At 46.2% G+C, this 288358-nt stretch overlaps 6 protein-coding genes across 12 annotated transcripts in view; 2 read left to right on the top strand and 4 right to left on the bottom strand.

Moving 5' to 3' along the window:
- Window positions 1-4302, top strand: part of PANX3 (pannexin 3) — a 14102-nt gene extending 9800 nt beyond the window's left edge. Inside the window, exons 4-5 of the mRNA XM_044437707.1 lie at window positions 1-577; window positions 4081-4302. The exon at window positions 1-577 is cut by the window's left edge and continues 79 nt beyond it. Coding sequence (XP_044293642.1) covers window positions 1-577; window positions 4081-4115 — 612 coding nt within the window. The 3' untranslated portion in view covers window positions 4116-4302. The remainder of the gene's footprint in view (window positions 578-4080) is intronic.
- Window positions 4303-5499: 1197 nt separating this feature from the next.
- SIAE (sialic acid acetylesterase) lies at window positions 5500-22816 on the bottom strand. 2 transcript variants are annotated; one of them, XM_044437595.1, is made up of 11 exons: window positions 22792-22810; window positions 19721-19773; window positions 16791-16949; window positions 16047-16222; window positions 15445-15583; window positions 14687-14870; window positions 13059-13168; window positions 12840-12973; window positions 10742-10896; window positions 8842-9037; window positions 5500-8307 (listed from the first exon to the last, which is right to left on the bottom strand). In XM_044437595.1, exons 2-11 carry the CDS (start codon window positions 19770-19772, stop codon window positions 8071-8073), a joined length of 1542 nt encoding a protein of 513 aa, XP_044293530.1. In that variant the 5' UTR covers window position 19773; window positions 22792-22810; the 3' UTR covers window positions 5500-8070. The 2 variants fall into 2 exon arrangements, with proteins under 2 accessions (XP_044293530.1, XP_044293531.1); XM_044437596.1 differs by lacking the exon at window positions 19721-19773 and having other exon boundaries at window positions 22792-22816.
- On the top strand, window positions 22375-31871 carry SPA17 (sperm autoantigenic protein 17). 3 transcript variants are annotated; one of them, XM_044437598.1, is made up of 5 exons: window positions 22375-22389; window positions 25643-25822; window positions 29225-29295; window positions 30782-30841; window positions 31545-31871. In XM_044437598.1, exons 2-5 carry the CDS (start codon window positions 25669-25671, stop codon window positions 31755-31757), a joined length of 498 nt encoding a protein of 165 aa, XP_044293533.1. In that variant the 5' UTR covers window positions 22375-22389; window positions 25643-25668; the 3' UTR covers window positions 31758-31871. The 3 variants fall into 3 exon arrangements, with proteins under 3 accessions (XP_044293533.1, XP_044293532.1, XP_044293535.1); XM_044437597.1 differs by lacking the exon at window positions 22375-22389 and adding an exon at window positions 22652-22807; XM_044437600.1 differs by lacking the exon at window positions 22375-22389 and adding an exon at window positions 23100-23172.
- A 57060-nt stretch (window positions 31872-88931) lies between these two features.
- Window positions 88932-105412, bottom strand: VSIG2 (V-set and immunoglobulin domain containing 2). Its single transcript, XM_044437398.1, has 7 exons — window positions 105331-105412; window positions 104032-104195; window positions 101144-101351; window positions 99231-99389; window positions 96546-96665; window positions 89911-90061; window positions 88932-89076 (listed from the first exon to the last, which is right to left on the bottom strand). The coding sequence occupies exons 1-7, from the start codon at window positions 105410-105412 to the stop codon at window positions 88932-88934; spliced, it is 1029 nt and encodes a 342-aa protein (XP_044293333.1).
- Window positions 105413-112867: 7455 nt separating this feature from the next.
- ESAM (endothelial cell adhesion molecule) lies at window positions 112868-178749 on the bottom strand. Its single transcript, XM_044437280.1, has 7 exons — window positions 178598-178749; window positions 127669-127829; window positions 123002-123209; window positions 121402-121557; window positions 120331-120453; window positions 119115-119253; window positions 112868-117207 (listed from the first exon to the last, which is right to left on the bottom strand). Exons 1-7 carry the CDS (start codon window positions 178638-178640, stop codon window positions 116742-116744), a joined length of 1296 nt encoding a protein of 431 aa, XP_044293215.1. The 5' UTR covers window positions 178641-178749; the 3' UTR covers window positions 112868-116741.
- Window positions 178750-189466: 10717 nt separating this feature from the next.
- On the bottom strand, window positions 189467-205681 carry MSANTD2 (Myb/SANT DNA binding domain containing 2). Of its 4 annotated transcripts, none has more exons than XM_044437610.1 (4): window positions 205162-205681; window positions 193996-194254; window positions 192247-192307; window positions 189467-190709 (listed from the first exon to the last, which is right to left on the bottom strand). In XM_044437610.1, the coding sequence occupies exons 1-4, from the start codon at window positions 205678-205680 to the stop codon at window positions 189857-189859; spliced, it is 1692 nt and encodes a 563-aa protein (XP_044293545.1). In that variant the 5' UTR covers window position 205681; the 3' UTR covers window positions 189467-189856. The 4 variants fall into 4 exon arrangements, with proteins under 4 accessions (XP_044293545.1, XP_044293546.1, XP_044293547.1 ...); XM_044437613.1 differs by lacking the exons at window positions 189467-190709; window positions 192247-192307 and adding exons at window positions 194821-194864; window positions 197604-197634 and having other exon boundaries at window positions 194190-194254; XM_044437611.1 differs by lacking the exons at window positions 189467-190709; window positions 192247-192307 and adding an exon at window positions 194821-194864 and having other exon boundaries at window positions 194090-194254.
- Between the last annotated feature and the right edge of the window lie 82677 nt (window positions 205682-288358).

Below are 288358 nucleotides of genomic sequence, written 5' to 3'. Positions count from 1 at the left end.
AGCATTTATGTTTTGCGGAACGTCGTCCTCCTCTCCCTCATTGCCGCCACTTGTTTCTACTTGGGATTCTGCCATGTGACTGTATTTTTCCAAGAGGAGTTCAGCTGCTCCATCAAAGCAGGGCTGCTCAGAAATGAGGCTCACATCCCCAGCTCGATTCCTTGCAAGCTGCTTCAGTTCTCGGTCTTCCAGCTGACCAGCATCAGCCTCGGCTGCGTCTATGTCCTCCTGGGACCCATTGTAATCTACCACTTGCTCCAGCTCTGTCAGTGGGACAAGCGGCTCTTGTCCATCTATGAGATGCTGCCAGCGTTTGACCTCCTCAGTCGGAAGATGCTGACCTGTCCTTTCAATGACCTCAACATCATTCTGCTCTTCCTGCGAGCCAATATCTCCGAAGTCAAGTCCTTCAGCAGGCTGAGCGTCCTGTGCACCCTGAGAGATGTCACCGCAGACAAGGAGAACATTGACACTGTGGTGGACTTTATGACCCTCCTCGCCGGCTTGGAGATGTCCAAACCGAAGCATCACTTCTGCACTGACGGAAACTCACTTCATCCAAACAGTGAAATTATTGGTAAGTTCCTGCCTGCAAAGCACAGCTCAGTTCTATGCAAAGCTCTGAAGGGTATGCTTTTCAATACCTGTTTATCCCTGCAGATAATGCCAGAATAACTGTGCAGGCCAGAAGGGGAACCCGTTAGCCACATTGGGTCTGTGGTCCAGAGGCATCTCATCCCTGGATAAGGGTACTAGAAAGATCAAAGCTTCCCCCTTTTTTCCGGGTGATGGCTGCAATCCAGCCTAGACTTGTTCATATCCCTCCCATTACAGGATGGAGCACGGTAGCCACGCTTCTCTGCTGCAGAAACACAACTGCAAGGTTCTGTGGCAACTCTACATTTATTGCAGCATAGCTTTCAAGGGCCTTGGTCTATAGGACAGAGTGAAACTAACTTATGGCATCATGCACTCATCATGCCCTGCTGGACCATGCCAGAGGCTTGTGTACTCCAGCTTCTCTTTCCCAAAGTAGCCCACCCAGATGCCTCTGGGAAATACCTGCGCAGGATATGAGTGCGGGGCTCCCCAGCAGCTGGTGTCCAAAGGTGAGCTGCCGCTATTCTTAAAGGCTAAAATGCCTTACTGGCACTGGAACCTTTAAGTTACAATACGCTGGTATTTTTGCCTTTCGTCCCAGCCACACTGGATGTGGTTCCTGGGAGTGTCTCTAAATTGACATGGACACCTGCTCTGCCTTTTGCCCCAGGGTCTGGTGGATGATTCTCAAGGCTCTAGTGGGCCCTGCAAGGCTGAAGCCTGCCCACCCATTGTAAAGCACATCCTCATCCATAGTGCAGAAGAAGCCTTACCTTTCCAGCCTTGCCTGGAGATGTTTTTCTGTGCTGTGTGATACATTGCAGTCGGAGTGCACCCAGAGTATGAGCCAATGGCCTTTTCATCGGCTCCTGTTGCTTTTTTAAAAGTTGGGTTGTAAGGGAAGCTTTACAGGCCCTCCTACAGAAGTTTACTTTGCATGGCATGTGCCAAGGTAGAAAAGCAGTGAGTGCCATTTCTGTAACTCCTTGGGGGGGGGGGGGAACAGAATCCTTTCAGAGAGCGGTTCCAAGGCTACGTGCAGCAAATCACAGAGCAACGGCACGATTCCCAGAAGCAACAAAGCCCACAGTATTGGATCCTACAGGCTCCAAAGAAAATTGAAAAGACTCACCACTACCCTTTAAGAGGGGGTGGCGGGGGGGGGCACCTTATTATGGTTCTGCTGAACACAACCTGCATGGTCTGCAGTATTACTCAAACATTTTGAGCTCAAGCCTCCCCCAGTCTAAATTTACCCTGTCTTCTGCCCACCTACACCCTCCCACAACTTAACACAAATAATTGCTAGAGGTGAATGTGCGAAAATTGCATGCAGTTGGCATACAAAAATTGTGCACATGCTTCTATACAGCCTCAGCATTGACTGATTCATGACAGACCATTTACAATATTTAGCTTATAAAATGCTGGTTTGTTGTAAAGTTCTACTCTTTATATTCTTATAAAGGGTGTGTGTGTCATAATATTGTAGTCTGCCTGGATATGTTGAAATTTGAATGTCAGAGAAATTCACAAATGAGTTTGGATTTCTCTGAATCCAAGCTGCAAATTATGCAGCAGGCTGACTTTTTCTAAGCAGTGCCCGTTCTGTGGTCCGATTTTCACTTTTGGCGGGAAGTTAAATTTCTTTGTAGAGATATGAATAATGCAAGTCTGCAGTAATAATGTGAATCAGTGTAAGAATGAAACTTTGGTTTAAAAAAACCAGTTCTGTCAATGAGCAGATGCCTGGCAATCCACAAAACACAGATGGAACAGCTTCGACTAAATCCAATCATCTGTAGTTGTAGTTCCCCTAACGACTGCTCTGCAGAGAAGTTGGACTAAAATTTATGTCATCCCTGATGGAAGAGTTGTGGAACACCTGTGACAGGCATCAGTTTTTGGAACTGTGGGCTAACATGTAACGTTAATCGTTCCACAGGGCATTAAGATGGAACAGAACCTCTGCCTTCTTACTAAAACAGGAAGGGAAAAAACCTTGTACCAGGAGTCACGCTGTTCTGGGGGGTTAGTTGCTGCAAAGCCTGGTGTCCGTCAGAGCGCAAGAGGAACTGTAGGCGAGAGGAAACCATGGGACAGAGCATAATTGTTGCCCAACAGGCTGGGCAGAGAAAGGAAGCTAGCAGGCAATCTTGTGGTCATTTTCCAGAAGGTAATCCAGAATAGGAGGGCCAGTTACTGTTCTATTTAAAAACAAACATAAAAACTATTCCTCAGACCCTGAACAGGTAGTCAGGTGGTTGTGGTCTTTTGCCACATGGTGAGATGGTATCACTATATAAGGTGTAATAATACTATCTAAGTGTTCATCCAACCCTATAAATTAAGAGATGGAATTTGTATGCCAAATGCTGTCCCCTTTTCTGCTGATTCATAGGTGACCACCCTATTATACCTTGCTGCCAAGCAGCCAGCTGGTGCTGACAGGCTCCCTCAAGCTGCTGCCTTCCAGATTTGGTGGGACTGCCACTCCCATCAGCCTGAGCCAGCATGGCCAGGGACCAGAGATGATGAGAGCTGTAGCCTCAAACATCCAGTCTGGGGAAGGGCAATTTAATGGGAGAAAGCCATGTCGTTTACAAACAGCAGAGTGGGACAGAAGCACCACTGGAAAGCTTCAGGCCCTGAAATATTTATTGGCTGCCGCCACACTGACGGCACGGTGGCAGCACAGCAGCGGCTGCCTGAGGAGAAATTGTTGATGCAAGAGGTTTCTCTAGAGCTTGCACTTTTCCAAGGTAATGGCAAAAGGACATTTTACTGATCAGCTGCCTCTGCTTAGTAGGATGTACACTCTGGATAGTCTGGCAGCACAGAAGCAACCCTTGACTCCTGTGAGCTAAGGAATGCTCTGCAATGAATGGTTTCTCAGTCTGTAGGAAGAACAGAGTCCCACAAATCCCATAGTGGGCCATCCTGTTCTTTCTTCCATACAGACTGCAAGGGTAAGCAGGCTACTGCTGTCCAGAAGTTTTGGATTACAGTTACTTGCAGCTACCACTGCCATGGCCAATGACAAGGACGACGGGAGTTGCAGGCCAAAACATCTGGAAGAAACAAGGCTGGGGAAAGGCTACAGTCTGCCATTTCTCATGCTATGTGCGGATGGTGAGCAGTCTTATTCCATCGCTTCATTCTACCCCTCCTCCAATGAGTATGGGGAAGGCAGTGCCACATGGTAGTTTACCTATATGTGCAACAGAGTAAACACCTAGTCCACCATAGCACATAGTACAGTACTCAAGGTGGCCGTGGCGTGGCTTCACCAGTCATCCGTCCAGCTGGTCAGCTGCGTAGGGAGACAGACTACGACCAAGTCCCTGAGGTTTCCTGCTCCTCTCGAGGCAAGCCACAAACCTCTTTTGGCTGTGCTGTGTGGAGCAGCATCCAGATCATCTACTGGTCATGAATGTGCTGCAGCATCACTTGTCGTGTCATGTTCTCTCTTGTGTTTAGACATGAAATCTGACCTGGAATCTAAAGAAAACTGACCCATGCTCTGCTTCGTGGATGGCGTAGTAAATGGAGAACGTGGGACTGGGGAGCAGCCCTGGAGCACCGGGTCCCACAGCCTATCCCGCCCTGTCGCCCAAGGCCACTGAGTCTTCAGTACGATTCCAAGCTGCATCATCTTGTGCTGGTGGGGCTGCGCCTGGCCATTCCCATCAATACTTTTTTTCTGGGTATCAACTTCTCGAACATTTGTTATAAAGTTTTTAATATACTGGCAAATGGCTTTGCATTGTTTGTTCTCCTAAGGCTAGACTGCCATTGCTGTGGTAGTGCCCCGTGTCTCAGACTGCTGCGGGCAAGTAGAAATTCAACAGCAGTGGTAGCTTGTCTTTCACAGCAAGCATGACTCATAAAATGGTGAAAGGTACAAGATGCATTCCGTGAGGGTTAAGAGAGGTGGCAACATACATTCCATACACATATTGAACTTTAAGCAACCCTTTCGTGTTTCTTCTTGTGTTAGTTCTGCTGAATCAACTGAAGTAAACTTAATTTTACAGTGATCAGGATGGCTCTTTTGTATTTGGTTCTGAGAGCCATGTTGAAAGCTGGATCACGTATCAGCATCACTTGAAATAATCCATGAATTCCACCTGAAGATACAGTTCACAGCCAGCAATCTACTAATCATGTCATGTATAATCTTGCTATAAATAGCTTTTAATAATTTGCAAGACAACTATTTTAGGGTACCCAAAGGTTCACTGCATTAGGAGATCATACATTAAAGGTTAGTTGAAACTAGCGAGTCTTCAAAACCTATCTAAAATGGAAAGATTTCTATTGGTAGATCTCCTCTGGAAGAGTATTCTCCCTTTGTGGTGCTGCCCCTAACAAGTCATGTGTGTACACTTTTGATCTTCCAGCGTGATAGGATAGCAAGCAAGGCCTCTGCTGCCAGGCAAATTCTGAGAAAAGCCTGTCATTTAGGGCTTATAAACATGAGCCGGGGAGCAAGCAACTAGTGGAGATCAAATAAGATTGCTATTTCAAACTTTGGTCAGGACTGTATTTTGGATCTTTCAGAGGCAGTCCTGCTTAAGGGACATTGTAGTAATTCAGCCTGGGAGTGACTAGGCACAGATGGGTAATATCAAGTTTGTAGGAAGGTTTAAAATGGGTGAATCGATTGTGGTCCTCCAGATGTTTTGATCTTCTCCTAGTACGTTTGAGGACTGATGGGAGGCATGATAGGAGTTATAGGCTCAAACACTGGGAGGGCTACAGGTTGCCTACCCCAGTTTAAAAAGTTCATTCTTCTAGATAAATCAAGTATGGAACTAAAGTAAATGAAACTTAAATTGGATCCTTGTGCTTTGTTAAAGGAAACAGTAAAGGCTCTCTAATTTAAGAGAGCTAAAGGAAAGTTAAACATGAATTTGCAAAATTTATTAATGCCCAATTTTGTATGGTACTCATTTTAGTGCATTTGCAACTTTTTAAAAGAAGTACAAGGGTTGGGATATAAGAAAGAGAAGATTTGATGCTGTTTTAAGGCAGCCTTCCTCTGCTTGGTGCCCTTCAGATGTTCTGGACTTCAATTCCCAGAATTCATGACCATGCAGGATGGGTCTCTGTTGGGAGTTGGAGTCCAGAAAATCTGGAAAGCATCAGGTTGTCTGAGACTGATTTGAAGTAATAAATCTCTTGCCCTGGAACATTCTGCATGCAAGCTCTGCTTGTGGACTTCAGAGAGCCTCTGTGGGGAACACAAAGCTTGCTGAGATAGACCTTTAGAAGGCAGTTGGTGAAATGACCTTAGATCCAATCTATTCTTTGCATGGTCAAAATCATTTTACGGAAGTAATTTAAATCAACAAGAAAAATGCCCACTCTAACTCACATTTCTAATGTTGTTCAAATAAGAGCAGAATTACAAGAACACATACAAAATGGATGATATACCAATGAAAACACATGAATCTGACTTTGTATTGCATAGAAATATTATCCCAAACTTTACTTATGTAGTCCATATACTTTTGGCACTATAAAATGTATAGCAAAGTAAGAAATCAATGATAAAATTAAAACAGGTTTTTTGTGGGGCCGACAAGCATACTAGTCAAGACACACAGAGTGTACGTCCCCAAGACCCGACATCCCACTGCCATCTGTTTACACATTAGTAAGACCTTACTATGTTAACAGGTCTTACTCTTTGGTCTTAATCCATGAATACTATGGGCAAACACTGCTGTTCAACCAAAGAGGTCTCCATTATTTTTGGTTTGTGGTAATTATTCATAATTTGCATGGCAACAAGATGTCCTACTGCAGACTATACCGTTATAAAATTCAAGTTGCAACCTGACTGAGGTTTATGGATTTGTTAAGACCAAATTTTAAGATTTGCCAATGCTAAATCTGGACTATATTTTAAGTCACGTTTAATAATATAACTGAAAGCTTGAAAGATTTTATCTAAATAACCTGACTATTTTCCACCTTGTTCTCAGACATACATCCTTTTGTAGTTTCCTTAATCTGTAGTCAAATTGCACACTTTGCTGTTCCTTTCACAACAACCCTGTGTTGTAGTGCTCTGGTCTCCATCTTGAAAACAGATGACAAAAAGAAACAGCACCTTACTAACAACTACCCCACAGGGCTACGATGAAGCGTATTCTCCAAGGGCAAAGTCCAAACTTTCTAATGGCTCGGAGCCACAGAATATCAAAATGTTCATCAACTTGCCACTCTCTCTCACCCTCAGTCAATGTGACATTTAACGCAGAATGGCTACAGAAACAAGTTCCTCTCAAAAGCCGCAAGTCTAATGTTGGCGCACCCAGCAGGAGGCGAATAAAGCACACCATTCTTGCTCGCACATCATCCTTATGCTGTGCATCTGTTCTTCCTGAACACATTACTCAGCAGGTCTGGCCTCTTGTGTATTAACTCAAATCCAGCGAACATAACCAAAGAAGCAGGCTGTTCCCTTTTTCTGCTCTGGTTGGCATAATGGGCACAATCTGCAGTCTGAGTGCAAAAGACTGGCTCACTGTTTCCTCAAAGGCAGACATGCCAGCAGTTCCATTTATGTGCTGAAGTCAAGCTGATCAGCATCCACAGCTGGAGAAACTTTCATGGCTAGTGGCTGGGGATTTTGGCGGTGAGTAATGCACTTCCTTACAGTCACTTTTCAAACCAGACGTTCAGTGATAAATGGGCTTTTTAATATAGAAGGGTGCTGAGTGGAACAGGGGTGTTAGTGCAGTGTCAATGTTATGCTAGATGGTATAACTCCTGGAGCAGAAGCTGAACGAGAAACTCAAATTCTCTCAGTAGCCAGTTCAGTTCTATGCTACAGGTAGATTATATTGGACTCGCCCAAGGCCCTAATTTGAATTAAGCCTACTCCTAACAGAAATAATGTTCTTTAAAAGGTTTGCCTTGTTTCACCATGATGATTCAATGCTCCACAATATCACAGCATGCGGAAGAGATTTCTGAACTGCTGCAGTATCCTGAGAATATGGGCCTATCAAAATAGCCAATGCAACATATGACCTATCAGAATCAAGACTGCAATGTTTTTGAGATTTACTTGGCTGTTAGTCTGACTGAATTCAATGGGACTTACTTCTGAGTAAGCATGCATAGGACTAGGTGGCACGTGTGCCTCGTATGCATGGACGGTGTATATGGCCTTCCCCAGTTTCTAGTGCAATTCCTAGAAAATGTTTCAACTGTAACAAAGGTCTAGGCAGGTATTGTGTGCAAGAACTGATTTTCAGAAGCAATCCATCCACCCCCACATTTCTGGTAAGCACTCCTCCCCTCTACCCGGTCTTACAATTTTCTCTGCAACCATCAGCATGAGAAGTTTACTACATTCAATAAAAAATAATCCTTTGCTTTGCTCCTGTGTGCTCTGGCCTGTAAATCCAAAATCTAAGCTGCCGTCCATCCTGTGGGTTATCATTCCACTCACAATGTACTCCAACCAGGGTTATCGTGGGCAAATGTAATGAATGGAGGGGCTGGCAGCGCTTGCGAGTTGTAGAGAGGACACAGTTTGTAGTCACACGGCCATTCGTGCCACGCATAGCGCAGGCCGCCAACAGCATCTGGGCAGGGCACATTCTGCAGAACCACCGAACGGGATGAGGAGGACACGATGGACACGGGTCTCCACTTGCATTCTGGCTGAGCAAAACAGCAGACCTGTCAGAGAGAGACAGAGCACTTGCTCAGATCCGCCCCGCTGAGCACCACAGAAATGAGCAGCACAGAATGGCCACAGCTTTGGGCAAGTGTACCTGGTACCAAATTCAGGGGGGGAGTACAGTGCATCACCGAAGTGAGTACACCCCTCACATTTTGTAAATATTTTATCATATCTTTTCATGGGACAACCCTGAAGAAATGACACTTTGCTACAATGTAAAGTAGTGAGTATACAGCTTTATATCAGTGTAAATTTGCTGTCCCCTCAAAATAACTCAACACACAGCCATTAATGTCTAAACCTCTGGCAACTATTTGTTTGAATGTGCTTTTGCAAAGAAGGTATTGGAGTTCATGGAAGTTTTCAACAGCTGTCTAGCTGCTTAACAAGACACGTAAATGCCTGCTGTTTCTCATACGGCACAGGCCAGACAGGCATTACTGGAGCCATCAGTGGGTGAAACAGCGATCAGAACTTGGGTTCTCCCCAGTCCCGTGTGGTACCTCCCCTGCCCTGTGCACAGGTCTTACCTCAAACGTCTTGTTGTTCATGTGGCGGAGCACGACTTGCTCTTCATAGGTGACATTAATAGCTGCATGGGCTCTATCCACCTGCACTTTTTGAGGGTATGGACCCTGGAAGACTATGCTTTTCTCTTCATAAGCTATTGCCAGTGCACCAAGAAGCAATCGATAGGCCACAGTCTGCTTATCTCGGGGGTGGATACTGTGAAGCAAGGAAAAGCTTTATAAGTAAATTTATGTGGGGAAAAAACATGAAGATTATCACAGAGTATGCATAATCCCCACCTGCATAGGTTCACTGAGCAAGTGTGGCTACCAGATACAAAACCTGAAACCCAGCCTCTTCTTTTTCAATTTCCATATTAAAAAAATAAAACACTATCCAGTGCTCTCTAGGAGGCAAAGAAAGGTTTATTGAAGTGTAGTAAATGCTACTGTTCTTCTCATTATGTTCACTGATCAACACATCTCTTGCCTTCGTCACTCATGCTGTGGTGCCAGCTGGGCCTGACTGCGGGTGCCTCGTGATGTCGCTGTGCAGGTGATTGCTCTGGTTGGATGACAGAAGTGTCAATGCTCAGAAACAGCTCTCTGCTGTCACAAGCCCCTGGAACCACAAGCCCCAGCACAACTGGAACCACAAGCCCCAGCAAGACCATCGGCGGGGGCATTACCAGTTGCCTTCCTGCTTTTAAGGTTCACTCCTGCTGCCACCCGCACCCTCCTTTCTTCCTGGTAACTGTCTCTCATGCTCCTTGCTGTTCCATTTTCCCAAGCAAGCATGAAAACATCAGCTTTGGACACAGAGTAAGGTATGCACGATATGCAAGAAGGTGGCAAACTTACAGAGGCAGAATAATTTAATAGGAGGCTTGTAGTTGGCTCAAATCCCGTCAGCAATACCTTGCAAAACAAATCCGCACACTGTAGGAACACCTCTTTCACCAGGGCTCCAGTCACATTCTCAGTCAATGCCACCTGTCCCTTTCTCTCCTCCCACCTTCTCCTCCTTGCTTCCCTCTCTCTTGTGTATGCCACCACCTGTTTTATTTCTCTTGTCATTGCCGCTTTCCATCCCTGTGGTAATGCTGCCGCTTTTGGTTCTCTCCTCCTCACAGGCATGGCATGAAACAAGATTCTGCATGCAAAATGTGGATTTCCTTGATGTGAAATAGAGACTATGACTTATGTTGAATTATCCTTCAATTGGTCTGAAGCGCTTTGGTCTCTAGGACATCCCAGGCACTGGCTAATGAAGCAGATTTTTGAAGGCACTCTGGAGCTGGGTCAGACTAGGAAAAACTGCTCTTTCATAGGACAGGCATGTCAGTCTTAGCCACTACTAATCACAAACACTGGCAAATACTAATCTTTGCCAAAGGCACTCCCTAATTCAGGTGGTTTCTGGACCACTGCCCTACAAACAAATGAAAGCAGAATGCTGAGAAAAATGTCATATTGAAATGAGACCTGCACCAAAATGTATACTGGTTACCATGGAGAAGCACGACAGTATCACATGCCATTTCATCACAGGCCCTAAAGAGGAGCAGCTTTATTAAGGGCTCTTATCTAGAACAGGGACAGGAAAGCTCTTGGTGCTGTAGGTACACTGGGCGATTTGACAAACTGTCCCAGGCACCACCACAAAATGGCTGCCATGGAAGGTGTGGCAAAGGACAAGTAATCCACACAAAAGACCAAGTACAAGGCAGAGATGAGGTCTACGCTCCAGCACAGCTCTGCCATCTCCAGGAATGGTGCAGCTGGTACGTGAGCCTTGTCGTGCAGAATCACTCCTGCCATTGCTGACGCAAGCCGCTTCCAGCTCCATCCACTTGGCCCTCCGGAGTAAATACACAGGCTACCTACCACCCTGGGGTTGAAGCCATCGATCCAGCATTACCTGCCATAGGGAGAGCCATCATCACCTAGGTCTATGGACACAGCCATGAAGGTGTTGGGCATTCTCTTGTTGGGCACGTAGCCATAGTCCGCTGTTTGATGCCATCGGATGCGTGGAAAGTGGTCATTCACCTCCACACGCTGATTCGTACAGAGCTGAAACACAGAGCATCTGGTCAAGAGCAGCACTGGGCATTTCTGGATGAAACTTAGCTGTAGCTCTACATTGCATACCTAGTGGCCCTTGTCTGGTTTACCATGCTAGCATTCTTGCTTGTACCTTCTATGCAAACTCTGGAATGTAATGCGAACCACTTGTTTTGTGACTATGGTTGGCAAAAGCAGCAGTGGGGGTATTGATTGCAGGGTATTGATTGCAGGGGTATTGATTGCAGGGGTATTGATCGCAGGGTGGGCAGCAGGTTGGTGGCAGGGCAGCTTTTTGCATGCAGGAGGTCCCAGCTTCAATTCCCAGTATCCTCAGGAAGGGTAAGGAAAGAATCCTGCTTGAAACCCCAAAGAGCTGCTGCCAGTCAGTGCTGACAATACTGGGCTAGATGGACCAATGATCTGACTCAGTATATGACAGCTTGCTGTGTTACTATGACAGACCAGAAGCCACTGCCAGACATGACTCCTCCAAAATGGAAACCAAGTTTGCTCCAGAACACAGAGAAGGTATTGTTTTTGAACCTGTCGGACCATAAAAATAGGTATACAGAAAAACGTAAAGTCCGTTTGTGTTTCCATCTTAAAGTTCTATGTGTCCCCATATATGACACGCTCCAATGGAGCAAAGCTCAGGGGGCCAAGGTTCCATTTGGATGCCAGGAAGCACTTCCTGACAGTCAGGACCCCGAGGGTGTGGAATGGGCTTCCACGAGAGGTCGTTGAGGCCCCATCGGTGCGGGTGTTCAAGGATAGGCTGGACGTCCACATGGTGGGCATGTGGTGAGCAGAGCCGGCTGGTGCCGGAGGTCAGACTAGATGGCCCGGGAGGTCCCTTCTGACTCGCTCTGTTTCTATGTTTCTATGAACACATTTAACTTGGGCAGACACACCCATTCTAATGCATGGATTCCACAGCTGCCATTTGCCAAGCTGGCTGACATATAGGCAGGAATTATGCAATAACCCAGGTGGAAAACTTATTTTTTATGCTCAAGATGGTATTAATCACCACGTCTAGTCCCAATTCAAGGTGCTGGTTTTATCCTATAAAGCTGTGCATGGCTTAGGAGCACAATCCTCATACTTGTCAAAGCACCTCTCCCAACCATGATCTGCTCAGACAACGTGCGCAGCCTCTGGGACCTTCCTTCGAGTGCCGCCTACGAGGGAAGCAGGGAGGGTGGCAACAAGGGGGAGAGCGTTCCCTGTGGTTCTCTCCATCCATGGAACGACCTCCCCGCTGCACCAGGTTAACACAGCCCTCTTCTCTGAGGCCACTAAAATCCACCCAGGGGCTTGAGGGGGAGCACCCATCCCAGATGTTTTGCAGACATTCTTTCAACTGGACAATAGCAAACATTCTGCTTTTTCCTGATTTGATGGTGCTTTTACTGAAGTTGTATTCTCTGCTTTTATGAATTGTTGTAAACCACCCAGAAGCTTCAGCTGTGGGGTGGTATAGAAATAAAATAAAACCGCCACCTCTACATCCCCCCCACCCTGTACAATCTACTAGATACTAGAAGCAGGAAGGGATGGATTCAAATCCCCACTCCCTTAAGATGGTATCACCAGATGCTCTCTGAAGAGTAATCCAGCTACTGGAGGCTTGGGGAGGAGGCAAGAAAAGAACCACATCATTTGACAAAAATATGCCCAAAAATATGGGTGTTCAAGGACAGGCTGGACGTCCACATGGTGGGCATGTTGTGAGCGGAGTCGGTTGGTGCCGGAGGTCAGACTAGATGGCCCAGGAGTTTCTGCTCTGTTCTGTTTCTATGTTTCTATGATATCCTTCTGTTCCTCAGCAAGAACACAAGGAGGCTAACCACACGTACAAAGCACAGAATACCCTGCATGAGCCTCTCGTATTTCTCAGGGCCAACTAACCAGTCCAGTACTTTCGCTTTTGAGCCACTGGCACTTACCTGGACGAAGCCAAAGGGAAAGTCCTCCTTCGTTTGCCCATCAGATCCTTCATGGAAGGCTTTCCGCCAGTCGTCAATGAGTGCAGGGAAAGTGCAGTTGTAGAGATCTGTGTTCATGAGAGTGTTTGCTTCACCTGTAGAAGAAGCACAGAAGAGGAAAAAGTCCAAGTGTAGTAGAGGCACCACGCCTGCTTGGTCTCAGAACGGAGCTTAACATACCTTGATACCAAATTACACCTTTTATGGTCATGTTGAGAAGAGGGTGAATCATTGCATTCCAGAGTACTGACCCCTCTTTGGGGCCAGCATTAAGGTATGAGGATGACATTCTGCAACACAGATAAGTAAGTTATCAGAATTTCTGATTTCTGTAAATTCTTTGCTTTCTAGGGACCATTAAAATAATGGCTGCCATACAGAAGATGCATCTGGTCTGGAGCTGGCCAGTATGAAGGACAGGTCTGCACAATGCAGCCTATATAGCAACATTGCTCGAGTACAAGCCAGGCTTTAACAGGTTGAATAAAATGTATTTTCTGCATGGAAGTCTTGCCAGATACTTCTGAATGTGACTCACATTTCACACACCTCACAGAAGACACTTGATGGATAAAGCAATCTTGCTTGAAGCTAAACAAGCCTGGGGGTCTCATTGGTCACCAATATTACCATTGGTTCCAGTTTGGAAAAATGACATGATAGAAATTTGAGAGCCAGTGTGGTCAAAACAGCTGTTCCCAATTTAGGGTCCCTAGATGAGGTCAGATCACACTTTCCATTGTTCTGAATCAGCACAGACAATGGTCAGGGGTGATGGGAGCTGTAGTTCCACAACATCTGGGAACCCTACATTGGGAAAGATAGAGAGTTTCAAACCAGGAGATCCAGGTTTAAATCTTCACTCAGAGATGATTCTCTCTGGAGGACTTTCAACCAGTTCCTCTCCCTCACCTTAGTGCCCTCAAAGGGTTGTTATGAGAACAAAAGGAGCCACATGTTCTTTTGAGTTCCATGGGGAAACACTGTGATATAAATGTCATTGACAAATAAACTGGAAAGAGTTCATTCATTCATTCATTCATCACATTTTTATGCCGTCCCATTCACAAAGAGCCTTGGGGCGGCTTACCAAACAAATAAAACAATCCTGGAATTAACCTTAAAAATCTGGAGACATCTCAGCACAGATATAAAAACCAATAAATACAATCAACAGTTAACAATTAAAATAACTTTTGAATAAAAAGGTCTTGGCCTGGCGCTGAAAAACAAATAATGACGGCGCCAGGAGGACCTCTCTGGGGAGCGCATTCCATAGACAGGGCACCACCGCAGAGACCATGAAGTTTATAGAGTTGTGAAAGCAAGTTAATAGATCTGTCTCCACTTTTAACTATTGAAAAAATCTATGACCATCAAAATATGAGTTACAAGTTTTCCACCATGCTCATTCTGAACCCCATGAAAGTGGGATGCAGGTGTCCAGTACATCAGCAGTCCCAGAGCAGGGTTTTTTTTCCTGTTTTTAAATGGTCATGAAGCTGCATGAGTGTTGCGTTGTGATCTGGAGAAGGGGGAACACTAAATAATGGATGTATTAATTAGAGGCATTGAACCAATTAGAGGCCCAACCCCTGTTGCCTTCAGCCTTGCCCAACACTGACATGCAGTCCCCAAGAACTTCTTTAAGAGAGAAATCAGCCACTGGTCTGGAAGGTATCCTGTACTGCTACACTATGGAAGAGTGGGCAGACAGAACTCTTTTAAGAGGGAAACGATCCTGTTGATTGAGGAAACAGTCAAAAGTATGGGAAAATAACAGAACTGATAGTCTTAATCTTCCTTACCTTTCTGTTGGCTCAGAAATCCCACATTCATTCAGTGCTCTCTTGGAAGACCAGGCCTCAACTGGTGTCCCTCCCCAGGAGGACTCTACCAGTCCTATGGGATACTTGAGCTTCTCAAACAAATATCGGCCAAACAACCAGCACACAGCTGAGAAGTAACTGAAGTCTCCATGGCCCAAGTTTTCTGTTAAATTATTATTTTAAAAAAGAAGTTTAGAACTTTTAAAAGCTTGAGAATTCCTAATTTGGATGCATTAACAACTATTGAGCAGCTGTAACAAATCAGGTTTTTGGCACGGAGTCCTTGTGATCTTAGTATAGACATCCACTTGCAGCACATGATCTTGGCCACTCTTAGAAACTGCCTACTGGGCAGGGTGGCTTTACTCACATGCAAATATATGATCAATTAAAACCTATCTGATTTATCAACCAAGTTGTGCGTTGTTTTAATAGTTACTCTTCCCTTTGTTTGCTTCAATCTTGTTTGATTGCTTGACACTTATTTAAGATGCAAGCTCCAGCTGAGAATGTAACACAGAGGTAGCATCTCACTTTAGACTTTCACAGAGTATATCCTTTAAAATGAATGGGATTTCAGCTAGTCATACCTACACTTTAGTGAGTCTGCTCTACATAGGACTAAGATGGGATGCTACTCAAAATCAGGAATATCCTGTAATTGTACAGTAATACAAAATGTATGTTTAAAAACCTCTACCAATTGGTTATTAGTTCTGCACAAAAATTGTTCTTACTGGCTGTTGGAACAGACCACTGCAAAGTGATGTCAGCAAGATCCTCCAGTTCCTTCTCGGACTGAACAAGAGAAGCTGCAAATACACGAACAAGTGGATAGTGGGAAGCCTCCGCAAGCTCCTGGCTAGCGTTGTATATCTAGGAAGAAAGGACAGATTCCACTGAAACTGCATTTAAACCAAGGCAAAAAACAAAACAAAACAAAAACAATTGTGTTCTTTCAACTGTCATGTTAGGTCATGAACAAAGATTCCCAAATTAGACCTCCACTGGAACTAGCTAGTTCCAGACAATGGTCTGGTTTACACATAATGTAAACCTACCATCATGTGCAACATTCTGGGCTAAAACTCTGGGCAGATTATTCTGGGCAGATCAATACAGCGCCTGCATTTTGGGACCTTCTTTAGAGATGTGGCTATGGGGACTGTCATGCTGAGTGCCTGCGCTTCACAATTTACAACTACACCACTGAGTTTAGCTAATGCAACCACAGGTCTGTGTTATGTCTGAATCCAGCCCATGTCAACCTTCTATTTCCAAACTGAGCATATGCTTCTGCTCAGGTGCCTGAATTGCACTCTGAGGGAATGAGGCTCACCTGCGAAACAGTCATTTCCATGTTACTTTGCCCACTGCAAAGCCAGACATCTCCAAAGTAGATATCATTCAATGTTACATTTGACACTTTCTCCTTGTTGTACTGCTGAACATGTATAACATAAGGGCCACCTGCAGCCATAGGACTCAGAACAACTCTCCAAACTTTATAGCCTCCTGAAATATTTGAAAAACAAAATTCTAAGATCTCAGACTTGCTATCATCTGGAAAGTATTCAAAGGTAATACATAAATTTTGCATGCTGTCCAGAAATCTGTCAAGAAGATGGAAAACTCCATCAGGAACGAGTTCCAAAATCAAGCCCAATTGTCTTGCAACTGTCCATCTGCACTGTGCTCACAAGCTCACAAGACAGAAAACAGGGCCACCAAGCTCAATCTCAAAATCCAGAAGCATGTGATTTCAGAAGAAACCCGATTCTAAGCCAATAAGCTAAATTGAACCTAGAAATTTGCAACTAATGCAGATGAAATAGGGTGGAAATTATGCCCTTTGGTTTCTGAGTGCCAGGCAAGTCTTCCAGTGACCTTCTGTTTGCACTTTCTGAAATCCTGGCATCCTGCTGACTGCTTGGTTGGAAGAAGAGGTTAGGTATCAGTTTTGGGGAATCTGCTGGCACCCACAGACATGCAGAGATGAGTCCAAAAGGGAAGTGTGCCATTTGGATGTGTGTATGCATTGGGTTAAGGGCAGCTGGTTGAAACCTTTTATTTTATTTATTACCTTGAACCTCTGCCATTTTTTTCACAAATTTGTGACCCATTGAAGCAGTCACCATTATGTTGGCACCAGAATCTCCATAGCCCCATATGACTGCCTGGCTTGGTTCCTTCTGCAATACCATGTGATCAGCATAATATGAGGCCAAGCGAAGCTCTGCACCTGGAATACACAAAATGTCATGACATTCCTGTGAACAGTTGTGGCCTCTCCAGATTGTTCCTGAGGTGCATCGCTGCATTGCAGCCAATCAACAGCTAGTCTTTTCTGCCTGCAAAAAATAGCTGCCTATTTCTAACGGGTTGCCAAGGAAGCATGTTACTTAGAAGAGGAACCCGTTCTCAGACTCTTTACTTTCGCTCTTTTATCTCATTTTACCTCTCAGAAAATCATTCCGTCTACATACCCTAACATTGCATTCAAGGCAAATCCACCCACCAAGGATGTTTTTCTGTTACTTTGATTATACTTGTTAGCCTTCCCTAACTTATTGCCCTCTAGATGTATCAGGCTACAAGAAGACTCTGAGGTCCAACACATCTGTGGGACATCAGCTTGAGAACATCAGGAAATGCACACTGCTTTGAGAACTGAGGTGACTATAAAATGTAACATGTCTGTGCTGTGATTTTCTAAATATTAATGCTAAATAGAATTTAGAAGGCTTACTACATTTATACTGATAAATGTGGAAAGCCTACACTTCTCCCGTCATGTTAATAAGAGGAGAAAACCTTCACCCACTTAAATGTCAATGTGTCAGATTGATGCGAAAGCACTGCAGCAAGAACCAATAAGACTGCTTCTAATCAGCAGCAGCTCTTGCACATATATAACAACAACAAACACATCATGAACATTAGCAGATATTATTCAGAAATAAAATAGCCTTTTCCACTGGATCAAGTCAGGCTCAGATAACACTTTTCTTTCCATGCTATTCTACTTATCAGAGGTACTATGCAAAGGCTCCATTAGGAGTAGGCAGTGACATATAAATGCAAAAATTAAAACATTAATAACACATGTACAGGAAGATGCTCATATTTTTGTCAGTAATGCAGGGAAGAAAAAATTCCTGATGCTGTATTTTTTCATTTAAAAAACCCACACCATATATGTCTGCATTTATGCATAGCTGTCTGGCTGCTGCACTGCAATCAATCATGTTAAATGGAACAAACATAGACTATGGATTTTTATGAGTTATTCTGCTAAGGCAAGCATTGACAAGCCCTAGTGTTCAGTTGCTTATGGGAAAACTGAAAAATAAGGTATGACAACACATCCTTATGCACAATTAGTTGGCTCCTAGCTAGATCTGTACTAGACGTATCCATGCTATCTTGTCTTCTATTGCTAACAATCTTCAATAAATGAAGAAGATTAATCTTCAGATTGAAATAAATGAAAAGCTAAGACTATCCCTGCTTTTTTTCACTTAACATAAGAAGAGCTGTGCTCAGATCAAGGGTTCACCTAGCCCAGCATTCCATTTACGCAGTGGCCAACCAGTTGTCCATGAGATCCTGCAAGAAGGACATGAGTAAAACAGCGCCCTCTTGCCAAAGTTCCCCAGCCTGTGCCCACAGACCCATACTCATCCTTTAGTGAAACAGAATGTTCAGCTAGTTGTTCTCCATCAGATTTTCTCAATTCAGAACAGAACCAATAAACAACGCAGAGTGAGTGAAGCTGAAACTGTTAGCTACCTCATTAATAGGAGGGTCTTCAAAAAGTTTCCACACTTTTCTTAACTCTATTTATTAAGAATTTCAAAAACACATTACATCACTTTTCTACATTGTCACCTTCCTTTGCGATGCAGTTTTCCTGGAGTCATACCAACTTTTTAATGCCATCAGAAAAAAATATATTTATAAAATATAAAAGTGCAGAATCTTTCTGAAGACCCCTCATATTGTATATGCCAAAGAGGGCAGGTCTAACAGTGTGTTCTTTAAGGTGTAATCATTTTTGTTAAATATAAACGATCACCTTTACATTTTTACAAATATTCCAGTAAAATAATTTCCACTTAAAGCCTTGAATGATTTAATATAACAGTTAGAACTATACTGTATGGCTAATTTAATTTCTCCCTAAGATCACATTTCAATCCAAATGTTTGTAGCTACTGGGAATAGCATATGCAAGAGAAAGAAAAGGGGTGGGGGGGATGGGGTATCCAAAAGCAAAACAAGACAGACCTGCTGCTGCTTTTTTTTTTTTTAAGTGGAGAAAAAATCCTAGTTATTGTAAAGAAAGACAAGCCTGTCAAAATGCAGAAATGGCAAAGAGTAGATTGGGAAAAATCTTCACCAGGACAGGAGAAAATGATTAAACAGATCTCATCCAAATGCACAAGAAACAGAAAGCTTGATAAGGCAACTGATTACAAAATTAGGAGAGCAACAGCTGCTTACACACAATAGAGTCCCACTGAACTTTGAACTCAGTGGATCGTCTGTGTAAACTTGCTTAGGGCTGCACTGTTAAAGGGGCTGAAAAATATTCTACAATTGAGATAGAGAGATGTAGAACTAGACTGACAGATCTTTTTAATACACATTTTTATTGATTTTAAAAATTAAATTTTCTGGAAAACAGAAAAACCAAATTAAGCAGCCAAATCATACTAACATTTATAGCTCCTCATAACAACACTGCTCAATCACCAATCATGACATTATATTGCCTGTTTTGATATGCTTTAAACCACTCCCAAGTTACTTTATTTAGAATCGTTTAAGTTCTTTTTCTTTAGAACAGTGAGTGCTTTCACTGGCAGCTCACTCAGCATCAGCGTTGGAAAAGCCTATTACTGGTAGTTATGCATTCCTACAGCTTCCCTGCTGGTGCTTTCCTCTGCTTTTATCCCTGCTGGCATAAGCACACTTGCCCATGTGCAGCTATTCGCTCTGCACACTCACCTGCAGACCAAGCAAACAGGAGCAGGAGCCACAGGGCAGCCGCCATCATCATTCTGATGAAACAAAAGCAGGAAGTAACACCAGGAAGTGGCTCTGGGAGCTGAGCATCAAGTAGTTCAAAGATGTAAACCTCATTGTGATCTCACACTGGGCTACTCCAAGCCAGGAGAAAAATTGCAGCCAAACAGCCCTCCGCAGCAAAAAGAATTAAATACAAAATATAAAAAAGAAGCATGGAAGAAAAATCACTACTGTGATTTATCTCCTTTTATACACATACAGGCACATAGCTATAAGCTTAGCATATAACAGGCATGATATACAGTACAGCAGAACTCCTGTATCCACAGAGGACAGGTTCCAAGACCCCAAAAGATGCCTGAAACCAGATATTAGCAAACACTATATACTGTACAGTAGGCTCTTCACATTCACAGGAGATAGGGGTGCAAGACCCCTCAAAAAGTAGAAAAATTGCAAATTTAATTGTTCACTGCCCAGAGAGTCCTACATAGGACTATTGGTGTCATTTATACGTTTAATTAATAACTATCTCTAGCAAAAAAATGCAAGTATTTCTAGGGATGCCATGCTCTTTGTCTTGGTATTAGGCACCTGACTCAACTGTTTTGCCTCTCAGTGGGTGCAAAGACTCCACAGATATTTGTGGTTTTTCTTCTTTCATGGGGGTTCAGTGCCCCCAACCCCTCTGACCATGAAGGGCCACAGTAAATGAAACAGTGGGTATGGGGTCCTACTGTAATACCCACCATCAGCAAGTGTAAAATACTACACCTGGCTTCTAAATCTGACTACTCCACACCATTAGGACTGTTCTGCATTTCCACAGCATAAAAATCCACTCCCAGAATTGAAGAGAGTGCTCCAAGAACAGTCTCTGATACAGGTCAAAGCTCCTGTGAATATGTAAATATACCTGTTTACTTCCTATGATGAAGTTCCAGTCATGTTCTGGATATTTAAGGTGCCTGATGAAAAGTGCTGTAAAATTTCACAATTTGATCTGACATGGTCAAGACCGCATCCTACTCACTTAATTATAAATGAGCCCTATTGAAATCAGTATGATTTACCTTTAGGTATAAGACTCCACTGAAAGAAAATTAGTCCTTAGTCTCCTGTTAGTATAACTTCCTTATATTATATGAATAAAATTCAACATGCCTCATGTAGACCCACTTACATGAACAGGACTCAAGTTAACAATGAGTAGCCAAGTCCTATCCATTTCAGTGAATCTACTCCACGAAGGATTTACAAAGGATTTAACCTTTGTACACAACATGCAGTCTGATCCTACACAGTTATTAGGACTCATAAACACATATATTTTAATGGGCTCAGGCACCTCTATGTAGAATCAGGCTGCAGCATTTTCTAAATGTGCGGCTAAAACTATAAAACACGAATGCAACATCTTTGCAAACTTGTTAGCCACAGTTATGACTTCTGCTGAGTGAGTACTCTGTGTCAGAAGGCAAGCTTACTTCTATGGAGCATTTGAAAGGACCCTAACGTTAGTCCCAACTGTGTTAAAAAATACATTTGGAAATTTTTCCCTTTCCTTCTACACTTGAGAAAGGCTTTGCTTAGCCTGGTGAAGACTTGAAGAGTTTGCTGGACGATGATCCCAGAAATTTGCCTAAAATTAAAGCATGCAACCAGTTGCCAAACTGTATGATTTGAGTGGTATTTCTATCCAATCAAGTGTTATGTGGGGAGTGTTAGGCAAAGCTAAGGTGGTGGATAATCTAAGACTACCCTCATCTGACCTGTGTACATCACTGTTTATGACATATATATGTATATCTAGTTGGGACCTTGACTCAGGAGTTATGTATAAACATAAGCTTGGGTGGACTCCGGGAGATGGTGGAGGAGAGGAAGGCCTGGAGGAATGTTGACCATGGCGTTGCGATGGGTCGGACACGACTTCGCAACTAACAACAACAAAGTTCAGGGATGGTTAAAGATAGCAGTACACACTTGTGTATCAGCTACACTTGTCATCTGCAGCAGGAAATGTAGCAAGACGTGCACATGGTAACAATTGTGAAGTGAAGCTGCCTGTCCCTATTTGCCACTGTTACCATCAAGTTTTCCACATCAAAGATTAACACCCATCTATAGGCAACTACGTGGCACTTTTATCCAAGCAAGGATATACATTCCCCATACATGTGTCCACATGGACATGCACGTGAAAATTACTCCACATTCCATCTTCATACATTCAATACAGAAAGGGAATATTCAGAGGAGTGCAAGGCAGGTCAATGATCCTTGCCTAGCCTACACAGGAACTGGCCAAATTGGCAACAGCTCGGCCATACAGAGCAGGATTGCAAGCAGACGGTTCCAGGTTCAATCCTAAACATCTCCAGACAGAGCCAGCAAAGAATCTTGGAAAGCCACTGCCAATCAGAACTAAGAATAATAGGCCACGAGTAGATGGGCCATAGCCCTGAGTCAAAGGCAGCTTCCTGTAGTCTTCAGGGCTGAGTGGGGGTCTGAGCCTCTCTCTCTCTCTGGCTGGCAGCCTACCCAGTATACTACACTAATATGTATTATTTATATACAGCCTTTCTCGAATCAGCTCAAAGAGGCACACGCAACTTCCTATTTTATCCTGACAACAACCCTGAAAGGTAGGTGAGGCTGGCAGGTAGCCCAGAGCACCCGAGCAAGCTTCATGCACGGGGGAGTCTGCACTGGGGCCTTCCCACGCCGCACGTGCCAGGACTCTGTACCTGTCCACGCCCTACTGAGTACAGGATGCGCAGGGCTTCAGGCCCTTACACTGCGACCCCAGCTGTTGCGCAGAGGCCTTGTGCGTGACGCCACAGCCGTCTTTGTGACGTCATCCGCCTCAGGCGCCTGCCCGCTCGCGCTCCAGCCCAGCCTTCAGAGCCCAGCGTCAATGGGTCCTGACTAGACGTGCTAGGAGCCGAGGCTCCCCGCTTCGACCTAAAGGCTCGGTCTTCCCACCGCCTCCTTCGCGGGCGCCATCACAAGCCTCCGAGAGCGAAACGAACGCGCCGCACACTTACGCCAAGCCAGGCAGAGGTAGTTCGCGCAGGGCGGGTGCAGAGAGTGCCAAGGAGGATCCTTAGGGAGGATCTGTAGCCGATGGGCGGAGCCCTCACCCAATCAGTGGTCGACTTGAGGCACTGCTGGGCGGGGCTTGGCTTAGAGGCCGAATTCAGGTCTACGCAAAATGAACGAGGCGATTTGTCCTTCTCCGCTTGCCGTCCTGGCTGCGGTTTCTATGGTAACCAGCAGCTAACGACGCTGGCTTTCGCGCGCTCCCTCCGCGGACCAGGTGAAAGAAAGGCCTTGGTGGGGGCGAGGCGGGGGTTACTCTCTCCCACGGTCTCCTCGGTGCCCTGCGGTAATCTGACCGGGGGAGCTGAGAAGACGCGCTGAGTGCGGTGAGCCCCGCTGAGACCTCAAGCAGGAGGAGAAAGGCAGGGGCACCGCAAGAACGAGGCTTCCCAGCCCGGCATCTGCTAAGTCAGTGGCGGCCACGTACCTCGGGGCGTTCCATCTGTTTTGGCTGACAGCTGCCGCCATCCTTCACTATTGGCTCTGCTGGCTGGGTGTGATGGGAGTTGCAAGCCAACACAAGGTGCCTATCCCTGTGGTGAATGGCGCGAGCTCTTTTGAGCATGGGCAGAGAGCGTCAACACAGCCAAAGGCGTGACCTTCGTGATTAAAATAAATTCGCCTTGTTGGTGCACTGTATCAAGCTGAAAACAACAAAATCTGTCGTTCGACAATACCTGTATATTGAGCAACTAAAATGTCGAAAATATGATATAAGATTTCTGGAGAAATCCTATGCGTATTTGGGAAGGAAAAACCCTTCAAAACTTGTAGAACCTTTTCTCTGACCAAACATATCTTCCATATAGCCTGAAGTGCCTGATCCTTCCTGATCTTGGAAGCTAAGCAGTGTCAGGCTTGGTTAGAATATGGACGGGAGACTTCAGTCCTACGTTGAGCAGGGGGTTGGACCCAATGGCCTTCAGAACCCCTTCCAGCTGTATGATTCGATGACAGACTTGGACCCTAGGGGATGGTAAATGGCTGATAATTGGCAGTAACTGGATCTTGCTACCGTGTTGCAGTTTCCTGTGACATTCATGTTGGATATGAATCAGTAGGACCAATGCGGCTTTCATCTTAATCCACATTTATTGATTTGATTTATATCCTGCTCTTTTCTCATGAACTCAAAGCAGCTTTTCATCCTCCTCCTCTTCGTGCTCTCAATCTTATCCTCACAGCAACAGAGGATGGGTTGGGCTAAGAGTCTGTGACTGGCCCAGTGTCACCCAGTTAGCTCCATGGCGGAGCGGGGACTGGAATCTGGGTTGTCTGAGTCCCAGTCCCACACTCTACACTGCACCATACTGGCTGGAGGAAATACATGTATTTGCTAGGGAATAAATCATAAGGAGCTTTAGTAGACTTCCTCAAATAAATAAGATTGAAACTGACTGTTTTTCAAGTATGCGGGCATGATCCGGTATGTGTTTATACAGGAAAATGTCCTACAACTTTCAGCATTCTCCAGCCAGTCAAACAGAGTTATAAGACTTTTTTTTTGTATAAACATGCATGGAATTGTGCCGTAAGGAGAGTTTATGGTTTCTCTGCTCTACATATTCATACCTCAAATTGCATTGATCAGGTAAAGAGATACTATGATCCCATGTTTATATCCTCAGCTAAGCTGTAACATAAACTGCGGAAGTATAAAGGGCAACTCCAAATTTGGCATGGAAAGGCTGAATTAAGGCTGCTATCTCAGCTTGAGTTCCTGTGATCCCTGACTTTGCTTGCCACCAAATTTATAAGAATAACATTGTAATAGCACACTTGGCATGAACTTTATTGCCTCTAAGATCTAGGGCAGGGGGTCTGGCAACTCTGGCCCTCCTGGAGGCTTAGTCCAGTGTTTTGGTGATGGCCGTGCACCCTATCCCCAACCATTAATCAATTGACCCTTTCCCAGCTTCTGTACCCCTTTTCCCATTCTAAAAAGTTGGCATGCCTAATTACTTGCTTAGCTACTTGCAGTAAGAGTTTTAAACTAGAAAGTGTTGGTATTTTTGCTGCATGCCCAGTATCTCCAAACTTTGCCTGAAAGAGGGGCAGCATCTCTGATCTAGAGTTTATTTTTAATAGTAGCGAGGAGGAATTGATATGCTATTGAAGAAGTAAATAAGTACATTTACAGTATCTGTGAAATTGGTCATGTCTTTAACAGTGGTCTGTACTATGGCAATTAGCAAGTAAAAATGCTAGTATCCAATGTGTTTTAGTACAATTACACTTAATTAAAGAAATCTTAACCAATTAATTGTATGAATGTTAATTAATTAACAGCACCTAATGTGTCAGAAGAGGCATTCTTTAGTTTCATACAAGGAAATACTTCTGAAGATGACACTTTCCACCAGCGGTTTTATATGTCCACAAGCATTAAAAAGCCCTGCAAATTACATATCAGTTTCCTGATTAATAGAAGGCACTATTTTTAGTTAATCAAAGGGGATGGCAGAGGATGAAGTGGCTAGAAGGAGTCACTGAAGCAGTCGGTGTGGGCTTAGATGGGCTCCTGGGGATGGTGGAGGACAGGAGAGCATGGAGGAATGTTGTCCATGGGGTCGCGATAGGTTGGACACAACTTTGCTAAACAACAACAACAAACCTTAGTGATTATGTATCAAATATCAGGCCACAACCAAATTTGTTGTTTTTGGGACCCGTTGGGAACCTTGTTGCAACTTTTGTGTGCTAGATCATGAAGAATGTTATAACCATAGCAGACAAATGCACTTTTTCAGATAGTGATGCCAGGCTCATACATTCCCCTTGTAAATGAAACTGCAGGTATGATAGAAGCCTATTGAGAGACAATGTCTATTCCATTCTCCAACACCACTCAGCGCATTCCTCCAGGATTTGCAAATCTGCTTGAAGGGCTTGCCCGGGAAGTCTTGAGGAACCAGCCTGAAGATATACCAACCTTTGCAGCCAAATATTTTGAAACTCTTCTCATCGAAAGAGAAAGTGAGCATAAACTGAGTTAATGTTGCAAACATTTGATGTTTGTTTGTGTGCACATTATTCCTCTTCCTGATCTTGAAACACCCATACAATCTACTTCTATTGAGGTACATTTGGAAGTCCCATGTAAGCATGCAACCCAAAGGCTGCAGTCCTATAACCACTTAACCTCTGAGCACTACTAAAAATAGTGGGACTTATTTCTTGGTTGGCATGTACAGATTGGTGTGGTTAGAGACTCTGGGCTTGTTTTCCCTTTGAAGTGAATTTTAAAACCATTGTGTTTGACAATCCAGGAATATTATTTTATTCATAGCGTTTTCTTGAGAGATCAACCCTATGGTCCATGGGTGAATGTCTAAGGGGTCATATGAAACACCTCTCAGACTGGAGACAGTGCTTGGACATTGGAAGTGGGAGTCAGAGGTTTTCCCCCAGAACCCCTCCTTTGCAGCCAGCATGGAGACAACTGTTCCTATTGCTTTTCCAAGGTCAGAAAAGTGATACTGGGAGAGAAGGAGAGGGAGTATTCCAGGGGAGTGGATGTGAGTGGTCCTGAGATTCCTCTAGCTTCCTGCTGTCTTTCTGTGACAAGCCTTTACTGGATGGGCTTGAAAGCCTATCTAACAAAAATCAGGAAAGATGGAGGGCAGGGAGCTGAAGATCACCTTTGCTGTTCTTACTGCCCTGCCAGCTTCAGCCTGGCAGGACTTCGGAAACTTGGAAGCTTCTGAGCTTAGGGTTTCTGAGCAGTGAGAGCATAGTTGAAAGGACTGTGCCCTGAACTGCTTTAGCCGTCAATTTTATGTTTCTATTGATCTGATCAGTGCATCTGCTCCCTAAGTAGCCTGTAAGATCAAAATGCTAGGGCATGGACTTTTATCTGGTGTGGAATTTGGCATCCATATAATTCTAGTTTTTATTTTTCAAGTCTTTTCAAAAGATGAATAGATCAGAAACAGGAACATAATCTGGTGAATGCTTGGAATTCAAATATAATGTGTACAGGGCAAACTTGTATCCAGGCAGGTCTTTAGCATATAAAGTGCTCTTTGCTGAAGGCTATGCTTTTGGGCTGCATGTTTATATCTTTGTTGTTGTTGTTTTTAATTTATTTTGCTGTTTTTTAATTTATCTTTGTGGCACATTTTTATTGTGATTTTTTAAAAATGTATTGTTGGTTGCCTTGCGTACCAATTTTGGACAGAAAGTCAGGATATAAGCTAAACAAATAATAAAAATGTTGGCGAGGCAGAAGCCCTTGTGCCACCCAGTCCTAAGCGTGTTTACTCAGACATAAATCCATTTTAGGTTAGAAGCAATTTTCCAGGTGAATGTGAGCATGTATAGGATTGCAACATTTTGCCTAGCTAGGATTTTTTCTGCCTGCTCTTTGTGCTTATTTACCTGTGTGTCTTCCCTGAATGAACAAGGTCCTTTTCAGATCATGCATTTATTTAATCAATAAATAAGCTTATTCCATACAGTGAGAATCCCCATCAGTGAGATGGTCTAGGCTGAAAGATGGTGGGTGGGTTATGTGAGCCCATTAAGCTTGATGGCTGAGCAGGGATCTGAACCCTGCTTTTTAGCTCTAGACAGTCAGATTGGTGGCTTTACTGAAACAGAAGCTGTTTCCTTAGGCCCAAAGAATAGGCCAGATTGGAGTAGGAGGCGAAACTCAGATGTTGCAAGAGAAGAAGTGATATGTACCTTTCCCCTTTTTGCCTCTTAGGCACTCAGGCATTGAGTGGGTGTGTTGCTTGGTCTGATTCTGTAGAGCACTTCACTTTAACAGAGGCTGGACTTTCCTATGTGTAGGAAACCTAATGTGTAGGTTGTGTCCAAGACACTGTTGCTTGTTGCTTGTCACTTAATCTGAGATAACAGCATGAGGTCCCTGAAGCACCTTTCTTTACTTTGAGCTACCAAATCAGCCTTGGTTTCATGTTTTTTGTGGCTTTCTTTTCATTATTGGCAATTCCTAGTTCCCTGGGAGGATTTTTTTAAAATGTATTTTATAAAATTGTCAGACAGAGGAAACAGTCTTGCTCACTAGCTAAGTTTCAAGCATGTTTTTAATTGTAAGATGACTCACAGACAGGTTCAGAGCTACTTGGCCTCCTTTTAAAAAATGTCTAGTGACTGATGCTTCCAGAAGAGTGCTGTGTTACGCAAGGATTTTTTTCTTTTTGCAATTGAGAGGCTCAGTTGTGTCGCAGAGCTGTAGGTGGTAATCAGTGGATTCTTGCTTAGAATATTATAACTCCCCCCACACAAACCGCAACCACAGTGAGAGTGAGAGAGCATTCCCAGATATTGTAGACCTTCACAATTTTATTGGTTCTATACATAAAGTCATTGCTAGGCAGATTGACATTGAGGAAGATTCTTTTAATAGCATAGGGCACGATATCAGGTCTGCATAACAGTTTCTGTGAATTCTGCACCAAATTATTGCTCTAGTGCTTCTGGCATAGCCCAGTGCAGGACTGTAGAAAAATATTTATGTGCAACCATACCATTCTAAGGACATGAGGCAAGTGAAGACCTATTATACATCTGCTCCTGAATTAGCTGCATTCTTTCTCCACAAGTATTTGTGTTTCTTTTTGTTGAGTTCAGTATTTTCAAAGTGTGTTTCACTTTTATTGCACTATTTCGCCAAAGAGTTGTAGTAAAAGGACAAAAACAAGCCACAAAGCATACCCTGCAAGCCTGCAGTCTGCTTTCAATTCTTCAGCTAGTTTCCTGTGAGTGGATGTGTGTGTTTGACCTACAGTCCTGGGCACCCCTTAGTACTACAGAAAAGCTTTCTTGCATACTATTTCAAAGTGATTAAGATGCATATAATCTTACAGTTGTTGCTACATTACATTTAATTCCAACTTTCTTCTTGGAAAGAACTCAAGGCAACTTACAAGGTTTTCCAGCTCTCAGCGTTATCCTCACAACAACAGTCCTGTGAGGCAGGTTAGGTGGAGAATCTGTGAATGGTCCAAAGTCACCCAGTGAGTTTCACAGCTGAGTGGGGACTAGAACCTAGACCTCCTTAGTCCCAGACCAATACACTCACTTCTATGGCACACTGGCTCTATTACATACACTAAGTGTGCATATTTGGAAGGTTTTTTTTTTAAACAGGGAGAAATGAAAATGTTCCCACAGTCTCTAAAGCTGGAAGTGTATAACTTAGACCAAAAAAAGCTATCTAACTCCTGCATTGCACTGCGACTGCCACTCTAAGGGTTGTCTTAGTCAGAATCAAATCACATTTCAAGTAGATCTGGCCTGAACAGGACTACCTTTGGATACAGACCCAAAGATGAAGAGCTTGACTAGGAAGCTTATTTTATTTGTCAGATAATTCAGTGTGCATTTTAAAAGATAAACTATCTTTTTCAGAAACTGGGTATGATCCAGCTGAGTGGGGAGCAAAGCTAGATGACCGATACTACAATAACCGTGCTTTCAATGTAAGTCTTACTATGGACATCGCCAGTTCAATATGCAAGAACTTTAGGCCAAACTAGATATAGTGTAGGAAATTAAGGATCAGGAAAAAGTAAAAGCCATGGGTTAGGTTATGTGTGGCATGATTTGTTGCACAGCCCTGTGTGTAGGATGCAAGGAAGTAAACTCTTCCTTTCAAATTGTTATCCATGCAGATGAAACTGGAATTTGTTTTTGGAGGGAGTAGTAACTTGGAGAGTATTTTAGTTAGGAAAATGGAGTGAGAGAACTGCACTAAAGAAACTCCAGTGCTACATAGGTATATTGGGGAATTCCAAAATGAATTTCTATGAATTTGATGTGGATTCTGTAGTGATTCAGTATCTTCTGACTTGTAAGCAATGTTTTATTTTCCAAAATTGTATGTAAACGTAACTGTACAAAAATACCAAAGATATTGGAAAGGAAGTTATGTCTCTGATCAATTTTCAGTCTCTGTGGTGCAGCATTCCTTTTGATCACTGGTCGGATTCTGAGCTGAGAAGATTATGCAGAAGGTTACATGTCAGCAAAAATTACATAAATTGCAGCATATTTTTCCATACTTTTCTGAATGGGGGAAAATCTAATTCCATGAACAAGCAGCTGACGAAATGAAAACCAGTCTGACAGTCTGTGAATGCATTAAGTGAAATTCCTGACTCTGTGGTGGCACAGTCTTGATTAATTTCACCCACCTTCCTTCCCGGCTGCCCCTAAAGGATCTCCCACATGTCCATTTGTGACTTTAGTGTGGAGTGTGATGACCACTTGAGCTGTCATCAGGTGACTCTTTGCAGCACCATTCTGGTGGAATTCTGCATGGAACTTAGCATGGGTTAACCATTGAATAGTCCTGCCACTGGTTGTCAAATTATTCATTCCAAGGATAGATTTTCAGTTAGGTTTGTTTCAGACAAACAAGCCATGATTTAGAGCTGCTTGTCTGCTTTTATTTTCCTTTTGCACAGTACTAAAGTTTCTATGCTGCAATAGCTTCCTGAGGGATTGGAGTAATAATTAAGAATATGGGTTCTCATCTGATATCTCAATAGTTTGTGGTTCAAACTGTGGTTTTAAATTCATGTTTCAAACTGTGATTTCCAGTTCTTGTTTCTTAGCAAATCACAAACTTTATTAGATCAAAGTTCACATGAAATCATAATTAAGTTTCTTTGATTAGGTGTGCTGTTGGAATTAAGCTCTACACTCAAAAATAATTCCAGCTTCTCCCTGAGCACTTGAATGTGTGAAACTGTGATACTATTAAGGTGACAGAGAGAGGAAAACTCCATTTTTCAGTTACATAAGCCATCGAAATGCAAGGTCCTCCACTTTTTAGAGGCCACTTTTAATTACGTGGCCATTCCTGACCTTTCTTGACTTGGCCATTTTGACCAATATTTTGAATGAAGCATCACTGTACCACCAGACAGGTTGATAGATTAAAAATTGCCTGTTTTTTTGCAGGAACTTGCACCACCAGGAGGTGGTGATAAAACTGAGAAGGAAGAACCTGCTGCACAGTCAGTAAGTCTTCTTCTTCTGTACAACTTTCCTAAAACTGAAACTTCTGAGTCCCAAGTTATTACTTTCTGCTGATCTTGATATGCCCCCAAAGCTTCAGTGACATTTATACATTATACAGCATTAGTTGCAGCCCATATTGACGTTACTCCTTTTTCTCTGAGTAGGGAGATGTTTGCTGTTGCATCCCAAAGATGAACAGTTGGTATTATCGAAGCGCTAAATTTTTACATTCTTAGCAGGCAAAACTTTCTTTTGAAAAATGATGGAAAGTTCCCCAAGTGACATTCACAAGATCCAATACTAAAAATAGCCTCACTGATGTCTTGTGCAAAATACATATTTTAAAAGTGATAAAATAAGATGCCTCTTGTTTTCCCTCCCACCCTTGGCATCATACACCAGTTTCTAAAAGGCCTTTGTGTAATGGAGATTCAGGTTAAATCTAGTCACTTAAATGTTTAAAAACAACCCAGAGTCTTGTGGCACGTGAAAGACTAACACATTTAACTGGCAGTGTCTACAGTAACTTGTGCCAGAATAATAAATGTGTTAGTCTTTAAGGTGCCACAAGGCTCCTGGCTGTTTTTGGCACAACAGACTAAGATGGCTACTCCTTTGGAACATTCAAAGGACTTGTAAAAATCCTCAAAAATATTATCTGATGAAATGCAGTGCTAGTTAACTTTTTTTTTTAATTGTAAAGGAGGAGGAGACCAAGCAACCACCAACTGAGGGAACAGGTATTAGCTTAACAGAAGAACAAGCTGCCACGAAAATTCAGGCTACTTACAGGGGATACAGAACAAGGAAAGAAGGGAAAAGCGCACAAGAAGAACCAGAAGATGGGAAGGAAGATGGAGATGGAGCTGGGAAGATGGAAGCGCCAACTGAGCCTGATGCAAAAGAACCGCAGTAAATGAACACAGCAGTCCTGCTTGTTGTCCAGTTTTAGAACTGGATGCAGGCAAAGTTCCATTGGTCTGCTTTAGAAGCATGTACCAAGTTTATTAAATAAACCATACACTTTAAAATGCACCATGTTATTCTTGGCACTCATTGGCCAATCAGTAAACATGTGTTTAATGCACAAGGTTGTTTTGAATAAGCGGCTACCTGACATGAGCTCTAGTGAATCCACACTACTTCATCCTTTCAGGTACATTGAAAAAGAAAAAAGTATATGATCTTATTGCTCTCTCAGAGCTTATCTGCACAGGTTTTTCAGCTGTGAAGATGTGCTCTGGATGTAAATGTCAATTTAGATCATAGATGCTTTATCATGAACCTTTCGCTATATTGTTCATGAGAAAGTGGCACCCCTTCACTGTACTGACCAGGTTCACACTTAATAGCAAACTCTGAGAATGGAATGCTGTTGGGTCATGGGTTATTACATATCAACCCTGCACTATTGTTTTACCAGGGATTATTAGCATAAGTAGCCCAGAGTTCACAACCCTACAACACACCATTTGTGTTATTCCTGGAGTGTTTGTAATTAACAGCCCATAGTTATACCATAGTGCATGGTTAGCATGTAACAAAAATGCATGATTCAATTACAAACCGTTTTTTGGACTGTTGAAATCTTTGAACCAAGCCTTGGTTCTCCTTGTGTGATTGTACACATAGATTCCATAGCACTACTGAAAATGGCTCTGACCTCATAGCTGGGCATCTGAACTTAGAACAACCTCCTTCCTCCCTTAGCTGGGATGGAGAGAACCTCACCAGCTGCATCTCCAAAGTTTCAAGAGTGATCTTGGAGATGGGATTACGAGGGTGTGTCCAGGGAGAGGGGAGGAGACAGGAGCCACCAGGTGACATATTATCCTGCCAGTACCTCAGCCTCCTTGTACTCTGAGGTGCAACACTTCGACGTTTGAAATACACTTGAATGTTTTGTAGGGCAGGAAGAACATAGAGGCAACTTTTGTACTCTTATCCTGCCTAGGATGCCTGTGATCTTCTGAGTTCAGAGGGTTAAAGGCACCTGGATTGGATTGTGCCTTTACATCCAATACCATTTTTCCTGTGAAAGGCTATAGATTCAAGGGGAAAGTAAGTTGGAGCTGTATTGTGTAGAATATGTGCAACCACATCTCAGTGATTTGGATGAAATTAGGGCTGGATGAAATTAGGCCATGAACTGCAGGTTCTTCATCTTGCTAGGTGTACCCTACATTTCCATTTGTCTGGAAAATGCTTTATCTTGCCCCTCACTTCTATAAAATTACCTTCTGTGGATTATTGCTATGCACATCATCAAGTTCTCTTCCAGTTCCTTTTATGTATCTTACAATTTATAGCAAAGCTATTTAATATTTTTATATCAGAATTTCTGTTCTACAGAATGACATAATGTGTGATTACATGGTTTTTGTATTGGATTTGTTTGTAATGCTGTATATACCACTTTGGGATCCCTTGTAGATGAAGAGTGATAGGTAGAGCCATTCACCTATCCAGCCTCATAGGTAAAAGATGGAAAATATTTACCTAATCTGAACCTGCATTCATTTGACCTTGTCTGTATAGTTACTCAACATTCTTGATCAGAACTTAGGGGAATGATATGATGTGATTTTTATACATGTGGTCGTAGAGTTATTCTGAAGTCACAAAAAGATGTTATGGTCTCCCATGGATACATGTACTAATAATTATTAATAGCTAATAGCATTAGCTGTTAATAAAACTACAACCACCAGATGGTGCTTGTCAAAGGGTTAAAAACCTTTGCAATCCAGAAGAAAGCACTTTGTCATCTCCAGTATGGTATCTTGTTTTTCTCTAAGCTCCACATAAAGTCAGAACAGACTGTATAATCTGCATCATACAGATACTGCTGCTAGCCCCTCCAACACTTGTACAAAGCATTAACATTTCGTACTGCTTCTTGAGAATAATGTGCAACAGCCACAACTCCGATCTCTGCCAAGGCTGGTTCTGCTGCCGCTTATGTGCATCACCGGGAAGCTGCCAAAAACCGACCTGTATCAGATAGCATTTCACACCCTGGGAGCAGCGCATGATCTGTTGGGTGGGCTGCTGCTTTCACTGGGAAAAGCCGCCTGCTATGACTGCAAAGACTCTGGAGACTCCATGCAGGCGAACCTATCTGCGTGTGGCAAGCAACTCTGTCCGTCTAGTAGTCATGACATGGAGCATCTGCCAGGGCAGAGAGGCAGCTTTTGATGGCCTCTTGTTCGCAGTGTAATGTGTAATGCTAGTCCCCGGCTTTCAGCAATGACTTTATTTAGAAATGTCAACAACTTCAAACATTTACTTCTTGACTCTGTGTTTCTGAAAGGATTTTTTTTTTTTTTTTTTTTGCCCTAAGCCTTGAGTGCTGCAGCAGGCTAACAAATAACCAAAGTCCCATTGATCTGAGCACACACTTCTTCCACATTTGATGTGGAATGCTTTTGTCTCTCTGCTTCCACAATGCTTTTCCATAGAGAAATGTAAAGTTCTGCCTCAAATTACTCAATACACTGCAAGTCAGGCTATTGTTATTGGAACAATAGTTTTATTGGTCTTTTTCTTAATTATGTTGCATCTGTTCTGCATAGCGGCTTCTCCAACCTGCTGACTTCAGATGTTTTAAATGGCAGGACTCAGATTCCTAATGATTGGCCATGCTGGTGCAGATACGATGGAAATCAACACGCAGACTATCTGAAAGGCTCCAGGATGGGAAACTCTTCAGTTTCTGTCTTGTATGCTCCCTTGAGAGGGCACTACCTTTAACAGCAGCGAGTAATGTTGAATAACATTATCTTCCTAATCTCCACTCCCATTCTTCACACACGCTTTCAACATTTGGCTTCAGAGAGGAGCCCTGGCAGATGTTGCATCTGCGAACTAGTTTTAAATCTGTCCCAAGTCTAAGCTACTGTTTGGTTGACATAAATAATAAAAGGCTGCTATACTAAGACCAAAAGCATCTGTCTAGAGAGAAGGCTGCCCTTTGCCCTTCTCCATATACCTATTTGTTCTGCTCTGGCCTCCGCTCAATTGACCTACACTGTAGCATCTGCATGTGGAACCAGCTCCTAGATGGGGTTCCCCAGCAATGACACATGTCCCAGTGGCATGGTCTCCCTACAAGTCTTCAAATGTTATGCAACTTACCTGGCAGAGTTTTGTGCCAAGGCATTCTGAGGCAACTTGCATGGCCCCTTGCAGTTGCCACCAAGTAAACCCACTGATGGACGAAAGGGACCACAAGAAGGCATTTTGTTCAGGGCATTGTGTTAAGTAAGACACCCCCCCACACACACACACACACACACAGAGTATGTGAGTGATTTCTGGTCCAGAGGACCTTTAGGTAATTCCTCTGGAAAATAAATTTCCTAGGAGTCACACACTGTGTGATTCTACCAGGATATTTGGATGGCCATTTGGTTTTATCCAGGGTTTAAGAAAAAAAATTAAAACACACCTTCCTCAGATCCATCACAGTGAGCTCCGAGGACTGCCAGCAAATGGCACTCACTAAAAATAAATGCTTTCTAGTCCAAGTGTCCTCATTCGGGGAAGGTGAGTGTGGCCGCGGCAGGGGGTGAGGACATGCCCCCACCTAAAAGGTAGGAAACCTTGCTTTAAACCTGCCTCTGTGTGTTTATAAAAAGCTTTGCTTCTGCTCCTGCGGGCAGGCAGGAGGAAGGCAAGACAGGGAAATATAAGTCCTCACCAAGATGCTTGTTTAATGAAAACTTAATAAATTGCCACCAATAATTGGATAGATCCCCAAGGTCTCTGTAATTATTATAGGTAATCACCTGGGAGTTCTTACTCATACTTGTGGGGTTTTTTTTCCTTCTCTCCCCCCCCCCACCTTTCTTTTTTTTAGGGTAAGAACATTCAAGCTGCTTTCTCCAAGAGCCCCTATCCTACTACAGTGCCTGTTAAGGAGAGAGAAAAGTGATCTACATGTGTCTCTCTTTAGACAATACTTCGCAGTTCTAATTTTAGTTTTCCAGCATCCCAGGAGGCTGTCACAGCCCCCTTCATGAGGGAGAGATGCAGCATCTGCTGTTACCGCAAGCACTGTGAATATGCAGTGGAGGAAAAAGAAGGAATGCGCTACAGTAGAAGAGGTCAGAGAGAGGACGCTTGGGCAGGTGCCAGGCCCTGTCTCCCCATTTCAAGGGGAAGGGGGCAGCTGGAGGTGAAGCGCATGAGGGCCAGAAGTCAGCTCCTGCAGGGCTACCAGATTAAGCAATGATGGTCAGGCCTCTGTGCCTTTCTTCCCGCAAGAGCCCATGGAGAGCAGGGTGGGGGGGGCAGTTGCCCTTCCTGAAATGAGGGCTGCAGCCCTAGTGGGCCACTCACACTGCCTCGGAGCAACAGATTTCCAGGTGCTGTTTTCTCTCTGTGATTTGTGTGAAGGAGAAAGCTCCCCCTTTGAACGCCTCTCAACTTCTATTGTCCTATTAGAAACATACCTGTGGAAGTCCATCACTGCATATTTATTCTTATTGCTGTAAGGCCAACTCGGCACTCTGTTCATTTAACAAGTGCCTCGTAGTGTGTACCTCTCCACTTGGCTGGACTGACCCTGCCTGCTGGTGGGTGACTGCTTTCCCCCCTTTGGATGGTCCTCTGCAGGCCAGGATCAAATACTTGGCAGTCTCTGACAACTCTTCAGGTGGATGACTACCCTCTGTGACTTTGGATGCCTGGTCACCTCACTGGCAGAGTGCAAGGGGCCCTTTGCTCCCTCAGGGAGGGGTGATTCCTGCATCTGGGGAAGAACAACATGGAATCGCCCAACCCTTTGCTGATCATGGAGTCCCTGACAGGTTGCAATGGGGGGAGCAGTCACGTACGAACCGTGTGCCCTGAGAGGCGGGTCAAGATGAGGCGGAATGCATTAAGGAACCTCACTGATTGAGGATTAGCGTGTCCTTCTCTTGTCAGCAGATCTCAACAAAGAAAGACTTGTGGTACTCTGGCAAGGAAATAAAGCTGGAATTAATGTAATAGTGGATTTCAAGTTGCTGGGATTAGAGAGACAAAGGAGTCCCAGCAGGGGTTTCTTCTCCCCCCAAAACAATACAGCAATAACTGGCTCAGTGGGACATTCTCCACCACATAATCAATGTGAGTAACGTGACTGAAGGAAAAAGCACACATTGGAACAAGCTCAATTCTGGGGTTTAGAAATGCCCTGCTCTTCGACTTCCTTTTCCTACATGCAAAGCAGCCACTCCAAAATGTCTTTTCCATGGCAGAATTCTGGAAAAGACAGGTTCATGGACTGTAACTAATAATGCTGCAGTTCATGCTAATACGGAAGAAAGCACAGCCATATACTGCAGGATGCAGGTCGGAGTAGATGCAAAGAGATTTGCGATGGATATCCAACACTTCATGCCTTGTAGGGGTTCCCGAGTGTCTATCCCTCCTCTGGCTCAAAGGAGGAGGAGGAGAAGGCTTCATGCAGTAACTCATTACTGGTTACACTGGAACCTTCTAGGCCAGAGGACGTGGCTTTTCCAGACCCTTGGTATTCAGGGGGGCACCCATTCTATGCTGTCTTCATTGTCTCCACCCTGTAGCAACTAGCAACATCTCAATTTGACCATACCCTGTAAGAAGGGCACAACTCCCATGGGTGAGGGAGCTAAGAGCAGCTTGGGGCCCGTGGGCCTTCCCAAGGCTCCAGGAGGACTTTGCCTGTGGCTGAGGCCACTGGACTTCTGAGTGTGCAACGGCCAGCATAGAGCTGTCCAGGGTCCTGAAAGGTCCCACCCTACCTTCCTGCAGAGCTGTACTTCGAGTCTGCCTAACAACGGAGCGCTGAGCCGACAGCAGTGACAATGCATATTAACCAATCCCACCTCCAAGGGGAAGGGCCAATCAGGCCATCTTGCCCAGCCCGCTGCTCGGTGTATGACCCCAGGTTAAAGCACCCCTAACAGATGCCTTGAATGCCTCCAGTGTGCAAGAGCCTATGGCCTCCATATTCCCTGTCATTTTGCTCTAATAGGAAGTTTCCCCCTGATGTTCAGCTAGAGTCTGGCTTCCTGTAACTCAAATCCATTTTTCTGTGTCCTGCATTCTGGGATGATTGAGCAAAGGTTCTGATCTTCAACTGTGTGACAACTTTTTAACAGTTTGAAGACTGCGATCCTGTCTCCTCTCAATCATCTTTTCTCAAGGCGAAACATGCCCAGTTCTTTCAGTTTGTCCTCATAGGGCTTTGTTTCTAGTTCCCTGGAAGCTTGACTTTATTTGGTGGTGGTCCCTGATTATCGAATGCTCCCCCAGGTGAGGTCTGCCTGGCATCAATAGTATTATCTTCTTGATACCAGGTTAAGACTCCTTGGAATTTGACAACATATGGTAAGGTTTTGGTGGCCCTGAGATTTTTATTGTTGATTGCTATGTATGGGTTTTGTACATAAATGTTTTCATATTATGTTAAGTATTGTGTTTTTAAGGTTTTTATCTTTTCTGGATTAGCCAGATCATTTTGGCTGTTGAACATAATAGAAATGCAGTGGAGTGCAATCAATTACTCATAGACAAACAAAACCAAAGAGGAGCTGTTTTTTGCACTGTGTGACTTACTCAAAGCATTAATTCTAAAAATTAGGCACTCTGAACAGGGCCCGGTTCTGTCACTCCTAATCCCAATTCATGGTACCTCTCATTTCTTACACCCAGTAGCTCTTCCTTCCATAGAAGGTCCACGCCGCTTCTCTCCATCTCTGACCAAACTTCCCACAGTCACCTCATGGCCTCCTCCCCCTCCCAAAGATCATATGAGAAGGAGGTTCTGTTTTCATGCTGGTGTTTTTCTGAGTGAAACCACACATTAAGTGAACCTTACTTCAAAGCAATAATTAGTACCAAGGGGAATTTAAACCCTTGGATCGATTCAGAACTTGGAAGATCAAACAGGCATATCGCTAGGAGGTTAACAAATGACTACTATCTTCAAGGTTAGTGCCGGGTGAGTCAATCCTCATTGTACAAGGAACTGACGTATTGTACGTTATGAGAATGCGATGGATCGCTTCATTGCCAGTACACATACTCAGCCTGTGAGGATCAAATCCACCTCCCACCTGACCTAGGAAGTGTGCAGTGCAAAGAAAGACAGATAAACCTTGGCCACCGGTTTGGCTTTACACCGATTTTGAGCATGTTCCTGGCTTATTAACAGGGGTATACGAAGGATGCCTAAGTGCCAATTCTGGCACAAACTGACCCGATCAGCTCCTTAAAATGAAATGAATGAATCAGAATGCAATTATCCTTCAGACTGTGCATCTCTTCAGATTTGGCAATGCAGGTTCCAGCTCAAAAGCCATGTAAAAATGCCATGTTATAATAAAATACATTTTGAAAGGAGTTCTTGGAGAGAGAGTATGTTTAGAAATGCAGACCTTGAGAGAAAATATGTTCAGCTATACACATTTGAGTGTGTTTATATCTGATTCAGAAACAGTCATAACTGCAAATCAGTGCAGAAAGAAGATGGAAAGGACTTATGGGTGAGCACATGCAAAACAATATAGATCAAAAACAGATGAATCTGTCTTTCTCCCACTTTCATATGGTTTCAGTGTAGTTATTTTTAAAGGCTGCATCAGGATTTCTTTTAGCATACAGGAGAGAAGGAAGTCAGCCTGAGGCATTTTGTGGTCTGAGGTGGAGTTGCCAATGACACCTCCTTTCCTCAAGTCATTTTGGTACCGGCGTTAGAAGAATCCCACAAGTGCTTCTGCTCCCTGGCAGGGGAAAAAAACCCTCATAGTAACTAGGCATTTGCTGTCCTTCCCAGAAACCCCAAATGGTAGAGCTGGCTGTGACTCCATCCACACCCAGTACATTTCTGAGTTACAGTCCAAGTCCTGTTTTTGACCTTAAATGCCTCTCATTCCCAACCTTGATACTCTCCAGATATTTCTGACCACTACTCCCAGGATTGCTGTCCATCTGTCATCCTGCCCTGGACAGGGTGTTGATCTCTAAAACAAGTGAAAGGCTCCAGACTGAGGGAAGTGACTTGGATCCAGCATAATTAAAGTACTGCCTGCTTTCTTCACATTCTTCCAAAGCATCAAGGTGACTGAAGATGGCTCTGCCCTGCCTCCTTCCTGCTAACAGAAGCGCAGTTTGGTGACCATCTCTGTAGAGGCCCAGAAGGATCCTTGCATCGTGCGGCCACTTGACCCCTCTACTCTGTTCTCCTCACAGAACCTTTTATGCTGTAATTTTTTGACCTTGCATTTTTGGACACGCTTATATGCCCTGATATTATGATCTGTTTTTATATTACACATTCAGTTCATTATTGTTTTCTTGAGTGACTGGTTTACTTTTATTTGAAAGTGCCTCCAGACAGATGTCCCCCAGCACGACCAATCAAAAGACCCAAGACTCACCCTTTCCTTCGGCAGATTGAGGTAGTTGCCTCAGACAGCAGAAGTTGCAGGTGGTCACAAACGTGGACAGAGTGGGAACCGTGGGTCACACAGTCTGCCCTGCACTTCCTAAGGTACCCTGATGCCGAAAGGTGGGGTGCAGAGTGCTGTCCCCTTGTTAATGTTGACGGTTTCAACTGCCAACCCAACTGACTTTTGTACCTGGAATGGAAAGGTGCACCATCTCATTTGCCTCAGGCACCAAAATGTATTGGATCGGTCTTGAAGTACATTGTGAATACATTGTGCCCAGAAACATTTCTTGGCTGTAGTTTGGTGTTTTAAAGCTGATCATGAGGTAGGGTGAAAGGAGAAGGAATCATTCATGGGAGAGGCTCTGATGAGCAGCAAAGCTAGGAGGAATCCAAAAATCAATAGAGAGGCCATCTGCTCTTAAGATCAAATAGAAAAATATCCCCTGTGGAGAATTACCAACAGGGTTTCTAACACCCACTTAAAGCAAGAAACACACACACACACACACACACACACACACCTCACGTTGGTTTCAGCAGAGCTGGGATTTGAGCCACAGAAATGAAAGAGCCTTTATTTAGAAGCTGGAAGATGATTTTAATTCAAATGTTATTGAAAACAGTGGCAAGACAAAAACTTCCTTTCCACTAACACTCAGGGAAGAGTGACATTTTCAGTAGTTAGAACCTTATGTTTGTTAGAAAAAGTCACAGAGACAGACGATAAGGACTTGAGATGTGCTATATAAGCTTCATGTTCCAAAAACAAACTCACTGGCTGAAAAACAAAGGCAGGGTGGAGGGGAAATTGCACATGCCTAATTTCAAGGGAATCCAAGGGAAAAGCATCTGTAGCTCTTCTAGGCAGTCCCAACATGTCTGGTGGTCAAGCTGTGACCATCAAGGTCATCAAGAAACGGGTCAGATACATGAAAGCAAATACGGCAGATGAAATTCCCTCATGTCGCCTTACTAAACTTAGAGCAGGAAAGCTATACTGCTGTACCAAACAGAGTGTATGTTCCTGCCCAAAACTTCATACAGGATCACTTTATTGCAAAAAGTGATGCTGATATTTGATAACATGGTGGAAGAATCCCACACAAACCTATGTTGTTATTTTCTTTGATCTTCCCTCAGCGGTTTTTTCAATAGTGAACATGCAGCTGCATCTGTTTATGGTCCAGAACCAAAACATGGAGTCCTTGATTATGCACTGAATGTGTAAATACACTATTATGCAAGTCCTTTGTTGGTAAGGTTTGCAAAATACTTCAAAGCCGTGTTTAGCTTCAGAGCATTGTTCAGGTAAAGAAAGGAACAGAGAAGGGAAGAATCTGATGGCTAACTTTTGTTTGCATGCTAAGCACCACTGACAGTCCATTTACATTTCTAGAGCTCACCTAAGATGCTTGTCCAAAGGCTTTTGCTGCCTAAGAGATTATTTTTCAGTGAATGTGGCTGGCTGGTGGCAACCAGGCTACGCACATCCTGCTTACATGGAGAAGAGCTGGAGAGAAGGCTGGTGCAATGTTGCCAGCAAAGGAGGCAGAATTTGGCAGCTGGCTGAAATATGGATGCTTGGGAGTCTGAATCAGATGCTGCTTGTTTTTGGTGGGGAGGAAGGGGAGGGTGAAAACTAATGTTGCTTTACAGATGGGCTTCCTTTATCTCCCCCTCCACCCCGCCATTCTCTCTTCATAAAGATCTCTCCACTGTACAGAGAGCATTGGAGCAGTGCACCTGAAAAAGACTTTTCCAGAGAGGCCTGATCACATATCCGACTGCCAGTCTTCAGTGCCTTCCCTGACAATGAGCAAAGGCATAGTGAGGGTTTGGCCATGGTGCTCGTCCTGACAGAGGCAGGATCTATCTACAGCAACAGCAACAGGTCTCTTGCATTAGTTTGGAAACTTGGAGCAAAACCTAGGCATGCTTGCCAGGGTCCCTCTGTGCATTTGAGGAGCCGGTTCAGTGGTGCTCAGCGTGGCTTTCTGCTTTTGAACCTGTAGGTTCAGTCTACTTGCCATGCCAGACAGCCATCAAGGAAGCATCCGCCTCCGGGACTCTGTCCGGCCTCCCTCTGCAGCCACCTGCGCCAAAGGGGATGCTGCTGCAGCTCAGCTCCCCTGTACCAGGCACCCTCCAGGTGTGCTGTGCTGCAGCTCCAGCCCTCCTCAGGCACCATGACCATTGGCTGTTAGTCACTGGGAAAAGGGGGTGTGCGGTCCAACATGCCTGGAGGCGACCAGCTCAGGGAAGGCAGCTGTAAGAGGTACAGGTAGCCCAAGCCGGTTGAATTCTGGCGCTCTGTTTCTCTGGGAACCACCAGCATCCGTCCCTTGCCACCACCGCATTTTCAGCACATCATGCCGTTCAGCATTACTGTATAAATATTTCAAATGACACCTGCCAACGACTGCAGTCGACATGACAGTAATGGCACCAGTGTTTATAATGGTGACAGTACTTTGCACACAGTTTGACTACGTAGAAGTGGCGCTGGCGCCTTTCCCTTCTGGGCAACGTGCTACGGCGGCAGTCCCACCAGAGGGAACGCAGGCACCCACGTCCCGCTCTGGGCTCCCTGTGAGGAGCTCCTGTGCCTCTGTGCAGGCAGATGGGCCCTTGGCCAACCCCAGCAGGGCTCTCCTTTTTCCCCCGGCGTTTGCAGGTGACCTCACAGGAAGACTTACTGTAGTCAGAGAGACTTGTTCTAGAGTAGGTGCACGCAGGCTCACAGGAGGAGATAAATCCTACCAAATCCAGTGACACAGAGAGCAAAATCTCACAGTATAACAGAAATGCCTGAATGTGTCTCTCCCCCATCCCCCAAAAGTTGCTGGCTGGGTGGGTAAGTGTGAAAAATGGGGCCATGGCACACAGAGATGATGATGATGATCTTTTCTAAGAAAAATATTCACAGCAACTTAGAACAGACTTCAAGCATACAAGATTTTAAATAGATTATCTATTAAGATACAACCCAACCCTGAAACAGTTAAAACATCAGTGACTGACAGCTATGAGCAACTTAACACGTTCAACAGTCCGTCATATTCTGCCCAAGGCCTCGTGCTGCTATGCTGATCTGAGCTGTCCCCCAGAGCTGTGATCAGCTGCGGAGGGTACAGCTTTCCCCATGTTCTCCCTTTCGCAGATTGGCCAAAGTCAAGGAAATCAGTGCAGGGGCAGAGGCTTAACCCCCGTACCCCGCAGGTGGCTTTCCCTGCTTGCTGGATGCTTTCATAAAGGGAAAAGGTGTTGGGAATTCCAATTCTATGCATCATCTCAGTTGCCACCCTGTATACTGAGGATGCCATAGACTGAGTCAGGCATTTGGCCTCTCTAGCCCAATAATGTTGACATTGACTAGGCAGGTGCTGTCCAGCATTTTCAGGAGGGGAATAAACAGATAATATACACATATGCATCCCGCCAAAATGATTAACAACTAACAATATGAAATCCCAGGACACAATCAAGACCTTTACCATATGCTGCCAGATGCCTGAGAATAAGGGAGGGTTTTAATCTGGGGTCAAAAGGATAGAAATGTTAGGTCTCTCATTAGGGAGATGGATCCAGAATTGGGGAGCAACCACGGAGAAGGCCCCCTCCCTTCCTGCCATCCTCACGATTTCCCTTGTAGGAGGGTGCGGGGAGTCCCTTCAATGAGGAGCACAGCAGAGGGGTGGGCTCCGTTTCTGTGACTTCACCAGGCACGAGGGAGGAACAGCGGGGGAACTCAGTGGCTTCATGGCCTGCCAGTGGGACTTGCACAGACATCAGGCTGGGGCACTACGGAAAGACAGGATGCCAGACTCAGTTAGCCTTCTCCCAGCCCGGCACCCTCCAGATGTGGTGGGGCTACAACTATTCTCCAAGCCAGTGTGGCCCCTGATCTTGCTGCTGGGAGAGAACGGGAGGCTCAGCACATCTGGAAGGCACCAGACTGGGGGAAGGCTGGACCTGATGACCTTTGGTCCAGTTCAGCATGACTTGTATACTCCTATTTGTCCATTAAACAGGCTTCTTGTCTACATAAATCTGTCTTCAGTGTATCTAACAGCATAGGTCTAGGATGTACCATAAAACAACGTGATCAATAAAATCACAAATTAAACAGGCAGCAAAACACATAAAATCCTACTTTTGCTTAAGTATACTTCCTAAGGCCAGAACATCCTTTGATGTAAGAAGACACTGATTATTTTTGCATTAGAGGAACATGTTGGTACTTTAAAATTTTATTTTGTTTTAATATCCCTTATAAATTTCAACACCTGGTAGTGCAAAGAATTTTGAAAAGTCAGTCCCTGGGCAATAAGAAAAGACGAGCCACGGAAGAGTTGCAAGATAGAGTGGGAGCAGTGTAAGGTTGCTTAGCAACATCCAAGCCATTATTTTATAGAAGCAATTTTTTAATGTAGGCAGGAGCTCAGATGGGAGAAAACACACAGCTGAGGCTTGCTAATTCTCACCCTCTTGCCTTGCTCGCAGCCAGAGAGGTGCAAATTCTTCCCCCCTCAAGCTTTCTCAACGTAGATTTAAATGATTTAAATCCGCAGGCATCATCCTGTCGCCTCTCCTATCACAAAGAGACTCAATCTGATCTGTGCCTCAGGCAAGCCAAGCACCTTGGGCTACTGATGATGTGAGCCCCATTAGATGCATGGAACAGGTGGGGCTTGATGCCCTCCAAGCAGGCCAACCTGGATCAGGCAATTTGCCTCCATGGGCAGGGGTCTACTGCAAAGCCCCCTCTCCTGCATGCTCGGACTAGAACTCTGGTCCCATTGCTGGCTCCAGGTCTTTGAAGACCACCTCTGGGGAAGAGCTGCTCAACAGCTGGTTGCCATGGTGAGGAGCGAGCGTGACTCGGGGGTCTCGTCCATGAGCCCCGCTGGGCTTGGGCTCTCGCAGGCGCACCGACCCTCATGGCTGTCCTGGCTGCTCTGGACCACTCGCAGAACGGGATGCAGCCCAGGCAGGGGGCAGCGAGAGCAACGAGGCCGTCAAATATCGTGGCCGTTCTTAAAATAAAACGAAATGAAGCCTGGGGGAAGGGCCACGGTGAAATCATTAAGCAGACTTTGAGGAAGGCACATAGAAATGGTTCAGTGGCAACCCACCTGCAGCCCATACCCAGTCCTTGAATGTGGGTTATCACACTGCCTGGGCCCGTCTCTCCGTGCGTGGGTGTGCATGCACGCATGGAGCGGGGGCTCAAGCAAAGTGCTCCATGCATCCAACGCACACGCAAGGGAGCTGCCGGGCTGTGCCTGCTATCTTGCCCCTGCCCCCAGTGCCGACCAAACAAGTGGCTACCTCGGGGGTGGGTCTGATAGCCATGGTGCTGCTCTCACTTCAGTTGGGTGACAGCTGTTCCTGGCACAGGGGTGTCAGCTCTCCTTCAGGCCAGAGCCTGGATGCCGTTTCAGAGAAATTCCTCTTTCCAAAAATACACTCCTCAGCATGTTTCAGATTAATGTTCTCACTGCCAGTAACTAAGAAGTTGCTCAACCTTTTAGGAAGCAGGAGGGGGACTGCACAAAATCCAGGAAAGCACCCAGAGAGCAATGACTGGAAAATTAGCTAGGGGTCAGGCTAAGCGGGTGTGAACACCTGGGAACTCCGCATGGGGCTGGGACTCCAAGAGGAGCCCTGGGTTTGAGGCTCCCCACCCCCGATTTCTATGATTCTGTGATTCCAAGTCGATAAGAGAGAAGCAGACGTTCTACCTGTGTTGTTTGGCCTGGGATGCTCTGTCACCCGTGCTGATCATCACAGGCCAGACGCTGCTGAGATAACTGCCATCACACCCGTGTATGAGCCAGCCCTTGGAGCAGCAGTGGGCGAGATGCAGCCCTGGCACTGAATGAGGCCCTTGACAGTGACCAGTGCGGACCTCTGGGGCAGGGAGAAAGGGGTGAATAAGCGAAGAGGGTGTCAGAAGAAAGAGGGAGAAGTGAGGGGCAGAGCATGAGGGAAAGAGAAGGTGTCGTGTGCGAAAGAGAGAGAGAGAGAGAGAGATGGGAAAGTGGGGGAGGAGAGAAGGCAGTGTGCCCACTTTTTACTGCTGGCACTGAGCCTCCCAACAAATTCTCCCAAAACCCACAACAGTAACTCCCCTGGAGGTGTTGGTGTTTTTTCTTTGGAGATTAACCCAACTTCTAGCCATGTGGAGATGACTGGAAGACATCTCTTTTGTAGCCAAACTGCAACCCTGACCGTACTTACTCAGGAGTAAGTTCCACGGAACACAGTTGGATTTACTGCAGAAAATAAGTGGGCATAGGGTGGTGCTTTAAATGGTATGAGCTGGGAAGTCTCTTGCTCAGACCTAACCAAGCTATGAAACTCAGTAAGGCTGTTGTTTTATATCCATTTACCTGGAGGCAAGTTTGAGACCACAACACCTGATGGAGCATCTTTCCAAGTTCCTTCTCTGAGGAAGTTCAGAAGATGGCAACAAGGGTAAGGTTCTTCTTGGTGGTGGCCCCTTAATTGTGGTAGACTCTTCCCACTGAGGTCTGCTTGGTGCCAGCATTACCCTCTTTCTAGGACCAGGTCAAGATTTTCCCCTTCTCCCAGTGTTTTAACAACTTATGATTTATCTTTCAATGTTTTAAGTTTTTCATTTTTGAGACTTGCCTAGAAAGCTTTGGCTATTGGATGGAATAAAAAAAATGATAATGAATACAACTGATTTCTGAATGTATAGGATCGTATTGTAATAGTTGGTTCTGGGTAAGCCTCAAATGCAGAGTTGGGAATATAAAATTCGTCTACTTTACACAATTGCTGCAAGGATGTCAGGACCTAAAATGAGTTAAAGTTCAACCTAAGAGGGGTTGCACCAGAGACACATCCCACAGCTTTCTTTGTAGATAGTTTCTTTTAAAAGATTTTTCAAATGTAAGGGGACAGAGGTGAAAGTAGACTGTGGAAGAAGGGATGGACATAAAAATTAAGTGGCTCCTGTCTATCAGGTTAGAGTTAAAGGTAGATTTCCATCAGAAAATGTCAAGGACTAGTAACGTGTAATTACATAGTAAATACTTTGAACACTTGAAATGAACTACATGAAATGCTAAGTAGTATTATTATGTGTCAAAGATATGCCCTCAGCTCAAAGGTAGAAAGGCAGGAAAGCAAATTAAGACAGGAAGGAAGTAGGACCTTGGGTAGCTGTAGTCTTAAGTGGGACCTGCTGGCTGCAGTTGTCCCCTTTGGGAGGTCACAGGAAAATGTTGGCTTAGCAGGAAAACAAAGCCAAATGAAGCCTGATATAGGCTGACATGACTTGTAGTGTGGTCAGCTCTGCTCCTCCTGGAGGAGGTGACAGGATTGCTAATTTGCCACCATCTGATATTATAGTCTGAGGCTTCTGCACGGTGGGGAGAAGAAGCGTCTTTCAGGGACTCATCATGTGAGCCACAGGGCTTGGCAGGGTGGTGTCTTCTGAAAACAGCCTGTGCCTCTTGCTCATCAGAACCTCCTGCTGAACACTGGAAGAGTCAAGGGGGGGACATGGCACCCCTTGCAGAAGGCAGACTGCGGAACCAGTCCTGGGAACTGGACTTGGGGAAATCTGAGCAGGTGCTCATGCACTGAGCTCCGACTGCTTCCTCTCCCATTCTGGGTCTGGAAAACAGTAGCAGAAAAGTTCAGGCCTGGTTCTTCCACCACAAAAGGCAAACATAACATGAAAACAAACCTCATTGTTCTCTCTTTGCTTTATTTGCCCTATTTGCCCAGAAGCAACTGCAGCTCAGAGGCACACCACACGCTCCAAATGCAAGAGGTCCTCAGTTCAGTTCCTGGCATCTCTCCACAGAGGGCCGGAAAAACTCTGCCTGAATTTCTAGAGGAGCTGCTGCCAGTCAGTGCTGACAAATCAGGTTGGGTGAGCCAGTGGCCTGACTCATAGGCAGCTTCCTGTGTTCTTATGCCAAACGCTTGCAGTTCCTTTAGCAACATATTTCAGTAGGGCTGCATTGTTTAACTGATTAATTGGTTAGCTCAATCAATGGAACAGCTGACAAAAAAGCATGCATTATTTGTTTGGCTTTGTAAAAATTAGATTATTTTCAACATAAGTATTTATAAAAAATGCAGAAGGAGGGCACCAGCTTTAAAAATATCATCCTCCTTGTTGTCACTCAGAATGCCTCTTCTAAAATGGCATCTACTATGACATAAATATGCACCCATTAAAATGGAAGAGATAATGTGCTCCCCCAAAGTATTTTTTTAGCCACATGAAATTTTATACATATGCAATTAACTGATGCAATCATTTGATTAATCACAATTCTATGCATGTTTGGCCTGAAAAGTTCTCCTAGTATGCCCCATTCATAAGACTGTGCCCTCTGATTTCTGTAATTGGACGATAGCCCAAAGATTTGTCAAAGATCTGACATGTGGCAAGCAGGATGCCAGAAAGCAAATGGCCATGGCACAGCATCATATCCAGTTGGGTTTGGACGCACAATAATCCACACTCAAGAATTAAGCATGCATTGCCACTGAACCATGGACAGTTGTTGAAACTTGGCTTGTCATGTTGCTGCAGCTGTCGTCTGAACCCTGCTGAGATAACTTCCATGGTGGACAACACGAAGTTCAGAGTCCAAGAAGAAACCGTGGGCTTTCTTCATGGATTGTTCGTTGTTAACAAGCCATGTGTTTTTAGTGCAATGCATATCAGAGAGCATGGCGATCCCTGTTTCAATGACCTGTGAGTGAATGGCAGCCTACCCTCAGCCTTTGCTTCAAGACTTGAGTATGGGTTGCCATGCTGCCTGAACCCAACCCCTTTCTGTGTGCTGGTGCTTATGTAGCCAAACAAGAGGGAGGCATCCACATGGTTAGAGGAACTCCAGAGTCTGTATGTACAAAAGTGACCAGCCTAAGAGGGAGACCCCCTCCCTCAAACACCCCGCTGAATACCGTGTGGGCTCAGGCACCATGGAATGATGATTGTCTCCTGGGGAGGGGAGACCTGCAAACTGGGGAGGAGACGGCTCCAAGTGAGGCGGTTGGGTGGCTGGAGCACCAAACACAAGCACTCCGCACCGCGACATTTTATTCCAAGTCCCGCTTGCCCAGTGTCGAGTTGGTGAAACGTACACTGACGGCCACTTGGAGATGAAGTCATTGCTACTGATCATGCCAGTGGGATGATGTGACCCTCTACCTGTTGATGCTGAAGTGAGTCCCACTGCGTTCAGCAAGGGCTGTTTCCAGGCATCTGCACATCTGTAGAACTGCAGCCTGCAGCACGTTAGAAAGAAAGAGGAGGAATAGCATGTTGTCCTTTGACAACCAGCTGTATGTGTACCATGCATCCTCAAGGTTTTGCATGGAAATGTGCACCCAGTGAATGTGCTGCATTTCATGGCCACATGGTTACAATGTTCCCTCTGTGCTTATGCATGTACACTTCATACACCTGAAGAGCTGAACCCGTGTTCCTAAATGCATGGGCCATAATGGATTCGATTTCCATCCCACTCCCACAGTCCTGTCCTCCACGTGGGAACTCAAGGCAGCATGCACTGAGCACGCACTCAGGCGGCTCCTATCCAAGTGCTTGCCAGATCCAGATGCATTTCATTTCAGCAAGTTTGGTGCATCATGTGCCTACAGGCCATGCCTTTGGGCCAATACGTCTGTTCTCATTTAAGGTGCCCCCCAGTGCATCCCTCTTTTCCTAGTGTAAGATCAGGCCATGGTGACTGATGATAAACTAGGGGATTGAATGCATTTGCCCAAAAAAATAACGGAGACCAGTAGAATTGGCAGTGAAATGTTGAGTACTGTTTGTCTTCCTGGTGTGTTTCTATGGCACAAAGAGCTCTTAATGCCAGGCTGCCTGTCTCTTTAAGTATTTAAAGGGTGTTAGTTAGAAGCAAGGGGAGTTGCTGTAAAATAAGCCGGAGAGCGAGTGAGAGAGAGAGATTAAAAAGCACACGAAGAAGTGGAGCTGCTTGAGTCGGTTGGGTAGGCTCCCCAGTTGAGAGTAACTGGGTTACACAGGCAGCAAGCACTGCTCAACTTCGGCACCTGCAGGAAGAGCAGATCGGAAGCGAGCAGGGTGGGAGGAACAGCAAGTTCCTATTAAGTGGAGCAGAAAGCAGATCTCTGCCTTCCCAGAGTATCCACCTTCTGTCGGCATCCAGGATGGACTGCTGTAATGTACGTACACAGCTGTACATTTTTCCTCTCTTTTGATTCTGCAAAGATACATTTGTTCATGAATGCAATGAGCGGATGGGAAGAGTGAAGTCAGGATGTGGCAGGGGGGCTGCTTGGTTACTGTTGCTTTGATTACTCAAATAGGATCAGGGCAACCTGTGATTTCAGTGGGCTACTTGGGGGCTGGGCATTCTCTGCATCTCCTCCAGCAGCCACTCTCACCTTTTCTTTAGGATCACAGGCTTCTTTTCCTGGGACATGGAGAGTGAGGAGGTGCTCATCTATGAGCAGGGCATACTGTTGATGGGCTAATTTTTCCAGAACTCAGTGACATTTAGGGAAATGGTTTTATCCTTGAAAGAAGTCAAAATTTTGCAGCTCCCTTGAGTCTAACTTTAATTTAGACAGTGCTTTAACTGCTGTTGTTGGTAGGGGTGGTGGTGCAGGTGGGGGCTTTGGCGTCTTTAAATCAACTCAGTATTGCAAAGTGATTTCTAGTTGCTGAAATATCGAACATGTAATCACAACAGGACCAGCAGAACTGTTAGTTTTTGTGTGGGTGTTGCTGCTTATTTCTGTTCCTGATCTGGGGAGGAAAAAAGAGGCAGGAAAACAATGTCTTTTCTTTTTTTTAAGGGAGAGGAGGGGAGAGCAGGCAGCAACTGTGAAAGCATTAATCAAAATACTGATCTCCCACCCATCCCACCCCACCCCATTCCTTGAAAAGAAACTCCTTAAATCCTGAACTTTGCACCACTGGACCTTCAGTAGATTGTGCTTCAGAATAGCGAAGTAAAGCCTGCATACACAGGAGTGGCATACATTACTTGTAGCCTGACTCTATCCCCTCATGTCCCATTGTCATGTGGGAAGAAGCTGATGGGAGTTGTAATCCAGCACAACTAAAGGGCACTGGGATGGGGAAGGCAGCTTGAAAGACTTCAGCTGGCAGTGCCATGAGCATGTCCACACCTCCTGTGAGTAAGGGGCAGGAATTATTCAGAGATTGATCCATGTCCATTTCCTGCTTAATATTAAGGAAGGACTCCCTGGTTTTTGCTTTTGAGGAATGGTTTATCAAGAATTTGGTAGTGGGAGCTGCTAGGATTGCCTTCCCTCGATTTCTGCGGCTCATCCAGGGACACCTCTGAGTGGCCGGGTGCGTGCAGCTTCTCGACTCTGGTGTGCATGCAGGCAAGTGCAGGACTGCATGAGCGCTAAGGCGCCGTGCAGGAAACAGCTGGTGGTTTCATATCCTGCAACCCCTGAGCTGTGCTCTGAACCGTTGGGAATGTATGATGGGACTGCAATGTTTAGACGATGATGCTCTTCAAGGGTATCTTTAACCAACATAACCAAAAAAAAAACCCCTTGGTTTTTAAATCAGAGAGTAATAAATGGCTTTGCCCCACATTTGGATGGCAAATAGCCTTCTGCAGTGCAAACGGGCAATGCCGGTTGCAGATTTTGGGGGTGGTGGGTGTTCAGAGAGGGCAGCTGAAGAAAAGGCAAACAAGAGGGCAAGAGCAGGTCCAAAGGGCTGCAGTCAGGAGGTCCTGGAAGGTGCCCTGGGCAGGGTGAGCAAGCAGGCAATCTCCGCTGCTCTGAGACACTACTTGCCATCTTCCTCGGGGAGCAAGTGGTCCAGTCTAAGCGCACAAATGGAAGATGCAGCTCCGTCTCCTCATTCTCCTTATTGCTGGCATGATTGCAGAGGAGAAGGGGGGCAGGCTGCAAGAGCGTTCAGGACAGGAAGTTCCGGAGAACATGTAAGGGGTCCCCTTGCAAGGGTGTGGGCCCAGGCAAGGGCCCAGTGATGCTTTCGCTGGCACAAATCCTTGCTCCAGAAGTGGGTAGCGAGCTCTTGGCTTGAGTGTGGGCCTTCACAGATGCCAGACAATGCTGACACCCTGAGACCTTTCCTGGGATTTGGGCTCCTGAAATGCTTCTTGGTATGAGAATAAGGAGATGACAAGCTCATCGCTATGTCTCCTGTGGATTCCTGGAGGTTATGTGGCTGCTCATCCCTTAAATGTGGCCAAGAATGCCCATCTCAAAGGCATTCCGGATGTGATTGCCAGCTTTTCTCTCCTGGGATTTCGTGTGACAGGCAGCTGAAATTGATCCAGTGATGCTTTGTCCACCATCACAGTAACATGCTGGGAGAAGTTTCACCTACTGGCAGGAATGTGCCACGTCCCCAAGGAGTGTCCAAAAATCATAGTGGCCTGGTTCTAGCTGTTTCCATCCTGGGGTGGGCCTTTGCTAGATCTGGTGGTCTTTGCTGTCCGTTCAGAACAAGCCATTCCAAAATGTTTTGCATTACAGCAAGGAAGCATCTATTATTGCTGGGAAAATACTTTCCCCCTGCCCCAGCTGCCATGAGGAACTGCGGCTAAGACCAGAGGGAACAGGGATGCCTGAGGGTGTTGTCAGATGACATTCCTGCCATTTGTAGAGTGACGGCACTCCATCCCTGCATACACCAGTTCCACCTCATTGCTGCCTATTCTTTTCACACATGGGAACCCTGCTGAGGAGGAGGAAGAGGAGGAGGTGCTGCACTCATGTCCTTCTCGTGGGTTCCTAGTGGGCTGCCATGTGTGAACGTAATGCTGGACTAGATGGCACCTGGGCCAGCATGGCTCTTATGTCCTTAAGGAGAAAGCCCTTCTGAGAACCCTATTTTTGAAAATCAAGGTCTCATGCTTTTAGGGACATTAGAAAGCTACCTGCTGTCGTACTTGCAGTGTAATATGAGGACTAGCCCTAATCAGTGGAAACTATCAGACGGAAACAGAAGCCTGCATTTGCTGAAGCATCTTGACCCAGAAAGTCTCCCATGTCTACCAAGCGAGATGGGGAAGGACGTCGCCTGCTCACTGAGCCCTTGGGTTGCAATTTTCCCATGATCTGCTTTGCTGATCCAGGAGAAGTTAGTACTGATGTGCTGGTGTTCCCATAGGACTTGGGTTTGTTTCCAGCGACTTCAATTAGGAGATGGCAGAGTCACACTTCATTACATGAAGTGGGATCAAAACCAGGCCGCCTGTTTGCGGAAGCAGAACATTTGCACCACCGTGATGGATAGATTTAGAACTCAGCAGATGGTGGCATCTGAGGGCAGGTGGCGAATGGGGCTGTGGGCTGCTGGGTGCCCTGCCATGACTGCATGTCCTCCCTGTGGAGGTCGCCTGCCTGCGTGGAGAACTGCTCCTCTCCCGGGAGAGTTCGGTGTGGGAGTCCTACCAAAAAAGAGAGGAGAGACGGGCCATTTGGGAAGCGTTCTCATAGAGTATCATGCAGGACCCCCAGCCTGCGGACCTGCTGCAGCTTCCTAGGATCCCCCTTCCAGCTGGCACAGCCTCCTGGGGACTTGGGGATGCTGGCTGTTGCGGCTTCCTCTCCCAACACCAGTCCAGTCCGCTTGGAGAAAGGCTGAAAAGGGCAGAGGGGATGATGGGGACAGTTCAGTTCCTCACCCGTCACAGTGCCTTTAGCAGGGACCAAAGGCAGGCTATTCAGCACATCAGTCCCTTCCCTAAACACACAGTCATCCATCAATCCCAGCAAGAGGTCCACCAGTGGAGAGCTGGTGTGCACAGGGCAGGCATCTTGGGCTGGCCTTACTGGGAACCTGCCAAGGCCCAAACTGCTGCAGGGGGCTGCCGGGCACCCCCAAATCCCCCTGCTTTGCTGCTGCCACCTGTTCACCTCTCCCTTTCCAAGCAGGAAAGGCTGAGAAGTCATGGCAGCTTCCTCACGCCTTGCCTGGCCTCGGCGCAGAAGGCAAGACCCGCAAAACCTGAGATTGGCGCCGCAGGAGTCCCACCATGCCTGTTTCCTGGCATGTCCACCCCTGCCTCCTTGGGAACTTCCACTGCAAACATTCGGCTTTAATCTCCTCAGGGCAGAGACCTGCCTTCTTGCCGTTTTGTAAAGCCACCGACCGGCTGGCAGGGTGCGCGAGTGCGGACGTCTCTCTCTCCCTCGTCCTTATGCAGGAAGCTCCATAGGCACAGCTTTAGGGGATGGCCAGCTGGGGCTGCAGCACTGAGTATTTCATTTGGTGCCCCACATCTGGGGGGGGGACGCTCTGTATCACCACCTGCTGTCCTTGGGCCCATGTTGAAATAAAGATGCAGGGGCTCAAAGGAGCTCTGCTGCATCTGATCCCCCAGATTAGCTGGGTTTTGCCCGTATGTGCTTCCCCGCTCTTTCTGCCCCCCACCCCACACCAATCTCTCTGTCTTTTTTCCCCCTGAAACCAAATGTCCTCCTTCCCATAAAATACTGTGGCTGCCGCAGGATCTGGAATGGCACTGGGAGCAAGTCCATTATGGCAGCTGGCCACCAAAGTGCCCCTTGCACATTTCCTTAGCATTCGCAGGTGTCAGGATTGGGTCCATCCAGGTGCTTGGTCCCCGGCAGTGAGGTTTGGTAGGTCTTGTGATATGGTACGGGATTTGACTAGGGTCCCCAAACATATTAAAAGGGGTGGTTCTTTGTCCACATTCTTGTCTTTACCTCCCGGGGAGTTCATGTGACAGCATGATGGAAAGAAATTTAGCAGGTGACTCTTTCCCTGGTATGCAGAGGTTCTGGTGAGAAAAAACTCAATTGGCTGAAATTGTTGTTGTCGCAAAGCGATTACAGAGAACAATGAAAAAGAAAAAAGAAAAGCTGGCAGCCCTGCTTCACATGCACCTCAGTTGTACACGATTTCATTTAATTCATGTGTTCCATCCATCCCACCTGGGTTTTGTGGACTGTTGGGTGACTTTTATTCTTACTTGTTCATTCCTGGAATTGAATTTTCTCACATTTGCATTCACATTGGGATACACTGTTTGGGCATATGTATCAAAATATGCATTTCTGCAAACACGTACATTACCCTAGATCTGTATTTTTACAATGTAGCCTTTTGGGGAAAGATGATTTTTTTTCTCTTTTGGTTATTCTCCCCCTGTATTTTTGTATGACTATGTCTGCAAACAGTTAGAATTCTGCCTGCAAGTCTGGGAACCCCAGCAACTCAGAAAAAACTGGTCTGCTGCAGAATTTGCAGGTCAGGTTCATAGAAATTCAAAATAATTTGAGTTCATTGTGCATTTCTTTGACATCTCTACTAGAGGGGAGTCAACGGAGTTGGAGAACCAGTTGTATCTGGGTAGAAAGGAGAGGAGAGCAATGTGGGGGTAGGAGGGGGAAGTCTGCAGATGACTTTTGATTGTAATTTTGGAATAGCAAATGCTTATGGAAGGTTGACCTTTCCAGCGAGTACCTTGGAACATAGCAACATTTTCTGGTTCTGCTGTTGACATTCTAGGTAGGGACATGGCTGGAAAGTTCTGTCTGCCCTTATTCCACGGTGACTCTCCCTTAGTGGAGACCAGGTCTGCACCCTCAGCCGTGGGCAAGATTCCCTCCCACCTCCAACCTGAGGCAAATCGCATTAGCACTGGCGCTTGGGTATGCAAGCCACTATTTACGTATCCCACACTACTTTTGCTTCAGGGCATTGTGGGAAATGCTCCAGGGAATTGCAGGACTTCTTCCCACAGTGCATAGCTAAAATATGGAATTAACTCACAGTAATGCAGCAGTGGCCACCAACTTGGAAGGCTTTAAAAGGGGGTTGGACAAATACCAGGAGGAGAACAGTATCCAGGGCTACTAGTCCAGGTGGCTACTTCCAGTATCAGTGGCAGCATTGCTGGGGAACATGGGTGGGAGATTGCTGTGGTGCTCATGTCTGGCTTGTGGGATCCTGGGGGCAGCTGGCTGGCCACCGTGCGAACAGAATGATGGGCTAGGTGGATCCCTGGCCTGATACAGCAGGACTCTTCCCAGGTTCTTATGTTCTTCACTGTAGGTCTGATTCCATTTCCTGCTGACCATGCAAACGTAATGCCCATATTCTCACAGGACCGTGTTTCAAGCGCGCAATGGCTGAGCCACCAGGACCGGGGAAAGCGTATTCTCCAAAAAGACAGACTATTCGTGGGGCAAACTGCTGGCCAGCGATCCCAAGCAGTGCCCACGGTTGTGCAGAGAGTTCTACCCATGTTCAGGCCAGCACATAGAAGTGGAGCGAGTCAGAAGAGGCCTTCTGGGACATCTAGTCTGACCACAGCTCCAGCCGGCTCCGTGCATGTCAGGGAGGGCTCCTTTCAGACATTGCTGGTGCAACGGGGCGAGGCTGAACTGAGGGAGGGGGCAGGACGGAGCTCTGGGGGATGCAGGGAAGGGCCTGACCCTGTACCCTCTCGAAGACCCCAAGGGTTCAAGGATGAGGTTGGATGCCACCAAGGAGCTGAACCCAGGATGGAGCTAAGGAGAAAGCAGGCTGAATTTCTGACTTAACGGTATCTGAGGGGCATATGAAAAAGGAAACCAAAAAAACTCAGAGAAATATGGTTTGCATTAGTTTCAGAACTCCCCCAGTTTTACACTCTTCTGCCTGACAGGGTGTTTCTAAGTAGATCAGCTGTCAGAGGCAGCTAAGAAAATAAATCCAGACAGCTCAACAGAGACTAAGGTTCTCTTTAAAAGTTCCTTGGGGGAAAAGGTACCTAGCGCACTTATTTTTACCCGAGACCCAATACCTTTGTTTCCTTATAACTGGGGCATGCCAACTTCAGGGTTGTGGGACCTGCTTTGGGTTCCATAGTGCTGGAACATGGGTGATGGTTTTGGAGGTCCTTCAGGCAAGACCCCTCCTTCACACGCTCCATCCCCCAGTGAGCGGACCTTCTCTGCACGGGTGCCTGCAGCTGCTCTTGCTCCTCCTCCTCCTTTCATCAGGGCTCCCACACCATTGCTGGGCATGCAGGGAACCTGGGAGCAAGGAGGCAGCTGTAGCTGCATTGTCCTCTGCTCCTCCTCCTCTTCCTCCTTCTCCTCTTCCTCACCACTGCCTTTGGCTGAGCCGGAGAGAGAGGAAAGTGAATAAATGGGTTGCAAGGGGTGGGGGAGGAAGAGCAGGTCCAGGAGCTTTTGTCAGTGGGAACTTGTGGGGTTTGGGCCCCCCACGGGCTTAGCAGGAGCAGAGAGACATTCAAAATTTAAGAAAGTCACCCAGGGCAGAAATGTGTTCTTAGTCCTCATTCAGAGCTGTTGGTCTCAGCCCTTTGCATGAAATTTCCCCTTCTGGTTCCCCCACAAGTTTTTGTTTGTTTGTTTGTTTCTGATAGAAAGACAAACAAATGCGCCCTAGATCAAATCAGGCTAGAGCGTTCCCTAGAGGCAGAAATGACAAAATGGAGGCTGGCATACTTCGGGCGCATCAAGAGAAGCCAAGACTCCCTGGAGAAGTGATCGTGCAAAGGAGGACTGAAGGCAGAAGAAGATGACCAGATGAGGCAGATGGAATCCATAAAGGAGGCCACAGCCATGGGAGGAGTGAGACGCTCAGCCTCATGAACATTCAGATGGCCAACCTTGGACATTTAAATGTTTTTCTCCTGCCGCTGGGCCGTGCCGAGGCACTGCCTGGATTGGGTGGGCGATGGTGGTGCCTCATCCAGCCCCTGCCCTGGAGATGGTCTTCTGCCTGCGGAGCCGCACTGGCAGGGAAAGAGCCACGACATCTGCAAGGGCGGAGAGGGCCCTCTGAAGGGGGGAGGCCTTTCCGAGGTGGCAGTGGAGCTCCCCCTTTTCCTGTGCCTGGCCGGACAGTGTCTGCCAGCCATAGGATTGTGCCATAAGTCATTGCTAATGTGAAACAGATGAAACCAAGTCCCCTCTACTGCAAGTCCCCTGGAAATCTAGCAGCCTGTTTTGGTTGCCTCTCATGCCCTACAATAACTTTTCACATAATTCAACTTCTACCTCTTTTCCATAACATGTAGCGGTGAACAGAGAGCTGGCATGCATGCTGTTTGACTAATCTTACAACTATAAAAATAGTTCTGTTTAAATGCCCTCCTAGAAGAAATATTGTTTAATACACTTCTATGTATTGAGGTTTCAGGGGAACTCTTTTTGTACTTTTCTAAGGGCCTTTCCACATTAAGCTTTTGACCCATTTTAACCCACCACTTTATCAAGGCTTCTTGGTGGGATTGCATGTGTTCATATGTTCCATGGCAGAACCACAAGGTGGTGCTGTGGTATAGTGGAATTGCAAAAACACACACCCGTTTCTTAGTGTTTTATAATGTGTTAACTCTGCAGTAGCTCATTATTTTTCTTAAAAAAGGGTGTAATAGTCAGAAAGCATGAGAGAGGCCCTGGAGAATGAAAATATCATGTAAAACAACTTTCGATTATCCTGAGCAAGTAATCACATGCACATAACAATGTCTTCTATAGAGAAGCCATAAATAGTTGGTGCTGACATATCACTTAAATGTAATATTCTGTATGATACGTTGGCTGAACTGTCCGGATTTTGTTGTTAGTGTTATATGTGTGTTGTTGATGATTTTGTTTTTCTGCTCATTCTGCCCCAGAAGGAGTTGTAATGCTTGGAAATGTGTTAGACCTGGCAACAGAAAATGGAACTATTTTGGAAACAAATCGGCAAGGTTAGATCCAGACCAGGTGTGTTCAGTGTAGGTCCACTGAAATCAATAGGACAAGTTAGTCTTGGTGCCTGTTCAGTTCCACTGAGGTCAATGGGAACTTAGTCTAGATGGAACCCACCTGCATTTTTTTTCAACACCTTACTAAATTCAGTTCTTTTGTTCTGGAATTGGTGCTTCCCAAACCTATTTTTATTGATTGATCTATATTGCACTTATTCCTGCAAGAAACCCTAGGGGGCTTATGCAGTCTTCTCAAAACAGCCGTATGAGGTTGGCTGAACTGAGAGTCAGTGCCCCAGAACCATGCGATGAGTGGGGGGAACCCGGATTTCTCAGGTCCAAGTCCAACAGTAACCATTTTGCCACAGGGGCTCCCCTCGGAAAATGATTTCTAATGTATGCCTGCAGAATAATCTTAAGCAGTGCATTTGAAGACACTCTGGCAAAGAGGCCCCAGTACTGGAAATCCAAGCCCTCTGTCAAAGTGGATGCCCTCCGGAGGCCTCGCGATGTCGAAGTGCTCCCTTGCTACTCACGTGCGTCACACTGGCCCAAATGAAAGCCCTTGCGAATAAGAGGAAAACCCTTACCCTCAACCTCGATTCAGCCACTGAAGTTGCCTGTCTACTGCAACTGTGCTTCACCAAGAGTTTCATGCTGGATCTTGGTTTCCAGCTCAGCGTCCTCCACTAACCCTGCTCTGTCCTGGGATCACTTGTGTCTTCAAATGTGGATGCCTCTTCAGCCACGGTGGGAGAGTTGAGGACTTCCCAAGCACTGCAGAGGTTTTCTTGGTCCATCCACTGATGGCCTTTTGTCAGTGAAGACAGAATCTGCTTTTGAAAATGGGCACGTCCCGCTTGTTTGCTCTCACTGGAGCACTGAATTGGGGGCAGTGCTAGGCATGGAAAACCTCTGGGGCTCAGACCTACATGGCCAGCAGAACAAAGTACAGATTTTCATATGCTGCTCTACATATGCTCTAAAGACTGTGTGCATGTGTTTTTAAAGGACCTTCATCTCCTAAGGACACCCCTATTTGTAAAAAGGAATGTATGGGCAGGGGAGAGGAAGGCTTTTGATTTCTGGAAAACAGAGAAACACACAAAAAACAGAGGCAGAAGGAATCAAATGTGGGTGGTCAGCAAGAGGTAAGATTTACCTGCAGTAAAAAAGCCAGCTCTTCCAGGGGCATCCAATTCGGCAGAGCTCCTCTGGGCCCTGGGTTTTTCCCCAGCAGCTGTTCATGGACAGCAAGATGGTGGGGCAGATGGCTTCCCAAGATCTGGGGCAGCAGCCTGAGCGAGCTGTCCCCTAGCTCCGCTTCTGCAGTGAACATCTGGATTGTCTGATATTGCCAGGGCAAAAATTGGCAACTTTGTGTGCAGCCTGTGCCCATCTCCTCCCCAGCACACACATCACAAGGTTATCCACCGAAATGATGACGCTCCCCCAGCATTTAAAGCATGGGAGTTTGCCCACACAGGGGGAAGGGGAAGGAGTCCTAAACAGCAGGGGGTTCGAGCAATTGTTACCCACCACAAGGAGATGGGCTCACATAAGCACTTCCAGCTGCGCACTGTCAGGGTGCCCGACACGGCCGGAACACGCACTGCCATGCAGCTGAACTTACTGTGTGGCACTTTTCATTTTTAAACGCCTCTCAAAATAGCTTCCAAAGTGTGTGTGTGCATGCGTGCAAGGGGAGGGGGGAGGTTAAGCCTTCAGAACTTGACTGAGTTTAAAATAAAAAATGATTGAAAAATGATTGACAGGCTGGCTTCTCACATTTGGCATGCAAGCCATTTTTAAAGGTGCAGATCATTTACACCCGTGTACTGCAATCAGAATTGCTGGGTTAACATTGCACGAACACTTCTTGAGCTGCTCAGGGTGAAAGGAGAGGGTTTGTCTCAGCATATTTCTTGCTCCTGAGCATGACACGTCTTTGTTTTTGTTTTTAGGAAGCTCTTTGTAATACTAAAGGTGCTTGGCAACATAAAAACCAGAACAGGATTTAAAAAACAACAACTACTGCAACATATTTTCCCTGCATTTTTCTCATCATTCCCTCTACTTCTGAGGTTCAGACTGAGTGCCATTACAAAGCTGGCACCCTTAATACACAAGGTTTCTAGCAGGCCTCCAGAAACCCAAGCTTCACAGAAGTACAGTATAGATGCACAGGGGAAAGTCTACTAAAATCAGGAGAAGAGGTTCCCCCAAAACAACCTAGGAATGACTGAGTAAGCTCGTTGAACAAGGCATCAATCCAGTAAATAAATAATAAGCAAGGGCTCCTTTCAGAGCATTGGTTGCTCCTGGAAAAAGCTTCTGCTACGTTCTCATGTTCATAGTGGCAATGGAATTAGGATCACAACAAAGAGGTTTTATGTTGCCTGCTGTTGTCCATCGATAGAGAGAAAGTCCAGAAGCTGTGAAGTCTGATTGCAGGAGTTTTCTATTGAATTGGTTATCTGCCAGGGTCCAAAACAATAATACCGATTAAACAGCATGCCTTCCCAAGATAACAATCATGCTACAGGAACCTAATCTTTTCGAATCAGATATGTTTGCTTCTGCAGCTAGGCAACACCCGATGCATAGATTACATTCCACTATCATTGCCACCCTGCCAAAAGACAGCTTTATATCAATTAAATCTTTCAGACAGATTGCAACCAAGACGATGCTTAAAAAAACACAATCCAATTTTAGTATTGAGAGTTCTAGGAACAGCAGCAGGGAAGGAAAAGGAAGCTCAATTTCGTAGTCAATGTTAAGACGTCTGAAATGCATACATTCTCCTGCGAATGCCATAGACAGCCTCACGCGTGCCAGTGTGGCTTGCTGTCATCTTGTTGTGGTATCTTAGCTTCTTTGGCAGAATCGCCCCTTCATTCTCCTGGCTGTGCTCATGCAATCCCCAACATGTGGTTGTCCAATCTTTCCTTGAACACCCTCTCTGATGGGGCCTCTACGACCTCCCTTGGAAGCTCATTCCGTATCCTATGGGTCCTAAACATTAGAAAGTACTTCCTGCCTGGTTCCTTGAGCTTTGCCCCACTGGAACATGGCCTGCCCCCCATTTCAGGGAAGAACAGGTCACGGCCCTCCTCCACATGACATCCCCTTGCTAAAAGATCCCTTTGGAGTCTCTTCTTCTCCAAGCAGAAGAGACCCAGTTCCCTCAAGTTGGCCTCATATGTCATCTTTCCCTCCCAACCCAGCTAACATTCTTGTGGGACTTGAATGGAACTTGGACAAGCTTCAAATTGGGGGCACCTCCAGACAGAGGATAGTCTTCTCAATAGATGGTTGTCCTCTGCAAAATAGGGCGTACAACAACTACCGAGAAAATAATCTGAAAAACCCAGAGCAGGGCTTGGTGGTCTCCAGAGATTCCAGACTGACAGGCCTGTCGATCTCCATTTGACCAACTGGTCAGAAGATCCCAACTCCTGATTAGAGGTCCGCTGTAAGCTATAATTGCCCCCATTTGGATGTCTGAAACTCTCAATATTAATGATAAATATGAGTTATTCATTGGAATGTGTGTGTGTGTAGAGAGAGAGAGAGAGAGAGAGCAGGGGTGGGTGGGGGAGAGGGAGCAGTCATTTCAAGACACTCCTGGGATTAGTTGAGCATTTAAGTGCTTCTTCTCCCCTCCAGATTCCTTTCTTTGCTCCTTTGTTTCTTACATCTTTTTTCCCCACTTTCATCTCAATCTTGGCTGCTTCCTTTGTTTTGAAAGGAGAAAAAAACCCTGAAAGAATTCAACACTTGTCTGACAAAACGACAACAAAAGCTAGTCATCTCCAACAAACCTATAGCTATTTGCAGTGTGAAGATAAGGTGGGTTGGAGTTATCCCCAAGCTGTAATTAGGTTAACACAAACTCAGCCCTGGATGAAAACATCAGAGAGCAGACAGGGAGGAGGTGCTGGAGGGGGTGGGTGGGTGCAATTAGACTATTTCTGCTCAGTGTGATAAATTTGTTTGTTTTAATGTGACAATTATGACCAACTGTTTTAGGGTTCTCTATATGAAGCATTTAACCCCGTGCTTTATTGAAGCATCTTCATCTGTTTTCTCTGTGAAAACAGCATCCTTTGCATGAGGTTCTCCCAGCCCTGGCTTTTCCTCCCTGCTTTTCGGTGTTTTCCCATCTGTTCCATTAAACAACATAAGGTGGTGCTGCAGCGGAGTGTAACGTTGAGGCTTTGCAGAGGTGAATAATGCCGTCATCCAGGAAAAAGCCGCATAATCCCCACTCTAAAAAAGAGACACGAAAGTGCCTGGGAAGTGTGGGAGAGGATGACATCGGCACTGTGGGATCAAGGGCACAAAAAAAGGCTCGTGTGGAAAGTCCGGCTCGTGGGTGCTGCTGGGCTTGGCGGGTGCTGGGCAGGATGCTCTGGGCGGCCTTGCGATCCCTCCCATTTTAATTTTATTCCCTTCTCCTACCATGGAGGTATGAAAATGCTCCAGCACTAAGGGCGGTGTTCGTCCTCTCCGCCAGCAGGCCAAGCCGGGTCTGTGCAAGGGCTGCAAGGCTGTCCCATCAAGCACGCACCACTTCATCTGTAGGGCATTGCCCGGTGTGTGGGGGCAGCGGGTTGAACTGGTGGACTGGTGTTTTTTCTGGGTGGGGGGCGCCTGGCCAACAGGCAGGGCTGCCCTGCACAGCTCCTGGGCTCTCCTTGGCTGCCGTGCTGCTCCATAGGAGGAACTGCAGTGAATCCTTATCAGAGATCAGTGGATGTGAAGTTCTTGCCCATCTTCTCTGTGGCCAACCGGAATAGCTACAGCACAGAGCACCACGCTGTGTCTGCCTACCTTCCTACTGCAAAAAACCAAGCACCTGTCATAAAAAGGGAGGTGTTAACCCTAATTTCATGCTAATGCCGCCAGTACATGTGAATTCAAGCCCAGATGTCTAAATTTAAATGCTCAGAAACAAGGGTCTGGATGGACAAATCTGTCAGCTTCAGCCCTCACCCCCCTTGAAATCTTTTTGTTGAGAAAATGGCGAACTTGGTGAATGTTGGCAAATTCTCACCAAAACCATACCAAATAAAAGTCCCACCCATCCCTATCCCAGTCAGGAATAGGTTCCATCTCTAGGGTTACTGTGCTGTAGAGGTCAGGTCAAGCTAGGACTCGAGAGATCCGGGTTCTAGTCTCCCAGAAGCTCTTTGGAGACTTTGGCCTAGTGCCTGATTCTCAGCTTAACCTACTTCCACAGGTGTTGTGAAGATAAAATGGAGAGGAGGAGAACTTTGGAAACCACCTGAGGTTCCTTGCAAGAGGAAGAAAGGCAGGGCATAAATGAAATTTAATAATCATTCGTAATCATGATGAGCGACACAAGGGGTCCGGACTTGGCATGCTCCACCCAATCCTGCATGACAATGATGGGAGGAGCCACACTGTAGCGTATTCTATTCTCGAGAATAGTTTGATCACAAGCACAGAGCGCACGGTGGAGTCCCCTCTCATTCCTTCGCTGACCAGGTAGCACTGACAGATATCCATTGGTTCAAAATTCTCGTGATGAGTTCCGACTGGCACATTTGAATTCTGGTTTTTCCTGTGCTTACCTGGGAGTTGTGCTGGGAGCTCTGACAAGGAATTCCTCAGTCCCTGGCTGCATGCATAGCTCCAATTCCATAGATAACGCCTGGGGGTGTGACTAGCCTGCCTGGGCTGGATGCTGGCCAGCCAGGTATGCCCTGCAATCATAATCTGCACTGCATCCAGCACCCTGTTTGTGCTGCGTCTCCATCCACGAGGAGAACCAGGTCCTCATTTTCATTATTCAGAGAGCTGGCAGCTCTGAAGGCACCCACAAGTCCGCAAGGAAAGCAAAGGGCAGAAAGATTGCATTCCAGAGAATAACCACATTTGCTAAAGTCTGGCCAACCATTTAGCATTTTTACAAACAAACTCAACTCAGTCAGACTGTCACTAGTTCCATTCTAGAGTAAGCAATCAAGGCCATCCAAGAACACACAATCAAGGCGACAAGCCAAACAAACAGTATAGTCAAAAGAACAGTTCACTTTTGGGCCAGGTATGCTAGCAGTAGTAAGGTGAACAAAGCCACTTCTTCCCAATTTCTGTGGCTCACGAGTTTTTTCAACAGCTCTGTTCCACTGCTAATTCTTTCCTCCAGTTTTTATTACCAGAAATTATTTCTCATAAGAGTGGAATCCCAGTAGAAAGTAGGAAATTGCATAGGAAGGATGAATCACAGAGGATGACTTCACAGTTTTGACTGCATCAATCGAGACGCCCCCTCCCAGTGCATCGCCACATCAGCGATATGTTCCCCAGTGTTGGGATTTTACCATTAAAAGAGCTAAGATGATTTGAGAAGACACCAAGTTATACTGTGGCTGTAAGGATGCCTGATAGGGTGCCTGGTGTGTGATGGTACCATTGTGACGAGAGGAATCAAATAGAATCCGCATCTTTTACCTCGATCACGTGCTGTCTTCTGGAGACCATTTGTGGGGTCTTGGGCAGTGGGGCCTGGGTTTTGGTCCCAAGGTCTGGCCTTAGTAGCACCACAGCCTACCCCACTCTCTTCCGCTCTGTTCTCATTCCTTGCCCACTCCCTGGTCATGCCACCCAATGTAACTCACTTCTGGTTCTTCCTCGCTGGGCTTTCCAAATGAAGCATCTCTAGCTGTAGACCAGGCTGGAAGGTATGTGGCCTCCTGTGCTGATTCTGGCTTCTCACTCTGTCTCAGGAAGGGGCTTGCACCAAGCTGGATGAAGACATCCTGGACATTCCCCTGGATGATCCCGATGCCAACGCGGCAGCTGCCAAGATCCAGGCCAGCTTCCGTGGTCATATGACTAGGAAGAAGATGAAGGGCGGTGAAATAGAGCGCAAAAGCAAGGACCCCGAGTGCCCGAGCAGCACTCGCACGGGGGACCTGCGCAATGGAGATTAAGCAGCCAGGTAAGGACCCTTCTCTCGTCTCGCTCCACCTCCATCCTGCTCGCTTCTGGCAGGTGACCCTTTGAGGGTGCTTACTTTGCCTGCGCCTTCTTGAATTGTCTTCATGCATGCAGTTTGGGGTATTTTCAAGACCAGGGCTGTCTTGGGCCCAGGGGGCAAATCCAACCCTTTGGGACCTTCAGTCTATCCTTCGAGCATTTCCTCTGGAAGCCCCCTTCTCCTGGCTCCACCCTTTCCGCCAAAATGTGAGATGCTTCTGGCTTCTGTGATTTTTCCCATGCTAAAAGACTGAACTGCGTTTCCTAAAATTTAATTATTGCCAGGAGGAGCCTAAGTCGGCAATCCTATACCTATCTGGACAGAAAAATTCCTATCACTCTCAGGAGGGCTGGCTGGAACATGTTGGGAGCTGTCAAACTTCTTTCCATGTCAATGGGCATAGGATTACCCTCTTCAGCTGAAATGTTCTGGGCGGGTTGTTGCTCTAGGGAGGGGATCCGCACCTCGGTCCTGGAGGCTGTGAATGCCTCCTGGGGCAAGAAAGCAGTGCTGCCTACATTGAGCATCGAGGGTGAAACAAGTGGCATTCATGGAAGCCCTTGGAAAATATCGGACAACTGGAATTCCTCTGGGTTCCTGGGTGGGTTTCCTCCCATCTGGCTTCAGCAGAAAGTGCATGGAGTGAATTTGTTTCATTTGTTTTGGAAATGAACGCAGAGCCCTACAAAACATCAAAAAGGAGGTGGGGTGGGACAGAAATTAAGCTGCTAGAAGATGCTGCAGGTCCTGGCGTACTCAAGCTGGTTGTTCCAATGGCCGTGGTAACCTCTCGTTATTCTGCATGGCAATTTCAGTCTGATTGCGATTGCACAAAATGCCACTGTTCTGCCTTTCGTTCTGGAGAAACAACTTACCCTTACTGGGTTGACAGATTCCTTGAGAGCGAATGCCTCTTCGAGGCTGCTGCTTACTGCCTCGAGAACCCAGCCCCCCTCCCTGAATTTCCTCGCATGCGCAGATTGTTGAAATGGAAAGCAGATGCTGATGGACATTTCTTTCTCAGCCTGCCCTGAACTTGCCGAGGACTGACCCCGAGCACTTTCCTGTGCAAAGGAGGTGTGTACCTTGCAACGGAGCTATGCTCCTTCACATAGTGAACGCGTTCAGACCACATGAGAACCTGTCCTCAAGGATTAAGTGCAGATTGGCAGTGAACTATGGGTTGTCATTGGAATGGGGATTACTGAATGGTCCAAACCCAGCCAAGGCAGGATGACACACAGTTCGTACACCAACAACAAACCATGGGTTCTCTTCATGGCTTGTTCATGGTCAACAAGGCACGGATTGTGAGCACAGCTGGATTCAGATGGCATGCTGACCCATGGTGTGGCCATGACCCACCCTGAACCCCTACTAAAGCTTTGCGTGTGGGTTATAAGGTGGCTCCAATCCGATGTTTATTATTGATGGTTTGCCACATTGATGTTGTTTATTGCACATTTGGCTTTTTAAAGGCACTCTGGGGATTTATTTGTATAGGAGTGTGGGAGTGAAGCATTGAATAACAGCAACAAAATGCAAATAAATTACATCATCATTATCATCCCATTTCCTAGGTCTTTTTTTTCAGGCTCGGTTCCTAGCCAATATGCCTACCGAGAGAACATACGAGCGTTGCTTTGTGAAGCAGGTTTGTGTGGGTCCTAGAGCAGTGGCCGTGGGGTAAGGAATTTTCCTTGCTCTTTCCCATGACTAATAGACTCACATTATGTATGAAAATATACCAAATGTGCTTAATCTGCATAATATATTCCAGATGCAGATTTTGACTTGTTGGGTTTTTTCATAGACTTGTGTCCCCTGAGAGATTCTGCCCGTACAGTCAGACTAGATGATTCTTGACAACCCTTCCTACTCAACTCAGTGGAAAACAGATGCTGTGCAGACTTGTATATGGATTTCTAGCAAGTAATATCCTTACTTATTATCCTTCTTCTCTGGCCCTCCAGAGAAGGGGTTTGTACAGCCAATCATTCTCAGCTGGGGCGTGTGTGTGTTCTTTTTGGTCAGTTGGCCGTCAAGATAGCAATATCTCAGAGGCCGTGCTTATTATGTACAAATGGAAAGGCAGGATGAAGTTTTGGTCGGCCCTTTAAGTGACTGCCTCCCCAATTCAGCCAAATTACATAGGGACTAGTGACTTGAAAGTCCACACAACAAAGCTTTTGTTTGATCAAAAGCTGCATTTGATGCAGCTTCTTTGCTCACTTCTTGTAAAACTTTCTTCCACGCAGTGGCCGTACGGAACCATGACACTGCCTCTCCCATCTAGAGATACACTCCTCTGGGCGCCATCTGGCAGACTCTTAGGAAAAGCTGCATGGTTTCTTGCGCCTGTTCACTCAAGCTTGATAGTGGGAAGCAACTGTGCTTCGTGATAAGGTGCACGTGCATTGGGAGCCATCGATTTTGAACGCTTACTAACCCTGCGGGGTCCCACTTCCCTCCTACCCACCCCCCTGAGAAAGCCAGGCTGGAGGCCCTTGGGGAGCAACACAGTGTGAGACAAGGGGCTTCTCTGAAGCTGGATTGCTCAGGAGGGCAGCTGCACTGGGGCAAATTAAAGTGCATTGCTCAAGCTGACCAGGAAATCCTTAGACCTCATAACTTTTCTCCCCAGAAGTTAGTTTGTTTATTCGTTTTAAGATTTCATAGACTGTCCATCTGCTGGTGTCTCAGGACGGTTCACAACAAGCAACAAGTAAAATAGGAAATAAAATGGCACAGCAGCTGACAATACACCAATATAAAACCACAGAAGTTTGAGGTTGCATAGTGTAGAAGAGCAGAGCAGAGCAGAGCATGGTTTAGGACAGTGCAAATGCTGCCTCTGTAGGAGCAGGACTGGCACCAGGGCTCGGTGCGGCTGGGCATGTGCCGAGGGCCCACACCCCCACAGGGGCACACTGAGAAGAGCCTCCAGAGTTGCTTCTCCTCAACCGCACGCCGTGTGGGTCAGCCTCCAACTCTGGCCCAGCAATGGTGGTGGTGGTGAGAAGGGGCCGCGGATGCCCTGCTGGCTGGCTGGCTAGCAGGCTCTCCCCTGGCAGGCCAGCAAGCGGCAGCCACAATGAGCAGCAATGGTGGAGAAAATCGATGAACGACCGGGGAGGGAGGGCACACAGAGGGTGCGTTTGTTCATTTGTGATAACACAGAGCCTGCCTTTTCATTGGCTCCCTTTTCTGTTTTAACAGCCCCTTTCCTTCAGTAATCGGAGCTCTCTTTAGACACCCAAGCAGCGTGTTCAACATGGGAAAATTAGCTAGTTTTGACTCATTCCTTTTGAATGTATAAATGAAATTAACTAGCTATTACTAATATCATAATATTGAATGCTTGTAAATGGTTCAGGCATCTCCAAATCTGGGATTATTAATAAAATCATGATTATGAATACAAATCTGTTTTAACACGTCTACTATTTATACCACCCCCACCTAAATTGCATTGATAGTGTCACCTGCAGAAAGCTAGGAAGAGCGGGGGGGGGGGGAGGAGCACACGTGGTGGTTGAGTAATCTGCCTTACCCCTTATTATGAAGGTTGCCACTTCTTACGGCCCTTCCTGAAGGAGGAGAGGCTGGGTCTGCCTCTACAGCAAGCAGCTCCCACTGAGGTGGGTGGACAGACTGAATGAATAGGAACACGGAGTGCGGAGTCTTAGAATGGGGTCCCCTCACTTATGGGGCTGGTGGCCACATTTGAGGAAGTGTTGTGGGCACTCTTACAAAATGGCTGCTGTGGAAGGGGCATTTCCAACCTGGCTATCACAGTTGGCATGGACTGTTGTCAAGCAGCCATTTTTCAAAGGGCCATCTGGGAAGCTTGAAAGAAAGGTTGTTTGTCCACGGGCAAGGCAAAGGCGCGTCTGACTTCTGGGATCCAAAACTGCTCTGGGATCCAAAACCTGGGGCTTTGCTCCAGTGCCCGTTTCGGGGAGGCCAACTGACAAGGCTCAGGGACAAGTCCCTTCGCCTAGTAAATGCACATAAAGCCAGAGAAGGTTTGGGCTCGCCTCAGTGCCTTCTCCTTACACTGGAATGAGTGAGTCCAGGACTACTTTCTGTTCACAATAAACCAAGTAGAAACTGCTAGGTCTTCCTCTAAACCTTGTTTGTATTTTATACTGCGATTTTAACTATTTAAAAATTTATATTTTTAATGCTGTATTTCTATTTGTAAACTGTTTTAAATTGTCATGAACTTGCCAGAGACCTTTGTCTATTGGGCAGTATAAAAATCTAACAAACAGGGACCTTGAATGCTTGCAATAAGAAAAAAAAAAACTCTTTTCAGGGCACCTGAATTTGCCCTCTCTATTCTGTGCACACTTAAAAGAGCTGAGCAGTGCTTTTGTGGACAGAATTTTATTTATTTTATTTATTTATTTAAAACATTTCTATGCTGCCCCATCGCAACAAAGCCTCGGGGTGGCTCACAACACATAAATAAATACAGAAGTAATAAAATAAATAAGTACTAAATTATACAATAAATAACACCCCCCCAGTGCATTCTCAGCTAATAAAAAAAGGGGCTTTCATCCATAGAGTCACCAGAAGCCAGAGATGACAGCATCTTGTACACACACACCTTACCCTGTGCAAATATTAGCAGCTCACAATATTCAGTGCTTTGATTAACTTTCATTATCCCCGTCTATATGCAAGTACCATTTGCATATGCAAATGTAGAGCTTTCTCCTGGAAGCAACTGGGCACCAAATAATGAGTACAGCTTTGCGAGGGAGGAAAGGCATTTGAAGGGGTGGGTGGGGGAATTGGCCTTCTGACAAATTAAGGTATTATTTGATGTAAAAAAGCAACAGAGTGTTTTTTTGTTCATATATATATATATATATATATATATATATATATATCTCTCTGAGAAACAAATTTGCTAATTAGCTGTTACACATATCCTAGGGAGAAGTGGAAGTCAGAGTAGATAGAAGGTGTTTGTCACTTGTTGTAGGAGGCCTGTAAAATATCGGCAGGGATTCACCGCCACTGCGACTCAGTGTGTGTGATGGGGTGCCTGTGGAGGATGGGTGGCGGTGAGTTACAGAGCCAGCTTCTTTTAAGCAGTAACAGTTTTATCATTCAGACCAAACGACTGCTTCTTTGGCAATCTCAGGGCTAAGCTAGATGCTACATTAAACGGGTAACTGATTCTAGCCATTAAAAAAGCAACAACTTTAGTGTAAGCCTCTGGTCTGGATTCTGACTAGCATGCTCAGGTAGGGGGATTAAGCATTTCCCCCTAGCTGTTTGCCCTCCCTCGTGTGGGGCTAGAGAACCCCTGGCCGCCCCACTGGTGCCATAAGCCAATCCAGATGGGGGAACACAAGCTCATGCGAGGGTAAAAGCTGCATAGGATGCCCTTAATACCCGGTGGAGTGTGAGCTTCAGAAGAAACCTCTCCTGGCCAGCTGACGACGCCTGAATGGGTGCCGCACAGACTTGGTGCAAGGACCTTCTGCAAGGACTTCCAGCTCCACTGGTGCCACTCAGGGCTGCCTGGCAGCAGCACCTGGTGTCCTCCATAGGGTGGCCCTTGAGTCACCTCCTGCAAGAGGACACTCATCACCAGGAAAGGCAAAATGCCCCCAGCGACTTGCACGTTTTCCCGGGTCTCAGGCAGAGAGACCTTGGTGCCTGGTCTCCTTCATTTTAGGACCGGCTTTGTCTGACTTTCCTCATTTTAAATGTTTTCTTAAACAAATCAAAATTGTGCCTGATCCTTCTGGGGGTTGGGTGGGAGGCTTGCTATCCTTCTGAGTCAGTCCCCGAACCTGTTGGGAACAAACAAGGCAGGTATTCTTGGTGACTTTCCAGAGTCGTGGTTGCACCGACTTCCGATGAGGACTGTGATGGCTGGGAAACGGGACCTGAGATGGTGGAGGGGAGTGAGGTTGTCTCAGCCCACCATCTCCAGCCAGGCCAAGGGGACAGACGGCTGAGCAGTGAAGGGGGGGGGGGCAAGGGAGAGGCGAGAGACAAGCTGGTCCAGTCCCCGGCCTCATTACAAGGCATCAGGTTAGGGTGGCCTCCCAGTTGGAGGCCTGCACAGGTCTTGGAGCCTCACCCTTCTCCAGGGGGAACTGCCCAAGAAGCGGAGCCCAGGCTACTGGAAAGGAGGGTTTTCAGAAGTTCTTTCTGGTTTGTGCTCAGCACATGGCTTTGCTCATGCACAGAGGTTTGTCTTCCAGTGGCTATCGCTTGTTAGCCATGCATGGGAAATAGGGCTATTTTGCAAAGAGACTGTCTCTTGATTGAAATGAATAAGGGGAAACCCAGCTCTTAAAACACCCTTAAAGCAAGTTCCACATTTAATTGTGCCTTTGGTTTTTCTCAAGCTTTTGGCAAGCTCCCCAAATGTAAAACACAGCGAAGAGTCACAGCTGTATGTCCTATTTTTCATGTGACAGGCAAATCCTACACACTGGTAGTTAGTTAGCATGGAAACCAATACTAACTCCCCAAAGGAGATGAAGGACCTGGATTTGAATTTAATTTCTTCCTTAGCAACACCAGGCTGAATGCCTCCCATCAGCCCATGCTATTTTTAAAACCATCTCCTGGCAAGGAATAGGTACACAAATTGGAATAAATCAAAGCTGGATACAGTGCAGAGAGCTCACTGCTCTCAAGTGTGGCAGCAGCGCTTCATGGCCCTGCCATGCGGAAGAGAATGAGGCTTCACACGTCCTGTCCTTTGTGCACCTGCATGTCAACATATGAGCTCACGGATGCTAAGAGCTTTTGTATATGGAACGTATATGATATACCCATTAGGTATCACTCATAATTATATACAGATTCTTTAGATGATATTGTGACCCTCCAATTTTGTTTCTGCTTTTAATTGGTGCTTTCAGCAAGGTTTGTTTTTTTTTAAAGAAGGAAATTGCAGAATTATTTGTGAAAGTGGAAGAAAATACTTTCCCCACTTGTGCAACTCCACAATTCTGCTATACCACAGTGTCACCTAGTGGTTACATAGTGGTAAAGCATGACAGTGCTTGGAACTCAAATCTGCATTAGAACCAAAAGTGGATGAAGTCATTAACAGCCTCGTGCTGAAAAGCTCAAAGGCACCAGGCGGTGTGTAGCCTGCCATTCCAAGTAATGCTAACAATTAAATATACTTTGGCCTCCCGATTTCATACTTTTTACACCCATCCCATTATGCACCGAGCACAGGAAGTGCCAAGGATGCGCTGCGCTCCTTTCAGTGGAGCTTGGTGGCCCCCCTATTTGTGAGGCGGCGCATCCGCTCTGGACGGTAGCCTGCACTCGGAAGTATAGCCACTCATGGTGCCGAGTATGGGCAAGCTTCCTTTAAAGTTCAGGCAGAAACTCAGAATGGATACATTGCCCTGTGGATATTGGAGCCACCAGCCTTTGGAAGAAGGTCATCGGGAGATTATTAATGCTATCTTATCATGCTTGTGCTCATTGACACATTTGCTGCTTAGCTGAGGCAAAGGCCGTGCTGACTGGGAAATGGGGAGTATGGGACAACCCCCTTAGCAACCCCGAGCCACAATCTGCATCTGTCTTAGCACAGCAGGCTTCTCATGCTAATAACAGAAGAAGGCATCTGCCTACCTGCCCGCCCGCCCGCCCGCCAGCTTATCAGCACCACAGCAACAAGCCTGGGAAACCTAGCTGCGTGAAGTCTGGCAAGCCCACTAAGGGGACCCAAGGAGTGTGTATCTCCCTGTTGTTTTGTTTTACAAATGCATTCATGCATGATAATTCACATTAATCCAGGAATCTGAAGCATTCAGCTGCTAGGGCAATTGTCCCTAAACAGCTTCCAGCTTTGCAGCCTTCAGAGTTTGAAGCCACGGAGGACTAGCAGGCCAGGGGCCGTGCTTCGGGTGTGACTCTCCAGCCTGCTGTGTGGCAGCCCCCATGCCCCATCCAGAGAATGGGGAACTGCAGGGTGCACCACGGCAGGGCAGCACCTGGGAGTGCCGGGGGCCTCCCTTCACTCAGACAGGGTGGGCACTGTGTCCAGCTCCGACGGATGAGCTTTCACCATAGAAAAGGAAGGGCTATTCTGACCCATGCAAAGACAAGTCCATCCACGAGCAAAGAAACCATCACGCAATGGGGGTGAAGGTGTTGGTTCAGGACTAGAGTCCCGGCTAAATGGGGATTGTGCTGTGTCCTCTGGATGTTTGGCAGTATAACACCCATCAGCTCCAAAGCTCTGGAATTCAACACTTCCCTTATCATAAATTATGTTGGGAAAGAGGAAGCTGGTCCTCCTGCAGCACCACCAATACTGCCACAAGGTTTCCAAGGGAAACCAGTCATGCTTGCAAATGCTCTGGGCTTTGTGTTAGATGCCACTTACTTTAGCACAGTGTAATTATGTCGGTGATTGTGCTGAACCGCATGCTGTCCATGGGTGAAAACATCTGGAGGACACCAAATTGGCTCTCCTGGGTTTACTGTTTGTGGAAACACTGCCTCATATGGGTGAGAATCCAGCAGCTTGGGTCTGTAAAGCAAGGGATCTGATGCAGAGATGCTGGTCCTGATTTGCTGCCTGGGCTAATTCTTTCTTCCCATACCATTCCCAACTAAGCAACAGACGCAGGTGTCCAATTTGCCCACAAGAGGCTCAGTGGAAGGTGGTGAGAAATAGGTTTTGAGAGGCTTCTATTGAATCAAACTTATATAAATCAGATTTGGTTTTAAATTGCAATCCACTTACCATACCCAACAGAAAGACATCTGCATGTACGTACACAGGTATGAAACAAGATGAGAACTTCCCAAGAATTCAATCCAATTAAAATATGAAGTTGCTTCTGTGCTAAGCAAAGCCGGGTTAATGCTCACCTGTAAAATATTACTCCTATTGGAGAATGTCATCATGGAAAATCACAACAGCCCTATTCTAAATAGAAGCCTCTAGAAAGCAATGGGATGTGGATTCTGAAAACCATTATGGAATGGAAGGGACATCTCAGCAAACCAAATGTTACCTAATATCAAACTGATGATGAATGTTGTTTATCGTGGAAGATGCTTTCCTGTGCAAAAAAGAAAATGTTCTTAAAATGTGTGGGTTTGACAGAGCTGATATATAAAGGATAGAGGTTAAGGTCTCCCAGATGTGATTCTGGTGAATGAATCAGGAAATGGATCATAAGTTTTCACAAAAACCCACAGTTTTTGAAGCTTGGTTGACAGACGTGGGCTAGATGTTTGCCCTTCATTCTTCTGTAATGTTGTGTAGGTCCTTCATACCAGTCCACTTTCCTACCACTGAAATTAGAAAATATTGCAGATAAAAGTAATTCATATCTTCAGCTAAGCACTGTAAGACACACACACAAGAAGAAAGTGTGACCCCTTCCCCCTTGGACATTTCAAAATGAAGGATTAAAGTAAAACTAAACTCTCTGAAAGGAAAGTGAATAAAGCAAATAGAATTGGTTTGGGACTCAGGAGTCCCCTCTCAGTCGTGAAGCTCACTGGATGTCTTTGGGCTAGTCACGGACTCTCAGCTTAACTTGTCTCACAGGGTGGTTGTGGGGATGCAGAGGAGGGGAACCATGTAAGCAAAACTTTTCTTGGGTTCATTACAAGAGGAAAAGAGGCTGAAAATAATGGAAAGTTATGTTAATAGCACAGTGTGTACCTGTGACGAATCTCTTCTGGGTTGTTGCGTCACTCCAATGTAAATTGGGACCACCATGCGCCAGGAGGCAAGGACAGAACCTTCCTCCTGAACCTTTGCAATCCCCCTCTTGGGATGTGTCTTGTTTTAAAAAGCTCCATGTGTGCAAATCCAGATGTTTTTCTTTGTAAAAGCTGGAGGAGGGAGGAAGAAAAACTGGGCAGTGGCTATGTTCTTCTGTCCCCATGCATGGTGTTTCCCAGTGGAATTAGAGTCACATGTACTCACCCTAAAGTTAAAACAGAAAAGATGATTCTTAGCCACATACCAAGTCATTAACATAACCTGTAGTTTAACCCTAAGAGTGGGGGCTTTTCTATAGGGGGTTGTTAATCTGCTATACCTACTTTTGGCATCATTATAGAATTGAAATCCAAGCAGTTCAATGAGTATTTTATTTGCTGCTTTTCTACTATATACCCCTAGGTGGCACTGTGGCACAGCCGCACAAAGCAAATACATAAGAGGAAATTGCACTTTCTTTTGCCATCAGAAAGAATAAATTGCGCTTTAAAAACAAACAAACAGACTCATAGAAGCACAGCTGGAGGGTCATGGCTGCATCAAAAGAACCTGTAAAGTGCCATGACTAGGGAATGACAAGCACACAACAAATGCCAGCCATGCAGCTCACGGAATCTAAATCTGAAGATACAGCATGAATCTAAGCACAATTCTGCATGCGAGGACGATGCACATCCCAATCTAAGATGCCTTTTTTACTGAGGACTATTTCTTGTCTGCAGTCTCCTATCTGAACTTTTGATCCATTCAAGTTCAGTTTAATTAGGAACAACATTACTAGGAATAAAAAGGCAAGCAAAATGTCAAATCAAAATTAATTGGTATTAGATTCAAGACCAGACAAAATAAGTTCTTCTTTATCCGCAATTTATTCACAGATTGAACTTATTTTGCAGATATAATTATAGTCACTGACCTAGCAGGGTCCCCTACAAGTTGGAATGGCAGAGGATTTCTGTGTGCATTGCTTTTATACACAAATCAACTGAATTCACATTGGATGAATTAATAAACATGGTTCTTCTTTAGATTGGATGCTTCTGAATTTTGCAATGAAGAAACTTAAAATCCCCAAATGCAGGCGCTGGGGAAAGTTGCAGACAAAAATGTGCATATTAGGGGAATTGCGTGCAAAAATAAAAGCACATTTTTCTGCTAAAATGCTTTTGCAGGCTGATGCAAAGTTGGATGGAATGGACTTATGACTGAGTACATACTGAAGTGAAAGTGAACCAGAAACAGACTGATGCATCCATTCTTATTTAGCAGATGATAAGACCAATTCATGAAGGACAGATCTGCCTATGGCTATTCGTTATGATGGCCATGTGGACCCTTCTGCTCCGGGGCAGCATGTTGCTAAATTCCGCTGTCGTCTTGCTTTGCTTATAAGCTTCCCCAAATAGGCTGGGCTGGCTTCCTTGGTAGGCATGACTGGGCACTTGTAAAGGGGCCACACCCCAGCAGGCGCCCTCTGGGATGAGCCCCCTGGACTTGCTCCTCTTCACCATTGCAGCCTGCTTGCTCACTGCCTCTTGCTGCAGCCTGCTGATGAGGAGGAGGAGGAGAAGCAGGAGGTGCTGCCACCTGCTGGTTCACTCCACCTAGCAAGCCAGTGCTGGCAATGATGAGAAAGAAGGTGAGGAGCAAGAGCAGTTGGTGGCCATGGTGGTGAGATGGTCCACTCACAGAAGGAAGGGACCCAAGGAGGATCTTTTCCCCAAGGGCCCTCCAACACCAAAGGCTTGCTCTGCTCAAAGGCACCTGGGCAGCTGTGGAGGGAACTGGATGGATCCTGCATTTTCCCTGCACTGCAATCACAGCAACAGAGAGAAGGAAAGACGTACATAGAGCACTCCTGTTTTACAGCCAAGTTTTGCAGGTAGCATCTTGAGCAATGTAACAAACATGCATGAGAAATCCACAGGGATTAGTCACAGTCCCTTGAGAAAAGTGAGAAAGCTGTCTGGGTCAAAGTGCTCAGGCTTTCCATGGTGGCAGCACTCTGAAAACAAGAGCCACAAACAAGAGCGAGAGAGAGGGGAGTAGTTAGCAGCAGCCATCTGGCATCATCAACACCCACACACCCTCTGCAATCGCTGTTTTCCAAGACAGACCGAAAGCCCCCCTCTCCCGCACTTCCTTGTCCGAATGGAGACAGAAAGTCCTCCTCTGAATGCTTTCCCAAGCTTCCTGCAGGACCCATCTCTTTCCTTCCTCTTTCCTAAGCACACTGTCCTTTCCAAACAACACAGAGAACACGGACATCCTGGCCTGGACCATGACAGTGCCTGTCCAGATGGAAGGAAAGAAAGAAAGGGAGGGAGGGAGGGAGGGAGGGAGGGAGGGAGGGAGAGGAGATGGTGTATTCTGGTTGCTTGGATCATGTGGCCATGTATCTCTCCGAGCCACATTCAACCCAACTCTCTGCACGTTTTCTCAGGGATAAGTCTAATTCCCAAATAAGCCTTCCTTTCCCCATCTCTTCTCTTCTTCCTTTACGGATGCATTAGAAATCATGCCATTTGCTGCTGAGTTAGGCTAGGGTAGCCACTTAAATATGGCCAAAGAAGAGCATAATAATGACAGTTTTGCAAATATGTGTATATATGAAAGTTTGTGTATAACTGCAAACTGAGTAACACATAATTTGAATAGAAATTCACTAAATCTCATTTGATTCTTTATCTTTGTGAGGGATTTTTAGGATGTCCTCCAGGGCCTTTTCTGAGTTTTCCAGCTCATATCACCGGGATTTTAAAGTGAAGATCTGGTATTAAATTTTAAAGCACAATGAAGTAGAACAAAAGCCTCATGAAAAGACAAAAATCCATTGTAGTGCAGTTAGTTAATAAGATATAAAGGCAGAGAACTGCAGACCCTCTGACGAAACCCCACACGAAGGATGCAGTTTTCCTGTAAAACCAAAGTGGAAGAAGCAGCCACGTGATTCCTTAGAAGGGAGCTGCGGCCCGGAGCTCACCAGGCTTAGCCGGGCTCAAGGACAGGAAGGTTAGGGGGTCACCATAAGTCCGAGAGGACCGGATGGCACACAACAGTGGCAACCGGCTAGAGGGCCCGCTCACGGCTGTTCTGAAGCAAACTTCTTCAGGAATTTCGACAGCTGCGCACTCTTGCATGGGAAAGCATATGCAAGCTCCCCGGCTGCATTCAGCAAAGTTAGCACCAACAAAATGGCCATGTGCAACCACTGGAACACGTTGGAGCAGGCGAGTCCCATGTCATCGCTGACATTGCTGGCACCACCCCCTCATGCTCATGGCACAAACACAGTCCCACGCCAAAGAAAGGCCCCTCCAGCCTGGCAAGAACAGCATCTCTCTGGCAAAAATGCAGCGCAAGCTGGCAGCCAGGAACCACGGATGTCTTCCAAGCAGTGGCCTTTAAGGAAAAGTCCCCCGATCCAGCCTGTGCGGCTGATGCAGTAGGATACTGGTGCTGCAGGGCTGTTCAGCCAAGTCTAAGATGTGTCCCAGGGCTTCTTTAAACTGATCATCTCTAGATAAACTCAAAGAACCAGTTTCTCTTTCAACATTCCTTTCTTCCCTCTATGTTCTCTAATTAGGGGAGATTATCTCAGGCCGTGGTCTTTTCCCTTCAGAATACATGACTGTGCCATGAATAGTGCAAGAGTCCTGCTGCTTTCTTTAGGAAATGCAGAATTAGAGACAGGAGAGGAAGTGCTCACATGGCTACAATTGATTATTTTTGAGCATTGGTTTATTTTATTTTATTTTGCATCCGTGTGAATTTTTACAATGCCTACTTGAAAGAAGATCTCTGCAAGGAGTTGCATATGTCTCTCTGTGCATGTGTGCCTATGTGCGTGTGTGCATGAGAGATACTGTGATTGCTTTGTTAGTATAGATGCTTAAGTACATTGATGTACAAAACAAGCTTTGGACAGAAATAATGCATGCAAAGAAAGGAAATGTGGATGACATTCCAGCGAGGCTGCTGCAGCACCTTATATCTAGGAGCATATCTAGAACTGCCTTGGAATCAGACCTGGAAAATCAAGCCAGCCCAAAATAGCTGTGAGAGCACCGACAGGGCTGGATCTTTAGAACGCTGCCAGTTCTAAAATGACTTCATAGCTGCCGGGTTCCTTTCCAAACGATGAACTGAAGTGGCACCATTAACCTTTAAACTCGGGGTGGGAACCTTCTTGTCTGAGCTTGTAGGCGAGGGGCTGCACCCATGCACACGCTCACGGGTGTAGACAAACACCCCCCCCTTTTCTCCCCAGTCCCCCTTCTAACGCTCCATCCTTGCGACCAGCTGCCTTCGCCAGCATCTCAGCAGGGCCTTGGGACAAAAGCCACAGGGAACGCACCTCCCCTCCTTCCATGCAGCCTGCCTGTTACCTGTCTCTTGCTCTGACCAAGAGGCACAGGTGAGGAGGAGGAGCAGGGGCTGACGGGGTGTGCACCTCCCTCTGTCTCTCAAGCAAGGAGCGCAACTGATGACAAGAAGCAGAAGGAGCAAGAGAGGCTGGGGATGAAAAGGTGGACTTGTCGATCTGACCTGCATGTCCTGAGAAGCCCACCTGGTTGGAGGTAGTTTGTTAGCTGTCCCAACAGCCCACCCCAATCAGGTTTGCTTCTACAGGTTGTGGTGCCCCTCTCTGCCTGCTGCTTGCATTTTTAAAATGTCAGCCAGCAAACAGTGTGGCTGTGGGGAAATTAACACACCTGGCTGTGTTGTTAAGGGTGTGCCAGCTCAGCCTTCCATAGTGATAATGATGGTGCTAAAATCCAGTGAGACTGGACTGGGACATGGGAATTCTGGGTTCTAGTCCTCGCTTAGCCACGAAGCTCACTGGGTGACTTTGGGCTAGTCACTCACACTCAGCCTAACCTACCTCACAGGGTTGTTGTGAGCATACACATGTACCAGAGAAGAACTATGGCAGCCCCTTGGGTTCCCCACAAGGAAAAAAACAGGAAATACAAGCATTGTAATGGAAACGCACATAACCAGGAAGCCTGCCTGTGATAGCATTTTGATCTGCCTGGCCACCAGCTGCAAAGCAAGAGTTCTGGATAAACAGCATCTGGCACTGCACCCACACTCAGCTTCTTGTCCACTGAAGTCCAGGCCTGGTTCAAAGTAAAATTGGGACCCATCAAAGGCCAATGTGCCCCCTCCCATAAGCACTGGCACAGACCCGCTGGCCATCGTTTGGGGCCCTTTTCCCAGAGCTGCTTCCAAAGGAAGTGAGGCAGGAGGCCACCAGGAGGAGTATTTATTTTATTTATTTATTTAGGAAGCTTCTATGCTGCCCCATTCGCCGAAGCGGCTCACACACAAAGGAGTAGTGGCGCCCTTTTCGGTTGTGGCACCCAGGTTGGGGAATGAGCTCCTCAAAGAAGTGTGTCTACCTTGCCTTCTTTTAATTCTGCCAGAATTTAAACAACTTAACCTTTTAACTTCATTTTTAAAATAATGCATTTTATTCTGTACCACTGCTATGTTTCTATGCTGATTCAATGGCTGTGTTTTTGTGTAGGTGTTCTATTTTTTTTTAATCTCCCTTTTTAAAACTTTGTTAGCCACCCAGAGAGCTTCTGCTCTTGGGCAGCAGAAAAGTGAAACAAATAAATAAATGTACAAGGGCACATGTGCACACACAAAGCGTCTTCCCCGACAGCTTGGCAAATGGCTTTGAACTCTCACACCGTCCACCATCCTGTCCACCTCCAAACATTTGGAGAGGTTTGGAAGCCAGAGGATAAGAAAGCTGTTCAGCAAAGCCAGCAAATGCTGGGTTCACATTTCTCTGTCTCTCTTTTCCTACAGCAGCAGAAAAAAGAAAACGGAACAGCAGCATCCAGCCAGGTTTCCAATCGGTCCTCTGAACAGCATCCTTCCACCCCCAGAAGAACTACCACCATCCCACTGAGTCTTATCACAGAAAAGATGCAACACTTACCTGCTTCTCATGGACTGCCTTTGTTTTCAGAACCATCATTGCAGGCCCTTTGGTTAAAAATGCTACCTTTGGCACTGCCCGCTTTATCATGCCGTGCAGATCCCGCCATGGCAATTTGTCTCAGCCCCTCTCTGCACGTATGAGCCACTCCTGTGCTCCCAGGGGTTAGTTTGGTACATCTGTAGATACATACCTCTCTTTCTTTTGATTTCTCTCTGTCTTTGACATGAACACACACACATGCCTGCCTGGGCAAGAGCAAATAGATATGATGAGCACCTTTGCAGAGCCTGTACCCTGTTAATCTCTGCTCATCTTTCACATTGCTCCCAGAATGCTGGCTGCCAGCTCCTTTGGAGTCCTCTGCTATTCACTCTGTCTCCCAAATTCTATGCAGGGTGGGCAGTGCAGAAGAGGCTGCAAATTATACACCTGGCCTTTCTGGTTTCTTAGCAGCCCCACTAGCTGAGAGTACCTGGAGACAGAGAAAAGATGGAAACATGGTTGACCTTCGAGGTACACGTGCTTTTGTCTTGCTTGCTATCTCTGGCTACATGGCGCTGAAGGCGGATATCATGCAATCAACAGTGGCCTTCAACTTGATCTCCCATCTTTCCATAAACACAAGACTTCTTATCCATCTTACTAAAATCAAATTAATTCATGTTTTAAAAAGCAGATACAAAAGTGCTTTTCACTTTTTTAGAAAGTCATGGGGAAGAGAGGTATGTTGGTGGTATTACTGCTCCCAACCAATAAGGCGTGTTTTGGTTTGCTTTTCTCCCTGCTATGCCAGAAAATTGTGGCAAGCATCCACCTCAGCATCCCAGAACTCACTTTGGCTGAGAAAAAAGTATATAAAAGTAGTTAAATCAGTCTTCCTAAACCTGATACACACCGAATGTACTGGAGTACGACCCTTACCAATTTGAGCAAGTCTGGCCAATGGCTGGGGATGGTGGGAGTTGTAGTCTAACATATGTGGAGTGCACCAGGTTGGGGAAGACTGTGTTAAGCTGATGAGAGTGCATTCATCTCATGCACACCACCCCTAAAATTTTGCGTGTGTCTTCACCTGAGGAAGTGGCAAGTTTTGAAAACACTGCAAAACCTCACAATGCCTGTTTTACCAGAGACCAATCTCATAATGCCTTCGACACTCTGAAAAAGAAAACCTTCTGTTGCTGTCCCCAGCTAGTGAAGTAACATTCCCTTGCTTGTTTGGCACAGATCAGTGTTTCCATAAGCTTTTTCTTGCATGTTGCATGAATTTATTCCTTTGCACTTGAGAGCTTTAGAAATCCCCCTTGAGATGTCGTGTGGAAGATCTTTCATTCCTACAAACCTCCTTGAGAAGTTCCCATTCACCAGTGGTTCAAAGTGGAGATATTAATCCTTTGTGTGTCCTGATTTTTTTAATATGTGGTGTAGCAAGCTCTTTATAAGCAAATGTAGACAGTAGCTGCCGGGCAGTCCTCGATTCCCAGCTCCTTTGGCACTCAGAGAAAGCTCTCAGTCTCTCCAGCTCCACCAGCTGCTCCCTGTTATGACCAGCCTGCAGGCCCCTAATAGCCAGGTCCAAGGTACCCTCCTCCAGGCAAAGTGCTCCCCAGGGTCTGCCTCGTCCTGTCGAACTGCCCGGCCTGTCAGCCCAGCTATGAATCCACTTTTTCCACCGCAACTGTTGCACCGAGTCTCCACTCTTAACCTTGCTTTGCTAAATACACTGTACACTCTGATTGCACTCTCTGGAGGAATGGAGTAGTTCTCCAGCAGGCCAAAGAGTGCGCCAGGTTCTCTACTGCATTAGGGTTCCCCAGAAATTCAGCAGTGGTGTAGTGCCGCAGGGTCCACGGGGCAAAGCGTCACGTTTTGAATAGCAGGGATGCTGATGCCATTGCCCCCCTCCGCCCCACACACTTCCCTCTTCCCTCTAAGCTTCCTCCCAGTGAGCAGGGCGGGTGGCAAGGATGTTTTCCTGCAACAGGATCTCGTTCCCTGCAGCCGTGGCTTGGGCACGGATAGAGAACGAGGAGCCGCTCACTGATGGGGATGAATGCTGTTAACATAGGCTTGCTGGTAAGGATCGAGAAGGGTTGCCTGGACTTTGGGCTGTCCTGGGGGAAACGGTTGCAGGAACGGCCACGACCAAGGCCCACCCTGCGAAGTGACCGCGACACCACTGGAATCCGATCACTAGCAGTAAGATTTAGCAGACACACGGGATGCTTCCTCTGGTCACTCAGCTACATTTGAAGCTTGTCCTGTTCATTCCTTGGGCATGGGAACACTCCACATCTCTCCTCTCCCACTTCACAGCCTGCCCTGTAGCACGCCTCTCTCTCTCTCTCTCTCTGCATCTACCCTATTGGCAGGAGATGGTGCAGTTGCCTTTCTTAATATTCCCCCATCCACCTTTCTTTTGCATGTGATTTCTTCTGCTAAGATGGAACATGAATAAAGGAATGTTGATATGAAAACCTATGGGGCGTGGATCCTTCCTGCTTCCAGCAGGTGTCTTCCTCCCTTGCGGGCCAATCGAAAGAGCAGAGCTCAGCTGATCCCACAGCCGCCCCATCCCGGGGCACTTCTTGGCTGCTTTTCTGAGGTATAGCCCTGGCACCAGGACGTGGCATAACTGGGTAGTCACCAAAGCCCTGCAAGAGCCTATTGCTGCTGCCTGCCCTCCGGGCCACAGCCAGCCAGCCAGTCTGGGGCTCCAAGCAGCAAGGGCTGCTGAATTTAGTCCCTTCCTTAGTTTCCCAGAATGCTCCCTGCCTCTGAGGCATTGTGGGAAATTGGAAGCCTGGTTACAACAAGCAGCTGAACCATGCTTGCAGTCCTGCCATTGCAGCTGGCTAAGTCCCATCCTCCCTGGCCCTGGGAAGCCCTGGCCCTCTCCTACGGAAGAGCCCCCTCCCACCAGAGGACACTTTACCCAGGATTCCCTCAAGTCTGGAATGACTACATAAAACTGGCATAGTCCAGAATGCTCACTCAGATGTAAATGCCTCTTTCCCCACCTGAAGGTACCAGGTAAAGGAGTCCCTGTGGATTTTAGTCCATTTAGCCACTGGCTAACAGGGGGCGGTGCTCATCTCCATTTCTGGGGCCATGAGCCAGCGCTGCCCGAAGACGATCGCACAGTCATGTGGCCAGCAAGACACCGAGGTGGTACCTATTTGTCTACTTGCATTACATGCTTTTGAATTGCTAGGCTGTCTAGGAGCTAGGGGCGAACGACAGCGGATCACTCCATCAGGTGGAGGCTGGGCCTGAACTGCTGGAGTGCCAGGTGTTTGTGACCGACAGTTCCAGCATCATGAAGCCACTGCACCAGAAAGAGCATGAACGGCTCAGACCCAAGTTAAGAGGAGAGCAACCTGTGATACGGGAGGGCCATGATCAGATCTCCTGACAGATTGTCCTTTTCCGAGAAGCAGCGGCCACTTGGATCAGGACCACAGCACAGGACCACTGCGGATCAGGACCACAGCACAGTGGGGGCAGAGGGGGAGGTAACGCTCCCTGCTCCTCCCAGCTTTTCAATGCAATTTACCCTTTTCAAGGGGGAGATTCTAGGGGGATGCACAGGAGGGGAAGCACATGGAGTCCCTTGCACCTCCGCTGTCCTACGATTCGCTGAGCAGCCAGCCAATTCAGGTGATCAGAAGCCACGGGGCCCCTCTGTGCATGTTCATTTCAGCAAGTTCCCCTGAGTGGCGGTGCGTGTGGCCGAGGCACCGGAAAATCTCTCCCAGAAATCTGGGGAGCCAAATGAAAGACTGCTGGGCCACCCACTAGGCTGGTATGAGCCATGAAAGAGGAAGGCATACAGATAGAATAGGATCACCTGGATATTCCTCTCTCTGTGGCGAATGACATGCTTAAATGGTTCAGATGCAGCAGGGTTGTTCAAACTTCTGAATAAGAGTGCATATAAAACCCACTGGTGGCCAGCGCCGAGTCTGAAGAAGCTTGCAGGGGGGCACAAGAGAGAGAAGGGCACTCCTTGTAAGGTGCTGCAAGACCTCCAGGGGCCTTCAGTCTGCCTTCCATTTTGGAGAAGCTTTTGGGAGCTGCGTTCTGGTGGGGCACAGGGCTGAAGGCACAGAGACTGCCAAAGATACTGGCCTATTATCGCTTTAAACTCTTCCTGCCATCAACTAAGCCTTGGGGGAGAGTAGAATAGAATAGTAATAGGTTTGGAAGGGGCCTAGAACACCTTCAGGTCTGACCCCTTGCTCCCTTCCAGGTGTGGTCACCCATCTGACTGCAGAACCACACCTTTCCCGCTTAGAAAGGTGACTCAACATATCAGAAACATAGGAACAGAGTGAGTCAGAATGGGTCTCTCAGGCCATCTAGTCTGACTCTTGGCTCCAGCCGGCTCCGCTCATGACATGCCTACCATGTGCATGTCTAGCCTATCCTTGAACACCCTCACCGATGGGGCCTCAACCTCCTTCCGTGGAAGCCCATGCCATATCTTTGGGGTCCTAACTGTCAGGAAGTCCTTCCTGGCATCCAAATTCAGCCTTGGTTCCCTGAGCTTAGCTCCACTGGAGCGCATCCTGCCCTCCACTGCAGGGGAGAACAGGTCTCTACCCACCTCCGTGTGACCCCCCATCATGTACCATATGTCGCCAACAGATCCCCCCGGAGTCTCCTCTTCTCCAGGCTGAAAAGACCCAGTTCCCTCAATCTTGCCTCATACGGTTTTCCCTGCAATCTGGCCACCATCCTTGTGGCCCTACGCTGCACTGACTCTAACCTGACTATATCCTTCCTGTAATGTGGAGCCCAGAACTGAACACAATACTTCAGATATGTGGGCGCATACATATTCACTCAGTGTATTTCAAAGTACAGCAGGGAGAATGGGGCAAAAGAAGATACTCAAACCCATCTTCCCACATGCATGAATCTGCTCAGTTGTAGCTCACAATATATTTTTAAAAAGATCTCGGCTTCTTTCTGCCCTGCTTATGAAGAAATTTGCAAATCTGTTGAGTTATCAGAATAATGAACCAAACACAATTTTCTCCCTGGTGACCTGTCATCACTACTACTTCTTTAATTAGTGTTTTAATGACATATTATTATTATGATTGATCTTACAAAGACTGCTCTGGGAATCTTGTCAGCAAAGCAGTGGGATAAAGTTTCTTAGAATAATACACAAAGTAGTAACATAAAATAATCAGATGACAGCCCTAAAAATCCAGAAACAACATGGAAAGCAACCTAATTGGCCCAGTGCCACCAGGTCACGGATTTGTGGCTCTTGTCTATTCTGTGCTTGAATTACCTGGGCATCAGATGGATTTTTAAGCATGCACTGAATAGCAGAGGGCTGCAGTGTGGGCAGTTCTCTAAATCTAGGATTGCTCAGTCCTAGATGATGGGACTTAATAACAACGGGGCATCTGCTACTCCTCTGAGATATTTATTTATTTATTTATTTATTTATTTATTTATTTATTTATTTATTGTATTTAAAACTTTTGTAGACCATCCCATGACCGAAGTCTTGGGATGGTTTAACAATACAAAATGTAAGAAAAGAAAAAAATATATATTAAAATATTTAAACACAGCATCCTAACATTTATCAATGATAAAACCTCATTTGAAGCAGTCAGTTCTTAAAACATTGGGAAAATAGAATGGTTTTGGCCTGGTGCTGAAAAGAATAAAGGGATGGCACCAGGTGATCTGGTCACTTACTTTGCAACGCAAAAGTGTTCACAGAAGGGAAAGAGATTTACAAACATAACTCCCAGTGTATAACTCCCAGTATATAGCAGTGAAATAAAGAGCAGGATCCATCCAACGTACTAGAACAAAAGCCCAATCACCCAAAAAGCCTGTGTGAAGAGAAACAGCTTAACAGTTCGCTTGCAGGGCTTGCTCCTCTGATCACCTGGGAGGCTGTGGCAGGAGACACAGAGCATAGAAAGAGAGCGAGTCAGAAGGGGCTTCCTGGGCCATCCAGTCTGACCCCGGCTCCAGCCGACTCCGCTCATGGCTCGCCTACCATGTGCGTGGCCAGCCTGTCCTCGAACACCCTCACTGATGGGGCCTCAGCCACCTCCCATGGAGACTGTTTCCAGAACTTAGTGGCCACCCCTGCAAGAGGCTTTCAGGAGTGACCATCAGTGTAACACATTGTGGGATTGCCAGAGGATTTTTGGTATGTGGGTATAAAGAAAGGGAATTAATTTCTGTCTTGGTCTAAAAAGATCCTTAGAGGAACCTCCAGCTCCATGAATTTATCCCAGGAACAAGCCAGCAAGCCATGGCACTCATGCACAGTCAGTGTTTACGCTCCCTACAGGTCAGACTAGAAATAGATCTCGCTGCCACATTGTGAACCGATGGCCATTTCCAAACAAGTCTTCAAGGGCAGACCATGTGGAGCATGCTAGAAGAGTCTAGCTCAGTAGGAATCAGTTCCGAACTGGGGCAGGAGGATGGGAATATCTTCCTGTTCTGGTTTCAGTTGTTACCTAAGCAGAGAGAACTGGGGGGAAATTGGCAAGGCTTGTAGAACTAACAAACAAGCCAGTGAAAGTGCCTGGGCTGGCTGCACAGGAAATCATAAATCCAACGGGGAAGGAAATATCTGTTAAGGGTTGACCTCCACCAGGAGTAAGCCATCGGAAGCCACATTCCAGACATTCGAGGGACCAAAGCCCACCAGGTCCTGGACTACCTCTGTCATATACATGGATCATTTTCTCTATTCCTACCACCCCTTCTCTCTTTTCTCTCTATTTCTGCCAGACACACACCCCCTTCTCTCCCTCTCCCTACTTTTGACAACCCTTTTGCTATAAATATATTTCTGCCACCCCCTCTCTGCCTTGCAACCCATTTTCTCTCTATTTCTGCCACACCCTTCTGTGTGTGTGTGTGTTTTGCATCCTCCCAGCTCTTCTTCTCCTCCTGGGGCATGTTGAAGGAAAGACACAGGGCTTCTGAAATTAGGCCAAGGGCTGCAGGTTGCCCAGTTCTGAAATAAAGCATCAGAAAGGTAATATATATCATGATAATGTAGCAGGCAGACTGGGAATAATAGGTAATGGATGTCCTAAAATGGATGCTGTGGTGCCATCCAAGGTCTTCTGTTTTACTCTGTGGAATAAAACAGAAAACTGGAAAATAAAATAAGGAAAATTTGGTCACAAAGTATAACTCAGATGAAAAGATGCTTGAGCTGGGATTTGGTGGTGCTTGCAGATCCAGGCCTGGAGGACTCGCTTTCTAGAAGATGGAGTTCTGACTTGCTGTCTTTTTTCTGCAAGGAGGTCTCTGAGATTCCTGGAGCAGTGGCATCCTCCCTTTGGATGAGCGGAGAAAGAAAAAGAACATGGTTCAGGCAGCTAGAACCAGATGCCATACACCACTTGGCATTACACACTTCCAGGTAGCTGGTCCAATTTACATTTTTGTTTGCTTAAAGAGAGGGGGCTAGCCTTTAAATACAAATGGATCTGATTTCCAAACCTTTTCTACTCTATCGTATGCAAAGATAATCAGAGCCACCAACGAAGCGAAAATGGCAGTCACTGTTCTATATTTATCTGATGCCTTTCTAAAAAAGAAAAAAATAATCCAAGGCATTTTAGAATAGAATTTACAGAAATGTTCCAAAGCTAAAAATGGCACCATCCTTTTTGCTCCTCCAGTTGCTGCTCCTGCTGGGAAAGAGTTTCTCACAGGTATGAGAACTACAACTCCCCATCTCAAGGAATCGGACCGTGAGGTTCAGGGCTGGTCCTGAGGCCATGGGGTGGAGGCCATGGCTCAGGGACAGAGCACACCTCCTGCATACAAAAGATTCCAGGGGTCACCCCCCACATCTTCAGGAAGGGCTGCCAAATCCGTGCCTGAAGAATCACTGCTGCCAGTCAGTGCTAGCAAACCTGGACTAGCTTGCTCCATGGCAGCTTCCTGGCTTCCTACGTTCTTTTGGCACTGGAGCAGGCAGTCTCGCAAGCGCCTGTGGGTCTGTGCATCTTCCTGGCAGAAAAATACAAACCAAACCAAACCACATTTTGCAGCCCTTCCATCGATTATTTTGACTAACTTATTATTAAACTTATATTCTGCTATATTGGCCCAAGGGCCAGAAAACATTAGAACTCATGCAAATGTGAGACAATTGATCTAACCTGATTTCATTCGCACTGTAGATGGACTGAGCCTTCTTATTCCTCTTCTGTTTTCTACGGTGCAGGACATAAAACGCTATTCCAACAAGCAGGAGCAGAGCTAAGAGGACCCCTATAACAGCTCCCGCAATCACTCCAGCTTGTGCCATGGCTGTGTATTGAAACACAAAGAAAACACAGGATCCAAAGTTTGTTTTCAACTCCTGGTGTGAGCATGTTCTGCATCCATAGATGTATCCACAATATGAACAGCTTCCCTTGCCTATTTGCTGTGGGATTCACAAAGAATTTCAGGGTCATCTAAGCTACGTACCATGAGCAACTGTTGCAGCAGCTCCACCATGCGCCTCTCTTAAAGCCGCACCACCGATTGGACCCTTCAAAGCATGCTGCCCCAGATTAAGCCTTTTCTTGCCTCAGTTTTTTGGGTGGTAGCTCTTTATTTTGTTCTTGGTGGTGGCTGGTTTGGCACATCTGCACATAGACAAAGCAGGAAAGGAAAGGAAAGGAAAGGAAAGGAAAGGAAAGGAAAGGAAAGGAAAGGAGGACAAAAGGGGAAAGAAGCCAGAGGGCACTGCAAAGTGTAAATGTGCAAAAGTGCAACAACATAGTTGTGTACTTTTTGCTGTCATGTGCTGTCAAGTCATCTTTAACTTAAAGCAACCCTAAGAATGAACACCCTGCAAAATTTTCTGTCCTTGTCAGCCTTGCTCAGGGATGTGGCTTCCTTCGTGGAATTGATGCACCTCCTGTTTGGGCTGTTCTTCTGCCTTCGACAGTTGTGCATATTTCAAAATTGATTCTTGAAAGAACAAAGACACACCAGGACAGTGGGAAGCACTGAGGGATGGAAGCAGCTGGCTCAGTGCCACAGCTTCCCTCTAGGAATATGCCAGTGTCCTTCTTAACATATCGGCTTTCTTTTATACAAGTTAGACTCCTACCTTTGCAATGTAGAGTCATAAGGATAAATTGTGCAGGCATATTCTGCCCAATTTCCCTGTACACTGCTCTATTTTTTCAGTGACATTCTTGTCTTGGAAAGCTCCAACAAGCACAGAGCCCTGATTTTTAAGTGTCATGACATCTAATTTTATTAATATTCATAAAGTCACATAGCTTTAGACATGGCCGTAGTGCATCCTCAATCCTCACTTCCTTGTGATAAGAATTACCCAAAATGCTCAGGTGGAAGACTTCACTTTCCTGCAAAAAAGGCTTGATAATTCAGCTACTGCCACACATTCCAGAATTGTCAGCTGTATTCTTCTTCCTTATGTCCTGGGATAGCCCAAGACATTTTGCTGCCTGAAGGGACGTGCAAGATTTCCCCCACTGTCTACAGACAAATCCAAACTGGGCTGGCAGTGGAATTTTGCTCCTTTGCTGGTGACAGAACAATGCTCTGCACTCCACCAGAGGGCAGCGAGGGCAGGGCTGGCCATGGGGCACCCACAGGGCATGGAGCAGTGATGGCCGCAGAGCTGCCCTGCTGCTTCTCCCCACAACCACCCAGGCAGTTGTCTGGCTCTGCCTCATGGCAGAGCCGGCCCTGTTTATGTCTCTGGCATTCCACCTGTCAAAGACATTTTCTTCTGCCACTCGACCAGCCCAAGTTAATTTCATGAGAGACCCTGCAACAGATTCCGGCACATCCATCACAGAAAGAGAGCTGAATTTTTAAACCTTCTTTCACATAAAATATGTCGCACGTTCTATTTCTGCTGCTTTTGCTCCCTGTTCCACTTCGACTACAGCCTTTTTCTCAAATATGCCGCACTGCAAGCTACCAGGAGAGATGCTGAAAATGCTGTTTCACACCATACAGTCCTTCCAAACTGCTTTGGCTTTATAAGCTGCTCGTTCTGAAAAATGTACTCTGAATATGAGGGAAAGGTCCAACTTCCTCCGCTTCGTGTCACATCCTGTTCCTCCAAAATTCAGGAGAAACAAATGAGCGTGTGAGCTGCCAACTCAAGGGTCCTTCCTTGGACTGGCTGAGGCACAAATGCACTCGGGGCTAATTGCTGGGGCTAATTGCTGGGGCTAATTGGGCACCTGCAGGGCAGCTCCCTAGAAGCACAGCCGGGGAAGCTGGAAACAGGCGCCATGCTAGGAAGGGCTAATAGTAGCCTGGGCAGAGGAGGCAGGAGCTGAAGTCCCGGGGAAACAGCCCAGCCCTTTGAGCCTACGGTATTGTCTGCTGCAGCTACGCCACCCCCCACATTTGAGCATGTCAGGGCAATCAGAAAGGCAAGGCTGCAAAGCAGGCAAACGGCCACACAAAAAAGGGTTGGTCCAGGTGGGGGCCAGGCTACAGCCAGGTTGGTATCGGTGCAGTGCAGGGCCGCAAGGATGGTGGCCAGATTGCAGGGGAAGCCGAATGAGGCAAGACAGAGGGAACTGGGTCTCCTCAGCCTGGAGAAGAGGAGACTCCGAGGGGATCTGTTGGCGACATATAGGTACATGATGGGGTGGCACATGGAGGTGGGTAGAGAGCTGTTCTCCCCTGCAGAGGAAGGCAGGACACGATCCAGCGGAGCCAGGCTCAAGGAACCAAGGTTCAGTCTGAGGAGAATTCTAGGCACAGCAAGTTTGCTGCTCCAACAGATACCCATTTCACAGAAAAGGCAAAATGAGGCAAAGATGCATGCAACTTGAACTAGAGCTTGCTTGCAAGGCAGTGGCATAGTCTGATTCCCACAAGTCAAAACTGCTCCTGTGAAGCCAGAACAGAATCCCCCTTGCCCCCTCCCCCCACATTCACATACTACCTGCCAGGTATTTTTTTTCCATCCAGTCAGTGGAGGATCTAGGTTTGTTTTTTCCCATGTAAATCACTGTATTCTATCTCATCACTGGAGACTTTTTCTGCTGTACCCCCTTAAGAGTCTTCTAAGTCTGAATAGGTCCCAAGCTTTCCTCTTTCTCTTTCTGTTTAAAATCTAACGGGTCCTTTGCCTTAAATAATCATTCATTTCCAGAGCACCCTCTTCTTCCTCCCCAGCACCCTAAGAGTGTTTTCTGTCTCAAATGTCTGCAGATGCCACCCTGTTTTCTCTCCCAGCTGCTGTTCAGCCAAGAAGCAGAGCCATTAGTGGGGGAGCTGTCCACAGAAATGAAAACTAATTAAATGAGAGAAATTGACCTGAGTAGGAGGCAAGACAGAAAAAGAAGAGATGAGTTGTCAAGGCAGGAATCAACGCCTGGAACATTCTACAGGTTGCTCAACAGCAATCAGGCGATGGAGCATGGATGGGCGGGAGTGTGACAGAAGACAGTCCAGGGCCCCGGAAGTCCCAGTCGGTTTTCAGCAGCACTTAATTTCAAAAATAGGAGGCCCCAGACTTCAAGCCTGGCTGGGAATCACATGCTCGGCTCCAGAGCCAACTGCCGCTATTCCCCGCTTGATGGAACCAGTTGTGATCACTTCTCAAGAGTGAAACAGCACACCCCACAAATGCTCAGAGGCACCTGATCCCAGGTAGTCCAGGTGCAGCCTGCTCTCAAGAAAGGATCAATTTAAGCTGAACGGGGGACCATCCAGTCAAGGGGTCCACAACCTTACTCAGTTGAATGGCTGCCGTGTGGGATTCTGCAGTCAGTGAAGCATTACATTTCTTTTATAATGCCAGGAAATCGAGCACCTCAAAAGGAGGTGCTCACCTGCCAGATTTCCTCAAAATGTTTGGGATCTTTTGCCAGAGTTTCACATGCCCTGCCAGAGAGAACAAGCCCTAATGTTGCAATCACACACACGCAACACTTAGAAAGGTACTCGGTCAGACAAGGGAAAGGTCCGATTTGGCCTATCCACAGAGTTGGCTGGCACAGTGGAGAGAATATCGGCTGTTCTGTGGGAGATTCTGAGAAGTTGGTCTAGTGCACATCACCACTGCTGTGTTTTGGGCATCTCTGCGGGACTGTGTGGATTTATGTAGATTTGCACTGTTCTGCCAATAAAGGTTCCCACGACTACTTTTTCCCTCAAGCAAGATAGAAGACGCCCACCCAATATAGTACATGCCTCATAAAAAGCACCACTTCAAGCAGCTGGAACTTATGCAACCACGGGGTCTTAACTCCACAGTTTTAAAACCTCTTCTAATGAAGGAAGGCTTGCAAGGTCTCCTCCAAGAATATCTCTCCAGTCTTCTAAATTAACCCTAATGACGTCCTTCATGGCTGCTGCAATAATGCATGGCACTCAAAGTAGGATCAAACACCTATTATGTCCAGCTCATTGATGAGAGCTGGCGGTGGGCCCAGAATTCTCCTGCAGAATTAGCAGGAATGTCATCTGGGTGTCAAAACTGAGACATGGTGAAGGAGATTTTGCTCAGGGACTAATCTGATAAAGCAGGAACAAAGGGTATATTCAGCAGGAACTGTTGAAAGCTCAAAGTGACGGATGCAAATCATTTTTTTAAAGGTGGGTGCATGGAGGAAATATTATTGGAGTAAATCTTCATTTAAAAGATGACCTTGACTGCATGGAGCTCCTGAAGATTCTTGCTGCCTACTCAGGGCTCCTCAATGCAGCTTAATTATTCCTTTAGTCTCTCTGTTATGATGCCAGCAAGCAGAGACATCACAAGCAAGCTTCTGAGTTGCACTGCATGGTTTGTAAGGGCCGGCTTATGCATTCAACAGAATAACCCCATAAACTTTTTCCTAAACTGAGGTCAGAGTAGAGGTGTGAAGGCTTGGGGGACCCCCCCCCCCAAATTCAGGGACAGACCCCCTGCCATCCAGCTTCTTGTCAAAAATCCTTCAGGAATATGAAAAACTCCTGCCTTTCTACCCACTTTTTGTGGGCCTTGCTCACCCAGTCCTCCCCATCTCTCATGTGGGTGGGTGGAAGCTTGCTATTGCTTTAATATTGATTTCCAGGGCAATGGAAAGCTGGCACAGTGCAGCCTACACGCTGTCAGACTATTCCTTCTATTCCCAGGGCATTCCCCACCCCTGCCAGGAACTTTAAAAATGCAGCCTTCCCACACATCAGGGCAGCTGGAATTGCTCCAGTCGCTACAAAGCTCCGCCAGCTGATACTGCTGTCTGAACCGACCCTCTCTGAGACCAGCGCCAGCTCCATGCTTTGGAAGGCCTTTGTGCAAGTCCTCCATTGGGAGCCTGCTTCCTTGCCTCCATTGCCCCAACTGTGCTGGCTCCTCCTTCTCCTTCTCTGATTCTTCTCAGAGGGGTCCTAAGGAGATGTGCATCCCTGGCATCTGCCCAATCATACCCACCCTTGCGGTCAGTACTGCTTGAGCTGATGGGAGCAGGGAGTGAAAGAGCCAGCTGAATCACACAAAAGATAGGAGTGCAAGCTCCGTAGGATCTGAGGTCCGGTTTCTGAAGCCCAGAAGAAATGTGGTGCCAGAAGTAGGACAGATATCTTTGCGATGCTGGCCCAAGATGATGTATTGCTTGTGCTGAAGCAGGAACCAGCACTTCCTCAGATCCATGCATTCTTGCAATATATCCCCCACTGCAAGGTTCAGGGCCTACTTTCTAGCAGCCTCAGCCCCTTCTTCCCTAGTATTACTAGGGAATATGCACTCCATTGGACTACACTGCAGGGCTGTCCGAAACTCCCCCCCCACACACACACACCCAGCCCAGCCTACAGTATCACAAGAGATGAGCTGGGATGGAGGCAGGACCCCCCCCCCCTCACCCCGTGGTGGGGCTCACATTGAGATTCTAACTATGCCCTAGCGTTAAAAAACTCACATGGAAAAACAGCCATGCTAAGCAAGACACATATTTGCCACTAGATGGCACCACAGGCTCATGGTGATTTGCTGAAAATAGAGGTGGACCCTTTGGCAAACTGGGTTTATAACTGTAAAGCAGAACACGTGGAAGTCTCTCACTGGCGCCTCAGGGCTGTGCTAAGCACGCAGGTCCCCAGCACTCCAGTCACACCAGAGAACATGCAAGGCTTCCCCGTAGCATGTCCACTGGTTTCTTGATGTTAATGGCCATTTATGCAGTGCCTTCCAGGGCATTCAGTGTGCCCCACCCAAAAAAAAAAAAAAAGTCTTATTTGAATCCAGCAACAACCTTGTAGGGTAGGTCGTATAGCAACCTCCCCCCTTGCAGACAGGATGTTGACAGAGAGGCAATTCACAGCACGACATGAGAGCAATTCCTGATATGGGCTTCTTGGTCTGTAGCCCAGCTTCTTAAGCCACTGCTCCGTGCTGCTTTGTGGGCTGCCATGTGGCTGGTGCTGTAACTGCTACTTGGACTGAGCATCAATGACTGGATATTCCTTTCCTGATTAAACTTAAAATGCTTGCTTGGGGATTGATGCAAACTGTACCAACCTGGTGTTGATTCCAAGTTTCTGCTGTCACTCCCCTTTTTAACAGCTCACAATAACTAGTGGCCACTCCTCTTCCGGCTGGCTCTGCGGCCCCCTTAATTCTGATGGGTGTCATGTTCCCAAGACTAAAGAGAAAGAGATTCCAGGCCAGGAACGACCATTTAAGCCCCTCAGCATCCTACACTTTTTACAAGCACTGATGCAGGATCAGTCCCATTTAGGCTGACTCAGACAGCCAGACTCAAGAAGATGAATAGGAAGCATCCGGCCATTCCAGCCAAAACTCCGAGAACCCCACCTGTCACTTGAAGGGTTATTTGGCATGTCTTCTGGCCAAACTCATTGGATGACGTGCATTGATATATCCCAGCCAATGCGAGGGAGACATTCAGCAGCTCCAGAGTCCCCGTTTTTTCATCTGTGAGGAGGAGAGGAGAACAGAATTAAAATAAAAGCCAAAGTTTGGATAAATATCCCCTGTTCTCTCTTAGGGGCTGGCAGAGTTGTGTTTAGGCCATATTTTTCAGTGAATGAACAACATTCTCCCTTCCGAGACTAATATGCAGCCCTCAGATGGAGCCCGCTTTTGTGAGGCAGCTTTTGGCTCAAGAATTATGAGGACGCCGGGGGCCCACGAGGGCTGTCCGCAGCAGCCATGCCTCAGCTGCTGCTCTCTGGCCAGGGGGGCATCCAAAATGGTGTCCATTGGGGAAAATGGCATACAAAGGTGAAACCCCAAATATGCATTGTGGGGGAATTTGTGTACAAAGTAAAATGCATTTTTAAAATAAACCTGAAACTAATGTGCAAGTAGGATGGGATGGATTTAGGACAATGCATGAAAAATTGCCCTGCACTGGATCTACACCTCTGCTTTGCCTAGGACAATCAGGCAGCAGCTGCAAAGATCAGATTCTGTGCATGTCTAAATAGGAAAGAAGAATAAGCAGGTTCTGAGCTACATGTAATCAGGCTCAGCTGAAATACAATACCCCTGTTAGTAGTCAGGTTTATGGTGCAATCCAGTGCATATTTAGTCTCCCAGGACTGGAGCTGCCACATTTAAGCAGGTGACTTAAAAACAAAATTCATCTAAGCAGGGCCAAACCAAGACATTTTGCAGCCTGAATGTCAGAAAGATGCCCCCTCCTGGCCTCCACACAGAAGTTGACAGGACCAGCAGAACAGTCATGTGCTGGTGATGGGAAAGCATCCAGCACCACACCCGAGCATGGGAGGAGCTCTGTGCTACACAGTGTAGGACCCCTTCTCACTCTTGCTGGACAAATGGCCACAGGGGCACAGCTTAGCTGTGCCCACACACCTGTGGTTTAAAAGATGCAAGGCAGTTGTCTGAATCCACCCCACCAATGGTAGCCTCTAAAGCATCACCAAAAGGAAGGAAAAGAGAGCACTGATTTGCAATCAAATTACATGAACTAATCTGATGTATAGTTGATGCAGCATCTGAAATTCTCTTTAAACAGAATTACAAAACATCTCATCATTGCAGAGGACCCTGGCTGCTCCCTTCCTTCAGTGCTCTATAATTGAAGGACCACATTCCCACTTCAGAGAAGATCTCCATGGTTACATTTTGCACCGAATGGTGGAGGCACCCACTCTTTGCTGCCTCCCGGGGGCCTGTACAATCAGACTCTGAGGAGACACCCATGAAGATGCCATGGGTGGATGGGAGGATCAAAGGCGGGCAGGAGACTCGGAAGCTCTGTCAAGGTCCCTGACTGCAGTTTCCTGGTCTGGCCATGACAGCAGATGTGATTTTGCAGAGATGAGGGGACCCAGGAGAGAGGGAGAGCTACCCAGTTAGAAGGCTTGTATAAGTCTTGCTGACTGGCTCTCCACTACTGGGAGCGGCCCTCAGTGTGAATGAGAGGGAAGGTTTGGGAAGAAGTTTCCAGTTTGGGCTTAGCACGCACTCTTTACATAGAAACAGAGTGAGTCAGAAGGGGCCTCCTGGGTCATCTAGTCTGACCCCTGGCTCTAGCTGGCTCTGCTCATGACATGACATGAGCAGAGGCTTATTGTTCAGCTGGCTAGGGGGCTTTTAGCGTTGCATTGTCTTGCTAGCTGTGTAGTGCTAATGGAGATTGACATTGTTAAGGACTGTCTGGTGTTTTGGAGCCTTGGGCAAAAAAGCAGAAAGGTCTGGCTCATGACACATTTCTGTGGTGGGAGAAACCAAAGGCAAAAGGAGGCGGGGCTTATAGTCCCCTTTCAACTCTACCATTCCATGCTTCTGGGGCCAGAAATGCCCACATATTTCAGCTAAAAGTTCTTGCTGTCAGTAACTGCCCTTGTTCTCATTCTAATATTTTAGAATGGTGGGGGGGGGGAGGTGTACAAAAATTAGGAAACCATCAAAAGGGGAAAGCAGGTTGTGTCAAAGGAAGGGGGCATGGCCTTCTGGGGATCCCTGGACTGAGCTCCTGGACCCCTGCTGTAGCAAAGGAGTTCTCGGCAGGGGAAACACCTGCTAAAGGGAAGCATGGAGAAAGCCCAATGGAGTGAGAGACTGGCTACCCCTGAAAACGGCATTGATCTGGGGAAAAGCAAGTCTTTCAAACAATCAGCATTGGGAAAAGGAGGTGCAGGAACCTGGATCGAAAGTGCTTGGCAATAATTAGGGTTGGCTTCTGGGTTAATTTGGGGTTGGGGTGGGATAAGTTTTCAAGGATGTGATTTTCAAACTTCCTGCATCCCTGAATCTACTGAGAAAGAAGTTCTGTGATGAATTTCCTAACTATGGTAACATCTCCTTCCTGATTTGCAGCTGGCAGTGTAAGAATGCAAAATCTGCTACCAGCCTTTGTCCAGTCTTCCAAAGCAACCAGCAGGGAGTCCACACACCCTGCTGATGAGAAGTGAAATTGTGGCAGTGCTGCTGGGGTTTTTAATGACTTTGACATGACACATACTTCTCAATCCATGATGCCTCTGAGAGAGGCAGTGGTCCACCTACTTTGCACTGTGTTGGACACAGGTAGCGGCGACTTGGAATCCAGCCGTTTCCAGGAGTAGATCGGGGCAGGGACACCTTCTGTGGAGTTGCAGGTCAGGGTGGTGTTTGACCCCACTGAAACAGAGGTGGTCCCTCTGCACACGGGTGAGGATGGTGCCACTGATGAGAAAAGACCTCTTGTTACTATCAGCATCTGGGACATGGGTGGCTGGGTATCAGGTCAGGGCACCAGGACCCAGACAACCAGCACAATATTCAGGCCCATTCCAAATTGTAGTCAGGCAGTCCAGAGAGATCAAGGTGGGTAACAGAAATGCAAGGCAGGCCAATCCAAATAGAGCAGAGCAGGTCATGCCAGTCAGGAGATGAAAGCCAGGGAGACAAGCTGAGGAGAAGCGGATTCCTGGGACTGGAGCAGAAGCTGGAGCAGGTGAAGCCAGGCACGGTCCAGAAGCAGAGGCCGGAGCAAGGCAACGGGCAGTGTTTCCAGAAGTGGGTTCCAGAAGGCATGGGAAGCTCCAACAACATCAAGACCTTTGATTGCTGAGACCACATCTGAAGGGAAGAGCCGGTTCTTCTGTAGCTCTTCCCTCAGGGCTCCCAGGTGGTGCTCATGACAGCCCTGGTGGCAGCGATTGCCTGTAGGCCCAGTCCTGCAACCACCGGGCTGCTATTCTGGTCTCTGGCCAGAAGAGGGAGCCCTGGTCCTGCCTCAGAACCTCACAGTTACTGATGCTTCACTCTTATTTTCCACTCCTATTCATTTATTTTATTTTATTTAGAAAACTTTCATGCCACCCCATTCGCCGAAGCCTCGGGGCGGCTTGCAACAATAAATAAATAATAACAATATAAAACAATATAATATAATTGGAGATGTCCTGGCCTAAGTTTTCCTTGCTCCCATGCTGCCAACACTTCAGTGCTGTGCACATGCATACTTGGGTTCTTGCACATATTTACCTGGGAGTATATGCACTGAACACAGTTGGACTGGCTTCTGGGTAAATATGTTGGGTATTGTTGCTCTGTGTGCATAACAAGGGAAAACCCTGGGGGAAGCTAGATGTGACATTCACCTCTTTGCCAGGAACATGGTGGAGGAAAAAGGACCCTGCACGGGCACGACCCTGATTCAGTTCCAGGGCTGCTATTTAGTAAAAGAAAGCAAACCACCACACAATCCATTTGTATTTCTGCTTTTATGTGATGCATTTTCAGTTGATGTGAGCTTAACATCTGAACTGTCACTGTGTGATGCTACCTGTCTTTTGCTGTCATCCACCTTGAGCATTGTTTTTTGTGGAAAGGTAAGTTATCAGTTTCATAAATGAATGGATAAATGGAGCCATGGATTTTGAGAGAGAGAGAGAGAGAGAGAGAGAGAGAGAGAGCGAGAGCGGGCTATTTTATTTTATTTCCTCCCCAGAGCAGCAAAGGTATAGCCACCAACGTCAATTCTGTCCTCACTGAAGACACAGACAGTTCATTAGAGAGAGAAGGATATGGTATGTTGCATTGTAAGGTGGTCAGGTTGTGCCTGCTGTTACCGCTACGGATTTGGAGGAAGTAGAAAGAGCAAGGTACCACATTTAAGGAACAGTTCTATGCATGTCCTTCAACTCCCAGCATTGCTGGACTCCAATCCCCATTCTCCCTGACCATTGATTAGATTGGTTGAGGTTCCTGGGAATTCAGATCCAACCATTTTTCGAGGGCTTCAACATTAGTAGATTTTGTAAATCTATCCAACATTAGTAGATTTTTATTGACCATGATTTCCCTGGTATAATCAGATGTAAGATTTATTTTGATTGATTTAATTTTTAAATGCAAGTATGTGTAAAAACTCCGTGGCTACAAAAGAGTAGCCCTTCTATCCAATGCAAAACCATGACTAAAATGGGACTTACTTAAAACTATTAATTCGATTTGCCCAAAGCTGGTTCCATAGAAATCTGGCGGGTTGTTCACCTCGCAGGTGTAGATGCCGGCATCCGAGGAGCGCAGATCGGTCAGCTGGATGGTGGCGATACCGAGTGTGGGGGGGTCTTGAAGCAGGTGGAGCCGTTTTGCCTGAGCGCCTGGTTTATACAGTGTATTGCTTGTGAAGTAGAGGATCTGTGGAGCAAAGGAGGGCCATGTGAGAGAAATGCAGCCCTGCCCAGGTGTCTGGGCACAAGGAGCACCCGAGAAGGATCCTTGCGGGTTGAATCACTGAATCAGCAGCTGCAAATTAAGATGCGGCTGCAGTCCCGAGCAGCCTTACTGGACAGGCAAAGCCACAGAAACGAGCACGATCTGTTTCTTGTATTTGCCTGGAGCAAGGCTCTGGAACACCCCGCACTGGCCTTGTCACAAATGAAGGGGAACGATCCCATCCACATCTTGCTCTTAGTCACCCAAGCAGTTGTAGAAACATAGAAACAGAGCGAGTCAGAAGAGGCCTCCTGGACCATCTAGTCGGACCCTGGCTCCAGCCAGCTCCGCTCACGACTTGCCTGCCATGTGTACCAGGAGGGCAATCCACTGACAGAGCACAGACCCGGGAAAAAGGCCAACCTTCTCCCTTGCAAATCCTAGGACTGCACCCTTAACTTTTCCTTCATCTTACCTTATTTCCTAGGTATGGGTCTGTTTAGACTGTAAGTCTCCAGGCATTGACTGCCTTCTTTTACTAATTACTTGCAAGCTGCTCCAGGGAACCTTTTGGTTGTGCAGTAGTTTAAAAATATTGGGTACGAAGTACAGGGGTAAATAAAAATTGTATTAAATATTGTTGAAATGAAAAAGATGTGCATGCAACCATTTACATGCTAAACCAGTGGTTTTCACACTCTCTGTAAAATGAGGGAGATTTTTTTTTAATTTTTCAAAATCTGCTTATTGGTATACTTTTTCAATCTTACACAGAAGTTCTGGCCTTAAAGGCAGCCTGGCAATTCCATTGCTATAGGCGGTGCTGGGAGAGGTGAGTGAAAAAAAGGGGCCGTTCCATAAGACTGCAGGTGTGTCTTCCTTCCCTATTCTCTTTTCCCCTTTTTGATTGTAAGCCTGTGGGCAGAGTATGTTTTATTTTACTGATTACCCATGAGCTTCTCCAGGAGACTTTTTAGCTGTGGAGTGAGATTAAAAACACTCCAAATCAAGCCAGTAAATAAATACATACCTTGATGGCCCCAGCAAGCCCGTCTGGGCATGTCCTTAAGTGTTCCCTTGAGAATGGCAATATCAACAGTGTTACTTTCGCTTTATTATGCCTCGTTCCCCCACGGCTCACTGGCTGTGTGATCTTCCATGAACATAAAACTTGCTAGGCATATTCTATAAATGCTGTTCAGAGGTGTATTCACAGGCAAGTGAGAATATGCTCTCAGCTGCACTGGTAAGAGTCTATCCCACATTGCATACCCCACAGAGAAATAGAGGGATTGAGAATGGAGGGAAGGATGGATAATATAGTGGAATTATCTCCTGGTAAGTGTACATTGGAATGCAGCCACAATGAAAAACAGTAAGTGTTCATCAAATGTGCCACACACCTGCAGGAAAAGATCAGAAGAGAATATACATGCCACAAATATCACAGCCAGCCAACCCCTTTCCCCAAAATTCTGTCTTTACCGACCAGCAGGAAGAGTTTAAGCGGGCATACACCCTCACCACAGAGTGCAGTTCACCCAATTACATACCAGTTCAAACATGCCAGTCAAACACATTAATTCGCGTTACGCAGGTTTATTAAATGCGGAAAAAACATTACTAATCTGAAGCCAGCCCTGATTTAAAGGCTGTGAATCTGTGGGTATGTCCCATTAAACTCAGAGGATCTTGTTTCAACAGGACATATGCCCATAAGGGTGGGTCTTCCTCCTTTGGCCGATACTGATGGGTTGGGTACCTGTGTCCACTTCCTGGTGAAACCAGGACAACGTCCTTCTTTCATTTCTTAACCAATCTGCCTATGCTTGAAGCACTGGCTCCAACTGGTGAAGCTTCCTAGTCTGGTCTGCCCACCAGCAGCTCTTGGCACCGGCTCTTCAGCTGCCCCAAAGCAGACCTCACGCCAAAGGCATAGCCAGCAGCCACACCATCACAAACCTTCCCCTGTAGCTTTGACCTGTGCTTCCTCCCTAGCGGAGGGGTCCCCAGCATGGCATCTCTGGGCGCTTACAGGCACCTCCAAAGTTGAGAAATGTTAGGGCTCATCCTCCTGCTCCCAAACCTTCTGCTGGCCAGTTCTTTAGTGATCAGGAAGAAAAAGCAAGGTAAAGGGGCAGAGGGGAGAGAAAGAGCAAGCCTAGAGACTAGAAGGGGGAAGAGAGATGAATGTTAGCAATGGAGAAGGGCAGGGCAGGGAATGGGTTTGCAGGAGAGCGTATTCTAAAGGCCTGGAGTGGAAAGAGAGAGCACAAAGGGCAAAGGTCTGTGTGGCCAGAAGAAGCCTCTTCCTCCATCTCCCCCTCCTTCCTAGCCACCAGCTTGCCCTGTCTATGCCCCCTGTCTCTTAACTAGCCAGGACCTCATAACAGCTACTGTGTGACAGGTCACAACCTCCATGAGAACCTTTCTGTGGAGTGCCCACTGCAGTTGAAGCAGTGGATCAAGCAGTGTGCCCTAGTAAGTATGTTTAGGATTGCAGTCTGGAGTAATTTCAGACAAACGTCAAGAGGAGAGTTGTTCCTTTTCCCTCCCACACACATTTTCCTCTTCAGATCTAAAAGTCTGAGATAATGAACCAAGACATTCTCTCTCATTGGCCTTCCTTGGGGACCACACGCCTCCCACACAGACCCCTCACCTGCTTCCCACCGTCGGGAGATGTTGAGCCAGGGGAAAACTTCCATTCCAGCATAAAAGCTTTGTCAACGGATGTTTGGTAATTACATGGCAGGGTCACATTTAACCCCTTCTTCTGCATCACCTGGCCATGAGGTACAGTCACGTCCACACATGCCCCAAGGCCTGCCAAGGAATGAAGAACAGGAGATTGCCTTGAATCATTGCTGCCTTCCTGTTTCTTGCATCAGGTACCAAAACCACCCTGCTTGGTTCCCATGTTGGGCATGTGTCCTCCAGTGCAGCTGAAAGGTCTTCCTTTGACATTCTGCATTTGCAAGGCCACCCAGGCTAAGTCTAGTTTAAAGATATCAAACCACCAGAAGGGATGGCCTGGGGGCTTTGCAGTTGCGCACCCAGTGTCCACACCTGGACTGGAGACTGAGGAGGCACACAGACCATCTGGTCTCAGTCACCTCCACTGAGGTGAGATGCACTGCCTTCCCGTCGAATTAAGGGAATCCTTCAAAATCTGCTTCCACACAAGCACATCTGACTAGGAAGGCCTGATGCAAATCTTTGCCTCTCTTTCCACACTTTTCCTGGCACTTCATTGCTTCCACTTCGGCAGTCTGGAAATGGCCACCCTGCTGCTGATGCGCCATTTCCATGGCTCTTCCAGTTTCCCTGCCCCTGCATGCTCCCTTCTGGATTCTCCCACCATGGCCAAAGATCTGCAACTTCCCACACCTTTGCAGAAATACCCAGCCCAGTTGGCTGGTATCCTATGGATCATGCAAAGGAAGCAGAACCAAAATAGCATCTGGTTGTGCCTCAAGGCTCTTACTGCCAGCCCTTAGGAGAGGCCAAGGAGTCTTCTCGTCAGGCCAGTTGCCCCACCAAATGACTGCCGATCAGGAGAAAGAGTGTGGATTTCAGGGAAGGGGTGTGACCATCTGGGGAACCCCAGAAAACTGTGCTGGGATCCAAGGTGGGCTAGAGTTGGCCTGCAACCTTGTGGCTCAACCTCTAGTAAGCTAACCCAAAGTTGCTTTAGACTGTTGAATTTCATAATGGATCTGTTTGATTTCACAATGAAATTATTAAAGCTTAACTGCAGCTCAAAGACTTGTGAGCAGTAGGCCTTCAACCTTCTTAGGTCTTCTGGCCTCACCACCACCACCTGCCGCTCGTTGTCAACTCCACACCACACTGCAAGCCCCCAGGGACACTGCCACCGCTGCTGCCATTGAGACAGCCCCACACCGGTCCCTCTGTTCACTGCTCCATCTCCTGGGAGCACCTGCGCACCTCCGGGCACCTGTGAGAGGATGCCGGGGCAGCTGCGTGGCGCTTGTGAGGGTGAGGTGGGGTGGGGCTGGAGCCTTCATCTTGCCAGTCATGGCCTAAGGCCAGTGGCCTAAGGGTGTATGCCATTTGGGCCCATTCGGGGCTGGTTGGGGCCAGGCTGGGGGCTCTGTTGGCTTACTGTAAGAAGTGTGGTTGTTATGCGTTTTTTGAGCCAGAGGCTTTTGCAAGTAGGCTCTATTTTTATCACACAGCATCCGCGTTTTCTTAGTTTTTACTTGTCAGTTTTAAATTGTCATGGGAGTTCCTGGGGAGCACGTCGGTGCCCGCATTGAGGTGGTTATGGGCAAGAGCAGGTATGAAGTTGGGGGTCTAACACATCCTTACAGAAGAAGGAGGGACAGATGGCTGGTATCTTCTGGTTTCTCTTCCAACCAGAAGGTTCCTGGCAGTAATCACAACTGGCCCTCAGGCTTGGTGCTACTGCTGTTGAATGCCAGGTCGGTCCAAAATAAAACATCACTCATTCACAATTTAATCATGAATGAGGGGGCTGACCTGGCACACACTACAGACATCTGGGTGAGAGAAGGGAAGGGCAAGTCCCTCACCCAGTTGTGCTTGCCAGGGTATCTGGTGAGGACCAACCCTGTCTTAAGGGAAGGGGAGGGGGTGTGGCCCTAATTTGTCAAGATTCAACCCCCCTCACAGGGCTCCCTGTCCCTTCAAGACCAGGTCTGGAGTGTTTGCACCTGGCGCTCAGTGATCGAGTCAGATCGAGTCTGCTGGTGTACCGTGCACCCTTCTGCCCATCAGACTCCCTGCCTGAGTTGACGGAGGTTGTCTCAGACTGGTGTTGAAGACTCCCAGGATGTTGGTCCTGGGGATTCAATTTCCACACTGAGACTGTTCTGACTGGGGCGGCTCAGGACTTCATGGCTGCCATGACAGCCATGGGGGTGTCTCAACATATCACTGGCCCAACGCATGAGAGAGGCCACACTCTAGACCTGGTTTTCTCAACGAGACAAGAAGATGGTGATCTAGAAATGAGGAATTTGACTCTAATCCCTTTGTCATGGTCAGATCACTTCCTTGTGAGGGTTGAAATTTGGGTCAGTTTCTCCCTCTGCAAGGGTACAGACCCTATTAAAATGGTCCACCCCTGAAGTCTTATGGATCCAGATGGTTTCCCAAGGACTCTGGGAGATTTCTGATTGATAAAGCTGGTGCTTCTATTCATACCCTGGTTGATTTGCAGAAATAGGGAAATGACCAGGGCAATTGTCACGATCACTCCTAAGCATCCTCTCCTGTCATGGGGAGCCTGCTCAGCATCATGGTATACGCCCGAGCTGCAGGCAATGAAGCAGACTGGGAGACGACTAGAGTGTAAGTGGAGGAAATTCCAGGCTGAATCTTACCAGTCGCAACCTAGAGCTCATTATCGAGCCCATGCTGTGGCAGTAAGGGTGACAAAGAAGGAATTCTTCTCCACTTCCATGGCATCCTCACAGTGCCATCCAGCTGAGCTTTTTTGGGTGGTGCATGGCCTATTACATTGTGTTTAGTGTACCACCAGCGTACGGTAATTTGATTCTCTATTCATGTATAAACTAGCTATATGGATTTCATTACCATTTCAACATTTTCCCTGGAGTGAAGAGCTGAAGAGACACACACCTGTTCTCTGCCACCAGCCAGGAGAGAGCAAGGCTATGTGGAGGCTGCCTCTCAGGAAGACCGGCATGGCGAGGGCTACCATCCCTCAGCTGCAGAAAGAGATGCTTCTCACCCACTTGCTTCCTCTTCCCTTCACTTCTGAATTTACCGTGCGGTTTTCAGATGGTGAGCCCGGGACAAGGACAGTGCTGGCTCTAGGTCTGAGGAGGCCCTTGGGCAAGACAACCTCCCTGGGCCCTGTCCTCTGCTTTCTCACTTCCCTTGGCACACCTGCTCTCACTCCTCTTCCTCTTCTTGCCTGCTCACAGGCTTGCCAGACAGAGATTGCCAGGGAGCAAGAAGGAAGTGGTGTTCATGACTCTCTGTTTTGATCACTGCCAAGACCTGGGTCAGAACAAGAGGCGGGTTGTAGTGGCCCAGAGGTGGGCCTCCAGAGAGCTCCTGCTAGTGGGACGCTGCTGAGGTCTGGGTCCCTGCAATGTGCCCAACCAGGTCTATGCTGGGCAGGGACTGCCTAATTTTTAGCACAGGCACAGGCACAGAAAAGACCTGGCATGTTGCATTCACGATCATGATTTAACCCTTGTGAATCATAATTTTGCAAATCAAAAATACTCACCAAAAAGTGAGATGAACAGCGGCAAACCGGGGAGTGGAAAGATCAGAAGGACCACCTTGAAGGTCATTGTTGTAGAGGGAAGGTGTTGTGTCTACTGCAAGAGCGGAAACACGGCTGAAACCCAGCAGGGCTGTTCTTTATCTTTTACATGAGCCAAAGCAAACAGTTGTACAGCAGCTCTCAGTCACATGGTAGCAGAAGCCTCCTTTGATGTGAAGGGACAACCCAGTACTTCCTGCAAGCTCCTGTTCAAGCAGGTCATCCCTTCTTAAAACCAGAAATGCTCAATGAACATGAGCAAAGGGTTGGAACAACTCCCCTGTGAGGAAGGGTTCTGGCATCTGGGATGGTTTTGGTTGGAGAAAAGGTGAGCAAGGAAAGGTGTGATAGAGGAGCACAGCATGGTGTGGACAATGGGGAGAAAGAAACATTTTGCTCCTCCACCCCCGTAGTATTAGCACCTGGGCCCATTCACTGAAGCTGATTGATGAGCGATTCATGCCAGATAAAAGGCAGGACTTCTTTGTAAAATGCATTGTTAAACTATGAAATTCACTTCCACAAGATGTAGCAACGGCCACCAGTTTGGAGGGCTTTCAAAGAGGCTTGGAGAAGGCGATTAATGGCCGCTAGTCCTGATGGCCATGTGTGGCAGAGGCGATGCGGCACGCACGCCAGCCCCTGGCCTTGGGCGGGAGGACGCTGGGGCGCTCCTGTCCCTTCGTGGGTTTCCTGTGGGCAGGCAGTTGGCCATTGTGTGAAGAGGACGCTGGACCTGGCAGACCCGGGTCTGGCCTGGCACAGCGCTTCTCGTGCTGTTATGTTCTTATCTGCCAACCACTCATTTCTTGCTCTTCTTTTAAGGACCTAATACAAACAGTGCTGTTTTCCAAGCCTTTTTTTGAAATGCAGCCTTGTTACATTTGATTGCCAATAGTGCATGTCTTTGGAATTTAATTTGCAGTATGCATGTGCACGTGTTTAGGATAATTGTTGTTTGGGTGCATTTTATGTGGATTCTTTAATTATTATTTTTTAAATAGAAAATTGTCCTGCAAAGGTGTAGGTGGAAAAGAAGGGCAAATAATGTTTCCTTTCTCCTTTTCCTTCTCCTTCTTCTTCTCCTTCTCTTTCCTTTTGAAGAAAGAGAAATCCTGCTATTACTCAACTACCCTCAATATTTCTGCTGAATTCCACATGCATGAAAATATACCTTTGAACTATAGATAAAAATAAAAGGCTGAGACTTGACTAGGTATGTGTGAGGACTAGGGGGTAGAAGGAGACAGAAGGATTTATTTTAGACATCTTTGCTCCTACCTGCAGTCCAAGTAGTTCCTCAAAGGTGTATGGAAAAGTTCACTAAAAAAACTATTTGGAAATAAAAACAATGCCCCCGAGACAAAGAACAGGCCAGTGAAAACACACAGGTCTTTAGAGTGCAACTGTGTTATTAAAAACTCGCAAAGAAGGGGGCTGAAAACCCCAATGAAAGCTCATTCCAGAGCTGCGGGGCCACCACCAAAGAGGCCATCTCCCTAATACTCACCAGCCTGGGCTGTGGGCAAGTGAGAAGGGCCTCTGCAAGTGGCCTCAGAGGGTGGGGGCACCGATACAGGCAAAGGCAGCCCTTCAGATAACTTGTGGCCCTCCTGTTTAAGGGTGAGAAGGTCACAACCACACTTAAAACAGGGCTTAGAAACACTGACAACCAGTCCAGTGGGCATCTCATGATCTGACCATCCAGCCCCCGCTGCTGTCCCGGTGGTCATTCACACCACACAATGGCACTCCACATGCTGCCAGCTTGGAGTATGAAGGACTCTGGGACAGTCTGCCCTCTCCAGGCATGGTGAGGTCCGGCATGCCACCCTGAGCTGGTAAAAAGCGCTGCTGCCGCCTCAGCTTCCTCAGAGAGACAGAGCCCAGGTGTGTCCCCAGCTCTGCACTTGGTCCCTGAGAGGAAACGCAAAGCATCCAAGAGCAGAGGTTTTCCGGTGCCCAATGCACAGGGCCTCCATCTGTTGGGGACCTTGCTTCCAGCTAGCTTGTCAGGATGCTGTGTTCCAAGACTGCTCCCAGACACCGGTCCAAGCAGCGTGCATTGGCTCATTGGAGGCAGCACTGAGTGCCATCTACATATTGCTGGCATGTCAACTTAAGCTCAGTGACGGATCCATGCCAATAGAGGAGAACGTGGGGGAGGGGGGAGAATTTATAATGCAAATGAGCATTCTGGCTGAAATTAGCTTTCACAGTCACAATACAGAGTTAAGCAAAACAAAATACATAAATGCTTTAAGGCTTGTGTGCAAACCTCTTTAGTGTTCATTTATTAAACTGAAGAATTCAGTTGCATGGACTCATCTTAAAAAGCTAGGTGTTCAACTCCTTCAAATATATTTAGGCTTAGTGGATTGACTGAGATGACTTTTGCTTCAGCTAGTTTTGATAAGAAGTCACAAAAAGTTGCAAAGTTTTCTGTTCAGGACAAAAATAACTTGAGAGAGATATATAGAGAAATTAAGAAATGTGGAAGTATCCAAAACTGTCAGTTTTGTCCATCTGGGCACACATCTTTGAGTGTGCTTATTTTTAAACCTCTGTGTCTGAATTTCTGTGATTTTCAGCTATGTTTGTGGTGCTGAATTAGAGCTTCCACCTCCTTATTTCTGACTGAAACTTCATTTTTACCTGCTACATGGGAAGCAGGTGCATCATGCTCTTCTCCAGGTAGCTGCATCTATTGCCTCTGGCTGGTGCAACTGAGTGAGAATTTCAACTGAGTTCATTTTTTATAAGAATGTATCAAAATTAGCAAGGTTCTTTGCATTCAGAATGGAGAAATCTTGAATTTTAAAAGGTCTGAATGTGGATAAGAAACTGGCAGATTTGCACATCTCTGGACTGGTTGTACAGATATGTATCTAGGATTTTTTTCTTTTAAAGAAAAAGACTTGTGTTTATTCCCACTGCAAAGGAAATCAAACCTTACTGGGTGATTAATTATTAACTAGGCTGCCAAAAGAAGCAAGGAGCACCAACTGGATCCCCACCAGAACAAACAGTGATAAGTCGACTTAGGTGACTAAGGTGTCGGCTTAGAACACCTTTATTAAGTGGTTCTAGCCTCAGTTCCCATGGGGCTAAATTAGGGGGCCAGCCAAAGCCCCTCATTCTTGATGCCTCTGATACCAGAGGCTTCCACACATCTGATGCATGGAATGAGGTGCAGTGGTGGCAGTCGGTGTCCCATCTTGGCAGCTTTTCTGATTTCTGCCCCTCCTCCCCATGTGCCCCTCTATCTTCTCTCCAAGGTCTTTTCATGCTTAGTGGGACCCCTGGCTTTAGATGCAAAAGACCTCAGAGGTAGGAGTCCAAATCATTCTATGTTCTCCCCCCAGGGGGTGTAGGATTGTATCTATAGCTGCACAGTTCTCATTGAAAGCAAAGCCATGATTAAGCTATTCCACTGACTTCAAGGGGACCTAGCGCCATCAGCTTGGTCTAGAGAGAAGCCAGGCTCTTCCACCCAGAACCCAAGAAATGACTTGGGCAACGGATGTAAAGGCAAAGCTGTCATGGACTGCAGGTGTGATGGTGCCATTTGCCCCAGCCTTGGACTAATTGATTTGTCCCTCCCTGATCTAACAAATGAATGAGGCACTAACAAGGCTTTCAAGTTTGCTGTTGCTTGTGGCAGATTATCATGGCAGAAGTCAGAAAATGACTGAGGGAACCGATTATAGGCTGGGTTTTATTGCATGCCAGCTGCTGAAATGGCATGTATTTAATCAGTATTCCTTGTATTTGTAGGCAAGCTCGTATTCCTGATTAAAGTGGAAGGTTGCACTTCAGCTGGCTGGGGCCTTTTGCTCAGCCTCACTGTGTTTTACAAACACCTTGCAGGCTCCTCTCTGGTGCTTACGATTTGAGACATGCAGGATCAGAACAAAGGGGATGAACAAAATTTGTGGGGATGATCCTCCCTCCAGCCAATCACGGGCTGCATGATGTCAGGGGCTGGGGCCAGGTAGCCACATGTCGAGCAGCAGGGCCACACTCCACCGGATGTCACTTGGTCCCAGCCGCTGCGCTGGGTGGATGGTCCCTGCCCAAAGGGTCAAGGATGATGGGATGTAGTGCAAAAGGTTGGCTGGTACCAGGTTGAGGAAGGTGGACCTAGGCTGCAGAACACTGCTGAGAGATCCAGCACAGAGGCAGAAGTTGCTGGAAAGGCTCAGTCAGTACATGGAAAGGAAAGCAAGAAAGACCAGGCTCTCCAAGCCAGAGTCCTGGGGCACCACGGACACCACTTTGGCATGGCCTGACTGCCATTCTATCCTGGAAGAAAGCTTATAAAACACATGCACTGGGATACTGTGATCCTCCAGATCACCACGTGTGGTGTGGACAGCTAAGGCTGATAGGAAGGAAATGGATGCATTCGAAACTTGGTGTGGAGGAGAGCTTTGTGAATAATCTGGACTGACAGAAAGTCAAACCAGAACTTGCCCCAGAAGTAAAAATGAGGCTTTGGCACATGATGAGGAGGCAAAATTCCTTGGAGAAGACAATTATGCTAGGGAAAGTTGAAGGCTCCGAATTTACAAGAGATGAGCAAGGCTTTCATACAGAGGGCATCTTGAGAGCTTTCATACACAGAGTCGCCATCAGTTGGAGATGAAGCGATGCCACCGAACAACAAAAATGCTGATATTGACGTACTGTGAGCTGTCTCTGTATTCTACCCCTTTAGGCACGAGGATGGGAAGTGACCAGAAACAAGGGGCTTTTGTAGTGGCACTCAGGCTGTGATAAGTCCTCCTCCAACACATTTGTTTGTGCCATCTTTAGTTTCTCTCAGGGACTAGGTGAAATTTGCTTTAAAGAAATCCTTCAATGGGTTTAACTACACTCTTCTTTCTGAATGCCTTTAACATCTGAGGCTAGTAATTTCAGGAAAAGGTGGCTGTAGAAACCCACCCTGTCAAACAGCAATGGCTTGGAATACATCTGACAATATACACAATTTGCCACTTGCAGGCAGATGCTTCTTCGTTCATTGAATTGGTTTTTATCTGTTCAGTACTGCATTTTTTTTTTAAAAATCCATATCATATTTTAATCTGGTTTTGATCTTCATTTAGAAATGGTCTTTAATTTTTGCAAGTCATTTGAATTCCAGTTCAATGGAAAGGCAAGATAAAGTTGCTGCACCCAAGAAAAGCACACATTTTTCTATGGCTTTTTAAATATAAAAACAAATATTTTAATGAACATTTATGAAAAATAATACAGTTTGAAACTGTACATAAAATATTTCAGTGTCTTCCTACCTTCTTATGCAACAGAAGGATCTGATTGCCAATAAAAAAAATAGCCAGCATGAAAATGGTTGAAGGACTCTAGTCCAGATTCACAGACCTGTTAATACCTATATGTATAAATTATGTAGTGCGTGTGTGTGTGTGTGTGTGTGTGTGTGTATCAAAAAGAAAAAAGAAACAAAATATTGAAAATTGTTCATTGAATAAACATAATAATTGCACAATATGTATTAAAATGCTGAAGGCGCCATGAAAGAATCCATGGTTAGGATATTCTGATAAAAGGTTACTCTACAATGTTACATACAAGTTAGATGCACAAGCTGGGGCTATCTTGTTAAGATGCAAAGATTTGGTTAAGCACCATGGCAGCATCCAGCCTTAACCCCTGGATCTTGGAAAGCTGTTTGGGTGCCGTTCCTGCGCAGGTCACAAAGGGGCAGAAGACACAAGCCAGACAAAACATCTCCATTCTCAGAGCCCAAATCAGGTGCAGGATTTGAAACCGGAGCATAAAGGTTTAAATCATGGTGGGATTTTTTAAGGGGAGTGGGAGGCAGAAAAGGCTCAGTGGCACAAGGGGCCTTGGACAAAGTCTTCACAACAAAACAAGAAAGGTTGCCGTGTGGGCCCCATGCATCTTCAAACCCAGCTAGAAATCGCTTTAACAATCTTTGCAATTATTGAACAGTCATGGACACGACCCGGCTGTTGCCAGCGGTTTGGACACTGGACCTAGCGGTCTACTTGCAGTGCATTCCGGGACAAGTCTACTCAAAAGCAAGTCCCATTGTCTTTCCACCAAGGACTGAGAGGATTGTGGTCTTTGGTCACCAAAGGTGCAGAGATATTGAAGACTTTTCTTGAAACATAGGAAGCTGCCTTGTACTAGAAGGGACAAGTTGTCCATCTAGTGCAGTCCTGTCTACCTCGAAGCCCTAAATGCTGCCATTGGTGAAACAAGAGCACTGTCCACCCACCTGGAGATAGCACTAAAGACTGAATCTGAGACCTTTGACACACAAACCCCGCACTCCTCTAACGAGCCATGGTCCCTTCTCATCAGACTTCAGACCAAGGGTGCATCCAGTCCAGCATCTGGTGGCCAAGCAGCTGCCATGGGAAGCCCACCAAGGGACATGAATGTAGCAGCCACACCCCCTCCCCCATGTTCCTGAGCAACTAGTGGCCTTTGACAAAGGCCAGGTGCTTGCACAGGGCGTACATAATCATAGCAACTTTGGCCGACCCCCCGGCCGCGCTGCGCCCTGCCCCCAGGTAAATCTCTCCACTTTCAGGGGTTGACACCACGGACTCTCCGGAGGTGGTGCAGTCAGGGGGGAAATTCCCCTCAGCACTGAGCCTGGACAACCTCCTTTCCCAGGAGCCCCAGCACACAAGCGGCCCTCTGCCATCATCTCCCCATCTGGGAAGTTGCACGGCCATCCTCAGGCTCCAGGCTGGACTGGATGGCGCTTGCTCTCCACAATGCTGTTAGATGCCAACACGGCCAGGGCCCCTTTAATGCAAGAAGTTTCTCTCCAAGAAAGTGGCAATGGTTCGCAGACTGAGCTGCATCCTTACCGAAGTCTAGGACTAGCTGGGTTCATCTGCTGTGGAAGCATCTGTTAAGTCTGCCTCTGCGAAGGGCTTGCCTGAGTTCTACTTGGAGGTCTTGTAAAGCTAACCCTCAGTTTGAGCCTTCACTCCTGACTGTGAGCACAGCCTGGAACAGAACACCCTGCCATTGCTTTCTAGTGGTGCATGACCAATACCAGCCGAACAGGAACTGGTGTTTCACCCAGGCACGGTGGGGAATATGGGTGCTGCTCCTGAGCTTTCAGTGTAGTAATAGCAGAATGGGTGGCTGCCAGATGGTTGTTCTCTGTTCAACAACCACAAACTAAATGCGTCCAGTTGTGTTGGATACCCCTGCGATTCTCCCCAGCCAAATCTTGAGGCAGGCAGTCCAACATATCTGGAAGCTGCCAAGTTGAGGAAGGTTGCTCAGTAGGGTTTGTGCTAACCTGTGGGGCAAGAAACCTTCCAGTTACAGACGAGTGTCCAAACCCTTCATTTTGATGGGCTTGCAAAAGTAGACTCTTTCCCACCACTGCTTCATGTAAGCTAAACCTGTGTGTATGAAACAGAGTTGGAGTTCAAAAATGAGAATTAGCATTCCTTGATTTAGCGTCTCTTTCCCATGATGAATTTGAGCTGTCCCGATGAAAAACTGTTTCTTAACATCTCATGGAAAAACTCAGCATATGAGTCTGTTGTGCTCTCATCTGGTAGCTGGCTGACTTCTCTCCATCTGATCCTACATAGCAGACTGTACTGAGCTGTGCCTACCCCTGAGTTATGTTGTCCCAGGATACAGACAGTTTTGCTCCTGCAAAAGCTATTTAAGAACAGAAGCGGCACTGCAGAATCTCTGCACCAAGGGTAATCCCAATTTTGCAGTCAAGAAAGAGCAGCATACATTATGCCAATTAGGCTGATCTGCATCTATTCCCTTCATTCTACGTCATTCACTTTGCTCCTGCCAGTCGTGGGCAAGGGACAGTAAGTCAAGGAGGGCACTGAAGCGCCATCTGCTCCTCTCTGGAAATTCTACTGAACCTTCTCTGACCTTTGCAAATTCCACAGGCAGCGCTCACTTGGTTTAATGGCCTAGACCAGGACTGACCAACCTGTGGTCCAGGAGCTGCAGGCTACCCTCAGACTAATTCCATGGAGCCCTTAGCCTAAGTTCAAAACTCCTCTATAAGCAATCAGTTCAGACCTTTCTTTCTCCCCTGGCAGCCTGCTGGGTAGAAAGAGAGACAAGCAGGGCTGGGGAGAGATGAGAGATGAGGGTGCCAGCAACAATGGCTGGTGCCTCCAGTGTCCTTCGAGGCCAGTGTCTCCACTCTGGATTTCCCTCTGAATATTAAAGGAGCAATCCATGGCACTGAAGCTTTATTTTTTTGGCCTGCGGGTCAGCACCATGGATAGCTCCTGAGAAGTTTAGACTGCAGCCCAGTGGAAGCTGGAGCCCCTGGCGCCCTCTGGATGGGGGCAGAAAGTGGAAGATGGGGGCAGAGAGAGAGGAAGATCAAGAAAAGGGGGTGGAAAGTGGGAAAGAGAGGGAAAGTCTCTGGCAAGTCACTCCCAAGGGAATGCTTCCATCCCGTGGTCTAGAAATCCATTTGTTTGTTTGTTTTTAAATGAGTGTTGAGAAATGGCAGCTGCTTTGCAGTTGTACAGATCCATGGAGTGCCCTGCCTTTGCCTTCTCCTCCTGAGCACCTGGAGTCATCTTGGACAGGGGGCGTCAGGGGTCCATCCTACTCTGCCAGCAGGTCTCGGATCTCCCCCCTCACACATTCTACTAAGCAAAGATAGCCACTCCCAGCCCAGCTTTTTCTAAAACTAAATAAAAAGGTCAGGGAAGCGGGACAAATGACACCTCCGAAAAAGAAAAGGACAGAAGAGAGATCTGCTGGTATTTGTTCAATGAAACTCCGCCTCTGAGGCTTCCCAAGTCCACGGGCTGGACTTGTGCACTGCGCGGAAGAGCAAATCCCGAACAAGCTTCTCCGGTTACAAACGTCTCTGAAGCCCCCGTGGAGTCCCGTTTATGGCAATGCAATGGGAAGGGTTCCTTTGTCGGCATACCACAAAACGCACGCTGGCACTCTGAAGGCAGGCAAGCAGGCAGGCAGCGCTGAACAAGGCTTTCCAGGCTCTGCTTCACTCAGGTTTGGGAGAACAACTTGCCCCATGGAGAGTCATGAGAACCAGCACACTTTTACACCAACGATCCAGCTTGGCTCTGGGCGGGCACCATGACAGGCACTGCCCCCATCCGGGCAAGAGTGGAGGAGGTGAGCCCTTGAGGGGCGGGGGGGTCTGGCTGCCGGGGGGCCTGGGGCTGAGCCCCATTTGTCCTGTGGAGGGTGTTCCTATGGGCTGGCACGTTGGCATGGTGGCAATAGACCCCATTGACCACGGGTGGGAAGTAGAGGGGCAAAGACTGGCTGGAGAGGCTGGGGGTGGGAGTGAGCGTTCCACTCCGGGGGTTGTTGAAGGGGGGCTTGAAGCCCACCGTGCTGCCGGTGGCAGTGGTGATGGAAGCCGTGTCCGAGGCGGGCTTGGCCAGGTACAGTTTGTGGTCTTGGGTCGTGTTCATCGACGACAAAGTGCCATTCTTGGAGACTGCATCTGAAGCAGGACCTTTTGCCCAGGAGAGTGTCTTTGGAGCCACAGCATCTTCCCTGCAGGAGGCGATAAGGAAGAGGGAGAGGATGAGTCCGGATGGACAAATCCATTGATTCCCAGCCTGACACACCCTGGTGTTCTGACCCTCCATTTCGTTCCACTAGCCCATGTGAGACAGAGATGTAGAGAGGTGGTGGTGGTGGAGATCTCCTTTCAAAATGCACATTTAAATATATTTACATTTTTATTTCCTTTTAAAATCTGCATTTAAAAGGTTCATGCTTGCACAAAATAGCCCCCTAAGTACATTTTGGAGTGTGGTTAAATTGCCCAAAACTCCTTTGGAAGAGAAAGGAGTGAATACTAGGTTACTCTAAAGAGAGCCCTGCAGGATCAGAGCAAAGGTGTATATGGCCCAGCAGATGACCCTGGGAAGACCACTAGCCAGGCATTAGGAGAAGAGCATAATCCTGCTCATCCGCTCCAAGAACTGTTTCTCTGAGGAATACTGCTGCTGTTCCGAGACACAGCAGGTAGCCATCATGACTAGTAGCCACAATAGCCCTTTCATCCTTGGATTTGTCTGCTCCCCTGTAAATGCTTAAAGGTCACTTGCCTTCCTAGAATTCATTGCAAGCTGTCTCCCCAGTGCTGCTTCTGCCTTAAAATGTTCCATGCTCTGGGCATAATAGCAAGCTTTTTCAGGCACCTTTGAATATTGTATGGGTTGGGACATCTAAATCCCTTTCCTTTAGTCCCCTTTCAAGCCGGCACTACATCTGGTGGTAGTGAGCTCCACGGTCTGAAGAAGGCCTGTGTGGAGAAGCACTCGGCAGCTTCCTTGGATGACTGTTGTGCCATGAGGCAGAGGGAGAGATGTGTCTTGTTCACTTTTGAAGGTACTTCACACCATGCACAGCTTGATGCACCTCTATCCTATCCTTTGCACACAACTATTTCTAATCTAATAAGCCCCAAACACTGTAGCCTTTCCTCATGGGAGTTACTTCAGTCTCTGGACCATTTCAGTAGTCTTGTTCTGCAGAAGTACCAGATCCTTTCGGGAGTGGCGTGAGCAGAATTGCAGAAGGCATCCTAAGAGCTCTGACCCACAGATTAGCCTGCATATGGGACTTCCCAAAAAGCAAAAATCTCAAGCAGCCATAGAGGAAAACAGAGCTTGAAAACAGGGTTTTCATCCACTTTCTCTGCTCATGTGTCTGGAGAAGAGCGGGGAAAGAAGGCTTTCTCCCCAGATGTAAACCTGCATTGGAACCAAACTTCGGTTCTCATGTAGATGCAAAATTTATGGGTACGCCTAGATCCAACGTCACATTTAATTATCCCACGAGGCATGAGGTAAAAACACACAACACTATCATGTCCTCCAGTTTTGGCCCGTTATGGAAGATCATCTTCTAACCTTGAAGATGCCAAGATTATTCATAGCTATTTTGATGATGGAAAGACACTTCACACATACTCAAAAGCCTTTGTTATTTTTATATACTTCAGGGCTTTGCTATTTGTATACACTTCAGGACTGAGCATTCAGACCTGGGAACTGGACCACCATCCCTGATTTTTTGAAAGATCCCCTCCCCTCACGTTGAAAATAATCCTCTTGCCCAATTCCTTGGATACCTCAGCCTAACACTTTCCCTTAGATTAGAGGCAAACAAATGCCATCCAGATGTCATTGGATCCCGTCACCTGTCATTCCACATCCAGCATGACCTGTGGTGAGGGATTCTGGGAGTTGTAAGCAAAACATCTGGAGGCTGCCAGGTTGCCTGGCCCTGTCTTAGAGTGGAATGGGGGGCCCTGTCTGGATGTTGTCAGGTTCTCATCCACCCATCGCCTTTGACTGATTGCCACACTAACGGGGGCAGATGGGAATGGGAAGTCCAGAAACACCTGGAAGATCGGGGCCCAGTTGTTCAGGGTGAATAGTGATTCTCACTTGATCTCGTTGGCCATTTCCTCTTGGCTGTCTTTCTTTTTCTTTCTGTAGACCAACATCTGAAGCGCAAACAAGATGACCAGGCCAATTCCAATGAGGGTTCCTACCACAGCACCAGCCACCACTGCTGCATTGAATGCTGCAAAAGGAGCCAAAACAGGGAGAAAACAATGTTGAGTGTGTGCCGTGGGATCCTGCAACCAGAGCAGTCATTCAATCGCCCTGTCCCAGCACTGCCCACTCAGAGGGGCCACGCTCATCCAGAGACCCACAGTAACCAAGAGCTGAATAGGTATTTATTTGTGCATCATATTAAAATATACAGCTTTTTCCGGTTGTCAAAGCAGTTATCAAGCCAATAATAAATTAAAACATTCAGAAAAAAACAACGTCAGTAACATCTAACTATCAAACTAGAGAAAGGCTTAACCAAAAGTCAACTTAAAAAGAAAAGAGTGTTCCAAGTTTTATGGAAATGAGACAAAACAGCCACTTTTGTAACCCTGGGTAGGTAGGATGCTCCGCAGCATCAGAGTGGCCACTGGTAAAAGCTTGATTCAGAGGTGATACTGTTCTTCTTACTGGGCGGAAAGATGGCAGAGGCAAAATTGCCTGCTACCTTGACCTCACCTGCTGAATGGGTTCCGATGGGCACAGATGGCTCTTCAGGTATGGGATGCCCAGACCCCCAAACTGGACTGGAAAGCAAATTGGGAGCCACTGTGACAAGTGCAATGCTGGCCACATACAGCCGCACCATCCAACGGAAGGTGCATGGCAGTGCTCAGCTGAAGCTTCCTTTTTGTCTTCAAGTACAGCCCCAGGTAGAGAGCACGGTAGCAATCAAGCCTAGGAGATACTGAAGCACTGTAGCAAAGTCTGATCTGTCCAGAAAAGGAAGAAGCCTCCAAATTTGTTAAATATATGCAGTTATTGTCTTAGTTTTGTGCTCCAAAGCCTGCTTAAATTTCTGAACTGCTTCTCAGAAAGCAGCACCAGAGCTAGAAGCAGAGCAGTCTCTTGTTATGTTAACCTATGTGACCTGGCTCCACTGAAAAGCACTGCATCTAAGTTGGCAATGGGTGGCGACCGATGATTAAGCTACAATGGCTCATTCCTCCAGGCAAGTTATTGCCCAGTATGGCAGGGGTTTGGCTGGATTTAGATTTAGTTATGGCTGCAGTGGACCGCCTGGTGGTCCCAAGAGGGCACTCACGTGGATTCACCTCCAGGGTGATGGTGCAGTTGGAATAGCCGGCTTTGCTGGTGGCGTTGCAGAAGTAGGTTCCAGACATACCTGTGGTGAGATTCGTTAGCCTGAGGGTCCCCTTCACAAAATCTGTAAACGAGCAAATACATGAACAACAAAGGCTCTCATCTCAGCTCGGATCCAGCCTTTTCACCCAAGCAGAAGAGAAGAAAGTTCTCAGCAGCTGTTTGCTCCGATGCTACTTTCAACATCAGAGGCAGCATGCTGAGGGTGGGGAACCTGGGCAGCACTTGGGTCCCACATGCAGGGGTTCCCTTGGGCAGCTGGTTGGCTGCTGTGTGGACAGAACCCTGGTCTAGGTGGACCTTGGCCGATCCAGCAGGACTCTTCTCATGCTCTTATGCCATTGTCAGGAACACAGAGCACGTTTGCTCAGCCATGGTTTAGTCTGGCATGAGTGAGCTGCAGTGAGCCTTAGATAAGCTTCCTTGCCTAGTTAATGTCTTCATGCTGCGCAGCTGAGAGAACAAGCTTGGAAGCCTCCAGTTCTGCTTCCAGTTAACCACAGATTCCTCTGTCCTTTGAACTGGGATCAGTGGTAATACCACCTGTGATTCCTTTCGACAAGCCAGCTTCAGAAGCCATGGTTTGAAGTTGGCTTGCTTGAAGGCATCCATTGTGAAATGCCTTATGTTACAACAGACTGTGGTTAAGGAGGAGAGGACAGGGTTCCCGTGGCTTCTTCTTGTTTGTGCAAATAGTGCCATGCCATGGTTTTAATCAGTTTGAGATCCACTGGTGGCCCATTAGATCTCCTTACCTTTTTCTGCCCCATAATTGTTCTTGCAGTGAGGAACCAGGGATTTCTGTTACATCTAAACTGAGAGCAAGCATGGTGCAGACGTTGGACTGGGATCCAGGCGATGGAGGTTCAAGGTCCTACTTGTCCACAAAGCTCACTGGCCGACTTCCTAGGATCTCAGGTCCCAGGCTAACACTAACCTCCCTGCCACCGACTGAGGCCGAAGCGACTGCCCAGCAGTGGTAGCAGTTTCCTTGCCTGCTAACCTTGCCTACCTTGCGCAGGTGGGAAGAAGAACTCAGAGCTGGGTCCCGTGCGTTGCCAGTGGTACATTGGGCTGGGCTTGCCCAAAGCTGAACGGCAGGTCATGGTGATATTTCCCCCAACAAGGGGGCTTCCCTGTACTTGACACTTTGGTGGTGATGGCGGGACTGCAAAACAAAGAGTAAAGAAAGAGTGAAACAAAGAAAACTACTAAATCAAATGACTCATAGTTCCCGTTGGAGCACATTACAAAGTAATTTTCAAAAATAGCAGTGCCATCTTGTGGCCAGAAACAAATCCAGTGCATGTTCTCCAAAAGGTTGGCAAATTATAAATGCACTCTTTTAAAAAAATCCCATTTTCACACTATTCAGTGGGGGAGATGCACACTTTCCTCATTGAAACTGCAGTTGTCCCAATTCAAACAATGTGTGTGTGTGGGGGGGGGGGGGCACAGGAGTTGCAAATGAGAAGCTTTGAAGTGAGGATGGGAGAATTTTGAAGAGCTCAAGAAACCCATTTCTCCCATCTCCAGCCCACATCAGCACCAACCCTGGAAATCCTGAATGGTTTTGAGCTGTCATGCCATATTGCATTAGACCCTAGACCAGGGGTACAGAACCACATCCAGTTCTGGCTCAGAGCAGTTTTCCAGGTGTTCCTCTTTCTCCAAACCACCCATCATTTGGCGTCTTCCCAATCTTTGGACAAAGGACAAAAGTCTGACCTGAGGCTTAGTTCCTGGCGGTTCGTAGCTTCAAGATAATATATGAAGGTAGGTTTTGGTATTCTGGCCTTGCCCCTACTTCTGGTCTTACCTCCCACTGCAATGTGGCTCTCAAGAGCTTTCCCAGATGGAATTTGGCCTCAATCAGAAAGAGGTTGTCCATCTGTGCTGTAGACCATGCTTCACTCCCTGGACAGGCATGGGAGAAGCACTGCTGTGAGCAGCCAGATGTCCCTCTCCTGGCCACAGGACCACATGCCCAAGTCTCTGGAATGAAACACTACATTTTCTGCTTGCATTTTGGTTTCTGCCCTTACAGATGTCTAGACACGGCAGCAGGGGCATGGGCCACATGAAGGAAAGCAGAAGCCTTCTGGGAGACACCTTGCGGGCAGCACTCTTATGTTTGCCCTGCTACCAGGAAAGTTTCTGAGCAGGGGAAGTGGGTGTTTTCAGTGAGGAGTTCTTCTCCATCACAGAATACAACCAGGGCTCTAAAGAAACCCTTGGAGCAAAGACAAGCGGCAAGAGCTATTGGCGTTCAGGTTCTCCGCCTGGAAATGACCGACATGTTTGTGCATTCAGTCTGATGATTCTACACTAATTAGGATGAAGGCAAAGGTGTTGGGAGGGTTTGGTTTTAACTCAAGTTAGAGGAAATTACCATGAAGCACCACAATTTTCCTTACAGAGCAGAGAAAACACGGGCCCAGCTCTTGTGCATATTTATGGTACATGCTTGTGATGTGGGAAATCTGGGAAGTCGTCCTGTTGAGCTGAAAGCAGGCTTGTAAAGAGTTACTTCCTGCATCACTTCAGGTGTTCAAGCCCCCGCACAAAGCCCACGGCTCTTCAAACCAGGAGGAAACCAAAGCTCAATTTACCATGAACAGTAAGGTTGACTAGTCCGATATTTCTCCCCATGCTGTCATCTGGAATGTTAACTGTGCACATGTACTGGCCAGCGTCTGTTTCTTTGGTGTTATTAATGGCAAGCGAGACGTTGTGAGAAGGCATGGAGTACAAAAAGCCAAGACGCCCCTTGAGATTCTGATCTGACACTTGTGTTGTTCCGCTCATATATGCCATGATCTGCAAGACAGATGAAAGAATTTAAATTCCCCCTGCTGGAAGGACCCTACACGGGATGCAAAAATTGTACATTCCCAAAGCAAACATACAGGAGAGCTGCGCATATTCATCAGAAAATCAAAGTATTAGGGTGGTGCTGAATTTTTCAGTCTCAGACATATTTCCTGACTATTAGCCATGCTGATGGGCACAGTAGTCCAAGAAACCTTACCAGCTTGCCAGTTCCTGAACTTGAAGGAGGTGGCAGAAAAAGCTGCAACTGTTCTTTTTGCCTGGCCCTCCCCCACCCTGCACACACCAAGCCCAGAGGAGGCAGGCAAGCGAAAGGGCGGTGATGGAAATAGCCAGGAGGAAAAGGTTGCTGTGGTTTGTCATGAGTCTCCAAAATCAGTTTGGCTTGGTATAGAAATATAATTGCTTACTGAGGGAGGAAGAGCAGGAGGAGGAAGAGGAAGAGGAAGCTGAAATAACCCATGCCTAAAGTTTCAACATTTGCCATCCATTTCCTTCTTTTCATGGACAGTCATCTAAGAGGGATGGTGTAACTTTGAGTCCTGCACTGAGGAGGGGTTGGACCTGAGGGCCTTTTGGGCCCCTTTCAACTCCACCATTCTATGATTCTGTGACTACAGTGGAAAAGCCACGCAACCTCTAGCTCAGGATCATGGAAGCACAGGATGGGGCACATGTGGCCTTCAGACATGGATAGGCTGCAGTTCCTTTCCACTGGCGATGCTGGCAGGGGCTGAGCCAGCCCCGCAACATCTGGAAGACCTGATATCCCCCACCATTGCCCAAGCCTCTCACCTGGCCAGGATGCTGCATGCACAGGCTTTGTACCTTGGCCTGGATCCTCAGCCTTTGCTCTTCCCCTTCTTTTGTAAGAGACATGCAGGAGCTGGTGTCACCTAGCAGCTTCCCCTTTTGCCAGCCCATTCCCAACACAGCGCAGTGGCAAGTCTAGCACATCGTCACACAGATGATGCTTGGTTGCCACAGCAACAGCAACAAATGGATCAGGGCTTTTGCAGGGAGGAAAGCAGTGGGCCAGCTGTTCTGGAGGCAAAAAACGAAACAAAACAACGCAGCAGGGACAGACATCTGCTGAAGTCACCTGTGAATCCCATGTACAAATGGGGCTTCTCAGAGGCTGCAGCAATGGCCCAGTCCACATTTTGTCTCTAACAGAAGAAGTGGGGGCTAGAGATTAAGGGACACATTTGTTCCAGTTCATTTTCGATAAAGTTTTCCAAATTTAATATCTTCATATTTAGGAGGGAATGACCCTGAGTTTTGTTTCTTGTTTTTAATCTGCACCTGTGACAGAACTTTCACCTTTAATAGCTTTCTATCTTTTATAGGAAGGAATAAGAAAGTCTTTGCCATGCTGTACTTGTTGAATTTGTGTATGATGCAGGTGGGTGAGAACTTTGTTTCCATTTGGTTTTGATCATTGTTTATGGAACTCTGTAAATTTCTTCATATTTGGAAGGGAAAAGAAGTTGAGATCTGAAGTACCTGGACGTAGAAGAAACTAACACTTATACACCCCTCCCTCTCTAGCGGGTGGATTAGGTTAAGTCGGGAATTCCTAATCCCCCCCACCCCCGGATGCTGTGTCTTTTTTTCTTTTTTCTTTTTACTTGAAATTGTAACAAAACTAAACACGTGGGTACCCTGAATATGTGTACTCTAAACAGCAAGACCAGTAGCAGGAATGTATCAGCAGCAGAGACCAAAGGCATATCCATTCCCAATCACTTCTCAAAGCACCACGGGGTTGAACAAAAGAGGGGCAAAAAGGGGGTTGCCTCTTCCATTTCAAATATAAGCATGTTTAATAATAATAATAATAATAATAATAATAATAATAATAATAATAATAATAGTGGGCCACAGATGGAAATAAGCACCTGAGAAATACGGACGAGGTTCGAGGGCAAGCTCAGCTGCAGGAGGACCATTAGGAATCGGTGGTGAGTGCTTGGACCATGCATTTCTGTTCACCAGGACTTGGAGCGCCCATTTTCCCCACCCATCTGTTCATTCTCACGTCACAAGAATATAATTCAGAAGTTCATGAGCACCCACAACTTTCACAGGTGTTTCAAGAACAAAACAGATGTAGCCAGAAACTTCCAACCAGAAAAAAAAAGGTGACCACAGTCATGGCTACATCATATGCCATAACGAAACATCGGTGAGGTTTGAAGGACACACTGCAGATCCAATAAATAAAACACTTCATTGCTATTTTTTAATTGAATGTTAATGTTCATGTTGTTTTGGTTTTTTATCCTGAATGCTGCTTTGGGGCAGTTTCATCCTAAAAAATGTTTGAATAGATTAATCATCACTATCGCTGAAGAAAATGCTGTAACGCTTGGCCTCCACACAGGTGGGCTGCCTTGCTGTGAGAACGAGGCCTTGAATAATGGGTGCCGCAGATGCCCATGCGAAGTTACTGCCTCCCAGCACAAAAGCCCTGTCTCTCCCTCTCCAGAGCTCCATCTTGGCCTCCTTCCTGGCCCCTTCTGGTAACAGGAGACGCTATTGTTGGCTTCTCAGTTCTTTTTACACACCTCGCCACTGACCTGTCCTCTGAACAGAAGCCTTCTTTGTATGAGTGGGAGACTCTTCTATACAGAGTCAAAAGAAGCAAATGGCAAAGGCAAGCGGATTTGGTAGCAATTAAGTCCCACCTTGGAATGCCACTGTTGAAGTTTGTGGCACTCTAAAACTCTGCCCATCTTGTTTGCAAAAGCAGTTTGCGGGAAGGCTTTCAAAAATGCAGGTATAAAAGACACCATCAAGTAAATCAGTACTTCACAGACATAAAGCCATGATTAGATTAGACGGTGGGATGGGGGCATTATGTGAATGGGACCTGTGCCCTAGTTTACAGAGCAGAAATCACTGCTGGAAGGACTGTCAGAAGACTTGAAGGAGCCTCTCTCTGAAGAGCTGCCCCAGCAAAGGCATGCCTAAATAGTGAGCAGCAAAGGAAGAAAGAACAGTCCATTCTCTCCACAATGGTGAGATGTCTGGCACTTCTATTAAAATTAGATTATTCTAAATGTTGCATCTAAGCATGAAATCAGCCTATGGAATTCTTATGCAAATCTATGTCTTCTTTCCTGGTCTTCCGTTTTGATGATGCATGAGAACCACCCTGGGTAGAGTGGATTCGAATGACCTCACGTCTTTTAAAGCATGGGTCTGGGCACAGGAGGGCCATGTGAGCTGGCAGCATGGGCCATGCGCCCTAGTGGCCACTTCAGCAAGTATGAGATGTGGTCCCGTGAGTATACTGAGCCATGCCCATAGCTTAGAGCTTCTCCCCATGCTCAGGTGCAGTGCTGGATGCTCCCCAATTGCTAGTGCATGACCCTATTGCTAGTCCAGTCAGCTTCTATCCATGGACCAGGGAGGGGCATCATTTTGGCATTTTCAGTCTTTGAGGACAGCACGTTTAGAGGTGGATGAAAGCGTTTTCCAACCCCCAGGATTCTTCAGCTAGCAGGCACATACAGGGAGCCATAGGTACAATTACATGCATGCTGTCTAAAGAGACACAGGTCTACAGCAGGATCAGTTGTGGCTTGGAGAGCAATGCTGGAGTTTGCAAACTCTGGTATAATTACAGAGCTGTTCCAGACCAGATTCCTGGCTGCAGCATTGCGAAATGCAAAACAGGCTGTTGCATTGCTTGCTGTCTGGGAAATGCTGGCAGTTGTAGGACCTTTTGATGGCTAAACATGTAGAAGTACTTTTAATCTTCTTAGGCTTCCCTCTCCCCTTCTGCGCAATAAGAAGGTATCATCTAGGGCTCACTTTTTGAAAAGTAGCGAGAAGCAACATGGATGGCCTTTCCTAAATTTATTTAGTAGATTTATATCTCACTTTTCCTGTAAGGAATGAACATTGTATTTCAATTTGTTTTCAGCTGAGGAGGGGCTGCAATGCCTCGCCCCCCAGCGTTGAAAGAATATGGAAGCAGGGAGGCAAGGCTCATGACTAGAGCCAAAGGTGTGGCTGAAGGGGACATGGTCACCAGGCGCATGCCCTGCTGGTGGGTCAAGCTGATATGGCCCTGTACTCTGTCACACCCTTGTTGAATGTGCGTGTTGGGTCGCCCCCTCTTTTTTCTCTGGGCCTCACCTGCCGCACTGACACGCTTGGAGGGGCAACGCCCTGGCAAAGGGCTCTGGAACCCCTGGGGTGGAATGGACCCTGGTCAATGCCCAGCTTTGACGACCCTGCTGCCAGCCCTGGAGGTCATGTGAGTTGGGAGACAGGGATGGCAGAGCTCAGCCAGGAAGCTCCAGGGATGAGTGATAGTCGGACATGGCCCCCTTGTGTCCTAGCCTCGTATTCCAGCCTCTGAACCTGCTGGGTGTCTGTTCGGAGTGCCTCCAGGGGAGAGGGGTCTTCGCGTAAACGTTGGCTGTGACTTTACCTGAACATGATTGCTGCTTCCCAGTCTTGCGAAGTGCCATGTGAGATACGGCACGCTGTGGCTGTGGGTTGTGTACCAGACTGGCAGTATGGCCTGCTGCCCTTGGATCACCACCACTGAAGAGCGCGCAACCTCAACTTGCAGCACAGCGGAAGAAAAACCTGCGGAAAGAAGCAGGGTGGAAGAGAAGGGTCAGCTGAGTCCCACGTCCAAGGATGTGGGTCCAACGGGCTGGGCCCCACAGCCATAGTACCCAGAAACTCTGTGGCACGGTTAGCAGCAGGGGCAGGCCTGGGCTGGCCGCCTGGTTCGGGAGGCTACAGAAAGTTCTCAGACCAAAGCAGGCGATGGAAGAAGTGCTACGGCGGATCCAGATGCCTCCTCCCTGGGTCACCCTCCAGCCAGAGAAAGAACATATTGCTACTGGGAGATGCAATTCTTTCCTCAGCCTGGACTGCTCCACTTGTTTTCCTTTGGGGGAAGTTTAAAGAATGGCACTACTTGCCTTCACCCTGAGGTGGTACATGCCTAGCATCCCCCCCTCCCCTCTCAGCAGCTCATTCTCTGGCATATGCAGTCAGGAGCCTGAGACTAATGCAGGCTGGCCCACATCATGTGGAACCAGCTTCCCAGTATGTTGATCCTGGGCCTAAAGGTAAAGAGGAGACGATGAATGCACAGTAGATAGAGGATCTTTGCTCAGAGAACCAAGGCATTGCTCCTCATCCTGTTGCCTTCAAGATGTGTTGGCCCACAACTTCCATAATTATGGGATCTGTAGTTCAACATAAAGGGTCCAGCGAAGGGCAACAAAAATGATCCAGGGTTTGGAAACACTGCCCCATAAGGAGAGACTGGGAGAACTGGGCATGTTCAGCCTTGAGAAGAGAAGAGAAGAGAAGAGAAGAGAAGAGAAGAGAAGAGAAGAGAAGACTGAGGGGGGACATGATATCCCTCTATAAGTCCCTCAAAGGCTGTCACCAAGAGGACGGTCAAGATCTTTTCTTGCTGATGCCAGAGTGTAGGACACAGAGTAAATCAAGTCAAGTTGCAACAACCCAGATTCAGGCTGGACATCAGGAAAAGCTTCCTCACTGTTAGAGCAATACGACTGTGGAATGCCTAGAGAGGCATTCCTAGGCAGTTCTCCAGCTGCCTAGAGAGGTGGTGGGCTCTCCCACACTAGAGACATTCAAAGAGAAACTGGACAGCCATCTCAGTGGGATGATGTAACTTGGGGTCCACAACAGCAAGAGATGGACCCGATGGCCTTCATGGCCCCTTCCAACTCTACTATTCTATGATTCTATATCTGAAGTCGACCTGGTTGGGGAATGATGCTTTGGATCATTAAAGAGCTTTGTGCCAAGGGAGATGCAGGTTGAGGGCGAGTTTTATCTAGCGATCTTGTTGCTATAGGTTCTAATGCCAACTCTTATCCACCTCTCCTCCACTTCAAGTGACCTTTTAACTTCCTGCCAGATCTCCAGAACAAACCTCCCTATAATCCAAACGATAGCAGTACTTTTAGATTAAACATACACACATTCCCCATTTCTGGAAAGTTACCAGCGAATTCTTTCTGAGGGATCTCACCCATTTACGATAGAAATGCCATGGCTGAAACATTTTGCAAGCCTCAGGAGTTCTGTGCAGGTTTGTGTATGCCAATCTGCAAAAATGACAGGTAGAGAGAATTCGATCTGTGCAATTAATTTGTGTGCTGCCGTCGCCTTCAGTCACCCAGGATTGCGAGAGACACGCTTTCTAAAAAACCAAGAAATGCACGAAATCTGCTACCCTTGCTCATTAGTATTTCTATTTTGGGACGACGAAAGCTGATTAATTAAAAAACACATGTCAGAAGAGGGCAAACTGTTCTCTGAACTCTGAACACTGAACATTCTTTATGCCAACACATTTTATGTCAGCAGTGCTGGAAACAAATACAGCTAGCCCACTCAATGGCAGAAAAGCCCCGAGGGAGAGAGACGAACAGAGGAATACGTGGCTTGTGGAGCAAGATACAAAACAGTGGCTCTTCTCATCCAGTCAAAAAATACCCCATAAACTAGCCCCTTCCTTCCAACTGTGAGGTGTCCATGCAGCCTACTCTCAAAGGAGAGCCCTTTCTTTGAAGGATGGTCAGAGGATACTCGATTTGGCCCTGCAGATGTTGCTGGACTACAACTCCCACCAACCCCAGTCAGCATAGCCAGTGGTGCAGCATGATGGGAACTGCAATCTAACAGCACCTGCTCTACATAGAGGATTGTTTATTTCCCTCTTTCATGGCGGACTCCCTTCCAAGTCAGGCTGAACTTTCAAAGATCAGCCTGTATAGATAAAACAAGCGGACCTGCCACTCACTGTCAGAGTATAAAGCATTCATGGCCGGCCAGCCATGCCCTTTTCCAAGGTACTCCATTCCGTTCGCCTTAGTACTCCATCAACATTCCAGGCCCACCAAGCTTGTCGACCCTCACCGGGCTGCCTTCTCTCCCTCCTTGGGATTAAAAAATAAAACAAACCAAAGATCTTTGAATGTCTGCAAGCCTCCCTCTTTGGCATGGATGTCGTCACTTTGGCTGCAGGAAGAACCACATTCCTCTAGACACGGGCACATAGCAGAAATGGTGCTGCTGCCTCCCCTTTGATCTTCTCGCACAGCACATGTTCTGTGCTGCTCTTGAGACAGCCTTTCCAGCATGTCCCCCTCCAGAAGTGTCAGTCCGTTCCCTGCATCCTCCAGCCAGCTGGGGATGCTGGGAGTTGAACTGCAACACGTTGGGAGGGTGCCAGGTTAGGGAAAGAAGTCGTGCGAGCAGTGATGGCTGAGCAACGAATGCGGAGAGGCAGGCTGTGCTTGAGAGATCTGTGAGCATGACATTCCTGCCAGGTATGAAATGAGCTGATCGCCTCTTCTGGGAGGAGCTTTTAATGCTTTAATTGCAGAAGCCCCAACCCAGCTTTTGAGAGGGTGGCTGATGGCTCTTGAAAGTGATGGGCTGGATTCTGACTGTTCGAATCGGTATGCGGGACCTGCAGGGCAAAACTTCAGCTGAAATCGGGTGCACTCTGCAAATGCTTTGAATCTTCCTGACACTGCGATCCTGCGGAAGATGTCAACAGGATGAGAGACTTGCCCATGAGCTTGGGAGAATTATCATACATCCTTCAGACTTCGCCCATTGCCTGCTCCTTGCCTGAATCCCAGAAATAATATGACGGCAATGTTGGTTAGCATCAGCGATGCAGTCTATTAAACAGGAAGCCTTGTGGACAAGAGCTAGTGACCAGAAACCGGTTGTCTGATGAATTTTCATGCACCAGGCATGGAATGCCTTTGAAAAATAGCGGCCATGTGCGTTTTTTTCTTTGCAACAGTATGGTTGAAGCAGGATGGCTGGGTTTTCGCGTATGTTGGGTGGGGGCTTTCCAATCCAACCTGGTAGGAGTGGGAGAGAAGCAACTTAGCTACGTTCCCAAGATATATTAGACTTGCCTGCTGGACATGGACACACCTGGTGCAGTGGTGTACTGGAACCAGGGCTTGCAGGGGTGAGGTACCAGGGCCATTTTCGAGGGCTGAAGACATCACCTGCCATCTTGTTCAGGATTCCCTATCCCCTCTGAGATTCGCATCCATCTTCACAGGGTGAGGGGCAGTCAGGGATTTTTCCAGTAACAAAGTGAGCTCTCCCTGCTGCAGTGGAAAGCATTTCTGAGCATGCTGGTCTTGAATGGGCAATTAAGGGTCATTAGCTTGATGTAAAGATCTGCTCCTGAGGGAGATGCAAGCCAGTTCTAACAGAACTAGTTTGCAGACAAAGATTGGAACAGCTGCCCACAGCTGCTGTATTCTCCTTGGGTTTGTGTCTATAGGGACTGCAGGATGCAGAATTTACTACGACCAAGATGCCCACAGGTAAGTGGGGTTCCGAGGAACAGCAACATGGATTTGCCAGCCGAAGAGCTCTGGAGTTAAATTTCCCCCCAGCACTGCTTCCAGCTTTTGCTACCTGTGGCACGAGCTGTTCGATGCATTGGTTCCCACACAAGCACACAAGCTGTGCTGGCAGCAGGCCACTGTTTAATTGCTGCGTGCAAATGAGGGTGTCACAGGCACCCAAACACATAAAATTAGGATGCAACAGGCTGTTCCCCCAGGGAATGCTAAGCTGTCTCCACAATCCTCAGTGCGGAGGAAATGGCAGCCCCTCCCCATATGTCCATCTCAGCTCCCAGTGCTATTTTCAAGGACTGATCCTTAGGGGAGACACATTAAAATTAAAGGAATTTGTGTTAATCACAAGTCAATTCAATTTCACCAATGTCAACAGGTTTACTCTAAGTTAGTCAGCACTGACTGAAGTCCTATTCATTTCAATAGGTCTCTTACATGTACACCTAAGTCTGGATCTAACCCAGTCATTCTTTGTCCTTTCATCAAGGAACTCAAATTGGCATAGATGGTGTTATTTTCACAGCAACCTTGTAGGGTAGGTTAGGCTGAGAGAGTGTGTGACTGCCTAAAGCAGGCATGTCCAAAGTCTGGCCGGGGGGCTAATTGCGGCCCGTTTTCAAATTTCGAGTGGCCTGCAGCCTCTTCTTCCAGCCGGCTCAGCCTGTCACTCATCCCCGCCGGCCGGCGTTTTTCCCTTACCACACAGAGGTTCTCGAAGCTGTCCCCTGCTGCCTCCTGCTCCTTCAAGGCTGGTGGTTATATTTCACCAGAAGATGGCAGTAGACCTGAGTCAGCACTCTCGCCGCATGACCCTTGTGACACAAGGCTTGTGTGACCATTTCTAAAATGGCGACTGTAACTAAAAAAAGGAAAGTTGACAGCGAGGGCCGCCGCTTCCAGGACAAGTGGAAATTGGAGTATTTTTTCACTGAAATACGAAACAGCTGTGTCTGCCTAATTTGCCAAGAGACTGAATTCAAGGAATTCAGTATCAAGATGCACTACCAGATGAAACATGCTAACTACAACAAGCTAACTGGGAACAAACGTGGTGAAAAATTGAAGGAACTGGAAGCTGCTTTAACGGCACAGCAGCGCTTTTTCACAAGAGCCCGTGAGTCAAATGAAAATGCCACAAAGGTGAGCTATGAGGTGGCAATGCTGATTGCCAAGCACTGCAAACCTTTTACTGAGGGTGAATTTATTAAAGACTGCGTGATGAAAATGGTGGAGAAAATTTGTCCTGAGAAGAAGCAAGAGTTTGCCAATGTTTGCCTGGCTTGTAACACTATGGTACGGAGAATTGAAGATGTTTCATCTGATATTAAGAGACAGAGGCAAAAGGAGTGGAGTTTGACTTTTTTTCGTTAGCCTGCGACGAAAGCATGGATGCATCTGACACTGCTCAGTTATTGATTTTTTTGAGAGGAGTGGACAATGACATGAACGTGAGTGAAGAGCTACTTGACCTCCAGAGCCTTAAGGACCAAACAAGAGGAACAGATTTATTTGTTTCTGTTTGTTCCGCCATAGATGACATGACACTACCGTGGAATAAAGTCACTGGGATTATTATGGATGGTGCACCTGCCATGGCTGGTGAGCAAAGTGGATTATCAACCCTAGTCTATAACAAAGTCAGCAAAGAAGGAGGCAAAGCTATAAAACTCCACTGTATTATTCACCAACAAGTTCTCTGTGCCAGACATCTGAAATATGATCATGTTATGAAACCGGTGATGAAGGCTATTAATTATATTCGCTCCAAAGCCCTGTGCCACCGCCAGTTTCAACAGTTTCTACCCGACATCCAGGCTGAATACGGAGATGTTGTGTATCACAAAGAGGTAAGATGGCTCAGTCGGGGGTCTGCACTGCAGTGCTTCTACTCTCTTAGGGAGGAAATCGGACAATTCTTGGCAAAAAAGGGACAACCGATGCCAGAGCTATCTGATCCTGTTTGGCTGGCTGATTTTGGATTTTTAGTTGACATAACACGACATCTGAACGTGCTGAACACAAGCCTTCAGGGGCAAAATGCAGTGCTAAGCCAACTGTATTCACATATCAGAGCCTTTGGGACCAAGCTGCTACTTTTCCAAAGGCACCTGTCACAAATGCAGCCCAATACCACACATTTCTCATCGCTGCAGGAAATAATGACCAGTTTCCCACAGAACAATATGAGTGCGCAAATAAGGAGGTATGAAGCAGACATCTCATCTCTGGCTGAGGAGTTTCAACAGCGCTTTCGGGATTTTGCAGCTATTGAAAAGGAGATCCCACTTTTTTCATCTCCTTTCTCTGTGGACCCTGATGACGCTGCAGACCACCTGCAGCTGGAGCTCATTGAGCTGCAGTGTGACGCCGAGTGTCGCAGTCGGCACCAACAGCTCCCTCTTGTCAACTTTTACCGCCAGCTGGATAAAGACAGGTTCCAAGAGATTCGAACATTTGCTAAGAAAATGCTGAGCTTGTTTGGTTCGACATACTTGTGCGAGAAGACATTCTCGGTTATGAACATTAACAGGAACCACGTGAGGACGAGACTAAGTGACTTTCACCTGCGTGACATCTTGCGCATCAAAACCACTGTTTTTGAGCCAGACCTGGCCTATATAATGCAATCAAGATCTCAATATCACCCTTCACATTAGTGCAGTTAAGTTATTTGTTTAGTCTTTCATAAAATAGTTCATTTGCATTTAATGTTAATAGTTCAAAGAATGTCAGGCTGAATGGTCGGCCCCCACACATTTTCACCTCACCAAATCTGGCCCTCCTTGCAAAAAGTTTGGACACCCCTGGCCTAAAGGTTACCTGCCAGCTTTATGATCTGAATGAGGTTTTTTTAAAGGAAAGAAAGACATTGCTAGGCACTCCAAAATATATCTTTGAGCCCAATAAATCTCAAGAAACAGATTTCTGTACGCCTGGAGCCTTCTTTGACTCTTTTTTTCCTCCAGCATGGCACTTTATAGTTAGTCTTTTCCAAGTGGAGATCTGAATGTGAGTCTCTCCAGTCCTAATGCAGGATCCTTGACAGTGGCTCTTACAGCGAGTGAAGGCACGGCCCAGCCTAACGCTGTGACTAAGACGGCGCCAAGCATTCAAGACAGCCAGGTTCTGCTGCTTTGGCCCTCTTGCTCCTTAAAGGACGTGCCATCTGCCTTCTCATGGAAGGGATTTCCTGCCTCCAAGGTCAAGCGTTTGGAGGGAGGATGCAAGACAATGGCAGCAAGATGGACCCCCTCCCGCCTCACAGGAACTGCTCTCTGACGTCAGGCTTGGCCGTTTCCACAGAACGTTTCGGTGGAACAAAACCCTGGAAATGCCTGGGACAACAACAGGAAGTTCCGCTTAACGTCTTGTTTGATAAGGCTGTTTGTCTGTTGCGTCTCACTCCTTCCTATCAGCTCCTCACAGATTCAGAGCACGACACCTTCATACCTTCCAGAGCTGGCTCCTTCTTGCTCTTTCTGTCACGAGGGCCCAGGCCCAGAGCTCCAAGTGGGCAAGCTCATGAGGGTTTGCGAAGCCAATTCCCCTTTCAGAACTCAGCCAGAGCAACAGCCTGATTCCTCCACTGCTGAATTTGCTGCTGGGAGGGAAGCAAAAAGGGGTGAAAAAGGCCGACTGCCCTGTTTTGCTGCCACACCACTGAATACTGGCAGCAAACTGCAGCTGGTTTCCTTTGGACACAACAAAAAGCTAGTCTTCCAGGGCTGCTGCACTGAAGAATTTCTGTAGCCAATACAGTGGCAGTGAGAAGCTACAGGAGAGGCCAAAGGGGACCCATGTGGCCAGTAGGCCATGAGTTGACTTCTCCTGCCCTAAGCAGGTTTAGCACCAGTGACCACTATAATGCCTCATGGTCAGGTTGTGAGCCTTGCTTGACTTCTCTGCTGCACTCAGGTTGGGAGAGCCACACAGACGGACACTGGCTGAGTTTGGACAACAGAACAACCCACGTGGAAGGGTTGCACATAGGCTGCATGCGGGTCGTCGAACCATGGGTGGTGGTTGTTGAGACATCTTGGTTTGTTAGCTTCTTAGCACAGCTCAGCTCAGTTCAGACAACACAATAGATCACATTTCAACACCCACCCATGGTTCAGTGACAATCTATACCCAGCCCATCTTCAGCCTGTGCGTGTGGATTGTTGTGGCATCTTGACCCAGGCATTGTTAATGATTATTGGAAGATGCCCAATATTGGGCCAGTCTATTTGTCCACGTATTTCCTGCAGCAAAGGGAGCGTTGGAGGCCCTGGGCAGAAAGCCTTTCCTGCTCTTTCAAACTGGAACATGAGATCTTCTTCATGCAAAGCAAGTGCTCTCCCCACTGAGTTATGGGTCCAACAGCAATTTTTTATAGATTTCTTTTGGTGTGTGTGAAGAAAGTCTTTGGGGTCCTATGGCAGACAAGCGTCACCTGCTCATATATTGTATATACCAAAACCAAATCTGGAAATGCTATTACTATGGAATGAGTCTATAGGAAGAACTCAGGGCAGAGGGTATCAACTCAGGATCATATATATGGTGAGAAGACACTGCAACTCTTTTGAGACATTTGAAAAACATGCCGGCTAGTCATACAGCTCAGAGAGTAGAATCACGGCAGCCTTCCCCATTCCCAGCCTCACTGCTCAGCTCTTCGTACCCAGAGCCTGCATGTTTGCAAGCTGTGTGGGCAATCCAGCATCCTGCATTATGTAGGTCTTGGATCACATGGAGAGAGCTGAGCTGACTACAACGTACAAGCATGAATCGGGGGTGTAATTTCAAATGTCCTCTGCAAGAGATCATTTCATAGCTCTACCAGGATATATTTGTCCCCTGGGTAGCCCTCCTGGCTGGGAGGGAGAAAGGGGAGAGAAAAGGGGGTGCAGAGGGAGAGGGAAGAAGAAGGAGTAGCAGAAGAAGGGGATAGAAGAGGGGGCTCGTTGATTTTCAGGCTCTGGGCTCATCCACCTGGAATATGCTAAGCCCCCAAAGATTGCTGCTCACTGAACAACCTCTCCACCGTTCCAGAGCAGTCAGAAAGCCGTCTCCAGGTTCCCAAGCCTTCCCTACATGTGCTCAGTCTCTAAACTTCCAAAATGCCTGGTATAGCTTTTATAAGTGATGTAGAGGGGGAAAAGCCAGAAAGAATTTCAGTCTTGAATAAGAGCAAAGATAAAAGCACTTCTTTCTCCTGGTTCTTATTGCCGCTGATCACTGTCAGGCGATTGGCAAGACGGCCCCTTCTTACGCACAGAATTCACATCTTTAAGTGGTATTTTAACTCCAGTGAAGAGTGAGATCCAAGCTTGTTTCCTTGGAGATAGCCCAAAGCCAAAAGGCCACCTGTCAATGTGATATTCACAGCCCGCAACAACATGCAAACATGGCCACCACTTTCTTCAGGCAAATCTGATGACACGAGCCATAAGCAACGTGTCAGAGAACATTAACAGGTTGGAATGCGGAATGCTGGAGCTGTGGCCTCGCGGACTCCTGGTCGGCTCTCCTGGAGGATGAGAAGAGGGTGCTGATCTGCAGCCAGCAGGGCAAGCTGCTTTAATTGCTGAAGTCAGCACGGTGGAGAATATTTGGTGGCAGTGAAGGGAAGGTCAGCTGTGGAAACTATCTCCTGACGAGAGGTCAACGGGGCATGGCTGCAAGGGGCAAGGCAAGGGACTCCTCCCAAGGAAGCTGCCGATTCACTTTCTCCCTAGAGAGCCTTCCCCAGCCTAGTGCCATCCAAATGCATCCCCATTATTCCCAGCCAGCACGATCAATGGCATTGAGTAGCAATCCAACTTATTTTGGGGGGGGGGGGTGTGCCAGGCAGAGGCAGGCTTGTATGAAGGGCAGGTGAGAGGTTGTCCCTTCCTTGCAGTGGTTCCAAGCATAGTGCATTGCTAGGCTTCTCCACAAAGCTGTGAATGGCTGCCATTCATTGATATGGGAGAAAGAGGAAGGTTACTTTGGGAATCTATTGGAATGGGGGTAATCTCACCTCCCTGCCCACCCTAATGGCCTCAGCCACTGAGAATCATGCTCCTGTCTTCATACACCAATCCTGGATTCTGCTTCTCGGTTATAGCAAAGTGTGACGGACACTTCAATGCCGGCCTTTAAACGTACAAGCTTCTCATGGACCAGCCATGATTCTTTCCAGAACAACATCTCCGTGGCAAGAACATGTGTTTTGCTCTTCACAAAAGCAGTCTCTGATTCAATCATTTGCATAGCTGTTCAAGGAGCTTCTCAGATTGCAGGGCATCGATCTCAGGCCTTCAGGAGCTGCTGCCAGTTGAGTGTAGACAATACGGATCCAGATGGATCAATGGGCTGACTTGGTAGAGAGCAGCATCCACATCACTGAAAAGGCTCAACTCCTCTCCTATCACAGTTTTCGAAAGCCAGCATTGATTACCTGTCACTGCCAAGATAACATCTCTAATGACTGCAGCGAGCGGGACAACAAAATGACAGTTCCATTTACTTCATAGATCAGAGAGCACAGCATCGGCTCTTTCACCAGATGCACAACATCTGTGTATTGCTGTGCATTTTCCACTTCTGCACCCCATTGTTTGTCCACACCAACTCTGTGCCCTCAGGAGCCAAGCAGGCTGGTCCTCCATTGCTTGCATTAGCCTCCCACTACTTAGCTTAGCAATACATCAGCCCCAAATGCTTTCCATGCAGCATTCTCTCCCTCTGGCCCATGGGCCTCCCTCAAGGTAGACAACTGAATATAGGAAGGCAAGTGGAAATGCATTGCAAAAGGAATCCAGTGCGTGAGCAGCACAGAGCTGATCCAGCTGTCTGGGGAAGCAGGTGGCGAGAGAGGATTCCAGATTCCAAGGATTCTGTGGCAGAATATGCAGTTTGAGGGGGTGGCTCCACAAAAAGCGAAGCGAAGCAAAGCAAACCTTGAGTTGGGATACATTGGCAAGGTAAAAGGTAGACCCTGGATTCAGCCATCACTGGCAATAGCTCTCTACCTACTGGGGGAAGAAGCCCCACTTCAGGTGTTCACAAGTGGGAACCGCAAGGTGGAGTTGTGTGGCTTGGAATCCCTGCTGCCTCATTCCATCTCTGCCCCTCAGATTTCCATTCAGCTCTGAGAATATACAGTCCTCATGGGACAGTTCTGGGATTTTTCCTGGTCCTTTCATTTTCTTTTTCCCAATGCTTATTTGCAATGCTGAAAATCTTGCATTTTTTTCATACCCGCTATTAGCTCCCTGCCTGTGTGTGAGTGGAGCAATTTCAGTTTTCAAAACCAAAACACTAGAAAGTGAGGAAATACTACCATTTTTCCTGCCCTGCGAATGTACCACCATTGACATCTGGTTGGGACTGAGTCACACCCACTCAGATCAGACCTTGTATTCAACTGGGCCCTGCTGCGGTTCCTTGCATAGCTTTGCTAAACTTGCCAATGCCAAAGAACCTGCATTGTGCTGTAGCAACCGAGCCCAACATCTGTGTTAAGAAGGTTGAGCCAAAGGCAGCTGCCCGCTGGGAGCCAAAAAGCACAAACTCTGGCCTTTCCTGATTAACAGCCTCCCTGAAATGCTGGCAAAACAGCAGATGAATGAAATGGGCAACCGAAAGGCTACCTCCCCAAATTGTATGCACCATTGTATAACTTAACATCCTACAGTGGCAGTTGTATTATGATGCAAGGTTCACCACGTTGCAAGAGGGTGGGCATTGGCCTTTCATGGATATTTTTAAATGCCGTACATGTTGCGTGGATAGCTATCTGTTCCTTGCCACGCCCAGACATTCCCGGCCATTTCCTGACAATGTCTTGCAGCTTCTGGGCAGGAAGTTCTGGGGAGAGGTGATAAGGCAAGCTTTCAGGAAGGCACCAGGTGCTGAGTACCCCATAAGGCAATTTGAACAATGGTGGAGAACTGACTCCACCTAACTGGTGCAAGGAATTTAGATATTATAAAACCATAGACCAGTTTCAGTTTCCTGAAGTGCCATTAAGCATTTGGGCTCTCCCTGATGGGAAGGAGAGCCACAGTTCGCCCTCTCTCTGCTTGCAGCGGCAAGAAATTAGATTAGCCTAACCTCACTGGACACAGACTCGGTGCCTAATAATAGCTAACTCCATGATAAGAACATAAGAAGTTAAGAAACCCCAGCGAGGCGGGAAAGCCAGTGGGCTAATAGTTCAGAGACTAGGAGAAGGCAGGAAATATGGGTGGGGAAGAACAGACGGGGGGCATCTTATATCTGAAAAAGGACAATCTCATTGGCAACAATCGCTGTTGGTTCCCCCCCCCGCCCCCACCAGCCCTTTCCTTCCTTTTTCAAAGAAAGGAAATTAATTAATTCAGGCTATGAGAGCTGTGGAGAACTTGAGGAGTAAGGCCAGGATCTTCTCTTGGGATAGCTGGTCTCTCTGCACAATGCACAAATCCCGGATCTCATGGACCTGGCATACTCTGTGGGACAGCTGGGGCATTTTACTCCTCAGTCTTAATGGGCTCATGGAGGTGGAGAGCATTTATTATTTTACTATTTATTTTATTACATTGAACATATCCTGCCTTTTTTCCCACAAGGAACCCACAGCACAATTCTCATTTCACTCTTGAAATCACTCTTATTCTTACATTTATGCCCCACCTTTTCCCTCTCTCCAGGCACCCAATCTGGCTTTTCTAGTCTTCCTTCTCCTTTCCATTTAATCCTCACAAGAACCCTGTGGGGTCGGTTTGGCCGAGGAAAAGAGAGAAAGTGAGCCACATCGCCTGCCTTTCCCTGGCTGGTCACTTTGGGCTTCCCGGGCTGCCACTCACTGCACAGAAGATGAGGCGCCAAACTCAGTTCCCCAGCCCAGCTCCAGTTCCCACGAAACACTGTCTCACGAAGGGATTTGTTCTCGCATGCTGCTCCCAAAACAATCCCATGGATGCTGAACTGAGGCTGTGAATCGTGTGTGTTCTCAGCTGCAGGCAGAAACGAAAGAGAATGTGGACCGCGGAGGAGAAAGACCATCTTAAGAACGGTTTCATAAATAAAGCTGCAAGTAGGCCCTACCACGTTACAGCAACCAAGCGGCCTGGGAAGAGACTCTTTCCCCGTTACTGTTTCCCAGCTCGTTTTTATTTATTTGTTCCCCCAGGAACTGAAAGAAAGCAGCTTCCAGATTACTGGCTGGGTTTCAAGTTAAATATTGAAACTCCCGAGCAGCTTGAGGCTGCAGTGACAGATCACTCTGTACACAGACAGCAGAGAGACAGTGAAGCCATCCAGCTCCGAAGTGGCTCCTTTGGGGGACTGTCTCTGGCCATGTGCAGGGACGTGCAGAGAGAGACGGCCGACTACTTTTGCAGTCTCACCAGAGGAGAAATGCAAGTCTGGCAAGGAGTCGCCCACATGCACACAGCTTGGAGGACGGGGCTGCCAAAACCTCCACGCCAGGGCCGGTTCACGTGGGATGCAGCACGGCCAGCTTGGGTTCGCTCTTGGGCATTCACTCATATAGACCTGCAGCCGGGCTCGGTCCCCTGAAGGAGAGCTCTGCGGAATAAGACACACTTGTGGCACTGGAGCCCAAATAACACCTGGGCAGGTGGAGGTGGGAGAAGACCTGTGTGGATGCTGCCGGCCTGCCTCTCTGCCCCAGGAGGGAAAGCGCGAGGCATTGCACGTGGGCTTCTTCATCTTGCTTGTCTCTGCACTGGCGACCTGGGAACACAGGAAGCTGCTTTATACGGAATCCGTCCGTCCTGCCACCTGGCCCAGCACTGCTGACACTGGCTGGCAGCAGGGGCTCTTCAGGGCTTCAGGCAGGAGTGTCTCCCCGGAGCCCTGTCTAGAGATGTAAAGGGCTGAACCTGGGACCTTCTGCTTGCAAGTCCAGGCTCTGCCGCTGAGCCCCATCCCTTCACCTGCCTGGGTGTGTACAAGAGAGGGCCAATGTGGCCACATCACATCACTTCCCCTCCCTTCCTACAGTGATGTGCTACTGACACGCTGCAACCTGACCAGAGGTGTGCTTTTGCAAAGGGCAGTTTGGGCCTTCATGCAAAGTATCTGTGCCTTTGTGTGCATACATATATGTGAAGAGGCCTTTAAAAGCTGAGAGCTATCACCACCACCACCACCACCACCACCCAGATGGATATACTGCTGAGCATATTTAAAATTCCTCTAGCTGGTTCAGTAACACCAAATGTGACCCTTAGTTATGACTGTATCCCTAAATTAAAGTCTCCGTGCTCCTCAGCTTTCCTCCTGAACTCTGGCAAGCACAGTATGGGCTCTGCCTGCTGAAAGAGGCGCATGAACCCAGCCTTGCCAAATGCGCCCCCTGCAAGTGCTCCAGACACGGAGGGGGGGGCACCAGAAAGAGAAAGCCTGCCTTTAACCAAAGGGGGTGAGTCACTGCAAGCTACACAGGGTCTGCTTATTTAAGAAAGCGAGATTTCCACCTTTCGCCTCACTCTCAGTGTGGGTTGACTAAATCATACAAGGCTGTAGTAAAAAGCATAACCTCGGTTTAATTGTTCGATTTCATCTCTCCCTCCCTCCCTCCCTCCCCCACCCCCAGTTCTCTGAACTATAGTGGCTTCCATGTTATTGAGAGCCAATGCAATTCGACTCGCCTGCCATCAAGCTTCAAGTCCATACATTCTGTATGGACTTGGCAGCCAGGAAGAAGTATGTGTGCATTCCTGTTTCTCTGATGAGATTGTGTGTATTGGGGCGGCGTCGCTTCTGAAGGTTGGTGTGATATCACAGACAGTCCCAGTATCTCCAGCCTCGAGAATGGTGTTGTGGCCAAGCCCAGCTAGCCTGCGTTCAGACAGATGGAGGCACCCATCACCTTGGCTGAGTTCACAAAGCACGGCAACCCAGCCTGCGAATACTCATAAGCGACACGCCGTGAGCTGTTCATGGGACAGGAAACCTGGCAGACAACCAGGTCTACTATTTCTTGTTCTTCCACTCCTTCCCCCAATGTCCTCCAGCTGGAATGTCAGGGTCTCATACAGCAGAATCTGTCCTGTCCCCCCCCCACCCCCCACCCTGCTCCTATTATGACCCTATTTGAAGCCACGGGTTTGTTGCTTTTCAGTCACAGCTGCTCCACCAATGCCCAAACAGCACTTTGGGTGACTATCATTGGCTCATTTCCCTTCCCTTTGTGTGGGCAGGGGGCAGGACAAATCTATGCAAATACTTTTGTAACTTCTTTAGGTTGTTGGCTTTTTAGAGTTGCACAAGTACTCTCTTTTGCCTTCCTGAGGCATGCTATCTTGCCTGGCCTATTCCCCTGTCAGTTACAACTGCAAAACCGTAAAAGAATAATGAGGCAAGAGGGAGCATGGGCTACACTGCAAAGAACAGACAGTTGTCAAGCGCCTAGCTGTCAGGTGGAACACATTGCCAAAGGGGGAAGAACAGCTGTGAAGATGGATGCACCTAAAAGTGCCGGGCTGTAGATCTCTCCCTTGTAAGGTAATCCTCTGAGTTTTGGGTGTTGCACTGACACTTCTCAATGCCCCCCACCAGTGAGGCACTTGCCCCATCCAGCTGTTCCAGGAAGGGATGTTCTGAAGGTCTTTTTGCAGCTCCCTGACAGCTGTCAAAAAACTGCTCAAGGTGGCTGGATGGGACAGAGTGACTGTGACCACATGGGCGAGGCACCCCCTTCCCTGCTTAATCACATACCCCTGAGGACTAAAGGATGGATAATGATACCGAATGGACACACTGTAGAAGAAAGAAGAATGGTGAATTTCAGCACACTGGAATGTTCCCCATTTGGGTGCTCTTTTTATTTTAGTCGTTTTCTAGGCAGCTTGTTTTGCAAATGGTGTGAACCCAGATCTACTCCCTAAAGCTGTAGATAGCAGTAAACATGGTGGAGGAGTTGGAACGGGTGGGAAGAAGCTCTTCAGGCTACAGCCTTCATTCCATTTCCTTCTATTGCTGCAAGAAGTCGTAATCTGATTTTTCTCACAGCAAGTATCAGCCAAAAACATCACTTGGAAAAACTGGCACTGAGGACATGGCAAGCTCCAGCACCCAGCTTGGAAATTTTCATTGGGCATGGACGCGGATTGGAGCTGGCCTAGATAGCAGCACTTCGCACATGATTTATTGATTTGCAACTCATCATGGGATGATAGGGCATCAGCTAGAGTTATTAAAAATGCCCGACTTGGTTGCCTCTCAATGGAAGTTAATGCAAAGGGATGGGCAAGTCCCAGATGATGTGGAGCAAAGAGGCTGTCATTCCCTCTTCTCACCACCTCGGTGTTTACCCCACACACAGACGGTATGAACCACTTGCAAAAGGTCAGACCATGCGCACGGTACAAGAGCTTTGGATGCGACAGTTCATCTAGGTCTGTGTTTATTCCATGCATTATTTAAAAAAAAAAACTGCAGCAAGGTAACTCCAAGTTGCTAAGAAAAGCTCATTTCTATGACCAGTATAAATTATGCACCTTTGAATATATTTGCTTATCTTGCTTAAATAATCTTTTTTCTCTTTGTCATGGAAAGGGATAAGCAAGTAAATAAGGTAATACTGTCCTGTTCTCTTAATCCTGGAATTTTTGCATTCTCTGTTTGGTTTCAGAAGTGTCTCCCTCAGATACTGTTCACACAAACAAGCACACGCACACACGCATGCACATGAGCATGCACTCATGCAAGCACACACACTCTCTCTCTCTCACGCACACTCTCTTGCAGCCATAATGACTAGGATTTTTTTTCCATTTTAATTCAAGCAAATATTCTTAGAAATACCTATGCTTTCTTCACTTGTGCAAAATCATAGCATATACACAGGCCTGAAGACAAGAAGAGGGCAGGGGAGGGCAACTGACACCCCACTGCCCCTTCAGAGGACGGAGCACTTTCTCTGCTCTCAGAGAAGGTTCCCCAGCAGGCTTTGGCTGCTCACGCACTGCAAGGGGTCCACAGGATTGCTCTCTTGTCATGTTTTTATGCTCAATACATTTTACTTCTTCCTTACCTATTACAGTCTCCAGGATTTTAAAATCTCATTTTTGAGTTGCTAGTTGCTAGTGGTTCCCCACGCCCATATGAGTCAGGAACCAGTGGGCATCCGCACAGCCAGTAGCAATGCCTTTTGAGATCTGGTTTGTACAACTGGGGCCCCCTTCACAGACATGATGGGGGGAAAACATCAAAAGGAGGAAACGCCCATTTTAGGAACACTCCCATAGTCTTGGCAATGTTTAACATGGCATTGGAGACATAAATAGTTTTTTAGATGTGGTGGTACACTGAAGGACAGGACTGACACTTGAATCAGACAAGTCTTTTAGTGTTTAATCAGCCACTTCCTGAAACCACACCTTCATACAGCATTTTCATCAGCTTCCCTTCCTTCCACTTGCACCTCCTTCAGACACCTGAATCTTACCTCTACTACTTACAGATCCCCCTTCCTTCAGCCATCTTTGCTTCTAGGCAGTCTGCCCCTTTTGGTTCCCTGCCTCCTGGGACTTCCTCCCACCCAGCTTCTGTGTATGACTTCTGTGAGGTTTTCTCCCAGCCAGATTGGCAACTACTCCTTCTCACAGAAGCTGGACTTTGAATATTTTATGGACAACAGCTTTGTTTTCTGAGCAGCTAGAATGTTGATCAACATGCTGTAACATCATATCTGCTCAACTAGTCATTGTCAGAGCTTCCGTGGTCCCAAAGGCCACACAAAAAGAGATCCAGTGAATTAAAAATTCAACAAAGTTTGCCGTGGAAATGCATGCCCAACTTGTTTTGTCCTATCCATTTCTAAATAGTCTAAATATGTCTAAATATTCATTTCCGTTTCATGTCAAAAATGTCTTAGAAATGGAACACAGTGCAGCAGTCATACATCCTGTGCCAAGAATCCACCTAGAGCTATACCAGCAGGAGGTCACATGATGGTGCCACCTCTCCAAAGGCAAGGAGACTCAGGGAGAAAGGGCCAGCCCCCACTTGAGTTAAGCAACCTGCAAGTGTGCAAGCTTGAGAAAGTATAAATGGCAAATTAATGAATGCAAATTCCCCATCTTCTGCTAGTCAGTCAATAAATAGTAAGACGAGACGAGACGAAACAAAACGAAACGAAGAAACCCAAGTCAACCCAAGTAACAATATGGTCATGAAGGCAGGAAGCCAGCAGAGGTATGGCAGCTAACCAGGGTACTACTCTGGGTGCCACAGGTGTGACTGTCTCCTAGTTGGACAGGCATTGTGGGTGTGTGCTTGGTGTAACACTCGCCTAGCGCTCAGGGAACAGTTTGTTCCATGGAAGCCAAGGTTGCTGACCTGGAAAAGTTAAAGGAGGCAAATGAGCTTTATCAGCAGGGTCCCCGGTGAGAGGTATTGCAATTTTATTTAGAGCAGAGTGAGTCTTCCTAAATTGGCCCTTTTGTATATAGATTAGTGTGCACTAGCACTCTGGGAATTGGTCCCCTGTGGCCCCCATACTCAAGGGCAGTGGAGGCTCCTATCCTATTGCCAGTGCTGAAATTGAATGAAACTGCCAGTCCAGGAAACTTCCATGCATGGAGTGCGGAGGTGGGTGCAAGCTCCTCCTTTGTTTCATGCAGAAAAATCCCTTGGCCAGCCCTGCAGAAGGAAATTTTTGTGTCCACTCGGGGAGTTCCCTGACAGTGCAGGAACTCTTACCTTACCTGCATGTCAGCCTTTCTCATTGCACTCGTGGCTTGTAGGGTCCATTAGGTTAGAAGGAACATTATATGGGACCAGAAAATAATCCCATGTGCTTGCTAAAGTGGATCAGTCTTGGGGGCCCAGTCTGGCCCACATGGGACCCCCAGATGGCCACACACCCTTCTCCTAGCCCCTTCCCTCTCCCTGAAACACTCATTGGGTGGCTTCCTGGATTTTGTGCTGCTTTTTCCATTTTAACAGTCTGAAACACCTCTTCTATAGCTTAGTTGCTCACAATAAGACATGTAAGCGAAATTATACTGGCATGTTTGCCCCCACCCCTCCTTTTGCCTGTCATTCCACCCCACACTGGAATATGCAAGCTTCTCTGGAATATAATTTGGGCCTTGGGCTAAAAGAGGCTTGGCACCCTCTGGCAAAGCAAAAAGCAGCCTCTCGGAAGATACTCAGCATGGCCTGGTCCATGTTTTTTCTGGGCAGCTGCTCCCACCTTTGGGTACGGCAAAGCACCTGAGCAATGCAGGTAGATGCCCGCTTCCACCCTGCATCTGCTTGATGCTACTGCCTGTTTATGCAGATGACAGCACGCCTCTGCGAGTTCATGCTTCTTTCCGGGAGAGAAGATTAAGCTTAACATTATCCAACAGTCTAAATGTGCAATTTGATGCAATGTGATTAACTGCAGCCAGGGCTGGTGCACACTGTGAGCAAAAAAGCATCCGGAACACAACTTTTTAAAGTGATAACATTTGCCAGACTAATTCAGAAAGACTATTCATGTCACAGCAGTAGAAGCCTCCCCTTCTTCTTTCCTTGGCTAGAAGTGATGGGAAGTGGGGTGTCTTCCTGATATAACACCACCCTGGCTAGATCAGGAAAGATAAATTTCCCTGGTAAATTGGAATATAACTTTCCTATCAGTTCTTTGCCCTGATACGATGTTCAACAGTGAAGAGAATCTGGAACAAACTGTGAAGTGCAGAGTGCTCCATTTCAGTGTTCTGGCAAGTCAACCAGCCAGACAAAAAGGACGTCCTACTCCATTCCTGCCTTCCACTAGCTTTTCCAACCTCACTCCACCTCACTCCAGTGCTAGGCATTCTGCAACCTCTGAACACATGCAGTGCCCACTGGACTGTTTCGGTTTTTCCCTACCTGGTTTTTACTTCCTAGTGATTCCCCAGCCCAGTCCTGCTTTTGCAAAGCTCAGAATGTATCTTAGTTAACTAAAAGAGCCAGTGGTTTGAGTGTTGAACTGGAACTCGGGAGATCTGGGTTCCAGTCCCTGTCCAGACATGATGTTCAGCCTGACCTTCACAGGGTTGATAAAATGGAGAGGAGTAGAATCGTCTTTGGTTCCTTGCAAAGAGGACAAAGCTTGGGTATAAATGTAATGCAATAATAATAAAAGTAATAATAATATATGCAACTTTGTGAGCATTTTTATTAATATATTAATATTAAAGAAGTAGAGAACACTATTGCAAAATTTGGAGAATCCAGATATCAAGGGACAACTGAATTCTGATTCATAAGTTAGTTCAAAAGTGAAGAATTAGTTAAGTCAGCATGATACTGAGAACTCATCTTTATCATGAACTCATGATACTGAGAAGTTATATTTTATGTAAGCAGTCCTGAGGCTTTTGCGACAGGACAGCATATAAATATCTTAAATAAATAAACAAATAAAACTTAATGAAACTTGCATCCCCTTCATAATCCAGATACCTCTGTTTTGTTTCTTTTTAACCTTGCTCTGGCTTCATAGCCATCATAACTCAATACAAACTCACGATTTGTACATATGATCCTAAAGCATGTGCATTCATCGTAAAGCTCCAGTTTGTTTGTTTTCTCTACGCCACTTCTTTTCTTAAGCATTGCCTTCCTCTTTTTTTCTTTCACTCTGATTGTTGGTGGCAGGTACAATGGAATGTTTTAAGGGCTACTGTCCCTTTTATTTAAAACCTTCTGTTTGTAGGGTCTGCCCCTGTTATTGCTTCCCGTTCAGTGTGACTGGGATTTAGTGATGGGCTGGTACTTAATTAGTCAGCATCATTTTTAGTTTTTGTGGCCAAATAGTGCTATTTCACTATATGGGGCAGGGGGAAAAAACTAGTGATTAAAGCCATCTACAGGAAATAGAAATACGAAAATAAATAAATAAATAAGAGGCAATATCAATTACTATTCTTCCCAGTAACACTGAACAGGAGGTAATCAAAAGTACAGAACTACAGTAAGTAGTACAGAACTTGCAGTAAGGAATCTGTGCATTAACTTTCTAGGGTCCTTTGCTGAACAAGACTTACTTATGAAAAAACATTATAGAGGGATCTGTGTCACATGGAAGAGGAAGGCTGGAAGAGTCAGTGATGCTATTCATTATTAAATTAAACACAGGAAGTGGAAGTGAACTTTCAGAAATGGATAGCAGCATATGTGCCCATGGGAGACTTCAAAGAGTTGACCCCTGGTGTACTAAATCGGGTGTTACAACAGCATCCCTATTTCCAGTTGTGAGATCTTGGGAAACCGGGACACGTGAGGCCTGCCACCTTTTGGCTTAGCACACAGACACATCAATGGCTACAGCAAACTTCCATGTTGGTTCATTTCAACGCATGTGCAAAGCAAATGGTGACTGGACGTGGGTGCTGAACTCAGCTGTTTCTTCACATAGAAAGAATTTGCTGCTTGCTCCAAACCCCAACTCAAAGCCATTTGAGACGTTTTGCAGTGGGGGCGCATTCATTCCTCCTCTCTTAGCCCATGAAGTTAAAATACAGAGTGACACAAATTCACTAGAGGAAGAAGAGAAGGAATCATGGGAGCAATTCTAGAAACTTACAACATCTACAAGCAATGTAACCTGCATGATTAATCCAGCTTGCCAGTCCCAAGTCAGAGTACGCTGCCAAACCCATGAAACACGCTGGCAGATACCAGCATCCACAGCATTGTGGAAAGTCATTCCTTTCTCATAGGAAGGAGGAGAGGTCTCTGCTCCCGAACTAGGTCTCAAAGCAGCGCAGGTAACACTGATGAGGAATTATTTTGCTGGTGACACACACTGTTTTGAAAGCACACTTCTTGTGTTACATGAGTTTCTCATTTCGTTGTCACTGAAGGTTTATAGATCCCTTTTTAAATGAGAAGGTCAAAGTGACTTGAGCAGATGCTTCTTGCCTTCACTGGATTTTAATACGAACTGCTGGCTTACATTTGCAGGGTGGAGCAGAGTTATCAGAGTAGAACATTGTCTGAGCAGAACAACAGAGAGGTGAGCAAGCAGGTTGCAGCGGTGAGCAGGAAAAGGGCCCAGCCATCCTCACTCTCGATGCTAGTCCTGCTCCCCATGAGCACTGACATTATCCATGATCTGCTTTCTTCTCTCTGGTTTGCTTTTCTGTGCCTTCAGTCACATCAGACTCTCAAGTAAAATAGCATCTTCTGTTGTGCTTTGGCTTAAGTCTTTCTGTTTTGCCGGTTCATTAAAACAGCAAACAAAACAAAAACACTGAGCCTGACAGTGTTTCAAGTGAAATAATGCTTGGATCCTCTTTGCTTTGTTCTAATGTTTATTCACAGATAATTTGCTAAATTTTAGGGCTGCCTCTGGAGGAAATGTCAGTGGAAATGCAGCATGGGGCTTTGTTAGGCTTTTCATTCGCAAGAGGAAACTTCCCAATTTGGAAGCAGCTCCAGGCTTGCCTTTCTTTCTCTGTTCCGCGTTGTTTTTGTCTTGCAGCTAACCCGGTTTGCCAAGCAAGCATTTTAGGGTTAGTCATCCTAGCTCTCTAGATACGAAAATGCACTTTGCAACCTCTCTTGGATGCCAGCTGTTGCCTTCTCCATCCAAAACCTCCAAAGTACAAAACAAAAGACAAAGGAGAGGCCAAGCAGGGCACAGTTCATCCTCACCCAGCATAGTAGCAGGAGAGCCATATATTCCAGGGGAACATGCTCCCCTTGTCTGGCAGGGCAGCTGCCATAATGAGCATGGAGTAGGCACCAAACGGTGTTCTGCTGAGCCGCCTCTGGAGAAGGCCAAGCAGAGCGCAACTTGCCCATGGAGTAGCCTCTGACAGCCACCTGGAAGGCCACTTGAGCACTTGATCAGCACTTGCCCAGAGTGGCTTGACTAGGGTAGCACCCTTTCTGGCCACCTTCCCCTAAAGCTCTGCAGAAGTCTGTCCCCCGCAACCCCGCTGGGTCATGTTGCCCGGTCTGGATGACACAACAAGCCACCGCAGGCGAACAAAGCCTGCAGCAGGATGTGGCTCATCAGGATGGCTTAGAAACCAAATGGAAGCCACTCTGAAAAAAACTATCCGGATTCAGATGGCACAATAAGCCATGTGGCTTCGAAGCCACGCTTGCTTTCGCGTGTTGTGCGAACCCAGTCACTGTGTGCGTGTGTAGAAATCGGCTTTCCTTTGGGATCGGTTGCCAGAAAAACAAGAGGCAAGGCTCTTAAGCTGTACACCAGGCCTTGTTAATCCGTTGCCCCATCCGGAAGCATTCAGGTTTAGAAAAGGCAGGAAAGAATTTACGAGGAGATTTCAGGCCAGTCCCATGCGTGTTTAGCTCATTTGTCTAAGCCAAACATGTTAAAACTGGTTTGTTAACTTTGAGACCAACTTGGGAAAGGAAACTCCTGGGGCACCTTGACCTGGATCTTATGACTTCTGGGGACATGTTAACCTGGTTCACATGGGATGCAAAATTAATCAGCACATTCTTTGATAGCAGTAAATAAGGGAGCAGCCTATAGCATTGCTTCCTATTCCAACTTTCTGTGAACCTACAATCACCCCATTCCTACAATGTGAGCATGGCATTCTGTATTATTCAGGGGTTAAATAATCCAGAGTTAACTCAAGAACAAATAGCAGTTTAACTCTGGGTTGTTTAACTCCTAAACAACCCAGGATATCCAGATTCAGACATCACATTCACAGCAAATGGGCAGGCAACTGTAGGATGCTTCTAGAAAGCAGAAGCGAGGCAGACACTTCTGTTTATGCCTTCAAATCACTGGCTAATTAGGCCAAGTTGCTTTACCTGCAAGCAAGACCATCCTAATGTATTTGGCATTATGCCATGCACTGCTACCCCTTGAGGGGCTGGGAGATGTATATGTCCCTAAACAGCTCTAAAAGGGAAATACATACAGTACCTATACATAGATATAGCGCAACATGATTGCCTGCATTATACACTCTCCAAAATGGGCATGACTATGGGGACTTACAAATTTAGCACTTATCACACTATCAATGGGAAGGAGTTATCTGGATTGCACTTGTGTGCATCTTCTGTGCATGTGTACATGTGTCTGTGTGTGTGTGCGCGCACAACCCTAACCTCTGAAACACATCAAACGTGGCCTTCGGTGGCCAAAGAGCTTGTGCACTTCTGCTCCAGTTGACGGTTTGGCTTGGCGTTGTCTGAAACACATTCAGGGAGAAGGTGGCAGGGTGCGGGGTGGTGAATGAGTGGTTTTTTTCCTGTACAAACTGGCAGACTCAGCCAAGCACAACAGTGTCTGCTGCTTTGCTTACATTTAGGGGTGAGGAAGAGAAACCAGAGCTCAGCCTGGTTCTGGAGATCAGCTGAGCTCAGAGGAGTCCTGACCACTAACTGAGGGTTAATCACCTAATCTTATTTACACCCCGAGGTGTGATTGGTGTTTGTCTATGCATTTCCCAATCCCATTAAGGGGATTTGAAGGGTGGTGGGTGGAAGGACATTGTGCGGCATTTGCTTTTCCTTTCCTCTAAGGGAAATCCGTGGAACTCTCCTTACATTTAATGCCCATTTAATGTAGGGTGTATTGTTTCCTTCCAAAGTTATATGTGAAAACCAGCCCAGCAGGCTCTGCCTGCACCCCAAATACCCGAAGTGCAGCTCCTTGCCCAGAAGCATTCTTTCTTGGGCCGTGGCACTTCCTGTTGCTTAGATGGCACCTTGCAGTGAGATGTGCCTGAAGCTACCCACGTCACTAAAATCCCAAAGCAGGTTCTCCTGCATCCCCCAGGCTGCAGAAAGGAGAGTGGAAGTGGAGCGAGAAAGGCTGCGTACTCTTTTACAGCGTATCTGCCTAACTGGAAGATGCATTTCAAGTCCTCATGAAAGGTATGAAGGCAAGCCAGGGGCCTGAATGATGGTGCAGTTAGGCGAGTCGAGGCTCCAGCTTTTGTGGATTTCTAGGCACCGCACATTATTTTGCTCACCTCAAATTGAGGTAAGTTCACCTGGGGGACCTCCTGCTCATCTGCTGAGTGGGGCCCTGGACACCAGTTTCCTGCATTGGTGCCATCTGCAGGCACGCTGCTTTGCAGAGTGCAGGAGAGCAGGTCCTTGCCCCGAGCAGCTTACATTTTAACTTTGAAACAAGGGAAGAGCAGCAGAAAGCAGGACAAGAACACTCCGTCCTTTCAGCTCTGGCTGCAGAGTCAGCTGCTGCAGGAAACAGGGAGCAATGCCAAAGACATGGTGGAAAAGCTGCCTTCTGAGGCAGGATTTCAAGGAAGTGGAAGAGGCGGCAATTAGAAGAAAGGTCATTTTCAGTTGGGCTGCAGCCCTTTTCTTACACTGGTGATGCCTGGCATTCAGCTTGAGATCTCCCAAATGCGAAGTATGTGTCCTGCCTTTGAGACAAGGTCAGGCGACCAGGATATTTCTCAGTAGGAGGTCCATATTCCATGACCAAAAACCATACTGACTGGGGTTGATGGGAGCTGTAGACCAAAACTTTTGGAGGGCACTCAGTTGCCTACCCCACATGGAATTATGGCCCGTCTTGAAGTCCAGGTTCCAAGGATACTTCCTTTCTATTTAGGAGTAACTGTGGGGTAACCCCATCACCCCCCACAGACCAAACCTGAAATATTTGTTTACTCTTTCCTGACAGTTAATTGGTGACAACTCTGCCCTCTCTATCCTCCAGTCAAGACCCCAAGAGCTAAGTTGCTGGTGGTGTTTCATTTGCAGTGGGCCAGTGCTACAGAAATGCCGAAAGCCCACACAACTGCCGAAAGCCCACACAACACAAGGTGTAGACAAGTTTTCCCACACTTGTCCCAAGACAAGCAGTGCAGGAATTTCCCGTCGGTACACGCCTGCCCCAGTTGGTCATTCTAAGATTCATGGCAGAGGCAGCAGCAAGAACTTCCAGTGCCATCTCCACCCGAAAGGTGTCCCTGGTTGGGTGACAACTCACTTCCGGCTTTCATCACAGGCAAGGCCTTCTTGATGCAGGAGACATTACTGTCATAGAGATAGCTAAGGGATGGTTTGTAACAGCATGTCTGAGACTGGGCCCACTGAAAATGAGCCTTCCCCAACTACAACCCCCAGGATTCCTGACCCTTAGCTAGCTGGGGCTGGCCACCAGGAAGAGGAAGATCTGTCCTAGACCGAGGTGACGCAGACCTCCCCCTGTGACGTCTGCATCCAGATACGCCACTCCATCCCTGTAAGTGGGCACTTGATGCTGCCTCCCATCAAATAAACCTTGCGGAAGATGCAGTTAATTGGCAGTTACTAGCCATCATTTGTGGGCCATTAGGTTATGCTGCATATTTGCACAACGCTGAAGTCCCAGGCAAATGTAGTGCAGCAAACCTTGAAGAACATTAGACTGGCAGAATATTCCTTTCCTCGGAACATGATAGGCTGGGTGACTGAGGATGCTGGACACCTGCCGAGGGTCCGTACCTGACCAAGGGGCCCAGTGGAAAGGGCTCCCTCCTCCTGTTCACCATGATGACCTTATTGGCTTATTCACTCACCTCTAGCTTTGGCCCCAGGGGAGTGAGAAAGACATAGCAGAGGTCAGAAGTGGCAGCTCCACTTCCTGTTCATTCGCAACATGGTCAAAGAGCAGAGGCTGGTCACAGTGGGGACCAAGGGGGAACCAAGGTTCTCCTTCCTGTGTGCTCCTCCAACCCAGCCCCCAGAGCAGGCGCCGATGGAGTGCCTGATGGCTGTGGATCTCTCCGTGTGCTTCATGAGATACCCATCAGAGCCTGAAGAAGGAGACACCTCTCCAGGTGTGTGTGTGAGGGAGAGGGAGAGGGAGAGGGAGAGGGAGAGAAGCAGCTAAATTTAGCTGGACATGACAGTACAGTCTAGCGGGGGAGGTTCTCCAAGTTGCTCTCCTGGGAATCTTCTGCCTTGTAGGAGTACTTCTACTTAAGCGTTTACTTTCAAATTTGTATAATTGAAAAGAAAGCAGCAATCACAAAAGGCAGTGTGCCCTCCCTCATTTCTCCCCGCTATTATGGAGAGAGCATGGAGAAATACACAATGGCCACAACACCTCCAACAGTGGCGCAACTCAAGCAGGTCATGCCACGCAGCAGCCCCCTCTGTCGTCCCATCGCTGCGTCCTCGTGTTGCTTTGGCCTGCCCAGCATTTAATCAACCTCTGCCAAGGAAGCAGAAACAGAGCTTGACTCCATCAAGTCCTGTGATCGTTGATTGTAGGCATGCTCCAGTTACGCAAAGAGAAAGATGAGAAGTGTGCAGGACAAGGACTTAAAAAATGCAATTTTGTCCCTCTACAGGCTGGATTCAATGACCTAAATTCAGGGATTTGCATCCCTTCCTCCTAAATATCCCCCTCTGCCCCATGATGGGTTTGATCTGTTCAGTGGGATTAAATTCACTCTCTTCTGGGATTCAATCATCGCCACCCGCACAGCGTCTCACTGATCACAGGAACACAGAAAGCCCCTTTTGCTGAGTCAGAACAGTGCCCTGCCCAGACCGGCCCTGCCAGTCCAGTGAGCCCAGCAGCGGTGGCTCTCCAGGGCCAGGGGTTTCTCCCTGTCCTGCCAGCAGATGCTGGAGGTCGGACCTGGGCCTGCTCACACCAAGCCCATCCTCTAACACAGAGCTCTGGCCCCCTCTCGACCCACTGTTCCCATGGCTAGGATGCTGCTTCAGACCTGGCCCGGGAGGAGATGCACATCAGCAACATTTTCTGGCCGAATCTGGAACCATGACACCTCTGGCTCAGTTTCCAAAACCAAATCATCATGGCAAACACGTGGTCCTGCGGACAGGTGACAACCTTGGCCAGGGCCAGCCCTACCATAAAGTGGAGTGAGGCAGCAGATGCTGGACGCTGCAGCAAGATACAGGCAGGGAAACTTGTGAGGGTCATGCAGGCTGCCTGCCCTGTGCCCTCCAAGGAAGCTTGCTGGGCGCAGGGCAGCAGGGCTGTCCCATCATTGGTGCTGAAGCAGGATTCACCTGTCAGTCCAGCCAGCTTTTGTTCATGAGCTGAGGAGGGCGCCGTCTCGTCCTTTGCCTCAGGCAGAAAATGGTTTTGTCCAGCCTCAAGCTCAGCTCCTCCTGCCTCCTTCATGAAGCAGCCTGATCTCATGCTGGCTACTGGTTCTGCATAAGCATAAAGTGAATCCATGGTAGGGCTTCTCGAATTCTGGATTGCCATGCTGCATGCTAACCACAAACTCACCCTGAAGGAGGGCCCATGCTTTTTGTGTTGAGCTGTGAATTCTGGATGGTTTACTTTTACATTGCTACTCTTCACATACATACATCAAATCTTCCAAAATGGGAAAAAAGCTGGAACGTACTCTCTCTCCCACTATATCACCCTTTTCCCATCATCCATCACCACAAATGCCTATGACAGCCCTCATGACTTGGCATTTATGAAAGATTTAGCGGATTTTAAACCATTAGGTGGCTAATGCTTTAATCGGCTCTAAAAATTAATCTACTACAGACATGCTTACACAAAAATATAACAACCGTTTGAGCCAATGGAGTAATGAACACGAGATGGTGCAAAAGCAACCTGAAAATTATATATGGCATGAAACAAGAGTACAACGGAACTAATGGACTGATGCAGGAAAGCTTGTCCCACTTGGCCACTTACTCTAATGGAACCACCTTGCCTGACTCCATCCCTCCGTTGAGCCAACAACTGAGATAGGTGCAGTCTTTGCTGTTGTGCCCACTGTAGAAATGTCATCCTCATCAGGAACTTGATGCCCAGCAAAGACATGCGGAAATGTGTGTGTGTGTGTGTGTGTTGCAGGGGAGAATCATCCTTTTCTCATGTAATTCAAGTCACCCAATCAGCTGGTAGTTTTTGCATTGACAAAAGGAACTGATTCTCATGCAATGCATAAGGAACTCATCGCAGATATGTTTGACTATATGTGCTTTTAACTACAAATGACTAATAGAATGAGCCAGCGGAAAGTCTGAAAGCCTTTGAATATGGTGGACTACAGGCAACCTCTCCAGGGTGCAGCTAGCACCTCCCTGTTTCTACCACCCTGCAGATCAGCCAGTTCTGGTCACCCGTGAGGAAATAGGCAGAGATGGAGTCTGGAGCATCGGCATCTTTCCAAGGCAATTAGCTATAACAGCTCAGTGGAGCTTCTGTGGACAGAACCAATGGGCCACTGAGAACCATTTTCTAGGAAGCTCAGAAAGCAGTTTCTGACACACCCAATACAAAAGGCAGTCATGTTCTTGCTGTGCTTGTAACAACCTAACAGAATTTCAGTGCACTGCAGAGAGCAAAAATGCTGGACCACCACCACCAAAATGGAGTTGTGTTTCCTGCTATTTATGTCTAGGTTTGATTGTGTTCCTTTCTGCTTCTGCTAAAGTCTAGGTCTGAGCCCTTGTCTCATCTCCTCCTGGAACATTTTTAAAAAGATCCCATCCTTGTCACATTCAATTACTGGAAGAGCAGTGTCATAGACATGATGGATCACATATATTTTCTGATTCGTAAGACAAAAAATTTCAACTAAACCTTTGGAAGAACTTCCTGTGGGTAGGAGCTGCGCCATGGTGGAATGGGCTGCCTAGGAACATGGTGGACCCTCCTTTGCAGGAGCTTTAAAACAGAGACTGGACTTAATGGGGATGCTGTGGCATCAGATCTCCTGCACTGAAAGTGGGTTGGAATAGATCACCTTTAAGATCTGTCCCAGTTCTGTGATTCTAAGAAAGATTAAAGATGGTCCACTGCAACAGCTCACTGGAATAAGGCTACCTGCCCCACCTAGTGGAAGGTGAGCAGCAGTGGAACCCAGTGAAATTTAACTTGCTGGACTGTTCCAGACTTTGGTGGTCATAATGAAATGACCCCTATCTTGGGTACCAACCAGCCATATTTCTGACAGTTGTGTCACCCACAGCAGGGTGTCAGGAAATGAATTAAGTTGCTGGGAGGATATAGAAGAAAACATCTCTTGGGATATTCTGGTTCTTGGCCATTTAGGGCTTTTAAAGGTCAAAGAAGGCATTATGGATTGAGCCTGGAAACAAACCAGCATCTGCCAAAGTGGAGGCAACAGCCATAAAATACGCAGTTGGTTCTACTTGTAGGCTTCCCGGAGGCAGAGACTGACTCCTGTGGGAACCAGGCCATGAAGCTTAACAGCCCTGGGTTTGGTACCTCAAGGCTCATCTAACATGTCCATGATCAAAGTCAAAATTTGGGCAGCCACATTGTTCTCTATTGTGGGGTGCTCTGTGAGTATCTAGCTGGAAAGTAGGGAATGGCAGGTAAATAGGCAAAGAGGGGCAAAGGATCACATGGTGTGTTTGAACTAGGTTTGATCCAGCTTGGTTTGAACTAGAGTAAAGCAATCCCTAAAGCAATAGAGTAAATTCTTATGACATACCATTTCTCAAGACCAGGGGCAGCCAAGACACTGTGCGTTGCTGATGTTGCTTTGTGTGTTGTGTTGTTGTTGTGATGGTGTTTGTTCCCTGTTTTTTTGTTTCTTATAAGCTGTCCAGAGACATTTTTTTAGGAATGGACAGTGTAGAAAAACTTTAAATAAATAAATAAGAGACAGAAGATGAAAAGGTAGAGAAAGTTCTGATTCAATTTGAAATTCAACCCATATTTGAATGTAAGTGACCCTTGCTAGCCAAGTGAGTTCTGAAACTGCCAGTTCCTCATACTGGTTCTCAGCCAAGTGCCCCAGTCCAGTGTTAGCCATATTCTCGCGCACAATGCAATGCCCCACCGCTCTGCAGCCTGCCGTTTTCAGAACTTGGCACAGAAATGGAAACCGAGGCCGAATGACTGTGCCTGCCCACCCTCCCTCTCCAGCTCTACTGCCTGAAGCAATTCTTCATGTTGACTCATGGTTAAGGCCAGCCTCAGAAAGAGTAATTGCATACACATTCAAGATGCAGTGCACACCCTGAGGTGCTTGTACTGTACTGATTGACACACAGCCAAGCACAATCCCAAGAGAGCACAGCAAGGACAATCGCAAGAGCAGTGTCTGTGAGGCAGTCAGCAGAACTGGGCATGCGGTGTCAGTGCAGGAACTGCGCATGTGCAAGGAGCGCTACCTTGAGTGCAGTGCTGGACAAGCCATTTGCAATACGTCCGAAGCGGCACGTAAGCACCAAGCTTGAATGGAAGCATTCCCATTATTCCTCATTGTTAGATGGCCGATGTGCAGAACCTCAGGCTGCGGGACCACATACAGCCTGCCAGCGATCCTCAGAAGGCCATGCCCCTTCTCTTGAACTAAGTTCCTTTCCCCCAGCCATCAATCTGCAGTTTTTACCCGTTTTAAAATGTAGAGATGCTTAGCTACTGGCTGCAAGCTAAAGTATGCAGGAGATTCTGCCTCTGGAATGTGACCCACAATGCTTCTCCTAAATGGAACTCAGCCCTCAGGTTGGAAGGGATTCTGTACCGCTGTCCAGATGTGTGGGCTTTAAGCACCTGTGCCCCTCCACTGCTTCTTCCTAGGCCACCTATGAGGTATATACCCTTCAGGACACTGGGCTGGGAAAAATGAAGTGCAGGAGCTGAATTAGGCCAGTCTATACCGAATGCTCCCAGGCAAAGTCAGCTGCAGAGCAGAAAAAAGCCATGTTGAAAAAGCCATGCGAAGACACTCTGGTTATTCATATAAGGCTCTTTGGTTCATCCAAGGTAGACTCTTGGCATTTTTCCTCATCTGAAGGAGTGCTGGGTGACTCAGCTCAGGGTCACAACCAAGAAGGTAGTTGTGAAACCCAAGCTTCCAGGAGGGTACTATACTCCCTAAAAGCTTTGCCATCCATCAATTTTATTGTACTTTGAGAAATCGTAAACTGCCCAGGGAGTTTCAGTTATAGGATGGCACAGAAATAAAATAAATAAAAATTAATACATCAATGCTAGTACAGGCAGGATTTCTAACTCTCAGATAAAGGAAATTTAGAAACATACATATCTCTGTAGGGATTAATTCAAATTAATCTATTTTGGAAAAATATAAGCTGAGACAGATATTCAGGGGAAGGAGGAAGTGGGGGAAGGAGAGAATCCCAGAAGAGACTTTAGGGCAAAAGGGACAGATTGCATCATTGCATTCAGAAGCGGCAAAAGGAATTTGGAGATGAGAACGATCTTGAATTAAAAAACAGGATGTGATACAAAGAAATGGTTTACAGCCCCGCTTCCACCCAGTGCTGCCAGGCCATGAAATGCAGGCACTCCTCATGCTTGCTCCCCAAGGCCAGCCCCACAGGAGAGACCACAGAGGCAGGCAGCTGCGTCGATCCAGCTCTAGTGGTTTCCAGAGCAGCTCTTTGGGAAAGCTAATGCCTCTTAATTTTCAGTTCAGGACCAGCCCCCCCGCCCCCCCAATACGTTGCGTTCATTTGTCCCCAGCTGCTATGCAAATTGCAGCTAAGCTCAGAATGAACAGGGAAGCCCGTGGCTGAGAATGTCAGAGGCGATTAGATGATGATGAGGAGGAGGAAGTGGAGCTCTGTCTCTGCAAGCTCTGACCCCACCTGACCACCAGGCGCTTCCATCACTTCTTATATCGATTGATTTAAAAAATCACAATGGAAAGTGGCTAGGAAAATGGCCAGCCACAGTGAAGGGGCAGGGAGAACACAGGGGTGTTCAGGCTGATCCTGAGCAGGGTCCTACACACCAGTGAAGGTCCCGCAGCCACCGGATGTCTCACAACTGTAGGGCCTCCTTCTAGCTGGCACGAGGGACTCTTTGACCACAGGCTGCCCTGCCAGACGTATTCTCAGTCCTTAGTCTTTAAACACTCTGCACACGGTGATTTGCCAGGTGGATCCACAGCTCAGCCCCAGTGGCTGCGACTCCACCCAGCCGTAGCTTTCCTAGATACTGGTCCCCGTGTGCTGTGCGACCAGCCCCAACTGTTCTAGGGCTTGGTGATCACAGGGCATGGCACTGAAATGCTGCGTGCAAACCAGAGCTTCCTTACAAGAGGAGCCTCACTCAGGGTCCCACGTTCTCAACTCAGGGTCTCCAGGATCTGTTTAGAGGACCCAAAGAAACAACTCAGGGGTGGGGGGATTCTTGCCTTGGTTGTTGCGTTTGGCTTTGAAGGGGTTTCTGTGATTTGGACAGAGTCACTCTGTGTGTTGTGCAAACAGCAGAAATAAGTTGAAACAATTCATCTAGTTCTTACACACATACAGAAACCTGTCTGGAAGATCCAAGATGAAAACTGCAAATGATGAAATCTAAATAAACTTAGACTGAGCAAAACTGAAGGCAAACTCACTAGCAAGCAACTCACTGCTGCCTGGAAATAACAGAATTCAGGAAGAGAATGACTGCAAAGCTGCAAGAAGTCAGTCGTTCGGGCTTGAAACATTTTGCTATAACATTCCACCACTAGCTGAAAAATTGCACAAACTTGAGGCTTCCTTCCTGCCATCTTCCTTCATAGGAATAAATATAGGAAGTGTCCATGCCACCAAGATTTCTGGGCGGCACAGCTCTGCCAGAAACTGAAACCACATAACACTGCAAACCACAGTCCAATTTAGGTGAGTCTTTACGTGAACATGCAGACGATTCGCATGGCTACCAAAACTGAGAGTCAAGGTATGATGAATGAATCAGTTTCTGTGTAAATAAGGCAGTGCTGGAGTTAAATGCAGGCATGACATGACACACTCCACAAATGTCTCACACTACAGTTCCAATTATCCTGGGCCAGCATGTATGGGGCAGGCTAGCGATGATGAGAGTTGTGATCTGACAGCTCAGAGGTCTCAGCTAGGGAAGGCTGCCCTTAGTACATCCAGCTATGTGTAATGTCAGGGCAAGGGCAAGATCTGAGTAGTAACCCACCATAGGCAAATAAATGCATTACAACCATGTCTCTATTTTCTATCAGACAAATGTTATAGGTAGGTGTCTACCTGTTCAAAAAGACCCATTCGTTAGTTCAGACTACAGTTTGCAGCATTCCCGACGATCGCCTGGTGCTGACCAGAGCTGAAGGCCAAAAAAGCTGGAGGGCACCAGGTTGGGAAAAGGTAATGCTGCAACCGGATAAATAATAAGGGAGCCCCAAGAGAAGCTCTTCTCTCCACACAAGTCCCAAGAACACCGGGGGCAGGGAGCCAGCATATCTGCGATCCCAGAGAGAACAGCACAGCTTGTCCAGATGTGTGGGCTCTAAGCACCTGGATCAGACAGGAAGATCTGATCAGCTGTGCTCCATCTGTCACTGATGAAAATATTCATGCCCAGTTTTCACTTTCCTTGGGCATGTGTGCATTTCTGCATGTCTGTGGATGCACTTTTACCTTGTTTGTAGCTAAAGCAACCCTTTCTTGAGATTCAGATTTGACTGCCAGGGCTCACACACTTGGAGGAAAGGAAAACAGGATTAATCACTGGTTTTGGGGGCAGCACAGCTGCTGAAGAGGTGATGTGCATCTCCAAAGCTGCACACAGTGTATTTTGATCTCGGAGGCTTAAAAGCAAGGCTATCTGAGTCTTCAGATAAAGTTGGTGCCTTTAAAACAAGCATATGCTTCCTGGCTTTCCCTGCTGCAGGGAGGGTCGTGCACTGGGAACATGACCTTACAATGTCCAGCACATATTTCCTGTCTCCGGCCTTTTAGTTTTGTTTTGTGGGTAGCAGGTTATGGGCAGATTGTTCCTCGGGAGTGGGAACAGGTCGCCCTGACTCTGCTCCTTGCCTGACCCAATAGCTAAGAATGCATTAGCCTCGCATTAGCCTCAGTTGACCACCCTGATCTCTACTGTGTCTTTCGAGTGACTTAGGTGATGCCCAGATGGATGCTTTATCCTGCATGAGAAGGAAGCAGACAGACCAAGGGTCCATTGGAGCAGCCAACTAAGCCCCCAAACTGACTTTGGCTTATCAGGGCCACCTAAGCTGCTCGAGATAAATCATGCTTGCAAAACTTTGGTTCTCCCTCCAACCCACCTGTAATAACACCCCAAACTGTTTGTAAAGACTCTTTCTTCTGCTATCACATTAAGTTAGAGGTTCACAAATTTGTCTGTGTGTGTACTTTAGGAGAAGTTTAATTCACAGAACTGCCACCTTGCATGGGCATCCCCAAAGAATGGTTTACAGAAAGTCTGTGAACAAAGCTCAACCTTTTACCAGGCTCTAAAAACTTCTGGAGTGCGTGAGGTTGGGGAAGGCTGGCTCAGGGAGCCCTTTTCGAAACTGTTATCTTTTGCTCTGAAATCTTTGGGTGCATTGACATCTCACTGAACTGAATCCCTTGACAACCTGGGCCATCCATCCCCTTGCATGATGCCTTCCCGTTGCAGGTGGCTCTGGAATGGGCAGGTTCCATCCACACAAGTCCAGACACGGAGGGTAAAGGCATGTCAATCAAACATGCTGGTGTAAACTGGCATCCTGCAAGAGCAGGAAGCTGGACCCAATGGCCTTCTTGGCCCTTTCCAACTCTACTATTCTATGATTCTGTGATACAGGAGAGTAGGACACCGTAAAATTAACCTCCAAACCATGGTGAACCACCCACAAACTCAGGCACTCCTATGCCTGCCCCCAACCGGCTACTTTCCTCTTTGCTTCCTGCTTGTGGCTTGCCAGTGATACCTTGTGGTGCTGGCCAACCCGGTGAACTGTGGCTGCTGCTTAGCCAGCAGCCCACAAGCCATTGTTCGAAGCAGGCTTCCCGCTTTGCTTTGCCCTGCAAGTGTTACTCCTAATTTGCTGACTCAGGCGGTAGCAGCAACCAGGAAACCAAAGGGAAGGCCAACAACCAGGAAGAAGGACACACACAAGGACGCAGCTTTCCCTCTCTAATTTTTAAGGCACCCAAAGCCTTAAGAGAAAAGGCTGGGTTAGCAGCCTTATTTGCAACTTTCCACTTCATGCCTTTTTGCTCAGGTAGCTCATTTTCTAGCCCAGGGGTGCAGAACCTCCAATCCGCAGGCCTAATCAGCCAGGGGTTCCTTCCCATTCCTTGGAGGAATCCCCCCCGCGAAGCATTTCTTATCTCTGATCTGAGGTCTGTGCTAACAGCAGGAGAGTCGCTTGTGTTCCACTCTCCGTCCCACCAAAAGGGAAGAGGTCTTCAGGGAATGCCTGCTGCCCTCTCCAGTCTCAGGTCCCCAACAGGGGGGCTGTGGGTGGCTGAGTCACTTTGTCTGGTGCCCTAAAAGGGAGATGAAGTGTTGTGCAAAGCCAGGGTTTCATCCAGTGCCTGGAAGGGCAGTGACTCTTCCCAGCACAGCCTGCGCTCAGATGGGCAAGGATCCATGCCTCCCTCAGCATGGAGGAATGCTGCGGTGGGCAGGGGAAGGAGATGACCTCAGGGGGCATGCCCCGGCTCACTGATGCCATCCAGGGCAACTGCCCCGTGACTCTGCTCTGGACACTGCTAAGGAATGCACCACAAGGGGGTGCTGGATTTGGGGCTGACTGGCCAGCAGGTCAGAAATACCCCAACTGCAGAACCAGAAATGAGTTGCTTACAACTTTTACTGGCTGACACATCGTTTCCTGGTAGAGGCATTGAGCTTAATCCATGAATGTTGCACTTGGATTTCCCCAGAATGTTTGGAATTGGATTTGCCCAGAGTGATAGTAACTGGAGGACCTGAGGACAAAACACGGTGATGCTTAGCCCCGTACTTACTGTCAAGGTAGCTTCCTCCTAGGTCCTACAGGGTTGAGCTGTGGAATGCGGTCTTGTCTCTCCTGCTGCAAAGACCACAGATCTACATCCAAACTCTTCCTCTTCCTCCCTGTGGAATAATGTAAGAGGGCACTTCCAAATTCCCTACCCATCCTCAGCTTCACCATAAATCCTGGTGATCAAAACCGATTGCCGGATTTTTTAAATGCACGCTGGTACTTGGCTCAAAAGGGCAGGCTTCAGTGAGGTGCAATTGCTCGTGTAAATCACGCTTGGATATTGGTGTTCTGCTAGAGTAGCTTACATCATGACAACACAATTTATTTAAGCAGTTACAGCCCTTGGAGGTAAGCTGTAGAGATACATGACAGTGGTGTGGAGGGATGGAGAACATCCTGACTCCCCCCAATCCATAAATCCTTGCACAGCAGTTGTACATTCAGAGACATTGCCACTGTACATGGCTTGGGATTACAATACTTGCTGCAGTGCCTTTCCTACTCAAACTGTACTGGACACTATGCTCAACATCTGAGGCCTTTCTCCAGTGCCACTTTGAAGTAAAAGTTGGTTGGTGGCGACAAAGAGATGGACCTCCTCTGTGGTAGCCCCCAAATTGTGGAATGGTCTCCTCATCAAAGCCAGCTTGGTGCCAACTTTACTATCTTCTCAGTGCCAGGTTAAGACTACTCTCTTCGCTGGGGCATTTGCCCATTCCAAACAACAAATAGGGATGAGAGGTAACTGCTGATTGTATTTTTTAGCAGGCCTAGAGTATGGACTTGTTTTAGATTTTGAGTTGTTAAAATATGGTTAAAAATATATTTAGTGTAATGGTATGATGTTTATAGTGTTGTTCTATACCGTATTTTATTTTACTATATTCATTAACTGTTACTGACTGCTCCGAGACCTTCAACAGTTGGGCAGTAAAGAAAAATAAAAAATTGTAAGATTTTAAGGATGTAGATTTCCATGCCAGAGATCTGTGCAGATCCCCACCTAAGCCCATTTCAGGAGCATATTAAAATACTTTTGTTTTTTAAAGTGCACCTTCAAAAGCTGAGTTAACTAGATTCTTGGTTCTCTACCACCACCAGACATGTGCGTGCCCATGCGCACACACAGCATTCTATTTCAGGCCTGGTTTTATTTAATATTATTACCAAGTTTGTGATATTTTATGAAGTAATTTGGTCAGGGTTTTGTTTGCAAGAGACCTTGGAGGAAATATTTTATTAGGAGTGTGAAATAAAAATCAGATCCAAGGCGGGAGAGTGGGACCCGCACATGAGCCTGCTGAGGAGGAGGCTGGTGGAGAATTCCTGGGCTGAAGAATGTCACGTACATGGACAGCACCTCACCTCAACCCACCTCGAGTTAAAAACCATTGAGAATCTCTCTCTTAAGTTCAGTCTTTTGATCCTCCCTACTGCTCTTTCGGAACACAAGGGCACTTCCAAACCAACAGGCAAAGGTCTTGCCAGCTCACACACCAACAGGAACCCCCCAAAGGTTTTAAACGCCCACTCAGCAGTTATGGGCCCAGCTACAGCAGCCTGCAGGATTCCCATAGGCAAAGGATCTCGTTATCAGTCACGGCACTCATGACCTCGTTTCCTCCAGTTTCCTCCAAGTACCTGAAAGGCACTGCTGCAACCCACAACAAGCACAACCATCACTCCCAGATGGTTGGAGGAGGAGAGGAGAGGAGAGGCAGGAACTTTCTACCAGCCCTGCTAAAAGACTGCCTCATCTTTCCTCTTCCCTCCCCATCTCTCTCTCTTTCAATCTGTGTCTTGACTTTGAAATTGCAAACCTGTGAGCAGCAACTGACCTGTTTTACTGATTCCATGGCAGCCTCTCTGGGAGACATTTTGGCTAAGTGGAATAAACATGCTTGGACAACAAATTAAACTTGTAGGCCAGAGCCAGGTGTGGAGAGGGACTTCTATATCTGCTCCCACTCAGATATAGAAGTGTGTATCTGAACAGGTAAAAGGAGCACACGGGAGCAAGGGGTGGATCCTTCCCCCAGATGGTCGCTGCAGCCACTTTTCCCCCTTCCCCTCTTCTTACTGGAAGTGGTTTGGGAACGATGAAACACGTCTGGTGCCAAGGTCAGCATCCCCCCCTCGCCCATGTGCTCCTTTGGGGGTGCATCCAGAGGGACGGCTCCCAGGGCTATCAATCAAAATGCAGCCCTTCTGGCTTCCCCTCCTTAAGGGATTTTTATCAGCGGGAGAAAAAGAAAGAAAGAAATAAGAATGTGGGAAAACATAAAAAGGTTATAAGGGGAAAACGATGTCTGAAAGAATCTCCCCACCCCCCCACCCCATAAAATTCCATGAATGCAATGGCACATATGAACGCCCAAGCAAGGCTTCGTCTGGAAATACCCACACCCTCAGAGACAGACTGCAGTGTGTTCCAGCAAGCCACAGAAACTGGTGCCATGATTCTGCTAATATGGTCTCAGCAACCTAATCTTGAGTGACCTGGGACTGGTGGGAGCAGTAAACTGGGGAAAGGTAAGAAAGAAGAACTGAAGCGTCCAAGTGGTACGACTAGCTAAGTTTAGAGTCTGGACTTTGAGCACAATCCTGTACATGACTAGACAGCAAAACACCCTTCGACAGCCCTGTGGATGAGTTCTGTGTGGAACTGCCATTCAGTACTTCACAACTGCTCCTCTAGCCCTAGTGCCTTAGGACAAAACCCAACCAAGTTATTTGCCAACCCCCAAAACTAAATAAAAATACTCAGAGCCTTTTAAGCTACAGGTATAAAAAGGAATTTACATCCACTGTCCTCATCACTTGTCACTCTGTGGGTGGACCCATGGCTGAGCCCTAGCTGGATCGATCACCCCATTTGATTTGCTGGGTTCTGTAGGAATATCTTAGACCCACAAAATCACAGAAATGGAACTTTCCGCTTTTCATAATACAGCTGTAATTCCAGAGCAGAGCTCTCCAATCAAATATGCTCCTCCACCACCGTTCCCACTGTATAAGCTATTAAACATTTGGGAATTAAAGGATAAAGGCGGATTTCATTTGATGACCTCGCTCTATAAGATTAAGATCATTACGCGATGTGAAACCAAGAGAGAAAGCAAGCGAAGGGACCTGCCCTCTCTCCGTAGTTTCGGTATCCCTTTGACACACCTTCGCTGGTAACCTGGGGAGATTGCAGGTTTCATTACAAGAGGAGGGGCCCTGGGAGGGCAGCAAGGGAGAAAAAGGCAGAGCAGGCCACCAAAGGTTACTCCTTTTTTGTGCGCCGATACATTATTAGCTTTCCTAGCAGGAATAGGAATCTGCCATTCCTGACTCAACATCGCACAGAAGGGAAGTTTGTTTGTGAGCAGGCCCTATTTATAAAATTAACAGATATGAGTTGGCCTTCAGCACAACTCTTGTTGAGAAAGTCCCTCGTTGCATTTCTCACGACCCCGGGGCAGAAGGAACTTTAAGACTCAAGAGAGTTTTTTTTTTTTTTAAACACCCTCAGGATTTTTTTAGAAAAAATTTTGGTGCGTCTAAAACTTTTCTGTAATACATGGACGTTGGCTGGCTGGCTGGCTTTTAACCCTCCCTGTGCCAAATGGAAAAAAGATGCTTTGTTTTTTAAAGCATCCTGACAATAATCAACAGTTGTCTTTTGGGGTGGAATTTGGATGGCAAGAAGAATGGGGCTGAAAAGGGTTTGCAAGAGTTTCCTGTCACTGCCGCCGCTGCCCCCCAGGTGAGCTCAAGGTGCAGCATCCAATCTGCTGAAGCTCCCTAAGCCCCCACCCCATACTTCGTTTTGCTCATGGGTGCATCATATATTTTGCATGCAAAAGGGTTTTAATTCAATCCTGTTATTGAAGGATTGTATTGTGTATTGTATATTATATTGAGAGCACAAACTAGAACCAGAATTCTGTCAAGCCATCCAAGACTCAGAACAAGATAATAATATCATGTATCACAGCAGCTTCCAAAACAAACAGAGCAGAAGAAAAAAAAGTGATGTGAGACTGCACACAATTCACTAATTCAAGTGAACCCCACTGACAACAAAGGCAGCACAGGAGTGTGAGAAGCTTAAGACCAGAAAGAGCAATTGTGCACACTTGTAGGCAAAGGAGAGTGATGAACCAGGAATCCCATGGCTGCCTCTTCAAGAAGTGTGTGACACACACACACACACACACACGTTTCATGTTATTAATGAAGGGCCCACTGGAGGAACCAATGTGGAAGATTTGAATGAAATCAGGAGCAGGTTCTGAGCATCTGAAAAAAAAAAGAACATGTAGAGCAGCCCTCTCAATGTTTTGGACTAGTTGGGGTTGATAGGAATTGAAGTTGACAACATCTAGGGGGCACCAGGGCAGGGGAAGGGTGCTGTAGAATAACTTTCCCCAACCAGATGAGCTGGGACTGCAACTTCCATTATGCCCAGCCAAAGGACATGGGAAAGCAGCTGAGGCAGAGTGTTTAGTTGCTGTAGGTTTACAGGGCTATTTTTCTTGTTTGAGGCAGAGTTATATCATTTGGGTAAGAATTCCTACGAAGCCCTAAATTTGTAAGTAGCAAAATGGATTTCAGGTGTAGGGACCTGGCAGCAGCCTCGACATTCAGGGGGCCTCCTTCCGCAGAGCAGTCTCTCGACATCAGGCCAGGCTGAAATAGTTCTCTGGCCATCAGCTGCTTTTTGGCAGTTGTTGAATATGCAAACAGGACCTTGTTGGTCCACAGGAAGGCATTCTTTTAGGGTTGCTTGCAAAGCACAAGGGCTGGCACCCTACAGATGGTTTGGACTGTGACTCCCAGAAAACCCATACAGCAGGGCAGGTGACCAGGCATCCTGGGAGTTGCAGTGCAAAACACGTGAGGGGCGCTGGGTTGCCTGCAGTTGGTGTTGTGGAGAGCTGAGGATAGGCATTTTTTACTCTAGAAAAACATGCACAGACCTGGATACCGGAATATCCCTACCTCACCCTGCCGTGGGGTGGTTAAAGGAAGATTCCACAGACATCAAATTTTCCTGAAGTTCCTTTATTCTAACACCTTTCCCACTACACTGTGGTTGATAATCAGGAAGAATGATGTGGGTAAGAAGCTTTAACCTTTCCTGCCAGGTATGTGGCGTTCCCAGTTGAAACTAGGCCTGTGCAAATTTACTCTAGGTTAAAAACAGTTTCTTCTCAACATCCAGTGCCACTGACCTTTGCACAGCCGAGATGGAAACAGCGGTGGTCTGCCAAGGCCAGTGGGGCCAGGGGCGGGGGTGGCGGTCTCCAATCTTTTTGGGCTAATGGGCGCCTTTTTTAACTTTGAGATAGTGCCATGGATGGGGGTGTGCCCATTTGCAAAAATGCTGCTGAGGTGGGTACCTTCACAGTTCACCTGTTTTTTAAAATGGCAAAACTGGTGAGGCTCTAAGACAAGCCACTGCCCAAGACCTTACATGGCAGAGGCAGGGCCTGAGCTCCCAAACCCACTCCTTTGCCCCCAGTGTTCTCTTTCCCTCCCTCCCTCCTTCCCCCTCTCTCATTATTCATTTGTGTAGGATGATGTTCCAGGCTGCAGCCCATGAGGCTGCACCTGAGACTCTCTCAAGAGCTGCTGGGAAGAAGAACAACTGAAGGTTAGCCCCTCATTGTTGAAACAGAAAATGCACCTGTTACTCAAAAACTATTTGCATCCTTAGTGGGAACATGCAGGTACCTTGATGTGTGTGGCGGGGAGGGAGCGAAGAGCTGCAGGAGACAAAAACTAGATGATTGTCCCCCAATCTAGGCATTTCCAGATGAGCTTCACTACAACATGGCTGGCTCAGGATACTGGGAGGTGCAGTCAAGCACATCTAGAGGGCATCAGGCTGGAGAAGACTGTCACAGGGCTCAGCTGCAAGTCCTGCAGGGTTTGTTTGGCTTCCTTTAGTTTTTGCAAAAGTAACCACTGTTTTTACCCTTTTCTGTTTTTGTAAAACTCGGGCTATGCATGTGCCTGGGAAACAGAACTGGACTTTCAAGTGCAGAACTCGATGTGAGGTACCAGGGAGAGAATGGCAGGTCCAGGACAGCGAGCTCATTGCAAACTGTGCCCTCCCAGTTACATTATCTGCTGGGGGTAGCAGGGAGCCCAAGAAGCATGAGGCCTGCCTTGCGGAGCAAGGAGAAAGAAAGCTAGAGATGGTCTGTGCTCAAGCGGGGCCACTGTGGAACTTTCCCTCTGTGTCATGCTTCTGCCTGCCCGACCAAGGAGGTTACAACAGGATCCCAGAGCTGGAATGGAAAACAAGAGCCCACCCAACCCCATTCCCTGGAGAGGCATGCCAGAAAAATAATCGCACTATGTTCCCAACAGCATGTTCTGGAGTCATCATTTCCATCTCCTTTTAAAGCTATCAGGCAAGTGCCACTTCCGCAGACTCACAGAACTCACACTTCAAACACCCTGCGTCACGTACGGCTGGGGAAAGAGGCGAGGGTGACCAGAAAAATTAAAGGAAACAAGGAAGGCTAAGGGCCCCTGGCTCAGACGACTCGGAAGGTCAGCTTCTCTAAATAGGGAGCTTTACGTCCACAGTTTATAACATGCAGGCTGTGCTTTGTTTCTGCAATGAAGAGTCTGGTGCTCAACATTCCCTTCCCACAGAAAGAAAAAGACATCACATGTCTGCTTTGGCTATTCCTGACCAGATCTTAAAGAGGATTTGTTGCGCTGTGGTGAGGGCCAGGCACTCGGGCACGGGCTCATAAGCATCGCACCTGGCAAAGTGCCTCTCCCTGCATCATGCTAGGAGAGATGGCTTCCTTCTCAGGCTTGAAAGGAGGCAGCAGGGGGAGGGCCTTATCGGTGGTGTCCCCCACTCAATTCTAAAATTATCTTACTAGCCTGGCTCTAATATTGCTCTCTGCCCAGTGCCAAGTGAAGACCTTCATCTTCTCTCAACCTTTTGGCAGCATATGATGGGATGTTAAGGAGGCCCTGGATGTTTCTTTTTCATGTTTGTTTTTATGGGCTTGCATGCACATGGTTTTCCTCACATGTTGTTACTGTTTTTATCTTGGCAAGTCTTCCAGAGAGCAATGATTATTGGGTGATAAGGAAGAGGAATGACTGAGATGAATGAAATAAGCCCCGGTTCTCTGTGTATCTCTTGGACTACAATTACTAGCATTCCTGGCTCACTGTGGGGTGCTGGGAGTTGTAGTCCAACACAACTGTGGAAGGCTGGTGACTCCTATGTCAGTGGGGCGTTTTTATTCATTGCAGCTTTCATTCTGAGTTTCATGTGAGCTCTTCATGGTATTGAACCTAGTTTTGGGATAGAGTTCAGTACCACAGACAGCACCCATAATACCCAAAGTAAACCCTCTGAAAAGGGACTTGTTAGTTGTGAGTACCTCAAGTCCCATTAATCTGAAAGGTCTACTTTGGGTAGGAGTAACACTGGATACTACTGTATGGGTCAGACACAGCACCAGGCTCAGTTTACTCTGGAACACCATTTCCTCCCTTCTCTGCTACAGATTTTTTGGTGTGTCTGTATTCACCCACATTCACACATCTGCATGTTCGAGGAATACCCAGTTCAGCCCTCTGCGATGCACATGTGATCCCCCACCCCCATTTTCTGGACTGGACTAGCAGGGCTGAGAGCAATTGCTGCCATGCATCAGCCTCTACAACGCACTTGCTAGGATCAGTTTAGCATTCTTGTGAATTTTGCAGAAATCATTTGCGGTAACATGTGCTCAAGGCCCCCAAACATTGACACAGTGTTTTACAGAGAGATTAGCAGCTGTCCTTTGATGAGGAGTTTCCAGTCCAAGTTACACCAAGATAAACAAGCCAGAGAGCAGTTCAGAGAAGGGCACAGTGTAACAACAACGGAAAGCCATCAATGCTGGTTCCTGACGCCTCTGTCAAAAAGCTCAAAGCCTCTTGCATGTGTGGAAGGGGAGAAGGGCCAGGCTGATAACAGAGAAGCTGCAATGCCTTTTTAACAACAGCACAGTTCAAAGGTCTGGTTATAACCTATAGAGCCCCGTACAGCTTAGAAACAGCATGTTCTCCCCTCTGCACTCACTTGGGTTTTAAGATCTTTGGGAAGGCCCTTTCCCCATCCTGGCCAGCAGCAGAGGCATATTTTGTGAGCATGGCCTTCTCAGTGGCTGCGCCCAAGCTCTGGAGCTCCCTGACAAAGAATGGCAGGCTAGCTCGCCTGCTTGCCCTTACATGGGCAGATAGCCAGTGTGGCATAGTGGTTAGAATGCTGGGTGGCAACTAACGTCATCTGGGCTCTAGCCCCCACCCAGCTAGGATGCTCACTTGGTGATTTTGGACCCGTCACTGACTTTCAGCCTAACCTACCTCACAGGGTTGTTGTGAGGATAAACTGGAGAGGAGAAGGGTTATGTAAGTTGCATTGGTTCCCTTTCAGGAAAAAGGCCAAGCTATAAATCTAAAACAAGGAAGACTTCTATTCAGACTGGTCTTTGGCATTTAAGCAGAGTTTCCATTGAAGTGGGATAGGTGGGAGCTCTAATCAGCTTTCTGATATTATTTTCTATTGATTAATTTTCAGTGTGTTTTAATCCTGTTTCTAAGGTTCAACCATATTTCCATTTTCACTGGAATTGTACTACCATTTACTGACTTGAGTGCCATCATGGGCAGAAAGGTAGGTATAATTTAATAAATAAGGAGGGGATTGACTCTCCCTGCCCAACACACGCACTTAGTATCCGTGCTTGCACAGCGGCCTTTGTGCTCAGGATCTGGCCATGGGCTTTGCCTGCTCCAGAAGACTGAAGTGACTGTAATGGCTAGCTTCTGCTGACTCAAGAAATCCATGGCCAAAGCATTGCTAAAGCAGACATACCTGTGCCTCTAAACCAATGCATAAGGGGTGCTGAACTTCAGGTCTGTGGGCCAAGTCTGGCCCAGCCGCAGTACCAGTCTAGCCAGTTGAGGCTCTCCAGGGAAAGGCACCCACTTCTCCGCAGTCCTTCCAAAAGGTTGAGACGTTCTTCCAAAACTTTAATCAACACCAGTAAACTGCTTTTAAGCTATGCTGGCATTTTTTGGCCACTCCCCTTTACTTTGGCTCCATCCCCCTGGAATGCACCTTGTGAATGCTTCTCTGAAATTGAATTCACCCCCTAGGCTGAGCATGTTCGACACCCCTGCTCTGTACACTTAGCAGAAAGCAATATGACACTGAGGGCCATTTTTGGTTAAAAGGTGGGATATAAACCAAATAAATAAAATTAGCCTCAGCAAGTTCCATGAGGCCTACAAGAATATAGGACTGTGCTATGTAGTATGAAATCTGCATCACATGATGCGAGGGATGGAGATGCGCTTCAGGGCTTTCTTTTGCTACTCGGCATTCGACAGCCGGCAGGGTCTCAGGCAAAGAGAAGGTCTCACCCATCAACTGCCACGCGATCCTCCTGGCAACCAGGGAGGACAAGGGTTCAAGGTGGAACTTTTTGCACAGAAAGCAATGCTGCAGTGCCCCAATCCATCCTCAGGAGACACAAGGGACTGGCTGTTTTGCACACATGGCAGTTTTTGGTACACTTTAAAAGAGGGGGAGTAGTTCAGAGGTCCACTTTGCTTAGTGCTGCGCATTCTGTCTCAAACTCTCTAAAGAGGCACCAGCTACACTAACGTCAAGCAAAGTGCGCCAGCACCCAAGACGTCTGCTTTATTGATGTGTTACTGGCAATGGAGAATTAGTTAGAAGACTAAGGCAATGACCGCTGATAACCTGGTATAAATTACTGCTGAGGTAAGAAACTTGAAATTACTAAGACCATGCAGAGAGTATGAAAGTCAAATCAGTGACTGTGTTGATGAGGAAAGTGAGGGATCCCCCTTCTCACATTGGGGATCCCTTGTCTGTTGAGCCGCACCACAGAATAGTTACTTAGTGAAAGCTACCCCTTTATTTATTTATTTCTTTATTTAGGGAACTTCTATGCCGCCCCATTCGCCGAAGCCTCGGGGCGGCTCACCATCATAAATAAATAACATAATATGAAACAATATAATTTAACAGTATAAATTAAGCCACCCTGGCCAAAGAATAAAATAAATAAATAATATTAACAATTAAAACAACGTTTGAATAAAACGTTACTTGTCACGTATGTCAACAGGTGAAGTTGTAGGTGGGCTTGAACCATTGCTAAAGCAGGGCTGAGCAACCCGTGGCCTCCCATTCGCTGTAGAAATTGCTGCGGCAGCAGGAGCAAAGAACTAGGCATTTTGCCTGAAAACAAGGCAGCAGGGATGTGTGCCGGCACCCGATTCAGGCTGCAGTGGACTCCGGGCGGGTGCCATGCAGCCCCCCACCCCACACAGGGAATTTGCCCACCCATCCTTTAAACCAAGTGCAGCAGTATTCAGGGCCAATTCTGAACACATCAGTGTTGGCCCTCGATCACTGGAAGACACTTCTACCTCTCCAGCATAGCCAGTGTGAGATAGAGCAGACAAAGGGAACACCACAGGTCCGGGAACAGCTGGGCTCAAATACAAAGAATATGTCAAGTCTCAACATCGGCAAGGCTGCCTGGGGCTGATGGAAATCACGGTTCAACAACATCAGGAGTGTGGCAGCTTTTCCATCCCACTGATACATAATGATTACGAATGTTGCAAGGTACGAGCCCCAAGCTTGCAGATAGGGTGTCCTTCAGATTGAGATTCCAGGACTTAAAAGACAATTCCCTGTATGGTGGGAATTCAATTGCTCAACAGGTTTTCCGAGGCTTTACGGGCAACTTAAGAAAATGCTGCCACAAGCACGTCTGTGCCATCACACAGGGATAGACTGAAGTTGAGTAACAGGCTATACGCATTGTAGGCAAGCCTGGGAATCTTTCCTCTTTCCTCCATGGACACACAGGAATGAGTGAAATGGAGGAAGGGTCTCAATCAGTGCAAGGCCGGCAGCTTGCTGCGCTCAGCGAGTGGCAGAAATACAATATATCACCAACACAGAGTATATGCATTTGGGGGAGGGACTGAAATGCCATCTGTTCTCCCACACTTTACATTTATGCTGGGGTGAGGTAGAGTGCTAGATCTGTGCTCTTTTGCCAGAACAACATTGCGAGGATGTTCGTAGCTTCCAAACGATGTTTTAACAAATTAACACATGCACCCCAAACAGAAGTCTTTGTCATATGGCAGGCACTGCTAAGTACATTTGTGTGCAGGGGCTGGCAGATTCTTTTACTCCTGCATGGGGAAAAAAATCAAAGGACTTGGCTTTTAATACACTGATTTTAGACAGAATTGGAAAACACTAACTTGTTGTTTTATTTTTTAAATAAAAAGCTTTCTTCACTAATGACAATGTGGGGGTTTGTTGAGGCTGGGAAGAAAGCTGAGTTAAATCGCTCACCCCAACGATATTCAACAGGCCACTGCTAGCTTTCTCTTCCCTGAAGTATACAACAGGTGTTCCCAAGTTGTTTCCTTCATAGCACAAACTGTCTGCACCACAAATAGCAGGGACTTGAAATGAAGTTATGGTGGGGGGGGGTTTGGACCATGCAGGTCTGTTGAGCAAGGAGTGGGAAAGACGCACAGGCACACAGGGGTGGGGGAAGAGAGAAACATTCACTGTACACAAAAGTCTTGAACAATTTATGTAGGTGCCTCCTATGGAACAAAGGCAGAAAAGGAAACTACTTTAAAATAATGTGAAATGATTTTTGCTTCCTAGAATTCAGAAACAGAATGAAGCATTTTTGCTCACATTTCTAAGGGCACTAGCATTCAATTTTCCCTAATGAGAACCCACTTTGAATTCTACACTGGCAGTTTTTAAAGTCTGGGTTTATATCTCAAGGAGGACAACTTCTTACAACCATATATGGCCATCTGTTCAGTTTTTCTGTTTCCTTCTTTCCCTTCTCATACACAAAGTCAGTTCAGAGCTGATGCTGATGGGATCCACTAGGTGAAGACACAGCTGATGGCCTGAAGAGCTGACGACCAATGACCTAAGATGTCCCCAATGTATCATTCAGGATGGATGCATCAATGATTAATATACAGCCTGATGCATGAATAATGAGTGGAACAGGAATCTGGATGGGTCAGTAAGTTGCCTGTACTCACAGATCCCATGTCTGTCTTCCCCAGCCTGGCTCCCTTCAGATGGGTGGGACTGCAACCCTCAACACAAGCACCTTGGCCATTCAGATGGGACTTTTAGCCCAATGCATCTGGAGGCAACCAGGCTGGGAAGCCCAATCTATGTGGCTTCTTCCAATCTGCCTGTGACATAAAACCACAATCTCTCTGCATTTCCAAGTGCAGGCTGCACTGTTGTCTGTTAAATCCTTAGACTCCGGGCTGATGCGACTCAAGCTAGAACTGACCCTTGGCAGTTTCATCATCGATCTCCATTCCAGATGACAGATTGTTGTCATGTGAACTGGAGTATTACTTGATCTTTTGAGGGTAGTTTTCAATTTCCAGGATTTTTTTTTTAAATCACAGCACAAGTGCATTTTTATCTCATTTACAAATATTAACGCTGCATTTAGCAATGTCTGAAAGCTGTCTTGATATGGGAAAGATGCCTGACAAATGCATTAGGGAGATAGAAATAAACACGTGTCCCTCTCTACCCTTGGAATAGCTCAGGCAAAACCATGGGGAGTAGAATTTGACTGGAAAGTTTACCCGTGGTAGTTTTTTTGTAACCAGGCAGCACAGGAGATGTAGAGGGGGAGGTAGAGGGGGAGGGAGAGAGAGAGGAGGAAAACCTTGCTCCTCTAGATTAGAGTTTTAATGAGCACTTTTCTCTCACATCCAAGTGACCTTAATTCTATCTAGCCTCTTTTTCAAGCATCTTGAACCTGTAGAACCATTAAGGCTGCAATCCTACACACCTACACATACCAGCCAGGGCCTGTAGGTCATTTTTCTGTCTGTACGTGCATAGAATGGCACCCTAAGAGGATTTTCCCTCTCCCCTCAGAGGTACAAGGGAGTGGGTAGGCTAGGAATGGAAGGAAACCATCAAAATAAATCTCGATAATTACTACCGGACATAATGGGAGCTCCCTTGAAGGTCTATAGGAGCCTGGGGTAAATGCAGCTTATGCCAACTGAATTTGTCTCCTCTGAAATTAGCAGCAAAGCTACAGAAACAAGACAAGAAATGGAATAGTTCCCGAAGAGGGTTGCAGGAGAAGAAAGGAAGAAAGGCACTCCTATATCTTTACTTTCATTCTACTTTCCCTCCAAGAGTTCAGGATTGCTCCCCCCCCCTTTTTTTTTAAATCTTCAGAACAACCCCACATGGTACCTTAGATAAGGAAAGAGAGAGGGAGGGAAATCCAAGCTCTCCCAGCCAGTTTAGGAACTGGGAACATAATTAACAGCAATAATGGCACACCACGCTCGCTGACCACGCTATCGACCTGCGGCAGAAAAGAGGGGCTATCGGGCAATTTTTGGATCTATCCAACTTTGCGTGACAATTAAGGACAAAGCACCGCCCGTGGCCGCGTCGGAGCAAGGCGAGCATCTGCGCCTGGCACCTGCCCCCAGCGCCCGCCCGCCCGCCGCGGCCCCTGTGCGCCTTTTCCAGGGAGCGCCCGCCACGGGGCTCGCTTTCGAGTTATGTGCCTCGGGCCGCGCCATTCGCTTCTCCTGGAAAACCAGCGCTGCCTCCAGACCAGCTTATCCCATCGACTCCAAGACGCCGGCGCAAGGTGACAGCTTCCGCTGCGTTAATCAGGAATAACGCGCGCCACCTGGTCCTTTCCGCGCAGACGATCGCTCGCTCGCTCGCTCGTGGAGAGCTTTACGGAGGCGCCACTTTCCTGGCCGACAGAACGGGGCAACCGACCCATCTCTCAGCACCGCGACCCCAATCCATTGCATAACTCGCCGATTAGCCGGCTCCTAGCGGAGGCAACTAATCCGCCTTAAGATCCCAAACCGAGCAGAAGTTCTCCTCATTGCAAGGCAAGCCCCTCCGCCCCAACTCCGGGTTCCTGGCGGTCCCAGCCATGTCTACGCCGAAGCGCCTTCGTGGGCTGAGTTCGGGCAATGCGCGCAGGGAAGGATCGCAGGAAACTCCCGGGACAGCACTCCAAGTTGCGGAGGCGGCGGCGAAGACTGCGCTCGCGTTGGTCCGCGCGCCCAGGGGCGGAGGGGCGACGGATTCCCCCCCCCCCCGCATGCCCCGCCGCCGGCGGGAAAGACCGCGGTCCGGTCCCCTGCTCTCCGCGCCTCCCCCGGCCGCAGAATCCCCACTCACCCAGCAACGCCGCCAGTCCTAGCGCCAGCGGCAGCGGCTCCATCGCGCCGATCGCCCGCGGAGATGCTCGCCGCGCTGCGCTGCGCCGCGCCGCGCCGCGCCGCGCCCGGGCCGCTCCAGAGGCAAGTCAGCGAGCGGCAGGTGCAACAGCGCAATCCCGCAAGCGGGAAGGAGCCGCTCCAGGTGGGGCGTGCCCAGCAGGTGGGGGGGCAGGGGGCGGCGCCCCAGGGAGGGGAAGAGACCTATCAGGTGGCAAGGGGGCGGTGCGCACAGGTGGAGGGCGGAGACCGGAGCTCCAAAGGGGAGGGGCTGGCGACGGAGGGGCGGAGAACCGGGCAGCTAACCGGAATTACAGCCTTGTTCTTGTGAAGTTCTGCGTGCGAAGAAGCCTACTTAAAAGTGTTCCCAGCCCGGTGCCTGCCAGATGTGTTGTATCACAACTTTCATCATCCACAACCAACATGGCCTGACCTCACTAGGAGACCATGGAACAATAGGCTGACACATCTGGCAGGTACCAGCTTAGGAAAGGCTGGTCTTAACTTTTCAGGAAGCATCTATTCTCCGTTGGGCATCTGGCTTCAAAAGCTCGCCCCAGCCTGAAGTCCCAAGGTCTTGGCTGCAGCCCCTTGATCTGGCCAAATGACATGCTCGGCTCAGTTGCGGCAACTCTGTGTATGAGGCAAACGGGGCAGTGACTCCTTTCCTGTCCCCTAGACCGGAGGGATCCCCCACAACCAGCTAGCTCAAGCGCCACATCTGGTCTCCCGGACTCCAGCTGTCTCAGTCGAATAGCGCATCGGCCGAGTTCTCCTTCGCCTCACCAGTCGCAAGGGCACTCACTAGCTGCCGTGGGAACGGAAAGCAGGGCCCAATCAGAACTCGCCTTTTCTCAGTGGAATCAGGGAAAAGGGACAAACATCCAATGGAAGAAGAGGAACACTGGGAAAGCCATGAAGAAGCCGGCGAGCTTTTCATTCCATCGAAACTCTTCATTTGGCTGGATGCTTCACAAAAGCACATAGAAGAGGGTAGAAAAATAGATGGTGCTGAACATGCGGAAAAAGTCGTAGTTGGTAACCGTTTAGGAGGGCATTTTATTTATTTTTTGAAAATCCACCTTTTCCCAAGGAAGTTTAAGGCAAGAGAAATAGTGTTTCTCCTGCCAAATATTTTACCCTCACAGTTACCTTGCAAGGTAGAGTCTCCTAAGCAATGGTGACCGTCCCCAAGGTGATTTAGGAGGTCTTCCAGGTGAGAGGGCATTTGAATCACCCATTATGGGCTGCAGATTTAAGTAGGTTAGTCCGTTCATGGCATGACCAGATCTCAATGCAGCTGTAGCTTTAATTAAATTGTCACAGATTGTATGTGTTGTCTTGCCTTGCTATTTGCCCTAATTGCCTTCATTTTAAAAACAAAAGAAATATCTGTCTGCCAGGTGAGCTTAATGATTTGTGCATGTGAGGAAGGGGATTCTAGTTCATGAAAGAGGATTCTAGCTCATGGTGGGCATGTCATGAGCAGAGCCGGCTGGAGCCAGGGGACAGACTAGATGGCCCAGGTGACCCCTTTTGACTAGCTCTGTTTCTTCGTTTCTAAAAGTTTATGCCTGAACACCTTTACTAGAGCATAAGGTGCCAGAAGATTTTCCGGGGTGCTTTTGCTTGTTTCCTTTTCTTGTAATAGACTAAGGTAGAGATCCTATGGACACTGGATAGCATTGGAGGGGCTGTAGGATAGTTCAGATTCCAGATCCAAGGTCCGAGGCAACCCCCAATCTCTGTAGCCAAGCGCTGATGCCTGCCTGCTGTCTGCTCTCCAAGGTGGGGAAATGTGACTTTAGAGAGGGAAAAGGCAGCACTTTAGTGAGTGAGGAGCAGAAGAGTTCTCCCCAGCCTCCCTCCCTCCTCTTCTGAAACATGGGAACTACTTGGGCCAAAAGGTCTGTCTAGCAAATTCGCAGGGCAGGAGCATGGGGAGCTAAAGGCTGTGTGTGCTCCTTTTCCTGCCCTGCAGAGGACGAGCGTAAACCCCTGGGCTGGGGGCTCACCACACAGTAGGCCTGCACCCTAAGCTAGTGAACTGTGCAGAAGATGTGGCCCCTAGAGCTGAAGGGACAAATGCAAGTTTGAAGCAGGTCCTGGGGCCACATTCCAGGGATGAGGCTGAAGGTAAAGGGGCAGGACCAAGGACAAAAAGGACGGAAGTAAAACAGTTACAGGCACTGCCAGCACTGGTTGCTTAAAGCGCTTACTGCCAGCACAGAGCCTTAAGGAAAGCATTTCAGTCCTTCAGAATGGGGAACGAGCTGCACAAAAGCCAGGGAACCGACCAACTCTGGGTGGCTGGGGGAAAGGGGTCAGGGGAAGGCCTGCTGCCAACTGGGAATCTGAGCCAGACTGGGAGCCCAGGGAGGCTAGTCTGGGCCTAAGATCACACTGCTCTTGAGCAACTTTCCCTAATTCCCCAAATGTGTTGGGCTAGAACTCCTATAATCTCCACTTACATCCGGGGTGGCTGAGCTGAGCTGGGACTTGGGAGATTCCAGTTCTCCTCCCCACTCAGCCATGAAGCTTGCTAGGTGACTTTGGGCCAGTCATTCGCTTCCAGCCTGTCCTACCTCACAGGGCTGTTATAATGAGGTGAACACTGGAATGGAGGAAAACCATGTAAGCTGCAGGATAAAAAGGCAGGCAATAGATGCCACTGAATAATACACATAATGTAATAATAATAACTGCTCGTGCTAGCCCGGACCAATGAGGACTGTACTCAAAACATCCAGAAGGAAAAGTGTTATAATGAAAGATTTATTTATTTAATCCATGGCTCATAAACCGTGGATTTGGATAAGCACGCCAGGCTCTTCCCTCTTCCCAGCTGCCTTCTCAGCACTCACGCAGCTTACAGCAAAGGTGGGCCTGCAGAAGTGTTCCGACAGCCTGCTTTGGCCCAAGAAGAGGCTTGCCTCTTGCACAGGATGGGGGCATCTAAACTAGCAAGCCCTGTGGTGCTCCCCAGATACCCTTGACGGCACTCTGCACCACCTGCACAGCAAGAAGGTTGGCATGTGCCGGATGAATGCGGGAAACTTAGTAGAACTTTTGCAAAAACTGCAGTGCAAAAACATTGTATGGTCTTCAATTTGTGCCCAACATCCTGTCTCAAAACATCCATTTCTCAGAGGGCAAACTCATGAGACAAAAAAAGAAATTACCTACCCAAAAACCTAGGGACAAAGCAGAAGTGGGGCCTGGACTTCAAAACACCAAACAACCATTTTGAACCTGATTAAAGAAGACAGCACTCTGCTTTGCAGCATGGCAGCTTCCCGGTGTAAACAACAACAACAACAACAACATAATCATCTTATGAAATAAAATAAGAATGAGGAGAAGCAGAGAGTTTGGCGGGCACCAAGAGATGGCTGTGTGCGGTATCCTGGAAAACCTTTAGATGGGGTGCCACGGTTCCTATTTTGCAGATGAAGAACTGAGCCCAAGTCTGCCTCTCCCCAAGGGCCACTCAAGGATTTTGCAGCGAAGCAAGAAACAGAGTGGAGGTTCAAGCTTCCGTAGGAACAGACTGTTTCCTATCTACAGTATTTCCCTGAAAATAAGCCCGGGTCTTATATTAATTTTTGCTCCAAAAGACACACTAGGGCTTATTTTCAGGTGATGTCTTATTTTTCAGGTACAACAATCTACATTTATTCATGTACAAAAATCTACATTTATTCAAATACAGTCATGTCATCTTCTTCTGGAACATTGTTGTAACTCTCCAAACCCCAAATTGTGTTGCAACGGATGTACTAAATGAGTCCGTCTGGCTGACCATCTTAACTGGGGCTTATTTTTGGGGTAGGGCTTATTTTACGAGCATCCTGAAAAATCATGCTAGGGCTTATTTTCCAGTTAGGTCTTATTTTTGGGGAAACAGGGTAGCATGAACAAAGAAACACTTTGCTTTGCTGGTTCTGTCAAACTTCCATAGGAAGAGAATTTTACCTGTCTATTTCTAGCAGGGCCTAGAGCTTCAGTTGGCATAAAAATCTACTTCCAGCAATTATTTATTGGCAGACAGACCTTCCGTATTTGTGAAGACAGCTGACTTGTGGTCACAAATTCTGTGGCTGAACTATGCAGCCTGTGAAGAGGTACTTCCCTTGATCTGTCCTGAATCTCCCACTGTGACGCCAGGCCTCTTCCTTGTTAAGAGGAAGAAAAAAATCTTTACTCTCCCCATGTGTACACCTACAACCTATATTGCCTATTGCCAATATTCTTTTCTTTTTTAGATAAAAAGCCTCAGAGATTCTAACCTTTCATCATCCATGTTTGCCCCACATGTTTGATAAGCTGGATTGCATCTTTTCCAGCTTTTTAATAACCCTTTCTATAGCAAAAAGTTGTTGCTTCAGGTAGAACTTCATTGTAGCACAACCATTGAAAAATAAATGGAGACAAGAGGCAACCAAAGCCCTCTTATTATGTCTAGTTTTTTTCATGCAAAGTAGACCCAGGGAGATTACCAGACACTTAATTCAGCAATTTGCTCCCAAGTACCAAGAAAAGTAATAGCTTTATACCCATTGACCCATCCCAAATGCAGAGATAATTATGAGCTAGCGAGATGAACCTCCAAATGAACACATTCAATGTTCGCTTGATCCTTAATCGGATTTAGACAGGAGAGTAACAACTTTAACATGTTCTTAAATCAAATCAGGATTGAACCAAATCTCTAAATATGAACAGATTAGATTTGCAGAGCCCTGCGGCATGTTAATCTATTTTGTACTCTGGGAAAAATGGACTGTATCATTTTGAACCATCAGTGTCAAGAGTCCCTCAGGCTAAGATGACACATGATGAAATGAGGATGCTAATAAGATTCCTGACATCGTCCCATTACTCCCAGCTCACCACATGCCATATGAACTTCGGAGGTTGCCTTGCATGCAGTCGAGCTATTGGTCCATCCTCTGAGTGCTGGGTGAGAGTTGCACTGCAGCACCTTTAGAGAACACCAGGCTGAGGCAGCAGCTCTCCGGGTGTTCAGGCAGGGCTCTTTCCCAGTCAGACCTGGAGAAGTGAGGCGCTGAGCATCTCCAGAACGTTTTCTATCACTGAGCTACTGCTGTGCCCCCACTTTGGATCACTGAATTCCTCTGAGAAGCCAGGACACAGTGCGGGCTGTGTGGCGCTCCGGGTATGGGGGCTGCCGTTCCCTCCGTCGCTCATCCTCAGCGGTACTGGCTAGTGTAGATGGAAATGGTAGCCAGATCTGGGACCACAAGCTGCTACCACAGCCCTTCCAGGGCACGTGCCTGCCTTTTCTGCATTAGGGCCTCTTTGGTCATCTGCAAGGAGGGCCTCTGGCCTTTCACTCTGTTCTTATACATTCAAGTAAGAGGAAACAAGTAATTCTTCATTCATATCAAGGAGGTGACAAAGCTGGGCAGAACTCCAAAACGGGAGGCGGCTCCGTGTGGCATCTCCATCGCCAGTGGTGGCACACCTGTGTACACCAGTTTTTGGAACGAGGGCAGGAAGGTACTGTAGCACTCACGAGCTGCTTGCGGGTTTCCTGCGGGCAGCGGGATGGCCGCTGCGTGAACAGAATGCTGGCTTGATCCGGCATGGCTTTGATGTTCTTAGGTAAATCCACAACTCAGATCAACTCATCGGACAGTTGGCTGCATCGTATTTGACTGGGAAACATCAATACAGAGGCCAATCTGGATTCCGGCTATGCCACCAACTCCTACTTCACTGTCTCTGGGTGCTCGCAGCTGGAATGCTCCTCGCATCACTGATTACAAAATATGTGCAGGTTCTGTAAGCTGCCTAGAGAGCCGTTTGAACTATTTGGCAGCTTATACATATATAAAGAACAAAATAATAAATAATTCCATTTATCTATCCCTTAATAGATTTTTTTTGCAATGATGGAAGCAGCAGCAGATGGAAGCGGTGATGGAGTGAGAGATGCTCAAGCCAATTCCCATAGCCATGGCATCTCCCCCCACCCCACCCCCCAGCGGTAAGCCCTCAAATGCAAGCAGATGCATGCGTCAATGTCAACAAACCAGCTCTAGCAGCCCTCCAGATGTTTCATCTGATGCTGTCCAGATGTTTTGGACCGTACCTCCCATCAGCAGCAGCCAGCATAGCCAATAGTCCAGACACTCTTAACAGCACCAAGTTACTATTACATTAATCCCTACCTGCTTTCTAAAGACTCAAAATGCCATGTAAATTTTGTGGCAGCTAAGTTCTCATTAGACAGTTTTTGTAGTTTGGATTTTATTTTTATTTTTTTGTAAAGTAGTATCCTTTAATTCATGAATCTCTGTATTTCTGTTAACTGTAGATACTATTCAGTTTTTGGGTGGCCCCGTCTTTCTTGCAAAATGGCATGCACCCAGTCACCTGCTTGCTATGTGGGTGTGCGCTGACAGCAGCCTTGAGAATTGGTGTAATTTCTCCAAGAGGGAAATTCAGAATTCTTTACAGCAGGGCTCCCTCTGCTGACTTAAGTAGGTATGAGAACTGCTTAGAAGCAAGTTTAACTCCAGAGATCTTAAGGAGCAGTCAGTTCTAAAGACTTAGCAGAGACGGCCAGCTTTTCTTTTCTGTCTTTTCATGATTAGGCCCTGGTGGGACAAGACCTAGGAAAGGTGCATGATTTACTTTTGGGGTTATCAAGAGGAAGAGATAAGGTCTGTGCCAAGGACAACTGGCCAGGCTTCATGGCTTCAACCTCTTGCTGCCTGCAGCTAGAATACAGCCCAGGTAGGAGATGCTTTGGGAGATGGCAGGTTATCCTAGCATTGGCTGCTGGATATCACCCTTTTGCCAGGAGGCGGGTTAAAATCAAGGCACCTGAGATCATCTTTGGTGCGGGTGTTCAAGGATATCCTGGACATGCACATGGTAGGCATGTCGTGAGCGGAGCAGGCTGGTGCCGGAGGTCAGACTAGATGGCCCAGGAGACCCCTTCTGACTCGCCCTGTTTCTATGGAATCAGGTATAAATCTCCATGCAGATCTAAAACTCAAAAGGTAACCTGCCCAGCCATTGTCCCTCAGCCTAACCTACCTCCCAGGGTTCTTGTAAGATAAAGTGGGATCTGGCAGATGAAAGGCCTGATCCTGGGTGGATCATTTCTCGTATGGATGTACCACACAGGAAAATCCAGGTCATTTGAGCTCAACAGGTTTCCTGACTGCTTCTGATTAGAAGTAGAACCAACTGGGTTTTTTCCCCTGCGAGCCCCTGAGATGGACCATTCTGCACCTAATTTAGCTGCTAATGAAATGTGAGCACATAAGAACCCCAAAACATGATTTGTACAAAACACTCTAGAGCCATATGGCTTTCAGGTCCTTATTCATATAAATTTCATTAGTGGTTTAAAAATTTGCAATTTGTGGTCCACCTTAGAGACAGAAGCCTGTGCGCTGGCTCAGCTTGAACCACAGAGAGCTGGCACCAACTCAATGCTAAAGAATTAGAGGAAGATATTCTAACAGAAGTCTGCAGCAGTCTTATTACCTGAATGTGCATACTGCAATTTGGTCTGCAACCCAGGGTTTCCGAAAGGTCTCTGTTGGAGGTTATATTACAAGGACGAAGAACATGTACACCTCAAGACGCAGTCAAACTTCAGTGTCCATGAAGCCTAGCCAACAGACTATGGCGATAAGAGTGCGACAACAGGAAGGCTACACATTCCCTAAGCTGGCAGAATATGCAGTGATAGCAAAATTAACTAATTATGTAAATAGAAGACTGGTTGAAGAATTTAATGACAAATGGAAATTCTATTATGCCCAGCATAATTGATGGGATGTAAAAGGGAGTTCTTTAAAAAGTAGATAAGGATCTATAATTGACTTAAAGCAATTAAAAGATTTGTTGGTGTACAGAATGATGACTTTTTTTTCTGAACTCCATTGAGTGCTGAATGACAGAAGACAAATTTGTGGGCTTGAATGTATTGGTTGTACTTGTTTAAAAGCCCTTGGCAACTTTATTCTATTTTACATATACTTTTCTTCTTTCTGTATTCAGTTTATGTTAAGAAAATAATAAAAAGGGAAGGCCACACATTCTCCACCTCTGTTAATGACATAAAAAGTCATTTTTAAAAATATAGTCAGGTGCTTTCCAGTCAAATATACATTCAAGGTTTTTAAAACTAGGAATGATGATTTCTGGGGGAGCAGAAATATTTGGTTCAAATCTACCGATAAAAGTTGCTGAAAAATGTTTAAAGGAAGCAACTTTTACTATTTGTTCACTTACCTCCTACTGCTATCCCTGCTTCTGGGTCAGCCACACAGAAACCTGTGCAGAAACCTCCCTTCCACCTGCCATAGTACAGCATCTTAATGTCTGACCTGTAAATTAAAGATGCAAATGTGAGGATTCAGCCCAAAGACTACCAGTTGATCATATCTAGAAAACGCCATCTTTGAGAGAAAGCAGATGGGAAAAACACTGGATTCGCTTCCTGTGACATTATCTCCCAACAGGAGACTCTCAGTGCAAAATTGCTTCTTGAACCTGTTGTACAGATCCCAAAACAGTAGAGAATTTGAGATGCGTTTTCATTTCCAGGCATGGAAGAAGTTGCTCTTATCCTTCTATTAACAGAAATGAGGTGGCACCACTTCACATTTTGCTACATGCAGTTAGATCATATGTAAATTCTCAAATGAGACCTTCCAGCAGCCCACAACCTCAGAAACATGTGCATTTTCATGCTCATTGGTGATACCATGGAGTACATTATGGGTTAACAACATATATGCACTTTCCTTAAAGCAGTAGTTTAACATACCAAATACAAACTGTCACTTTACAGCACGTTCTTCACTGTGTAACCCCTGGTTTAAGAACTGAAGGGCAATTCTGAGCCAAGGGCCAGTGTTACATAAGCTTAACATTTGAAAGATGGTAGCTACACTTCAGACCCACTGACAAACCTGAAGGCATTTACATTCCTATCTTCTGACTGTGCAGTTATACTTGGCCCCACCACAGAAAAGCTAAAAAGGCCATTCTGCTCGAGGAATAAAAGGACAGATGCCGTTTCCTGAAAGGAACTCATGATACAAGGTCAGAGTCCCTCTGTGGACATCCCTTCCCAAATGAGCTTCCTATGTGCCAGTACTATTTCCACACAGAACAAAAGCCCAAACTCCAGAGTGCCCCAAATCATCATTCCAGAACATACATGATGGTTCACACGTAGGCACAATCACACCTGCTTAGCTCCTTTCACTAGTCTAAGGGTCTTCAATAATCATACATCCATGTATGCTAGTGTCACATCCTGAGTGGGATTCTGGGTTGTTGCTTTCTTAACTAAGCAGGATTTAACATTGGTTTAGGATCCTTGGTTTGTTTGGGAGTAATAAACCAGCAGTTGACTTCTAATTAATTGTTCAATGTTTCTTTGTGGATGAGTTTCCAATGAGTGACTTTGCTCATGCTGAGAAAGGAGTCATGTGGGAGCAACAGGGCAATTTACACCATCATGCTTGTACATGAGCAGTATGCCAGGATTCTCTAGAATTTTGGCTTGTCCTTTTATATTGAACACAGCCATTGCCGAAGACTGCACTGACTGATGCAGGAGGCAAAGGCTTTTCAGTAGTGGCTTATGCTTTAGAGAAGTCCCTCCGCAATGAAGTTCACCAAAGCTGATGGCCTCTGCAACACAACTACAAATCATTTGATTTTTGGCAAACACCTGGTGATACTGAAACATTGTAATCTTATTGGGAAAATGCATGCCTGCTAGGTTTTTTAACTGATATTAATGCGATATTTTGCATTGTAAATCACCTTAAAATGTATTTTTTCTTCCAGGTCAGGGCTGAGATACACACACTTCAAAACTCTTAAAAAATACAAGTCAGTTAAGGGACTATCCAATGCAGCTGCCTGTAACCTTCTGAACTCAGGATTATGGGCTGAGGACCACTGAGGTCAGGATGCCTCCATGCTCCCTTTGCCCTTAAAAGCACTGAATGAGGATGGTGTCACGTTCCTCCCCTCCACCCAGAATGCCTTCCTCATGGCAGCTAAGAAGATAGCCTTGAGTCATCACTGGAACAGCCATGCGGGTTGCAAGAGCCTCTGAGGTTGAAGCTCCAACCTCAGAGAGTTCCTCCAGAGTTAGAACTGGGTCTATCTTATGGCCCCCCAAACAATATTAGAAGGCCATAGGATTGAGTCCTAGGTGTCTTTTTAAATGAACACCAGTGAAGATCATTTCTACACCCAGGGAGATACCATTGAGTAAGAAACACATTTCTGAAAATCCACATGTTTGTTTTTATTTGGACTGACACATTCATTGTATGTCACAACTTCCACCGATCAATGAGGTTCTTAAAAAAAACTTTTAAAAAGCTGGAACTTGCCAGCAGCGTAATGGGCCGTATATAGTAACATTCTGATGAGGCATTAGAAATGCTTACTCCCGTGGTCCATAGCTAACCCATCCCCACCCAACCCCACCCCTTCTCACAGCTTTGATTGTATTTGATAAAAGCATGGTTTGACAAAATGCTTCCCAGCGGTTGGATTACCTTCACTGCCACACAAAGAGGCTAACTAATTTTTTTAAAAAAGGCCAGGGATTACTTTAATGTAAAAAAAAAATAAAAAGCTGATATGGCAACACTACTAGTAAAGTGTGATACATCACAGAAACATAAGTTTTTGCAGGCAACACTGGTTGGAAATAGTAAAAACACTTGATGGGTGAAAAACTGTGAAATGCTAAATTATATACAAGAGGAGCTAAAGGTGGCACTGAAAAACAGTCTCATGTGACTCCAAGTTTAAACTTGCCATTATCTATTGCTTATTTATTACATAACTGTAATAACACTTAGAGAGACAGATGTGTAAAAATGAGACATTGTGGAAAACAGCTTTTTCATATGAAACGTAAAGTGTACGCTCGTCCAACGTGGAATGTACCAACAGTCATTGTATTTACAGGGCTCTCTTTCAGAGTCTTCTCTTTACAAAACCAGCTAATTAGCCCAAGTAAGTAAGTTGTATATTTTACTGACTTGGAGTATGCATTTTTGTAAAATCACTTGCACGTGTCTTTTTGTGGCTGTTCGAGTTCACTCGGAAAGATGTCTTTTGCCTGGTCTTGCACTGTCCAGATGCCTGAATGCCACAGAGGAGACGAAGCCCTGATCCTTATGAAGGATGAGATTCAGTTGTTGAATTTCAAGGGATACCCAATGGCTTTTTCCAGGCACTCTACCAAAGAGCCAGCAGAAAGGAAGTCCCTCTCCACTTCCACAAATTTAATGTAGATTGATTTAGGAGAAATCCCCGGGTCCACAATACAGTTTTGAGATAAAAATCCATTGATTCCAACCCACTCTTTGCTGAAGGTTTTGGTGTTCGCCTGAAAATGTAAGAACAAACATTGCTGGAGAGTTCTGACCTCAGCAATACCAAGGTAGCAATATATGATTCGGGTGGACTCCATCTCCACTTTGAGGGAAGCTTGTGACAAGGGCATTTCTGTTTCCCCCAGGGTCTCATTTTCGGGGATCTGGCTGATGCCCTCATGATCAGGGGACTGCGGTTTCTCGTGACAATCTTCATAACCGATGGCATATAGACCTGGGCTCTTAGGAATGCCCCCAGGTAATAAATACTGGACAATGTTCCCACCAGTTGGCTTGGAGTGAGCAATAGGTATCCAGTCAATCTCCATGTGCAGTTCCAGGCACCTGGCTTCACTAATCGTGATCTCTAGGAATTTGTAGTAAACATTCTTCCAGTTCATTTTTTGTACCCTGGTCATGATGATCCTGCCCTCTGGCTTCTCAGAGTTGAAATATTCCCGGAGTCGCTTGCCAAGAGGGACCTGGGAGCTGATCTCTGCATAGTGGTAGCGGATGTCCTCCTTCCACCGTGTGTTATAGCCAATGCCAAATATGGCCAGTTTGTTAGAAAGATGTAGTCTAGAGAAGTCAGTCCAGCTTTGAAATAACTCCCATTTTAACTGGACGGATTCCAAGATTTGTACAATATTCTGCATCATATCTCGTTTCCTTAAGGGAAAAAACCCAAAAGAACAGAGTGTAAGTTTTATGGAAGATAACCCCATGGTTTAGAAGAGTACAAGAAACAGCATAAGCAGGAGCACCAGACACTATAAAGATAGAGCAACTGGAGAAATTAATGTCTTGGACCTTCCTGAACTTAATTTGACAGAATAGAACCCTACTGACTTGTCCCAGGGGCATGTTCCTGCCGATCTGCACACTACACAGAACAGTGAAGGTGTGTCTCTGGCGCCATATTCATATGAAACAAAGTATTAAAAATGGCCCTGCTATTGTTTAGTGCAGCATGAAGAAAGGCTGAAGTGCAATGGCAGAGAACAGTCCTGGGCTTCTCTGGGTAAGGCAGGCAAAGACTTCGGCCAGAAGCTCTAGCGAGCCGCTGTCAGTCATGCAGGGCACATCCATTACTGTGATCTAACCCAGCATAAAACAGCTTTTAATGTATTCTGGGTGGAAAGTATTCTGGAAATTAAAACCAATTTCCATGTTGTTGTACTCAGCACAATTATACAAACTGCCACTCAGAAGATAAAGGAAAAGGTCCCGAGCTTGTTTGCTAGAAAGATGGAGTTTAGCAGCCATCTTCCCGACAAAGGTTGGAGGATGGCGCTCGAGGAACAGCAGACAGCAGCACAGATGTGCTGCTTTTGTAACCTTCCCCCTCTTAACCATCCCTTAGGACTAACTTAGTGTGCTAAACTTACATCGATTGCCTCCTTGCCTGTGCATGTCCAGGGGCAATTCAAAACATTGGTTATTATCTTTAAAGCCTTAAATGTCTTGAGACCAGGACACCCAAAAGAGCATTTCCTCTCACAATCCTGCCCTTCCACTGTGGTTCACTGGACAGGCCTTCTTGCATCATCCTCCCTCTTCTAGGACGCTGCTGGTATGAAGGCATGACTCCTCTCTGTCATCCCAACTTTGCAGTTACCTGCCTCAAGACTTTGGTCTGGGTCACCTTCTCTTATAGCATTGCACTACTATGAGAAAATGTTTTGCATCAACAAAACATTTGGCTTGAATGCTGAATGACTCTGCTGTTTCTCTTCTTCTGTTATAACTATTGTTTTGTTAAATCTACATCCCATCAGCTTAGTTTATAGTTTAAAACAGATACTGCATTTTTAACCCACCATGTTAGCCACCTTGAACAGTTCCATTTCTGAAGCAGAAGGCCAGGATGTTAGATATGCAAACAAATAATCTGGTGGGAACCAACCTACCCCCACCTCCAAACACACACACTACTGACTTTGGGAATAAAATAGGTTGAGAAATAAACTTTGAGAACAAGTTTACAAAGAATTCGGCATCTGGATTTGGATTCACGACAGATGCACAGCTGCTGGCCAACATGCTACAGAGTTAACAGTTTTGTTTGATTAGAGCAAATGTTATTTGGATGAAGGACAATTTGAAGGACTTGATAATTAGTCCTAACCATGGCAAATACTTTTCTTCTGAAATGAACACCTATGAGAATTTTGATTCACAGGTACAACACTAGTAAACTACTTACTGTGATTCTTCCGAAGATTCCTGCTTTATTTTCAATGATTTCTTTGTAGTTGGCATTTCATCTAAAAGGTAACATTGTAAGTAATTGTTGGATAACAAGTGAACCTTGCTACTTAAAATGCAACTGCACATTGTCTACAACCATGTCTCAAATCAATAATACCCAGACGTACACATCAGAGTGGCACCTAACTACAAGTAAAACGGATTCCCTTCATCGCTTGGGTTCAAAATACCTTCAGGAGTGCCTTTGCCTGTATATTCCATCTTGCCAGCTAACATCCTAGGGGAAACCTTCTGAAGTTTGCTTCTGTAAGGTGAATGTCAACTACCCAGAGGACTTTCTTGGTAGTTGCCCCTAAACTGTGGAATGGCCGGCCAGGCAAGATGTGCCAGATATCCAAGACTACTGCCTTCAAAAGGGAGTTAAAAACCTTTCTGTTCTGACAGGTCTTCCCAGATTAGTTCTCAGATCAGTTTTATTTAACAGTTTTTCAGTAAAATTTTAATCACTGCTGGTTTTAATTTCTGTAAACTGCCCACAGCCTACGGGAATGATGCGGTATATAAAAATTAAAATAAATAAAAATTTAACGGTATACAATTTAGAGAATTAGGGTCTGCTTGCTTTTAAGAACAATGATGTTAAGCCAGAGAGTTACTAAACTGAAATACATTTCTATACTGAGGACTATCTTCCTTACGTTTGAAAGTCACATAACAAATGCATTCATATTAGATTTAGGTTACTCATGCACCAATTCCTATTTCAATTAAAAGCAAACACAAAATGTTTATCTTAAGATGTAACTGGATGTAGCTACAACTCTAACATCTGATCATAAGCAAGAAGCAACAAATAAAGCAAAATGCTCAACATCCAAATGGATATTTTGAAACTCTCCCATGTTGCAACACCCATTTTCCAGGTGGGAGCCAGTTTACATAATAAACCATGTGTGTGCGTGTGCGTGAGCGAGTACTAAGATGAGGCAGTATGAGGACATTAGCAGTTCAAAACATTGTAGAATTTAAGACCGGCCCTCCTGAGATCTTTTGGTTACATCAGAAAGTATATCGTTATGCACTTGTAGTACACAGTTTTTCTCTTCTGAGGAATGCAAAGAGGCTTACATAGTTCATCTCCACTCCATTTTTATCAACACATCAATAACACTTTTAGGTAGCTTACGCTGAGAATCCATGACTGGCCCAAAGTTATCCAGTGAGCTTCAGGGCTGAGGAATGGAATTCACCATACCACACTGGTTCTCAATTTGGAAACGTGGTAGATTTTAAATATAACGGTATATAAATTTACCGAGTAGTAATAACAATTCATTACAGATATGTAAACAAAGAGTAACAGACTGGCTAGCAAAGTACTATGCTACCCATTGCCTTTCTTTAAGATAAGAAACTTCAACTAAATGACAAAAACCACAATGGAAAAGTGAAGTGGAAAGAAAGAATATTCTCTGTGTGATGGCATTCTATCCCTAGGGTGTGAAATGGGCTTCCATGGGAGGTGGTTGGAGCCCCATTGGTGAGGGTGTTCAAGCATAGGCTGGGCATGCATATGGGAGGCATGTCATAAGCACAGCCAGCTGGAGCCAGGGGTCAGACTAGATGGCCTGACGGGCCCCTTCTGACTTGCTATGTTTCTAAAAACTGGAGCATTCTTGCATTTGGAGGTAGAAAACAAAGCCAATAAATTTCCAGAATACAGGTGAGGTTCGGCACTTCTTACCCAGCTCTTGATCGCCAGGCTGGTAACAGTGAAGATCTTGACTGTGGTTCCCCCATTCATCCTGTGAGTATTCCTCCATTGTGCTGCCGTCTGACTCCAACTCCTGGTACAAGCCACTGCTGTTGATAAGCACCGGCTGGCAGGACTGAGAGTCCCATCCTCCTTGCCCAAATACCTGCTCCAACTGTTCAAATGTGTAACTGCTTTTCCTCTTCCCAACACCATGCTCCTTCACACGACTGTAACACCTGCGAAGGGTCTAAAACAGAAAGAGTATGGGTCGGGTCATACCGGCTTAATTCTAAATATGCCACAATTCCATTGATCACTAACTCTGCCACACTTAACTGACTTAACCAAAACAAGACACTATCAAGTAGTCTTAAAGCCAGGTTGACCTTTCACAGCCATTTTAGAGTTCCCAAGATACAACAGTGCTTTTCGTTAGTATCTTTGCCACAAAGGAGACATCACATCTACTTAATCAGCATCATTTAAGAACATCAGTTTTTGTTCTGTTCTTCTCTACTGCCAAGGGCTCGCCCATCACAGTCCCCAAACTTTCTACATTATGCAGAACTAAATCCCAGTCAGATACTAACAAGCCCATAAAAAGTACACCTTCACAAAGGGAGGAGAAAGAACAGCTACTGCTGTGCCCATAGTTTGCAGAAGATTAAGGGAAAGAAGAAAGAGAGAGGGAGAGAGAAAAACAGGAGTCACCAAAAGCAGACAGCTGGATCATCCCTTACTCCAAAAAGAAAACATTTCAGAAGTTTTAAAATGTTGGCCTAAACTCTTTAGCTAGTAAAATATATTACTTACATATTTTGCATCCTTACTAACTCACTCTGTCTCTTGGGAAGCTGCTGAAATTTAAAAGAAGTGAAATCAATAATGCTCTGAATTCCCATGCTCAAATATCAAACACATAAGATGGTCAGGTCTAATAATAAAACATTAAACCCAACAGTCCAGCCTAAATTCTGAAGCATCTTATACACCAAGCTCCAATTGGGGTTTAACCACTTTTCTTTTTCTGGTGCCTTGCTTGGCTGAAAGCAGCCTGTATTACATAGCAGCAAACGTAACACTTTCCAAATATTTCCTTCTAAGCCTCTCTTTGGTTTCCAACTACCCACAAGGGGACCCCTTAATCTATATTTCTTACAGTAATCTGATGTCAAGGAATATGATTCAGACTGGAAATTGATAGGGTATCCTCTTTGCTTTTTTTATCAAGAGCTGGTATGTTTCCTTGACAGAAAAGAAATGACAATAACTTGGAAATGTTGAAGAGTATTAAGAAGTCCCTTTCTTTTCAGAAAGAAGAGTGAAGAAGCTGAAAAAATCTGATTAGCAAAGTGGCGTAAGATCTGCTATCTCCAAGCTATTTTATCAGTTGGGAACTGATGTGCAAGGAACTGAAGTCCAGAGGTACAGAATGCAACTGGTGTAACTTTGCCAGCATGCCCAACGGCTCCAGTGAGGCACCACGAAGTTGCAGAAGAATTAATTATTGACTTCCTGGATTTCCCCAAAACTGGCACGAAGCTGTTCAGTGGTTAATTCATGCTGCTGCGTGGGAGACACAGGGCAGAAAAACAAGGGGATAACAGGAATCTTTGCTGGCTTAGAATTAACACTAAACCTCACCAGATCTGCAAATTTCAGCAGTACAAGTTGCTTCCTAACCCCATTTCCGTTGCAACAAGGGGGTGGCACTCACAACAGAAATGCTACAAGGATAATGTTTGAGAATACAATTGGTGTGATAGCATGCTTAAAGTACTGAACCTAGAACAGGGAGACCTAGACTGAACTCCATACTAAGAAACAAATGTCACTAGTGACAGTAGGTCTGCCATTTTTGCATAGATCGTTGTGAACCCCAAGCGCCTAAAGAAAGAATGGTAGGATGACAACAACTCACAGGTGAATGAGGTTTTCCCTTGAAGGGCTGACAGGAACTAGTTCTAGCCCATTTGAGGGCCAGACTAGGTTGTGGTAGGCCAGGCCTCTGCTATCAGTCTCCAAAGTAAAACAACTCTTCGGAACCCTCCTTCCTTCATTTTCCATACTCAGGGAATAATGAAGACAATACAAACACATTCCCCACCTTCTTTAGGCACCACAATGTTTTGGTTAAGAAGAAAAATAGTAATAAATCCAAGTTTATCCCAAGGATAAAGAACAGGGGAAAAGCACACTCATACGCTCTGAAAAAAAAGGGCAAGGTCTTATGTGGATCCCTTGCTTGCATTAGGCTCCAACTGTTGTAACGTGATGCCATGTTTATGTTTTCCTGCACTGAGAGGGCAGGGGAAGCTAAATGTACCTGCCAGCTTCAGTGAACAGATTTTAAGCCTTCACACACTCTTTGATGTTTTCCAGCAAGCTGTACAATTCACTTACAGAGAATGTTGTTTCAAGACTGGGTCCCACTGGGAGGTCAACAAAACTAAATCCACTAAAATCCTGATACTTCTGATTAGCATTTTTACAGAGACATTATCTAGCTAAGCAACAATAGTATTAAAGTTGACACTAATGTGAGTTCATTAGAGATGATAAAATGTTTTTATTAACAGCCAAGCTAAACCACACAGGATCTCCAGCACAATTAGGAAGTCTTCACACGCTCTGGTGAGGCCTTTTGGGAGCCCCCCACATACACAGCTTCAAATATTTAGGGTCCAGTTCTGCATTTCAGAGCCTTTTCCAGCAGCCTGTTTCAGTACTAGGGAAGCAGTCACACCAGCAGCATTCCTACTGAACATTCAGAACATTTTTTAAATAAGGACCACCAGTTTCAGAAAGCCGGTCTTGGAAAGAGCCAGCGCACGGGAAGCAGAAGTACTACATGTGGGAAGATCAAATGAGCCCAGCTGCCTCTCCACGAGGTCAGTCATGTGCTATGACTGCCTCTTTCAGTCAAAGGCCTCACACATATTGCCAATGAACAGCTATGGCAGTCAGATATGAGGAGAAAATGATACTTTTGTTATGGAAAGCTCATGTTCTGTGACATATGCAATCTATGTGGGGAAGCCACAGCACTGTTCTCAACCTACGGATCACAAAATCAATAGACAATTCACACCTCCTCAAGAAATGCAGCATCTTTTCTCAACTGTTGCAAAGCAGAAAAGTAAAAGCAGGCAGAGAAAGTACCTCAATCAGAGGTACTTTCTGAATGAAATATATCTGGATGACACCCTCAATTATCTTGTCATAAGCAAGGATAGGAAATGAACTGACACTTGGGTTAGCTAGGCTTCTCAACACTTTCCCAACACTAGTCATTATATTCTTCAAAGAAAGAAAATATTTGGCTCTGCAGGGCAAGGATGTCTACCTTTGTCACTATGCACATGTGTAGTCCAAGTAAGCTGTTCAAATCTGAAGAGGACAAAACTCAGTGGTGTGACAGTTCACATGCAAAAGGTCCCAAAGTAAGTTAAAAAGGATCTCGGGCAGCAAAATAGAAAAAGAGCTGCTGCCAGTCAAAGGTAGACTATACTGAGCTAGTTGCTTTGATTCAGTGTTAAATCAGCTTGCTATGATCCATTAGTAATGATAATGAAGACTAAGCAAGATCCATTTACCTGCAACTACCCAATCTTGTCCTCGGCTGAGCTGTTGGACAAAAAAGGAAAGAAAGTGCAAAGCCACATCAACATTAAACTTCAAGGCAATGTCTCAAACTTTTTGAAGTTTCCTTAACAACTCCTCAGCTTATTTACTTTGTGTTTCCCTGTTCCCAGCCAGCCCTGTTCTGTAGGTGAGTGTTCAAAGATGTACTGCCAGTTGCTGTCCATAAAAATTATGGATTGGGGAAATGTGCATTAGGGCAGGAAAAGAACTGAGTATCTGGCTCCAGCATACAACCACAGGGAAAACTCAGAACAAGAGTAGTTGCCCTTCCTTCATTAGGATGATGATGAATGTCAATAGTCATTCAGACAAATTAGTGCTTATGAATAAGGATCCCCTATCAGGGGTCTTGGAACCCACCTACATTTTAGCTGGTGGGGAGAAAGGTTTGTCTGTATTCCTTGAACTGGGTGGGCAGGGCTACCTCACAGTTCAAGAATCACTGCTTCAAGGGGAGTGTGGGAAGAATTCAAAAGAACACAAATGTGCCAATGACAGACATTTCCCACCAGTACCTCCATTCTCAAACACTAAAAATCAATGCAAGCTGTGGCAAGCACAGCATCCTGCATTACAGTTTGGGGTTGGGAGAAAGGGGTGACACTGAGATACTTGGACCAATTAAGATGAAGAGGAAGAAGAATCAAGGACACACTATTACAACCTTCTCTACAAGTTGCCTTGCTTTTCCTGCTGAGTCTTATCTCAAAGGCTGAAATTCTCTTCCACTGGGTACTATGATGCTCTACTTTCTGTTGCATCATTTCTGATAATCTAGAGACATCCTTGGCTTTGCAGATGCTTATCTTCAAATATAGAATTAGGGCTCAAGGCAATGAGCATAAGCCTTCGAACTTGGAGGCTCATGTTAATCCAATGCAAAATGGAAGGTGCTATAAAGTGGTGGTTTCAGGACACTTTGCATCCTAGTCTTCAGATGATCCAGTCTTCTCCTTTCCCTGCCCTGTTCCCTTTAAGTATCCCGAGGCTTCTTTCATCATCAGCTGCTGCTGTGGTTCTCACCATTCTGGCTGCAAAGGGGGATAGGTGATAGAGTGCCATCTCTGATCTTGGGGCTGTAATTCAAACGCAAGCAATGTCCAAGGACACAGGATTGTTCCCATCATTTATTTAAAGGAGTGGGCAACTTGTGGCCCTGGGTATCTGTAATTCTCATCCAGTCAAAACATCTGGAGGGTCACAAGATGTCCCTCTTTTACTGAAAATCTTTTTATACTGATCTTTAGCCCAAAAGACTCTGTGCACACAGAGGCATTATGTTCAATCAATAAAAACAAAACAGTGCTGCTTGCAGGCTTATAATCTAAATGACAAAAGGGAAAAGGGCAGGCACCAATTCTATTAGAACAAATTTCTTATAATGACACGGGAGATAATGAATGCATCTAGCTAATATCTGTTGATATAAATGTGGCCTTCAAAAAGGTTCAGTGCTGACGATCGCCATCATTATGTCTGAACCATCCAACTAACTGTCACAAATGCAATATGTTTCTTTCTATCCTGCTGAAAATAAGATTTGTGTAGACTTTTGTACTCCCACCCCACCTTTATTCTCCCTTCCTCATCAGCACCTTTGGGGCTGCCAGAGCATTTGGCTTTTCCACCAAGAACCAACAACAGTTACCTGGTCGTGGGGGTCAAGGCCCTGGAAGACTGGACTTCAGGCTCCAATCCTGGTAACTGATACCCTTGACCACCAAGACCCAGCCTATAAAGCAGCCCAGTGCTTACTGACACACATAATCCTTTAGAAGAGTTTAAATGGTTCTGTGGTCATGTGTTACACATCTGCACAGATATAGCAAACTGAACTATATGGTTTGCTGGGCTCCACACAGCCGTTAATGAGGCAACAGGCAGCACTCACAAGAAGATTGTCTTCTTATGCGCCCTTCTAAAACAATTCCCCCAAAAGGGGCATCAAGTAGAAAACTGGATTTCGTAGAACTGGCTATGTTTGATACCTGCTGGAATACTCATGTTATCTGCTTACCCAAGAACAATTCATGGTAGGGATATGGCAGTTCTGGAAAGCCAAACTGCATATACTGTGAATAAACATTGACCAAACTGAAATCCCATGCCTTGATGGACTCTAAAGTATGCAAACAAGCCAGGAATACTCTCCCTTGTATACCTGAGTAACTACTGGCTTCTCTGAAAATCACTTAAATTCTCCCAGGCAACATAAGGAAAGTTATACCCAGGAAGGCAAATTACAAGCAAATTAAATTATAGACACTAAATCAAGTATCAGATAGGAGATCAACTTAACTCATTATTGGGCTGAGGAGCCAAGCAGCATATTTTCATATTAGATATTTCAAAGGCTCATCAAGAAAGCTGCCTTAGACTTAGTGTAAGGCTTCCCAGTCTTCACAAATGACTCAGTAACTGTCAGGTAACAGATGTCCTAACAATTTTACCAGATAATGGTGTAGTTAATAGGAACAAGATGTCAGTAGACTTAATAAATAGACTAAAGACAAATGTGACTTTTGCTTTGACTTCCTATGCAGCCCAGATAAATACATTTCTGCTTCTTACTATGTAGTCTGTGGCTTGATTACAATATAGATCTGACAAGTTCTATTGCCCTGAAGACCTAAAATGATCAAGGATCCTTAAATTTTAAAACAAAGTTGAACCTTATCCTTTATCTTGAATTGCCCTTGGCTATGTCAAGGCATTTTCCACTCAAGGAAAAGAACCCTTAAAAATTCAGAGCCCTTCTTGCAAGTCTATAAGAATAAACTAATTTTTCAAAAAGCTTCACCTTGTTCTATTGCTCATTATCCACTAGTTCTTGGTTTAAACACATCAAACTTTTTTTAAATAAAACTTTTTTAAAAATAAAACTTTTAATAAAGGATGCACATTTATAATGAAAGAAGCAAAGCCATTTCCTGATCTAATTTATCAACTCACTAGATATTTCAGTCAAGAGATTGTGAATGATTCCCAGACTCTCAAAAGATATGCAGTTAGAAATTATTTGATAACTCATCTGAGACTTATTTAAATTCTTCAGATCAAGCAGAGCTACCACATTTTCAAACTTCCTTTCCAAACTTTCACACAGGAGCTAATGGAAAACATAATACAGCCTAAAGAAGAATACTGATTCACAGTGCAATCCTATACATGCCTGAACAGAACGTAAGTCACACAGAGTTCATTATTACTGGCTCCCAGGTAGCCGTGTCCAGGACTGCAGACTAAGAATGCAATACTACATATACTTATCTGTAAAGTAAGCTTTGCTGAATTGAATGGGACTTTTGAATAGAACAAACTGTGCTGCAAGATTCCTAATACATATGAGTAATCTACTGGCTCTTTCAATTGTCTATTTTAAGTAAAATCTTCTTAATTTTTCTGTTTAAGCATAGGCCTTGACATTAAGTACATAAACAAGTCATATGAAGGACTTTAGAATAGTCACAAGTTAGGAAGGGATTTGCAGAGAGAGAAAATTAAATATGTGGAAACTTTAAAGTGCTGCTGGGACAAGGGAGTTACAAGTGCTTTCCACACTGTAATTGTGAACTGGCTAATATAGCAAGACAGCCAAGTTAATTAACCTTCAAACATATTTTAATGGGTATCAGTGATACAGTAAATTACAGTTCCTGCTGCATAGAACATCATCTTCAGTCATCTGTTGGCATTATTGGGCTCATGTATGTGTAGCAGTAACAGATTACATAAAAGCACTGGAACCTGGAACTCAATAATAGCTTAATATTGAAGTACTGAACATACATGCATTAGTGAAGTTTCTAAAATTCTTACTAAAAGGAATACATCATTTGAATAACATATTAGATGAACGTGGCTACAGACATTTTACAGCATACACACTTTTGCAGAGCTGAACCCATAACATCTCTCATTAAGCCAAGAAAACCAAACCATTTGAAAGTACACAGAAAAGAAGCAACTTTTATCAATGTAGTAGCACAAAAGGATTTACACAGTTCTTGCTTGTTCTCAGAGTCACAATGTGAATTGCTGGCTTGCCCATATTCAGCAAGCCCACGCCTAAGACTAAATACAAAATAAGGTGTTTCAAGTCTAACGGCTATTCAAATAGTTCATTCCTGCTATATCATTCTGAGGAAAAAATCATAAACACACTTCTCTGGAACTAAACAGAGCTTCTTCTGAACAAACATGACACTGTAAATACCTAGGGTGAACAGGAATGGGATGTGACCTACAAGCCAGTCTCTTTGAGACACCCAAGGGTGAACTGTGGAATGGGGGGTAGAGGGCGTGATTAAAATCATACTTAAATCATGAAAGTGATGCCATTTATGATTAGCTTCATTTTATTAAACAATGCTGTTTCAAAAAGAGTTATCAATACCACCAATCGAATCAATAGCATAAAATTAACAGCATGTGGTATCCCCAGCTATAAATAATCAATCAATTGCGATTTCTCAGCTGGTCTCCCAAAGTTATATTAGTGAAAAAATCAAAGTAGCTGTCAGTGTAAATACTTCTATATAGCAATTACATTACTGCAAGGCAAGCACAAGGAGTCTTAAAACTTCCTTCCTGCCTGCCTTGCTTGCAAAGCCATAGAAACTGATCACAGGCTTAGGACTAAGCGAAGGAAAGCCAGTATCATTCAGTGTTATAGATCCATAGCTCTGTAAGGTTTAGAACCAGAGTAGCCAATAGACTACTTTCTCCTGTATGAGTCAGCCCCACTTGGGATAATCTATGGAGGCCCTTGTCAATCCTAAAATGAAATCCTAAAATGAAACGACTGGGCTTGGACAAGGGAAAGGGCCTTCTTTGTTACTGCACCCAGACTTTGGAACTGCTTCCCCTAGGGAAGTGATTGTTTTGCCACTGCATGAAAACCATCCAATTTAAGTAAGCCTTTGACCTTTAAAAGGCTGGATATTATTGCCTGTTTAGTATACTTAGATTTAATACTTCATTTTAACTATGGCTTTTATTATATTCTATAATTTTATTGCAGTATTTCATTCATTTTATTGCTGGCTTTTATTTTTGTTTATTTTATTCTATTTTCTATTGCTCTGAGCAAACACTTCTTCCTTTCAAGACAAAGGCATTGCTATTAGGCTGGCTTTGAACCAGATGAACAACCAAAACTTGGGTTACTGACTTTTAAAAGATGTCATGCAATTGTCAAAGTACACATGCATCATACAGGAATATATATAACTTTGTGAAGATTGACAGAAGCTGCTTAAAAATATTTCAGGCTTTAAGGGAAAGCTCTCTGGAACACGCAACAAGAGATAAGTCATACACTACAATGAAGAAAAAAGCTGGCACACATGGATCAGTACCATTGCCAGCACAAAAGGCTGTGCTGGGATGAGGGAAAGCACTGCAGTACAGCAACCCAGAATATATGTTGTGTCTGTGTGTAAGGAGAGAAGATAGATGGTGCTCCCATATTACTCCCACTAGCACACAGGAGATCATCAGTGTCAAAGCTGACACTGGGGAGCCAAGGTTCCATTTGGATGCCAGGAAGCACTTCCTGACAGTCAGGACCCCGAGGGTGCAGAATGGGCTTCCATGAGAGGTGGTTGAGGCCCCATCGGTGCAGGTGTTCAAGGATAGGTTGGATGTCCACATGGTGGGCATGTCGTGAGCGGAGCCGGCTGGTGCCGGAGGTCAGACTAGATGGCCCAGGAGACCCCTTCTGACTCACTCTGTTTCTATCTTTCTATGTTACTAAGGCAGAGCAACCTGGCATATTCTCCCCCACCTTAGTGTTTGCTTTCAGCAGAGCTGTGTCTCATAAGCAAAATACAGGAGTAACACACCATGCCAAGGCATTAACTTTTAGAGAGTAAATGTCTAACCCTATGTGTGTTTTGTCAGAAAAAAGTCCTACAACTCCCAGCATACCCCAGCAATGCTGGAAGTTGTATGTTTTCCCCCCTAAACCTGCATAGTATTGCACCCATCACTTGTTAAGATGATATCAATTTCAATTTTAAAAAGAGTGAAAGGGAAAATAAGGATTGAAAGTAGAAGCAGAATTTATATACCATGCTACACAAATCACTTATTTCCCATATGTTTTTGACAACCACACTCACTTTACTTTAGTGAGTGACCCATTTCATCAACTCTTTGGAACAAGAAAGAAACGTTAGGAAAAGTGCATTTTATGCTCATTAATATTACTTTGTTAGTTTTGACATTCCCTGAAAGAAAAGCAGCAGTGAAGACAATGACTGTATTTACTCCACAAAATACTGCAAACTTTAAAAGAAATGCACTAATTCAGCTCAGAAGTCCATCGTGTTTTTGTTTTGGTCAAACCAGAATTAAAGAAAGTGCACAGTGCCCTTGTGGAATTATTCAATGTCCTTGTGATCTGGCAAAAAAATGAAGCAGATGACTAATGTATGAGAATTTTTATTCATGATATCTGAAAGTTAGCATGCTAAGAGATGTTTTTAAAACTCTGAAGTCTTGTTTCATTCCACACAAGTATGCACACTCATTTCTCTGCAGCTATTTTTTAAACCATATAAGACACAATACCCTTTCTAACTCCAACATAAAACAGTGCTAAAATCACTCAAATAGAACTAAAACACATTATCAAACCTGATACATAAAACAGTTTATTTTACCCTTTCTGCAAAGGCCAACAGCTCTCAGAATGCCCCAACTTGTCTTCACAATTAATGCACAAGATTGTCCAAATACCCTCCTGAACTAACCCAATTAAAATAGAAAGGAAAAGCAGATATCCAAACAGAAAAAGATTCTTAACTATAATCAAGTTGTGCAATCTTATTCTCCATCAGAAATCACACCCCATATTTATCATTCCTAGAACTTTTCACTCCTGCTTCTTGTCTCACAAGTTCACAATTTTGCATGTGAACCTTTATGTGAAGGCAGTATCCTGGCTTTAGAAGAAAACAAAAACCAGTGAAGTAGTTATTGCCTGCCAAATTTACAAGGTCTTCAAGAGCAGTATCAAGAGAGTCTTCAATGACTGAAATGGACTGAACACCCCCCTCTTTTTTGTTATTTCCTGTTTTTTTTTTTTAAGCAATAACAGATTGCAATGTGACCTCTTGACCCAAAACAAAATCAAGAATCAAATAAGTGAACTGTACCCAGAAACAAGCCTATTTCAATTCGTTGCAATAACCCAAGAGGGACTTACAAAAAAGTAAAGAAAACCTCAAGAATTCAAGACCATGGGTTTGCTGGCAAACACAATGTCCCTGGAGGCTTTCAAAAGAAGACCGAACAGAGGAAGAGCAAAGTTTATTGGGCAAAAGACGAGAATGCTAAGACTGACGAAGACATGACCCCTTCCCACAGAGAAGCCCCCAAGGACTGGAGTCCCTTTCCGGGGAGCGCCAGGGAATCATCATCATCATCATCATCACCATCACCATCATCACCTCCTCCTCCTCTCTCGAGCATCACTTGCTGGTTACTGGCTGCTATCCGTACCTTGATACGCTCCCGACACTGAGAGGGCGTCCGCTCGTAGCCCAGCTCGGCCAGGGCCCGGGAGACGCGCTCGTACATGGCAGGCCCGGGGGCCTTGCTGCCGAATACGGTGCCGGCGCCCTCCAACTGCTGGTACCGCGCCTCCACTAGTCGCTCATTGCCCCACACAGCGATGAGCGCGTTGGTCTCGGCCGGCGTCCACGACATGCCCCGGCAGGCGGCCGCCGTGGCGGTGCCTCCGGGGGAAAAAGAGACGGAGGGGGAAGCCCCGCCACGGCCCCCGGTGCCGCTGCCGCCGCCTCCTGAGCCAGCCCCAGCCCCCGCCGAGGTCGCCGCGGCCACGGAGCCCGGCCCGGTGGGACCTAACGGGGAGGCGCCGCTGGGCGTGGAAGGGTCGGAGAGGCTGGGGTTGCCGTCGCTCAGCGCTCCAGGCGAGCCAGGAGACAGCACCTCCATCTTGGGGATCTTCAGCGGCGGCTCGGCGGCGGGGAGCTGTGAGGAGCCACAGGGCGCCGCCATATTGGAGCTGCGGAGCCGAGCGGGCGGAAGTGACGAAGAGACCCCAGCGGGCGGGGCTTCCGCCAGGCAACGACGGCCTGAATGGAAAGCGGGAGAACAGGGGAGCGGAGGGAGCGCTTGCCGCAGCCGGAAGCGCGCACGCGCGCGGGAGGCTCCCCCCCCCCCCCGCTCTGAGGGGACGTCGTGGCTCTCGCGAGCGCCTTCCTTCGCCAGGAGGTCGCCGGCTGCTGGAGACGCCGCGCTGGGGCTCCGACGTGCAGAGCTCGAGCAAAGCCGCTCCCGCGGTCGACAGTTCTTTCCACCACCCCCTCCTTGGACTGCGGCCAGGAAACCTCCTCGGAGTTATAGTATAAGTTTAACTGAAGGCGCAATCCTAAACTTTTAGAAGGAAAAAAGCCTACAACTCTCATCATGCTGGGACTGAAACCCCTGTTTTACTGTCGAAGCCTGCATAGGATTGCACCCCTAATTAATCACAGTTCGGTATCACCCAACAGCTGAATCTCTGGCTGATTCAGAGCAGAGCAATATAGCAGGAATGACAGCCCACGTGAAGATTTGGGTTCTCGGTTTGGTTGCACTCTTCAGCTTGCCCTTAACCTGATGCCCGGGTCTCAGTCTGCCATTGTCTTCTGTTTGGTGGCGGCAGGCTCATGTCTGCTGGAGAAACCCACACACCACCCATTTCTTGAAGCAAGTGGTCCAAGGCCAGTCAGCTATGGGGCACCGTGTCCCACATCCGGTCTAGCTCGTTGCTCGCATGTAGGAACCCCGTGCCAGTCCCACTTAAGATTAGTTCAATTGGTTGCCGCAGGCGGAGAATGAATGAACCGGGAATTTTGCCTACTGTCATACCAGGGAAGGGCTAATGTTGAGTGTTGGCTCATGGTGTGGGGCCCGATCTCTTCAATTCTTTTGAGGAGTTCCTTGGTGCTGTGTTCCTCTCCATGGAGGACTCGCCGTAGGGTACCTTGGCAGCTATTGTGTATGGAGAGGGTGGGTACAAGTTAGCTGCAGCAGGAGCCATACCACTGTGATAGGAGTTTCTTCTAGGCTTTGCAGCCACACACAAAGTAATGGCTTTGCAGCCACACACAAAGTAATGCCCCACATTTTCCTCTCCCGTTACTGAACCATCCCTTGCAGGGGGCAGAATTGTCAAGGGGATGAGGTTCATGGGGGCAGGTGGAGGTCACCCAAGGGACACCTGACAACATCAAGGGCAGGGCTGTGGACTTTTCTTTGGGCGGGATGAATTTGCCACCCAGGAGTTGGTGGGGGCTTAGAACATTTGGAATCCAGGGACAAAGGTCCTGTTTCTGTGTGGCCTTCCAGGTATCTTCCTGCAACCTGCCCCCCGACCAACCTCTGCCAAAATGGGAGAACCAGGTGCATTCTAACCTGTCCATGAACTGGTCAACAGCAAAGTCCATAGACGGGCTCTGGGTGAGGCAATAGTCTGGCACTGCCCATTCAACATCCCAGTGGCTCTTTTTTCTGGTTTTCCCATTGCTTTGGGAGGATCTTGGAGGAAGCCAGTAGAAGGGCCGTCAGGGATACCACCCTGAAAGGGAAAGTCTTTCCTCCAGCATCTGAGGGATGCAGGCAGGTTCAACCCCTGGTCAAGTTAAAGCTTTTCTGGATCTGCTGTATTAGGAGGGTTAAGGTGTCGTGTCCTTGCTCCATGAGTTCCTCCCTAGCGCCTCCCAGTAGATTTCTGCTCCTGTCCTGGAGACAGACAGCAGAAGGGATATGTTCAGCCCAATCCCATTACTCCGGCCTCTCCCCCAGGCAGTAGTTCAACCTGTTTCCAGTTCTGGCCCAGAGATCTTCTGGACTCTGCTTTACTCACGTCCCCATTCTCACACAGGAGATGCTCATTAAGACAGTCCAGTTTGCTGCACACATTTCCTGACTTCCCAGATCTGGCTCATGTTCACCACAGTGGGTGGGATGTGGCCAAAGAAAGGTTCCATGTACTCTCTGATCTCTTGCTCTGCCTTGCATGGTCCTCATAGCGCAAAACTTTACCCACACTCCCTCTTGTCCCTGAGTGAGTGCCGTCTTTAGCTGGACTCAGACTTGTCTGAATTCAGACAGTGATCTTGTGAAGCTACACAAACACACCAGGAAACACTCTTTCCCATCTCTGAGGTTAGAATCTCACACCCCCTTGGCTTCAGCTTGGCTCAGCGATCAGCTGATGGTCCTGATTAGGGAATATCAGCAATATTTGGCCGTATTGCTGGTGGAAACTGATTCCTTGTTCATAAGGGATGAGGCAGCCTCAGAAAATAGGAATAGTTACAGATTTGGCAATTTATTTATTTATTTTTGGATTTATATCCTGCCTTTTTCCTACAAAGGGCTCAAGACAGCTTACATCTCCTCCTCCATCTTATCCCCACAACAACAACCCTGTGAGGTAGGTTGGGCTGAGAGTCTGTGACTGCCCAAAGTCACCCAGTTGGCTCCATGGCTGAGCGGGGACTCGAACCCAGGTCGTCTGAGTCCCAGTGCCATGCTCTTAACCACTACGCCACAGCTACATGTATTTACATAAATAACGTTTAAAACCTGAACTTCATATGGGATGAAAAATCTTCCTCCAAGTTGGAAAGTCTCAGCTAATTTCTATCGAAACATTCAGCCTGGGCATTGCAATGACAATTTTATAGCCTCAGAATCTAAAACAAGGATCTTTAATCCTACTCAGAGACCAAGTCAGAAGGGAAAATGATACAATTTCTGGACAGAGAAGAAAGTTTGGATTTTGTATTTTTTTTTCTTTGTAGCTGACGCATGAGGCACATTACTCTTTAACGGGGTCTTTCTTTTCAAAACAATGTACAAACACTTGGCCTTTCTGGCACAAGATTCCTTTGAGCGTTTGTCCAAGCCTTGGCCACAGGGGACTCACCCTGTTCGGGGAATTCTCTTGTCCTGTAGCCAAAGGCAGACCCAATCCAACTCTGAAAGGCACTTGCACTCTGCACATGCTCAAGAGCCACATGTGGTGTTTCTACAAATCACACAAGTACTGATTTTTTCCTTTTCTTAAGGCATCTTTTTTATTCCCAGCAGTATGAACTAACTACAGTATTTCCTGGGTTTGGGGTTGGCCATTTCTGACCTCCAGAAAACCCTGTAGTTCCATTCGACACCCCCCCCCCCAGTTTTTTTCTTTCGACAACCATTCAAACCCACAATTGCCAGCCCTTCCAAAAATCTTAAACATTTCCATCACCACAGCACCCAAGCAGACTCAGTCTTGCAACCACATGCTCCATGGATCTGTGCCCCCTGCACGTTCTAGCCAAATCCTCCACTCCATTGCCTTGATATTATCCAAACTCCAGAGTTTGGTAGAAGCCATCCATCTCCAGAAACCTTCACAATTTCAGCAAATCAGTTCCAGCAAATGACAAGCAGCTCCCTTCTTGTTGGAGAAGCTTTCCAGGTCCGTCCGTCCAGCCGTCCGTCCATCTGTCCGTCCTTCCCCTGCAGCAAACACTTCAGCTCAGTTACCTCTAAATTGAAATTGTCACAATTTGTCATTCTTCTGTTGTTAACTGAATCCCAACACACTACTAGATGCTCAGGCTCTTTTTAACCCTTAAGTCACTTGCTAATTCTTGGGTGAAAATGTGGCTTTTCTTTGTAAATGAACCTCCACCGCCTTCTGAATTCAGTCCTTATCCTGCATAGCCATTACAGGAACTGGTGTAGGAATGTAGTCCAGTAGGAATAGATAGGCCTCTCCTCCCACGCCGAGTTCAACCAGGGGATCGGTGGGAGGTACCTTTACTGGTTCTTATTAGTCCATGGTGGCCATCTCTCCTCCATGGCAGCCATCGTCCCATGTGGCTTCCCTCTGGCCAGACCGGGGCTGCCCACTCAGGGCACTCATTCTTCCAAAGTCCTTTTCTTTTTACAAAGAGCATGCTGGCCCCTCTCCAATGGTCTTTCTTTTCTCCAATCCTCCTTTTAGCTCACACCTCCCTCCTACTGGGGAGTTTCAACACCACCCCCTGCCGCTCCACAGTGGGCACCTGCCCCCCCCCATAAGTGCCATCATTTGCATTCTGTTGCCTTCTCTCCACCTTCTTTTCTCCTTTTTCCTGCTTGCACTCAACGGGCAATTTTAACCAGCTTATGAGTGACTCGGCCAGCCCATCTTCAATTTTTTGCAACTTGCGTCTTATCTCATCCACATGCTGTCCCATAAAACAAGGGGTCGTCTGCATTTGCAGCCGCTCCCCCTCTCCCCCAGCAGCCACTCATAGGGGACACCTCTGAGGGTCTTGCTGTTGAAGAGAAGTCCCATGGAGAGCCTCCTCTTGGAGAAGGTCCAAACTGTTCTGCAGACCTCAGTGTAGCGATGACTCTGCTGTGTTAAATCTCTGGAGCTGAAAGCTTTCCGGAGCAATCTGTGCTCACATCGTGGGACCTCGGGAATTCTAACAAGTGATCAGAGTGGCTTATTGTGGAAACAATCGTAGATGAAGGATCTATTGGCTAGATTAGGCATCAGAAGAGCACTTTCAATTGCATGCGAGTGTTAAATTGAGGGGAGTTTATCTGCTTGTTGTCTTGGAGCTTGAACAGTTTTTACTACTGTCTGTAGACTCCCCATCTCCGGCACCACTTGGAACATCATGGCGGGGTCAGGACTTACTTTCTACTCACTGAACTCCCTTTGCCTGATCATACTCGGGTGCGACCATTCCTTGTTGCCATAGAAGTTGGCAGGCAGGGTTTTAATTTCACCCCATCAGTGCTTTTCCTATGTGTGTGAAGCTTCTGAGATAAATCATATGGAGCTTTGGAATATGGCATCATCAAAGGGCTGCTGATGTTGAGCCCTGTGTTTTGCAAGCTTCCAGAAGTTGCTGTATTTGTCCTTAATAAATACTTGGAAGCACTTGCCAAATGAAAGAGTCCAAACAGATGGAACTGGAACCATGGCTCTATAAAGAAAATGCTGATGGGAAACACTAGCACCTTGATGGTTTGAAGAAGTGCTGTCATGCCGTACTCCGCCTGTCAATTACACCTGCAGCACAATTCTGCTCATTGGCTCATGATGTTCAGGAAGATTTCTAACTTCTTCTTTAATGGAGTTTACCCCATTCTTTCAGTCTCTTGGGATTCTAATCTCCCCATCAACTGGCTTCTAATCCAGTTGAGGCCATGCAACATACCAAAATGCCATCCTATCTAGGTACTAAGATTTCTGCTGATGCATAAATTCAACTTATTGGAGCATATTTTTTCCAGATAGTTTTGCTAGCTTTTCTCTCTGTGAATTCAAAAATGTGTTTATGCATTTGCAAATGGAGCATCGGGGCATTTTCCAAATCATGGTACACATAGTTTGGTTGCTTTTCAACATCTGAGCACTAGAGGGAGCTCTTACTCCCTGTAAAAGTGGCAGTTTTATAACTTGGGAAGACTCTACTTTTAGTATTATTTTCCTTCAGGGTTGACTTCACTGAGATTACAGAGCATTTTAGAGGAATGTTTTCCATTATGTCTCTGTGCTATCCTATATTATGTCAGATTTATGTGCACAGACATCCCCCTATCATGTAATTTGGAACCTCCATCTACATATATGTAGGAAAGTAGCATCAGAATTGACTATGTGCATTTTCCGGGCTTACATGTAAGTATAGAATCCATAGAGTTCTATCAGTTTGGATCCTATAAATGGATCTGTTCCTATGGGAAAAAGTGAATACTGGTTTTAGCATTACCAAAAATTTGCTCACAATTTAAAAAGAGGAAACACAGGTCCTGTTAACACAATGTAATGTGGCATGAATCTTTGTATTTTATTCATTTTATTCATACAATAATTTTTAAAAGGGTATGTTGGAATCTTGTTGCATAAAATACAATCATAGGAAGTGGGTAAATGGGGTATGTTTTGAGGGTCACTTCTCAGCCCCAGCCCCCAAAACTGCACTTCTCAATAGGTGACGTATTCAGCAATTGCAGCCATGCATCGGATGATTTTCACTTGTTCTGATCATTTTAATGTTAATATATTGCAGCCAGTTCACAGTTTCTCTTACTTTCCTTGGACCGGAGTTTATAGGTTAGTGAGTTCTTCTCCGCACTGCAGAGGCTTGAATGATTCTGTTGAAAGGTTACTGAGTAGTCCTGGAGCTCAGTGTTGCAGCCTGTCTGAGCACAGCCTTGCCTTGCCGCAGGACCTGCAGGCTTGATGCAATAATCTATGTTTAATGTGTGCTGCATTTACAAGGTGCCCTACCTTCAGATTAAATTATGATCTCTCAGCCCTGCCTTGTAAATTTCCTTAGAGTCCTTTCACACAAGATCTCTAAAGGCAGAAATAAAATGCCAGTTGTCTGTCTAAGAACAGTGCAAAATTTCAGCTCCTCCAGAGCCTTGCCTTGAATCCTAGCTTGGATCACATGCCTTGTAAAACTAACCTATTATTTGGTGTTGGATAACTGAGCTTTTTTGCTTATGTGTACAACCCTGCCCACCACCCCACACACTCAGATTCCTCCCCTTCACAGCCAACCATGGTTTGGCACTGCCCGTGAGCCAAACCAGTGGGGCTGTTCATATGACATGACGTGGCTTATTTATACTAGGATGAGCCACAGCAACTGTAGTCACCATCCCGAATATTCAGTCCCCGACTGTGAATCGTTGTGTCATGTGAACTCAGCCAGCAGGGGTTATGTGCAGGTTAAACAACCCTTACATAATCCTAGAGCAAGCTAGGTTTACACAATGTGGCAACTGATGGTCAGGCATTGAATATTCAGGATTGTGCCCGTGAGTACTGCATCATTGCCTAAATAAGCATGACCAAGGTTGCCATGTCTTACAAATCCAGTCACTGATGAAGACAGGCTTCAGGAAGAACCGGAACTGTGTTTCACAATTCTGGTTTGAAGGGCAAGCAAAAATGATAGCTTGCCAGTTAAAATATAACTGCAGAGCACAGTTTGCTGTGAAAGAGAAAGTAAACAAGCCCCAGTCTAACTCCCTTAATACCAGACTGTCCCAATATTTCCTCTCACTATGTTACCCAGATATTTTGCTGCAGATTCAACATGACTTCAGGACCCGAGAGCACCAAACAACAACAACATTGTATTTATATCCTTCCTTTGTTCTTCCTGTGAGGAACCCAACGCTGCTTATAAAGCTCCCTTTTGTCCTTGCAAGAGCAACCCTGTGAGGTAAATTGGGCCAAGAGAGAGTTATTGGCCCAAATTCACCCAGTGAGCTTCATAGCCAAGTGGGGACAAGCCCTGGATCACCTGGACCCCCTGTCCAACACGCTAACCACCAAACCACAAGCAACTCTCATAGCAGTCTAATAATTTTGGAACAGACTGGAAATAATCTCTAATTCCATGTGCTGTGGCAGAAGCCTCCATACTTCCCTTATGAGGGACTTTGAATGCCTCAGCTTCCTGAGATACAAGAGTGACAGCATGTTACAGAGCCTTTTCAGTTGTAGCATCTTGTCTTTGCCTATAGAAGCCAATCCACCCACCTGCACACATTTAAGCTGCATGGAATGGCTAACACCTAAAGAGGGTGATGTAGGTAAGCTAGAATGCTGGATGAAAAGCAACAGAATGAAATTCAACAGGGACCAATGCCTTGTTCTGCACCCAGGGGGGCAAAACCAAAATGCATCCATACAAGATGGAGAATACTTGGCTCAACAGCCCTGAAAAAGAAAAAGACCTTGGAGCTGTTGTGGACAACAGGCTAAATATAAGCCAGCAATATCATGCAGCTACAAAAAGGGCAAACACTATTTTGGGATGCATAAATAAAAGCATCACTTCCAGACCGAGAGGACAAGAAAGGCAATAGTTTCTCTTTACTCTGTACAAGTCAGACCTCACCTGGAATGCTGTGTTCAGTTCTGGACACCCAGATTTTAAAAAAATACAGAAAAACTAGAAAGTGTTCAGAAGAGGACAACAAAGATGACCCAGGATCTGGAAACCAAGCGCCACGACAAGAGGCTGAGAGAGCTGGGCATGTCGGCCTCGGGAAGAAAAGACTACGAGGGGATACGATAGCATTCTACAAGTACCTCAGAGACCGTCTAGGATTGTTCCGTTCCCTTTTTCTAACACTGCATTATTTTATTCTATAGATTTTTATCACTTTTTGTTGTTAGAATCTGGTTTAACATCTTATTGATTTCATTTTTGTTTGTGTGATTTTAAGGCATCATTTTATAAAAGTTGTTAGCCATCTCAAGGAACTCATGAGATGCAAGATTTAAAAAAACTGATAGAATATTCCAGTTTAGTTTGCTGCAGGGAGATTGATCAAGCAAGACTCATCTTGTCAGAGAATGCCTTGTAGCCAAAGCAGAACCCAAGGTGCATCAGGAATTCGAGAAACTTTGAACCTCGAGGGGAGAGAGGCTGCAGGCTTATGACCTAAGTTGACCTAAACTTTAGTTTAGTGAAAATTGCAGCCTCAGGTAAGGGATGCAGATGGCAAGTTGTGTTGGAAGCACTTCTGGCAAAAGTCAGTGAACAAGAAAATGGCTCCTTGTAGCAATTGTGAATGGGCTTCATTCCTACACTGCAGTGCTATTAACAGACATAACTGCTGTTCCTCTTCAGAATCGACAACCTTTATATATTATTATATGGTGTGCACATCAAATTCTTCAGCCAAAGGCAATGAATAAATACAAAATCATGTATGTTTTAGAGATTCTCTCTTTTCTAACTTTCTTTTATTGATTTCTTTATGGTTTAAATCTATGAATACAGCATTCTCTTTCCTGCTCACCCAGAGTTATCTCTGCCATTTTTTAAACCTCTCCTTTCCTGAAGTACCTTTTCCTTTCTATGCTTCCTTCTCAGCCATTGCTCTCTGCTCTCACTTTACTTGTGACAATAAAGACCCATCCACCCAAGTGTCAGTGGAAACATTTCCTCAGCTATGCTTGCTTGCAAGATTGCCACTGCTAAATTGGATTTGCCTGTTATTCTTGGCAGTGGTCATTCCGCTTCTCAGCTCCTCTCTCTTCTGTGAATGGGCTTATGAAGGCCATCTGGGGATTCTGGAAGACAAAGCATGCATAACAAACTGAAGAACAGAGCTCTCTCTCTCTCTCTCTCTCTCTCTCTCTCTCTCTCTCTGTGTGTGTGTGTGTGTGTGTGTGTGTGTGTGTGTGTGTCTGCACATGTGCTGAAGATGCTGGATGTAGATTTGTGCCAGTGGTTCATCAAGACAAAGTTCAGCATTAGAAGCAGTTTCCATTTCTAAATGTTTCTAAAGCTTAGGATCCATTGATTTGTATGGTCTGATCCAGGACCACCAAGTGGAATTACAACCACAGTTTTAATTCCTTGGCAACATGGTAACCATGCTTCTCTACAAAAAGGTTGTTGGAACAGCCCATAGATGAGGCCCATCTGTGTTGCAGTTCCTCAGCTCCCCTTTCGTACATAGGTGTTGTGAGAGCTAACCTAAGATTTTCCCTGGCAGCCCTTTCCCTTCCTTCCGTCCATCCGTCCTTCCTTCCGTTATTTTTCTATTCAGCCCAGCAGCCGGAGCTCTCTTTTAATCGTCGTGGTTATACCAGAGATGCTAGGTACTCATTGCAACCTGAATAGCTTGGATGGTAATGATAAACTCATTAAACTTAGATAGATCCTCAAAGAGTTCCTCCTGGCTGGGCCAGACAGAGCCGAGTGTCTCAGCAGTCACTTTGCTGGCAGGCAGCTCATTTGAAGAGCATCTGTTTCAAATTTACCGTCCTCTGTTGTCATGCTCCAGTGTAACAGATTCTGGTTCTTGCTCCCCTTCTCTGCAGACCTTTTTACCAACTGCAGCCCCAGCTGAGCCTTCTCCCAGAGGCCTCAGTAACACCTTAGGCCGGCCTGCCCCAGAGGACAGAAGAGCAGGTGCTAAGCGGGCCATGGATAGTGGAGTAATTCTCCACCACATCCCTGAACACACACATGGGCATGCAGGGTGCCACACGCAGCTTCCCCATTACACAGCGTCTCATTAGCGCGGCGTCTCTGGGGTAATTGTAATGAGTGGTTTGTGGTCTCTGCAACAAAAGATCGCTGTGCTGGTAACGTAAATACTGGAGATGGGTGGATGGTTGTGACGCAGGCTCACGCTCTGCACAACAGAAGGGCTTCACGGAGCAACTTGGGGTTTTCTCGGGGTTTTACAGGCTGAAATGTGTCCCTTTGAAACCTTCCAAGGGTTTTGCTGCTCTGTCCCTTTCCATTTCCTAGGTCAATACCAAATCTGAACTGGATCCAGAAAACGCTTTTATTAAATGCAATGCACTTGATGTATGCAGTGTGTTTACTCTCTGGCAGCTACTTATACACAACACAACATGATAAGCACTTACTATAAATCTAACCCCTGCAGCAAATGATGATTCCTTTACCCTGAGATCAGATCTTTATAATTGCTGGCAGAAGTAGCTGGCGGAAGATTACTACGGCTTTTGAACTGGGAATTGTTGTGGCCTCCCTTTAGGCAAGTTCCCTGACAAACTGAGACCCTTTGATTAATACATACACCTCCTAAAAGCAAACAACATGATCTTATAGTAAAATCATGATGAGGCTGTAGGACATCAAATGAAGCTGTGATGGCTATTGAATTTCCTAAGAAAATTTCAGTCTTTATCCTTGTCACTACCAGAGCACACCCACACCTTCTCCCTCCTGCTTTATTGTACTTAATATACCCATCATTGCATCGTCTCTTTTAAAGCATTCTCACAAACCTCTGCAGAATATGGTCTTTAGGAGCTGGACCCTGTGTTTGGGCATAGTTTAGGAATGCAATTTTGGAATTTGTGGTAATTTTTCCATAGTAGACTGTGAACTGATATGTATTAGATTAAGTAGCTGATACCAGGATGAAACATAGAAACAGAGCGAGTCAGCAGGGGCTCCTGGACCACCTAGTCTGACCCCCGGCTTCAGCCGGCACCACTCATGACATGCCTACCATGTGCATGTCCAGCCTATCCTTGAACACCCGCACCGATGGGGCTTCACCCACATCCTGTGGAAACCCATTCCATACCCTGGGGGTCCTAACTGTCGGGAAGTACTTCCTGGCATCCAAATTGAACCTTGGTTCCCTAAGCTTTGCTCCAATGGAATGCATCCTGCCCTCTTCTGCAGGGGAAAACAGGTCTCTACCCACCTCCATGTAGCACCCTCTCACATACCTGTCTATTACCAACATATCTCCTTGGAGTCTCCTCCAGGCTGCAAAGACCCAGTTCCCTCAGTCTCACCTCATATGGCTTTCCCTGCAATCCATCCATCAACCTTGTGGCCCTACGCTGCACTGACTCTAACCTGGCCGTATCCTTCCTGTAATGAGGGGCCCAGAACTGAACGCAATACTCCAGTTGCAGGTGCACTAAAGTCATACAGAGTGGTGGTAATGCCTCCCTTGATCTAGAAGCTACACTTCTGGCTATGCATCCAAGGGTGGCGTTCTCCCTCTTGACCACCGTGTCACACGGCTGACTCATGTTTAGACTGCAGTAGGCCAGTACCCCATGATCTCTTTCACAAGTGCTGCTCTCCAGCCACGTGGGCCGGATACAGGCTTTGTGACCAAGCCCTTGTTCCAGAAGCCATCTTCTCCTGAGACCACCCACATGTTCTTGCCCTCTCATTTCATGCCCTCTCACTGCCTGAGCTCTGCAGTTTGCTTTCTTTTAAAAGTGCGAATATGTGTGACTATAAACCCAGTTTGCATTTCATCACATGAAGGGAAACATGCACCTAACTCTCAGTATATATGTACTAATCCTTGCTTTTGTAATATTATGGCTGATTGGCCTAAATTTTTTTCCTTGTTTTTACAGGAATGGTGAGAGAAAACAAACAATGCATGTTTCGAGTTACACCACAGCTTACATGGTTTGTGTATGTATTCGTTTTATTTATTATCAACATTCATATACTGCATTTGTTAAAAAGCCATCAAATATGTAAGTTAATTTGTTACCACCTTAATGCAGTTTGACTCAAGATATAAACAAAGAGTAAGGCTGTAGTCTGAAGCAGAGGAACTTGAGAGTATTCCCAAGTAAGTTAATTCTGATTAAACAAGTGCAGGATTGTGATACAGATTAGAAAAATAAATTTATCATGTGCTATTCTTAGGACAAGAGCAGTGTGATAAATCACATGTAAAGTGTGCCTTCTTCAATGTGAAAGGGACTCTACTTAGCTGTAAACCAACATTTTAATGCTTATTTAAATTACGCACATGCAATGACACATTTTCAAAGAAACCTGATTGAAATTATTGATTTAAATTATTCATTTTTTCCTTTAAGACATCACCACACATCTATGTATTGGAGGGATTTTGTCCCATGTAGGCATGCATAAGGTTGTAGTTTTAATTGCCTTGATTTAAATCAAGCTACTTTTGATACAATGCCCTACTAGTGAGGTTGTCTTATTCTGGAACATCACAATGCTCCTCACAGAGCCATAGTTCTGCAACCGTTCACATTTAAGAAGTGGTGCAGGTGTGACGAAGTGAGACCTTGCATGACAGGAACAGACAATTTGGCCTCTGTTAAGTCTCCCCTAAATTTCCCCCACCTTTATTTCACACTGGCCTTAACTGTGGCTCAGTATTACATTGACACTAAAGGCAATTGTAGTATTGACCAGCTATAATTCCTCCCTGACCAGGGGTCCAAATTGCGGGAAGCCAGGAGGCCTCCTTATCTGGAGTCAGACCCCGGGGCCCTGCAGCCCAGTATTGCCAACAGTGATTGGCAGCAATGGCTTTTCGGACTTTCCAGGAGGACTTTTTCCAGCCCTATCTGGAGATGCTGCAGTTTGAAGTGGGGACCTTCCTTGTGCCAAGCAATGTGCTCTATCCGCTCAACTACAGAAGGAAGAGAGCCTCTCAGTGCAGCCCATAAAGTGAGCCAAGCATGTCCTGCAGGTTTCTGAGCTACAGGATGTTGGTACGCAGATGTTCTCCCTACCTTCCTTTTCAATCGGCTGTAGCTCACTCCATCTAACACCAAACTCAGTTAGAGAATGCCAACAGGATTGCAGCTGGGCAGGGCCACTAAGCAAGGAGAGGTGGAGAGCAGCATGCTTTGCAGGGGGAATTCCAAGGGCCGTGGAAGCACACTCACTTTGGGGTGTGAGGTGAAGATCTCCACAGACACCCTATGAGATCTGAGCACATTCCGTACCTGCAGAATGTTGCATTTGCATTGCGGAGAGCAGGAATGGGAGGTAGTGGTGGCATGGAATGGGGTATCGTGAAAGCGGGCATGGCTGGCTGGCTGGCTGGCTGGCAGGTTGAAAGGCTGAACAGGAGTGCCTGCCCAGGCACACAAACAGGCAGGCAACAATTGTTGCAAGTCCCACTTGTCTCTCAGACTTTTGTCCTCAGATTGCTTCACAGTAGGATGTGAAGGATGTGGGATGATTCCCACAAAATGAATGTCTTGGTCTGTTGTGATTCACAAACCCTTTCTGAGAAGGAGGAGGAGCTTCTCAGCTAATCCCTTTCTGAACCAAAGGAGCGACTTGGTTAGAGTATATCTGGGAAACTTTGGACACCGTTAGTTCATGACACTGTAGGGCTTGAATTATGTCGTGCTAGAACCTATGTAGCAGGTGCACTTAATAGTAAGGCACCAAGGGGAGGATGCACCAAGATAGAGATTCCAGCTACTAATCCCAAGCCTTAGTCTCAAAGTACATCCAATGACCTGGTACTTTGACCAGCTCAGCACACTAAGCTCTGAGGGTGAAGGTCACTAGCAGTCAGCCTGGGTCTTATTGGTTGACCCCACAAACCAATATAGATTGACCAGGTCCTTCATGCTTGGGTCTCCCAACCAGCTACAAGGACTAGCAAGTTGGCCAGTGAGATTAGCAGTAGAGGTACCTGGTGTTTCTCCTTCTCTCCCGGCTTTTCTGGACTGACCCCAACTGCCCTTGCTTGCAGATCCTGATCGGCTTTCTCCAGAACCTGACCTTGGACTGGCCTAGACCATACCTGGTTTCAGAGGTATGCATTCTTCTCTGTGCCTTACCTCCCACACCTGACAGCTTCCTGGGCCTGGCATCACTCTTAAAATAATATGCAATCCCAAAGGTTTACAGATATTGGGTGGCATGATTTGCTATCTGAAGAACTATTATTTCAAGGGCCTTGCCCAATTAATTGTACAGAAAAAAACTGATGATGAAATCTGAAGAGGGAGCTTGTAGGTGGTGCCGTTAAGTCTTCAATGAACATATTGTAAAATCAGGATTTGTTGTAGATTCCCAGGGCAAACCAGACTTTCTCATATCTTTGCAGTGCAAGTGACAATGAGACTTACTTGCAAATTCAGTGCTGATTCAGTCATCTTTCTCCTCACACTTGCTTCCATCAGGCTGTCTGCCTTTAATTTATTTTTCAGGTATTTTTAATTGAACAAGCATATAGTCATCCCCTTATTATGTGGGGAAAACATATGAACAATAATTTTAAAAGAGTTGAAAAACTTTCCTAGGAAGGGGATTACAATGTCAGAGGCACCAGCTCAGTTTTGCATAGTCACAGTAGTGGATAGCATGTGCCACAGCATCCAAAGAGTTAATTAACTCATGGCATCCTGGCCTGTCTTCCAGATCAGGGAGCATGTTTTCACAGGAGCTGTGCCACCAAATTTATGTACATTTGTATACAGTTTAATTTCAAGAGCCACGCATGTTTTTTTAAAATTGCCTTATAGTAGTTGTTGCTGTCCTAAGTTGAGCAAATGAGAAAATAGTTTACATAATTTCTAACTTGGGCCCATTTTGTCAGCTACTGTGTTGATTTTAGAAGTCGTAGAACTCACACCGAAGGAGATTGCTGTAAATCTTACAAACTTTCAAATCCATGATGTTGCTTCATCTTTCTTTGACTCCCAAGTAGACACACAATTCCACCTCAGTTATCCCAAGCAATCTAGGGAAAACATGAATCACATATAATTAATTGCATTTCTATTAATATAGACCTCGCCTTTCAGCTGTTTCCAAGAGTGAATTGCTTGTGTCTGACTTTGTTGGGCTGCCATCAGGTGCCGTCTGGGTCTCCAAAAAGCGCTGCATGAGAAGATGGCAGAAATCTGATATAACTAATGACTCTCCAGTTTCTCTGTCAGCTTGGGTACTTCAAAGTGATGAAAAGGCACATGTACTTGTCGAGTGGACACAAAAAAGAGGTCAAGATGTCTATTTTACTGTGGCCAGGTCATGACCTGGCCAGTATCTCCAAATCCCCGTAAGGCGATGGGCCTGCGGTGCTTGTGTGGGTGTGCATGTGTGTGAGAAACCCTCCCACTGAGAATGTAATTAAAGGCGCTTGGAAACAGAGGGGGAAACTCTTCATTCTCGGGGGCTCATTTTACTCCAGCTTTGATTAATGAGGCTGGGTGGAGTTAATGAACTGAGGGTTTCAAAGAATGAGTGGCCCAAGCTGATACATCTCCCTTCTCTTGGGAACTTGCTAAGGGTTATGGGCAGCAACAATGGTCCAGGAGTGGAGTTTTGGGGGATCAGCTGCTGCCCTTATCTTTCTCTATCATTTATGCGGAGAATGATCTCCAGTGGTATTTCTCCTGTTCCTCTGGGCATGGTCACAACTGACTAAGCTCTCCAGGTTTGTAGCTGGAAGAGCCAATGGGAACTCTCTGACCACATCAGGCTAGCGTGAAGCAGTTAACAGTGGTCTTGATTCCCTTGGGGGCTGCATCGCCTGTACATAAAACTACCCTTTCCCCTTGTGTGGATAAAAAGTGTCAGAAGCCCTTTTTAGGTCCAGCCATCAAACCGCAGCCCAGGGGAGGGCTTGCCTGATCTATCACTTCAGGTCTCTCTCACTTCCTAAGAACAAATTTTTAAAAGAGGGGGAGAGAGAGAGAGTGATGGGCCATCACTCGAGAGCTACAGAGCAATTTTTGAGTGTGGGAGATGAAAAAGAATGGATCCATAGTTAAAATGTTTTCGTGAATCTTTTCATAGCTGCCAGGATTCAGGATGGCTTTCATCAAGTTATCAAATTTCCTTTTCCTTTTGTTTTTCTGTATTATTTGCTGATCAAGGATTTCTGTAGAATCCCAAGAGTTGCCAAAATGCAATAAATACACACTCCTGAAACTGCATCTTTAATAGGTGCATTACTTTCCCAAGTATCCATAGGGTTAACTGTTAAATTTTATGGATTTTTCAAGTGTAAAGATTCATGTCTCAGAATTTGTATGAGTAGTGCATCTAACTGTAACATCTGGAGAAAAAAGAAAAGTAGTTCAAGGCATTTTGTCCCAGAAAGTTGTCTCTCTTTCATGCATTCTTTGGCTGCATTCAGGCAATATGATAACTCACACCGAAGGGTTGAATACGAGTTGCATATGAATTGTCATTCAATTGTGTGAAACCACATTGTTCAAGCTCCTCTGCACTAAGAAGCCAGAACTTGTTAACCAAGGCTCTGATCCCCATCCTGGCCACCCAGAGCTGGGCAAAGTTGCAGTGCTTCCCCAGTTTGGACCACAGGCCAGGCTTGCATGCAGGAAGTCCCATGTTCTGGCATCCCCACTTTAAGAAGCGTTTGTGCTGTAAGCAATGGAAAGAGCTCTCTTTGGAACTCTGGAGAGCTGCTGCCAGTCAGAGTATACAGTACAGGGCTAGATAGCTAGAGACTCATGCCATACATAAGGTAAGAAGAAGGTGCTGCTGATACTGGCAAAGCAAGAACTTATTTGGTGCCTCTTATCTGACGCAAGCATGTGGGCTTCCCTTCACTAGGACTTGTGAGGTAACAGAAGCATGTCCATTGCAGAAGGAGAGATGTCCACTTTGATTGTACGGAGGGAGCAAGGCGAAGGGAAGGAAGCCAGCCCCTTGCTTCCAGTTTCAGGGCAGTCATTTCTGAGGTCTGGCGGTGTGTAAACAAAAGGAGTTCTATGAAATACGAATTTGCATTTGCAAAGTTCTTGTAGCTCTTTGTTTCGAATGTATTACCGCATTAGTGGAAAGATGATAATATTCTGACCTGTATAATACTGACAGTTTAAAATCAGGCACAATTCAGTAAGTGGAAACTTTGAGCAGGATAAGCCTTTAGGAATGCTGGAATTCAAATAGCCTGTCATTTCAAAGAGTTTAGCTGCTAAAATCCCTCTGAGGAGCTAGATTAAGAAATAGAGCCTCTCACAGTGAACGGAGAATCAAATCCTTAGTGTGTTTCATTCTGTCCAAGACCAAATTTCAGGGAAACATACAGGAAGTGGGGAGTTAGCAGTATCTTGTGTTGGCAATTCGGGCTTCTAGTCTAGCTTTAAAAGCAAGATTTTAATATGATGGTTCTGTAAGAGGGAGACATTTAAGACTGGTAGAAAAGGGCAGACAAACTACAATTAATATTTACAGAATTCACATGGCATCTGGACAGAAGGCCAGAAATGTCACCTGGATCTCAAAGGTCAGGATGAAATAAAATACTGCAATATATTGCTTAAAATGGAATGAGCTGTAATAGCTCTTGGCTGTAATGAAAACCAAGAATAATGTTAAAACATATCCAGAATTCCACTCAATAACCTAAGTTTCTACTGAAGACAGATATTATGGGCTTTGCTTATTCTGCTACCCTGGTCCAGGCTGGACAGTGTGCCTTCTTTGGATAACAGTGTTGAGCTTCTATGTACTGCCTAGAATCTAGGCCCACAGATTTCAGTAATTTTGCACAGTTAAGACTACTACACCAACTGTACCCATTCTATTCTAGGAAATGTCAGCTCTGACAACAGTGACAGGTAGCAATAATAGAAGGTAGGTGCCAATACTTACTTCCCACTGCATATTCACTCTCCATAAACGACTGTGCCCCTTTTAGTATTTTTCTTCTTCCATGATGCTTTGAACTCAGAGACCCGCTATGAGGTCAGAGTGCTTTTCCAAGCTTGTAGCAGGATCTCTGAAAAATCCTTTGGCCATCTAGACTCTGCCTAGGTGGCCACAGGACTGTGCTGCCCATTTTGTATTAGGAATTGCCCGTGTCTCCAACACGTCTCAGCACCTGTCAGCTGCAGCTACACTACTCTTGCTGTTTTCTAATAGGCTTCCATCCTTCCAGTTTATGATCAAATCCCATTGTAGTTCCTGGTGATGCACGCAATGGCCAGTCCTTCACACAACTTCCTTGAATTTGTGAGTGTCTCTCTTTTGAAGCATGTACACAGCTGTGTCCAGAACTAGGGATGTTACAAAATGCTGTGCTATGTATGGAAAAGGAAAGCGACCAGTTCATGAATGCTGAGCTGATTGATCCATTTTATTGGAGATTTAGGATGTAAAGGAAGAGTATCACTTAGAAGGTATTAATATATTTGACAAGGAAAGCTGATGCTAAATGGACCTAAGTCTCAACTAGCTGCCTTTTAGCCCCTGGTAATTGTGGTTCATGGTTGGGAGAGTTCTGTGTTTGTTCTTGCCTGCTTAATTCCAGTTGCCTTTGTTATTCCATCAACCAAGATGCTTTAATTACCGAATCAATTGCACCAATGTTGGCTAAACAAATCAGTGTTTGGAGAAAGCAAGGTTCTTCCAACAGGACTCATTTCCTCAGCTGGGTGGGAAGGGTTTGAGGGGGGAAAGCTCCAGAAAGTAATATGGAGGTCTAAGCAATCACAGCTGTCAGGACTCCAGGATGGGAGCAATCAGATTCATAATTATACAATTCTAATTACAGGGATTACAGAGATCGTGGCATTACAAATTGCATGAGCTGCGGGCATTAGAATACATTAAATGCTTCCTTGAGAGCAATGCAAGCCAAGGATGCTTGCTCTTTGTGAGGGATGCGATGCAGGGCTGCGGGTGGAACTGAGACATGCCATCACCCAACACTCAGGTGGAATTGGGCATAGTGTGGAAGTCAGCATACCATGATCATTTGGAAAGAAACACTTCAAATATGGGCTTTGGAATCTGGGGGCCAGTGCATGGTGAAATCTTAGAACCAAGAGAAGGATTGGATGGGATTTCAAGAGAATTGCTTCTGTGTCCCATACAGCTTGTTCCCTGTCCACTTAACACATGTTAAACTAATAACTTTGCTCAATTTTTGTGATAACATTTTTATTTCTGTGGTTCAACATGTGCCGTGATGTTATGACCTTCATGAGTGAGAGAGAAATAGAGGAACCTGTTAGATAACAACAGCAAAATAACCTTTCAGAGTGATACCTATGAGGGTCTCTTGTAGGAAAAGAAGAGTCTTGCAGCACCTTAAAGACAAATACATTGATTATGGAAGAAGCTTTTGAGAACAGAAACCACTTTGTCAGATGGAGGATGTATTATGTAGACTCTAGTCCATAAAACCATGTGCCATGAAGCCCTATGCCATTGGAAAGTGGTTAGCTGTTCGGTCGCAAGATTCTTCTCATGAGTTTGTTCCCGGTACATATGTTAATATTAGAGTGCCCTGTTATTGTCGACATCTACTTAAGGTGCACTTTGGTTTGCATTGGTCAATATTTCCATTCTTTTTATGTTTTTTATTATCAAGTTTCCTACTCACACCTAGCAGATGAATATCCTTGTGTGCTTTCTAACCAAAGCACAGAAGAAGTGCACATGAAGTTAATTAGATTAGCTACTCTCTACAGTGATAGCTTCATATCTTTAGCTCAATGATGATCAGGAATCAAGTCAGTATACTAGGATGCAATGGGACTAAGTGTAATCCAGTATTCCTGATGTTGGCCTGGTTCAGTCTAAATTGTACTGGCTTGGAGTTGCAAGAAGTGCTCAAAGACAACAGCAATGTTCACTTTAGAATTATTATTATTTTATTTCTGTTTGTCCCAACAACTGAAGCTCCTGAGCAGTACATAAATGTGTAACTGATAAGGCTTATGCATTATCCTTTGGACCTGAAAGTCCCTGATTCAAAATCCTGAAATATTGATAGTGAACAGAAAATTGAAAAAGTCCTGTGATTTCTACTCAGAACACTTTCCATTAAGGCTAAATTAAGGTTAGAAGTAAGAAGAAAGGAAAAACCTCAATGCTATGTTATTTTCATGCTCAAAATGTGATCTTTGTGCCTAAAGATCAGTGTGAGCAGTGTGGTATAGTGATTAGAGTGCTGGATTGGAGTCTGGTCAGGAATGCCAGGTTCCAGTTACTACTTGCCATGAATCAACCTTAGTAATAAAAATTGGTGGTACTGAAACTGTTCACATATCTGCCGGAGACAGAGCAACGTGATGGAAAAATCGTGTTGAAAGGGAAGACTAGGGCAATTGTGTGTGGACTGCAAGTCTTCCCTTCAACACGATTTTTCCATCCATTTTGCCAGAAATGTTTTTTTGCTGCTATTTTAATAACATTTTTTTCTTCAAAGCTATGGAAATAATTCTGGGATCAAGAATCAGACTCAATAGGTGTTTTGGGAATAAACTATAGAATATGTTTGGAAATTGAGAGTCCCATAGTGTCGTTAATGCATTAAGTTGAATAGGTGTCCCAGCAAAATGCATTTAACCCTGGAAGATTTCTGAAAGCCTCCTCTCCTCCCATTTGTGATGAGTGCTTGTTTGCCTCTCTCTCTTGTCAGTTCCCTGAGCAGCCCTACAAATGATGAGTAGCAAACTCATTACCCCAAAATACCATTTGCAATTCTAATATAGATGTTATCCAAAGGTGCCTCTTCTGCTTTTATAGATCTTGCCACTGTAACCCACAGCAGGAAACATTCCTTGCTTTGCAATGGATTTCCTTCTCTTGCTGTACCAGCAATGGCTTATCTAATGTGATATATACAGTTTATTTCTCATGTATGAGGGATGTGGATAGAAGGCACATTGTGCTAAAATGCTTTAGTGTAAACCTTTAATCTGTGTCTCCTTTTTTTTTTTACTTGAAACTATCTAAATGTGTCATCCTTGATCCAACTGTGCATTTAAAAACCAGAAGGACCCTCAGTTGTAATGCTCATACACTGATCTCATCTGAAAGTGAAAGATGGGGATGGTCACCATGACTGCAAAGTCGAATGAGAAGCAAAATAACCAATGAAATTCTCTCATCCTCTTCCCTATATATTATTATGCTTCACACTAGCACAAAACAACAAAGAGGGGATTCTTAGAGAGGGTTATGTAAGCGATGGCAGGCTTCTGTCCTGAAACTAGTGTCATCTATCTTGGAAAGTGCCGTGTGTATTAACACTATATATAAAAGGAATTGTCACTGTTTTAATGGAAAGGAATATAAAATCCAGCAATGAGAGGAATATAAAATCCAGCAATGAGAGGAATATAAAATCCAGCAATTCATGATTGTTCAAAACTGTGTTGATTTTCTGCCACAAAATGGCTGAGGTGTCTATTCCTTAATCTATCCTTGATGAGGAAGTTTGAGGGACACATTTCAGAAACTGCACACCTGGAATACTGGGCCTTTTCCAGCCTGAAGGTTGAATTCCGTTTTGGAGACTCAGTATTCTAGTTATGGGCTGGGCTGGGCTGACGGTGAAGTGGGGGGGGGGGGCAAGAAAGCCAAAAGTACTGCCATATTTTAGGTTAAAGTTCTTACTGTCAGTTAGTCGGTCTTAGAAAAGGCATTTCAATGCTCTTGAATAGGGAAGCAAACTAGACAAAAGCTGGGAATCCACCAGCTGGTCAGGTCATTAAAAAAGGGAATGTTGTTTGGCCTTCTGAGAAGCTCCAGAGGACTAAATGTGGACCTCAGACTTGAGATCCTGCTCTCCTGCTGTATTTTTCAAGTTATTATTTTCCCTTGCTGATCTGTGATCCACGAGGTGTTTTAAGGCTTCGCTGATGTAACAAGTTTGTGCAAGTGGCTTTTCATAGAACATCGACACTAACTGTCCTTCTACCCTGGTGTACCTTCACTGCAACTTTGCTTCAGGCTGCTTAGTTACCACCATCCTGATCTTACAAGCAGCTAGCTGAAAAGAGCAGGTAACTCATCACATTGGAAGGGGTCAGAGGGCCACCAGGTCCAGCCACCTGCTCAGTGCAGGACTCTTGAGTTAAGCCACCACTTGGTCATATAGAATTCTTAGAGGAGCAACAATTTCTAAATACCATTTCCACTCTGTGGATGATTTGACATCTTCCACATGGTGAAGCCTTTGTAGTTTGCTTTCTTCACTGTTGGAAACACACATTCCACCATAGATGGGCCACTCGTGGCTCGCCAATTGTTTTGGCCTAGAGCTTCCATCACTTTTCACCATCTGGTTAGGGCTGATTACAATTGTAGACCAAAACATCTGTGAGTCTTCTGAACCTTTGAATGTGCAGGAACAGTCACCAGCTGAGGAATCGTTTTGGGTGATCTCTGCCAAGATGGAGGAAGATCGGCTATATTCTGCATCACATCTCCATTTTATGATGGCTGTTCTGTGCCACACACCCTAGAAGAGATTGAATTTAGGGCTGATTTCTTTCAAATCTTTATTTCTGCTCCTTGGTTTCTACTCTGTCCTATATTGTGCTTTGAGTTCCATACTGTACTTGAAAACAAACCAACCAGCACTGTAGCACAGATTCTTTTCTTGTGAGGCTTCTGCCAACACTAGAGCATTATGTAGCAAAGATATAATCTAAATTGGGATGAACTGCATATTTATCATGTAAGAAATTAGAGAATTTTCTTCTAAGCTAAACTCGTGTGTGTGTGGATCTGCTTTTCTTCATCTCCTTTAAGACATGAAGGCAACAAAATGTAATTCCTTCCTGTCTACTAATAAATGCACTTGCTCTGAAGAAGGTTCACCCTGGCAAAGCCGCCTGTTTGCCTTATGACAATGTCCCAGTTAGGAAGATAATAAGAACAGAATTAGAAGGACTCTTGATAATCTAAGTGGTCCAAAGTGAATGAGGAATGCAAATCAGATGAACAGTTAATTACTTTTTGAAAAATTCATTATTTGTCTAGAGTAGCTGATTGAAAAGCAGTGCTGCAATTTAAATTAGGACTATTTGTTCATTTCCAGAATGAAATAGTGTAATTTGACTGATAATCTGTTACAGTTTGGATAAGCAACAGTGATCTGAGAGCCCAAGGCAGCTTTCGCCAGTTGAATAACAAAGCATCTTGATGAAGGAGGTATCCATGAAGTAACAAACCTCTTCTGATCCTGTACAGACACGTGCACAGCACACACACTAGCAATTAACTGTTGCCACTGTTCGAGGCACCGTGTTTTTGTCCACTTGAATTTGCATATCATACATCTTTCTCCAGGTTGCCTTAGGACATTATGATGATAGGCTGGGATCTCCTTCATCTTGTACATGCACTTACTTTCCTTACAATCAGGTAACAGGCTTTGCATATGTATATGTGTCTTCCATTGATGATGTCAACATAAGTTAACATGTCTTACTTTACAAATCCCCATAAAAATATTATACACAGATGCACACAAAGTGAGTCTCCACCCTCGTTTAAGAACAATCAAGGTTGATTCAGTTCTAAGACCATGTAAACAGTTTTACAGCTGTGCCTCTGAAATGGGTACCAGGGCAAAACTTATCCTACTGACCTCCTGTGATGGACCAAACTTGACCTGCATAGCCAACTTTGTGATGGTCAGATCATACATTTCAAAATACAAGAAAGTAAGTATTCTCCACAACTGGATGATTTTATTTTTTTCTCCATCTACCTGAGCAGAATCAAACTGTATGGAGGAGCTTTTCCAGCAATAATATTGCACAGAAAGCTATTTATTGGCAACTTCACACTTGGGTGCCCTGCATCCTTTCACTCAAGCCTGCTGACCATCTTTGTATTGCCAACTTAGAAACTAAGGGGCAAATCCCTGCCTCACTCTCACCTCTGCAGATCCAAGTTGGGGCTTCTGTACCTGCTAAGGAATTAGTTTTTCTTGATCTCATCCTAGTTTAGGATCCTCAAGATAATGAAGGGGCCTAAAACCGACTATGGAATGCGCCTCCCAGAGAGGTCCGCCTGGCACCATCATTATATGTTTTTTGGTGCCAGGTTAAGTCCTTTTTATTTAATCAATATTTTAATATGTTTTAATATTGAATTTTATTATTGTATTTGTAGCCAGAGTGGGTCGTCAATTTATTTATGCTGTTAGCCGTCCAGAGACGTTAGTAATTGGACGGCATACAAATTTCATAAATAAATAAAACGACCTTCTCCTTCTCCTTTCAACTTCATGGTTCCTACCTCCCTTTCTGCCTCCCTCTTTTGAACTGAGGAATGAGCAGTGGGTGGAAGGAGAGATATTTGAGCAACCATGAATCATAGTTCTCAACTCTTCCCTCTGCTAGACATATCCTTTATGCATCACAAAGTTAGGATTGACTTATTTGTTGACTTAGTTATTTCATTTTTCCTTATACCACCCAATAGCTGAAGCTCTTTTGGTGGTGGACAATAAATAACAAATGCAATAAAACACAATACAGAATAAAAGATTGGAACATTGCCTTTACCAGCTAAGCAACTAAAATCAGTCCATCTGTTAGGCCTGCTAAAAAAATGTGGTATCTGGAGTTGGTATCTGCCAAAGAGAAGAGGACACACTTTAGCACATGTCCTTGGAGGGGAGATCATTCCATAGCCTGGGGCTACCACAGAGAAGGTCTTTGTCTTGTTACCCCTTTCTGAGTCTCCCTTGGAGGTAACATTCAGAGGAAGGCCTCAAATGTTGAGCTTAGTGTCTGGGCACATTGTGGTTGGTAGAGGTATCAACTGATCCCACGCCCGCTGTCTCTCTCTTGGCATAGGTCACAGCAAAGGATTTTTTCCTCAACATGCATTGTGGGGCTTGCGCTATGTGGGGTTATGACCAGATGCCTGCAAAAAATCATGTTCCTCCTTTAGGGGGAAAGACATCTGTTGTGCTGAAGCTTTGGTGAGCACACAGTTCCCACGTTTTCTCCAAGAGCCTTGCTCGTTGTTCATTTCCACTCCAGTGATGTTTCCCTCACCAAGAACCTGCACTGGCCTTTTTGCTGTCTTGCCTGGGGTGGGGATTGGGGAGCAAGATTTTGGGGAGCAAAATCTTTCAGACTGTTCTGGAAAGTATCCATACCATCAAATAAGCACTTTCCCTGGCTCTCCTAAAGCTGTTCTCTGAGCATCTTTCTGGTGGGCGGTTACTTCACTCAGCATTGGTGCTCACCTCACTCTTGCAAATGAAGTCATAGGTGCAGGCAATCTATTGCATTCTATGAAAAATTAGAGCATTTCTATTCTTAGTTTGCTTCCTGCTAGGAGTTAGGAAAATAGGGTTGCTGATTAAAATTGATACTCTTTAGCGGAGCCCAAAGCCCTTTCTGACTGCCAATAAGGTTGACCTGAATAATGTTAATCAACCATTGCTGTGTGTTAGGCTTATGGGAAGATAACATACCCCGGAAGAGGGAAGGTTTGCTTCTTTAAAGCACTTGATAACAATTTTTATGAAATAATTCTCTATTTCAAAATGTATTTTGATGTGCGTGTGCTTTAAAAAGTCAATTTCCATTGCATAGGAAATGTTTGTATGAGGCTCCACAGGCAACCAATCATTTTATACTAATGAGATATTTCATCTGGCACAATTGAATTAATATTTGTAATACATTTGATCAGACAGCTGATCTTCCTCCAGCGAGTTGAGGGTGTTGGAACAGTTGCTCTTTTCTTACCATATAGATTTGCTGAGCTCAGTTTAATTAGAAAGTGCTTCATATGGGGAGAAGTCTATGTTGCACAACACAAATTATGAAAACTGTGCTTTTGAATTGCATAGTAGTGCTCCTTTCCCATGAATGTTATGTGGCCCTACTACGGTAGTTAATTTCATTTGATAGGGAAAACAGCCAAATCAGCTGTAATTTTTTAAATATTCATGTATTTATCTTAAAGTCTGTGTGAACTTACCTAGAATGCAATTTCACGAAAGTGTCTTGGAATCCCACTAGAAAACTGGTATGCCAGGGATAGGCAGTCTTCTGCTGGCAGCTGAAAGAATACGCACACCAATGGGCCAAAGCATGGCACAAATACCGCATGCATCCCCACATGCATCCCCACCCCTAGCCATGTCTGGTGGTTCCTAGACCCCCACATCTGTTGCTGCTGAAAAATGGGGGAAACTGCTCTGGAAATTCATTCTATGGCTCCTGCTGTGGAAGTGCTATTTCCAGAGCATTCTTGCTTCGTCCCAGGAGGAAATTCTTGAAGGTCCCTGCCAGCTTCCTTGGATGCTCCAGGGACGAGTCTTCCATAGCAAGAGCTACGAAGCTCTTGAAGCTCATACCTAGCCTCTTCTTTCTTTCTTTTTGCGATTGGCTTGCAATGGCTGAGAAGGGAGAGGTCCAGTTCCTTGAAGCTGCAATATAGAACAGATTCTCCTGCTGCATGAATGCTGTCCACGGATGTGTGCAAACAGAAGATGTGTGTGGGCAGTGAGCGATGACCTGGACAGTCTTTGCCATCTTTTTCTGCAATCTGGTGAAAGAGCTTGTGTGCTACCTTGGACCTCCCCTTGTGTCTTGTTGAACTGATTCTGGGTCCTGCAGACACCTGTGTCTGAAGAGGAGAAGCTTATGCCAGGATCTCATGATACTGATTCTCAGAGAGACTTCCCAAGAGAAGAGGTATTTCCCTTCTTGCATAGAAACGAATGCTTCTTCTAAGAGCCCAGGGTGGCACCTGCTGTGATGTTCTCTCACCATCTAAAGGCAGAGAAACTGTGCTTCAAAACAATTATTTTCACACTATGCGGATCTTTGTAGATATATTCCATGGATTGATTAAAAGCAGCCATTGACTGACTAGGACATCGTAAATTGGTTGGTAGCCCTATAGCACACCCTATAATTAAGGCATGTGTATTCTTATACACAAGTGACTTGCAAGGCAAGGGATGTGTCTGCCTTCAACGTGGCCATCTAGAAAGTCAAACACCAGTGATAGTGCCAGAGAAGGGAGGGAGAGAAAGAGAGAGGGAGAGATCTTGGGTGAGAGGCTAGGAGCACTTTCCCGCATGAAGAATGAGGTGACTTGGTGTTTGGGGAATCTGCAAATCAGCCGGCTTCCTCTGGGGTGGGCAGGTGGGGGGGGAGAGAGCCTTTTATGGCTGCTCAGCCCCTTTCAAAGACCGCTTTTCATGCAGCTGGCAGGAGGCAGGCATCCAGCTGTTTCCAAAGGACAGCAGGAAGAGGCAGTCTCCCTGCTCCTACTGGTGGATGGGGCTGGCTGAAGGCTCCCACCTCGGAAGCAGAAGGATCATCTGCAGACATCTGATGGATCCAGCACAGCCGCTTTGTAGCTGTCAGCATGGGCTGGACGGATTCCTGATGGGTGCAGAGCATGTGCATAGAAACCTCCGCCACACATAGAATACTAACACAGAATTCAAATTAAATAAGGATAATTAACAATTAACAAAAAGCTAAGCAGACAAGTAATTAGATATTCCCTGACTAGTGTTTACTGTAATTTTGTGACCCATTCATAATTAACCTCGGATTGTAAAGTATATTGATGAGAAGGCAAAGTATAAACTTGTATTAACAGTGACAGAATAAGATGCCAATTAAACTGCATTTCATTCAGGCTTGGGAAAGCAAAGCTGTAATGGATTTTTATTATCTTCCCATGCTTCCCTATGCTTGGCACGTGCCAGAGGCAAGATTAGGAGCTGATGAAAGGGGATAAAAAAAGAACCCTCTGCCTGATGTCTGTAGCAAGGGGGTGGGTGGGGGGAGTAATAATAAAGAGGGTTTAAAGAAAAACAATAAAAATGTTAAGCAGCCTTCTGCTGTACAGGCGGTGCATACACATGCCGAATAGGATCGGCGCATGCATCCCAAAGCGTAACCTTTTTCCCAGAGACGGCCTGCATAGCTTTGCTCCAGCGCATTCTCTTAGCAAGCAACCTGAAAGCTACCTGGACAGTCATTCTTCATCCCTCTGCATTTCATGTGCCTTTTTACAGTCCCCCTTTAAAGATACATTAAGGTTTAAAATGTGGTCTTTCAGTGTGATGAGCTTAACAGGCTTTTTATCCTCTCCATTAAATTTTGTTTGTTCTTCCTTGGAAGAGACTGCATTCTCCATCATGGCTTTATGGCTACCGTAGGAGTGCTAAACAAAGCTCAGCCGGAGACTGCATTCCTCAGTCTGCTCCCCTTTCCAAAAGAGAGGAAGAGGAAGAGGAAGAGGAAGTTCTTTTCATAATTTCCCCCACTCCAAGCTGCAGAGGCAGATAGTGCACCAGGACTGGTGCCCCAAGCCTCTGGCAGCCATCTGCCCCCCCACCCCCCGCTGTCCGTGAGCCCTTGCTGAGGTCCAGGGGCAGGGGCTTGATGCTCTCCGCTGCATCTGATTAGCGGGCTCTTTGCCCACATGTGCCTCACCTCCTGCTGACCCCACTCCTCTGTCCGAGGTTTTTCCTGCAGCGAAATGCCTCCCTTGCCCTGCCCTGCCCTGCCCTGCCCTGCCCTGCCCTGCCCATGCGTCCCTCTTTACTATGAGGAGAAAGAAAGGGCCCTGGAAAGACACTCATGCACAGGCTTTAGAGTATGTGCCAATGAGCATGTGCGCATCTGTGCGTTTTGCGGTGTCCTGTCCAGGTTGGGGAAAGTGAGCATTTGATGTCCTCTGCACGGCTTGCAGCTGATCTGCAGCAAGCTGCCCCAGCTCAGCACCATTCAGGTGCGTGGGTCTCAAACTCCCACATTCCCAGCCAGCTGGGGTGATAGGGGATGTCATCCAACACATCCAGAAACATAGAAACAGAGTGAGTCAGAAGGGGTCTCCCGGGCCATCTAGTCTGACCTCCGGCACCAGCCGGCTCCGCTCATGACATGCCCACCATGTGGACATCCAGCCTTTCCTTGAACACCCACACCGATGAGGCCTCAATTTGATCAGCAGACTGTTCACCCCTTCTTCCATGTCGTTAATGAAAAGATTAAACAGAAGTGGAGAAGCAAACCTCACACCAATCCAGCATTCTCTGGGAATTGTGCTTTGATAGGGAAATTAACCGTGTTTTCAGTGAAGCTAGCCCTTGAGCTAGGGATGGATGAACTTTGTAAACACCATTCCCCATTTCCAAGATAACTTTCATCTTGTCATCTGCTCAATAATGGAACTAGATTTTGCATCTCTGTGCATTTGTGCAACTCCACGCTTGCACACATTCATATGTCCAGTCAGAGCCCTGGGGGACCCCGCTTGTCACTGGCCGCCATCCCGATGATTCCCCGCTAAGGGTTACCTTCTGCTTTCGGTCAGTCAACCATGCCCTAATCACCAGACAGGCTTTGGTGTATCCCAAACCCAGAAGGACTTGGGTTGGACGGCTGCTTTGAAGGGTTCCTCCAAGGGCAATTGGACACAACTGCTGTCCTGCCTCTCCAAAGATGGCTGTTTAGGTGTTTGTTTAAAAATCATCTGACTTAGGTAAAAACACCACAAGGCAGGCAAAAAGGATGACAAAATACATAAAAATATAACAAGGGCACTAAAGAAATAAAAAAGCTCATAAATTGTTCTTAAACTGTCAGTGATCTGCTTGTGGAACCGCTAGAGTAAAACAACCTAAGCGAATTCATTTATTTATTTAAGGTTTTTGTATACCGCCCGACTATGGCTGGTCCCTATCTCCACCGGGTGGAGAAGAAGTGGGCCATCATCCTTGGGGACCTTTTACTCAGGGCCACCAGGGTGGCGGTGTGCCGGCCGGTTCTTGAGGCAAGGGAAGTCTACTGGGCTCATGCATCTGGAGTGTGACGGACAGGCTGTGCGTCTTCTTCCTCCAGGGGGTCAACTGCTTCTGGTGATCCACACGGGGATGAATGACACCGCCAAGCAGAGGCTGGGTGGGATCACTCAGGACTTTGAGGCGTTGAGTAAGAGCCTCAAGGGACTGAAGGTCCAGGTGGCCATTTCCTCACTTTTGCCCGTCCGCAGACGTGGGCCAACCAGGGAGAGGAGGGCTGTGGAGGTGAATGACTGGCTGAGGACATGATTCAGAAGTGTTCAGAAGGAACACTTAGAGTTTCTCAACCACAGCAACCACTTCCTTGCTGAGAGACTTCTGGCAAGGAACAGGGTGCACCACACTGGGATGGGAAAGGGGGTGAGGGTTAGGGAATGCTCTAACCAGCTCTGATAGACCAGATTGGAAAGATATCCCAGGGGAGGGACATGATTATAATGGGAGATTCCAACCTCCCTGGTATTAGTTGGGAGGCGCACTTGGTGGCACAGCTAGGTCCCATTGCTTCCCAGAAGCTCTGGAGGGAGGACTTTTCACCCTGAGGGTCTGAGAGGCAACAGAAGGAGGGAACATCCTAGACTTGGTTTTGACCAACAGGGAGGATCTGGTGGATGACGTGCAGAGTAGGGAGCTCTGGATGCAAATGCCCACTTCATCCTATGCTTCGAGATAAGGAGAACAGGAATGAGTGGCAGGTCAGGTATTAGGAGATGGGACTTCTTGAGGGCCACCTGGTCAATTGAAGGCCAGGAGTGGGGAAGTCTTCTGGGAGATTGTACTGAAAGGCAAGGGAGTTCAGGAAGGGTGGATGGCACTAACGAGGGAAGTCTTGGAGGCACAAGTCTTAATGACACCACTGATTAGCAAATTTGCAGATGATGGCAAAGTGGGTGTGGTGGCCACAACTAGGAAGCAGGTGCTCCAGATCCAAAAGGATCTGGACAGACTGTGGAAGTGGATGGGAGCCAACAGGATGGCATTAAATGTGGAAAAGTGCAAGATCTTGCACTTGGGACACAGGAATAGGTGTCACAGGTACAGGATGGAGGGCAAGTGGCTGGAGAGCAGCACTTGTGAAAGGGATCACAGGGTACTTGTCACTGGCAGGGCAAATATGAGCCAGCAGTGTGGCTAAGAAGGTGAATGCCACCCTTGGATGTATAGCCAAAAGCATGACTTCCAGATTTAGAGAGGTGTTAGTTCCACTCTATAAGACTCTGGTGCACTCACAACTGAAGTATGGTTGTAAGTGCTCCACATTATAAGAGAGACATATAGGCACAGGGTCACAAGGATGGTAGCCTGATTTTGGGGCGGTGTGGGGGGATACCATATGAGATGAGATTGAGTGAACTGAGCCTTTTCAGCCTGGAGAATATGAGACTCGGAGGGGATCTTATAGCAACATGCAGGTATGTGAAGCGGTGTCACATGCTAGAGGGTCATGACCTGTTCTCCCCTGCAGTGGAGGGAAGGAAGCAATCCAGTGGGGCAAAGCTCAAGGAACTGTGTTTCAGGTTGGATGTCAGAAAGCACTTCCTGATGGTTAAGCTCCCCAGGATATGGAATGGGCTTCCACAGGAGGTGGGCTTCAATGAGGGTGTTCAAGGAAAGATTGGACAACCACAGGCTGGGTATTTAATGAGCAGAGTCAGCTGGAGCTGGGGGTCAGACTAGATGACCCGGGAGACCCCTTCTGACCCGGCCTGTTCCTCCGTTTCTATATTTATTGCTACCTGTGAACCTACATGAATGCACAAAGATACTGCATTAGATACTGACACTGAGCAGAAGAATAGATCTTTCCCTCGCTGGCTATTACTGAAGCTGCACCCTCTGAAGCAGCATCTGCTCATTATGCAAGAGAAGCCCTCTCCCCCTGTGTTGTGACTTCTAGATGCCCCCATATTACCCCGTCTCGCTGGCGTGTGGGTCACTGCTGTTATTTCCCTCCCGAGTTACAAGAGTCATAAAATTGTACTCCAAGGGAAGCGAAGGCAGCAGCAGATGCCGCCTCCCCAATTCCCTCCAGTTCCAGACATGGCCTTGATTGATCAATGGCGTCAACACGCCCGTGCCTCCGTGCTCCGGCGTCTGTTGCAAAGGGGGGACGAGCGATCCTAATGGAGGTACGGTCCAGAGAACTTTGCAGGAACTGGAAGTGCTTGCACTCCCTCTTAATAAAGTGCTGTAAATGAAGAGCTAATTTATATTTAACAAGACATTTATTAGTTAACTAAGGATTCATTGGGTTAAAAAGAAAAAAGAAGCTGCCCCATAAGATTGCTGCTGTAATATCCTAATAAATGTCTGTATTAATAACGAGCCATGTTGGCAGACATTACACATGGAGATAAAGAGGAATGAAATGTGGTTGCGGCACATCACCAGCAAGGCTGGTGGAGGTGTTGTTTTTTCAAGGCCTTTCCAAAAGAGGCAGGTGAGAAAGAGGCTTAGCAGCACAGTGCAGTCTGAATCTGGCTTGCGATGGTGTTTCGAGGACAGAAGGGCGGCTGAGCTGGAGCAAGGCAAAGGCCTGTCAGGTCCAGCATCCCTTCCCCTTGATAGCCAACCAGTTGCTTGGAAGAAGCCACACACGGGACCCGAGTGCAAAAGCACCTTCTGGCTCATGTTTCCCAGGATCTGGTTTTCAGAGGTCTGTTGCTTCTGATACTGGAGATAATGAATACAAGATTTAATATAAAAGAGTGAGCATGGCACTGAGGTTAGTGGCTGAACTGGGGACCCAGGAGATCTGGGTTCCAGTCCCCCACTGGGGCCATGGATCTCACTTTCAGCCTAACCTACCTCACACCGTTGTTGTGAGGATACAATGGAGCAGAGGAGGACTGTGGAAACCACCTTGGTTTCCTCACAAAAGGGAAGAAGGTAGGCTATAAATGCACATGTGATAATCATGATAGTAATAACAATTGTCACGAACCAATAATCATTCTTAGTCTTGGTGCACAAGCTTTCTCAATCTGGTGTCTTCCAAATGCGTATGACTACAGCTGCCATCATCCCCAGTGGCCATGGCCATTCACCAGGTTAGGGTAGACTGCACTATAGCACACTGTACTGAAGTGCAGCATTTCGGCGGGCAGCTTTTACCAAGAATGTTTTGCTGGGGGGGCGGTGCATGTGTCCCAGTGGGCTGACCTCCTCGAAAGAGAACTCCCGGCCCACGCTTGGAGGAGGCAGAATCCGGAGGTGGCAGGACGGACTGTTCACTTGTTCTCGCTGCAGGTGGGAGGTCTGACCTCTGTCCTTCTTGAAGGAACGCCCCATCCAAGCAGAAAGCTCGTGGAACAAGGCGTGAGCCAGGCTAGGCCACGTGTGCTAGCCTTCCCCTTGCTGGGAGAGCTGTCTTTTGGGGCTGAAAAAACTTTTTAAAAAGCAACCCGTTCACAGCCCGTGTTGCCACCTCAGGATTCCACGTGGCATTCTTCGGCACGCTCGTGGCCAGGCCTACATTTCTTTGTATAACTGGGTGTATTTGCAGGACTAATTCAATTGCGTGTTCCCCCATCTCCCTAAGCTGTCTTGCTTTCCAGACTTGCAGAGAGGGCACCTGGGGGAGGGGGTCAGTGCTGTTCACTTTGGTAGACAAATTTCTTAAACAAACAGAGCGGCACTTCGCCACAAACAGCCCCAGGAAGCCGCACGGTCTCCGTGCCAGGGTGCGAGGCCGTGGTGTGAGACCCAAGTCCCTGGGTGTTTTCCGTTCCAGCTGTCCTGGCCGTGAATTGCTTATTTCTGGACAATGGGGCACAGACACTATAATTTGGAGTGTGATCATTGACACGCCCCCTCCTTTGTCTTCCTTTCAAAGCCAATATCCCCGGCCCAGATGGGTTAATACATAATGCAGACACGCAAGTAATTGGCCGCCTTTGTGAAGCAGTCAGTCATTGCTGGCTGTCCCTGTGATCCACGATTAGTGGTCATGCAAACACTCCTTCCACCTAATTAAGCACAGCTTTGAAACCGCCCTTCCCAATGATGTCCGAGTCCCAAGCTAGCGATTCACACATGAGCCCCTACCTGTTAAAACCGCCATCTCTCCCTCTTCTGGGATGAAACATCCCTGCCCTCCACCCTGGCCCCCCCAGGTGACCCAGCTGCTGGTGAGGCTTAGGACCTAAAGGGAGGGTGGAGTGATAAATGATCTTGACGAAAAGTCTGGATTAAAAAGCTGAAAATGGGATGTTAATAAACCCCAAGCCACTAATTTGGAGAACACATGCTCTCCAGGCTAAGCCAGTGCCCTGAAACAATGGCCAGGGATAAACAAGGCATTGGCCAGCCAACTAGTTTTCCAAAGACACTGTTCGTGTTTGTTTGGAAGGGTACAAAAATGGGCTGTATTTGCATCCCAGCACATGCAAAGGATAGCCAAGTTCTTGCGCTATTGACCACTCCAAGTAGGGCCACACCAAATCTCATCCACTATATACCTGCCCAGCCCATCAGACACATTTTTGATGCCTCTGCTAAGTAAGTTGGCCCTCTTTTCAGTAGTGGCACTCTGGTTGTGGATTAATCTCCCCAGAGAGGCTTGCCTGGGGCTGACATGATGGTCTTCATGGCACAGGGTGGAGCTTTTGAGGTTTGCCCAGACACTTTTATCCTCCAGTTTTAAAAATGATGTGTTAGTGTATTCTTAAGTCTTTTGGCTGCTGTCGGCTTTTACCCTGTTTATTCACTTGAATTTGACTCTGCTTTTAAACTGGTCTTCTTAGGTAACATATTGTACTTGACTATTGCATTTTATGGCTTTACAGATTGTTTGGTGAGCCATCAAGAAAGATTTTGCTACTGGGTTGTACAATATGTAACAAACAAACAAACAAACAACAAATTCACTACATCATCTTGAATAAACACCTATATCATTCCCCTGGCTCCTTGCTTTTCTTCCTTTTTAACTTGGAACTTGAGATCTTTAGCACTCTGTGACTGGATTTACACATAATGGCTAATTATGACCTGGTTCAGATATAACAGCAACCCAGGGTAGGTTGCGTAGGGGTTGAGTATAGTTTGTTCCTAAATTGTGAGCTGTCATTACATGGGAATCACGCACTTCCCTGATAGCAGCCTATAATTAAAGCACGGTACAATTCAAAAACAAAGCACACTTAATTGGCTTTTGGGTTAAATAACTCATAGTTGGAGCTTCACCGGAATAACGGAGCATGCTGCCTCTTGTCCACTCAATATCCCCATTTTGCCAAACAAGTCACCATTTCTGAGTGTTTCTCATACATATGAACCAAGAAGCCCGGAATGTTGAGAGTCAGACAATGCAGGGTTTGAACCCATGGTTTCTTGTTTGGTCTGGGACGTTTCTACCCCAATCCCCAGGTTCTCAGGAATGAGGTGTTCCTGGGTTGTTAAGGAAAGCAGGCGCCAAGCAGAAGTGCTGAGAATATGGGGGCAGTGCACTCATTCACTCCAGCATGGTGCCAACTTACTACGGATGGTTGAATCCATAGGTCGTCATTATGGATGAACTGGGCCACCATGCTGTAACTTAGCCAGTGGGGCATAGTAGTGCTGAACTGGAACTGGGAAGCCACAGATTCCTCACAAAGCTGTGGAATTCATTGGGTGGCTTTGAGGAAATCGCTTTCACTGGATGGAATGTGTTCACACCTAGTAGGGTATGATAAATTGCTGCTAGGAGTTTTAAAAATTGTTGGAGAGGGTAAGTGCAAATGCACCCGGACTGTTCAGTGTGAATTTTTAATGAAATGGACTTGTAGAGTCTGCAGGAGTCATGAATGGTGATCCTAAAATTTAACTCTGAGATGCCTGCTCTAGGGTACTTTTAGGTAGAAGGACATCAAGTGATATTTAGTGCTCTGATTCTCCTCAGTGCATTAGTGTAAGTGAATTAGAACTGCAGGCTAAGGGAAGCAAGCAATCATAGGAATGAGTGAACCTGTTCAGCTCCATCTGAACAGTTCCCTCTTTTTCACAGCTGTGATTATTCTGCCCTGGTCCTGGATGAACTTTATTCTTCTGTTCAGAACGTCTTGTATGCTTTTGTGCACATTTTAAAATTTGGGAACATTTGGGAGAGAACAGTTTTCAAACACTTTTGTACACACCCATCCAATGATGAAAGCAGGTTTGCATACATTTTAGAAAACATTTTCCTTTGTACTTTTTCAAAATACACAGGTCTCAACAGAAGTTTCCTCCAAGAATACATATACCACCCTTGCAGATCAGGTGGGAGGCTTTGGTCCCCAAGAGAGTTCAAAGCAGCGGTGAGATTAAATTATGGATTTGATGATTTAGAGTAAATCTCTTAGTCTTCTACAGGGGCCATTCTCACTTAGGATGATGGGAATTATAGTCCAACACATCTGGAAGGAACCAGTTTACAGAAAGCAGCACTTAACCAGTATCCTTTACCAATTCACTAATAAAATTCAAAAACTGCCTATTTTGCTTGAAAGATGAGAAGTGAATGTATAATTCAGTCTGAGTTACCATTTCATCTGCTCAGCAGGTGTGTCAGAGAAATTCACAATGAGTTCAAATGAGATTGGATTTCTGTGCATCCAGCCCAAGGGTTTTTCCAAGCCATGCAGATTCTGTGGAGTTGCAGACTTTCCGGAGTTGTATGCAAGTTCGAGTCCACAGAATTACAAAAATAATTAACAAAGATTAAGAAAGATTAATTTTCTTAATTTAATAGAAATTGCACATTTCTCATAGGCTAAAGTGTGCACTTGTGCAAGGATTTGTGCATTTTTAAAATTGCACATTTGCACAAGGAGCCCTTTCCAAAATAAAAGTGAGCTCAGAAAACTGAGAAGAATCTGATTCTGTCAATGAGCAGACAATGGAACGAAAGGCACCCGATCAACTGTGAAACACAAACAGGATGGATTCAACAAACTCTGTATCTTGCTGTTGATCCAAAGAGGCTAGTCCCTTTGTGGGTGGAGGGTCACGCATACAAACAAAGCTGAAGTTCAATGTAACCGGATGGGCCCTAAGCCATTTGGCCCTAAGCCATTTATTAGCTTCTGCCAGTGGTGTATTAAAATCACATAATTTTAGATTCTTTTTATTTTACTGGGAGAGGAGGTCGTTTGTATGTTATATCACTTTCTTCAAAATGTGGCCAGTTATCCCAGCTGCATTTGGGGAGTCCTGCTCATTCCCCGGACCTCTCTCTGCAAGTCCTACCTTGATGGCACCACTGGTCTGTGCACATTTTCTGTTAGTGACTAATTGTGGCCACAGATCTGGGTACACACTGCTAGAACTTGCCAGTGATTGGGGAGGGATCGTAGTGCAGCAGCAGAGTGCCTGCTTTGTACGCAGAAGTTTCCAGGTTCAGTCTCCAGTACAAGAATTAGGACAAGGGAAGAAACCTCCAGAAACCCTGGAGATCCACTGAAAGCCAGTGTTGACAGCACTGAGCTAAATGGACCAATGGTCTGACTCAGTTTATGGCAGTTTTCTCTGTCTGTATTGCAACAGAAACAATGCATACTGAAGGTCCTTTGGGAAAAAAGTCATCTTACATCTGGGTGTGCATCTCCTTTAAAAGTTGGCCAATAACTTGCCGATCATGTCCTTCTGCCTCTGTCACCAGCAGAGCCTGGCAAAAGGTCCTTCCTGAAGAGGCAACAGCAGGAAGAAGCAAGTCATTCTCATTTTTCTGTGTTCATTGGAAGTCTGAGCTCTTGCTGGACCATTTTCCTTCAAGCTTCTTTGTTTAGTTCTGTTTAACATGGACTCCTCCTAGGTCTGATGAGCTTCCTCACTTCCCTGTATTTTACTACTTCTACTACTACTACTATTACAGTAAACCCTCATTGACAAGATCACCTACATGATTTATACTAAACAGTCACATACCAGTATGCATAAATATTCAAACGGGTGACTTTTCAGACAGCTAAGCAGATAACAGTCAACACAGGAAGGGAGTGAGGGGTCTCCCCAAGGATATGCTAAATAGTTAGGTCTGAAAAGAGATTTACATTCCAAGCATAGTCACTGAAGGCACAAGGATTTTGTATTCAGCCATTTGTCCACACACAGTTTGGCATTAGGCGTTATCTGTGCCTTCTTCATTGTCTTTTGCGGTTAGTACCCTCCTTGTTCTTGCCAAGGGTACCAGCCCTAGACAGCATTCAATACCTGAGTCTTTTTTAAGGTCAGAGCTACCCTGTTTTTCTGTAGAGGCAACCATCAGCAGATGACCAACTCACATTTCAGGTCTCTAATGTTATTGCTCCAAGTTTTACTGCTCATTGTGAATTCTTTGTTCTTTAAGTCGTTGTTGCTATGATAGGGCAGCGTTATGGCAAAGAATTCTTTATTTTTATTATTTTATTTATTTAGAAAATGTCTAGAAAATTCTTGAAGTGTTGTGCTGTGTAGGATGCACTGATGATACCATTGGAGGTCAGTTCCTGTGGTTACTACTAGCCAGGATGGCTAAGCTTCATTCATTTCATTTCTATACCACCCAATGGTCAAAACTCTCTGGACAACCACAAAAATAAAACCCAGCATATAACATGGTCAAAATATGGCATAAAATCTTTAACATACAAGAATTTTAAACAATCGAAAACAGCTAAAAACAATTAATGATAAAATACCAGGATATTAATAAAACAACCGATATCAAAAACCTAAAAAATTAGGAATTCTACCTGACATCCATAAGATGACAATCCTGGCTCCAGACAGGGAGAAATTGAAATCAGGGGCCCACCACTGAGAAGGCCTTGTTACCATCCTTCACATATCAGAGGAGATACTCAGTAGAGGCCCTCTGGTGCTAATCTTAGTGTATGGGCAGATTCAGGAGAGGTGCTTTATTAGGTGTGTGCATACTAGAGGAAACATTTCTTCAGGTGATCTGGCCCCAAGCGATTTGGGCTTTCAGAGGTGAAACCAGTACTTGTATTGGGCCTAGAAATGGGCTGGAAGCACTAGAGCAGTGTGATCAAACGGCCGATACCCAGTTATTATTCTTGCTGATTTATTTCGCATTCATGGCTGTTTCCAGACTTTTTTCAGAGCCAGCTACACATACAACACAGGACAATACTTCAATGCAAGAGGTTACTGGGTGTTCCTAAGTACATGGGGGCCACCTTTGTCCAGGTATGGTCATGGTTTGTTGTTCAGTGCACCTGACATTGGGATGACAAGCATAATGACTTCGTTTTCCCCAGGTGGTGATATGACAGCATCCTTCTATGCAGGTGTGGACCAGCATCTCTGGGTAGGAATTGCCCTCAGCAAACATCTAGGCTGTTTCTTTTATTTATTAAATGTATCTCACTCTTGTGCCAAAAATGGTACACAGGCTGCCTAACAAGAGTAAAATTCAGGTTCAAATCATCATATTTAAAACATAAAAATAAATCAATTAAACACACTATTGATAGAGAAGAGAAGAGAATTCCAGCCCCTTCCCCAAGGGAGGAAGAAACTGCATTTTGGAGTCACAAGGGTGATTGTCCAGCTGATTCGACCATCCAGTAGAACCCACATCACAGAGCTTCCTTTTCTCAGAGGCTACCGTCAGGCTCACCTCTCCATACATCATTCTCCAGAAATCTTTAGGGACAGATTTATGGGTAAAATGAAGAGGGGACAAAGGTTTAAAATGATAAAATAGGCACCTAAAGGGCAGTTAGATTTCAGATTACCTCACCCTGCCAGCAAATATCTTAAGGGAAAAGTACAGTCTATCCAGATGTTCTTTCTTTCTCCCTCCCTCCCTCCCTCCCTTGGGGTTTATATGCCCTGAATGGCCTCCCCAACACTCACATTTCTTTCTTTCTCTGCATGAACACTTGTGGCATATGCACTGCTTCTCTCTTCATGTTTCGTCCACGTGCCCCTCCCACATTCTCACCTCACATCCTTACAGAGAAATCAGTTCACTGTTCTGGGGACCAGCCTTCTTTTCTAACTATCTAGAACCATGGCCAAGTTATTAAAATCATAAGAAAGGAAATGTATTTATTTCGAACTATTTGTTTATTTTTTTTATCATTTTGCAGTCAAACGATTCTTCTTCTAGCTTCTGTTTAGACTGAAGTGTCTGATCCTGCCTAATCTTGGAAGCTAAGCAGGATTGGGTCTGGTTGGGTGACTTAAAATGTTGTGAACTGCTCAGACAGCTTTGGCTATGGGCAATATAGAAATGTAATGAAATGTGGTACTACTAATAATAATCCTAGAGGCAACTTACAACAGATTGTAACAATGCATGTGCACACACTCACACACACTTAAAACCCCCGAAATCACAGATCCCAGAATGTGAGCGTGATGTTACAACAGACTTTTTCTCAGTCTGTCTTGATTTCTATTCCCCCTTAAACACACACACACACACACACACTCCATGTAGTATCCACCAGGATGACTAGAAATCACACTGTGCTGTTCTTTAATGCTCAGCACTTATTCTCTGGACAAAGAGTTAGTCTTCCATCCTGGCCAATGCCCTCCTCTTCCTCTTCCATTTGGTCAGAGCCGTCAATGTGTTCTTTAATAATTTCGCACGTAGACCCTTAATTCTAACTTTCCCTTTCTGCACCACCAGTTCTACTCATTTTCTGTCCCATCCCCATTAATATTTTAGGGCCCAATCCAACCAAGACCAGCACGAGACATGAAACGTGGAGGATCATGCTCATCCGATGTAGACGGGAAGAAGAAACAGAGGCTCCTCCCACTCTGCAGTCACTTGCAATGACTGCATTTTCATGAGTCGTTTTCTTGTGATGGCATCTTGGGGGTGGGGGAGGCAGGAGCTGCTTCAAGGCACCCCCTGAAATAACCTCCTCCTCCCCCACTCCAAGGCCACTTCCCTGGCAGTGGAAATCTGTGCTGGCTGCTGTGAGGGGGCAGGGTGAGAGCGGCAATTCCCAACGCCAAGGCTGGAGGGCTGCTCTGACCTCCGAGCTGGGAAATCAGATTATCCCGTGGACAACGTCTAGGGGGCAATGGCTTGTTCTCTTAATCCTACATAGATCCGTTGATCCTGCCCTCCTTGACCCGGTGGCCCCTGGATGTTTTAGACTGCAGCTCCCGCCATCCATGCTGCCTGGGGATCGTGGAGACCGTGGTCCCAAATGTCCAGAGGGCACCAGACTGGGGAAAACTGCTTTCATCTCTCCCCGTTCCTGGTGCACACCTGAGCAAGAGAGAGCAGTACTGGAAATGGGTGCACATTTGGGGGAATGCAAGTCTGACATAATTCCCAGAACAAAGAGGAACATGACCCAGGACCAACTGAATATTGCCGTGTTATTGTGGGTCTCTCTTGCAGCCATACCTCTGCTCTAGAAAAGTCATCCCATGTCGTTCAGGAGGCAGAAAATGTGGGATGTCGCAAACGCCTCCCCCATACGCACAGGGTCATCCCTGCTATCTGGTTTGTAATTAATTACAACAAACCATGTGCTACTCCAACTTACTGTTCCTTGTTTGGATTGTTTGGATTGCTATAGTAGACGGAATTGTTTTGAATAGTGCATGCAAACTAAGACCAGTTAGTTTGCAAAAGATCAACAAAAACCTATACAGACTAGGTGCCTGTAGTTTCAGACTCCCCTGTGGGGAGGGATATCTATGGGGACTGTCATGATGAGTTTCTGTTCAGAACCTCAAAAGACACTGCACTGTTGCAGGAGACCAGCTCTGGCCCCATCCATTCACCAAAAGAACACAAGGCGCAAGGCCAATTCTTATTTCAGCAAGATGGTTAAGCTAACTCTAACCCTGTCACAAACTAGACATAGATGATATCCCTCCCACTCCCTTTCGCTTGTGAGTCCTCCTCCTCCTCATCATCATCATTTTAGTCTGTAAGCCTGATGATCTGGTCCCTCTTAATCACTATCTGAAAACCGGGATAGGGAAAAAAATGCCAGCTTCTCTTTTATACTCATTCAACCACATGGAGTTTCATTTCTCCCTGGCTTTGTGTGCTGACAGCATTTAAAACTTTTCTGAGAAGTTGGGAGGTTCATAAGCATAAGTATTCCACATCACCTCTTTCTCTAAGGTAAACTCGCATCACACCAAGCGACATGAAAGCTGCATTCCCGCTGTCCACTGTGCCATACAATTCTCCGAATCTTCCCTTCCTCCCTGCTCAAGTGCCAGTCAAATGGGAAAGAGCCACACAATTGGAGCTGTCACACAGTTGCAAGATGCACAATCCTAACATGAACTGCAGCACTGCGTGAAGCTAATTCTGTGTGTGTGTGTGTGTGTGTGTGTGTGTGTGTGTGAGAGAGAGAGAGAGAGAGAGAGAGAGAGAGAGAGAGAGAGAGAGAGGAGCTCAGTGGGCTGGGGATGACAATCCTCCTTTCACTATATTTAAACCAACAAAGCTGTGGAACTTTTATAGATTCTGCCTGCTTTTTGCTCAGAGACCTTATTTTCCTTCATCAAGTGTATCTGACTTTGGAGGTTATTTGGCAAAACAGTTATTTTCTTCTGCAGATCTTTTCTGTGCTTTGATACCTCATTGATCTCTCTGTGATGATAATGAACACTCAATCTATTCTCCAAAGCTCCAAAGCTGCTTTTGTAGGTGGAGATATAGATCCCGTCTTCCTAAAATTCAAAAGAGCAGTCCATTAAATTTTAAATGAGGTAAATTTGTTATAGAACTCTCGCACATACTGCACAAGGCCTACAAAGGATATCGAGGCACATTCTAAAGAACTGCTTGAAGAGATGTCAAAGTGAGCATGGCCTCATCATGCGGGAGAATTTTCCTTGATGGCAAGTCAACTGTAACAGTTTAAAAGAATCTGAATGCCAGCCCACAATTAGTGAATTGATGGAGGGGTAGCTGTGTTAGTTTCTTGCAGCAGAAGCAATGAAGGTTGTCCTGGCACTTTAAAGGGTAACACATTTGTTATAACATGAGTTTCTGTTTTAGTAAATTATGGCCACTGGTTACTCAAACTAAGCATGATCTTCCCCCCAAACAAACACTGAGGATCCCAGAATTGCAGGCTAGATATGGAATTTCTTGTAAGGAAGGTCGGAATGTCTTGTAAGGCAGGAACAAAAGCACGTCTTGATAACCGGGAGAACAGTGGCCTTACACCTCCCCAGAGGCCATGTTTGCTGGGGCTAATGGGAGTTGTAGAGTGGGCTGGGGTTGTGACATAAGAGGACTTGGAGGGAGCTTTCAACTGGATTCCTTTTCTCCGCCTTTTGATGCTTTCTCCCTGTGGTGTCTGTTTATGCTCTGTTAGACAACAACTGCACCGTAGATTGGTGACTCGGGTTTGGAAGGGCAGGCCTTTCCTCCGCTGATTTGCTGCTGCCTCTCCTAACTGAGCTTTTATTTGTTTCTCATTTCTCAAAAGATTCCAGACAATATTGCCACAGTGATATTCCTGCTGCTCCACCGGGCTGGCTGTCGAGCAGGGCTGTCGGTGGCACAGAGGGTGTCACCTTGAGGAAGATGCAGCTTGTTCCCAGCCCCAACTTCCCTGGCACCCCTGCTAACAGTTGGAGACTGGATTTGTTTCTGGCAATAGGTCACATCAAACGGATCTTTCCTGGTGACAAACGTGTGTTGCCATGTGAGTTGATTAGATTGCCTGGAAGTATTAATTTTCCCCTAAGTCTTGCCTCCATATCCATTAGCCACTCGGGTGTGTGGCTAACAATTCCAGAGAGCACCTTCAGAAGCACTTCATTACCATGCAAATGGAGACGGCTTTCTTCCCTCTCTGTGCAAGTCGCTCCAGCTAGAGGATTACACTATAGCTTTAAGGAGAGCATATGCAGAACACAAATTATTGCAGTCATCAATATTTATACAGCTGTGAAAGTTCGTATCTGACAGGCACAGCTTCCACCACAATGAGCCATAAAAGGCAGGCACATACGTTGAGGCGGAGAGGTGCCACACTTACAATTAAGAGATTCATAGTCAAAGCATTGCTGTGCTAATGGAATGAATTTGAATTGTGTTGGTGGGGATCTTTCCTGGTACAGTTAGTATCCAAGAAGTAAACTATGGTGACAAATATGTTGGCTGTTAGACACATATGGACACATCTGTTAAATCCATGGATTGTCAGGCATCTTTCAATCCATCATCATCATCATCTCTCTCTCTCTCTTTTTTACAAAATCTCTTAATGGAAAAGTGGGAAATTCATTCCACTTGCACAAGTGTGCATTAGTGTTAATGCACGTTCATGCAAGTGCAAGTTTGTGCAAATCCCCCTCAAAAGTATAAAATGGTCCAAAGTCGGCCACTTGCGTGGATTTGTGGGGGGTTATCCTATGAGCCTGAAGATAATTCTCCGATTATGTGGATGACGGCATTCTGTCACACATGGAAAGCTGTCCGTGGCTCATTTTTAGGAAGGAATATCATGGCCTGCTCAATCTTTGGGTTCTTCTTTGCACAAATGCACCCAATGCACAAATGCTCTTTCGAAGTAAAACACTTCCACCAGTGTGATTCTTCAGGGCTACTGTGGTATTTTGTTCTCCTTAAATTATTTATACTAGAGAATGGTGTGTCAGAAAACCTTATATAAAGAGGAAAGATAGCGACAAACACCATTCATTCCCATTTATCAGGCACATGAAGTTTCTTTAAACTTATTTCCAGGTATTATCTCTTCTAGTCAGAGGAAAGTCTCTAGGCCATTATTCTTGGTGAGCGTGGAATGCAGTGCAGATTCAGTTCATTATGGACTCTCAAAAACAGACTGCAGTCCTCTGCACAATTAACCTGCATTTGCATGCAACTCAAAGTAAGAGGATCTCAGTTCAAAGTTAGCACTAGGTCTGTACTACCTGTGGGACTTAACCCAGTGTGTCTGCATCAGTGCAGGTATATTTCAGCATCGGTGCTGAGTAATAAGTATGTCAGAGGGAGGCAACCTGGTGTCCCCCAAAGGGTTTTGACTGCAGCTCCCATAAGCCCTAGCTAGCATGCCTACTGTTCAGGGTTAATGAGATTTATAGTCCAAAACATCTAGAGGGCACCAGGTTGGCCGTCAGGTATGGCACTGAGACGTTGGTGTCTTAGGGTGCAATCCAATGCATGTTTAGACTGTCTAGAATGAGAGCGTTGTGCCATTGCAGAATTATTTTCATACAGCCCTGCAGCCAGGATTGAATAATCACTGGGGAAAAGAAGCCACGCTGCATACTGGTTGCACAGCTTCCCCTGTCGTCTAAATCCGGAGAGCAATGTGGAATGGGGGGGGGGTGGCTATGAAACCACCCCAAACCCAAGACCAGGCCACGTTTCCTGCTGTGGTTTTGCAGCCACTGTGGGTTCCAGGGATCATGCAAGTCTCGTCAGTTCCTCAGAGCCATACTTTCAATGTTCAGTGTGTTATTCATTTATTAATGGACTTTTTATTGTTTGCCTTGTAACCTGGGTAAGAATGGAAACTGTTGAGAGAGAGAGAGAGAGAGAGAGAGAGAGAGAGAGAGAGAGAGAGAGGTGCACACTGGCAGCTTTTCTTGGCTTCCACTTCAGCTTTTAAGAAAATTAAGCCTATTGAAGTATGAGGACTCATGGCTAATTTTCTCCTAACACAATGCACCTCTCAAGCATTTTATTGCTATATATTAAAAAGTGTATTGCATCCATTTGCTATGGCAAAATTTGTAAATTCCTTGCAGTCCCCCACAGGGAATGTGGGGCATTTAAGTAAACCAGATGGCACCCACAGCGTGGCTGGGACAGCATGTTCTATTCATGAACTGCAGAAGGTTGGAGGAAGCATCCTTGCCTTCTTGCCTCTGGGCAGAATGTCCACCTCCAGATACTGTGATCAGGACAGCTCCTCACCTTTTGGCACTACACACATCATCCCCTCTAAATCTACCCCTCCACCCTGGTTGGTAAAAACCTCACACATGTGCTGCTGCAGAATACATGGAATTCTTCTGCACTTCCTTCCTGCGTTTCTCTCTGTCTCCAAACATGCCCGTTGGGGGAATTCCCATAGCCCGGCTTCCCTTCATGTAGTACATTTGAAAGCAACCCTTGATGTCCAGTGGAATCTTTGTTCTATCCTAGCTTGTCTCATGCAAATCGCTGTCCTGTGTACTTCACAGGCCTCTCAAGATGAGAAATTCTGCATGCTGCCCATGATTCTCACGGATCAGCAGGGCCCAGATTACTTAATTGATGGCTTTGTTCCTGATGGATTGTGGACGTCCCACTGATCTGAGGGTTGTTGCCACCATGGCATAAACGGCAAAGAGATACTAGTGGAAGCCGGTGGTCCCATGTCAGTGGGCAGTTTATCCACTCTAGGTTTTAGTCTGGACTTTAAAAGCGCTACTCGCTGTGCCGAACACTACCCCTCAGTTTGGTTTTGCCCCACAGACGCTCCTTAAAAGTTCGGATGGCAACCTGGAGTGGATGCATCCCCCACTGACCCAGGGGGCACCTGCCTCCGTTGATCTGATGTAAAGTCTGCTGTGGGATCTTCATGTTATGATTCAAAAAATGGCATCTGTTACCCAAACAATCCCAGGAGCTTTCCTGATTGATTAGAAATGATACAACTGTGTGGTGTCATCAGCCCTTGCTTTTAGGAAGGGATGTTTTCAAATGACTTTGGTATAATTTAGAAATTGATTGTCTGAACATGGCATGCACAAGTCTTGGCATTGCTCTCTCCTTCCGCCTGCTCTCCCAAACCTAACATATTCATATCCCCACAACATTTCTGTGTTTGTGCTGGGAATGAAAGGACCAGTTATTCTGGGTGCCCATTCCAAGGTCAAGCAGATTTGGACTCAATCAGATGAGGAGCAGCCCTGGGAACCAGAATTCTCAGAGGCTGAAGTGGAAGAAGTGGAGGGGCTCATCTCAGAGGCACCCTCCCCAAGTGCTCAGGTGGACGTTGGGGATACTCAAGACTTAAAGCTGCAGGGAGTGGGTACAGGAGAGGAACTGCTGCAGCCCGCAGAGCCTGGCACAAATCTGGACCCCATGATGGGCATTGGGAGAGACAGGCCAACCAGCTAGAGGGGCAGTGGGCAGAGAAGATGTCTGCCTGACTTAAGAAAGGACATCCCAGAGGGAGGGGCCCAGGGGTACTCAGAAGGAAGGTTCTTGGAAGTAGTTGCTAGACTGGGTGCAACAAACCATTCTGTGCATGCTCAGAGACTCAATCTTTGTTAGTTGTGCTTACTGGAAGTGCAATGGAGAATCAAGTGCTTTTGCCAAAGAATGATATGTTGTTTTGGAAGCACGAAGGAGGAAATTTAGCTTGCAACAGCTTGTAGCAAACTGAAGATTGGTGTTACTTTCAAACTGGCCACTGATGCTTTGTAGAAAGCTTTATTTTCTTGTTTTGGTAGAAACAGCAGGAGATGATTTGCCAAGCAATAGGAAATGCAGGAAGGAACTGGCCCCTATGTGGAAAAAGCAAGGAAAGGAAGATGTGTGCGGCTCATGAGAGAACACCAAACCATGGCAACAGATGTGAATAGAATATTTCCCTCCTTGGTTTTTGTATTGATTATTGCTATATTGCATTATATCCTGCTTCCTCCCCCTTGTGAAAAACTCAAGGCAGCTTAAAAGATTCTCCTCCATTTTAATCCTCATTTCACCCTTTGAGGTAGACTCAACTGAGAGTGAGAGACTGGCCCAAAGTCACTGAGCGGAGTCTATGGCCAAGTGGGGACTAACCAACCCTGTGGGCCTAGGGCATGTGAGGGCTTGCTCTTGCAGTGGGAAGCTATGGTTTCCTGCTATGTCTCGGCAGGAAATCTCAGATTAGCAGACCAGGAGAATGTATGTTTGGATTTCAGCTATGCAGAGGTGCATATGTATGCACAATTCATACTTAATGCAACAAACCCTGTTACATGCAGACATCCTAACAAAAGAGATCTTGCAGAGGATTATCTTGCACACGTCATCCCAATTAAGCAAACATACATAAAAATCACAAAGAAGACTCTTGCAACACCTCAGTGATTAACAGATTTAGTGCAACTTCAGCTTTTGTAGACTTGAAGCCAACTTTCTGGAGGATGCATATCCTAGATGACAAGAGTCTTCTTTCGTGCATGCATGCATGCATCCCATGTCCACACAGATGTGTTACATGTGCAAACAGGCCAAAATCTTGATGACTTCCTCTTTCTCACTTGCATGTATACAAATCTCTCTCTCTCTCTCTCTCTCTCTCTCTCTCTCTCTCTCTCTCTCTCACACACACACACACACACACACACACACACAGGTTCTCCTTCAAGCACCTGGGTGCAATATGTACAAATGCACTTGTCACATCTGTGCTCATGGCCAAAGATGTACAAAAGATAGGGAAATGATAAAAGTCAACTGCCCATCTTTTAAAATTTTAATGAAGTGAAAATACTGTCTGAACCAGCATGTGAGTAGGAGAGAGACCTTCTTCAGTTTGAACAGATTAAAACAAAACTCAGGGGGATCAAAGCGGATTAGCATGCCCAGTGCTAACACCGGTGCTTGGAGTGATGTTTGGGAAAAGGCTGTGCAAACTGTCTGACAAGAGAAGCTAACCTTCTTTTGGAAAGCCCTGAGCAAACAAATACTAATCACAGAATAAAGGGACAATTAGCTGTGATGTCTCCCATAATAAATCTACTAACAAGAATACAACCTTCTGGCCATTCACAGCCAGTTCGTGGGTACTTGGTGTTTGCTGAGGAGATTAATGGGGACAAATCGGGCAGCTTATTGTGAGGGACAAGCACATTTCTTTGTCTGTCTTGACACAAGCAAGCCAAACCTGCCTGGAATTGTATTTGCAGCTTGATCAACGGGGCATCTGGCTCAGTGATTGCTTCAGTTCTAGGGTCCCGTAAGTGGCACCTCATTTCCTCCTAAAAGATACCTCTGCTGGAGTAATGGAAAACCAACAGTCAATTTCAAAGAAGGACAAAACAAGTCCTGTTCTGGCTCACTCTGTCACCTTCCTACTTTGGCTTTCAGTATAAATTAAACAGTGTGGATTGGTCCTGATGTAAATTACTAACTTAAATCCATTTGGTGTCACTTCTGATGAATGTCTGTGAAAGTAGGGAGAATTGCTCCCAAGTCTGGGATGCGGTGAGGGTTAGCATTCTAGTGGTGGATCGCTGCATGATTTGTAATAGATCAGCCATGCTTTTTGAGTCCAAATTATTTAACATTACAAATAGCAGACATAATTATTCTTCAGTGGCACTGCTGAAATGCTAGCCTGGAGTGATTTTTTCTGTGAAAGGACAGTAAGCCCAGTATGGTTCTGATCCTCAAAGCGAAGTATTGGGCTCGGGGTTCTTTAGCTGGAAGTGTAGGTCTTTTGTGCCGGACTCTTGAGGTTCCGAGGAAAAAGTATGTGCCGCATGCTGTAAGTCTCCCTTCTACTGCCTGAAGTTGATCAATATTCATTTCCCTAATGCATCAACTCCCATTTTGATGTGGCATTTGGTACTTTTGTAATGTCTTGTTTGAAGTGGTCCCATGACAAGGCAGGCAGAGACTGAGTATCCCTCCCCATAACTTTTCTGGAAACAATATCGTAAGTGACATTCTAGATCCGTGCTGGGTCAGCACACAGGAGAAGATATATAGACAGTATGTTCAGACAGAGCTTTTCAATGTCTTATTATTTATTCTCAAGCTTTTAAAACATAGCCTTCCTGTTTCCTCAGCCCACCACTGACTTCCTTTTCTACAACTATTTATATAATGAACCTATTAAGCTACTTTGGATCAAAACAGGTCTGACCAGTCTGGAGTGATCCATTCAGGTAGCAACTACCCAGAGTCTCAGAATCAAGGGCTTTGAAAGCCCTGCAACCTGTGCTAAGGTCTAATTTCCATTCAGACACTTTCTAGAGGGTAATGGCAGGTGTGTGATTATTGGAACTATGGGATTGGGTCTACAGGACTCCATTATTCACATACGTACTGCAGCGTCAGGGCTTTGCAGAATGGAGAAGCAGCTCCTGCCCTGTCAAAGCCTTGAGCCAAGCAAGGAGTTATCTCACCATGCCAGCAGTCAGAGGGCCTGATGCAGAGAAGATCACAAGGCTGCTGTAGAGACTAGGCCTGCTTCTCCTAGTTGCGACAACCCAGATTCAGGCTGGACATCAGGAAAAGCTTCCTCACTGTCAGAGCAATATGACAATGGAACCAGCTGCCCAGAGAGGTGGTGGTTTCTCCCACACTGGAGACATTCAAAAAGAAACTTTTCGAAAAGAAAAGACATCCCTCTGAGTGGGATGGTATAACTTGGTCTCCTGCAACAGCAAGGGGTTGGACCCAATGGCCTTCATGGCCTCTTCCAACTCTACTATTCTATGGTTCTATGATTCCCCAAATGCTGCCTTTAAATGTGACTACCTGAGAATCTGAATCAGAACTGGTAGAAGAGGCAGGGTTTGAATTCTGGGTGAAATGCCAAGGCAACAAACACAGTGACTAGCCAAGAGGTGGTTGAGAGCCAGACCACATGGGTGAGAAACTCCACTGAACATGAAGAGGGGAAGGGGGTCATAACATGATCATTTCCATAGTGAGGCATCACCTCACAGGGCAGACCAACCGAGAAGTGTGTGGCATTCCTGCCCTCCGGCTCACAAGCAGCAGGAATCATGCTGAGGGTGGAACTAAATCCTTCTGTTTGGGAAGTGGGTAGAAGGATTCCATCTGGAACCAACTTCTTAGCATTAAGCTGTGTTTCTCTACTAGCTGGTATTCTTATTTTACTGGTATATTCTGTTACTGATTTCTACAATACTCCTTCTTGTATCCTAAAGCCAGCCTGGCTGGCCAACTTGAATGTAACAGAGACTAAAATTAGAAGCCTCTTGTCCTGATTTGCTTGGAAATGGAAGCTGGAAAGACTGGCTTCCAAAACTAGGAGCAGTTTGGGGAATGGTCACAGCAGCAATTTCTTGCTAGAAACTGAGGGTTTAAATTCTCTACCTGCTTTCCCCCACTTCCTGGAATAATATTAAGAACCTAATTCTGGCACATGATAAGTCAAGGATCCTTCTTCCAAGTAGAATTCTAATATGGGATGCTTCATGCTGCCAGATCACAAAATTTAATTACCATGAAATTCTCAGAAAGCTTCAGCTATTGGGCAGTATAGCAATGGAATAGATAAGTAAGTGCTGCTTTGACAATGCTCAGCCTTTGGTATGGGTTTCCTATATCTGGAGTTCCTGAGGACTGTGCGGAATGAATTCTGTTGAGCAAGTCAATGCTTCCCCCAATTCCGCATGCCCCCAGGTCTCCAGGCACTCTGCTCCCCTGTTTTTGGGATCTTGGCCCATGCTAGAACCTCTGGTGGGAGCCACATCTCAGGAGATGGTGTCATCATATCTTGCTTTTAGGAGCTGGAGGGCCCTGATACTCAAGACACTTTAGCAAAGAAATCTCAGCGGGTGTCTAAGCCAGAAACTGATGGTACTTCAGGGCACGCTTCTCAACGTCACAGATCACCCATGTATTAAAACTCTTTAACTACCCTTTTCAGTCAGAACAGTTCACGAGTGGCTTAGAAATATAGGTCTCATGCTTTAGTTGTGTATTTATGTTTGATGGTTTTTCACTGCCCAATACACTAGCTCAGGAAATCAGACTTTCTACACAATTTAGTCTGGAATAAAAGAATATGCTTCTCCATGCTGTTAAGGACCCAAATGCAGAATTTTGTAAATGGGAACAAGATTACTTAGCCAGCATGAACACCATCTTGAGCATGATTTTCATGTTGTCATTTCATGCTGTCACATATCCTTCTGCCAAATCTGACAGTAAATTTGGCTATTTCTTGTGCTTATGTATGTCGACCTCTTTAGAAAAGCCAGAGGAGTCTTTTAATAATTAAAATCCAAACTAGAAAAGAGGGTTTGAGGGCATCTTTCAGCTGGGGGGGCTGAATTCCAATTTGGGAATAATTGCAGAAACCACATTCCAGTAGAAGTTAGGGCTAAGAACAGGCGAAGAGGCCAAGAACAGGTATATATTTTTTTTATCCAGTAGAAGACACTTGAAGGCCAGACAGAGAATTCCCAAAGGCTGTATCCAGTCAGTGGACTGCAGTTTCTCCACCCGTGATCTAAAATGTCAAAGGTTTCTGTCCCACATATGTCCCATGCAGCCATCACAAACAATTCTTGCAATAAGCAAGAATTACTAATTCAGTTATTCCAAGACAGATTTTCTCTACCTGGTGCCTACCAGATGTGTTGGACTAAACTTCCATCATTCCAGCCAGCATGGGATGATGGGACATGTAGTCCAACACTTTTGGAGGGCAGTAGGCTAGAGAAGGCTGATCTAAGACATGACAGTTTGGAGAAAGGAATTTTAATGTTCCTGTTGAAACAGTACCAAGAACCGCAAGCTTACTGAAGGAAGTGCACTTCAATTTTATTGTATTTGTGTATGTATTATAAAATTTTATAGCACACCCATCAAAAAGATTTCCACTCACTTTTATTGTTTTCTCCAAACATGTCAAACTGTCAAAATAGTTTTCCCAAATCTCTGGCTTAAAAATAATCTCCACGGTAGTTTTAAATTCTTTGACTTGTCTGGATTTAGAACATTTAGAGTTCTTGCTCATAAAAAAACTATCCCTCTCTGTCTTTCTCATCTACCCATCTGTCTTACCATAAATAACATTGACACAAAACAAAATAAAAGCTTAAATAATAAGGTTAAAATAGCAGATGCACCTACAGGTAAAACAACAGAAAAAATGGAAAAATCAAATTGAAATTACTGTTCTTGGGTACAAATAAAATGTTTGTATCTTAAACTCAGCAACAAAGCATTAAGTCATCATCACCAAAGAGGACATTCCATGAATGGTGTTCCACCACTTAAAAGTCAGCATCTCTTACTTTAACTTCAATTGCAGTGGCACTTAGAAAAGAAATGCAGGTGGAGATCTTAATATGCACAGGTTGTACTGGGAGTAAGTAATTCTCTGGATATCCAGGTATCATTTTGAACTGGGGTGTACTCTTAAAAACAATTTCAGGCATTGGATAGATTATATGTAGATTTGACAATACAAAAAATCTTTTTAAGTATGTTTGATATATATTGCTAAAATTCCAAACATGTTTAATTAGTTCCAGTTTGATTTAGATTTTATTTCATTTTATTTATTCTATACAAGAGCAGTTACTATTCAATGTTCATTCATTGCCTGAAGTGATGAAACATTGTACAAACCAAAAAAGCCATGGTGTCCCCTGAGATGTATGTCGTTTTCATAATGCTGTTTGTAAGTAAACAGACAAATAAAAGCAGGAGCAAAAGTAGGATATCTACCCTCATATGGAGTGTTTTTAGGATTTTCAAGCTGCCTTGTATGATTTGGAAGTAATTTCTGCCAAGTTTACATGAAATAAAATGCTGCTTCTCTGAACTGCAGCCTGATTGCATAAGTATCAAGCCCAATAGGCTCTGTTTGGACAGCATTAACTAGAATCTGAGTCAAGATACCACAAGTAATCTGGGTAAACAAGGATAAGACAAGAGAAAATAAGCATTACGTAAGCTGAGTGAAAAGAAATGAAATAGACCCAAGCTTGCCTGGCGATAGGATTGACAATCAGAGGAGATCAGAGGAGTGAGATGGGAGCTGGCTAATAACTTTCGCTCAACTTCCAGATGGATGGAATGGAAGTGAGAGAAGAGATACGGCAAGATACATGTTGAATTCAACCTCATTTGGCTGGAAATGAGGTTTCACCCATGATAAGCAGGATGCATGCAAGAATAGCAGGGCTGTACGGAAAGCGGGTAGATGATAGGGGCAGTGCATCCAGGCTTGGTGGCTGAATTGAAACAAATGATCCATAGACCCAAATGGGCAATATTCCATGCATAACGCAGGAGCAGGGAGGCAGGAGGTGAATGTGAGCTAATCAGAAATCAACGTTATTGCTTTAGTAACCAAAGTATTATTACACAGTTCTTGTATTTCTTGGCCTCATTGCTTGTATTTTCCCCACTATACACCTGCAGTGCTCTATTTATTACTATAGATATAGGGTTGGATCCTAGCTAGGTTTCTACAAACAGAACAGCTCCTTCCATTCATGAGTTGGGCTGAGCAAAGGGGATCCTCCTGATAGAAAGGGTTTGGTGGATAATATCTTGGTGGCTACATTTGATATCCAATATCAGGGCCAGTATTTACTAGTAAATTCAACCCAGGAAGGTGCTGTTGCTTTCACAACCTGTTGTGGGCTCTTCATGTGCCAACATGTGAACAGAATGCTATGCTATAATTGGCCTTTGGACTGAACTCTTAAGATGTTCATGTATTATTGGATTCTAGATCCCTCCAATTTTTCAGAGGGGTCTCCCAACTCTCCAGGGAAGATCAAAGGGGGCATATGATACTGAAGAGGGGACTGGAGAAATTGCTTTTCCTTTCTCCTCAGGCAGCAGCATCCTGTGAAAGCAGAGCTCCACTCAGGGGATTCTTTAGCGGTGGAAGAAATTGCAGGATCCTAGCCATTATTTTCCTTTGTGAATCTGAAGGAACAGACTCAAGTCCATAAAAGCTGGAGCTATGATAAATCTGTCCGTCTTCAGGTGCCAAAATGTCTTTTTTTCTGTCTATTTACTGCCGGTGACAGACTACGATGGCTGCCTGCCTGGAACCTAATCAGGAAGTAACTCAAGCTCTTTAATTCAACAGTGCATTCTGTCCTATCCTGCAATCAGAAAGGTGTTGCTATTGTAGTAGTTTTTTAAAGTATCACAGGGAGGTATCTCCCTCTTTCTTTCTTCTCCAGTGTACTTACATGAATCCTAACAAGCTTAGTCCTTTATTATTGCTCTACAAGCTACAGAACAGAATAAGTCAAAGTTATATTCTCTTTAAGACGTGGGAAAAGCATCTGCCTATATGAAGAACTGAACCTGCACCAAAACATTCTCTCCCTCCTTCTCTTGCAAGAAGATTCTGACTTCACCCTCAGGACAGCTCTTGCTGCTTCCGGACTAGATGGCAGGAATATCGGACACTTCTTCACAGGTCCATTGCTTTGGCTTTTGTTTCCTGACAGGATCAAGGAACACCCCTTCAGCCTCCTCCACCCAAGTTCTGAAATTGAACCTCCAAGGTTCAGTTTGGATGCCAGGAAGTACTTCCTGACTGTTAGGACCCCCAAGGTATGAAATGGGCTTCCACGGGAGATGGTTGAAGCCCCATTGGTGAGGGTGTTCAAGGATAGGCTGGACATGCACATGGTAGGCATGTCACGAGCAGAGCCAGCTAGAGCCAAGGGTCAGACTAGATGGCCCGGGTCTCACTCAGTTTCTATGTTTCTATGTTTTCCATGCAGTCTGACTGTTTTTGCTAGGTAACCTTGAAATGGTGAAGTCATCTGTCCACCTCCGCCCCTCTGTCTCTTCCCCTGAATTGGAGAAGTCAGGCTGGGGAGAGCTGACAAAAGGGCCCAAACTGATGTTTTGTTCGAGGCATGCGCATTAGTGCCTGTCTGTCTGTCTGTTGTCTATACTGCCCAATAGTTGAAGCTCTCTGAGAGATTTACAACAATCCATTAAAACACATTGAAGTGAAGTCTTGCCTTGCTCTGTTGGTGTATCATAGTTAATATCTAACAGCAGAGGTCTGCTGACTCACAAAACTCTCAGTGGAAATACAGATCTATACTGCTAGTCTTCACTTATGCCATGAACACTTTCTTTATTTACTTGTCTATCTTGGCCAGGTTTCAGAACAGAACTTCCAAGGTGGTGCACAGTGATAAAACAAATAATAGAAATCAATACAGTCTTAAAAACATGATACAAATGGCCATAAAACCAGCAACACTGAACATATCAGGGGAAGGTCAATGTAAACTTGCATGAACTTGGAACTAACCTTGCATTAAGAACTAGTGTAGATGTCAGATGATTTGTGATGGTGTATCTTGTTGGTTTTATAACTGCGGTGGCAGGGTGTGTGTGTGTGTGTGTACACCAAAATGACCAGCACCATGGCATAAGGGATGACAAATCATAGCTCATGCCATTTTTAATCATTTCATACAATTTATGACTCAGCCTGCAATTTAAACAATTTAATGTGCATTTATTTTCATACGCTATTTTCTCCAAATGGGCATTTGACATGCAATTTCTCCAAATGTGAACATTTTCAGTAGGCATCCTTCCCTAATGTTCACATTTTTGTATGCAATTTACCCAAATGTACACATTTTATAGCCATATATGAGTCGCTTACAGCATCTCAACATTCAGGGGATGCCCATTTTGAAGAGATAAAAAAGGATATTCTGATTCATGTCCTAAACCAAAAAATGAGAAATAGGTCTATTGGATTAAAAGTGTGGACCAAAAGAAATGATCTCCCATCTCTAGCATAGCCCTGGTGAAGGGAGGGTCCCCTTCTCCCCAAATGCCATTTCCCCAATGAAAATTAGCCCATCAAAGCTGCTGCTAGCTCTGATTACAGTGGTGTGCTTTCAGTCCAGTTCTTTCTCTCCTTTGAATGTTTTTAACTTTAAAAAGCAGGGGTCTTTTAAAAATGATCATTCTAAGGCAGTGTACAGAACCCCCAGCACAGTCCTTCTTGCCAGTTTCTAAACTCCAACCAGCTGAGATTCCTGGAGTCCTTCCAGGGGTTTGGACATGTCCTTTCTGCTCTGCCCTTGGAGGAATTTCCTGGAAGGGATCCCTGCTGTTCTCCTGCAAAGCCAGTAGGGCATAATGTTAGTGGGACTTGGGAGACCAGGGCTCTAGCCCCCACACAGCTGTGTTCCGGGGTTCAAGCAACACTTGCTTCCAATGTGCCTAAACTCAGGAACAGCACCTGCTCTTCACCTGTTTCTGCTGAATTTGTCATGTCAGAGCCTTGATTTAAGGAGACCATATAATAAAGGCACTTGGCAGAACTCTCCACTCATCACCTTGTGCAGCATTTAATATTCCAGTGTAACGTGACTCTTCCATTCTATTACAGGGGAGAATAATTGTTTTGATAATTGTTTGATAACGTGTTATTTTCAGGTAATTTATTTCTACTTTTCCGCGTGGCAGATTCCCCAATGTCCCTGGAGCAACAAGAGCTGCTGCGGGAGAAATGGGTGTCTTTGTATTACTTCGGAATTAATATTTATTTGGTTTCTTCAGTTGCCCAAGAACAAGAGAGCCTATGAATAATACATAGGCCCAAAGATGCCAAGATAGGGAGGCTTTATATTCTGAACACCAGTCAGATCCCGAAAACTTACATCCAAGGTAAGAGCCATCCCTGTCGCATGAATCAGGCATAGCGTAGACAAATGGGAATTCAGGTTCACTTCAAGGCCTTTGACTAGTTAAAACTGAAGATGGAGCTGTTATTATCTTGAGAAAAGAAGGGGGTAAGAATGACCTGAGGGGAAAACAGACCAGCAGAATGGAAGACAGAAGTAAAATTTGGGAAACCCAAAGACAAATCTCCCTAGAAGTTTTGCTGATTGTTTCCTTAAACTGGACTTTGCCAATGCTAGTTTAAACCACAGGGTATTTCCATGCAAGTTTCCTATGTTTCTCCATCATATTTTACATATGCGTATGTTTTAGACCATATAAAGCAGGGTGAGCAGATTTCAGCCTTGCAGAATCTACTCCATCTTTTACTAGAACCGTGCAATCCACCAACTGAAGCATAGGTGAACATAGCCAGTTTCCATCCCTCCTCCTCCCAAACAGATCAACTCCAGAAGCTTTTAACTGAATCTTTATTTTGTTAAAATCAGCCAGCCAGCTTTGTGGTACAAGAAGGAGCATAACGAAAGGCACCAGCAGAAAGAAGGCTAATGCTAAGAAGCTGATTCCAGACTGGATCCCTCTCCTCCCTTCTCAACCAAAGTAAGTTAACTCCACCTTCAGGGTGGTTCCTGCTGCTCGTTGACCAGATAGCAGGAATGTTGGCCATTTCTCAGTTGGTCTGCTCTTTTGATCTGATGCTGCAGGATAGGACCGATCAAATCTCATTTGCTACTTTGTGGCTCTGTCTGCTTCAAAAGGGTGCTCCATGGAGCAAAGGTGATCATCAGCCGCATGGCTTATCTCAGAGCTGACGGCCCTTCAACTAAGAATTCAGAGCCTCCCTCTTCTTTCAGTTCTGATTTGGATTCTGAGGTAACAACCCTGGAATGCTGTATTTGGGGAGAAGCAGGCCCAGTTCTTGCATACACGTGGTGCAAAAGCCATAATGGCTAAGAGGTGGCCTATTGGATACTGACATATGGCTAATACTGACATCCCACTCTTGCGCCCCAGCAACAAGTGGGCAGAGGCATATGTTCTGCCGTGCTGGAGGTGATGTACCATCATCATGAGCCACAAAAAAACTCCTTCATGAATTGATCTACTCCAGCTATCCAAGTTGGCAGCCATTGCTACATCTTGTACCCACAGATTTCATAGTTTAACAATATGCTGGATGCAGCAATACTAATTTCCGTCTGCTTTGACTCTCTCACCAGTCGGTTTCATCAGATGACCCCCAGTTCTAGCATTATGGGCACTGGGGGCAGAGAAACATCAGAGAATTTTGCATATGTTTAGAAACTTAAATGTTACATCCTTGCCTCCAACCAATAAAACATCTGTGTTGCAAATCCATAAACCTGCTTTCCCTAGCACAAATGGTGGCTTCTTGCTTTTTAAAAATTTCTGCCTGTCATGCTTCCCAAGAGAAACTCCTTATTAGCCTCTTGGTGGCATGTTTTCCTTTGTTATCTCACATCAGTCCTGACACTGGAATTAGTCTGCTAATGCAGCCATCACGGTACAACAAGATAAAGAGTTGAAGGATGCAGACATTTCTTATCATCCACTGGTTGGATGGACACAAGCTGGTCAATAAGTGCTTAGTAATGTGTTCTCATTGTACAGAGCCTTTGGATTAATAGACATGTCAGCATAGTCCATGAAGCAGGCGCCTGCACCTTTTGGATTAGCCTTGACATTCCACTTCTTCCAGTCGCATGCTTCTAAACGTAATAGGCAAGACAATTGCTTCTCCAGTCAATCATCTTGTTCTAAGATCCTGGAAAACCACATGAAGTCATACTCCCATCCAGCAATGCTTTCTTTATCAAGGGTGCTTGATAAATACCATGAGCTGGAACTAGATGCAGTCCCACTTTGCACAGACCCACTAAAGCCAGTAGGATGTCACCGCTTTCAAAGGACCTACTTTAAGGACCTCTGCAGCAAACCCCATGTTTCACCAAAGTGGGGAACCAACGCCCCTCCAGATGTGGCCAGACTGCATCAGTCCCAGTCAGCTTGGCCAATGTCAAGGGATGGGGGGACATCTGGCAGGACACATGTTTTCCTATCCATTCGCTCTCGTTAAACAAGAGAGTGCAAGAAGAATAGATCCATGGATACACGGTATTATTGAAATCAAGGCATGGGCAAGGAGCACAATGAATAAGCATGCTTGGGTTTTCCTATAATTGAGGATTTCCTCATGCATCCTTCTTCTCCCAGGACTTTCATATCCCATTGTTTGGAGGATAATGCAGGCACAAGTGGAGTGCCTGCGTCCAGCTCTTATTTGAATAAGGGAGAGGGAAGGCACATCTCATTATGAGGCATGAAATGCTCAGGACTGAAACATTGCTTGAGTCCCTTCCTCCGTTCTGCAATTATGTTTGGTGCAGTGAAAGGCAAGTGCAAGTCTCCAAACACTTGGCGCTCAGCTTGCCATCCTCGAGGCTTAGATCCTTACGTACAAGTAAGGCCAAGGGCTGATTGATAGGGCAAGGAGCCATTCTGAGGTGAGATCTGCTGATGCAGTAGAGGAGCTGTTTGGCCTGGATGCCCAAATCAGGGCAAAAGGAATTGTTACACCAGTGGCCACTAGGAGATGGTGAGACGTTCCAGAGCTGCTTCTGCTCTTTCTAGAGCATTAGTGTGGTCTTGCTCTGTAGCATCTTTATAGCCTTGCATTTTTCTCTCAAGTAAAACACAGGCACTGGAACTATTGTGCTACCTCACCTGTTCCGTGCCTTCTGCTCTGGTCTCCAGCTTGGACACAGTGCTGTCCCTGCTCCACCTTGGCATACTGGTGGAGGATCTGGGGCTCAGCTTTCCTGTGATGGGATGCCTTCTGGGTGGGCCAACTACTCATGGTCCCAATTTATGCTGCATTCAGTGATGGAATCTTCCTGCCAAGAGGAGGTAGCTCTGGAGCTGTCTCCAGTTCTCAGCTCAGGTGATCCTAGGACTTGAAAACGTATTGTGGAATTGCACTAGAAAGCCATGATTTGCCCGCTGAAAAGTTGATACAGTCCTCTGTCTTGTATCTTTTGCTCAGATGTGATCTCCAGGTGGGAAGATGTGGAAATTCAAGCCGTGCTATGGGAACTGGCATCTCTTGGAGGCAGCAATCATTTGTCTTCTCAGTTGCCAGGCACTAGAGCAACACAATCGAGCATGATGCGTCTCCACTTGAACATGGATCCCCTTAAGTTCAAAGGGACTTACTCCCAGATAAGCAATGCTGAGGAATCTCCAGCCCATGAAGCAACACTTAAGGATTTCCATGCCTCTCTTTGTGCACAAAAGGTGCCTCCCAAGTTGCTCCCTGCCCCCCGTGTACCATTCTGGTGGTCCGCAAAGGAGGCACACTGGATTTCCCCTTGGAGGACCCGCTCTTCCAAACGTGGGCCATGTCCCAAAGAAAGGGAAAACGGGTGGAGTGGGCATGGCTGATGTTAGGGAAGCCTGCGTGACCCAGCACTGCTCTGCTGAATTGTTCAAGGGGAGCAAGCTGGCCCCCCAGCCAAGAAAGCTTTCCTGTCCTGGTGTCTATGATTACAGCCTCAACTGCTCTGCTAGATCAATCTGTTAAATTGATTATGCCCCTCTCCATGAAAAACCCTCCCCCACATTTATCAGGCCATAAACATGTAAAACATATATCTTTAATGCAGCTGCTTATCAAGATTGCAATGGACAAGCATGTCTCAAGCCAAGTAATCCCTACATGAGAGAAAAGGCATCCTCTGTGATGATGTCACCCACACACACATCACCAATGAACAGTATATCTTATATGCAAATTCCTACAGACTGAATTGATGAATTAGCTGGTTTGAATGTGGATAGTTAAATCAGCAAGATTTCTTATATTGGGTGAAAGCTGTTCAAACTGAATTCTCGAATTGCAAACATCACCTGTACAATTTCAAAGAGGATTCAGAAACTGCAGGTAATAAGCATATTTACTTATTTGTTTATTACATGCTTGTTCCCCATTTCTTTTTGCAAGGAAACCAGGTGGCTTACGCAATCCTTCTCCTCCCCCATGTGATCCTCATAGCAACACAGCAAGGTAGGTTAAACTGAGACTCAATGACTGACCCAAAGTGATCAAGAGAGTTTTATGGATGAGTAGAGAGAGACTAGCACTCTGATCTCCCAAGCCTAGTCCAGCACTCTAACTCCTGCTCTGCACTGGCTCTGACCTACAGCAGTTGACTTGCTAACTGCAACTACATGCTTGACAGCATATAAAGGGCTTCTCTGGATGTTGGTCCATTTCCATGCCAAAGTTAAAGTTCTGGTGTCTACCCACAAACCACTCAATGAGCTGGAATTCACGTATCTCAAGAAATACCTGATGCACTGGTAACCTGGGTCCCTCTGCTTTTCTCTAAGTGCCATTGCCATCCAGGTGGCTGCCAGAAGGAAGGTATTTTGAGACACAGTATGCCATTCATGGATGCCACTCCCAACCACAATCTACCTGGGCGCTGTGGTCAAGGTCTGGGAACTTGCCTCCAATGGCCACCTCCAAGAAAGTTTCAGTTGGTGGTGGCAGGAAGGAGGACCTTCTCAGTGGAGGCCCCCAATTATGGAACAGGCTCTCCAGCGAGGCCTGCCTGGTGGTCATGATGTTTGGTTGATACTGCCTTTTGATGTTTGGTTGATACTGCCCTCTATGACAGGAGTTTAATCCGCCCTAAACAGTATATTGGGGCATTAAGCCAGGTCTTGTGATTTAATTTGTGTTAGCCATTGGAGCGGTTCAAATATGGTTTTAAATCTGGCTTTTCATGACATCATTTCATAATTTTATGATGTTTCTACAGCTAGCTAAATTTCATTTCATTTATTGCATTTCTATTGCATTTATGTGCTACTGTAAATGAGAGAGCTTCAGCTATTGGGTGGGATAGAAATAAATAAATGAACAAATAAATAAATTTGAGGAATTCCCTTCCCAGGATGCTTACCTGATAATGAGTTTATTAATACTCAGATGCCAGGTTAATATATATATGTATATGTATATATTTGTGTGGTGGTGGTATTCATCCAGGCTTTTTTGATACCCTGGTTGGTTGTAACTGAATTCTGTGTTCTGCTTTTTTATTGACACTGATATTCATTTTTAGTGCATTTTTCTGTGACTGCAAAATGCCTTGAAATCAACTGGTTTAGGGTGCTATTCACATTTAACAAAATCAAATTAGAGCCTTTCTCATAGGCCATCTATTGGGCTCAGTTATAAGATGAGCTCTGTCTTCCTTCAAACCAGCATATTAGTGCATTAATAAAAGTCCCCCTGTCATGAAAGGCAGAAAGGCACTGTTAATTTCCCCTCTTAATTTAAGAATGATAAAGAAACTGATCTGTGTACCCTGGAATCCTGCTAGTTCAAAAGGACTAATTAAAATAAATGTTTATTTCATCTCCCTTGTAATTTATTTAGCAAGGATCCATAGCATAGTTAAGGCACCCTTAGCAGTTGCTCTGTGAGGTGAAGGGATGCCAACCTACAAGGGGTGTGTGTGTCCCTCCTAAAAGCCATTAATGACTGCTAGAACTTCAGGAGGAGCGGAATGTGGTGCAGAAGCCACCATGATTCTTAGGCAGATATTTAGTCACTGGAACTGCAGTTGGAAAGGACTTGCAGAGGCAATTTTTTGTACGTGAGCAGGTGTTTCTTTCATAATGGATTGCAGCATGACAGAGATCTTTGACCAAATAAGCAATGGACAGACTGCAGGTGAAAGTATGAAGGACGCACCTGTTTCCCTGGAAGTACAAAGGCTGGGAAAAGACACTTGAAGGCAGGATGGAGAGAAGGCTGGGCTTTTTCCAACAGCAGCTTCAAAAGCTCAGGAGACTCGAAATGGGAGGATGTCATGTTTGAAAGACCCAGATTGTTAAAGCCTCGCTTTGGCAGCAGGACCCAGAAATGAATATTTATTTATTTGTTAGTGGTGGCTGAGAATCAGTGACTGGCTCAAAGTGACCCAGTGAGCCGCATGTCTGGGTGGAGACTGAAAGCTGGTCTCATCTAGCCACTGCACCATGCTGGGCCCTCATAGGAGTCCCCGGTGCGTTTCTGCCAAAAAATATGATTCTAGAATAACTTTGCCATCTAGCACCCTCCAGATCTGTTGGACTAGAATTTATACCATCCTCACCCATCAGGAAGATGGGTGTTGTAGTTCACCACATCTGAATGGCACCAGGTTGGGAGAGAGTGTTTCCGATGCCAATTTCAATTTTTAAAAATACAGAAACAGGCACTATTCTAACCGTGAATTTGCAGCAGTGCTAATACTATTACATTAAAGCACCTCTGGGGCTTTTGTTCTACATAGGGAAAAAGGCAGGGCATAAACTATCATCATCATCATCATCATCATCATAAAAAATGGTCACAGCTCACCTGAAAATTACTGGCCATCTCAGCCAATTGCTTAATCACCTTTGCTGTGATTCTTGAATATAGTAACCCAGATCCAAAACTAATATTCCAGATAATACTTTTTCATCACCATGCTGCTAAAACTGGATCTTTATTACAAAAAGGCAGGGCCATATAATGAAACTCGTGGTCCTAGACCAGGGTCTTGTTCTCCTGTTTAATAATTCAGCTTTTTAAATCTCTTCTGCAACAGCTTTGAGAGCTAGAAACTCATTTAAACTTTAAAACAGAGCTAGCTATTTTAGAAACAGACAACTAACAGAATGTGGTTCTTGAATCCCCAGCCTTGTACAGAAACTGACACAATCCATTCATGCATTCTTTTCCATCATAGCACTGTTGTAGAACTATTCACACAAATGGTCTCTTGACTGGAAAATGTAAGGTTTTATTCTTTTTCCATTTTTCCCCCCTCACAACCCTTAATATATTAGGATTATGAAAAATATCCTAGATTCTTCCCTAGACAGTGGTATGCATGATTTGTGATCATGACCACATATATTTCTGGGCTCTTTACCTGTAATATGCTTTGCATCAGGCACAAATGAATAATTTTCATCCAAGCCTATTCCTCTCTTTATTAGAATCCCACTGCACTCTCTTTGTCCCTCTTCATTCTCCATTTCCACCTCCCACTGCCTTGCACTTTTCAAATGTAATCATTAATATTGGGAAATTAACTGATTTAAATGAGCACAATTGCCTGTGTGTTGAAAAGTCCCAGCATTGCATCCAGGGGTGGCACTCAAGCCTCTCATTTGCATCTCAGAGCAATGGGCTGATCCTGTGAAATGTTATGCAAAACGCACCACCTTCTGATATGTGTGTGAAGCAATGTATTAATAAACTGGGTAATTGTCAATTAGGCATTCCAGAGGCATTTCGTTCACAATGGAGACTGGGCCAAATGTTCTCCAGGTGTAAAGAAGAACTGATTTGCAGTCTGAGATGCTACACTGGGGAGATTTAGTGCTGGAACCAGGAGTTCTGAGCATAATCCAACGACTGGTGCCTTCCATAAGGTCTAGTCTTCATTTCCCAACTAGGACTGCAGAGGGATGAAGTCCGAAAGCTCTGGAGGGCATCATGCTGTGGGAAAGGTTGTAACATGGTGTTGAACTGAGCCCAGATCTCTGCTCACAACAGAGCTCGAGAGGACCAAATGACTTTGAGCAAAGCACTTGTTCTCAGCCCGACCCAGCTCACAAAGATGTGTTGAAGAAGGTGACCACATACAGCACCCAGGGCTGGGTCTTTTGGCAGACTGCCAATGGCCACCAGCACGGGTGGTTAGAGTCCTTCCAACCTCTGGGATGCATCTATGCTGCTATCAGTCCCCATCCAACGTCTTGCCACATGCGGCAATTGTTTGAGTTTAAGATGGCAACTCTTCAGAAAAGAATTAGCAGAGAGGTTAGGTGGATGCTCTTTTTGTGAAAAATGAAGCATTGAACCTTAAGAAGCCCATTTGCCTCCATGAAACAAAGGCCAAAATTAGCAAATGGGTAGGAATGGTTTCTTTTTTGTTGTCCCATAATTACCCATTCATCTTTCATTGGGGGTTGGAGGAGCTTCCTTTTTCTGGTGGCAGCAGCTGTCCTCTTGGAAATGTTCTCTGCATGGCCACCATTTTATTTTACCAGAATACCTTGGAAGTTGCATTAGGCAAGTGCATCCACAGGAAGAAAAAGAAGCGGCCCCCACATGCAGAAAACAAAACCAAACCAAACCGTGGTCTGATGTCCTCCCCATGTGCTCTGGAAAGAGCAAGACATCGTGGAAATATAAAATACCATTGGTCAAGAGGCAGCAGTCAAGAGGAATTCTGCAACAGGCAGGAGCAATTCACACACATAAACACCCCTAAGCTTTTTAAAAAGTATGTAACAACAATGACAACAAGAACAACAACTTGAATGCGGTTTTAACAAATAAGAAAATTGAGGAAATATGTTAAACTTTGTTACTGCTTTGGAATGCAGAGTGGTTCTTCCCTCAATTAAATCTCAGCTTTGTGCTTTTACCCAAGCTGCTGGATATATATTATTACTTGACAGTCTTTTGGAAGATCAGCCCAGCTCTGCGTGCCAGAAAAGCTTTGCCACATTGATCTCAGTGCGACAGGCAAAGGGTTAGCAACAGACCTTTCAGGTAAGGGAGAGCAATGAAAATTGCCTTATGCCAGCCCTTAGGCTTAGGCTCTTCATTCCCTTGAGAGAAATGCAGGCTTTATTTGATGAAATGAGCTCTAATGTTCAAAACCTGTGGCACAACACATTTGTTAGTCTGCTGCGCTATTTCCCAAGAAGGCCCTGACCTTCCAGGGCACGTGGGTGTTGGGGAGGAAATTATCAGCCTACATGTTATATACAGGCTCCCTTTTTTTCCTGCACTGCCCTAGGGTCTCTTGGAAATATGAAATTATAGTCCCTAGAGGCAGGATGCCTGATGCTCCCATAGAAAGCAAACCCTCTGCACTCTAATTTAGTTCTTTTACTGCAAACATTGGATGCTTAGGACAGCCATCCACAACCTGGTTCCCCTCCAGAGGTTTTGAATGGAAGTTCTCAGGATTCTTGGCCATTGAGAATGCCAGCTGGGTTGTTTGCAGCCCTACTCACTTCGGGGACATCAGGCTGGGGAAGGCTGAGATACCAGCAATGGTGTAGAGAGGGGCCCAGTTCTCACAGGTTACAGTCTATTTAGAAAGATTTTACCAATTCTGAGGAGGACACGGAAGGTCAGATGACAGTGCAGTTTCAAGGTTACCTAGTGAAGATTCTCAGATGGAGCATGAGAATCAGCCTACCATGGAAGAGGAGGGAAATATTTCTGGGAAGGAGGCTGAGGGGGAGTTTCTTGACCCTGTCAGGAGATGACAAGCAAACCAAGTGGGCCATTAATGAAGCTCCTTATTGGTCCTGCCATCTGCCACTCAAGCAGCAGGAGCCACCTTGAGGGTAGAGTCAGGATCTTTTCTGAAAGGGAGGTGATGCTTCAGTATGGATTTACATGGGCAGATGCTTTCCACACATCTTAAAGAGAATACAACTCTGATTTGTCCTGTTTTGTGACCTGTTAAGCTCTAATAAGAGAACTGTGCTTCTAAGCAGACTAATCTAAGTCTGTTGGAGAGGAAAGTAGAGATGAGGAAACCTGCTCATGCCAAATGGTTCTACTATGGATGAAAGTCTGGTCTGAAGGGTTCTGAGAGTTCTGGTTTTGCAATGACTGGATTATGGAATAACCTCCCCAGAGAAATGTGTTGGTGGCACCAAACTTCAACACTTCAGGCAAACTTTCCAGACAAATTAACAGCCTTAGATAGCATGGGAAATGCATTGGAATCCCAAGAGACACTGCAGGCCAATAGCCATGTCACCAAACAAGACTTCCCCAGCACCGCTCAACCAAGAAGGACTGGATCCCCATTTCAGACAGATTCCTGAGGAAGATACCATGGTCAACAATATCAAAAGTGACCAAAAGATCAAGCAGAATCAGAGACACACCTCCCCGTCCAGTTCCTGGTGTAGGTCATCCATCAAGGTGACCAAAGGAGTCTCCTTTCCATAGCCAGGCCTGCAGCCAGAATGAAATGGATCTAGACCATCTGTCCCATCCAGAAATCACTGGATCTGAGGAGCCACCACGTGCTGAAGCACCTTGCCCAAGACTGAAATACTGGAGAGCACTCTTCTTGTTAAAGAGATAGTTGCTACAGCAGAAAGAGAGAAACAAATTTCATGGCACCTTTGCGGCTGGCAAGCTCATAGTGGTACAAGCGCAAGGGCACTAGCCCATCGAAGCTCGTGCCACAATACACTTGTTAGCTGTTGCGTTACCATAAGATGCTTTGTCAATACTAGTGGCATTTTGTTCCCAGGGAATCTCTGAGATTCTGCCTGGTAATTTACAGGCTGAAACATTTTTCTTTCAGTTCTAACTAAGCTAGAAATGCTGTTCACTCAGGCAGTGTTTCTGCCTTGGAACAGAATGACTTCCGTGAGCTGAGCATGGCATGTTAGAACAGAAGACACAGATGAATTGGGGAACTCCTGCTTCTATCTCCCCACGTCTCTTTTCACGTATCATTTAACCTTACTTCAGTCTTTTTCCCCTGACATCAAAAAGTGCAAGCGCCAGAGTCTAATTATCTGCTCCCCCCAACACCTCCCTTCACACCCTATTCAATAGCAGCTCCTTATCTCCTGCCATTCTCTGAATGGCGAGGTCTGGCTCTCATCAGAGGATCTGCTGCCTAGAGATACACTATCTCCCCTTATTATCACAAATTGCAGAGCTCTGCAAAGTCTAATAACACTTGATGACTAATCAGATCTCAGGGAAAGTCCATTGGCTTTTGCACACATCAGGAAGGTTGAGCCACTGATCCAGCCAGTTATGCATGAAAAATCACACGCAGTTCTCCTCCTGATCACGGCACTGCCGCTTTCTAGCCTGGCCAAGCCAGGTTATCCTGGCCACTTCCTCCTCGCCTCCATTCTTCTGGCGGACTTTTCTTTCTCAAGCAAGCCTCATTAATATAGATCATACCACTTTCCCTCTTGACATTCATTTGTCATGCCTTTTTATCTCTATTGTACTCTCTGGCAATTTTCACTCTGTAGCCTCCTGGTGTGTGTGAGTTAGAATGTTAATCTCTGCCTCGCTGTTGCTCCCTCCTGGCCTGTGCCCCCTTCTTCCTTCTTCATACTCAGCAGTTGTCTTGCTCTGGGGAGTTGCAAAGAAAAGTGTGGGGCAGAACTCAGCTGGGTGAGATTGGTAACATTGCAGCAAACGGCAGGCACCTTCTCTGTGTGTGTGTGTGTGTGTGTGTGTGTGTGCGCGCGCGCATGCCATTCATTGTCAGCCAGAGCAGCTTGATTAGGCCCACAGAGAAAAATAATGGGGTGTTGGAATGCCTGTGCTTGCAGCCGTATGATGCAGGAGGCTATCGGGACTGGCCAAGTGATCCCCGGCCCGGCAACTGCACAGGCAGCCTGTCCCCCGGTTCCTTAACGTCAGCCCATGTGCCATGTTCTCTGGCCTTGATCCCTCTCTGGCTCCGAACATGACTCAGAGGGGTAGGGGACATCACCTGGTAGCCTACCAGCTGCTCCTGCGGGATCTTCTAAGCCAGAGGACATGGCTTTACCAGATGGCTCCAAGTTGGAGAGTATGTAGCAGCTCTGGGGCTTAGAAGGCAGAATCAGACCATGGCCCTGTAAAAAGAGGACCACTCCTCAGAGTGAGTCCAAACATGTCCAAAGCTGGCAGCAATCAAAAGGTCTCAGCATGTAGCCAAGAGCGTCTTCCGAGGGAGCTGCAGTTAGCATGGATCTGTCCAGGGTCCTGAATGGCCCTGCTTGCCTTGCCCAGTGACCCTTCGCCTTTCCAGTAAGTATAGCTGCGTTAGTGTCTTCCCTGCGATCTTGAGTGAACCTAGGCAGACCAGTCCCCTCCCCAGCTTCTCTTATCAGTAGTGCACCTGAGCACTGGCCTATGTAGTCTCTTATGCTGGAAGGACCCAGGGTGAACACCCCACAGACTAATGTGCTATTAGCCTCAATTCTCCATTCCTCTGACACCTCCCACACTCCTTGATCTTCTTCCATGGAGAGTAGAGAGACTGGAACTGCTAGGTTTGTGTTCTTGGTGCTTCCATGCTGTCCGGGTTATAAGGCTGCTGGCCTTACACTCAGCCTAATGAATGCTCCATTCAAGCAGAGTCTTCTCAGTGACTTGTTGATGGCTCTCCAGGGCTTTAGGCAGGAGCCTTTTCCAGCCCTGCTGGAGATGCCAGGGACTGAACATGAAACCTCTGGCATGCAAAGGGAAGTTAGACATTTTTGTTAGACACTTTAAAACAAGCCAATCAACCTAATTTGCATTTCCTGGCCAACAAGCTGATAGAAGTGCATTTGTCCTTTGGACTGCACACTTCACCAAATTTTATGGTGCAGTTCTTGGCTCAAGTATGTGTTTAAAAAACCTAACTTTAGGGGAAATGCAGAGCAAAAATATACCTTGGGGGGAAATGCAAAGAAAACACATGTTTTGGGGTGAAATACGTACAATGTTTTACCTTAAAAGAAAGAAAGAAAGAAAGAAAGAAAGAAAGAAAGAAAGAAAGAAAGAAAAGCAGACAACCAGAAGATGAAGTGAAACAGACTTAGAATTGAACACACGCAAGACTAACATAAATTCGAAACACACCGATCTGTCTATCCCTCTTAATACGCTCTGCCACTGAGCTGTAGCAAGTTCAGGTTGGTGCATGAACTGCAGTCAGTGTGCAGCTGAATTGCCTGCTCGCTGTCCTCAGAAATGCAAGCTAGTCTCCCGCTGCTCCAGCTGAGTTTAGAACCGGGCCAGGAAGCTGCATAGAACCCAGATTGTTGCACCTGGTACATTATTAGCATCTGTGAAAAGCTTGCACCAGCAGCCAGGTTTCAGCAGACAGCACGGTCCCTAGGATTGCCAGGGCTGGGACACATCTCCCTTAAAGGTTTTTTAAAAGCAGCAAGAATGTAGCTTTCCCTATGCAACAAAGGATTTTTCCTCATTCCTTCTTTCTCTAGGAGCAAGCTATTATGCTACGTTTGAGGGATCAGTACTAATGCAACCCTGTTGTAAAGCTTAAAGTAAATTCCTCTTAATAGTGGAATTTAGCCAGTCTCAACACAAAATTCAACATAGAGAGACTGATTTTGGTTTCTGTTGCTCCAGAGAGTAAGATCCAAATCCATGGGTTCAAATAACAGGGGAAAGAGCTTAGAAGCTTAACGTCAGGAGGAACTTCAGGCTGTGACACTGTAACTCAAATGGCAAATAATCTGAACAATTGACAAGTTGCAACCTTGGAATGCTGAAGCATTTACAAACTTGAATGTGGTCAAATCTATGGGGACAGCTGCATATTTATATGAACTGACTCTTCACCTGGAATTCTTTCACAGGTTGCTTACATGTGGCAATTCCAACATTTCACATGCCCCAAATCTGGCATGACTGCTAAAGATCAACTGTTTGACAGTCACCTGGGCGGTCACCATTAAACAGTTGCCCACTTTCTTTGCTAGGCAGCTGTTTGGTGGCAAAGACACAGAAGACGGTGACATTCACCCTACCTCCTTGTCTTCCCCTTAGCTCCCGCACCCTGAAAAAATGATAAGCCATTTGGTGGAGACAAAAGGAGAAGGGAAGATACATCCTTCCAAGCATACATTTATACCAAGCTCATCATCACATTCCAAAATAATTAACTCAGATTAACAGCATGCTCCCAAATCCTTCCTCAGTCCGAGGCTTCATTTGGAATCTTTTTCCACCCATACACAGGCATTTCTTTCAGTGGGGCTACGCTAAATAGAATTGATGCTGGATACAACTCGGGCGCTTCAGCTCGTTATGGTTCTGTTAACACGATGGACCAAACTAAATGTAGGAATAGTGCAGGCTACGAAAACTGCAATGCTTGCATTCTATTTTCAGGGTGTCAGAGGGGTTCTTTCAAATGAATAGTCAAAAACCTTCATCGACTAGGAAATGCAGCCTTTGACAGCTGGGTGTCCTGCAGATGTTTTGGACTACAGTTCATTTTTCATCGTTGGCCCTGCTGATGGGAGTTCTGAGTCAAGAAACAGGGCAGATAACAGGCTGGGGTTGTGCGATAGAAATTCCAGTGCTCTGGGCAGATGTGAAGCAGATCTTTGTTGGCCAAGGGTTGATCTAGAACAGCTACAGATGTTCTAATTCTGGGTAGCCAGTGAATGCATCAGGATTACCAGGCAGAGCAAATACCATGGATGGTACTAAAAAAATGGGTGGCAGGAACCATGTGCTTGTCAGCCTCTAACATCTGTAGCCATTCATTGTTTGAATGGTGCCCTGCTTGTATGCTGGTCACAGTGGGTGCTGCTGAGAACTAGGTCCTTTATAAGAAGCACCCTCCTGAGCTCCCTAATTAACACAGAATGATAATTAAAGCACCAATTTTATACAGATAGATGGAGTGAGAGAGAGCTCCCTTGAGCTGTATGCTTGGATGTAAGTGCCAGCTGTTCAAACATCTGGAGAGTTCTCTCTGCTGCAGAGGGATTGTTTAGGCCTCTCTCCTATGTATATGGGGGTCTCTGACATTCTGAAAATTTGCCTGTGCCCATAGGTGGAGTGAGGCAGGCTCAATCTGCCACATGTCATTGAGCAGCTCTAGAGTACCATGAGGAACCCACTTAAAATTCAGGTCCCCCCAAAGGGAGGCCTTCTTAGGGCATACGTTGATGGGACTGGGGTGGAAGCCACCTGCACCCTTTCATTCAGCCCTGTGATAGAGCCGAGCTGTTCTGGCAGTCTAAGGAGCTGTCAAGGGGCGATGCTAATGGGCAAAAAGACGTAGGAGGCTGCAGTTCTCCAGTGGCATCACGGGAATAATATATATGTATTATTTTCAATGGAGAACTAGATTAGATAGATAACCTTTCTTGCTGAAGGGCATAATACATAAAGTGCATTGACATTAGTATACGCACCATTTTCATTATGCTTCCAAAGGTCCCAAAGTGTGATTAACGAAGCAGATTTAGAATAATTTGGCCAAAGAATCTGGATAAATAGTGCCCAGATCTGCCTGCCTGCATACGGAGCAAATATTCTAACTTTTGGCATGGTGCCATGACTTGTAGGATGACAGCACTGGAGATCTGTTAGAATATTCAAAGCACTTCACTCACCGACCCTCTAATCCTGATGACGCCCCTGTAAGGTGGGTGAATTCTGTTAGCCCCATATTGCAGATATTGCATAGGAGCATAGGAAGTCGATTCAACCATCTGTGTGGTGTGGAGTTAGGGTCAAGCCATGAGTCCATGCTGCCCAGTATGGCCAACACTGGCTGGTAGCAATAAATTGCTTGGATTTCAGGCCAGAGTTTTTCCAAGCCCATCTGGAGATGCCAGAGACTGTGTACAAAGCAGGAGCTCTACCGAAACAGGGGGACTAAAGCTGAGGGGTGGTGGATGGCCTAAAGGTAACTTGCCAATTCATAGTCAAAGTGAGCCAAGGTCTTCCTGGATCATCTGGCTTCATGCAATGCAATTATATCCCTGTTTGCATATGCATGTTAATCCCACTGACTTCAGTGAGACTTGGCTGCGGATCAATGTGTAGTAAGTGTGTTACTACATCTATAGCCCACCTTTTCCTCCAAGGAGCCTGAGGTGACTCAGGATCTCCATGACTGCCTTCTCTCCATTTTACTTTCATAATAACCCTAAAAGGTAGGTGAGTTTGAGACTCTGCGCATGGTCCAGTCACTCATTGAGCTTCATGACTCAGTGGCGACTTGAACCTGGGTCTCCCCAGTGTCAGCCCAGCTCTCCAACAACTACACCAAACTTTCTGATGCCAAAAAATGATTGGGTGTTGCTAACTGACTGACAGACGTAACGAAACAGAATCTTACCTATTTGGAGCCTTGGGGCCAGATGTATCTGCCTATTTTGCTTTCTTTCACATTCTCTTCTTGGGATGTTCTTTTCAAAGAATGAACTGAAAGAAAATTCTCGCTCACCTGCACTGGCCAAATTTAATAGTTACAGTTCTTCCAAGCATGGAGAGGATCATGTGGTTCCTGCCTGTCCTGGCACTGCTGAAGTTGAGGGGGCTGTAAGAAAATAAAGGGGAAGCAACCCTAATTCCACACCACAGAGATGGTTGAATACACAGGGGTTCGATACATCCAGACTTTAAAGTGCTGAGCACTTCAACCCCTGGGCCTGGTGGGACAAGTCTTCTTGTCTTGCCTTCTCCTATGTCCAACTGTCTCAAATCCTTCCCATCATGTTTATGGAGGAAATTGTGAACTTGGGGTCATTCTTGTGAAACAGCAAACCTAACAAGGTCCTTGCCTATCCTTAATTTTGCCTCTCCATGGTTTCTGATGGAGGGTTTCCCCACCAGTTTCTATGGTGCTGAGCGGAGAAGCCAGAATTCACCAGGATGTCCACTCTGCCCTGGGCTGTGGTTCCTTGCTCTCACTGTCCGTCAGCTAAACCGCCACAGTCAGTGATTGAGCACAAGACGTGCTTGCTTTGGCAGAGATTGCCATCACATGGCATTTTGTGGGCATGACTAATTAGGAGTCACACCTGCCCATGTGTTTTCTCTACCTGTGCAGTAAACAAACACAAGCTGTTAGCACATGAGACGAGTAAAATACCAGTTGGCTAACACAAACAGTTGTTCTGGAGGAACCAGCCTCCAGAATGTCTAACTTGGAGATGAATCAATCTCCAGAATAGCTCACAAGGTGATAAACTGACAGAAAAGATCCCAACATATTTTAATGTGGCTGCAAGTTTGCAAAGCAGATTAGCTTGGCTATGTGACTTTTGCTTCACTTGATTTCATTTATTAAAATATCCTAGGATTCCTTTTCTGTGCAAACCCTCCAAGGAAGCTAACAATGATTTTGTTAAGAACAAATTAATACTTAGTAATAACAATAAGCAATACTGGATGCCAGGGCAGCAAAATAAACAGTACAGCAAGCATGTACATTGCAGAGAAAAAGCAAGGCATTCAATTATCCAAGCCAAAGACCTGGCAAAATAATGCTGTTTTAACTAATTAAAACAGAGAGATTGGTATCTGGGCTTCTAGGAATGAAAGCTTCCAATGACTGGAAGTCACTATAAGGAAGGCTTTCTCTTGCATACCAACCAAATTGAATTTCTGCTGGCAGTGAGATGTAGTAGGATCTTTATCAAGGAACTAAATAAGAGGTCAGGATTTCCTGGAAAAGGCAATTCTTTTATAGCATCGCCTCAAACTGTTTAGGGAAGGTTTTTCTCAACCTGGGGCTATCCAGACGATTTGGACTATAATTCCCATTAGCTCCGGCCAAAACTGCCAGTTTGAGGGTAATGGCATTCCAAGACGTGTGGAAAGAACCTGGTCGGAGGCGGCTGGCTTGGAGTCCATGCATGTGGTGCTGTATCCAAGCCACGTGAGCTGACCTGCACCCCTGCTCTTGGCTGCGTTTTGCCCGAGTGCTTTTCCAAGGCAGACTCAGGGCAGCGTGTGTCGTCTGATCTGGAAGTAACTAAGTGATGTGCAGTCTGAGTTAGCAGAAGGCAGCCGTCAGTCATGTGCTAAAGAACGTGAGCGAGGGCTGAAGACCAGGCTGCTCGTAGCCTGCCCAGAGCACGTACCTGTAGTGAAATAAACACTCGTGGTACTTTTTAGCTATAGCTGGTTATGCTGCCATTCCCCCCCTCCCCCGTATTGAGGCTACTTTATTATTGAAAAGCAACAAGAGATGAATCAGCAATCAAAACTGGCTTTGTTATTTCCTTGCGAAAACTAATCAGCTTGAAATGATTTCAACAGAAAGCAAATTTCCTAAACTTGCATGCCTCCTTGCAGTATCTTGAAAAAAGACCTTTCCTCTCTGCAGCCTACACCTTATCAAAACAGGGGTCCAGTACCCCTGGTCTCCATGATTGTGTGTGTGTGTGGTGGGGGGGGGGACATAGTGCCTTATTTTTCCTCCCCATGTGAGCTAGTTATGGGCTTCTGATTGGCATAAGGACATTCACCAGGTGCAGGTTGTTCTGATGGTTTAACTCAGCCAGGGTTTGTGGCTGGGGTGCTTTACAACTGACCTGAAACCCTGCCTCTTTGGTCCCACCTGTGAGTCTGGCCCAGTGAGTCTGATTCTTCAAGGGTGCCACCGAGGCGGTCATTTAACTGAGTTCTCCATCAGTTGACCCTCAGAGGCCAGTCCCTGTAACCAGGTCCTTTAAGCCCCAGCCGAGTCTTCCCAGCTGAAGGAGCTTCTCTTTTTACAGGAGTTCTCGTCTCCCTTACTACCTGCTCCCTTTCCTTGTAGAACTGCCTTTCGGAGCCTGCTTTGAACTCTCTGGCCTTTATATCTTTGATTATATGGATGAAGTTGAGAGATCCAGTGAAATAATTTCAAAACAATATTGGTATTAATGGGAAATGAGACAACAAAGATGTTGTATCATTTTTAGGCTAGCCATCCCATCACAGAAGAGCCTTACACTGAATTTTTAAAAACAGCAAGCAGCAAACAATGATTCACCTACTCATTCAAAACAGCTTGGAATGTGAAAGTCTTTGGGACCCCACCAAAAAGAAAGTGCTTTTCAGGGAACAGAGTTCCAGAAATGTGGGGCAATCACCAAAAAGGCTCAGTCTTTCATGCTCACCAACCCAAATGCTTCACCCCACCTCTATTCCCATTGCATGGTTTCTGTGGCTGATCTTAGGTTCAGGTGGGAGTAGGTGGTCCTTTGATGGCTGCCTCCATCATGCAGTCTTTTGTCTGTCCTGCTGGACACTTTGCTACCTTCATAACTTGACCTGTAAAACTTAAGAGGCTGCATTGTAATAGGTCGGATGCTTTGCCCAGCTTATTCAGTATTACCTGGCAGCAACCCCCTTGGTTTGAGGCAGGCAGAAGTCTTTCCTATCACATCCTACCAAACTCCATTTTTGGAGCAGAGGTGCCAGTGGTTGTAACTGGATACTTCTGCATATGGAACAGGTGCTCAGTGTCTGAACTATAGCCCATTCCCAAAGTACCCCTTCTGGGCTACACGGTTCCCCTTTGGGCCTTCAGAGTGGCAGCCAGTACCACCCCGGATGCTGACACCTGGAAGCTTGAGACCTAACCCTGCTGGGTCTCAACATGCACTGTGAAATGGCTATCCTGTAGAGGTTTCATCGGGTCACCCCTCTTCCTCTGCCTATCTAAAAATACACATTTACTATTTGGGATTGCTCTGTCCATATTGCAAGAAGAGACCTGTAATAAAGCAGGCAGAGGGACTCAAGTGGCCAGCTGGATGACCATGGGAAGCCCCCAGTCAGGCATGAGAACTGCACTACCATCCCACCCATGTGCCCCAGCCACTGCCATACAGGTACATACTGCCTTTGATACTGGAGGCTATTTATAGCCGTCATCATAGCGGCCACTGATAGCCTTATTCTCCACAACTTTGCCCAATCCTCCTGCAAAGTTCTCCAAGTTGGCAGCCATCACCACATCTTCCAGTAGCAAATACTATTTGGAAATGTTGCATTGCTATTATTTTGCCATGTACCTCCCCTCCCTGCCCCCACAGGAGAAATCCCAAAAGTGACATTTGCTTTACTAGTGTTTGTGAATTGCTTCCTAGAAAAGTGGGCTGAATTGGCTCCTACATGCCTTGTGGATCCCACACATACATAGAAACCAGCAGCTATATCTGGTGGCCCTCTAAAGGGTTCAATGCCTTGCAAAGCCCTCGAGTTCCATTTGCAGCTGGAGGATCAGTCCCAGGAACACGTACAGAATTGATCCTATCTGTAAACACGAGGAATGCTCAAGACAGTTCTTTGTTTTTGCTACGGGAGCGGTGCTGCCATGCCATGTTTTAGGTTCTGGAGCTCCCGCGTGCTGGTCAACCTAAGGACACGCGAATGAGAGAACTGTAAGGTCCTCATGAACAGTGGCAAACCGTTGCTCTTCTGGCTAAAAAAGGGATCGGATCATCTTAAGCAATGATCTGCTACTAGTACCTCTGTAAATGGTGAGTGTTTTAAGTAGCTAACATAAAGTGACCATTATGAATGAATTTTGGTGATTCACTCAGTGCCTGATGGCACTTGGGCCCATCTTAATTAAATCTGAGTTTTGTCTGGTGAGTAAGGAATTGAGTCTGTAAATACTATGCTAACTCCCTCACTTCAGTCTTCCATAATTCAGAGATTAGGAATCTCTGCAATCAGAATGCCAGCACAGAGGAGGAAGAATATTAATGGTGCAATCCAATGTCCAAGGAGTAAGTGCCACTGAACTCGGTGGGATTTCCTTTTGAGTAGACAGGACTAGCAGTAAAAATTGTTTGTGGTAGAAAGGAAGAGAGGAAATAAGGATGAAAATGTGAAGCCTTGCTCATATTCCCTCCAGTTTCTCTGAACCATGAGGTCTAGACACTTTTTAAAAATCCAATGCTTTGAGGTTCTGAATAGATTCTATGCTGCATATCCTTTCACATATCAAGACTAGTTCAGGATGACAATGCATACACACTGTTACAGCAACTGTGTTATCTAGAACAGGCATTTTAGAAGCAGGTAGCACTTCCATTGCTTAGAAATCCAAGGGACTCAGTTCCCACCATGCTTTGAGTGCGGACTTTTAAGTGAAAACTTTAGCATCCTTTCCACAAAGCCCATGATCATCTCAGGAACCATACTCAAGCCAACATCAAAACGCCTGCCTCCAATCGATGTTGGCTTGCTTTGCTTGCCAAAGGAAGGACATGTGCAACAGTGCCACCTGGTGGGACATACACGACAGCTGGTTGACAAAAGATGCAGAATTCAGGACACCTAAAAAGTCCTAGTCTCCTGCTCTCCACTTGTAAATGGGAGGGATAAGTGTGGCTTTTCTTTCTCCCACTACTGCCTTTCGCCTCTCAAAAATGCATTAAGGCCTTTCTTCAGAGATAGCCCCAGCCTCTGAGTGGCTCCTCCCGCATGGAGCCTGTCCCATTTGGAATTCCAAGGTGGGGAGATGCTTCTCATGCAAACACTGGAGTGGAGTTCTCAGAACGCTTCCACAGAGTCACCCTAAAGTAAAGAAGGAAGGCCAGGATTTATGATGGGCAGTCTGATGGCAACAGTACACTAACTGATTGGTTCGTGATGTGGAAGGCAGGCTCCACGGGAATGAGGATGGTCTTGGGACAAATCTGAGTAAGCACAGGACCAACAGAAGGAGGATCCGTGCTTCCTTCTGGTATCTCTTTCCTTCTGGTATCTCATCCCTCAAAGATGAGGTTGGGCAGGGATTTTGTTTCTCTCGCCATGGGCTCTTTTCTCCAGTCCTGCTGTCGGCTGTGCAGCAACAGCCCCATTCCTGCCCTAGAGCGCTGCTTTCTACTTAGAAAGACCTGAAGACAGTCAGGGGTGTCTCCCCACAACCACTCGTGGCACCCCCACTCACAGCAGTCTCAGGACAGGAATGATGGGGGTCAGGGTGGCCTTCTACAGAAGACATTCCTCTAATTTAAAGGGCTGCCAGAGCGCCATCTGCTGTTGAAGGTGCCCAGTATTTGACAGGCTGCCCCATCCAGTTCTGGTCTAAAGGTAAAGAAGCATAAGAACAGGTAGCACCTGGACACCAGGCTGAGCAGGGAGGCCCATGGGGCACCTGGTCACAAACTTCCACTCTGCATTGTGATGCACCTGGTTTTTATTCACCTTTCCATTCCTTATGCTCATCAATCCAGACTTTTCCTTGCGTGCTTCTCTGTCTGAGGTCAGGAGGGTGGCCATGAAAGAGGGGACCTTTGGGGCATTTATGGAACGCTCTTCCGAGACAGAAGCAGAGAGGCTGCCCTGCACTCCTGTGCAGAACCATTTTTTTCCAATTGCCAGAAACATCGACATGATCTTTGAAGTGTCAGTGGTGAGTGCCACAAGATCACACACGTGGGAGTATCAATGGGATCTCTTGGCCTCCTTCAGCATATTGTCTTGGGACCTGCGATCAAGGAGCAAGGCTTTCTGGAGAAGAGAAGATGGACTTCAAGCCCTGGAGCCACTTCCCCTAAAATCAGGCTGCAAGCCTATGCTCACCCTCTGGGACAAGGCCCACTGCACTCAGTGGGGCCCACTTCTGCACAGGCAGGCAGGGGGCTGCCCAGGTTGGCTCATGGGTGGATGCCGCCCCTGGGAAAGGAGCTCCCCCAGGGCCAGTGGAGAGCCGAGGAACAGGAACCCACATTTTTACTCATAATTGGCATTGTATTACTGTAAATGTGAGCAGTATTTGATGGAAAGCTAGGATACAAACACGCTGCGTCACTAAATTTGCTTTCAGAAAAGTCAGGCCGCTGGTCCACCTGGGACAGAGTCCCCTGTTCTGGCCTCATCAACCTGACACCTTCCGGATGTTCCAGATTGCACGTCCCATCATCCAGGGCCCTTTCCAGGGAAGCAGGACCTTGACCCTACCACATGCCACTGCCCCCCCCGCCCCGCATCTAAAAGACCTTTCCTGGAAGCATAACTTCCCGAAGTCCCTCTTCTGCACTGCTCTGCAGCTTCCAAACTGTGCTGCGGGGAGGCAGCGTCTGGGAACTCTGCCAGATGCTTCTGTGGGCCGCCGCCGCCGCCGATCACCTGGCAAACGGGCACCTGGACTTCCCTTCGCTCCCCGAGCCCGTCCTTTCCGAGCCAGGAGGGAGCAGCCCCCGCCCCAGCTGCTGCCTCCTTGCCGAGGGTTGCCTTCCCTCCCGCGCGCCGCTTCGCAGCCCCCCGCCCCCCGCTCTCCAGGGAGAGTTATTAATCCAATAATTAAACATTTATTGGTGGCGGCACCTGCTTTCCGCCTGCCCGTTCCCCCGCCCCGCGGGAGCGGCCCGCCCGGTAAGGCAGCGGGCGGGCGAGGAGGGAAGGAGGGACACGGCGCGCAGAGCGGCGGCGCTGCAGAGGCAGGCGGCGGCCGGGCTCCGATGCTCGCGCGCGCGGCGCCGCCTCCTCCTCCTCCGCATGCCAGCACAGGCGGCGGCGGCGGCGGCGGCGGGCTGCAGAGGCGGCCAGGATGCTGCGCTACCTGCTGAAGACGCTGCTGCAGATGAACCTCTTCGCCGACTCGCTGGCGGCCGGCGACGCGCTGGCCAACTCCTCGGAGCTGCTGCTCGGCCTCAACTCGTCCGCGCTGGCCGCGCTGAGCCCCGGCCTCCTCGACCTGGGCAACCTGACCGGCGTCAACGGTGAGGGGCGGCGGGCGGCGGGGGGCTGCACTCCTCCGCCACTTCCCGGAGGGAGGGAGCGGGTGGGAGAAACTTGGGTCCCCGCGAGGGCTTCTTATCCCTCCTGAACGCGGAGCGCCGGGTTCTCCACCTGCGGGAGCACTCTGTGCATGCTCGTGGGCTGGCTCGCTCGCTCCCTGCCCTTGTCTGGAGCTGCGGCATGCTGGAAAGAGGCTGTAGGCAGTGGTGGCGGTAGGGTTGGCCTCGGGGCCAGAGTCAGGGCCCCGCGGGCAGGCCCTGGGAAGTGGGGGGGGGGGCGGCGAATGCCCATCGCACCCCATGGCCGGGCAGGGGAACGTCCGCTCGAAAACGGGCGCAGCCACGGGGCAGCCGTGCCGGGGAGTCTCAGCCGCACGTCTGCACGTGCTCAGAGCAGTTAGAGTGCCTGCGCAGGACGCCCCGGGAGCGCCTTCTCCCTGGAAGTGCGCGCAGGATTGCAGCCGACAATGTTATGGAGGTTTGCGCTGGGTTTAGTAGGATCTGGCACAGGCTGTTGCTCAACATATCCGGGGCGGAGAAGCAGTTCAGGCACGGCGAGCGCGGCGAGCGCGGAGGGGTCTCCTGCGTGTTCCCCGCCCGCACCTGCTGACGGGCATCTCACGGATTCCGCGCATGAGACCAGTCAGCCCGGGGGCTGAAAGGGATTCGGCTCGAGCGACCTTGGCGTGTCCCCCGGAGCAAGCCCGCTGCGTTCAGGCGGGATCGTGCTGGGACCCGCTCGGGGCAGGGTTCCCGGCGCCTGGCCAAGGGACACCCGGCCTGGTGCGTGAGTTGCGGGCGGGGGCGAGTTCCTCGTCCGAGCCTGGCCGGAAGAGCTGGGAAGGGCTCCCAAACCCTCGCCAGCTGCCGCCAAGCAGCTCGGGGCCCGAGACGGTCCTCGCCCGCTGCTTCTCGTTCAGACGTGCGCGGGGCGCGCCTGTTTCCCGCGGAACGAACCGGAGCCTCGCGCTGCTAGCAGCGGGTGGCCTGGCTCATTGCGAGCTCATTGCGGGGACTCTGCGCCTTCCCGACGAACCTCTGTCCGAAAGTTAACTTGAACCTTAGCAGTCACGTCTGCTGCGGGCTTACGGGGCGGGGGTGGGGCGCCTTCTCCCTGCAAGTGCGCGAAGGATTGCAGTCGACCATCTTATGGAAGTTGACACTAGATTCAGTGGGATTTACTAGAGAGTAAGCGTGCCCAGGGTCCGACTGCCCACTAAATCCCAGACCCTGCCTTCTTCAGCTGCTATTCTATGGGCTGTGCTCCTTGCGCTCTTGTGTGGGTGGAAGAACCACTTGAACTCGCTCAGACTCACCTCTGGGTAAACACCCTGCAAGACGGTGCCCTTCAAAAATCGATTGGATGCCGGAGCTTAGCCCTGAAACAAAAGGAAGTTCCTTTAAAAAGGCCAGAGGGGAGCGCCAACCTGCCCCTCATACGCATTGGGGGGGGGGGGCGGGCGTGGAGAGGGCGAGCTTTCGTGCGAAGTTCTGTTTTTCTTACCCCTAACGCTGTGTTTGGGGTAGGGGTTTTAGGTAACCTCTTAGGATTGTGACTTTCGGGCTCTGGGGGGTCCTGGGGCCATTTCACACATCACATGGAAGCAAAGGCATTCTGCAGCCTCCTGGTAGGTCCATCAGAAAAACACGAGTCTGCATTAAGCAGTCATCAGAGGTTGCGAAGTATCCGCAACTCTCCATCTCTCGGAACTGGGGACCGGCCCCATAGACAAGTGTCCAAATAGCGCCTGTCGCACTTGCCAGTTCAAGATCAAGCGTGCTGCTGATCACTGTGCGATCACGAGCGATAATTAAGATAAGTTGTCGCAGTATCTTTAGATCTGAGTATGTTGACACAGGCAGTGCTCTTCTTTGCTGAAGATTTCCCGAACCAGTCCCTTGATCTGAAAGATAGAATGACCCTCCAGCGCCCTCTCTTGGAGAAAGATGGTAAATAAAGTACCTGGCTCCTCGCATTCCCCCTCGCTGTGGTTTGCTGTATCGATCCGGGAATGTATGAATGACAAAGTAGGTAAGCTAAAGTGCGCAAAAAGCAAAACTTCGATTAAATCCGTGTTTGTTGCTGAGAAAATACAAGCTCATGACTCAGCTAGCCGAAAAAATAAAGAGGTTGATGTGGCTCAAATCCTTCCTAAAGAATGAATGTTTTCCAGGACTAAGGGGGGAAAAATGCAAGCC

This window comes from Varanus komodoensis, unplaced genomic scaffold (genome assembly GCF_004798865.1).
Source record: "Varanus komodoensis strain SLA01 unplaced genomic scaffold, ASM479886v1 scaffold30, whole genome shotgun sequence".
Classification (NCBI taxonomy): Eukaryota; Metazoa; Chordata; class Lepidosauria; order Squamata; family Varanidae; genus Varanus; species Varanus komodoensis.
The sequence above is the reverse complement of the archived record's forward strand: the minus strand, read 5'-3'. Positions and strand labels throughout refer to the sequence as shown.

Excerpts from the sequence above, each read along its gene's own strand:
- SIAE (XM_044437595.1), bottom strand. The coding sequence starts at position 19,772 with ATGATGATGGCGGCTGCCCTGTGGCTCCTGCTCCTGTTTGCTTGGTCT. Across the intron at positions 16,223-16,790 it reads AAAAATGGCAGAGGTTCAAG|GAGGCTATAAAGTTTGGAGA; the intron begins GTAATAAATAAA and ends CAAATATTTCAG. Across the intron at positions 9,038-10,741 it reads GATGGCTCTCCCTATGGCAG|TATCCACCCCCGAGATAAGC; the intron begins GTAATGCTGGAT and ends CTTGCTTCACAG.
- SPA17 (XM_044437598.1), top strand. The coding sequence starts at position 25,669 with ATGTCTATTCCATTCTCCAACACCACTCAGCGCATTCCTCCAGGATTT. Across the intron at positions 25,823-29,224 it reads TCTTCTCATCGAAAGAGAAA|AAACTGGGTATGATCCAGCT; the intron begins GTGAGCATAAAC and ends TATCTTTTTCAG. Across the intron at positions 29,296-30,781 it reads ACAATAACCGTGCTTTCAAT|GAACTTGCACCACCAGGAGG; the intron begins GTAAGTCTTACT and ends GTTTTTTTGCAG.
- VSIG2 (XM_044437398.1), bottom strand. The coding sequence starts at position 105,412 with ATGACTGGCAAGATGAAGGCTCCAGCCCCACCCCACCTCACCCTCACA. Across the intron at positions 90,062-96,545 it reads AATAACCCTTCAAGTGACAG|CCATGGCACAAGCTGGAGTG; the intron begins GTGGGGTTCTCG and ends TTCAATACACAG. Across the intron at positions 89,077-89,910 it reads TACAGTGCGAATGAAATCAG|GGAGGATGCCACTGCTCCAG; the intron begins GTTAGATCAATT and ends GCTCATCCAAAG.
- ESAM (XM_044437280.1), bottom strand. The coding sequence starts at position 178,640 with ATGGAGCCGCTGCCGCTGGCGCTAGGACTGGCGGCGTTGCTGG. Across the intron at positions 123,210-127,668 it reads GAAGCAGCAATCATGTTCAG|ATCATGGCATATATGAGCGG; the intron begins GTAAAGTCACAG and ends TCTGTCTTGCAG. Across the intron at positions 120,454-121,401 it reads CTTCTTCCCACCTGCGCAAG|ATTTTGTGAAGGGGACCCTC; the intron begins GTAGGCAAGGTT and ends GCTCGTTTACAG.
- MSANTD2 (XM_044437610.1), bottom strand. The coding sequence starts at position 205,680 with ATGGCGGCGCCCTGTGGCTCCTCACAGCTCCCCGCCGCCGAGCCGCCG. Across the intron at positions 194,255-205,161 it reads AGTGTCGGGAGCGTATCAAG|ACCCTTCGCAGGTGTTACAG; the intron begins GTACGGATAGCA and ends TTTCTGTTTTAG. Across the intron at positions 192,308-193,995 it reads GCCTGGCGATCAAGAGCTGG|ATGAAATGCCAACTACAAAG; the intron begins GTAAGAAGTGCC and ends GTTACCTTTTAG.